General features: G+C 41.8%; 4 protein-coding genes and 1 long non-coding RNA gene across 15 annotated transcripts; 2 read left to right on the top strand and 3 right to left on the bottom strand.

Moving 5' to 3' along the window:
* Nucleotides 1–14,009: 14,009 nt before the first annotated feature.
* PPA2 (inorganic pyrophosphatase 2) lies at nucleotides 14,010–51,619 on the bottom strand. 2 transcript variants are annotated; one of them, XM_045537392.1, is made up of 12 exons: nucleotides 51,479–51,619; nucleotides 46,417–46,481; nucleotides 44,479–44,523; nucleotides 40,485–40,538; nucleotides 37,722–37,841; nucleotides 29,774–29,860; nucleotides 25,242–25,368; nucleotides 21,407–21,534; nucleotides 18,495–18,580; nucleotides 16,809–16,878; nucleotides 15,287–15,323; nucleotides 14,010–14,224 (listed from the first exon to the last, which is right to left on the bottom strand). In XM_045537392.1, the coding sequence occupies exons 1-12, from the start codon at nucleotides 51,540–51,542 to the stop codon at nucleotides 14,190–14,192; spliced, it is 918 nt and encodes a 305-aa protein (XP_045393348.1). In that variant the 5' UTR covers nucleotides 51,543–51,619; the 3' UTR covers nucleotides 14,010–14,189. The 2 variants fall into 2 exon arrangements, with proteins under 2 accessions (XP_045393348.1, XP_045393349.1); XM_045537393.1 differs by having other exon boundaries at nucleotides 29,795–29,860; nucleotides 51,479–51,589.
* A 14,630-nt stretch (nucleotides 51,620–66,249) lies between these two features.
* On the top strand, nucleotides 66,250–136,782 carry ARHGEF38 (Rho guanine nucleotide exchange factor 38). The gene is made up of 14 exons (XM_045537405.1): nucleotides 66,250–66,583; nucleotides 76,274–76,461; nucleotides 86,608–86,731; nucleotides 93,723–93,870; nucleotides 99,649–99,666; nucleotides 106,972–107,171; nucleotides 110,022–110,155; nucleotides 115,316–115,420; nucleotides 117,159–117,281; nucleotides 120,279–120,590; nucleotides 125,293–125,436; nucleotides 126,199–126,397; nucleotides 126,516–126,778; nucleotides 136,336–136,782. The coding sequence occupies exons 1-14, from the start codon at nucleotides 66,388–66,390 to the stop codon at nucleotides 136,519–136,521; spliced, it is 2,340 nt and encodes a 779-aa protein (XP_045393361.1). The 5' UTR covers nucleotides 66,250–66,387; the 3' UTR covers nucleotides 136,522–136,782.
* Nucleotides 75,885–94,763, bottom strand: LOC123627717. The gene is made up of 3 exons (XR_006731463.1): nucleotides 94,720–94,763; nucleotides 93,623–93,813; nucleotides 75,885–76,446 (listed from the first exon to the last, which is right to left on the bottom strand). It is a non-coding gene; the product is annotated as an uncharacterized LOC123627717 (long non-coding RNA).
* On the bottom strand, nucleotides 129,624–159,184 carry INTS12 (integrator complex subunit 12). 7 transcript variants are annotated; one of them, XR_006731462.1, is made up of 9 exons: nucleotides 156,431–158,788; nucleotides 155,010–155,174; nucleotides 153,774–153,926; nucleotides 151,910–152,097; nucleotides 150,262–150,421; nucleotides 145,619–145,765; nucleotides 142,864–143,448; nucleotides 142,530–142,661; nucleotides 129,624–129,713 (listed from the first exon to the last, which is right to left on the bottom strand). XR_006731462.1 is itself a non-coding variant. In XM_045537404.1 (8 exons), exons 2-7 carry the CDS (start codon nucleotides 155,163–155,165, stop codon nucleotides 142,873–142,875), a joined length of 1,380 nt encoding a protein of 459 aa, XP_045393360.1. In that variant the 5' UTR covers nucleotides 155,166–155,174; nucleotides 156,431–158,788; the 3' UTR covers nucleotides 129,624–129,713; nucleotides 142,864–142,872. The 7 variants fall into 7 exon arrangements, 6 of the variants coding, with proteins under 6 accessions (XP_045393360.1, XP_045393359.1, XP_045393357.1 ...); XM_045537404.1 differs by lacking the exon at nucleotides 142,530–142,661; XM_045537403.1 differs by lacking the exon at nucleotides 129,624–129,713 and having other exon boundaries at nucleotides 142,030–142,661.
* A 23-nt stretch (nucleotides 159,185–159,207) lies between these two features.
* On the top strand, nucleotides 159,208–215,820 carry GSTCD (glutathione S-transferase C-terminal domain containing). Of its 4 annotated transcripts, XM_045537396.1 has the most exons (13): nucleotides 160,358–160,374; nucleotides 160,775–160,861; nucleotides 167,077–167,517; nucleotides 168,440–168,889; nucleotides 170,228–170,479; nucleotides 171,670–171,763; nucleotides 202,658–202,773; nucleotides 203,280–203,324; nucleotides 203,859–203,987; nucleotides 204,571–204,704; nucleotides 206,450–206,480; nucleotides 210,038–210,107; nucleotides 214,109–215,820. In XM_045537396.1, the coding sequence occupies exons 3-13, from the start codon at nucleotides 167,098–167,100 to the stop codon at nucleotides 214,243–214,245; spliced, it is 1,878 nt and encodes a 625-aa protein (XP_045393352.1). In that variant the 5' UTR covers nucleotides 160,358–160,374; nucleotides 160,775–160,861; nucleotides 167,077–167,097; the 3' UTR covers nucleotides 214,246–215,820. The 4 variants fall into 4 exon arrangements, with proteins under 4 accessions (XP_045393350.1, XP_045393353.1, XP_045393351.1 ...); XM_045537394.1 differs by lacking the exons at nucleotides 160,358–160,374; nucleotides 160,775–160,861 and adding an exon at nucleotides 159,208–159,292; XM_045537395.1 differs by lacking the exon at nucleotides 160,775–160,861 and having other exon boundaries at nucleotides 160,170–160,374.
* Nucleotides 215,821–217,680: the final 1,860 nt, after the last annotated feature.

Here is a 217,680-nt window from a genome sequence, read left to right on the forward strand (position 1 = left end):
AGGGAGTAATAATCCTTCTGCGGATGCTGGATGGATTGTCCTTTACATGGAACCGTCTCTGAAGGCCCTAATGCCAGCAGGGACACACGCTAGGGCTGAATTCTGACTGCTTAGGTCTAAAGCCAAGTCTGTTTCCAGACTCACCTTCCTCCTCCTGCCCTTTCTTCTCAAGGAAAAGTCCCTCCTGCCCGTCAGGACGGCAGGCCAGAGGAGGGGCGATGAGCCCAGGAGGCAGATCACACACCTGTCCTCAGCCAGTCCCACGTGGCTTCTAAACTGTCCTCAACTCTCCCCGATCACGCCGGGCGCGGTGGCTCACACCTGTCATCCTAGCACTCTGGGAGGCCGAGGCGGGAGGATCGCTCGAGGTCAGGAGTTCGAGACCAGCCTGAGCAAGAGCTAGACCCTGTCTCTACTAAAAATAGAAAGAAATTACCTGGACAACTAAACATATATAGAAAAAATTAGCCGGGCATGGTGGCGCATGCCCGTAGTCCCAGCCACTCGGGAGGCTGAGGCAGGAGGATCGCTTGAGCCCAGGAGTTTGAGGTTGCTGTGAGCGAGGCTGACGCCACGGCACTCTAGCCCGGGTGACAGAGCGAGACTCTGTCTCAAAAAAAATAAAAAAATAAAAACTCTCCCCGATCTTTGCCAGGTGAATCCCCCTGTAGGTAACACCCGTGCACTCCGGCTGAAACGCTTCCTAGAACTACAGATACTAAATGGTTACAGTTATGAGAGGCTTCCGATCCTCCACCCCTTCCCAAATTGGCAGAAAAATCATTTTCGTCATGCATGAAGTAAGGGAATTCCCTTTCTCATATTTTTCTGTGTTCAGCCTGGGCCAGATTGGATTCAAATAGCGAAACCCAGGAAATGACTACTCTTTAGTAACCTCTGAGCTCCCTGACCGGGAGATTCCTCCAAGACTCTGCCCCAAGCCAGGATATCAAGAAACACCGCTGTTAAAAAGCAGTGATCTAATAACCTGGCTTTTTTTTCTTTGTTTCTTTTAACTTCAACCCTCTGGGCACATTGTCAACCCTCATTGCAGTCTCTGTCTCCTGGCTGAACCTTGGGAACCTCCCACACTGTTCACATTTGCAAGTCTCCCAGGCCCAGGGCAGGGAGCATTTGCAAGATGAAAAGCGAGAGCCCCATCCTGATCCTGATCCTGAGGGGCAGAGGCTGGTGGTGCCGGGCACACTAGAAATGAAGGCGCAGGGCCCAGCGGGTGGCTCACGCCTGTCATCCCAGCACTCTGGGAGGCCGAGGCCGGAGGATCGCTGAGGTCAGGAGTTCGAGACCAGCCTGAGCAAGAGCAAGACCCCGTCTCTACTAAAAATAGAAAGAAATTAGCTGGACAGCTAAAAAAAAAAAAAAAAAAATATATATATATATATATAAAATTAGCCGGGCATGGTGGCGCATGCCTGTAGTCCCAGCTACTTGGGAGGCTGAGGCAGGAGGATCGCTTGAGCCCAGGAGTCTGAGGTTGCTGTGAGCGAGGCTGACGCCACGGCACTCTAGCCCGGGTGACAGAGCAAGACTCTGTCTCAAAAAAAAAAAAAAAAAGAAGCCTTGATCACATCTAATTTTAAATCTATAATTACGGTTTGTAGATTCAGTTAGACTTTAGGGATTTCAGACTTTAGAGATTTGGAGTTTTAAGGATTTGGGTCATTCTGGGATTACAGCATTTGGAATTGTGTCTCTCAGAATCACGACTGGCTCTGTAGACTAGATATCCAAACACTGAGCCCGGGGCTCATGTTCTTCTTAGACTGAAAAGTGGTGGGGGGGTGTGGGGGAGAGGGACGTACAAAGAAGACAGAAAAAGGACAGTTAAGGAAGTAAAATTGGGGGTGGGGGGTGGGGAAGGTGTCTAGAAACAAGCGAAGAAAGAGCTTCAAGGAGAAAGGAATGATCAACCGCATCCAAGTCCAGCGCTGCTTAGAGAATGGACCACTGGATCTAGAAGCAGGAAGGTCAGTGTGGACATTTATAGGAGTTGTGTTCATGGAACGGCCAAGCCTGACCAGGCAGGACTCGAGAGAGACTCAGAGGAGAGGAATTTAAGACACTGAGGCCCAGGTTTCTCTTCAAGGAGTTTTACTAAGAGACAAGAAAAATGAGATTGTTATCAGCAGGGAAGGAGAAAGCAAAAAAAAAAAAAAAAAAAAACCAAACCACGGACTTGGAAAATTCCATTTCTTCATGAAATATGATTCTATTACTATCAACTATGTATCCCTTTTCTAACTATAAAGTGGGTTTTTTTTTCTTTAAGCAGAATTGTTCCCATAAGCCTCATTCAGAATTACCATAAAAGCTTTGTATAGTGAAACGTCACGTCCCAAATGATAAAGAAAGATCACTTTTACATTGTGTGTATGCAAATGTCTCTTAGCCCAAATATGGACACGCTAATTTCTAGCTAGGAAGCATCAGCACATACAACATACAGGGGCAGGGCCGGGGAGTCCAAGCTATTGTAGAACTTGGGTAAGAGCTTTGCAGGGTTTATTCCACTTCATTTTGTATGGAGAGGTTGTCCCGGCTAGAGTGAGTGCTGTGGCGTCAGCCTCGGTCACAGCAACCTCAGACTCCTGGGCTCAAGCGATCCTCCTGCCTCAGCCTCCTGAGTAGCTGGGACTACGGGCATGTGCCACTGTGCCTGGCTAATTTTTTTTATATATATATAATTTTAGTTGACCAGATGATTTCTTTCTATTTTTAGCAGAGACGGGGTCTCGCTCTTGCTCAGGCTGGTCTCGAACTCCTGATCTCGAGCGATCCTCCCGCCTCGGCCTCCCAGAGTGCTGGGATGACAGGTGTGAGCCACCGTGCCCAGCCGTAAAGTACTATTATTAATAATCTCCATTTCATAATTGAGAACAGCGAGACGGAATTTAAGTACGTTTCTCAAAGCGCAGAGCCGACGCTGGCCAGTGGTTCCAGGTCCCGGCGCAAAGCCACGCAGCTGCCGGTTGTCCTGTTTGATCTCGGCAATGGGACCCCTGCTGGACAGGACAGAACGGTCCAAGGCCCGGCGGGAAGGAAGGATGTTACCAGCTGTCCACGTTTTAACAGAGCTCCCGGGGGCCACGTGTACCTTGGCCTCGTGTCACCTGTCTACAGAGTCCTGGGCCTCGTGGCTGGGCCGGGGAATGGGCTGGGTACCCTGACCACCATGTCCCTGTCTCCTGGCACAAGGGGACACAGGTCGCTGAGAAAGAAGGGGTTTGGGGGGAGGATAAAGACGGCCTCAGCCCCAGTGACGTGGTTTAGGACGGCGAGTGTGTATCACACGCACCTTGTGACCCTCCCCACCGGGCCGTCCGCCCCTGACTTGGAAAAGTGTCACCGGAAAACATGACAGCGTGGTGCCACGCCACCTGGGACTGTGCTTTGCTCCGGCAGCTCTGGGTGATGAAAGCAGAACAGCGTGGGTGCAGGCGGGCGGGTGTCTGGCTCCCAGCACAAGCCGGGCGACCGATGTCACAGAGCCCGGCCTGTGACTCGATGTCTTCAAGAGCGGTGAGTCACTCGCCGTCATGGCAACCATTCACAGCTCGAGTTCCAGCAGAGGGAAACCCCGGGGCTGTGCAGAGTGACACCGGATGCCAGACCGGCCACTGCGGGGTGACTGGAACCCTGAGAGCTTGCAGGGCAAAGGCGGCGGTTCCACTTGTCTGAGTCACCAGTGACGTGAGCCATCTGGAAACCTAAGGGATGACTAAAGAGAGCCCCCCCCAGCCCCCCTGTCCTGGAAACGGGGTCAGGGCCCCGAGCGAGGGGGCGGGGCCGTGGGAGAGATGAGACTTGACTTTCCTCCAGGCCGAGGCTCCTCTCGGTCCCTTAACGCTGACACCACTGTTCTCAGAAGTGACAGGGTCCCGCCTCCCTCGGAGTCTCCAGAGACTGAGCCCAGCAATGCACGAACTTGAGCGTGTGCGGCGTCTCCGTTTGAAAATCAGGAAGAGAAAACTCACCCACCGGGCTCGTCTCTGTGTCCACACGGGCTCGGTACGCCTGTCACAGCTGCCGGGGCTGAGCAGGGCACCCGGGAGGCAGAGGGAGGAGTGGAAGCAGCGCCTGTCCCTGCCGGGAAGCCGGGAAGTTTGGAACCTCCCAGCCCCACCCTACCTGCCACTGTGTCAGCGACATCTCAGCCTCGCTGTTCTGTTAGAAACTGTTGCAAGTTTCATGTAGCCACTAAAAAAGGCTGTCGCACAAACCACCTCTTTTGATGCCGATTAGACACCTTGGAAAATGTGTCACTTAGTGTCGTCTTGAGGCCCGGGGAGGAGCAGAGAGGCCGCGAGAGGACAAGAGACTCATCTCAAAGAAAGACCAGCACCTTCGCAGTCAGGACAGGCCTGGGTTCAAATTCTGGCTCTGGCACCCCTGAACTTGAACTTAACCTTTCTCCGCCTTAACGTCCTTAGCCTGAAACATGGGAATAATGACAGCTATCTTGCAGGTGGCTAACAGAATCAAATGAGGCGATGTGTTTGAAGGGTGATGCGTAGTAAAAGTGGCTCCTAGTTTAGAAAGATGTTTCTTTTCCAACAGCAACTAAAGCCTCCCATGCCTTCCCGTCCCACGCTCGGCCCCACGGAAGCACAACCAGATTAAAAGTTTAGCCTGGCCGGGCACGGTGGCTCACGCCTGTCATCCCAGCACTCCGGGAGGCCGAGGCGGGAGGATCATTTGAGGTCAGGAGTTCGAGACCAGCCTGAGCAAGAGCAAGACCCCGTCTCTAGTAAAAATAGAAAGAAATTATCTGGACAGCTAAAAATATATATAGAAAAAATTAGCTGGGCATGGTGGTGCATGACTGTAGTCCCAGCTACTCGGGAGGCTGAGGCAGGAGGATCGCTTGAGCCCAGAAGTCTGAGGTTGCTGTGAGCGAGGCTGACGCCACGGCACTCTAGCCTGGGCAACACAGCAAGACTCTGTCTCAAAAAAAAAAAAAAAAAAGTTTATACATCAAGAGTAGCTAAGCACCAAGAAAGTGATTCCTCAGTGGCTGCTGAGGTGTTTTTAGGTTCATACCTTGCAAACACATGGATTTCCAGGGTGTTTTTTTGTTTGTTTGTTTTTTAAATATTTTAAGAGTTTACATGCCTGTAAAAGGTCCCTTAATGCCACTGGGTTCACGCACGTTGAAGCTTTTACCTCTGGTATAAAAATAAAGGGTATCACCTACATTGAAAATGTCGGGCATCTCTTTGAGGGGCTGCTTCACCAGGCAAAAGCATCAGGACATTGTTTCCAATATTAAAGAAAAAGAATCAAGTTTGAAACTTCTCCCAGTAGGACTGAGACAGTTCGGGGGCAAGAATTCCTTGCGATGCAAATTGACCTAAATGAGGCGTGAGGCCAAGGCTACTGAAACTGTCGCCTCTAACCACCAGCATCACCAAAGAGAACGCGCAACCTCAGGCCCCGGCCCAGGCCAGGTGAATCTGAATCTGCACCTTAACAACGTCGCCAGGCGATTGGAAGCACATTCAAGTCTGAGGAGGATGCAGGTTACATCAGTGGCTTGTCCAGGAATTGGTGTTGTTTTTCATGAAAAAACACTTCATTTAGTTTTCTACAAATTGTTTTTATAATTCACATTACTGGGTACCCTGTGGCTATTATACTTTACTTAAATATATACTTCTTCTTTCTTTTTTTTTTTTTTTTTTTTGAGACAGAGTCTCACTGTGTTGCCCAGGCTAGAGTGCCGTGGCATCAGCCTCGCTCACAGCAACCTCCAACTCCTGGGCTCAAGCGATCCTCCTGCCTCAGCCTCCCAAGTAGCTGGGACTACAGGCATGCGCCACCATGCCCGGCTAATTTTTTCTATATATATTTTTAGTTGTCCAGATAATTTCTTTCTATTTTTAGTAGAGACGGTGTCTCGCTCTTGCTCAGGCTGGTCTCGAACTCCTGACCTCTAGCGATCCTTCTGCCTCGGCCTCCCAGAGTGCTGGGATGACAGGCGTGAGCCACCGCGCCCAGCCTTAAATATATACTTCTAAACGCTGCTCTTTTTCTTTGGAAAATTCATTTGTTTTTTTTGTTTTTTTTTTTTAAAGACCCACTTTTAGGAAAGTAATCAGCACTTCCATTGAGAGAGAAAAATAGTGCTAAAGCCCGACGTAGCCACGGCCAATTCACGGACATGCGCAAGAAGGTGTGTTTCTCCTTATAACTTCTGCATCGTGGTTTTCTACGGGACATTTCCTGACAACTGCCTGGGCACCCTTGCTTCTAAAATAATAAAAATAAATATTGACCTTCGACTAAAGTAGAACTTAGCCCCGAAGGGTAAAGTCTGGAAAGCTGCAAGTGAGGAGAGAAGGAAATAGATTAGGTAATGTCTCCCACAAGCGTGAAATCATTAAAAAATATTTCAGAGAGAAGTTAACTTTCTGCCTTTATATTTTTTTGGTTTTAAAACCTGTCAAGCAGGTGAAGACATTTTTTAAAATTTGGTACCTTAATAAATTTAAATGACCCAAAGAGAAACGTGCTCAGTGTGTTTGGGTTTTTTAATTTTTTTTCAGAAAGTTGCCCGGTATACAGTATCAATTACAGAACTTAGATTTATTGGGATAATTTCTCTTTCATAGACAGCACCAGCTCTAGACCCCACAACTGCTGCAGGTGCAGAAGAAAAACGGCATTCAGACCCATTTTATAGTGTTTGTTTAATTAAAGAGGATATTTAAAAATCTAAAAATAGACAGCCAATTTAAGCAGGAATGAAACAGCACATCTTGGGCAGTAGCTTGCGTTTTAGCTGAGCTTGGGTATTGGAGGGACTCACTGCTTCTGTCTGCTCAGTGGATACTTTCTCGTAGCCAGAGAAGAGAAGAGAAAATCCTCTCTCAGTGCTAAACAAGGAGTTTTTATTTGTGCCCGGTCTTGCCTCTGATACCTGATTGTCTCACCAAAGTCAACAAAGGAGGAGAAACCAATTTAAAAAAAAAATTTCTTGGTGGCCACATGTCTTTGACACAAACTCAAGACACGTGTCCAGATAGTTTAGTCCCCTCTTTTCAACTATGGACACTCTGTGCCTGTTTCCAGCGAGCGATTGTTATGAGTATTAAACTCTAGGAAAACGCAGCAATAGCTTCTGAAAATCACCAAGGCTCTGGCTTAGCAGACGTAAGACAGCTTTAGCAGACAGCTACGGCCCATCGGCTCCTTTACCGAAGTCGGTAAACGTATAAAGGAAACACGAAGAGGCCGCAGAGGTGGGAGGGCGGCTGGAAGCGTTCACAGGTTGGGAGAACTCAGCCGCAACAGCATCAGCTGCTGCAAAAACCTGCTTCTCAGAGGGGCCACTTTGGTCCAGAAGGAAATTCTTCATAGACAGCACCTGCTAATGTTTCTGTGACCCTCCTTCTCTGATGACACGCAGCAAAACACGGTTTCCAAGATTGAGGGAATGAGATTGTGCAGCCTTTCCCCAGCGGCGCTGTTCCTACACTCCATCTGTGAGCCATGTATGCATCACGTAGGCGCTATTCTAGATGCTTCGCACGCGTTATCTGATTGGATGCTCACGTTGTCCCTGCAGGTTTGCGTAGAGATGCCGATCATGTTTTATTGCCAGCCCCGTCCTGATGGTCATATTCCAGGCAGGGGTAGACCTGCACGTGACAAGAGCCTGATGTCCCAGGTCACCGTTGACTAGACCAGGGCCAGACACACACCTGACGCCAGGTACACTGTGCCCATGCAAGTCATATTTGCAGTTGGACGTAGATAAAATATTAGAACCGATAAAGATTGTAGTGGAGAGGAGACGTCGAATCCACTCGCACACCTTTGCAGAGAATAAAAAATGATGCAGAGACAAAACACCTTTTGGCTCTAAGAAAGACCAGCCGGCCTGGGAGTCACATACGTGCCTGTTTCAATTCCTTGGGTCACTTGCTTCTTTTTTTTTTTTTTTTTTGAGACAGAGTCTCGCTCTGTTGCCTGGGCTAGAGTGAGTGCCGTGGCGTCAGCCTCGCTCACAGCAACCTCAAACTCCTGGGCTCAAGCGATCCTCCTGCCTCAGCCTCCCAAGTAGCTGGGACTACAGGCATGTGCCACCATGCCCGGCTAATTTTTTCTTTATATATTTTTAGCTGTCCATATACTTTCTTTCTATTTTTAGTAGAGACGGGGTCTCGCTCTTGCTCAGGCTGGTCTCAAACTCCTGACCTTGAGTGATCCTCCTGCCTCGGCCTCCCAGAGTGCTAGGATTACAGGCGTGAGTCACCATGCCTGGCCGGGTCACTTTCTTCCGATGACTGCCCTGCCTCCTGTCCTTGGGGCTTCAGAAGCCACCCTGTCTTTGGCAATTATTTCTCCTGTCCTCTTAAATTACCTTGAGTAAATTAAGGTAATCTACTCAATGCACTCAACACAACACAACGGTCTCTAAGGCAGTATTCTTATCCTCGCTTTATGGATGAGGAAACAGACTCAGAGTTTAAGCAACTTGCCGAAGATCATGCAATTACTGAAAGGTGGAATTCCCACGAGCGAGGACACGTGAACTTTGTCTGTGTCTGGCTTATTTCACGTAACACAGTGCACTCCAGTTCCATGTGTGTTGTGTGTGAGTGACAGGATTTCATTCTGTTTCATATATGGGAGCTAAAAATTTAAAGAATTGAGCACATGGAGGTGGAGCACAGGGTGAAGGTTGCCAGAGGCTGGGGAGGGGAGCAGGGAGGGAGGTGAACAGGTGCAGAAATACGGCTGGACACAAGGAACGAGACCTAGCGTCTGGCAGCACAGTACGGTGATTGTAGTTAACAATAATTTATTGCATATTTTAAAATAACTAGAAGAGTAGAACCGGAATGTTCCTAACTTGAAGAATTCATAAGTGCTCAAGGTGATGGATGTCTGTCACCCTGATTCGATCGTTGAACATTGTGTGCCTGTATCAAAACATCACATGTAGCCCATAACTATATACAATTATGCACCCAGAATAATTAAAAACAAATTTGTTAATAAGCTGAAATAAAAAAAATACAAAAAAACAAATTTGTTTAAAAAAAATGTACAATTCAAGCCCAAGTCTATATGACTCTAACGTTTGTGCTTTTCATTCATTTAGATCGAAAACTTTCAACATCCTTTGCTGTCTGCTAAAGCTGTCTGAAGCCTACTAAGCTAGAGCCTTCGTGATTTGCACAAGCCATTGCTGCATTTTCCTAGAGTTTAATACTCAAAACAATCGCTCGCTGGAAACAGGCACGGAGTGTCCATATTTTCATCTACACCATTAAGTCTGGGGAAGTGAAACTTCCTGCTTTCTAGCCGACTTGGCCTTGTGTCAAGGACTCCGAGTCTAATTGCTTTTGCAGAACGCGGAGGTAGACCGTCACCGAGTCAGATTCATCTCCTCCTAAGGAAAAATTTGATTTTTTTTTTTTTCTGGTCAATTTTCTATGCACAATTTGTCATCACTAGACCATCCTTATTGTTTATCTTTTATGAACTGTTTCCCAGAAGAAACTGACAACATATGTATTTTTCTCTAACCAGCCATGAACTCAGAGTTGCTCATAAAATTTGTCAACAGCTCAGCTTTAGAGTTTAACTATTAGCCCTCCTTTATGGAGGAAAAAAAAAAAAATATCTCACCTGAATGATCCTGTTGCCATTTCTGAGCTCTCTTGGCTCCTGCCCTGGGATGTGGGGCCTCACCACTCCGTCACCCTAAATATTAATGAAAATCTGGACTTGGGCCACTCTTCGACTCAGTGACTCTGTGCATGGTTTAGGTGAAGATGTTTTTATTGTAATTCAAGCAAAAACACCATCACTTGCTATAAATCCATCAATTCCGGTTACTTTGCATTTGTTATACTCATAACATAACATCAACAAGAATTTGTCAAAATCCTCCACGTGTCCAACCCTCTAATAAATCACCTTCCTTAGTGTTTCCGTGTGTTGTGTCCTGTTTGTATACGTGTATCCTTTTTACCTAGTTTTAATCTAGCAGATGCTACTTTGTATTGAGTTTTTTTCTTTTTTTTTTTTTTGAGACAGAGTCTCACTTTGTTGCCTGGGCTAGAGTGAGTGCCGTGGCGTCAGCCTCGCTCACAGCAACCTCCAACTCCTGGGCTCAAGCGATCCTCCTGCCTCAGCCTCCCGAGTAGCTGGGACTACAGGCATGCACCACCATGCCCGGCTAATTTTTTTGTATATATATTTTTAGTTGTCCATATAATTTCTTTCTATTTTTAGTAGAGACGGGGTCTCGCTCTTGCTCAGGCTGGTCTCGAACTCCTGACCTCAGCGATCCTCCGGCCTCGGCCTCCCAGAGCTAGGATTACAGGCGTGAGCCACCGCGCCCGGCCTGTATTGAGTTTTCTTTCATCAGACTTGTCGGGAAGTGCTATTCCGCCCTGCTAAGTCTTCTAGATTATCATGTGACTGGCCACATATACCCACGTTGGATGTTAGACTTTCAGTGTTTCCAGTCACTTTAAATCATGCTCTGTCGGGTAATTAGCTGGCCTTTTAGGTGACAAGCTCACGGCTCACCCCCCTTACCATGGGTGTGGACAAGCGTTGGCCACGTGCAAACCAATCCCAACTAGCAGCAGGAGAGCTAATCGGAGAGCACACGATATGTTCCTCGTAGCAAGTTGCAGAAGGCTTTCGTGGGACGGACCACTGGGGAGAGAGGATGAATCTGTGCCCCAGAGTATTTGGCCAACGCCAGTTCCAGCTCCTGCTGCCAGCTGCTTTCTCTGGAATTCTGTCTCTGCTCCGAATCTTTCATTCAAGGCAGATTAGGAAAAGGCACTAAGGAGCGGCAAAGCTAATTCGTTGCACTTCTTGTTTCACACGTGGGAAGAGACCCACATCCACAGATGCCGGTAGAAAGACGGTGTTTTTAATGGAATGGTTGGTTGATGTTCCTCCCATTCGCTCCAAGTACTGACGCATCGTTGACACTCAACACTGGAAACACAGGCTGACACGCACTTTCACCGCGCAACGTGCGTGTTAAGGGAAAGACGGCCACAAACCCACACTCGTCTCTTTTCTGTTCCGGCCCGAGACGCTGGGAGCCGCAGATTGGAAAGATTCCAAGGATGAGAAAAAAAAAGAAAAAAAAGCCTACTGTCAGACTCATACATAAAAATTAAACGTAATTCTGCCCGCAAGAATTTGCTGTGAGTCAATCTCCAGCAGGATTTAAAATGCTAAGTCACACAGTGTTCCTGGATTTACAGCCGATCTTGAATTCGGTCACATTTGCAAGAAATAGTATCAGATTGGGCAGGGGTGCAAATCGAGTTATGCTTTGGGAGCCCACCCAGAGTTATAAAATCTTCATGAGTCAGTGAGAGTTTCTAAACTGTTCTAAAACAAACAAACAAACAAACAAACAAAAAACCAAATATGAGAAATCAGAGGAATAACATTGGATGCTGTAGGAAGAAAAGGAAAAACTAACTTTTCTGTGAGAAAAATATCCCCTGAAATATAGCAGTTTCTAGTACGTGGAGTTTTAAGTGCAACAGATGCTGTTTAAAACTATTTGTCACAAGAGTCTATCAACGAACTATTTATATTAGCTCCACATGGATTAGGTTTTGCTCACGTTTCACTGCATGCTAGTTTTATTTGTTGTTCCCTCTCTTCAGAGTTAGGTCCCCTGTCATTGTGCTTCTTGTGTTATTTCTAATCTGAAAATCAAAACGTTACTTCTGCTTTCAAATTCAGGAGGTCAAGTCACTCTGGAACAAGCATTTTGGCCTCTGAGCCCTGAGTCTATTTTTATTCTTAAGTATCTCATGTTTACTTTCTTTCTCATACTCTGCAAAAAGAGCGGCAGTGAACATGGAATGATTAGCTCTTAGTGAGTTAAACTTTTTTTCCTCTGGGGCTTAGAGGAGTCTTGTATAAGAACTCTCAAAATCCCTTGCATATTATTAACAATAAGATCCCTCCCAGAGAATCTCACTTTCTGAATATCATTCATTCACTTGGAAAAAACTCCAAACCGGGGGACGCTAATTGTTTCAGAAAACACAGAATACTCTACACCATATGAAAAAGCTCTCTGGAATGCATAAATAATGAGGTATTGGTTTTTGTTTTGTTTTGACACCAGGCAGATGTCTACTATATTCATTTGGAGGTGCCATAGCCAAACAGATAATACTCCAGTAAGGATTTCAAGAAAAATCTCAATGATGAGAAGAATTTTAGGAGGCAAGAATTATGCAAAAAAAAAAATGTATTATAAAATTTTTTATATTTTGAAAAAAATATTAATTTTATACGTTAAGATTTATGAGGAGTTCTCTGAATACAGCGATCAGAGCCATATACATTAAAAATACAATCAGCTAAAGTAAAACAACGAGTATTTAGATGTGTTAAGTCTTTTTTTGGCGATGTTTAAAATGAATAGATTCTTGTATTTCAAAGATTTCACGTGGGCATTGTTTCCAACTGCAGTAACAGAACACTGACAAGCAGATTTCCAGGAATCTACTTAGTTTCTCTCTAAACTTCATGTAGCAAATAACATGGAAAGAGTATGTCTTTCTCATAGGACGCTACATTGATTTAATTCAACAAACATGCATTGTTAATGTGTAACACAATAATGCAAAAGCTGTCAGACAACAATCTCTGCTCTCAGTGAGTTTATAATAATGATTCAGGAGAAGAGACAAGAGGAGCAGTTCTGATATAAGCCACGATAACCTAAATACTACAACGGAGGGAGAAATAAATAGTGCTATTTACCTTTCACGGAGGAGACAGTAATTCGATTTTTTTTCTCCTCCAGAAGTGTTCGAAGGGGGAGGAGAGTTTGAGTTGGGCTTTGAGGGGGAGAAATAGCTCGAGAAGCAACACGACACACAGTGGGGAGGGCGTTAGGGATTCTTGGGGTCCAAAGCCAAAGCTCTTGTTCCACTTCTGCCTCTACTGCTCGCTGGAAGTAGCAGGAATCTCCTGCACAGAAGAGGCTGTGTCCACGTGGCTTTGCCCAAGTCGCTGCTGGTCAGGCAGGAAGGGACAGGAAGGGACAGCTACGTCCACTGCAGATTTCACCGTGGGCTGAGCTGTCTCCATCCACTTGTGTGTGGACGGAAACACTCTGATGCAGGCATGGGATTCTGGCCCGAGTGCTAGGATTCCCGTGCTCCTCCCGGCTGGGGAGAGTTGCAGCTTTGGGATGGGAATCCCTGGCCTTGCCAACGCCCTGGTCCCCAGTAGATGACCCACAGATGTCCAAGAGCCACCCAACTGCAGCTGCTTAAATTAGGTAAGACTCACTGTCTGGCATTTTTCGTGATTTCTTTTAAAACTGTACTGGTATTACCATTTTATCCCTTTTTAATGAGTGTTATTGAAAGCTTTAAAAACTGTTATCTTCCTTTCTTTTTTTTTTTATCACTCCATGAGCTTATGAATTGATCTTCTTTTAATTTTTAACTTTTAACAGAGAACAAGAAGCAGTAACAAAGGAAGGACAGTCCTATAGCGGTTCTGCCTCAAGCAAGGACAATGAGTATATTCCAGTCTGGCTCCCCTGTTAGCTCAGCATGAATATTTTCAGGGCCCAGGTTTAATTTCTGATTCGAAGGTGGGCTGATCTCTTTAAACTTGGATCTGGTACCCAGAGTCCAAATTTTGCACTTAAAACTAAGGCTATCATATAAATTGATGAAAAACATTAAGATCTAATAAATCAATAAGCAAAGACAGAGGCCATTCAGACACTAGGACTAGTAACTATGCAGGAAAAAAAATTAAGCCTATCTACAGAAATTTTATTAACTCAGTATATCTGTGAGCTTTACATTTAACCTATAGAAATAAAAGCTGATAAAATCATTGGGTCCCCTTAAGGTATAGAAATTAGAACCGATTAAAACGCAATGCTTCTAAATCTCTGCTGTGAAATGACACCAGATCCTTTCTTTTTATATCAATAAATATCCAAAGGAGACTAATTCGAAAATTTTAGTATTTATTTATATATTGCATATCTCCAAAGATGTGGGAAAAAAAGGCAGTTTTAACAGGACACCAGCAAATGCTCGTCCACCTGCCCGTCTCTGGCACGAAGCGGAAAGGGAGTCCTGGAGTCCGTGGAGTTTGGAGTCTCGACGGCAGAATTTCCAACATCCCCATCACTTGCCGAGGAAGTACCACGCTTGCTCTGAGTCTGAAACGGGAAAGGAAGGTGTTGCGGACGGGGTGAAGAGGAGGAGGAGGGAGGGAGGGAGGGGTAAAACAGTCGATTTAGACCTTGAGCATGGACGCAGACAGACAGCCGCACTCACAAGCTCAGTGCATCACTCTTCTGTTTAAAGCTACTCCCTTGAAACCCTCGTCCTAAGTTCTCTCATTTGGCTTAAGCTTTATATAAAGCTGTATTCCAAATTCTAGAGCCTTCCCGCTTTACTTTCTTTATCTTTCTGGGTCATTTTGCTTCTAAAGAACAACAGAGAAGTTAGTACCTTCAGCTACAGCACGGAAGGTCTAGGAAAACCTTGTTATAAAATGTGACTGTCTATTAAATACCCAGAATGGGACGGTACTGCAAGGAAATAATCCGTTATCTTCGCGTGGAAGGAATACCGCTTGCTCTCCTGTGAAGTCACCTCTATGGATTTGCTCCTTTCTCAGCATCTTATAATCTGACTCAGAGTAAACAGCTGTCATGTTTTCCTCCAAATTTGCAAAGTTGAATATTCTTCTAATATTTTCTGTTGCAAGCCCCAAAGTCTTGCAATATTTTGAAAGGCATCTGATGCATACACATGCTTGTACACCACGGAACGTTTTTACTTGTTTCTCAAAACAGCTTCAAATAATGGTAATAATAAAATAGTACAACTATTTTCTAATCCTATTATAGTATAAATTTTGATTTTTAAGATCTTTGGTTAAAGTGAGTAATTCATTAAAATGATAAGAGAAAATATCTCCCAGATTCAGATATTTTAACTCTTTTTAAATTTATCGGAACTGGCTGCAATATCTCAGTACTTCACCAAGAAAAAGGTCAGTGCATAATCAAGCCATTTTCTAGCCTACAAGTAATAAATGTTGCTCTTGCTTGTTTTCGGAAGTTAAAAAAAGATATTTCATCTGAAACTTTAAATGACTATTTAAAAATATATTTTACTTAGTTTATACAATTAATCTACTTTATTTCTTTTGGTTTCCACTACTGTAAACAAATTTATGTACCTCCCTCTGTATGAACCAAAATATACTATACCTTCTTCATTACTTTCTTTATTCAGTGAAAACGATACCTGAAAAATAAGAGCAGAGAAGGAATCCCTGTTATAATATTCATAAGTGGAAACTTCATCCAGGAAAGTTTTTTTCATGAAATTATAGAACAAAGTTTATACACAACGGTTCTCTACCCTGAAAATAGTAAATATTCCTCTTTGCCTCTTCTTGCCATTGCTCATTCTTTCAGAGAAGAACCCAGACACATGGAGTTGAATAAATAAAGCATGCTTAGAAATAATCTTTATCATTAACCCGTGGGAACTACCGATGGCCTCGTAGCTGAAGACGTGAAGACAGGCTTTATTTCAATCACTTCCAGGGCTGACGTCTTGAGAACAAAAATCAAACACACGCACACACATTACGTAATTTAGCTGTTTCTAGAGCCTTTAAATTTTTCTATTGATTTTGATGGCTAGCCCAAGAGTCTTAGAACAGGTGTAATATGATCTATGGTGGACAAATTTGAAGAAAAGGTTTTCTGAGATGTAAGATTTCTTCCCCTAATTTAAGAACAATACTTTATTATTATTTTTTTTTTTAAACATTTTATCGGGAGATCCATTATTCACAGAGAAGGCGGCGCAGAGCCTGTGTATTTAGTTTCGGGAACGACTAGCATGAACATCTACGCAGCCACCACCCAGGTCAGGACACGGAACATGCCAGGCCCCTCTCTAATTATGATATAAACTCTTCCTTCTTACCACATAGCAGGCACTAATTAAACAGCTGATAAATTAGTGACAAAAAATTTCAATAAAGGCAGCTGCAGTGATCAACTGACATTTACAAACATGTTAGTTGTTCCTAATATAGAGATCTAAATTCACTAGTTTTAATCTCATAATTCGTTTTTAAAAACCCTTGATTTGTAAATGAGATTTCTATCCTAAGATCACTGCTGAACACACTTTCTGTAGCAATATTACTTGATTTTCTGGATTTTCTCATTTAGTGGCCTCCAAGCCAAGCACTGATTTGCTAATAAGTTCAGTTGTCTCCACGCAGCATTGTCACTACGACACATCGCACTCCAAGGATATCTTCTTAGCCTGAGAAGGAAAGCCTGTGAGGCGGCCAAACTAAATAGGTAAAAAAGTGAAGAGTCTCATCTGTTGCATTTTTCTTAAGCCCAAATGCGTCTGTACCAAGAGCCAGTCCCAATTCAGACACTCTGGATGACTCGTGAGTACGGAGCCATGCAGAGGAGAGCAAATGTATACAAACAATAACAAGTGATGACGTCAAAAAAATAGCATCCTGTAAAATTAGCTAAATGGTCAATGTACTTTCAAAAATAGGATTTAAAAACGTAAAGGTTTTAAAGTGTTTAGGTTAAATTCTCTGAATTAAAACAATAGATTTCAATGTTATTTTTGAACTTCATGCTTCCCCAAAAGGCTTGACACGTTCCATTGCCAACTGTTTCAGAATTGCTGCTTGACTTCCTAAGACAGTTACGAGATCACAGGCTACCCTGGACCTTTGCCCCTTACCGATTCCACTAAGGACCTCGCTTCGTCCTGAGTGCAGTGGAAAGGGCTGTCGCACACCTGCACGTTTGTGCTAGAGAGAAAAAGGGAATATTATCATGAAACAGGATAAAAAAAGAACAATTACCAAAAAGGAAAAAAAAAAAAAAACCCAACAAACCCAACTCCAAATATCCCACGTTGGCTATATAATTTTAGCTAATGAATAAGGAACTGAATAAAATAATAGAATAAAACTGAATAAAAATTAGGACAACTAAAACCATCGTACATTCTTTCAGGCAAGGTTCCAAATACAGGGTGCCCCAAAAGTCACCACACCAGGGAAACATTTTAGAAAATTTTATAATGAGTATTCTGTAAATAAAGGCACATTTAGCTACAGTTTCCCATTTTCCTTATGGTGGCCACTCTGGGGACAGCCTGTATATACTACTCCACAGCACCACACTCTCCAGAATTAAAAAAGATTTTTAAAATGATATGGTACAAATCCTGATAATTCCCTGGTATATGGAAAAAGCTGCCCCCAACTCACTTCACCTTTACGGAAGGAAAGAGGAACCAAATCTGACCCACAAGATGGGACTGCAGGAAGATTGTTTGCTCTACGTGAGGTGTGACTGGCTATGAAAGACGTGTAATCTCTCTCCCAGGCAGAAACAGAAGATTGCAGCAGCAGCAGCCGTGTAAACATGAAAACTTGTCACGTAAGCTGGGACCTGCAGCCGGCAGAACAGCGGCTGCGAAGGCCCTAAGGACTCTGACCCCTTCCCTGCACCTCCACGAGCGCGGGGCTCCCACTGCACCCCGTCTGCCTCCCAGATGAAAGCCAAGGCCTCAATCCTCTCCAACATATTAACACTGATTTTTAAAAATTTCATCGAGGAAATCAGCATATTGGAATGGGTAGAGAAAGAGGTAGGAGAGAAGGGAGTTAAAGCCAAATTAATTTCTTTAATAGAAGGAAAAGGCGGTTATCAGATCCCAGAAGAGAAAAGGAATAGCTGGAACACGCAGGCACAATATCCCCCTCCAGTGCAGCTGAGGGGTCGACACTGTCAAATTTAGCTTCACAAGAGCTTTGTGAAATGTGCTGAGATACATGTGACAAAAACATCTGTCTGTGTCTCTCTGTCACTGACACTGAGTGGACAGGGATTACAGTAGTGGTCACTTTGGTTTCTATCGAGACTAATAATTTATTTTCATTCTTGGCAGGAATAAAATCTGATGAAGTTGGCATTATCATCTGTAAGACTATAACTTTTTTATATTCTCTTTTCCACAGTTCATGCTTTATGTAAGATGAAAATTGAAAAAGGTAGAGCTTTACATGGCAGAGATTTCCCTAATTAATGTCACAAATAAATTTAAAAAGACCCAAGTAAAATATTAAATATTGCAACGTCTTAAGTGCTATTCCTATGGAGAAAGCATGGTATATAATGTACTAACTGTGCTATGCATAATGCTTTTAATATTATAACTAAACCCAAGTAGAACATTCGGGGAAAGTGATGGTCAGAGAGCCACCGTGCCCGGCCAGCGCCATCTTTCTAAATGAAAAATATTTAAATTCCCTTTCCCAAAAAATCTGAAATCTGAATAGTATTGTGTAGCCGTTAGTACCAATTCATAACAACATTACTTAACATAGAAATTTGTCTTCCAAAGAGAAATTCTCACCAATTTATAGCTCCTCCATTGCACTTCTTCATAAGCAATGCTTTCCAGCACTCGTGGGTAGATTTAATAATTTCAAGAGCAAAAGCCTAGTTTCAAACAAACAAACAAACAAACAAACAAAAATAACAATCACGTTATTATACGAACAGGACTAATCTCATCACGACGTTAACTGATAAGAGCATTAGCTCCAGAGCCCCGCAAACCTCAGTCTGAATTCTGGCTTCGTTATTGACCAGGTGTGTGACCTTGGGCAAGTTACTCAACCCCACTGACCCTCAATTCCTTCATCTGTGAAGCGGGCTATAACGAGGATGATCTGCACACCAGGGGTTGGCAAACTAGGGCGTATGGGTCACACCCAGCCTGTCACCTGTCACCTGTTTTGTACATGAAGTTTCACTGAACACAGTCACGCCTGTGTGCGTCTGGCCTATGGCGGCTCTAGTGCTGTACGGGAGGTGAGTAGCTATGGCAGAAGCCACACAACCTACAGGCCTGAATATAAACTACAGAGCCTTCATAGAAACAAGCTGGCAACTCCTATCTCAGTCACAGAGCTGATGGAAGAGTAAAGACGAAGAAGTATGAAGTGCTAAGGCCAGTACCTGGCTTGAGTGTAAACATGCACCTGTTAATTCCATCACTGTCAAAACTGCAAGCAGTCTAGCTGCAAAGCAATTTTAGATCACCCCCTGTCTGAAAGCGCTAATTCCCGTGGTCTGTGAAATTGCACAGTCAACAGCAGATACGCCTCTTGCTAGACAACACATCTAGTAAGATCACCTAAGAAAACCCTGCTTTTTTATTCCAAAGCAGAAAATTCTTCAGCTTTTTCCCCTAACATGTTGCTTACTGTCCTTAAGAAGACAGTCTTTACCGGTTAACTGATTCACAGTAGCTCCTTTCTCCTTCAGCAACAACTCACTGCATCATGATAATGAAGAAAATAAAGAATCTAAGGAACTGAGACATAATAATAACGGTGACTTTAACCGCTGAAATGTTCTCCCAGGTCTAATGTTGCTGAGATGAAGGAAGACGGCTTAATTCTCAATGAGAAGGCATTGGGGAGTCTCACTTAAGATATAGGATAAGAAATTCAATTTATGGGGGGCTGGGGGGCAAGGGCAATATACATAATCTAAACTTTTGTACCCCCATAATAAGCTGAAATAAAAAAAAAAAAGAAATCCAATTTGTTATCTGGATAATATAATGACAGATTTTTAACCAAATTATTCAGATAACTGTGATAATTTAGAACCAATTCCAGTACTTCCTTAAAGGAGTGTCAGGAAAAACCTAGACTACGAGACGGGGCCATTGTTCTGACCATGTTAAAGAAGGACAATTTAATCCTCCTGAGTTAGGCTCTGCTGGAGTTTGGATGTTTGTCCCCCGAAACGTCATGTGGAACTCTGACCCCCCCGTGCTGGGGGTGGGGGCTGACGGGGGTGTCTGGGTCCCGGGGCGGATCCCTCCTGAACAGGCTGATCTCTGCCCTCCAGGGCTGGGGGTTCTCACTCCGTCAGTGCCCGGAGCCGGATGTTACAGAGAGCCTGGCACTTCCTGCCTCTTCTTCTTGGATTTCCCCTCTCGCCGTGTGATCTCTGCACACTGGCTCCCTTCTCCCCCTGCGAGACTGCCAGGAGCCCAGGCCCTCACCGCAGCAGACGCTGGGCCAGGCTTCTCGTGCAGCCTGTAGAACTGGGAGCCAAATAAACCTCCTTCCTTCATGAACTACACAGCTCCGGGTGTTTATAGCCACACGAAACGAGTAAGACGGGCTCTGTATTTCAGATAGCAGTGGTAAAAAGCAATGCAACGCATAAAATGTTTATTTTCTAAAGAGACTGTATAAATGACCTAGTCTTCATCCAGAAAAGAATTCATGTTCGTCAAAAACCAACAAAAAACAAAAAAGCCCGCACTCTGTATAAATCCACGACCTGGCAGACTTAACCTGAGGCAGTAAGGAGCCACGCAAGTACTACACAGGTTTGAAATTGGTGTTATTTCAAACATAAAACACAGCCTATTTTTTGAAGAAAAAGAAAAAATAATTTCTTGTATAAATTTTTAATATTTCATTTTTAAGGAAAAGAGAATGCAGTCTAACATACTGGTTTTGTATTTAGTGATCCTAGACAAAGCCTACCAGATAAGGAGCGTTCTTTAACGTGCCTTTAAAAAAGTTCTGGGTCCAGCAATCAATTCTTATACAGTAGAACACTTATTGTAAATGTTAAGTTTTCATTAACATGCCTTATTTTACTCACAAAACATACTTATCAGTATTCACTGACAGCTGGTTTAGAATATGCAATTTACTTAGTGGTAATAACTTAAAAAATACTCCATGTTTCAGACTTTAACTCTTCAGCCCACTCTCTGCATTGGTGTCATATTAGAGAAACTTTGTGGTCATTCATGGCCACTCTAACATAAAAACCTCACGACAGTAAGATAATCCAAGTGGCCTCTGAATTGCTAAGCAGCTTAATTCCATCACAAGAGAATAAATGCTTAGGAGGGAAGCCCTGCGGATTTACATCACGAGTAAGTAACTTTCTCCTCCCCAAGATTGTAAATGGAGGGTTTTTCTAGACACAATTTGCAAAATTAGACTGATTATGAAATTCCTTCATTTTCTGAGGTGAAGGAGTTATCGACAGATAGATCGAAACAGAGGTTTTCTAGCCTTGCTGATTCACTTAGAGACATCTCTAAAAAATTAGAAACTTTTAAATAATAAAATAATGTCCTTAAATATGCAAGTCAGTGACAGGCACCTTTGCTGCCGCGCTGTATGTACATAAAGATTCACGTCAGAAACCCCCCAAAAGTGACACAAATACTGTACAGGTTTATCAGAAGGCACATTTTGAAATAAAAACTCTCATTTTCACCTTGTTTTTGAATTCTCCATTAAAGGCAAACTGGTTTTCTGGTTTTCCTTCTGGCACCTTATAAACCCTAAACCAGTTAAGGGTAGCTTCCAAGTAGCCTGGTTTGAACTTCTTAACATCACCGATATCTGTAAGTGCAGGGAAAAAAAAGGCATTTGTTAAAAACCAGAACACACTCCACATAGTGGTGGAGCGCTGAGTTGGGGGACCCAGGGAACACGGGCCCGGTCCAGCCAGCAGCGTAATCGATGTGATACCTCCCAGCGGCATAACCAACGACAGGTATTCTATCACCCCTGGACTGCCACGTGCTCACATGTAAAGCACTATTCCTTCATTCTAGAAACATTTTAGAACTCTCTCGCCTACCAAAAAACCCCACCATACCCAGTCCCTTTGATTTCTTATACAATTAAACAAACATTCGACATTAAAAGCAAACGAACAAACAAAAAAAGAAAGACGGTCTTACAAATTAAATAACTTTTTGGCCCAAAAAGAAAATCAAAACTCTAACTAAAAATATTCAGAAAATAATGAAAATAACACTCAGGAAGTTTCTAAGAAGAACTACCATAAACAGGAAAAACACATTTGGAATCAGCACTAAGTTCGAATTTCTGTTCTGGCAACTCATATGTTGTATCACCTCGGGAAAATATATTACTTTGTTTCTTCAAATCCAAAACGGAGAGAAAGAAATCAAGGTTGTTATGAGGATTAAATAATATATTGAAAATCATCTAATAAAAGGTAAGGGAATAATTCTTAACAAACATTAATTATTTTCTCTCCAATTCCTGAAAACCTTGTCTAAGTCTGCAGCCAAAGTTATGGCCTTACTTGCTTTTATCCTTCAAAAATAAATATACAAACATAAATTAATGATTTAGAAAAATACTAGACATGTTTTCATTAATACTGACAGCTACTTTACTTTTAATTTGCATAATGCTACTGAAAAATCAATGTAGCTAGGCATAATTATAAACAAATGCAAACAAATACTAAAAATAGCATATATACAAAGCATTTAGGTATATATACATACACATACACACACATACTTAATCATAACCTTTGCTATCAACATACTTTTTTTTTGTGCTTATAGTAAAGATCAGACTCCAAATGAATTTGTAATTAATTTCTTATTTAATATCAGAGACATTTACTTTTAGCTCTAATATTATTACAATTTAGTTCATATAAATTTATTTTGTTCCAGTATATTCAAGTTAAATTTAACTTTTTTTTTTAACATTTGGAACATTGAGCTATGATGACACCACTGTACTCCAGGCTGGGCAAAAGAGTGAGATCATAGCTCAAAAAAAATGAAATAATAAAATAAATTTAAGAAACATTTATACTATAATTTCTTCTGTCTTCCAATTGGTTCCTACATTTATTTTTTTTCGTGGATCACTGTAAAGTAAGGGAGAAGAAAAAAGAAAATTCAATAAAGATATGTGGACTATATTAACAATAATATAAAGGTAAAAGGAATGAGAAGTAATAAAAGAAAAAACTTGTAACTCTTAAAGTTACAGAATTTATTTTAGAAAATGTAGACAGAAAGGATGAGTATTTAAGGAACTAACCAGTGTGCACAATTTGCAACTATCCTTAAAACAAACAATTTCCACTTTCCCCATCCATTTTACTCATTCTGGAAATAAACACAAAACGCAATGTCCGTGGATCATTTCAGAGCAAAATATGTCAATAGCATCAACTAGTCTTTTAGTTCCAGGATTTTAAAAATATATTATGAAGAAGGATTGTTGTAATTTTCATGATGAAAATAATATAGGTGTCCATTTATCGTGGAAGGAAAATGTCCTTTTTTTCTCTCAAAACAAGAATTCCTTGTTTTAATTATTCCAGTCTAATAATTCCTTCTCAACCTAAATCCGCAAGTGCCTTTAGGATTTTTGCATGTCTCTTCACTTAGGCAAACACAAAAGGAATTTAGAAAGATGCCCAGAGTACAAAGTCATTTCTATTCTGAATATACAAGAGAAAGAAAATGAACAGTGCTTAACATTTTTTGTTCTGATCCTTAGGAAACTCAAGCAGGAGTATGCACCTTAGGCTTCGGTCATCTGGTTTCAACACGGGTAGTTACAAACACTATCAATCACGAGAATCGAGTGTGACTTGCTCAGCACAGGTGGATTATACACTGCTCAGTACAGTACTATAGTATTCACACGTTACAGTCAGACAGATATGAGTGCAAACTGTGCACCATTTACTAGATCTGTAAACTTGGGGAAGTTATTTAAATCCTGAGCATGTGCTAAATTAATAACAACAGTATCTACTAGAACAGACTGCAGTGCTCGGTACACGCTAGACAGCTAAAATGTTCAGTCGCATCTCCAATAGCGCTGAGCTGACTCCCCCTAAAGATTCGTGCCATTCAGGGTCTCAGCTTCTCCAGTGTAAAGGGGCCTCCCTGAGCAGAGTTTTGTGACACCCGTGACGAATCTAATTCACCAGTGAACTGGCTGCATGGTTTGTCTGGCTGCGGCACTAGTACATTACCAGTTCTCACCTGAGAGGCAGTTAAGGTACTAAAAATGTTCAAAACTGAGTCAAATTTATCTACTCTTCATATATTTGAACGAGAAATGTGAAAGTAGACCAAACCAGGTAAAATAATGAGATCGATAAGAAATATATATAATTTATGGACTCGAGTCTCACATTTTAATTGTAGTTTTCATCCTGACCTTACACGCACGTCACCGTGTCAGACTCTCCCTTTCTCAAGTTCACGCAAGAAAGGCCAAAGTCCCTCTAGCTACTCCGTGTGCAAGAAAAGGCTTTCCACGTCCATGAACTGAGAGAGGCCAACGCGCTGAGTGTTAATGAGGCCCAGTCACCTTAGAAATGGTATATTTTCTAATTTAGAATTAGGTTGAGGAAACAGAATCCTTAATAAAGATGAAACAAAAAAGAAAAATGGGGGAAAATCGATCAAATAATAATAATAATAGTTGTCCTATATTCAACACTTGGTGTGTGAAAGCAGATGCTTTAAATAATTTATCTCTTTTATTGCCAACAACCAAATTCAGGAATGATCTACCCAAAGTCATTCGGCTGGGAAGTAGCACTGCCAGAACTCAGACTGAAATCTAACTTCACAGAAAATCAACTCTAAATCATGCCAAGCTATTTCTGGAACTTAAATTTCTGGGACATCAAAGGTTCATCGGAAGGCCGTTATCTTTCCCTTCATTTGTACGAGACAAGACAAAAACTAGGTGTAGAAAGAGCTCTGGTCATTCATGAACAGTCCTTCCTTAGTTTTTTCCTGTTAGTCACATGAACAAAAGAGTATTTCAGGACAAAAATGCCAGCATTAAACTTTTATTTCTAGTTCAAAGGATGCTTTCAAAACTCACAATTCCCAACAGCAGTTGGGCTGTCACAATAGGAAAAGAAAGAAAACGAAGAAGGAAGGAAGAAGGGGGGAGGGAAGGGAGGAGGGAAGGGAGGAGGTAGGGAGGAAGATGAGAGGTGATAAGAGAGGGGAAGGGAAAGGAATGGAGGGGAGCCCATTAAATGCACTTTTTTAGTTTAAAATATCATTTATCTGTCTACATCTTTTCCCCTCTCTTACTCTGCCTGGCAATATGACACAACTCAGACAAAATCATGTCCAACTGCCCTTATATTCCGAGGGGAAAGAATAAAAAACAAAACATATAAATTTAACTCCCAAATATATCAATTGTGTTTTACGTGAGCTCCGTTTAAATTCTATGAATTTCAATGACACACGAGTTTACTTTCATTTCTGAGCAAGTCACAGTCTTACCATGAAATTTTGACGCTTCCGGATCATTCGCGTTGATAGCGATCAATTTCCAATCTGTCTCACCTTCATCAATAAGACCCAGAATTCCAAGTACCTTCACAGGAATAACCTCGCCACGAGAAAGAACCTTTAAAGAGAAAAGAAATTCACCATCTGCAAGGCTTTGAAGAGCTTCCTCAGATAGCATAAAAACCCGTATGAAAGATTAAAAGGGCTACAGACTGAAATCCCTTGCAATGTTCCTTTTCTTTTTTTTAATTTTTTTTGAGACAGAGTCTCACTGTGTTGCCCAGGCTAGAGTGCTGTGGCGTCAGCCTCGCTCACAGCAACCTCAAACTCCTGGGCTCAAGCGATCCTCCTGCCTCAGCCTCCCCAGTAGCTGGGACTACAGGCATGCGCCACCATGCCCAGCTAATTTTTTCTACATATATTTTTAGCTGTCCAGCTAATTTCTTTCTATTTTTAGTACAGACGGGGTCTCGCTCTTGCTCAGGCTGGTCTCGAACTCCTGACCTCGAGCGATCCTCCCACCTCGGCCTCCCAGAGTGCTAGGATTACAGGCGTGAGCCACCGTGCCCGGCCGCAATGTTCCTTTTGGAATGAAGTTCCCCAAAACTTCCACTTCCAACCACAATGGAATTACTGATAAAAACAAAAACAAAAACTTGCCCTCCCATTGTAAATAGCGAAAAAACTAGACAAAATACATGAAATCACTCTTTTTGGACATTAAGCAACAGGCAGTGAAGGACTGTGACCCCAGAAAGAAGCAACAACTGTAGAGAGCCCTGTGACTGCCCTGGCTTTGTGCTCAACTGCTTTTTAGCCCGTGGCACTGTGAAGGGGGCACTGGGGTCTCACTGAAGTTAAAGGACAGAGGTAAAAAACACGGAGGATGAGGCAGCTAGAGTCTGTGGGGCACAGTATTGGAGACAAGAGAAAACTCCAGAAATATACGTAGTGGCTCCTTTGAGACATTTATTAAATACTAACCTCTGCATGCACGGGGTGAGACCCCAGGAGTCCAAGCAAAGAACATGTCCCAGAGACCTCTCAGCCGAGTTCCACCACCCAGGAAGACCTCACTCAGCAAGAGGGGCGTTCGGTCGCGAGCCTAGAAGGGGTTGGCTTCGGTAGCACTAAACTCGCTCTCAGGTAAAGGTTATTCTACATCTGCCCTAACAGAGCTTTAAAAAAATGCCCAGGAATGATAAAAGTGATCCACAAGTTACAACTTGACAAAACAAGTTATCTTTAAAGGAAGACAACAAACCTAGGCACTCAACAACATACGTTCACAACGTCCAAAATTCTGTCAATGAGCAGAAAAACGTAGGCCCTGGCAGGGGGCAGAAATCATTCAACACAAACAAATCCAGAAATGACAGATGATGGCACTCATTAAAATATTTATATTCTTTCTTCCTTCTGATCTACTCACCCTATATATATTTTACTATCCCTCTGGGGAGAAAATGCATGAAAAATAAATTCCTAAACTATAGCTTACATTTGGAAAAAAAAAAAAAGCTTACAAGTTGGCCATATTTCCGCTGGGATGATTTGGAAATTATATATACACACAGAGACCCAAATTCTACCCTATTTGTGTGTGAAACTAGAAATGGGAGTTGGAATTGGAATCTCCCACCTGCAGGAAAAGAGTAAGAGCGAGGGAGAAAGAAGAGAGGAGGGAGGGAGGGAAGGAAAGTAGAAGGAAGAAAAAGAGAAGTGGAAGAACAGAAAAAGCAAAGGACTAAGAGGAGGATGAAGAGGAGGAAAAAGAGGAAGAATAAAAAAGGAAAATGAGGAAGAAGAGAAGAAAGAAAAAAGAAGACAACAAAACAATACGGTAAATAAATAAACTGACAATGAGTCAGAGGTAATCATTTACTAATAGTATCCCAGAAACCTGAAAGTGCTAATGTGAGTTTCCAGAGAAGTGATTTAATATGAACCAGAAGCACACAGCTCAAGCAGGAATTCAACTGCGTATTCCTTGAATTAAGCACATGCTGGGTGCCAGGCACTAAGCACTGGTCCCAGGTGCCACGGTGAGTCCTGTCCTTACATCCCGTACTGCCATTTCACAGAGAAGACAGACGGGCAACACGGCGTAGTCAGTACGAGGGGAGGGAGCACGTAACTGAGCAACTACTTTAGTCTATGGAGGGTCAAGGAAAACTTCCCAAAGGAAATGGTATTTTAGCTGAGCTCTGAAGACAAGTAGGGGGAAAAGCAGTAAAAAGATGAGGGAAGCAAAACAAAGTGAAGAATGTTCCGTTCTGTACAGAAGGAAGAGCGCGTGCGAAGGCCTGGACGTCAGCAGGAGCAGACGCGTTACAGGAAGTGAAAGAAGATTAGCACAGCTGGAGGGCAGCGTGCAAACAAGCAGTGGCAGGAAAGGAAGCCAGAAAAAGAGGTGGGGCCAGGGGCTGAGAAGTCTAGTGTTTTCCTAAACAGGAAGAGAGTTGGAATAAGAGATGGAGAGAAAATGAGACTCAGCAAGGAAACTGGGCAGTAGCAGGAATAATTCAAGTGAGACATAGGAGTGGACTGGACAAAGCTAGCAACAATGAGAATGGAAAGAAATAGACAGATTTAAAGGCCATTTAGGATACAGAACCTAGGCCAGGAGCGGTGGCTCACGCCTGTGATCCCAGCACTCTGGGAGGCCGGGGCGGGAGGATCCTTGAGTTCAGGAGTTCGAGACCAGCCTGAGCAAGAGCGAGACCTCGTCTCTACTAAAAATAGAAAGAAATTAACTGCGTAATTAAAAATATATAGAAAAAATTAGCCAGGCATGGTGGTGCACGCCTGTAGTCCCAGCTACTTGGGAGGCTGAGGCAGGAGGATCGCTTGAGCCCAGGAGTTTGAGGTTGCTGTGAGCGAGGCTGATGCCACGGCACTCTAGTCCAGGTGAAAGAGTGAGACTTTGTCTCAAAAACAAAAAAAAAAAATAGAATATAGACTCTATGTTTCATAATTAACTGGATGAGGAGAAGCACTAAACGATCAAGAATGACCCCTCAGTTTCTGGCTTAAGAATCTGAGGATGAAAAGGGAAGGAAAAGAGAGGCCATTCACCGAGACCGAAAACATTAAGAGCTCAGTGTGTTGGAGAGAAGGAAATAATGAATTCAGTTTCGGACGTGAGAGTTTGAGGTGGCTGGGAGATGCAGGTAACTGCGTTTATGGATCTGAGCTAAAGCTACCAATTTGGAAGCAAAACCACGAATCCTTGGGATTGGATCATCAAGAAAGCTGCTACGTGATAAGAGGAGTTGGACATGGGCACGACTCTCAAACTAACCAACATTTAAGGAATAGGTAGAAGAAAAGGAACTTGCAAAAGAAACCAAGACGAACCGGAATAATCAGAGAAAAATCCAAGACACCATGATATAGTCAAAGTCAAGCAAAAACTTGACGTTGACTCAAAAAGGAAGATGAGGTTAACAGTAAAAAACACTAGGTAAATTCGAGTTAGACAAAGACTCTAAGACAGGCCTGCTGGATTCGGCTAAAAGAAGGGACCCCAGGGAGCGCAGTTTCACTGAGATGACGGGGAGACGGAAACAGCTCTGCCACGTGTGGAGGGTCCAGTGGGAAGGACGCGGAGGTGGGCGCTAAGACTCTTCTCACAAGTTTTCGCGTGAAGGGGAAGAAGAGAGGTGGCGTATGGGAGGGAGCCCATGATGAAAGAGAAGGGACAAGACAATACCATGCAAGAGGTCGGAGGGGGCAGAATCTAGAACACAGGGGGAAACCCTGGTCTTGGGTAAAAGAGACACAACCAGCTCTCGTAGTAACAGAAGGGAAGACGCTGCGTTCATAGGCACAAGGAGTTCCTGAGTCTGAGCGGAAGGGTGAGGCAGAGCTCACTGGCTGGTTTCTCTGAGCTCCACAAAATTAAAAAGACACGATCTTCCGCTCGGAGCGAGAACAGAAAGGGAAGAGCTGAATGTCTGTGGAGAACAGGAAATATTAGCACGAAACGCCGCTGAAACAGAAGAACTGACCGAGCAGCACCAGCCTGTGGGCTTTGTTCTTCCCCAGTAGCACCTGGCAACCCAGAGACAGGTATGGAAAGAGAAAACGTCCTAGTCGACTTTCAGGAGTATTGAAGTTTTCATCTGAATAACGTGCAAGGAAGCTAAAGACAGAACTTGGCAAACTTCTTCTGTAAAGGGTCGGACAGTAAATATTTTAGGCTTTGCAGACAAATGCTGTCTGCTGTGACTCCCCACCTCCGCCGCGGGGGTGCAAAAGCAGGGCAGGGACGGCGTGCCCCTGAACGGGGCCAGCTGTGTATTCACAAACGCAGGTGGCGGGCTGCATCCAACCTGTCGCAGGGCTGTAAGTCACCAACCCCAGGCTGAAGAGAAGGAAGTAAAGATAAAAGAAGAGACTGATACCAGACGGATCAACAGGCTTGAACTTTGAAGAGTTGACGAACGAGAGGCCTAAATTAAGTTTTATGGCAGGAATAAACCAGAACGCACGTCAGAATTAACAGTCTATAACCAAACCTTAGAGCCTATTTCACACACATCAATGGGATCATTATCTCCGCAGCAGTTCGTGCTCTTGTCTTTTTCATGGGGATCTTCCCAAGTCTAAAAAACAAACAAACAAACAAACAAAAAAGAGGCAGAGATATAGGTTAACACTATAATATATCTTCATCTTTCCACATAGTCATGAAGTTTTACAGACGGACACAATTTAAAAGAAGAAGTCTCAGGAATTACAGAGGCTCAAAGGCAACAGGCCAGCATGTCCCTAAAGCATCAGAATTAAAATAGATTTACAGTGTCTTTCCTCCCTCCGTCTCTCATTTTCCGTATAGTCACATCTGAAAGTGGGTGGCATTTCCAGACACGCTCTTCTTCCAAGTTTAGTCAGCGACTGAGCTGACAGTCACTTGCAGAGTTTCAGGGTGGCTGTTGCCATCGTCTAGGCCCTGAGCCGGGGCTTCCTCTGACCCGGTGAGAGCCCTGGGTCTAAACGTCCTGTTCTGTAAATGACTTTGACTAAAAGCAGCCCGGTTTTCCCTTCATCAACTAAAGAACAAGACGTTATCTACTAAAGAAAAGAAAAACCTGCTTTGTCTCATTGCATTCCATTTAAAAAAATCCTCTACCTTCGCTGTCCAATCTCAAGACCTTGACGAAAACATGAAAAGATGTCAACTCTTTAGTTTCCTGGCAAAGTTATAACCTGTTGATTGCAAAATATATACCTGGGCACTTTTGTAAATAAATAGCATAACATAAATTTGACATCAAGTTTAAAGACCCAGTAGGCACTACCCATCCCAAAAAGCCTCAAAATTGTCTGATTCTAAATAACATCGTAGAAGTTCCCTAAAATTATTTGCTTCAATTTTACATTACAAGGGATATAGAAACTGTTTCATCTTAAGATTTAGTTTATCACTATTATCTAGGTTTTCAGACTATCCAAGTTTATTTACTCTAACTTTAGACAATTAAAAATGGACTCTTATTCACAGCTAACCCCTAGATAAACTTGAATATTTTCCTTCTAGTTCTAATTGTAGTATATTTGGGAATAAACTGACCTAACTGTATTTTCTTTCAAAAATCAGTAAACCAACAATATTCCACTATCTCAGATACTAATAATATTAAGAAAATATGAGAAGAATAACCATAACTGTTAACCTTCATACTCGTTATAGGTGACAGCAGCTTTCTTTTTCTATTTCTTTTTTTTTTTTTGGTCTGTTTGTTTTCTCACAATATTCATGCTTCACTGGAATACAGGTGACATTTTGTGTCTGATACACGTAGAACATGCACACATACGCATACATACACCCCATGAGGAATGTACCATAGTTCACCCCATTTTATAGATAAGTAAACTGCAACACAGAGTTTAAACCTGCCTACACTCACAGTTTCTAACATGCCAGAGATGCTATTAATCATTATTTATTATATTGAAATTGTGGTAACAATAGATAGCAATTACTTTCAGATAGAACCTCTTTACATTACGTGGCTCTCAAATACCTTCTCTTACTCTCAGAATCAGAATTCTAAGTACACATTCTCCTATCGAGACGCTGTTCCTTCCACTCTTCCCATTACTGCTTCTCTTTTTTTCTATTAGCAAGCATTCATTCATTTACATGGTAAAATATTTATTTTTCTTATTATTTTTTTTTTAAATTCTGCTGGTTGGATGGAAAGTAAAATATTTACTGAGCACCTACTCTGGGGCCAGGGACAGAGATGAACAGGACACAGTCAATACCCTGAGGCGTGTCATGTTAATAAACGGTAAAGCATTCCTGACAAATGCCACAAAAGTAATCTTAATGTGCTGGGGAAACCAAGATGGGATCGTGGCGTAACATAATCAGAATCCAACAACCTAGATGCAGAATCAGAAAATATCTGGGAGGTTCTTCCTTCCTAATGCAGGAATCCCCTCTTTTTTTTTTTCGAGACAGAGTCTCGCTCTGTTGCCCAGGCTAGAGTGTCGTGGCGTCAGCCTCGCTCACAGCAACCTCAAACTCCTGGGCTCCAGCGATCCTCCTGCCTCAGCCTCCCAGGTAGCTGGGACTACGGGCATGCGCCACCATGCCTGGCTAAATTTTTCTATATATTTTTTTTTTAGTTGTCCAGCTAATTTCTTTCTATTTTTAGTACAGATGGGGTCTCGCTCTTGCTCAGGCTGGTCTTGAACTCCTGAGCTCAAACGATCCTCCCGCCTTGGCCTCCCAGAGTGCTGGGATTACAGGCGTGAGCCACCGCGCCAGCCTGGTATTGAGTTCTTGATCTGACTCTCAGCTTTACTGTTATTAGTATTTAGAAATGCTCCTGATTTGTACGCATTGATTTTGTAGCCTTATAATGTTGAGTTTATTTATCAATTCTAAGAGTCTTTTGGTGGAGTCTTTAGGGTTTTCTAAATACAAGATCATATCACTGGCAAACAGGGATAATTTGACCTCCTTTTTCCCGATTCAGATGCCCTTTATTTCTTTCTCGTGCCTGATTATTTTGGCTAGAACTTCCAGTATCATGTTAAATAGAAGTGGTGACAGTGGGCCCACTTGTCTTACTCCAGTTCTTAGGAGAAATGGTTTCAGCTTTTCCCCATTCAGTACGATGTTGGCTGTGGGTCCGTCATAAATGGCTTTTATTATTTTGAAGTATGTTCCTTCTACGTCTAGTTTTTTGAGAGTTTTTTTTAATCATGAAGGGGTGCTGGCTTTTATTGAATGGGTTTTCCTTTGTAAGTTACTTGATGTTTTTGCCTCCTGGCTCGTAAGAGTTTCTCCTTCACATTGACATTGGCCAGTCTGGTGACTATATGCCTTGGTGATGTCCTTTTTTCAATGAATCTTCAGGTGTTTGTTCAGCTTCTTGTATCTGGATGTCTAAATCTCTAGCAAGACCAGGGAGGTTTTCCTCAATTATTCCCTCAGATAGGTTTTCCAGGCCTTTTGCTTTTTCTTCTTCACCCTCTGGGATGCCTATGATTCTTTTTCTTGTTTTTGATTTTTTTTTTACTTCAGAATATTACAGGGGTCCAAATGTTTAGGTTACACATATTGCCTTTGCCCCACCCGAGTCAGAGCTACAAGCATGTCCGTCCCCCAGACAGTGAGCACCACACCCATCAGATGTGAATTTACCCACCCCTCCTTTCCCCACCCACCTGCCCAACACCCTATGAATGCTACACTTCCATATGTGCACATAAGTGTTGATCACTTAGTACCAATTTAATGGTGAGTACACGCGGTGCTTGTTTTTCCACTCTTGTGATGCTTCCATTAGCAGAATGGGCTCCAGCTCCATCGGGGACAGTACAAGGGCATTAGTTCCTGAGGGGACAGAAGCTCTCCACCGGTCCCGGAGCCTGCAGTCTTCCAGAGGGGTGAGGAGGAAGAACAAACACGCCCATCTGTCCTTGCCACGGGGCTCCAAATTCCCCGGAAGTTGATCTCTACCGAAATCTTGCTCCTTCTTGTTCGGCTCCACAACTTCTTCCCATGGAATCCCTGGTAGGTTCTGGAACTTTTCCCTCAGACTCACATCTGGGTTATGGTTTTTTGGTTGTTGTTGTTGTTTTTCCACCTAAAACTTTTCCTTCTTCCTGAGATGGCCTGGTGACCGATGTCTCCAGGCAGCCATCCTGCCTCCCTCATCACACACACATCGTTGATCTCGCCTAAAACAAATCTCTTTCATCCTCGGGCAGGTTTTTGAGATCATTACCTTACTCTACAAATATTAACCAATACATCTGCAATCACCATGCTCTGGTCCTTAAGTCTCTCAAAAAAATTACTACATTGCACAGAGCTGTACGTACAGGTGGTTCTTGCGAACTCCCTCCTCATTCCCCAGGACTCCTACCACCAAGTCAAAGGAGGTACGATCTGCTCAGCCACTGCCTCTACCTTCCCAGCTTCAATCCGGAACAAGAGCCTCTACCCGTGTTCTTGATATTAGCAGCTACCATCTGCAGCAAGATGATGTAGCCACCACCACTGAGTTAACGTTACTAAGAACTCACTGTGGAGCAGAACTCGTTTCCTCGATCAACGCACTCGATACTCACAAGAGCCTTGCGGGGTGAGTGTGACCACAGAGATGCACACACAGGCCTAGAGATTCACTCACGGGTCTCAGGTCACAAAGCTAATACGAAGCACTACGTGGTATTTGGTTGGGGGTGAGGGTCAATGAGCTAAATTTATAATGCAGTTCAAAATAAACACATCAGGATTACATTAAAACTGAAGAAATCTTGGATTTAAAGTAATTCCAGTTCCTTAATATTTCCCAGGTGGGTATTTTAAATACTCGCCGAGAGACACAGCACCAGAATGACCTGGTATATGTGGGTGATATGAACAGACTGGAGGAAGGCAAAGAGGATTCTGCCCAGGCAAGTTCAGACTGTGAGGAAGGTATTACTGGGAGCGTAGGAGAAGTTATTAAGGTTAACAGTCTAGACAGCGGAAGGTCTGATAACAACGGCACACTGATGACTCACAGCAGAGCGGAGAGACTGCTACTCAGAGAGTATTCCACCGCGTAAATGTTCGTCCAAGCACGGTTGGCTTGGTAACTACTCTGAGCCAATTTCCTGCTGTCACAAGACAAATCGACAAATCACAGGAGAACAGCAAAACACAACGCCACACACGCCCATGAAACAAGCATGACACATGTTCACAATGCGCTGATCAATTTATTCATTTCACAGATATTTACTGATCACCTGCTCTGTGTCAGGCACGGAGCCGGGCAGTTGGACTCTATCAGCAAACAAAGGAGGCAGAATCCTCACCCTCACGAAGTCTGTGCTCTAGCTGGAAGAAATTAACAACAAACATAACAAATAACTAAATTATACAGCAACTTACAAATCGGTGGCTGTTACAGAAAAGGGAAATAAACAGAGTACGGGAGGGAGAATGGGAGTACGGGAAGGGCTGAAAGTTTTACAGGAAGTTTTGTAGATGTCATGAAGGTGATTTCTCAACAGACATTTAAGGAGGTGAGAAGCCACGAAAGGGTGTTTGTTCCAAGGAAAGGACACAGGGAATGTGAAGGCCTGGGGCAAGCAAGCACCTGCAGTAGGAGAGCCTGGGGGGGGGGGGAGGAGAAGAGGAGGAGGAGGAGGAGTTGGACACAAGATCAAAAAGGGAATTGCAGCCAGAGGCTGACTTTCATTTTAACAGGCGTTCCCTCTTTAAACATGGACAAACAAGCAAAAAACATTAGGTAGGAATTGTCCCTTCCCATAAGCTACTGGCATGACTTCAAAGTTTTGGAGACATCATTCAGTTTAGTTATTTTTGTTTTGTAAATAACTAACTTATGTGGAATCGATGGTTCATCCTTTTCCCTGCAGACTAATCCGCACACAGCCCAGCCCACCCCCCCAGATCAGTTTGGGTTTAAAAAGGCAGTAAAGGTCTCCGGTTAAAAGTGCCGGAGAGACTGCAGGTCTCGTCCCTCACCCTCACCTCCACGCCAGCCACCCGCCTCCTCCTTGACACTCGGACACACCAGGCCGCTCCTACGTGGGGCCCGACCCTGGCTGCTCGTCCTCTCCCGGCCACGCTGCGTGGTCCCTGCCTCCTGCGGGTCTTTACTCCCGTGACACCTTTTGTGAGCTGCAAGGACCCTGGGACGCCCTGGCCCGCTCCTCGCTTTGTTTCTCTTACCACCACTTGACATTCTTCTTGGGGCTCATTTTGTTTATTGTCTGTGTGTCTGCCTACGATAAAAGTTCCAGAGGAATACTTGTCACTTTGATCACTACTTTATCTCTGGTACTTAAAACAAGAATACCTGGCAAGTATCAGGCCCTCAGTAAACTGTGCTGCAGGAAGGGCTGGCGTGGACGTGAGGTGGATGTCGGAAACGCTGCGGCAGGGACAGATCGTGCCACTGAGGAGCAAGACCAGGAATTTTGTGTCTCATCCTTTTAGCAACAGGAGACCATCAAAGGTTCTCATGTGGGGAAAAGCATTAGCAGACTTACGTTTTTAAACTATCATTTTGGATGGGGACGGAGTATGAGACTTGGGTAGACAGCAGTGAATGTGGGTGACAGGTGACTGAGGGGACAGTGAATGCGGGTGACGGGTGACTGAAGAGAACACTACAGTCAGCTTCTGTTGTATCAACAGCAGAACTGCCGCACCCAAGAGGCTAACACCACAGCGGATAAGAACGTCTTGAAAACTCAAACACACCCAGCGGAGCACAAAAAAATCATTCCTCACCTCTTTTCCTTCCTATCAAAAAGTTTGCTTTTTTAATTTTTTCCACAATAAAAAAATAATAGAGTTAGTAGATGAATTAGCAGTACCTGGTACGCTACATTGTAACTAGTGGCTTAGCTGTTGATCACCCCAATCACACTATAAATAGCTTTGAAGAAAGAACCATAGATAACAAAAGTACGAGTGATGATGACAATTGATTACTATGTTTTGCACTATTCTAGCACAGTAACTCATTCAACTTCAACACAACCGTCTGCAGTAGATGTTTTATGTTCTGCATTTTACAGATGAAGACAGCGAGGCACAAAAAGACAAAGTATCTTGTCTAAGATATTACTAGAAAGTGGCCATCTGGCTTTGTATGCTCGATACCTAACACACTGCCCAGCACATAAACCCTTAATAAATGTTTGGAGAAATAAACGAATACACGAACTTTAGTTTATCCTCTACCTGCTCTACTTCACGTCTGTTTCCGTCTGTCTCTAAGTCAAGGGCTTCTGGTACCTTCCCTCATCCGCGCGGCCTCTCCTCGGAGCTGCACAGAATTTTTTTAACCTCTCACTGACGGTCCGACAATGCTATTTAGGCATCTGGGGAGTCAGAAAAGCTGCTTTGCTGGTTGCCACAGGCATCCTCTCTCTTAGCACTCATTTCAGAAGTGCCCATTTTAATGGAGAACGCATCCATGTGGGTGGTCTAAATGCATCAAAGACAGCCTGACTCTTTAGAAAACAATTTTCCTTTTTCTTTTCCTGTGAATGTTTATTCTACGTGGGCAGCTGCTTTTTGGTGTGGGATAAAGCAAGGCTCCCTTTTCTCAAATATTTCCCCTATAGCATCTTGAAATGTCATGTAAAATATTAAAATTAATGAAAAAAATAATTCATTCTCCAGATAGACGAATGGCCTAACAGTTTTTATAAACATAAAGGGAGATGGTCTTCTATGTTCCCCAAACCTAGGCTTTTGATTCAGCATATTTTGCGTTTTGCTCACTCAATAATCTAGAAGAGTCGCCACTTCCCAGGAGGGAGGTAACGTGAGAGAAAAACAAGAGGGTAAGAAAGGAAGAAAAGGAAATAGCAAACTGTCACTCTCCGGCACTGCCGCCTTACCATTATTTAGCCCTTGTTTTTCCTGCTTTCCACTTAAAAAATTATAAAGTCGTAACAATGACTAACACAAGTAAAGTTGCCTAACTCAATTCACGATGCATTATGGGGAAAAAAGTTTATAATTTAAAAGATTCATCTGTTAAAGTTTAAAAAATAAAATCCATGCTATCATGCTAAACATGTGAATATTTATAAAAGTGTAAGCTGTCATATTTAAAGGAATGGCTGTGGATAGAGTCTTGTTTAAAAATTTTTCACTAAAAAAATAAAAAACAAAAAAAATTTTCACTGACACAATAGCCAAGAAGACCAGAAAAAGAAACATATTCAAAATGTCAAACGTGTATGTTCTATACGCCTAACTCCAGAACTTGAGTGCAGACGTATATAAGGTTTAAAATAAAATTTACGGATACAATAAAACTCCATATTTAAAAATTTCAAATTTACAAATCTCTCAAGCTGACAGGTCCTCAGAACCAAGTGAAATCCAAGCGGTTCCCAGGATTTAACAAGGCAATTTTTTCGGAAGACAGAAAAGTTCTGCCGCCGTAACCGAAGCGATACCTGAGGCAGGGCACCGTAGTTCCAGATGTAGCCCTTGTGAGGGAAGATATTAGCCGCGTAGCGCAGCCGCCCGTCCTTCACGTCTTGCTTGATGGGATTCAGGGGCTCCCTGGTGGCAATCTACGCGCATCACAGGGGAAAGAAAGGCAGGGGAGGATGAGACATGATTAATCCGGTACGCAAGTGGTATTTTTAAAATCTGTTTTTCAGACTAAATATTCATATTCGATTCGAACTTAATGATCAAAAGTGCTTTAACACAAATTAAGCCAACTCTTACTATTAATTTATAGTACTATATAAGACAAGCTATCTGGAAAGAAACATTAGATTGTTTATTTAGGTATTCTATTATTTACGTATTCCATTATTTCTAACACAAATAATAAAAGGATTGAAATGGAAGGAGGATAAAGATTAATCAACTTGCTTTCTGTTACTAATCTCAGGCTTTGTATTACCCTCAATCTTATAATAAGCTTAACTCAAAGATTCTTACCATATACTCAACAGTGAAAAATCGAAAGGCTTTCCTCTGAGCTCAGGAACAAAACAAAGATGCCCACTCTTGCCACTTCTATGCAACACAATACTGGAAGTCCTGGCCAGAGCAGTGAGGCAAGAGAAATAAATAAAAGGCATCCAAATAGAAAAGGGAGAAGTGAAACTGTCATTGTTTGCTGATGACATGATCTTATACATAGAAAACCCTAAAGACTGCACCAGAAAACAAGAGAACTAATAAATGAATACAGTAAATTTGCAGGACACAAAATCAACACAAAAATCAGCAGTGCTTCTACACGCTAACAAACTATCCAAAAAAGAAAGAGAGAGAACAATGCCGTTTACAATAATGACAAAAAGAAAATTAAAATACTTGGGAATAAATTTAACCAAGGAGGTGAAAGATCTGTACACTAAAAACTGTAGAATATTGATGAAAGAAACTGAAGACACAAAAAAATGGAAAGATATCATATCCTGTGTTTACGGACTGTAAGAATTACTATTGTTAAAATGTCCACATTACCCAAAGTGATCTACAGATTCAATGCAATCCCTATCAAAATTCCAATGACATTTTTCACAGAAATAAACAATCCAGAAAAAAACACACAAAAAAGAAAAACAAAACAAAAAAGTTAAAAAAAAAAGACACAAAACAAACAAGAAAAAACAATCCTAAAATTCATATGGACCCATCAAAAACCCCAATAGCCAAGGCAGTCATGAGCAAAAAGAACTAAGGTGGAGGCATCATACCGCTTGATTTCTAATATTCCACAAAGCCACAGCAGCTGAAGTTGTAAGGGACAAGCTGGGCATCCCATCTGAAATGCTCCCAAATCTGAACATCTTTGAGAGCATGACACTCAAGGGAAATGATCATTGGAGTGTTTCAGGTTTTCGATTTTCAAATTTGGGAGGCTCAACTGGTGAGCATAAATGCAAGTATTCTGAAATCAGAAACGCTTCTGATCCTAAGCATTTTGGATAAGGGATGCTCAACCTGTACTGGCAAAAAAAAACCAAAAAACCCAGAAACATTGACCAACAGAACAGAAAGCCCAGAATGAACCCGAGCACGTATGGCCAACTGATTTTCAACCAAGTGCTAAGAACATACAATGGGAAAAGGACAGTCTCTTCAATAAATGGAGTGGGAAAACTGGATTGTCACATGCAGGAGAATGAAATTGGACCCTTATCTCATACCATATACAAAAATCAACTCAAAATGGATTGAAGACTTAAATGTAAGAACAGAAACTGTAAAACTACTAAAGGGAACATGGGAGGAAACCACGTAACACTGATCTGGGCAATAATTTCTTGGATTCAAGCCCAAAAGAGCAGGTAACAAAAGCAAAAATATGCAAATAGGCTCACATCAAACTGAGAAGCTTTTACAGCAAAGGAAACATCAGTATAACGAGTTAACCTACAGACTGAGAAAAAATATTTGCAAGCAGTACATCTGATAAGGGGTTAATATCGAAAATATATGAGGCCAGAGGATTGACACCACCCTGGGCAACACGGTGAGATGCCAGCCCTACAAAAAAATTAAAAAAAAAATTAGCCTGGGTGACAGAGCAAGACCGCAACTCTTAAAAAAAAAAAAAAAAAGTGCGTGTGTGTGTGTAACTCAATAACAAGAAAACAAAAAACCTGACTAAAAAAATGGAGAAGGCACCTGAGTAGCCATTCCTCAAGCACAACATACAAATGGCCAACAGATACATGAAAAAATGCTTCAATTCACTACTTGGAGAAATGCAAATTAAAATCACAATGAGATATCATCTCACACCTGTCAGAATGGCTACCATCAAAAAGACAAAAGAAAACAAGTGTGGGCGAGGGACGTGAGCCTTGGGCACTGTTGGTGGGAACGTAAATGAGCACAGCCACTGTGACAAACTGTATGTCGGCTCCTCCAACCAAAACCAGAATTATTTTTATGATGACTTCTGCAAATTTCAACTGTTGTCTAGGAACTAAATACATCTCAGAATCTAAGTAAACCTTGAAAATATTTGCCATTTTCAAAGAAAGGAGAGAGAAAAATAAATAAATATGAGTACAACAAACGAGAGAGGCAAAATTGAAAAACACTGTCTTTAAAGTGTGTAATCAGCTCTAAATATTTTTCTCAACGATCCCAACTTCAAAATATTATGCCAAACAACTTGAAACAAAGTTTTTATACCATTATCATCATTAATTCGACTTTACATTAATAGAACGTATCCATACCTCCATTTTAGCATTTGTCCACCGAGGTACTTCTACAACCATATTAAACAAATTCTGTGGTTAAAAAGAAACAAAAAACAAAGAGAGAACATAAAAATTTTTGCCTATCTTTTATTTTTTCATTTATCTCCTTTACAAAAATGCTTTAGGTTTATCTCCTGCCAAAAACGTTTGGAATCCGCATCATGTGTCTACTTGTGTCTTAAATTTCTTCTAAAAATTAGAGAGGTTGTTTAACACACAGAACTTAAGCCACCACGTCACGTGAGCACTACTGCACAGCGTCAGAGGTGACTACGTGTCCGGAAACACCTTCACAGTGTGGTGACAGCACCTGACTGAAGTCAGGAAATGTGCTTTGATTCTTATTTTCCAACCAAACTTGAGTGAGAGACTGAGTTCGTCATGTGAGGATCCAGCCTCACTTTCTACTCTGGAAAGTAACTGTGACCATCTCTCTGTCCCGCTCCCCGCACAAGGTTGTCAGGAAGGTCAATTCTACGATTTCAAATGAACGCACAGAAAACTAAAAAGTAAAATAGTTTGAAAATTATAAAACGGTATTTAAATCCACATTACGATCACAATGTAAAAATTAAGGATATCCGTATAGGCCATTATATAGCTCACAAAGAGTTAGACTAAATGTAGCTTGTGCATCTAGCAATTTTAGATTCCTTAAAGTCACAAAAGGACCATTGCCTCTTTTTTTAAATTCTGAATCTTGCAGAATGCTTAAACATAGGGAGACTCAAGGTCAATGGTGAGTAAAAATAATTTCCCATAGTTTGCTGCACAAAGAGAAAGTCTCACGGTGAAAGCGGGTTTGCATATGCCATTCTGATGTCAGTGACTAACAATTTATCGTGGAGAAGTGACACCAAGCACAGCCACCGGCCAGGGCTAACCTGCAAACTGCCTGCTACTGGCTCACGGAGGAACATTTATAGCAATTCGAAAGAGCGATTTTTACATCTGTCAAACCTAATAATCAAAAATTGGAACTTGAATTACACTTTTATAATAATTCATTTTGACTGATTTTTTTTAAACGATCAGTCATGACACATTAGACATAAACTAACAAAAAAAAAAACCAGCTCTTCACCACAGATCATTCAGGAAGCAGTGACTTACCAATACTTTTTAATCATTCTACACATCAAAATCACCAAGCCAGTTTTAACCAATAAAGAAAAAAAAAAAAAAAAAAAGATCCATAGAGCTCCGCCTCTCACCTGTCTGAACTCACCTGGGCTGGGGTGGAGCCAGGGCACTGCTCATTTCTAAAGTCTCTCTAAGCAATTTTAACTTGCAGCCAGCGTTGGTTTGAGCATTGCTAAACAATATCACTGGGGGTTTCTTAGTGAAACATGGAATGCTATTAATTCAAATAACACCATTTGCACAATTAAATGTAACTATATATTGGGCCATAAAAATAATGTTTTTTAATTAAGTTTTTCTGGATAGGACTAAAGGTTACAAATAGCAAAAACCACAAATCCATGAGATAAACAAAGCTAAGAATGAATTCTCCAAAATTGCTCCTTGGAGTCTGCCTCCTGCCCGTCTTAGCGACCTCACACACAGCCCCGCTGTTACGTTTCATTGTCTGTGCTCTTTCATGAGGTTCCCATGCACCTGTTTAAATATGTCTCAAGTAGCTGTTAAAAAGAAAAGCCAAAGCACACAGCAGATGTTCACATAATTTATTCATCCCTGAAAGCCCGGCTATAAGAGAACAAATGCATGTAGACGAATACTCAGAGGGGACAGAGAGGACCAAGCTCATGACCATCGTTTTACGGAATGACACCTACCGAAGCCACTTACAGGGACTCAAATTAGGCCAAGAGAACAATAGATGATGTTGAATGCGACCACTCTTCCTCCTCATTTGCTCCTAATCACTAAGAGCTTATTTCCAGCCGGCCTTTCTTCTCCCCAGCTAAAATCCATTTGGCCCACAGTTGTTTAAAGCCAACGTTAGTCTGGTTTTCCTGAGTGTTACTTATAAACCAACAATGGTCTGCCAAAAGTCATTAGAAAATCAAAAACATAGAGGGGGCACAATTGAATCAGAAAGTTGTGCATGTGGCAGGGACACTGAATTCCTCCTTTAGTCCTTTTTTTCTCTCCATTTTTTCCTCATATTTTTGTTGCAGAAACCAAAAACAAAAACTAATAACATATATTAAAAAGCAATCAGTATGTTTTATACACACAGGGAAAAAACAGGAAGAAATCTCCCTTTTTTCCTCTTAAACTTTCGAATAAACTTAAACCAGACAGTCTTCAACATATAAACTGTGTTCTAAGAATTAGATTTTAATTTGGGCCAGGCGCGGTGGCTCACGCCTGTAATCCCAGCACTCTGGGAGGCCAAAGCAGGTGGATCGCTCGAGGTCAGGAGTTCGAGACCAGCCTGAGCAAGAGCGAGACCACATCTCTACTAAAAATAGAAAGAAATTATCTGGACAACTAAAAATATATACAGAAAAAATTAGCTGGGCATGGTGGTGCATGCCTGTAGTCCCAGCTACTCGGGAGGCTGAGGCAGGAGGATCGCTTGAGCCCAGGAGTCTGAGGTTGCTGTGAGCTAGGCTGATGCCACGGCACTCTAGCCCGGGTGACAGAGCCAGACTCTGTTTCAAAAAAAAAATAAAAGAAAAAGAAAAAAAATAAAAATAAAAATAAATCTTCATTTGGCTGTCTGGACTCAATATGTTTTCCCATTGAAACATCGGTTCCAGGTTCATGTACAAGGTCCCCAGGGACCTACAAAGCCTTGAGTCCCTGAAGTCCACCCAGCACCTGGGGCCGTGGTTCTCAAACTTCATGATTAGGACGTACCGGGGACACTGTTGCACATGTAGGTTTAACCAGGCCCCATAACGCAGAGAATCTGACTTAGCAGAGTTGGGATGGGGCCAGGGCTCTGAATTTTTAACAAGCTCTCTAAGAGGTTCCAGTGTAGATGGTTCGAGGACCATTTGGACAAACATCGGTTTAGAGAAATGGAAGACGGATCCCAGGCAAAGGCTGTAGGAATTACACAACCCCCGCAGCTATGTTTGGCAGTGGACTCAAAGGCTGGGGTCCTACGCTTCCGCTGGGATAGAGAACAGATGGAAATGAGGCTGGGAAGGTAAATGAAGGCAGGAAGGGGCAGGAAAAGCCGCCCGGCATCGGCAGGATAGCAGGACACTGCGGCATGAGAGGAGATGACAGACGCCGATCAAATGTTCTGGTCCCACAGCAAGAACTCTGCAGGGCCCGACAGCCACATATTTACAAGATATTTTTAGACTGTATTTATTTTAGCATACAGTTGGTATAACGGTTTTTCTTCTCCTCTACTCCCCAGAGACTGCTGTTCCTGGATTCTAAAACAGCCTCTCATACCATCTTCTCACTTAAAATAATAATAACAATAAAGATAAACGGACCAATTTTCGTGGTGTACATTGACTTTAGACCATCCACCATGATAAACAACCTGCTACTGAAATCCGGATTCCTGTCCTAAAGGTTCTTCGCTTACGCAATGAAATGGTGACCAAGCACCTGGAACATTCCCATCCACAGGGACGGAAAGTGGAATGGTGGTTACCGGGGAACTGAGGGAGGCAGCAGAGGGGCAGTTGCTGTGCTGCCTGCTCAGAGTTTCAGTTTGGGACCATGAAAAGGTGCTGCAGATGGATGGGGGTGATGACCGCACAGCCACGTGAACGTACTTAACGCCCCTGAACTGCACACTTCAGAAAAGATTAAAATGGTAACTCTTACATCATGAACATTTTGCTACAATAAAAAAACATCAAACAGTGATACTTGCCCTGGCTGCCCTAAAGAAACACTAGAAGAAGGAACATATCAAGCAGGGGAGAAAAGTTTAGAAGCATTTTACAAATGCAAACTTATCATCAAGGTTTTAACAGACAGTATAAAAGTCGTTCACTAAAATAAAAATAAAAACTTTTAGACATACCTCATATTCATCATTTCGTGCCTTCTTCGAAGGAATGCCATTTTCCTGCAAAGAAAAGACGGTGTTTGTAATTGCAGTATTTCGCGAGAGAACACGGTTTCATTGCACAGCAGTAAAAACAGGACTATTGCATTCCCATTCTGCGACAGAGGCTGCCCAGAAATCCGACCCCACATAGAACCTGCCAAGTTCCCAGTTAGTTTCCCCCAGGGATGTGCAACCGCGGTGAACAGAGCAAACTGTTTCGTAAAATAAATCATCCGACAAGCCGAACCTTCCTCAAGTCTATTTTCCCCAGTTTTTATAAAATAAGCAAAGGATCTGTGTTCAGGCTTCAAGGACAGAATGGCAGTTTCCAGCGATCGGGGCTTAGAACAGCCATTTCGTTACTGAAATGAAGCTCCGGGGAGCGAGCGCTCGGCTGCACCTCCCGCCCGCGGGTCCCAAGGCGTGACGTCTCATCTCCACCAAAAGCACTTTCAAATTAACCCAGACCACGTGGGCGGGGAGAAAAGTGACGCCATGCACAAATGCTCACCCAGTGTGCACCCTGCTCACACACCAAAGTGACTAGTAACGAAGGAGACAAATAAACAGAAAAATAATTACTCCGAGTCAGCCCTGAAACATCACTCTGTCCCTACCACATCCCGAAGCACAAGGTACAAGAGTTCTAGTCCTTATGGGGCTGGGAACTAGGGAAAGCTGTCACATAACCACTGTGGGTACCAACGTCCCCATGTCTGGAATCCACTGGCCTGCCTTCTCCTCAATTGTGCCTCATCCCAAATCTCGTGTTCCCCAAAAATACACCCCTCCTTGGACAGCAAGCGATGCCCACTGATATGTTTCCAGCTCCCTCTTTGTTCCACCCTCACCCCTCCCTAGTGCACAACTCTCAAATACAGCCCTAGTATTGTTGTTACGAGCTCTGTTGTTACACACAGATTGACGACATCCACCGGTAACTCTCTACAGTTCCCTGTCATATTCTTTTTTTTTTTTGAGACAGAGTCTCGCTCTGTTGCCCGGGCTAGAGTGAGTGCTGTGGCGTCAGCCTCGCTCACAGCAACCTCAAACTCCTGGGCTCAAGTGATCCTCCTGCCTCAGCCTCCCAAGTAGCTGGGACTACAGGCACATGCCACCATGCCCGGCTAATTTTTCTATGTATTTTTAGTTGTCCAGATAATTTATTTCTATTTTTAGTAGAGACGGGGTCTCGCTCAGGCTGGTCTCGAACTCCTGAGCTCAAACGATCCTCCTGCCTAGGCCTCCCAGAGTGCTGGGATGACAAGCGTGAACCACTGCGCCCGGCCCCTCAACTGGTACCTTTTACACTCTGACAACTGTCAAATGAGTTTAAATTCTGAAAGAATAACCACTCAAACACCATCATTCTTTCCCAGCTTGATTTTTCTAGCACCTGCTTCACAGAGTGGGCAAAGAGCATGAGGTTTTTGTACAGAAATGCTAGTTTCCGGCTCTGGCACTTACCAGATGTGTGATCTTAGACAAGGCAATAAAATACCTTCAGCCTCAATATCCTTGAAGGTAATAACAGAAACTCATAAAGATTAAATCAAGAAACACATGTTCACGTGGTGATTAGCAAATAGAAAATAACCCACAAATGTATTATTACTATTTAAAAGAAACCTCTCACTAATTTCCTAAATTATTACCCTTAAATCCTTATTTCCTACCAAATTCTAAGCTTTATGGACCACAAAGACTCCTTTCTCCCACGTCCTGCTGGAAGAAACCTATTCTCATACAAATTTTAATTCATAAAGGAGGCCTGTGACCCCGTTATCACAACTCCTGTTTCTCCTCCCCATTTCCGACTGCATTCTTTCCTTCCAAGGTTCTTTCAAACAGCATTTTATGGTGATGTTAGAAGTACGTATTTTCACCCCCAAAACAAAGCCAAAACGATACCTCTTTAGAGTCCACCTTCAGAGGGATGTCGTGAAAGGGGGAAATGTAGTGCCCAGCCACGTTCTCTGGAAAGAACAACAACAACAACAAAAACAACAATTAAAGTTACGGACACACTGTTATGTACAGCAGTAACAGCCTTATCCCCTTTTAAACATACCCACCTTTTTTCAAAGTGGACTTTAACTCCCGATTTACAAGTTTTATTCCACTTTCAAAACTTGCCAACACTTGGACCCACCTGAGGGTCAAAGGGAAACATTATACCAACCCACCCCAATCTGGGCTGCTGAGATTGGTTCCTTATTCCCGGGACTTACAGCATCCAAAGCAGAGAACGTCTAACGTAGATTAAAACTGAAAATATGAAAACTCTCACTTTTGGGAAAAAAAAAAAAAAAAAAAGATTCAGTGACTTGGATGACAGCCGATGCCCTCCTCCCACGGGGCAAGGGAGTGAGGGGCAGCGGGGCCGAGGACACGAGGCCACACGCAGGTCACCAGCGGGGCGGGGCTGGCACCGAGGGGCCTGGCGACCAGGCCAGGAGGCTCCTGCCCGGCCGTCCTGCCTCGCTTTAGCGCCTCTCTACAGAGCTGCACACCGGCAAACAAACAAACAAAAAACAAAACAAGGCGTCTCAGCACAATCGTTTATTCCGATTCTTCTCAACAGCAACAAAGGGAGGGAGGCCACCGCAGCGAGGGGCTCAAGGACGTCCCCTCCCGGGGCATCTCAGAGACCCGGAGGCATCTCGGAGACCGGGACGCATCTGCGGAGACCCGGACGCACCTGCAGAGACCCGGACGCATCTCAGAGACCAGGACGCATCTGCGGAGACCGGGATGCATCTCAGAGACCCGGACGCATCTCGGAGACCGGGACGCATCTGCAGAGACCCGGACGCATCTGCAGAGACCCGGACGCATCTCAGAGACCAGGACGCATCTGCGGAGACCGGGATGCATCTCAGAGACCCGGACGCATCTGCGGAGACCGGGACGCATCTGCGGAGACCCGGACGCATCTCAGAGACCGGGACGCATCTGTAGAGACCGGGACGCATCTGCGGAGACCCGGACGCATCTCGGAGACCCGGACGCATCTGCAGAGACCGGGACGCATCTCAGAGACCCGGACGCATCTCAGAGACCGGGACGCATCTGTAGAGACCGGGACGCATCTGTAGAGACCCGGACGCATCTGCGGAGACCCGGACGCATCTCGGAGACCCGGACGCATCTGCAGAGACCGGGACGCATCTGCAGAGACCGGGACGCATCTGCAGAGACCGGGACGCATCTCGGAGACCCGGACGCATCTGCAGAGACCCGGACGCATCTCGGAGACCCGGACGCATCTCAGAGACCCGGACGCATCTGCAGAGACCGGGACGCATCTCAGAGACCGGGACGCATCTCGGAGACCCGGACGCATCTGCAGAGACCGGGACGCATCTGCGGAGACCGGGACGCATCTGCGGAGACCCGGACGCATCTCAGAGACCCGGACGCATCTGCAGAGACCCGGACGCATCTCGGAGACCCGGACGCATCTCGGAGACCCGGACGCATCTCGGAGACCAGGACGCATCTCGGAGATCCGGACGCATCTGCAGAGACCCGGACGCATCTCAGAGACCCGGACGCATCTCAGAGACCCGGACGCATCTGCGGAGACCGGGACGCATCTCGGAGACCCGGATGCATCTCGGAGACCCGGACGCATCTCGGAGACCCGGATGCATCTCGGAGACCGGGACGCATCTGCAGAGACCCGGACGCATCTGCGGAGACCCGGATGCATCTCGGAGACCCGGATGCATCTCGGAGACCGGGACGCATCTGCAGAGACCCGGACGCATCTGCAGAGACCGGGACGCATCTCAGAGACCCGGACGCATCTGCGGAGACCGGGATGCATCTGTAGAGACCGGGACGCATCTGTAGAGACCCGGACGCATCTGCGGAGACCCGGACGCATCTCGGAGACCCGGACGCATCTGCGGAGACCCGGACGCATCTCAGAGACCCGGACGCATCTGCAGAGACCGGGACGCATCTCAGAGACCGGGACGCATCTCGGAGACCCGGACGCATCTGCAGAGACCCGGACGCATCTGCGGAGACCGGGACGCATCTGCGGAGACCGGGACGCATCTGCGGAGACCCGGACGCATCTCAGAGACCCGGACGCATCTCAGAGACCCGGACGCATCTGCAGAGACCGGGACGCATCTGCAGAGACCGGGACGCATCTGCAGAGACCCGGACGCATCTGCAGAGACCGGGACGCATCTCGGAGACCCGGACGCATCTGCAGAGACCCGGACGCATCTCGGAGACCCGGACGCATCGCGGAGACCGGGACGCATCTGCAGAGACCCGGATGCATCTGCAGAGACCGGGACGCATCTGCAGAGACCTGGACGCATCTGCAGAGACCGGGACGCATCTGCGGAGACCCGGACGCATCTGCGGAGACCGGGACGCATCTCGGAGACCGGGACGCATCTCGGAGACCGGGACGCATCTCGGAGACCCGGACGCATCTGCGGAGACCCGGACGCATCTGCGGAGACCGGGACGCATCTGCGGAGACCGGGACGCATCTGCGGAGACCGGGACGCATCTCGGAGACCGGGACGCATCTGCAGAGACCGGGACGCATCTCGGAGACCGGGACGCACCTGCAGAGACCCGGACGCATCTGCGGAGACCCGGACGCATCTGCGGAGACCCGGAGGCATCTGCAGAGACCGGGACGCATCGCGGAGACCCGGACGCATCTGCGGAGACCCGGACGCATCTGCAAACGGGGAAGTTCGCAGCCAAGAGCGGCCGCACTGGCGATTTTCTCGCAGTGCGGCAGAATCACCCCGCGGGGCTGCAGAGAGACACGACCCGAATTAAAAACATCCCGTTTGCGACCCTCTGTCTAAAAGCGAGGCGTCCTTCCCCTTCCCCCGAGTCGCCCTAGAGCCGCTCGCGGTCGCCGGGCCGCCCTTCCCGCGAGCGCAGTCGGCGGCGCCCCCTGGCGGCCGGCTCGGGCCTCGCTCGCCGCCGCCGCCGCGGAGCTCGCGCCAACCCTTCCCTCCAGCTCCGGTCCGAGCCCCCGGGGGACTTTTCCTTCCGGTCCGCCCCGGGTATCCCGCCGGGTGGGAAGAACATTCACGGCCCTCTAGTTCCGCAGAAAACACGAGTCCGAAGCGTATTTGCAGCCAAAGAAACGAGGCCGCACGGAGAGGCCGGTGCAGCCTCAGAAACGCCGCCCGGGGAGGCCCCGCCGCGGTGGAGGCCGCCTGACTCTCCGCGGTCCGTCCGGGACCTTCCGGCGACATCGAGGACCTTGAGGGTGACGTCAGGGTCACCTGATGCATTTCCCAGCAGAACTGGCCCCGGAGAAAGAAATGACATCATCACCTGCCCTGCAGGGACGGCGAGTGGCAGAGCCCAGGAGAAGGCCCGGTGCCGGGTATGGCGGCTCCCGCCTGTCACCCCAGCACTCCGGGAGGCCGGGGCGGGAGGATCGCGCGAGGTCAGGAGTTCGAGACCAGCCTGAGCGAGAGCGAGACCCCGTCTCTACTAAAAATAGAAATAAATGATCTGGACAGCTAAAAATATATATAGAAAAAATTAGCCGGGCATGGTGGCGCGTGCCTGTAGTCCCAGCTACTCGGGAGGCTGAGGCAGGAGGATCGCTTGGGCCCAGGAGTCTGAGGTTGCTGTGAGCGAGGCTGATGCCGCGGCACTCACTCCAGCCCGGGCAACAGAGCGAGACTCTGTCTCAAAAATAAAATAAAATAAAATAAAATAAAATAAAATAAAATAAAATAAAATAAAATAAGGCCCAGGGCTCCCTGCCCACACCCGGCGCTCGGCCCCCCAAGGCTGCGTTTGCTGAACCGACACTCGGGCGGACTTTCCTCCGGTTTCCGCCTGCCCTGAACTCGTTCCGGCCACAGCGCGACCCGCCCCAGGGCAGGGCCCGTCACGACACCTCGTGTGTCGCGGTCCCCAAGGGCGCCCGGCCGACTCCGCGCGCATCTGCCGACCGACGCGGGCGCCGTGAACGGCCACGCTGCGACCCCGCCGGGATCCTTCCACCGTCAGACGGGCTTTGGCTGCGCACAGACCAGGCTGCCATTGTGGGCGGCCGTTCCTGCGGGTCACTGCCCCGTGTCCCCGGGGCCCGGCGACCTGCGGGACCGCAGTCCGGGCGCGGAGGCGGTTCGGCAGAAACCGGGAGTCCCGGGACGCGGTGTCGTCTCTCCCGCGACGTCCGCGGCCCCCGAGCTCGCGCAGGCCGACCGCGCACGTTTCCCGCGCGGCGGGTCTCCATGGCGACCGCAGTCCCTAACCGTGATTGGCGCTCCAGGCCCGGGGGCTCTGCGGACGCGACGTCACGTGACCCTCGCGGCCCTCTTCGCCGGACGGGAGGATCCAGCGGCTCCGCGAGGTCGGGCACGGCGGGGTCCGAGACGACGAACGCGAGATTCGGACTCAGATCCGCCCGCGGCCGCGCGGGAAGGCGGGTCCCCTGCGCAGACGCCGCCCTCCCTCAGGGCCCCGCGGCGCGGCGTGACGGCGACTCCGCGTCAGCAGCGACGCGCCCGGCGCGGCGAGAAACGGAAGTCGCGGGGCCTCGGCCCGTCCCCCGCAGTTCCGGTCCGGGCGGGTCGCTGCGCCCCTCGGCGCGGGTTCCGTGTGCGGCGGGGAGTGAGTGTGGCCCGCGGGCCGCGCTGCGGGGCGAACCTCGGCACAGACCCGGGTTTCGGGGCCGGTGTCCCCGCAGCCCCGGGCGGCTCCGAGGGTCCCGCCGCCCGTCCGGCCGCCGCAGCCCCGCGCGGAGGGGCCTCCGCGGGCCCAGGAAGCGGCCGCCGGGCCTGCGCCCTCCTCCCCGACCGGGCGGCCGCGGGCTGTCGGCGTCCCCGCGCGTCCCCGCGCGCTCCCGCCGCGGTTGGCCCCGGCGGCGACCCCCTCGCCCGGCGGCGACCCGGAGGCCGGAGCGCAGGAGGCCGCGCGGGCGCCCCCGGTCCCTCCCCGGCGCGGCCCCGGCACTCACTGAAGAAGACGCGGTAGTCCCGCGAGCAGGGCCGGCCGCGCTCCTCGGTGCGGTACAGCGCCATGGCGCGGCGGGGCCCCGGCCGGGCGCTCGCTCCCCGCAGCCCGGTGGCGCCGGGGCCGCCCGCGCGCAGCAGCCACAGCGGCGACAGCGGCCACAGCGCGCGCATGGCGTCCTCCGCGCCGGCCCCGGCCCTGCCGCGCCCGCCCCCTGCCGGCCGGAGCCGCCCCGCCGGGGAGGGAGCGCCCGGGGGACTCGGTGCGACCCGTGCATTCATTCATTCACTCATTCATTCATTCACTGCCGGGGAGGGAGCGCCCGGGACGGCGCGGGGGTCAGTGCGACCCGTTCGTTCATTCAGTCATCCATCCATTCATTCATTCACTGCCGGGGAGGGAGCGCCCGGGGGGCTCAGTGCGACGGATTCATTCATTCACTCATTCATTCATTCACTGCCGGGGAGGGAGCGCCCGGGACGGCGCGGGGTCCCGGGGGGCTCAGTGCGACCCATTCATTCATTCATTCCTTCATCCATTCATTCCTTCATCCATTCATTCATCCCTCCCCCCCCACACCTCTGAAGTCATTATGTCCCCGCTTCACCCTGACCTGCCCCCCCCCCCGCATTGTCGCTCCGCCAAGTCCCGAAGCCAAGTCTTTCCCCTCCGCGTCGGAAATTCCGGTTAGAGAACTTTCCAGAAAAGCCTGTCGAAAGAGGGGTCCACGCTCCTTCTCTGAACCCCCCTCGTCCCCACAAAAGGCTCCCCCGCCTTCCCGGGTCCCCGGTGACCTCCTTGGCGTCCCGTGCGACGTCAGGTCTCCCAACAAATAGGAAAGAGCAGCAAGTCAGATTTCTAAAGTTAGAAACTAAAACTTTTAAAGAAAATTAAATATTTCAAAAAAAAAAAAAATTTCAGTTACTGAGTCCATGAAAGTGAAAGCAAGAAGGGCAGCAATTTTACAGAAAGAGGCAAAGAAATGTGCACTTCGTGTTTGCAAAAACAAAGCCAAATTAATTAGAAGAGAAAGCATTTTAAAAATAATCTTCTGATTTAAAATGCTGCGATGAAAAGTGGATCATAAATGAGATTTTAATAAGCACAATGAATACTAAATTCATGAAAAATACAATTCTAACCTAAAATCCTGCCTCTTACTAGATAAGACTTACATCTTTATGTAGATTTTGTTAACTAATTTATAGTAATGAAGTCACAATTGCAGATTTGATCCTAGTCTAAACTAGTTTACATTTCTGTGCCAGAGCTACAAACTACACTCTCTGGTTAATAATGATAATAAGACAGACACAATATTTAAAATTAACCTTTACTGACAAAAATCTGAAAGCAAACATCTTACCAAGATGGCTCTGTAGCCATTGTTTAGCTGTATAGAGAGAGAATAGTAGAGGCAGTAGTCAGAATTTTGAACAACACAGATTTCTGGGGGTAGCTGGTACAAGTGAATTCTATCTTATTGCTTTGATGTGTGACTTCCATTGTCAGCGTCACCCTCATAGTTTAAAAGGGCTATTACAGCTCTGACATCCTCATTCTACCTGGCCAGAAAGAAGGAAGAGAAGAAGTTTGTACTCCTTCCCTTAAGAACACTTCCTTTGCTTAAGTAGGGATTGGACTGAAAAAAAAATTAAAAAAAAAAAAAAAGAACACTTCCCAGAAATTGGGAATCAATGTGACAACAGAATGAAGGACAAAACCCATATGATCATTTCAATTGATGCCAAAAAGCGTTTGGATCTCTCTTGATGACTGTCCTTATTAAAGAGCAGGTAGGAGATCTACCCTTTACTTTTTTTTAGAAAAACGTTTTTCTTCCTTACTTTAAAAGAAATTTTGATGCAAGTGTCAATGAAACAAACGGTCTAAAACAGACTCAGCAAATAGAGACTTCATTGGTTGAGAAATGAGAAATCACTTTTTTTTTCCTCTTTCTTTGGGGGGAAAAAAAGGAATTTTTAGCATGTAGAAATTCTTTTTTTATTTTATCTATGTGAAAAGAAACCCATGTCCTGAGGCCCATACACTTCTTAAAAATAGAAAAGAGGAGAATTGAATTGATTTTAACCAAGCCCCAATGATGTGCATGGTACATTTGGTATTAAGCTTTCAGTCTTTCTGGATATTTACTGAATTAGACGTAATAAAATGTATCCATCATCCAAGTATCATATGTGATTTGAAGACACATTGTTAAATGCCATGAAAAAGAAAGTTTTGCTTGATTAAGTAGTATTACTGCTTCTAGGCTAAAATAATCATGAGAAATCTCAGCTCCAAATGACACATTATAAATCCCTTGTATTATTATAAATACAGTAATCATGGTAATACTCTAATCCAATTCAAGGGTTGAGCTACTAAATTGGTAATAATATGTCCTGTACAAAACTTAATGAGACAACCCATTTTCTCTGCCCACTGTCTAGATTTCTCCTTTAGGCCTTGAGCCGTGGAAATTAATTTTGTTTTAAAATGGTTTAACTATAGAACTTCAATTTTTTTCTCTTTTTTACATATTCTAATTATATGGAATAATAAGTTTCAAACTGGATTCAAAAGAACCCTGGGTTCCAAAGGCAATTCCTTGAAATAAATTTTATATACTCTGTTGCAAGAAAATGTGAACAGGATTAATTTATATAGGACCCCCTGTCCACAACAAAAAAGAATCTTAGGGTTCAAAAACATAATGTGGAATGGTTTCATAATTTTGGTTTATGATGTTTGTGATAAGAAGGGACAGAAACTCAGCAGCTGAGAAGTTTTTCTTATTAGAAAATTATGTTTTTGGAAAGAGGACTCTTCCTTTCCCTCCGTCTTTTAATCAACCCTTCATTTGACTGATACTTACTAAATATGTACTCTGTGTCGGGAGGTATGACTGTAACTAGATATAGAATGATGAAAAAAATGGGAAAATTATCTGTCCTTCTGGTACTTAGAATCTAGAGAAGGATTCAGGCATTAAACAAACAATCGTATAAATCTGTTAAGATTAAAAATTGAAACAGTGCTGTGAAGAAAAGTGTAGGAAGCCGTGACAGAGTAATACGGAGCTCCGACCTAGACTCAGGCTCAGGGAAGGCCTCGCTAAGGACATGGTGTTTCAGCGGACTGCTAAAGGAAAACTAGGAGGGAGCCAAGGGAAAAGGGGTATAGGGAAGAGAACGTGCAAAGGTCCTGAGGCACAATTTTCCTGAGAAATGTTTTCTGACCAAATATTTTCCAAAATACAGTATATTGACATATATATTTGTCACAGGTTGGATTCTCCAGGGAGAAACAGAGCCTGCGCCGGGATATTTATTAGGGAGTGTCGCGGCAATCAACTCGTGTGGGAGGCAGGAAGTAGATTCCGGATTTGGCAGAGGAAGAAGTCTGGTTGCAACGTAGACCCAAATAACAGCTTTGGCTGACCTCATGGGAAGTACTAGAGGTCAAATGGCAGGTCAGAGTTCTCTCCTGACAACTGGCTGGGCCTTTATCACCCTCTCTTCGCACATCAGTCATCAGATGGGGCCACCCTGGGAGGACGGCCTGGCCCCTGCGGTGACCCCTGCAGGGGCTGACGGTTGAAGCCTCTCTGCCGGTGGCATTCCCTGCAGCCCCGACAAGTTCTTCCGTAAAGAAAGATCCAGACGGCACAGCGCCACGTCCATCACAAGCTTCAATATTATAAACAGCTTTTACAAATCAATAAAAATAAAGCAACCCAGTAACAAACAGAATAGAAGATAGAAGTTGGGAATTCACAGAAAAATTACAAATCATTTTTTTTTTTTTTTGAGACAGAGTCTGGCTCTGTTGCCCAGGCTAGAATGCTGTGGTGTCAGCCTCGCTCACAGCAACCTCAAACTCCTGGGCTCAAGCGATCCTCCTGCCTCAGCCTCCCGAGTAGCTGGGACTACAGGCATGCGCCACCATGCCCGGCTCATTTTTCTCTCTCTATATATATTTTTAGCCATCACAGTGGGAGTCAGCAGACACACTGCACCTAAGAACTTCAGATAGTAGAAAAAGCCAAGATAGAATCACTATAACTAAACTTAGAGTTATTATAGCTGTAAAAAAGGATTCCAGGCCGGGCACGGTGGCTCACGCCTGTCATCCCAGCACTCTGGGAGGCCGAGGTGGATCACTGGAGGTCAGGAGTTCGAGACCAGCCTGAGCAAGAGCGAGACCCCGTCTCTACTAAAAATAGAAAGAAATTAGCTGGACAACTAAAAATATATAGAAAAAAATTAGCCGGGCGTGGTGGCGCATGCTTGTAGTCCCAGCTACTCGGGAGGCTGAGGCAGGAGGATCGCTTGAGCCCAGGAGTTGGAGGTTGCTGTGAGCTGGGCTGATGCCACGGCACTCTATCCCGGGCAACAGAGCAAGACTCTGTCTCAAAAAAAAAAAAAAAAAAAAAAAAGGATTCAAAACATGAGAAAAGAGTGAAACCCTATTTTAAAGGCAAAGACCAGCAGATATGAAAATGGTCAAATTATTTTCTAGAAATAAAAAGTCACAGGAAACTCAATAAATGCATTTAATAGCAAATTAGATATGGCTGAAGAATTTGTAAACTGGAAGCTACAGTCAAAGAAATTTGGCAGATACTGCAGCAATTAGAAATTAAGACCGAGGATACAGCAAGAGGATCTGGCACGTGGCTCATAGGAGTCAGAGAAAGGACAAGTACAGAATGTGCGGGAAAAGCAAGATTCAAAAAGATAATGCTGGAGACTTTCCCAAACATGATGAAAAACATGCATTCTCATGTTCAGGGAGCACACGCTCGGGAGAGAATAAATAAGAATAAATGTCCACCAAGGTTGCACCAGATTGAAACAAATCAGGGAGGAGGCTGGCAGGAGATGCCATTGGAGATGTCGGGGGGTGGGAGCCAGGTAAAACCGCATTGGGTTTTAAGCAGAGAATGGAGAGTATTTAACTTACATTTTTGACAGATCATTCTAGCACGTCTGCGAAGAATGAATTGTAAAGGCCCAGAGCTGAAGCAAGAACAAGGGTCAGGAGACTAGTAAACTAATCTCGGCCAGAGATGATGGTGGCTAAGTCCGGGTTGTGACCCAATCTTATTTATTTATTTTTAACTTTTTTTTTAAATTTCAAAATATTACGGGGGTATGAATGTGTTCGGTTACGTGGATCTCTGTTGCAATGCTTGCGTTGGGGCTGGAAGTGTGCCCGCCACCCAGTGTTCGCTGTGCCCTCCTCTCCCCTCCCCTGCTTCAGTTCCGCTGAGTTTTCCTCCCCCTGTGCACAAGGTGGTCATCGGTTAGCTCCAGATTCCTAGCAAGTGCCCGTGGCGTTTGTGGCCTAATCTTAGCTATGTCTTCGTGACCAGTGAAGGTCATGAAATCCGGAAATACGGAGAAGTTAGTTCCCCATGAGGCAAACTCTGGCCGAAGGAAAACAGGAGAAGGGAGAGGCCTGGAGGAATGGTTTCTGCTTCCTTCCTCCTCCTCCTGGACGGCTCACAGCAGGGATTCTGCACACAGGGTGACAGGGACACTGCTGAGCAGCTACATCTATCCGTCACTTTGACATCCCAGCCCACGGTATGGATAAACAGCAGTGCTTTTACAGCATTGAACGCCTGAGCCTAAACTATACTTTATATTTCTAAGGCGCTATGGTCTGTCTAGGGGGGAGGTACAACGTCCCCTAGAACGCAGAGATTAGTTACTGTTTGAAAATGAAACTCAACATGTAATGGATGAAATCTGACAGTTACAGGAGTAAATGCACCCAAAGCAACGCTTCATAAATGGTGCCTTGTTAATTGAGAAAACACTGAAATTCCAATCAAGGTACAAACTTTAGCATACACCACGAGGCAAATGTAAAATGTTATTATTAAAGCCGCTTACAGAAAATACTGCAGAGAGAATGGCATTTCGGGGAACCTTCAGACCCACGGGGCGGTAGGCCGGAGGAACTGGAAAACTTGCACGAGTATTTCAGATCACCTTGGACCGTACGTGCATAAGTGCGGGGGAAACTGTCCAGTGGGCCTTAAATAATTTAGGGAGATTACCTTTCTCCTCTGTATGAGCACTCTGTTACGTTTTTATGGGAAATTGGTGTTTATCGATGGTGGAAACACTGAATCAATCTGCTACCAAGAGGCTCTTGAGTCATCTTTGCTTCCCTGATGCATGAAGAACAGGAGAAAATGATGAGGTAAGAGACTAGATCGGGCATAATAGTAGTAAATTGAATGGGTCCAGTGTACACCTTCCACCCCCACGCAAGGCTTAATTTATGGAAAATGATGAAAAGCAAAACCTCGTCATGGTCTGGATCCAATTTGCTTTTGACAGATTATACATCTTTGTTTGAAAAAAAGGTGACCAATGTCACCCTGGTCACAACACTCACCCAGTGTCACCAAGGGCAGCAGAAATACAGATCATTACCCTATGTCATTGCTGCCCGAGGTCATTTTGGCAACCCTTAGTGAGATCGGGATTCTGGGCAACGATCTTCTATTCCTTGCCTGGGAGCGCTCCTCCTGGGTCCAGCAGATGTAGGCATTCGGGCTCCTGGTAAGTACTTGTTGATTGACTCAGTGACTTCTCCTTTCGCTTTTGCTTTTCCATTTTTATTTATTTCAGTGGATTTAGGTGGTCAAAATGTTTTTTTGTCACATGGATGAATTGCATAATGCTTGAAGTCAGGGCTTGGTTGTAGCTGTCTCCAAAATCCTTTGATTTACTTTCGGAACAAATTATTTAAATGATATAACACTTTCTTGAAACTAAAACCAAAATGAATCTCAGCAGAAGTGAGACAAGAACCTAGACACACGTCGGTTAATTCACCTCGTCACAAGGTTACGATTGCCTACAGCTTTCTGGGGCTTTTTCTAGATTGTCACACACATCGCTACACCCACCTTCCTGTCCACCTTGAGCATCCATCCTCCCCCCGTGCCCGGACACACACAGCATTTATCTCACCACGGTTATATACTAAGCGTTTTCCTTATAATCTGTGATCACTGAGGGGTAAAGTTTCCTTCTCTTTAGATCCAGTGTTCTTGGTATTAGGTAGAAGCTGCTATCCCACAGTCTGCCCAAGACGGGATTAAAAATCATCGTGCTCAACGGTCTGCTTATAGGATTCCCCTGCACAAACTCTTCTCTTGGGCTGGACATAGTTCCAGTTCAGAGTCTCTGAGTTGTTTCTCCCCTCCTGTCATTTACGGTCTCACTAAATCTCTGTTATGATTGCCGGTTCAAAAATCTCCTTTTTGCTCCACCTACTTTTATTCTTTTTTTTTTTTTTTTTTTTTTGAGACAGAGTCTCGCTCTGTCACCCGGGCTAGAGTGCCGTGGCGTCAGCCTCGCTCACAGCAACCTCAAACTCCTGGGCTCAAGCGATCCTCCTGCCTCAGCCTCCCGAGTAGCTGGGACTGCAGGCATGTGCCACCATGCCCAGCTAATTTTTTCTATTTTTAGTTGCTTGGCTAATTTCTTTCTATTTTTAGTAAAGAAAGGGTCTCGATCTTGCTCAGGCTGGTCTTGAACTCCTGAGCTCCAACGATCCTCCCGCCTCGGCCTCCCAGAGTGCTAGGATGACAGGTGTGAGCCACCGCACCTGGCCCACCTACTTTTATTCTTAAAAAAAAATCTTTGTGTCTTTACCATTCTGGATTCACAGCCTTATAATCCTACCCCAAATGATGTGCACTTCTCATTTATGCATTTTTGTACTAATATTAGGATAAAATTTAGCACATTTAAAAGCAAGTGGCGTATTTGTTTTTAGTTTATCTCTGGTTGCTCTGGGTTACTCCTAATCCATGTATATGTTACCACAAAGAAAGAAGGAAGGAAACAGCCTTACAAAGAATGCCCACAAAATGGGTTATTTGCCTTTGAGAGTCTGGCCAGTTATGCCGAAGCGTGCAACAGTGAATCGGTGAGAAATTGTCTTCTGGATTGACAATGTGTTGTAGTAAGGGGAAAAGATTTCTAGTTCTAAACTTGCAGCTGACCAACTGGATGACCTTTCAGAATCGCTCACACGTTTTGGATCTCAGTTTCCTAAAATGCTAAATGTGTGGGTTAAAGCTGAAAATCTAATTCAACGGTCACCGGCTCTGACAATCAGACATTATTCTCTTTCAGAATCAATCACTCAGAAACGACAGAAATGTCGAGGTACAAGTTACCCCGCCCCCTTTTTTTTTAATGAAGAAAATGTGCTTTGATGGGAGGGGACAGGCTTTAGAGCCTGACATGCCTGGGTTGGAATCTCATTCTTCCCTCTACCACGTGATCTAGAGGGACATCAATCAACTTCGTTCAGTCTCAGCTCTGCATCTGTGAGACAAGAATGGCACTATTTGCCTCAGAATTGTTCTGAGGTGCCAACAGCATGACACACAGTAGATGCTCAATAAATGGTGGTTCTTCTTAATGCTGTTGTTCTACTTATTTATTTGAAGAGAAGACATTCTTCTGCCTGGGTGACTTGAAGGAGAATTGGGTGCTACAAAGAGCTTAGTAACTGCTAAATTATCCCAAAATGTTAAATGCAGAAATGTTTAAAGTAAAACGGGAAAATTCCCTTCACTTTTCCTCCAGTCTCCCTGCCCAGGTATGTATCTGTCCAGATTTCTTTATGTGAAATTTCTGTATGTGAAATTATATGTACATAAATATAATTGATTTTATAAGACACCAGATCATGTTATGCATACTGTCAGATAAAAATATTTGAGTGGCGAATGGGAAGAAACAATGCATATTTCTTGGTTCAATAAGAAAACAGTACCTCTGAAGGAAAAAAATTAGCTGGGACCAAAGTGGAAAGATGGTATCTCCATGCCACTGCAATTTTTTTTTTTAATACAGAAGTTCTTTAGGTGTTAATTTTGTTTGACATTAATCACAATATCCTAAAAGAAATAAAGCTTCACTATTCAAAATCATTATTCAAATATCCATGTTGGGCAAACCAAAATTACATACACATTGCCTCATTTGCATGAAGTTTTATGAGTGTGTGGATCACAAACAGATGAGAAAATAAGTCTCCCGGATGCTACGAGGTTCTTTTCCTGCAAAGCTACTTACTTTCAGCAGCCTGGCAAGGTTTTGCACACACAGAGGATGGTTGAATTTGAAAAGGATGCAGATTCTCCACTGTTATTTGTTACTCCATGTGCAAACTGACCTAGTTATGGTTGCCATGGATACTATAATTTTGGATTTAATCGTATTCTCTAAAGGAGTAGCAATACGGCTCTACGAAATGCTGAGATCGATCTGAAGCCCCCAGCCCTGAAAGGTGAAGAAACTGAGTCAGAGAGGCTAAGTGGTTTATCCCACACCAAGAGGGAAATCAGAAAATTCATACGGAAATCTCAGAATTGATGACGTTAGGTCCACGATTAGTATTGTGGCCAATATGCTTTTTTTCAAAGACACTCAAGCCATAAAAAAAGGCTTCTTGGCTTAAGTGATTTACATGAGTCCTTGCTGCACTTATTAAAAATGCACTTTTTCTCTTAGTCATCTATAACTATTGTTTTTCACCTCCAAGCACGAAAGCACAAACATCTACTTGGAGTCAATATAATATACCAAGCTCTCACAACAAACAGGTTTCTGCACAAATGAAAACCAAGTGAGGTGCAAAAGAAAACTCCTGGAAGTAGAACAAAGGATCATTTGTTTTAACTTGAGTCCCTAGGGTCATTTGATGGTCATATTTTAGAAGTCCACAGCAGATAATCCTGCATGTAAAACATGGTACTACTATGACCATGTACTTAAATATTCAACCATAATATTAAGATTTCGCTTTTCTGTTTATTCATACTTACAATAAAGCAGGAAGCTGGCTGCTTACAATTAAAATAAAAACTAACTATAGTTCCATCTCATCCTTAGAAGCTATCTAACATGGATTAGGTACAAATTTTAGGAAATAAAAATGGGAGAAACTGGACAAAGGAGGCAAAAAAAAAATAATTCTGAATTCTCCCTGGAAAATAATAATAATTCATCTCTTGCATCAATTGTCTTGACTGAAGTTGTTGTTCTGCTGAGTAACTGTTAAATGAATTCTGAAAAATCATAAACTATTAGAAATTGAATCCAGTGATCTGACTTAGAACCTGGCATCACTCAATAGATGGTTTTCAGAGACTCCAGGGGCCTTTTTCTTGCTTAGGTGGCTGGTTTCCATCACAGCCGGGCCATCGCATGCATCTGCAAAGATTCTTCCCCTTCCCAAGATAAATTTCCCCCCCGACAACCTTGAAAATCTGGTAATGGATGATTCATTATGGCTGAGACAAAGGCCCCAATACTATCATATGTCATTGCTAAAATTACTTCCGTCAAGAGGATAAAAACATTAGAAGGTTTACCTCTTTCCCATCCCCAGCCCCCATCCATTGTTTGCTGACAGGATTATTATGCTGCTGCTTGGTCAGTGCATTAACAGAAATTGTGGCTTTCAGGAAAGCACAGCCGTGGATATGAAAACACAGCTACAAGATAGCAGGGCCACTACGAACAATTTACCGCTGAATAGGGAGCTCTCAGAGTTGGCTTTCCGGTCATCTCACAAATGCATCAATGACCTCATCCTTGAGGAAATAAGATTCTCTGATTTTTCTCTTTGGTTTCCAGATCTGCATTCTTCCTTTCCAGGAAAGAAGGTGCTAATCATAGAGAACGGGAAAAATATCTGCGGCTCACAGCTAAGCCTGTCCCCATAAATTGGCAGGCTGCACGTGAGCTCAAGCTGTTGTGCCTGACTCCCGAAGCAACCAACATTTATCGATCTCAAATCGCTGGTCACCAGGGTTCCAAAAGCAAAGACCTTGAGCTCACAATCTAACTGGCGTCGCTGAATATACAAAGCTCCCTCTGCTATGGCAGAGGGAAGCTGATCTGTGATTTCACAGCTGGGAGGGAGCAATTGTTCTCAGGGGACAGAAGGAAAGTGTCACCGAGGAGGGGACATTCAAGCCATGTCTTGAATGGTGTGTAGGATGCCACCAAGAGGGAGGAGGCAATTCCACGCACAAGAGACAGCTTGAGTAAAACCCATCTCAAAAGAAAAGAGAATAAATACAGGGGATATAACGAGTACGGAGGTCAGACTGCGTTTTCCAGAGATAGCCTGGGCAATTTCTCCCGTTCCTTCTGCCCTCCTTGTAATGCGATTCCGACACTCTTCTCGTTGAGAAGGTGGGATCTATGTTCCCACGGAGAAGGTGGCTTTGGGACCGTGCTGGAAGTGATGACACGGGTCTTCACAGGATAAGTCATAAAAGTCATGACCACGTGATAGGCCACCTGCCTGGGTCTCCTACGATACTCCTTTCTGGGGACCTGAGCCACTGCTATAACCCCTCTAGACGCTCTGCTACGGAGAAAGCCCAAACTAGGTCCCCGGGAGAGATTAAAGGGAGAGACCCTGAAACTAGGAGGAGAAGAAGGTTCCTGATCAATGCACAGCTGCTCCAGCCCCAGCCAGTCTCTGCCCGGAACCGCGTGAAAGAGCCACGTTGGCACTGCCTAGCCGAGCCGTTCCCACATCCCTGACCCACGGAAACGGGGGGCGCTAAGACAAAGGTCATCATTGCTTTTAAGCAGCTAAGTGGTGTTATTTCCGATTTGTTATTCAGCAATTAACAGCTAGAACAGTCAGTCACTGAAAATGAAAGCTGACGGTCTGACTGAGGCCTAAAGAACATTTGGGTTTCTTTCTACCTGCAGTGGGAAATAATCCATCAGGCTTTTTTTTTTTTTAATCTGGAGAATGACACGATCGGATTTGTAGTTTAGAAGGGAAACTCGAGAGGCATCGGGTGGGAGGAATTGGAGTAGACACGAGAGACAGGGGGAACGCTTGCAGGAATTCTCCAAGTTGAACTGTGCACGAACATCACTTGAGATGCTCGATAAGGTTTCAAATCCCTTGGACTCATCGCAAAGAAGAAAGGAAAGGTAAGGGGGGGTTGTTCCTAGGTGTATTTAGCAGAGAAAAGAAAAGTGCATTTGTCGTCCCCTCGCTGCGGATCAGACAGCTCACCGGGCACTCGGCGTGGGGCAGGGCGGCTCAGCCTGCAGACTTACTCAGGGGCCTGAGTTCGAGTTCTTACTTTATCATTGACTATCTGTGTGATCTTGGGCAAATTACTTAACTTCCCTGCACCTGTTTCCGTATTTGTAGGATTACACCTTTCTTACTATTTCACCTTGGTGTAATCCTTACACAGAGCAATTGCTGAATAACAAATTATTGCAGATGTTCTCAGAGGTGTTATCCCCACGTGTTTCAAAGTTCTTACCTCCTTTAATGAAATCCCTTCCCTTCTGGCTTCCAGTTCTGCCACGTTACTGAGACTCCTTTTGAAAACCTGCCAGGTGATCAACATTGTGCCAAACTAAAAGAATTACTTTCAACTTTCATTTTATTTGGCCTCTGGGCGGACCGATGACCCCTTCCTTTTGGAAAATCTTGTCTGGACTTCCGTGACGTCACACTCTGTTGCTTTTCTCCTGTCGTCATGGTGGCTGTCCTCTGTCGTCTTTGCTGGGTTTTCTTCCCAACTCACCTCTAAACTTAGCGTTCTTGGGGCTCGATTTTGATCCCTCTCCTGGATACATTTTCTTCTTAAATGACCTCATCAATCCATGGCCTTCAATAATATGTATATTCTCACGGCTGCAGTTTTTCATCTAAAATCTAAATAGAGACTCCACATTGATAAATCCAAAGCTTACCTGACATTTCCATTCCATCTATTGCAGGCACTTAGCCCCAATGTAACCCAAAATAGAATTGTTGACAATCCCAACAAACGTACTCTTTCTCTGTCCTTGTTTCTTCCTATATTAGCACAAAGCACTCAACACACGCACACACCTCTCCAACACTACCAGCGGCCTCAGTTTACCGCCTGTGCCTCGAGCTACACCCACCCGCACCTGGTGTTGTACACGTCCCTCCGATCTCAAATAAAGCTTCTCCCCCCATTTCGACATAACTCGTGAGCTGTGGCCTGAGGCCCTTCCACAAGCAAATGCCAGGCCTTTTTCAAGATAAAGTGTCGTATTTACTATAGTATTTATGTATTTCTTAAACATCTGTCACGTGTAAAGCCATGCTGCCATTTTTATTAGGTTTCTATCTGTTTTTTATGGGCTACTGACAAAGTTTCTGAGTGCTATGTCCCCAAACCTCTTATTTCCCATAAACTCTGTAGTTTTAATTGCGCAATTTTGCAGTGGTACTATAAATAATATATCTCTGGTAGTTACCAGGTGAAAAATATATATATGTGTATATATACGCCTGCATGCATACATACATATATATTAGAAAACAACTGAGAGTTTTTAACATACGTCAAAAAAGCTCTTGTTACATCTTAGAGGTAAATATGCCTTTGAAAGTAGCTGTTAAATGCATTTGGGAAATGCATTTGGTTAAATGCATTTGGGAAGGTTTGTTAAAAAAAAAAAAAAGACTATCAATTATATTAAATAAAAACCATTCACTCTGCCAAGCTATATAGAGAGGTCTCTATAGCGAGGGAAGATTTGTCATTTATCTTTTAAGATAATTATGCAAATCGTATTCAGCCCACGCATCCTGAGTTGGGAAAATGGTTTTTGTCTCTTCTTCCTCACTTACGAATCTTGCCGAACGGGGGTTAAGCCAGACTCAGGATGGGCAGCACAGAGCGGAATTCGGGTGGTCCCTTAGGATGCAAGAGACTCTGTTTCCCTCCTCAGGGTCTGTCTCTTGTTCACCGAGGGGACACACACATTCAGTGCATCCCCAGAGCTGCTGAGAACGTCCCCCTTGAGAGATGGCAGCAAATACAGGAAAAACAACTTCAGAAAAATTACTGAAAGGCGCATGATTGCTTGCCCTTCTCTTTCCCCACCCTCACCCCTGTCCTTCCCACTTTCCTTCTGCCTCTCCCAGGGCGAGCTGTCCTTTCCTGGCAGGTGACAGGGAAACGACTTACAGAAATCAAACCCGGACACGGTGCTCATCTTCCTAAAGACAGGGACATGGCAGGCCAGGGCGGGATCACGACAGGGGTGGTGTCAGGCCGGGGCGGTGTGGCGGGTGACAGATCCCCCCCCCCCGGAAGGGCTCTCGCTGCCCTCCGCTGCCCTCGCCTGCCGCCGGCTCACGCGGGACGCGAACCTTCATTTTCCCGGGAATGTGCATCAGGGTCTGGCAAGCATGTTTTTAGTAAATAATGTCTGAAAGTTCGCGGTTTAAAGGTGGATGCATCGCTCTGAGTGCACGCAGTAATCATGCAAGATGACTCTGGTGATGCAAATGCAAATTCTCACAGCCTGGCACTGCTGACGCCGAGGGTCACAGGTGAGTGACTCCAGCCAAGAGCCACACGGAAGCCTCCAGGCGGCAAACCGCAGGGCAGAGTCCCCGGGGCACCTGCACACGCCCATAGGCACACGGCGAACCCACAGGCTGCAGGCTGTGTGGACGTGTCCTTCCTCCCTTGCTCACTTCCCTGTGCCCCCAGCCCCCAGCCCTCGCCCCACACAATGGCATTTTTGTTTGCTCCAGTAGCATGTGACAGCACGGTCCCTGCTTTGCCCAGCTCTGCGCTGCAAGTCTCTCAGGTAACAGGTGGCAGCTTCCCCTGTTGGATTCCAGGTACGAGAAAGAATGACCTCATCGGGGTGGAGCTCTGGGACTCCCAGAGAGGTGGCAGTCACAGCCAGGCAACCCCGGAGCGAAGCAGTCCAGGTAGAAAGGGGTGGTTAAACGGGTCACTCCAGCGGCTTCAGCCCTCAGCCTGGGGCTCCTTAGCCATCAGCCGTCACCTGCAGCCCCTGGAGCTTGTCCCTGCCTCAGATGGAGCCCAGGGACGCCACTGGGAGAGAAAACACGGGCTCCAAGAGAAGGAACCTGGCCTTCCTGAGGCCCAGACTGTACATGCTGGAGAGAAGGAAGACAGACACTGTGGTGGACAGCAGTGTCCCCGGGGACCACTCTGGGGCCCTGAGGAGGAGCCAGTCGGACAGGACCGAATACAACCAGAAATTACAAGGTAACCGGACAGAGGTCAACTGTCCCATGTGACCACACTCCCAGCTATGTTTCTGCTACTCTTCCATCTGCAAAAAAAAAATACTCAAGGCAGAGAAGAAAATCAAATACACCTTTTCTTTCTCTCTCTCTCTCTCTCACACACACAAGGAAAGGAAATGGGACTTGTAAATTACAGGAAAAAAATTTATTCTATAATTCGATAGTTCTGGGTTAGCCTTAATATTGCTGGGTTTTTTTGTTTTTTTTTTTCTGGTGAGGGTAATATTTTTCTTCTACCTTCCCCTTTTCTTTTCCCTTCCCTACCTCATTTAAGAAGTGGGAAGCCCCAGAAAGCAAATGATTCAGAAACCTCACAAAACAGTTAGGTGGGCGATGTCACACCGTGAGACCTATCTAGTGAGATTGGGCTTATCTCTGAGAGATGCATGAGAAACTCTAATCATGTTCGTGCAGAATAAGGAAGGTGGTAGCCAGTGGGATGACAGAACAGGATTTGCAGAAAAAAATCACTTAGGGGATCATTGCCTTAGAGTGAATCAAAGAACCCCCAAATACGGTAAGAAAGGTTTAGCACGCTCATGTTGAAATGACTTTTGAGGAAATAACTTCAGTTTATTTTGCAATGGCCTTAAGATAATTTGGCCCAATTCTCATAGAGTGTCCCATTTCGGGTCCTGAATTTCTGTCCCTTCCCATCTACCTCTCTGTTTTCCCTGCCTGTCTCCCGAAGGTCGTCTGTCCTTGTAAAACGTCATGTGATGTTGATATTGGGCGGAGGTTTGAGTCTCTGCTGTGGTACTTGTTACATGATCCTTCAGAACCCGCCTCTGCTGCTTCTTAGCACAATGTGTGTCTGGATTCTCACTGCGAGCTGTCATTTTGGACTTAAAAACTATGAAGAGGTTAGAAAGACCAATGAGTCGTACTTGCCCGTAGCAGATCTCTTTCCTAAAAACTGAGCCTAGGCTTGGTCATGCAAACTAAGTTAAATAAGTTAAATACATTTAAATTAAAAATTATTACTATGAGTCAATGCATTAAAAACATTTCTGGTAGCTCAGCACTAAAGTGTAGCAGCAGTCTTATTCTTTCTTTTAAATAAGGGAGGGTGTTGTTTGATCTTTGAAATTAATTTTTCTCAAGGCAATGGAGACACTGGAGAGAATGCAAATTTTAAAGGCGTACATATTTGGGTTTCAATCCTGGCTCTTCAACTTACAACCTATAAGAATTTGAGCAAATGACTTTAAATTTCTAAGCCTTCATTTCCCTATCTTTGACAGTGGGACTACGGATACTTATCACAAAGGATTGGCAGAATGAAATTAGAAAATTACATGAAACAGCTGGTAATTAGCTGGTATGTGCTCAATAAATAGTACTTATTTTATTTTATTTTATTTTGAGACAGAGTCTCACTCTTTTGCCCTGGCTAGAGTGAGTGCCGTGGCGTCAGCCTCGCTCACAGCAACCTGAAATCCCTGGGCTCAAGCGATCCTCCTGCCTCAGCCTCCCGAGTAGCTGGGACTACAGGCATGCGCCACCATGCCCGGCTAATTTTTTTTTTTTATTTTTTTAGTTGGCCAGATAATTTCTTTCTATTTTTAGTAGAGACGGGGTCTCGCTCTCGCTCAGGCTGGTCTCGAACTCCTGACCTCGAGTGATCCTCCCGCCTTGGCCTTTTGGAGTGCTGGGACTACAGGCGTGAGCCACTGTGCCCGGCCAATAGTACTTATTTTAGATTTTAGGAATAACAGGTACCACAATGATAAAACAGGACTTGCTGTCTATTAATCCAAATTTCTATATCTTATTAATCTTTTTCAACTCTTTTTTGTCCTTTGATAATGAGATCTCCTCTAGAAATTCAGAAAAAGCCCATTGCTTTACCCCTAATAAAATGTTTCTACAGAGTTTCACTAATTGAGCATATTTCTGGTTCAGGTTTTCCATTAGCAACATAAAAATAGAAAATAACTTTGGCTACTCACAAATTTTTGCTACTCATTTCCTAAATTTACCTAAAAAGTAAGTCTATGGGTACAAACATGGCAGATATGTGTTGGATATTTTGCAGAAGACCTCAGTCTTCTTACACGCTTCGTTCGATTTGTGGCTTTCCTGTGCTCTGTTGCATTCTGTCTTGGAAGTGGAAGGCAAAGACTCCAGAGTTAACTTATCCTCCCAGAGGATAAGTCTGTCTGTGCTTGAGGAAAATCCCCAAGGAGTGTAGAGGACACATAAGCCGTAAAGACGTGCCAGCCTCTTAAAGTTTTTAGATGTGACTCTTAATAACATCCAACTCTGGGCGGGGCCCAGTGGCTCACGCCTGTCATCCCAGCATTCTGGGAGGCCGAGGCGGGAGGATCGCTCGAGGTCAGGAGTTGGAGACCAGCCTGAGCAAGAGCGAGACCCCCGTCTCTACTAAAAAAATAGAAAGAAACTATCTGGACAACTAAAAATATGTATTAAAAAAAAAAATTAGCCAGGCATGGTGACGCATGCCTGTAGTCCCAGCTACGTGGGAGGCTGAGGCAGGAGGATCCCTTGAGCCCAGGAGTTTGAGTTACAGTGAGCTATGATGGTGCCACTGCACTCCAGCCTGGGTGACAGAGCAAGACCCATCTCTAAAAGTAAATAAATAGATAAAATAAATTAGCACCCTTCGGTTGTACTTAAAAAAAAAATTCGAATCTGATTATCTAGTGCCTAATAGAACTTTTAGCATGATTCTACTATAACTGCCATAGCCCACCCACAGGAGGCATTTTCTCATTCATGTTCAAAGCTCTGGGTTAGTTCTCTGGCCTGTATGATACTATCATGCAGATGAGTCCTAAATCACCTTAAAAACCTCTTTATTACTGAAATGCCAAGAGCTTTTCCTCTGTTTTCCTTGGGACTGGTAGTCCCTGAGAGGCACAGGATAGAGACCCAGGCTGGTCAAGCCCCGGGACCGATGGCCCTAGGCCACTGTGAGATCACAGTGTACTTTCAAATACGGATATTTCTGGCACCTCCATAGTCCTCAAAGTATTCTGTGCTTCGGTGCTGTGTTACTTGAGTAAAGCAATTCACTGCTCTAACTCTTCCTAGAAACAGGTTCTCTGGGCCCTGAAAAACATCTTTCTTTGGTAGCCCTGAGCTTGCCTCTTTACTCCACGGTCTACCTGTTCCATTCAATTTCTCACATCACTTATATGTGAATCCCGAGTTGCAATAATAATTTTGACAATGGCACAGTGGGTGAGAGCTACCGGGTTGGAGCCATAGAACATGGCGGCAATGAGGACGGCCTGAAACTTTGTAGAAGACGGCGATCACATCAACACAACCGTTTCTAGAAAGCCTCAAGTCAACGTGATACGGTAATAGATGAGCTACAGTTGAGCTCCCGCCGTTGGGGGACTTCGCTCCTTAAACAGATTCACGCAGTTAATTGGCAATTATTGAAGACGTCAGATGCTGTGTCTTCCAAGTAAATTTTTCTCCCGGCGCTAGATTCACTGGAAAGAATGCAGATTTTAAAGTCACACACATTTGGTAAAATGGGCATTTACTGAAGGTTATAAGCTTTGTCTCGGGGGTCGTGATGAAGAGCAGAAAGAGAGCGAGTGGCGGGAATCACAACTACAGAGTCGTTAAGGAAACGCGGCTGATCTTTGCGCCCAAGAGGCTGGAGTCTGGGCGGGGAAGATAAGACAGGCAAACAAGCAGGTGTGACAACGAGGCCGACAGGAGTGGAGGCAGGGGCAGCGGGGCCACAAAAGGAGGACATGGTCCATTGGGGATGGGGGGAGGCTGTCAGCAGACACTGTCTTTGAGAGACGGAAACGTGGGGATGGGGCAGGCACCGAAGGGGAAGGGGACACTTTAATGTCACCGTCACCGCACTGAGATTATAACATGTGCTTGCTCCTTGCGTATCATCTATTGTTGACGCTCACTCCCCGCCCACACTCCACGAAAGAGACCCTATCCCTCTTGCTAACTGTTCCATCCCTGCAGCCCAGCACACAGTAGGCGCTCAGTAATTGCTCAGTAGGATGAATGATGCCTTGAGGCGTCCGCCCAGCAGGGAATTGGTGTGAAGAAAGCACCAAGGCCTGAACTAAGGGGCCTTGTATGTGAGGCTGGACCTATGAGAGGGTACACGTTTCCATTAATAAAGAAGATTCTTTGGTAAAAATAAATTAAACACACCAGATTCTTTCTCGCGGGCGGTTGTCCCGTGCCTTGCAGGACTCAGCAGCAGCAGCGTCCTTGGCCTCCACCCACAAGCGACGGTAGCTTCCCCTCACCAGTTGTGACAACCAAAAATGACCCCAGACATTGCCAAATATCCCTGACGGGGAGGGAAGTAAAATCGCCGGGTTAGGAGCCACTGATCTAGAACAATGCCTGGTGCGATGGCACTCAGTACGTGTTTGTTGAGTGAATGAACAAATGAATAAAATCCGTATTTCTCATCTAGCCAAAACGTTGCATTCTCCGTAATAGAACAATCACAACAGAAAAAGCTCAATGTCGGAAGGGCTTTACCAAGTCAAGTTCCCACTGTGTTCAGGGCTTAGAATCTTCCCTCTTTCACACTCTTCTCCCGCTAAAGACTGTAAATAAAGACATTTCCAGAAAGTACCTGTAATTTAGCTCTTAGGATGATCGCTGTTGGAGCCCGTAAATTCAAACCGATGCCACTTAAGTGGTTTTCAAGCCAGGTACTGCTCCCATCAGTTTTGATATGTTGTGTTTTCATTTTCCTGTGTCTCTAAGTATTTTCTAATTTTCTCTGTGATTTCTCCTTTGATTCATCAGTTGTTTGAGACTGTGTTGTTTAATTTTCACACATTTGGCGTGTTTTGGCTATAACAATCTAAATGTCCTCTTAACCTCAGTTTCTCTTTGGTTTTGACACAGTCTTTACTGTATACCAACTGCTGGAAAATATTCACTCCTGAAGCTCTATTTGTCCCTCTTTCATGAATACTTAGCTTCTCTGTTATTTTATCCAGAAATGAGAGACTGTTAGAGCCGACTGCTGGTATTGGATAATATGGTTGGGTTTCCAGTACGTTTATACATAAAAATTTAGTATAACTAAAAGGTACAAGTTTTAAAGGCAGAGAAGGGCTCTTATAAAAACAAAACTTGTGTCCACAATGCATTGCGGAGAGTTTGTTGGTTTAAGAAATGCAAACACGGAAAGTGTTCAGAGACCTGACCATAAAATGATGCAAGTCGAGTCTTTGTTCCCGCAATAAACTTGAGTCAAAACTGCAAACAAGGAATCTCCTAAGGTTGCTCAATTCTACCTTCCCTGCGAAGGTTTTTATACCTGAAGGAAAAGTTTTTGGAGTTGAATGTCTTCCCTGACACGGATTTCCACCACCGTGGTCCCCCCACATTTGGTGTGAACGAGCTGTTGAATGATTATTAGATAATCTAAGCACTTTTTTTTTTTTTTTTTTTGAGACAGGGTCTCGCTCTGTCACCCGGGCTAGAGTGCCGTGGCGTCGCCTAGCTCACAGCAACCTCAAACTCCTGGGCTTAAGCGATCCTCCTGCCTCAGCCTCCCGAGTAGCTGGGACTACAGGCATGCGCCACCATGCCCGGCTAATTTTTTCTATATATATTTTTAGCTGTCCATATAATTTGTTTCTATTTTTAGTAGAGACGGGGTCTCGCTCTTGCTCAGGCTGGTCTCGAACTCCTGACCTCGAGCGATCCTCCCACCTCGGCCTCCCAGATTGCTAGGATTACAGGCGCGCCCGGCCTACTAAGCAGTTTTTAATCGACACACTCTGATGTGGTACATTTTCAAGGGCAGCAACTGGAACATCCGCGAAATACATTAAACTGACGTAGGGACTGAGTCCTGCAATTCGGAACTAAAAGCAACCTGAGAATATGTTTTAGAGACATTTCTTTGCCAAAGATCAGGAAAGATTCCCGTTTCCTGGCTAGGATCCCACGTACTTGATAGATTATTTTCATAAGGTACAAAAGGTTTAGAATTTGAGAAGGCAAACGCCAATCAGAACAGTTTTTCAACAGTGTCTTTTTTATTTTCAAGGTCATGTTCAGAGGTCATTGGACGCCACCCACAGTGGTTTTCAGCTCTCTCCTAACGAGATTTCTCTGTGCACATTTCACATACCCCAGGAGTAAGGGACACCTTGGCTCCTCTCTGCCCTCAGCCCCCCAGCCCTGCCCAATCACTTCACTATGGACGTGTATATCAAAATATTATGTCATATACCTTAAATTTTTAAAAAAAATTTATAATTCTTAAAAATTTTAAGAAGGGAATGGAGACAATGGAGCTACACAGCCTGGCCCCTGCTTCTCCCCTCACGAGGTAACCTGCCTCCTTCTCTATCCAAAATAATTCATAGTGATGACGCCTGATTGGAACTTGTCCTTTAAATTCGGGGCACTGAGAACCAGGCTTCTTCTACTCTCCAGTGAGAATGTTACAAACTAACAAGCATCCCCAGATTCCCATAACATAGGTCGGGACATGAAGGCCACAGAACACCTCACCAATCCGGTCTCTCTCCTTGCATAGATTCGCTCTCCTTACGCTGGTCACGTGGGTTATTTTGGGGACACTGAATGGCCCAAAGCTTGGGAAACCATTTGCTTTTAGAGACCATTTGTCGAAACGACCTTCTTTCCGAATGAAGGAAGAATTGGTACCAGGCGAATTGTTCAGAAGCATATTCACCTGTGAGTCTGGAGTCTGCATTGCCCAAAGATTAATCTAGTACAACTTCCAAACCGATGCTGGAATTGCCTTTACAGCATTCTGCACGGACGTTTGATGACTGAGCCTCTACCTGAACTCCTGGAGTCAGCGGGCCAGGGAGACAGGATGCCAGTACTTTCTCGAGTGTCTGGTCACATTCTTGGGGCAGTCTCCTTACATCGAACCATTAACTCCCGTCCTATATCGTTTCTTCAGTTGTCTCAGCTTTGCTTCTGGGGTCAGCCAAGAGAACACGCTCTCTTTACTGGCACACATTGTGACCTGAGCTTTTTTTTTTTTCTGTACCAACTTTTTACAGTTCCTTTTGTCAAGTTCTCCATTCTCGGGAAGTGGCGTCGACATGGAAAATGTCTCACGTATCAGTTACTAGAATCCTATTAACTTGAACTGAAATAAAATTACTTCCGCAACAGCAGAGACTAAGATGGAAATTAAGCTTCAGGCTTGAAGCGAATCCATTTACACACACACACACACACACACACTCACACTCACACTCACACACTCACACACACTCACACACTCACACTCACACACTCACACACTCACACACACACACGCTCACACACTCACACACACTCACACACACACTCACCCTCACACTCACACACTCACACACTCACACACACTCACACACACACACGCTCACACACTCACACACTCACACACACTCACACACTCACACACACACTCACACACACTCACACACACACACTCACACACACACTCACTCACACACACTCACACACACTCACACACGCTCACACACACACGCTCACACACTCACACACACACACACTCACACACACACACTCACACACACACTCACACTCACATACTCACACACGCTCACACACACACACACACACACACGCTCACACACACACGCTCACACACACACACGCTCACACACACACGCTCTCACACACACACGCTCACACACACACACACACTCACACACACACGCTCACACACACACACACACACTCACACTCACACACACACACGCTCACACACGCTCACACACACACGCTCTCACACACACACGCTCACACACACACACACTCACACACACACGCTCACACACACACACTCACACACACTCACACACACACACGCTCACACACTCACACACGCTCTCACACACACACTCACACACACACACACACACACACGCTCACACACACTCAACACACACACACTCACACACACACTCACACACACACACTCACACTCACACACACACTCACACTCACACTCACACACACACACTCACACTCACACACTCACACACACACTCACACTCACACACACACACTCACACACTCACACTCACACTCACACACACGCTCACACACACTCACACTCACACTCACACACACACTCACACACACACACTCACACACACTCACACTCACACACTCACACACACACACTCACACACACACACGCTCACACACACTCACACACACACTCACACACTCACACACACGCTCACACACACACACTCACACACGCTCACACACACACACGCTCACACACTCACACACGCTCTCACACACACACTCACACACACACACTCACACACACACACGCTCACACACACACACACACTCACACTCACACACACACACTCACACACACACACTCACACTCACACACACACTCACACTCACACTCACACACACACACTCACACTCACACACTCACACACACACTCACACTCACACACACGCTCACACACACTCACACTCACACTCACACACACACACTCACACACACACTCACACACACTCACACTCACACACTCACACACACACACTCACACACACACACGCTCACACACACTCACACACACACTCACACACACACACACACACTCACACACACACACTCACACACACACTCACACTCACACACACTCACACACACACACACACTCACACACTCACACACACACACTCACACACACACGCTCACACACACTCACACACACACTCACACACACACACTCACACACTCACACACACACACTCACACACACACTCACACACACACACACACACACACACACGCTGCCCTGATGTCTATCATGGCTCTGATTTCATGGTCTGTGGGCTCATTTTTGGCTTCCAAAATTTCACATCGCCGTGGGGAGCTGGCTCATCCTTGAAGATATTTAGCTTTCTTTAATACTTCGTAGAAAACCTGAGCTACATGCGAGGCTTCCTATTTATCTCAACATCTCCTCAGCACTGTGATTTTTTTAAATTAAAACTTTCCATGCAACAATTCTAGAATTTTGAAATAACAAGATGTGCACAGTATTAAAGATAAGCCATGAAAAATATTAGCTGAAATATTTTCACCAATACTGCCTTACTCCTCGTGGGTTCCGATTGTGAATTGCACAGAAAAACCCCAATCGTGTGCGATCATTTCCCATTCCACTGAGATTTAGGTAGAAGCCACTGAGAATGAGGAGTAATTATTTTTCATCATAAGGACAAACAAAATTGGAGGTGTTTCACTTACTGGTTAAAACTCTTCCCTTGATTTAAAAGCAAACATATGCAGGCTGAGTTTTCACCCGAGCTGCGTTTTCATCCATTCTGCCTCCAGGGTGAAGACCAGCTGTGTACCCCAGGATACTAGCAACGTGGTATTTTCTAGAAGCCACGGCCTTGGAGTAACATTTAACTCACGTGTTAGAAGCAGTTCACCCCCGTGTCTCTTGCTCAGGGTTTGTAGGATTCTGACCTCGTGGGGAACTGTCACACGCCACCTCCTAAGGACATGTCATGAAGACGCCCTGAGTCCTTTCCCTTAGTAGCGATCACCCCGCGGTGGCACTGCTTGGAATGAGGGCAAAAGGAACCTCGGCACGATGTCTCACCTGTGCACGTTTTCACTGAACAGAAAAGATGACTCCACACGCCGAGGGCTCTGCCGCGGAGGCCCCGGGCTCGGAGGAAGAGCATCAGATGAGGAGGATGATGGCAAAGCGGGCAAAAATCATCAGGGAGCTGATACAGACGGAAAAGGATTATCTCAACGATCTGGAGCTGTGTGTCCGGGAAGTGGTTCAGCCCCTGAGAGATGAACAGGTAAACGCACATGTGAGGTTGTTTTTATTTTTTTAAATTCTTTCCCCCTCCCGTATCCTAAATAGCATCACTAGCGCCATGAATCGGAAGGCCCTGGGTCCATCAGTGGACGGATGTGTCCTCCACAGCCCTGGGCTCGCTGCGTGTCATCAGACTCATTTTTCTTGTGTCCCTAGAAAGATGCAGTGTCCCTCCATCTGGCCGCAGAGGCCGTATTCTAAAATATGGAGCAAAGGAAATTCACAGTTTCTGCCACTTGGAAATTTCGAACGTGTTCTTCCTTGGATTTCCATGGAACTAGTAACAAAGTTTGAACAACAAACAGGTTTTTCTTTTCAGCAGGCTAGGAACGAGGCACTTAATTTAATTCAATGATGATCATGGATGTAGAAGAGAAAAATACATGAATTTTCCACCCCTGCATGGGGAGCTCAGTTAAACCTAGGACTGTTTAGATAAGTACAGTTCACTCCAGAAATTGAACTGAATTTAAGTAAAAATTTTATCTTTGGTAGGACTGGCCCCAGGCGAAACTTAAAAAGTGTTTATAAGTTCATCATTTTCCTCGCTTTTAATCAAGGCCTTTTTAAGGGAATTTTTAAGTAGAGAATTAGAATAGAGGCACAAGGATGTTGTACACACACACACACACACACACACACACACGGCTGTTTCATTTGCTGAACACACATTGATTAAGTTCCTGACAGGTGATTAGCACTGTGCTCAGCTCTGTGGTTACAGTTTAGTACAAAACCAAGTCCTCCCCTTGGGGGTTTACTTCCTGGTGCAGGACGGGAGGGGTCGGGCAATAGGCAATAAATACACAAGCAAATAAAATGAAAGCGTGTTAGACGGTAAGTCCAGCTGAGAAACTAAAGCAGAGGAAAGGAATAGAGCGTGGGAACAAAAGGGCGATTGTTCTATTTCAAACGGGGTGGAAAATGAAGAATTCTCTGACGAGGCACATCTGAGCAGAGAACTGGAGGTGGTAACAGAATGTCCAGCAGAGCAGAGAGCAAGAGCAAAGGCTCCAAGGAGTGACAATCTCATGAGGGCTTGAGTGGTCCCCATCCCAGTGCAACAATGTATTCGTAGGAAAACCTAAACTAGAAAGTGAAGATGATCAGAAATCCCACTACTCAAATATCATCAACATGATTGAAACATCCCTTCAGACATCTATGTGAACATTCACATATATAGACACAAGCATATGTACTTTTACCTAAATATGATCAAAACTACACACGTTATCTTGTACCATACTTGTTTCACTCGGCGCTCTGTTACATGTATCTTTTCATGACTGCTAATACTTTTAAATGTTTTTCTACTATTACCGATGCTGAGATGTACTTAGGTTTTGGGGGTTTATCCCTTTATCTCCTTAGAATAAATACCTTGAAATAAAACTGCTAGGTCAAAGGGTGGGCATATTTAAGATTTTGACAAAAATTTCCAACCACCAACCAGAAAGTTGATACTATTCTAATTCTCATTCCCATGAATAGTGATTGAGATGGCATTTTTTCTGCCATCCTTTTTAATTCTGAGCATTGGTAATTTTATAAATGTTTCCTTCATTCCTTCTGACAAATATCTTCTTTTATATTCATTAGCCTTTTGTATTCTTTTTAATCTGTAGTCATATCCATGTCTTTTGCCCTTTTTAAAAATTATCTTTCATTATTTCATAAGACCTTTTTGTACATTAGGAATATTCTTTTTCTATTCCACATGTTGCAATAACTTTCCTTAAAATAGCATTCTAATTTTAAGATGTATATTTTTTTATGTTTAAGTAGTCAGATACATCCAACTTTATTGATTCTGGATTTGGCATCTTAACATGTGCCCCATGATTATAAAAACAGTCCTAGCCAGGTGTCCCAACACCAATCACTGAATGTCCCCCCAGTACCTACAACATTCAGAAGCAGAGTTTATAGCTGTATCTGATATAACCTCTATCCTGGGAGATGTTAATGGTCATTAATAACATATTCATTTACATACTTAATAAAATAGTGATTTTAAACGCACATTGCATCAAACTCTACCACTATCGACCCTTCCTTATGATACAGCCCTGTCAACTCCTATCATCTGAAAAATTTAGAACCTAAGCTCGCTGTCTTTACATCTTCTCCTTCTGTCTCCCTCCCAACTCTGGCATCATTTTTAGGTGATTTCAGCATTCAGGCAAATGATCCACGCAACATCCAGGCTTCTCAGTTCCTGGACTTTGTCGTATCCAAACGATTTTTCCTTAACCCCATCTCAGCCACTCACCCTCCGGTCCTACCCCAGAACGTGTCATTACCACTAACTTTATCTCCTCAAAGTCCGAATTTCAAGCCTGGTCTTCTCTAACCCCATCTCTTCTCTTTCAGCCCACTCCCACTGGTACTGTCTCTAACAGTTTGTTGATTACTTATTTTGTTGATTATACAAATGTATAATAATCTCCTGCATATCTTGGCTTTTTCTCATGCCACGCTTAGGATACCAGGAATCCTTCTAGATTGTAAAACAAACTGATGGAAAAGTCGAGTCCCTTTCTCCACTTCCCCCTCCGATTAGATCTAGTCCCTCCCTCCCCAGAGTCCAGCAGGTCCTGTGATCAGACTCCTCAGTCCCAAGACCTCGCGGATGGGCACGCACAGACACGGAAGCCAGGCTGATCATATGAAAATAAAGGATGCCCAGAGAGCCAGGCACAAACAGGGATTTTGCTCACTACATTAAGTTAAATCTGAGAAAATCAAAGCAATTCCTGCTATCTATAATTTTTTTTCCCCTAGAGACAGAGTCTCGCTGTTACCCGGGCTAGAGTGCCGTGGCGTCAGCCTCGCTCACAGCAACCTCAAACTCCTGGGCTCAAACGATCCTCCTGCCTCAGCCTCCCGAGTAGCTGGGATTACAGGCGTGAGCCACCGCGCCCGGCCTCAATTTGCTCTCATTTGTGAAGAATAAGCAACACGATTTCAGTGGCTGTGATTATTATAATGACGCTGTAAACCTCTGCAATGCAGCGCCAGCAACGCCATCCGTGCAAGGCAGAGATCAGCACAGGGCCAGAAATCCCGGACTCCGGAGAGTAACACCGGGTACAAAGGAAGCATTTACTGGGGAGACAAGTGTGTTGTTATTAATAATATGCACTTATTTAAATAATATGCACTTCAGACAAGGGGTATGATTACATGAGTTAATTAATCAATTAATTTTCAGGCATTTTTTTGGACTACATAAAGACAGAGGAAACACATTTCTTACCGTCAGAAAACTAAGAATCCCTAGTTAGGAGTGACAAGCTATGAGAAGATAACTTGTCATGCAAAGCAATAATCGATAAGTGCAGACAATAAGTGCGATTGGAGTTCAGAGAAGGGACAGATCACTTCCAGACAGATTAACTGGGCAATATTTCACGGAGAATGTGGTATTCTAGCGCAACATGCAAATGAGAAGATTAAACGTTCGCCGCTGAGCTCCACCCGGGCATTTCGGAAATTTATGTCGCAGTCTTGCCCTGGAAGAGTTTATCATCTGGTCAAGAAAATGACTCATAAACGCGTAAAAACACAAATAACAATCAAAGATATATTCCAAGGCGACGCCAGAAGCGATCGCAACAGAAGGCAGTCGTGATTAGTTATGCTAATTAGTTATGCAGCAATTAATTGCTGTAGATATCGGCAGGAGGAGGCATTCACTTTCCTGACCTGCTGGCATCATTTGACAAAAATACTTCCTCCTTTTCTCTTTCTCCCCGGACTGCACACACTCCCGGTCTCTCCCTACCACTCCTGGTCTCCTTTGCTGCTTCATCCTCATCTCTAAACACTACAGTAGTTCAGGGCTCAGCCTGTGGCCTCTTCTCTCTCCTGTCCCCGTTCACGCTGCTGGGGGTCCCGTCTGGTTTCATGGCTTTAAATCCCATCCACACGCTGACGATGGCACATTGTTATCTCCAGCCTAGACGTTTTCCCTGAAGTCCTGCTTTGCTTCTGCGGTTCCCCACTCAAACCTCTACTTGGCTGTCTACAAGGCATCTCAAATCTAACACGTTCAAAGCCGGGCTCCTAATTTTCCCTTTCAAACTTGCGCCCCCTGAAGTGTATTTCATCTCAGAGAACGGCAGCTCCGTCTTCCAGTCGCTTGGGAAAAAAAACCCTGGAGTCATTCTTAACTTTTCTCGTTCTCTTAAGCCCCGTATCAGATCTATCAGCAAATTCCATTAGTTCTGCCTCCAAAAATTTACCTAGAGTGGGGAAAAAAAAAATGGGTTTTATGTTAAGTCTATTCCTGATGATCAGAAGTTTCTTTCAAATATTAGATCTGGAAAAGTTAAGAGTATCACTATAGGCTCTCAGTCTGCGTACGTATGCGGGAAGAAGAAATAAACACACATGTTCCTTCTCTCTCTCTCTCTCTCTCTCTCTCTCTCTCTGTGAGTATCGAGTGATTAAAGCATAACAATGTTCACCCCATTCATCATGCGCAGCCAGAAGCCCTTCAATATAATTTTTTGGCTGACTTGGGTGCATCAAAATTTACGAATTTTTCTTATAATCTCATTGGTGGTTCCAAACAGTGTCCACATTACTTTTCTATATTTTGACAATGGAACTCAAGCGTTTGTCCTATCCTTTTTTTCTTAGAATTTCTGAAAAGATCACAGCATATAACGGCCCTCCAGCTCCGCAGGGCTATTCCTAGCAATACTGTTTGTCCTCCGAGCATTTCGTATAAAATTTAAAGTAGGAAAGGATGACAAGCCTGAAGACCACCCCAAACTTCTGCCAAGTGACTTCCTTTCTTCCTGTCCCCACAGAGAGACATAAAGGCAGGGACCCTTGGTGAACTGTCTACCTTTTATCCAAGGATATCAATACAAGCATTTTGCTTGCCTGTTACCAGTCAAAACAAACTTGCCATTGTTTGAAACAAACTTCTTAACTCCGGGACTTCTCAAGTTCAACCACGGTCTTTCTGTCCGGCCTTGATTGACCGGCTGGCCCTGGCGTTTCCCTGTACCTGCTGAGGTTTCCGTCCCAAGTCCCAGCACGGCTTTCTGCAAAGGGACTGGCATCTCTGTGCTAACAGAGATCTGCCCATGCTGATGTCTCTGGCTGGAGTGTGTTCTGGCAGTGAGCAGGTATCGCAGGCATTTAGCTGGAAGATTAGTTACTGCCTGGTTAAGTAGACTACAGTATTTTTCCATAATGTTGACTTCAAAAATGGTGCAATTGAGGAAAATTAATGACATGAAAAGATGTTCATGTTAAGTTGTCTAGTTAAAAAAAAATTTAAACTCTATTTGACATATTTAACTTTTTTGTATTGATGTATACACACACACACACACACACACACACACACACACAAACAATCCGGAAGGACATACCCAAAAGTATCATCAGGAGTTATTGCTGTGTGGTAAAATTATAGGTGATTGTATTTTCTTTCTTTTACCGACCCACCCTTAATTTTCTGCAATGAACATGAACTACTTTTATGATAATTGTTTAATTTATTATTTAAAAAAAGAGTTTGCTCCTAGACTTCTTTCCAGTGTTCAAGGTGTTCGTGGTTAGAAGTCTGCAGGGCACCTGGGAATGGCTCTTCCTCCCTGTGCCGGGGTTAGGCTGACCCCAGTGCTCATTAAACAGAAAACCATAGTCGGGCCCTTCCCCGGGGTAAACTGAGGGAGGGGCTTGACCTCTGTCAGCAAATCTGCCAGGTATCCTAATGTCTGAACTAAGCACACCAGTTTCTCCGTGCAGATAAAATTAAGTAGAATATTCTAAAATATCCACTTAATATGATACATATTTTGTCTATTAACCCCTTATTGGATATGCAGTTCGCAGACATGGCCTCCCATTCCCTAGGTTGTCTCCTCACTTTGATGATTGCTTTCTTTGCTCTGCGGGAGCTTTTTACTTCGATGTGATCCCAATCGTTTATTTTTGCTTTTGTTGCCTGTGCTGTTGAGATCATATCCAAAAAATCATTGCCCGGGTCAATGTCATGGAGCTTTCACTCTGTGTTTTCTTATCGTAACTTCATAGTTTCAGGTCTCACGTTTCAGTCTTTCCTTCATTTTGAGTTGATTTTTGTATACAGTGGGAGGTGCGGGTCTAATTTCATTCTTCTGCATGCAAACAGTTTTCCTGGCGCCATTTATTGAAGAGACTGTCCTTTCCCTTGTGTTGTCTTGACATCTTTGTCAAAAATCAACCAACCGTAAATGTATGAATTTATTTTGGAGCCATCTATTCTGTCCCATTGGTGTATGTGTCCGTTATTATGCCAGTCCCATGTTGTTTTTATTACTATAGCTTTGAAGTAGATTTTGAAATCACGGAAATCTATAGAACACTGATGAAATCATTTAAAGAAGACACAGATAAATGGAAAGATATGCTGTGTTCGTGGATGGGAAGAATTAATATTGTGAAAATGTCCATAATCTATAGATTCAATGCAAACTCTATAAAAATTCCAATGACATCTTTCACAGAAATATAATAAAAAATTTTAAAATTTGTGTGAATCACAAAAGACCCCAAATAGCCAAAGCAATCTTGAGGCAAAGGAATAAAGCTTGGAGGCATCACGCTACCTGATTTCAAAATCTAGTAATTATTTAAATGTAATGGGAACTTTCCATTTGAGTATATCCCGTGGTGAGTACTTTTGCAGAGCAACAAATTAAATTGTCGATGGAAACATTGACTTTTAGGTGTTGTGTTTTGTAAGTCTGAATCATTATGTGTTGACTTGGCTTAGAGTAATGTGTACTCAGACTGCCCTTTTTCAAAAAATGAATTTTAATCCATTTAAAATACAATTTAACTTAAGCTTTTAGAACCCTGCCTGTTTTTAGTAAATGATTAATAAATATAGAGAGATGCTTCCTTGAATTTATATCAGTAATCATAAAATCATCCGTCAGTTTTAAAAGCCTATTTAGACCAGGCATTTGTTTGTTCCTTGGCACAGCAATGACTGAACACGAATTCATTTTACGGTTCACACAATCCCACGGGCCCACCGCGATACAGGCGATGGAAACCAGGCCAACTGATGTTTTAATCCTTTCTGTCCTTCAGGAAGAAATGGAATTAAAACCTACGTTTTTGTTACTTAGCATTTGTTGCACCGAGCTAAGATGAGAGATAAAATGCAGAGTTAGAGTCTTGCTTAATGGATTTATAATCTAAATTAGACAGACATGCAGGATACCGACCTTGGGGAAATAAAGTGTAGAACTCACAACTTAGTGAAAACTTTAAGAAAAAAACAAAAAATCAAAACAGAGATAGCAAAGTACTGCATTATTAGTATTTTCTGGGTATGGACTAAGGCATAGAACTAAAAGATCAAGTTCTGATTCCAGCTTCAGCCTGAACTTCTTGCATCACTTTGAGCTTGGCATCTCTCTTCACTCTGCATCATTTTCCCTGTCTTCAAAACGGCCCCTGCTTTACAGAGAAGTTGGCATAATATACGAAATAATAAAAATGAAATACTTCAAGTCACTCAGAATGAAGTTTCCAGGACAAAATGAAACAATAATGGGAATACCTTGTATGAATTACATCTGATCATTTATCTTACACAGGAAATAAACCAGGGCATGGAATTTTATATGGTAGAAAACTTCATTTCAAAAATCATTTGAAGAAATATACAACCAGTACATTTAAAACTAAATCAATTTATAAAAATCTGGTTCCTACAAAACTTTCAGAAAACATCTTTTACCATGCAATGTTATACTGTTGCGGATTTAATTAATACCCACTGTTATTTATTCTTGAGAATAAATAATGCATTACGTCAGCAGTACTCAGAAATATGTCACTATTGAGCCATTGATAATGATAAATGGTCAGTAAATGATAATTTTATAAGTAGATTAGTTAATCATTTATCATTAAATAATAATTAAAAAGAGCCATATAGCTGTTATATGCTTTTTAGATATTTTGTATAATATTAAATATACTTTATAACATAAAATTGGAAGTCCTGAACGTCCCTTGATTTCAGGCAAAACACCCACAAGTGCCTCTCCTATTAAGGTGAAGGCTTAATGAAGGAACATTTTGTGAGACACTGGATTAAAGACCCTAAGAGCCAATAGTGATTGCAATGTAATAATTAATATGGAGATAAAGACAACTTTAAAATACATAAAAAATTGTCTATCTCACGGTCCTTGAGGCTAAAAAAATAAAAAATAAAAAAATTTAAAAAGCTGTCTCATTCTCTATTGAAGTCATCCACCGCATACAGTCATATAGCTTTAATTCCAAAGGAAGCTGGGAGTTATCTTGAAAACAGGACTGACGGTAGCAAAGTGTGGAATCTCCCAAGACGGTTGGAAGAAGTCTGAGCAGCAAAACACATCGCATGAGAAATAACTGACAGTCACCGCGTCTTAAAATGGTGCAACGCGAAGTTACGCCTCCAAGCTCCATGACCGAAGATGCTTAGCAAAATAATCCGTGTCCAATATGGGGAAAAACAGATGAGCCAAGGTCAAAAAAGAATGAGATAAAAAGGGGAGCAGGTTGCTTCTTTCTTGCCTCTTAACTAGACTTAGCACACGCCTGCGGAAACTGATTCTCACAGCGCGGGAAAGAAGCTGCATGTTGGCCTTTATCTCCAGAACTCCTCCAGCTCTGCCCCTTATCATATACCCCTTGTTCCTAAGTTTCCTTAATTTTTTCGTCCTTCGTCTTTAACTGGACTCCTTCTCTCTCTCTTGCCCCTAATTTTGATGATCTGGTTTTAATCCGGCAACTCTGCTTTTCCCTTGTGAAGCCTGATTATTGACGATTTCCTTATCCACCTATGAGCTCATGCACAGTAAGTCGTGAGTACAAGGAACCCACTCCTGTGCCCGGCTGTCACCCGCTGGAGTCTGCACAATGTGGTCGTGCCCCGACCAGACACTATTTGATTATGGAAGATCTCACTGAAACCCATGGTAAAAATTGTAAATAAGACCCAGCAAAATCAGAGGACAGGCCGGGCGCGATGGCTCACACCTGTCATCCTAGCACTCTGGGAGGCCCAGGCGGGAGGATGGCTCGAGGTCAGGAGTTCGAGACCAGCCTGAGCAAGAGCGAGACCCCGTCTCTACAAAAAATAGAAAGAAATTATCTGGACAGCTAAAAATATATAGAAAAAATTAGCCGGGCATGGTGGCGTATGCCTGTAGTCCCAGCTACTCGGGAGGCTGAGGCAGGAGGATCACTTGAGCCCAGGAGTTTGAGGTTGCTGTGAGCTGGGCTGATGCCACGGCACTCTAGCCTGGGTGACAGAGTGAGACTCTGTCTCAAAAAAAAAAAAGCGCACATATCTCACTGTAGTCATCTGAGGACATTTGTCATCCATCTACTAATCACCTGCTACCCAGACAGAGTCTAGCTTCTATTATGGTTCTTGGGACATAGTATGTGCTCAGGAAATATTTGATGAAAGGATGGATGAATGAATAAATAAATTATTATAAGTTCCATCTGTAAGATCTAAGAATCATTACACTGGTTGTCAAGAGTGTGCATGAAATTACAAAATATGATGAATTCTTAATTCGTAGACTATGTCTGATGAAGATTTCCATTTATATTTATTTCAAGAAAAAAAAAAAAACCATGAAGCATCCCAGCACTTCTACTCTGTCATCACTTTTTGAACATCTGGGGATTTAAAAACAGCTTTGAAAATAGTGGCTTGCCTAGGGTAAGGTCTGATTTCTGCTGTATAAGCAGTAAAATCTTCAAATTCTTAACGCACCGGTAATACCTCCATAGAGGGCAGTTAATACAAACAGCAGTTAGGCCCGAATCTTCTTCTCATTCTGGTTCTTATAGGAGTACGTCGATGTACATTCAGCTCAAAACATACTCCAAATAAAGGCAAAGACAGAGGTAACGGAGGAACCATCCCGGTTTCCTAGATGAAAAATTGCTCTAGAAACCCTGGGTGAGAGTGTTTACCCAAACGGAGCATGGAGGCAGCGCGGGCTGGCATGCGAAACGCTTACTGTCTGGCAGGAGAAACATCCGGGGCGCTTTTCTCTCCGTCCACCGGTGCTCAGTGTTTGTGTTTCCGCAGATTGACAGGCTGGACGTGGACAGCTTGTTTTGCAACATCGAAGCCGTGCACCAGGTATCGGCCGAGCTGCTGTCCTTGTTGGAAGAGGCCACAACAGACGTGGAACCGGCCATGCAAGTCATCGGTAGGTTTGTTCTCCCCTGGAGTTCTGCAACCCAACGGGAGATAATATTCTAATAACCCCCCTTCGCTTTGGTTTTACGTTTCTGACTCATCATGCTTCCCAGGAGATACACACACGCGGAAGCCATCTTCAGGCTCGTTGTAATTACACAAACTCTACGTTGATTTCCAAGTGGGTTTATATCCAATTGCTGAAGTCTCTCCATGGCACAAAACACGCCATTTGCTGTTTAATTTCCAATCTTTCAATCTTTTCGCCCTCCAGATGTTCTTTAATTTTTTTTTACTTGATCCTTAAAGGATGAATTACTTAAATATTTTAATAGCTTTACTGATTTTAGTTACAGTTTTTTTAGATCTTATGCCTCTGAATCAATTGATTTTTAGATTGTAAATTTTTTTACATGAGGAGTTTATAATGACATGAAAAACACACACAACTACTTTTCCCATGCTTTTCCCTTTTTTTCTTTTTCTTTTTCTTTTTTTTTTGAGACAAAGTCTCGCTGTGTTGCCTGGGCTAGAGTGAGTGCTGTGGCGTCAGCAACCTCAAACTTCTGGGCTTAAGCGATCCTCCTGCCTCAGCCTCCCGAGTAGCTGGGACTACAGGCATGCGCCACCATGCCCGGCTAATTTTTTCTATATATATTTTAGTTGGCCAGATAATTTATTTCTATTTTTAGTACAGACGGGGTCTCGCTCTTGCTCAGGCTGGTCTCGAACTCCTGACCTTGAGCGATCCACCCGCCTCGGCCTCCCAGAGGGCTAGGATTACAGGCGTGAGCCACCATGCCCGGCCCTGTTAGACATCATTAGACAAACTCAAATAGGAACACTCGACAAAGCAACTGATCAATACTCTTCTAAAGTATCAAGGTCATAAAGGATAAAGATAAGGAGCTGTTACAGACATGGGGAAACTGAGGCAGAGCAAAAACACAAGTGGGAGGCTGGATATATCCCAGAAGAGCAAAAGAGGATTAGTGTTGGAATCCACATACGGTGTTTCCTTTAGTTAACAGCATTGCATCAAAGTGAATTTTCTTTTTCTAACAATTGCATTATGGTTCTATTAGATTTTAGCATTGAGAAAGTTGGGTGAGGAATACTTGAAAACTATCTGTATTTTTTTTTTTTTTTGCAACTTCAAGTCTAAAATTAGTTCAACTTAAAAATTTCAAAAATATGGTTTACAGAGAAGACTCAATGGAAGATGTTCACAATTTCAAATTTCCTGATCGTAAATGACAACTTTGAGGGGGATTTAAAAAAAAAAAAACCTAGGAAAACATTAAATAGTCAGGCCACACCTGTAAAAGAATTACTTGGAGACTTAGTTTAATATCCTCCCCCTTTGTATCTGAGTTGACCTGGTGACTTTCCTTGAGCGATAAAATGAGACCAAATGATGCTCCATGACGGTGTTACGACTCTGGGCTCTCGGCTGGCAAAGACAGAGGCCCACCTGCCCAGCCGTCCCAAGCGACACTCAGGGCTCAGGCACGTGAGAAAGGTCCTCCTCCTCAGCCAGCCTCCAACCCACCCACCAAGGCAATGCAAGCATTCAAGTAAACCCCCTTCCAGCGAGCCCTGCCCAGCCGGCAACCCACACAACGGTTAGAAAACAAATGCTGTTGTAGGCATTTAAGTTCTGGGGTGATTTTTGTTCTGCGGTAATAGCTAATTAACACAGATCACAGGGAGAGATTAATATATTTCAACTCAGATGACGAAGAAAAGCCTGATTTAGCACGTGACTTTTGAGCTTGGACTGGAAGGACGGAGGAAGGTGGAGATTGGGTGCAAAAAGCTTTCTAAATGAGAAATGAAGGAAAGACCTCAAGGCAAGAGAGGATAGGAGATTCTTGCAAAGGAAAGCGGCCGTCCACTTTGGGGGGAGCGTAGGTACCGCAGCCCAGAGCTCACTGCTAATTCCTATCACTTAACTTTCACCAAAGCACGTACGCTGCATAAGACGAACTGGTTGTTGGTGGGTAGTAACGCAGCTGGTGTTGTTTGCAGTCACACAATCATGTCACTGCAAAACGAAAAGCACAGTGTCCCATTTCTCTGTCCTTAGATGGCATGAATAAAGCTTTATGATTCACAGCTCTAGTGCCACGGGAACTTTTCCTGATACCTGGATAAACCGGGAGGAGATGTTTACTCAGTAACATAACCTTGGGGGTTGGACGAGGTTCAAGTTTAAACACAGAGACATATGCGTGCAGATCTGAGAGCGCTGAGGGAATTGTCCGGACTCTCGTGCCAAGAGACAGAGTGCGTTTTAAAATCTTGACTTAAGCAGAGTGTCTAGATAGCAAATGGATTTTCAATCTTTAGAGCTGGGAGTATTGAGATGTGGCTCTTGTTTCTACTTAGATGATTTTGTATAATTTAAGAACACGCAGGTTTTAATATCAGGTTGACTTGGGCTACATCCTATTGCTCGATGTGTGATTTTCGGTGAGTTATAAAACTCTCACTGACTTTCTGTTTCTCATCTGGAAATTGGAGGTAATAATACCTACCCCACAGGGTTTTTATGAAGATTAAATAAAATCACACATAAAGAAGGATAGCCCAGTGCCTATCCTTAATAAATATTTAAGGATGTGACAAACTGTTATTATCCTGAGAATATTAAACGTACCCACCTATTTACAAAGCTTGATTTACGAATAAAATGTGAATTTTTTTCAGAGGTCCTGATCGCATTTTCAGATAAGTCAGATTTGCTAGATGTGTGTGGTCTCTAGATGCTCCCGGTATCTGTGCACCTTGATGATTCACGTATCTAATATATGCGGCACATTTTCTTCCATGAAGAGTGATTTCATGTATCGAGTGTCATTTCTGTGTTTGGCAGAGTGCAGCACTGGCCCTCAGTGTAGACGCCCTGCAATGGCTCTGCCTCCTGCCACTCACCCTGCAGAGCAGCCTAGTCCCTTGTTAGCTCTGGACTTGCTCTCACCCACTAACTAAAATGCCGTGGAAATGACACTGGGCCGCAACCGGGCCACAGCCTTAAGAAGGCCTGACAATGTCTACGTTTGCCATTTTGGGAGTCTGCCATTTAAGAAGTCCAGCTACCTTGTTGGAAATACCATGTCGAGAGGCCATGTGGAGAGAGAGCCGATCTGAGATGACACAGAGTGAGAAGGTGGCCCAGCTAGTCCAGCATCCCAACTTAGGCCAAACTTCCAGCTGCCCCTGCCAAGGCCGTAGATTTTCAAATGAGCCCAGTTAAGCCCCTGGATGACCTAAGCCCCCGCGGATGTCAGGTGAAACGGAAGAACCGCACAGCTGAGCCCAGTCAACCCACGAAATCGGGAGGCAAAATCCAATGGTTATTATTTTAAGCCACTAAGCTTTGAGTGGTTTGTTACATAGCAATAAACAACTGACATAAATGTGCCCTCTTAAATGTGTTTGCACGTTGTAATGTTTCAAAATATGAAGAAGAAAAAGAAAGATGGAGTCAGGACCATGTTTGAGTCTATTCAACTTGCTTACCTGATGCACATTGTGCCAAGAACGAAACCGAGAGAAGCTTTTGATAAAGGAATTCTGATTTCTCGCATGCCTTTTCCTCAGACTAAGGATGAGTTTATCCCAGGAGAGAAAGGCAGTTTCCCTGTTTTCCGCATCACGGTCCAGCTCCCCCCACTGAGCCACTTCCCCACCCCTCCCTCTCGCCTGAACCTGCCCCTCCGAAAATGCCATCACCGCATCCCCAGGGACCTCAGAATTATCACATCCAATGGACACATTTCTCTGAACCTATCTTACTCTAGTGCTTCAGAAAAATTTTTATCAAAATATTCCTGATACCGAAAGAGAAATAGCATGAGCCCTTGAATATCACTGATTTTACCCTGGTTTACTTACTTATGGGGGACATTTGTCTGGGAGTGGGGTCAAAATAATACTATTCACAGGCCACATGGCTTGGTGTGGCACACCTGGGCGTGGACATGAAGGAATGGAAGAGGCATATCGAGAAGAGGAGCCTGGCTACATTTACATCAGTAAAGGGGGGAATTTGCCACATAGAAATAATAATACCAGGACAAAAAAAATCAGTATTTTGAGGAATTGCTTTAAAGAGAATAACTAAGGAGACTTAAAAAGGTGCATATTTTCTTTCTCCTCTGCATGGCAATTGCTTTTCGTGGAAGCCAGTGAAGAAATTCTTGGGTTGTGGAATTTTTTAATGAAAGAACACAGTGGCTGTATTTATTTTATAGGATTCTGGTGTCCTTGTGACAAACAGCCACAAGTGGAATTGCCTTCACCGGTCTGGGTCTGTCCCTTCTCCGCTCCTAATCGTCCCTTCCACCCGCAGACATCAGAGCGGTTGTCCTTCACCCTACAGAGACGCAGGCGAGCTGTGTTACCGTGGAAACAGAATCAGTTTTTGCTGCAAGACACATCGCTTCATCTGCACTACTATGCAGCAGAATTCATCGGTAGCGCTGGGAGGAGAATCAAATATTCTGCCTGCCTGTGTTATATTTGGCCTGTGGGTGCATGAATGACTTTCAATTAGAGCACTTAAGGATCATTTAAATTGAATAATAATTATTAGACACCCAACAGAATTTTACTTGGAAAAGAATAAAAAAAAAAAAAACTGATGCTGTTGTAAGGAGAGAGCTATAAATCCTTTAAGCTGGGCCACGTCTGTTAAAGAAAAAAATACAAGGAAATTTGCAATTAATGGTTTTATTGTGCGTGAAGTGTCTTAGTTCTTCTGCGTGTTTCGACTTTCTGAGTTGATCCTAGTGTGGGTTTGGGAGGTTGTCCCTTACTTCTTTCTTTTTCTGGTCTCTTGGCTCCTCTGTAGGGAACATGCGTGTTTACAACCTCATCTTGCACTGGGCTGTGTGTGCTCAGATCCACTGTCCTTGACTCAGTGCTGAGTCCTCCTGGGCCGTGGCCACCCCCTCCTCTGGGCCTCCCCCTGCCAAAGCTCCGCTGCTGTTTGCTCCCCGATTCTGCTCCTGGGAGTCCCCTTCACCTGTACCCAACCCCAAATCCGGCTGCTGTCCTAGTTTGCTTTCTCTTCCTGTTAACCACTCTTTCTCTTACTGTGTGTGTCGCTAACCGTCTTGAAGAGCAAATCTAGAAGACCTACACCGGTAGAAGGATCAACTCTGTAAAATCCCAGAAACAAAACAAGAATCTCTCCTCCCTTTAGCTCCAAAGAGGATCACACCTTGAGTTTCTTTACTGGCCCCCAAAAGCACTACTGAGACGGGCAAGCCAACAAAAACCTTAACACGTGCACACACACACACACACACACACACACACAACTTATATTCCAGCAGAATCTAAAATACAATCACAGGAAAATTCCATCCAGTGAAAAGGAAAAAAAAAGTCTTTTATTGGCTGGATATAAGTTAGAAAAGAATGTGATACTTTAAAAGTACCAGTGTTTTAATTCTAGGGATAATAAAGAGGACTTAAGAGACAAATGACAATTATTGAACGACTAGTCAGTGGTGGGCATTTTTTATATCCATAATCTCATTTAATTCTCAAATTAATCTCAATAGCTACCACAGCTGCAATGATTTCCATTTTACAAACAGAATTTTAAAAAGAGAAGTCACTCTCAAAGCGACCACACAAAGCCTGAGTGAGTTCTGATCCTGGTTCAGTGCTCTGTCCCACAACGTGCCCTCCTACGGGGTCCAGCAGAGCCCTGAAGTGGGCGAGGCGCTAAAACCCAGTGGGAAAAAGAAGAAGAATATGGGCCTCTAATCTTGGCTCTGTCACCTCCAGATGGGCCTTTGGGAAAATCATTTATTTGTTTCAAACTCAGATTTGTTCACCTTTAATTAATACGGATAAATAACCTCTTATCTCTTCGTGCACATAGGGAGCTAAGCAGTTTTTTTTTTTTTTTTAGACAGAGTCTTGCTCTGTCACCCGGGCTAGAGTGAGTGCCGTGGCGTCAGCCTCGCTCACAGCAACCTCAACCTCCTGGGCTCAAGCGATCCTCCTGCCTCAGCCTCCCGAGTAGCTGGGACTACAGGCATGCGCCACCATGCCCGGCTAATTTTTCTATACATATTTTTAGTTGTCCAGCTAATTTCTTTCTATTTTTAGTAGAGACGGGATCTCGCTCTTGCTCAGGCTGGTCTTGAACTCCTGACCTCGAGCAATCCACCCGCCTCGGCCTCCCAGAGTGCTGGGATTACAGGCGTGAGCCACCGCGCCCGGCCACTAAGCAGTTAATATGTGCAAAACGTGTTGAAAATACCAAGGACACTTTTCTTTCTGTAGGAAGAATGACTTCCTTCTGTTACTATCGTAGGTCCAGATGAGCAGGTCCACACCACTGTCAGTCAATTCAGCAATCCCAATTCCTTCAGCCTCCAAATCATCAACCTAAACTTTGCAATGCTTTTCTTCTGTGTCTCCCAGTCATCCAATATGTGCTGGGTTGGGTATTGGATGCTCAGACTCATTTCTAAGTGATGGGGTGAGTGATTAAATCACACTATTGTCCAGTATCTACTTGAACCACCCATGATAGATCCGATTTTATCGTGCTAAGAAAAAGGACATTAAATGCCTAGACAGAGCCCAAGTTGCTTTACGAAGACTCGGGCCAACTCTCAGCTGCTGCTCTCAACCACAGTCCTGCACCAGCCTGGTGTGCGAAGTCACCTTTGACAAAACCAGCTTCCTCCTGCTATTTCTGTTACGCTCTGCAGCCTTTGTTTCATTAAAGGGAAAGAAAGAAGGAAAAGGGGAAAGAGCAAAGAAGGAAGGGAGGCAGAGAAGAACAAGGAAAGAAAGAAAAGAAAAGGGAAAAAATATCCCCAACGGTTCCCCCGACACCTGAACAGCCTGAGAATAAAGGGGGACTTACCCAGCTCTTTGACGCTAGTTAACGTTGCTGAACGCTAAACACGTGACGTGCCAGTTGCGTCTGACTTGCTGTCATTTTGCCTTTGTTTTGCATTTGTCAGGGGACGTGTTCTTGCAGATGAAAGGGCCCCTGGAAGACGTCTATAAAATCTACTGCTACCACCACGACGAGGCCCACAGGGTCCTGGAGTCCTGTGAAAAGGAGGAGGAACTGAGGCAACACCTGAGCCAGTGTCTCCAGTCCCTAAAGTAAGGCCTTTCCCGCGACGGTCCCCACCTACTCTCAGCCGCCCGGCAGGGAGCATTTTAAACGGAGGTGGATCAAAGTTCTCACGTAAATCCTGTGCTTTGCGAGGCTTGCTGGGAGCACTTTGCATTCCCTTTATGACAAGCTGACATGCCACAAGCCCTCATTGACTTTCCCCCCGCCCCCCTGCAAGGATGACTAAAAATAACGTGGGAGAAGATTCAGGGCTTTATAGGGATTGAAAAATGCAATAGCAAAAAATGAAATGTGGAAGAAAAGCCCCTTCTTAAAGCTGTCGTCACTTGCCTGCTCCCACAGAGGTACAGAAACATGGCGGACAGCATGTGGCCCTGTGACCACGGGGGCACGAGGTTTGGTGAAGTTGGTGGAATGTCCTGACTCTCTGAATGGGCTTCCTTCGCCCCCAAACTCACTGTGGGGAGACTGGCGAAGGCAGGTCAGGCCCTGCTCAAGTTAGTTTCCGGACAACGGGTCATGCCTTCTGTCCTCATCTCTACAGCATTGGTGGGACGGCTACATGATAGTCAATACCGTTCACCATAAAAATCTGAATAATATAAGGAAGTATGTATAAGATAAAAGCCCCTTGCTCTCCCACCATCTAATAACTAGTTTGCATTTTCTTCTGATCTTATTTGTATGCATAAACGTGGGCATGAGCTCAGAGTGATTCTTTTAAATGAAATCGATGTCTTACTATATATACCGTGTCCTGCCACGTAAAGCTTAAAGCCAGAATCACCACCTTACTCCACATCTTCCCCAGTGGTTCTCTTGTAATCGTTCACTTTTAAGGATGACCCACGGTGGCCAGGCGTGGTGGCTCTCACCTGTGATGGCAGCACTCTGGGAGGCCGGGGCGGGAGGATCGATTGAGGCCAGGAGTTGGAGAGCAGTCTGGGCAACATTGCAAGACCCCATCTCCTAAAAAAAAAAAAAGAAAGAAAGAAAGAAAAGGATTATCCACCCTTGAATAATATTGATTAGGCCAGCAATGAATCAACCAGGGAGAGCACACCAGTCGGATGCCTTCCCGGATACTCAGACTGGGGGCAGGGGCAGAAATGGGAATTCTAACGCCATACGAGAGGTTTGTAGCTGCAGGAAAGTGAGACAGGAGACTACATGAGGCTGTGCTGGAGGAAGTCTTTCTGGGCCAGAACTAGAAAGTTTAAACCGGTTTAAACTGAGCTCAATGATTTTTTAAAAATAGGTAAATAAAATTTCAACTTTATTGCCCTCTACTGGTCATTAAATGACTGCAGGTTTTTAACCTGGAAAAGAATCTACTGAAGTCAATAAATCGCAAGCATTTATGTAGTGTTTGGGCTGTGGAGAGCGTAGTTCTGGGTGCTGAGAAAACAAAAGTCAGTAAGACTCAGAGCCTACCCACAGGGAGCTCTATGTGATCAGATAACTCTTAAATATGATATGTAACGAGCAGGTAGCTCTGGTTAATTACGTCCTGCTATTTTGTTTCGTTCAGGGCTAGCACATCGGTGCAGAGAAACATTAAAGTTTCAAGTTGTATTCATCTTAACAAATTCATATAAATGTGTGAGCACTTTTTTCCTTGGGAAAAAATAATAGTATTATCCTGGGTGTGAAGGAACACCCTTCCCATCTTAAACAAGTGGCAAGACCTGATCTAATAAATGTCTTGTCTTGAGCCATGTTCCTTCTTCAGGTTCTAGAAATAAAAGAGAGAAATCTCGTAGCAAATGAACAGTTAGCATCGTGGACCAGCACCCAGTGCCAGCCCTGGGGATGGAGGTCCATTACTCATCAAGCTTTTGTCTCCTTCAAGAAAGAAACAGACCCTTCCAGAATATTCCCCTAGGCAGTATAGCTCAACATCACACTTGAAAAAGCAGCTAAAAGCAGAGGTAATTTTGAAACCTCATAAAGTCCTAATTGCGAAAAATTACTTTCAGACTCAATGGCCTATTTGATCTTTTTTTTTTTTTTTTTAAAGCTACAAGTTCTTGCCCTGGTGATGTCCCGAATTTCAGAACCATGCTGACGTTAGGTAATAATTTCAGGCACCAGAAGGTGTCAAAGTTTAGAAAAACACAAAAATCCAAAAGAACGTAGTTCTGCAACATTGGCAGAACTTTTTCTTACGGGAAAGAAAAATCAAAATCAAATAGCTCAAGTTAGAGCTATTTTTCCCAAAAGTTGCCTTTCCATGAAAATAAAGTTAATGATGAATTGCACAGGTCTGCGAAGGCTGAGGGCACCAGAATTATTGACATTACTATAATACTGACCTCAACTGAGCTAAGCCTTAAATTTTGAGAAACTGGTTTGCAAACAGGTTTATAGGCCCCAGAGAGCCTGGAACACCCTGAGGGATTGGTTTCTCTCGCCAAGTAATCAGTCTAAGCTATTACTGTATTCCTGTCGCTCTGCCTTTTCCTTGTGGCTAAGTAACAGAGCCCAAGAGTGCGGTGGCCAATTTCTAATGAATATTAGCTGTGGCCTCCGCTCTGCACCGTGCAAGGGGATATTGGAACGATTCGGTCTGAAGCAATATCCACGAGAGAGACGGCTTCGTGCCTCAGCAGCTAAAGTGGATTTTAAAGCGACTTAGTTGCATTTTAACCAAAATTAAAATATGTTTATTGAGGGCCTGACAAATATTTATACAGAGTGCTAGATAACGTTGAAAATATTTTTTAAAATACATAGGCCTAGCGCTTGCCTCCCAGAAACACGAACTTCAGAAGGGGAGATACACGAAACCACGTGGCAAGTCCAATTCAACAAGCCCCCGAGGGTGACGTCTGTGCCCATTCGAGCCACCAGCTCCATCAGAGGGAGCAATCACAGTCCCAGGGCTCACTGCTTCCTCTGAAGCACACGGGCTTTTCCCATCGATATCACTACAATCTAAGCAGTAATTTCAGAGCCTGTAGATCTTAAAAAAGGAAAGACTTCAAGGCTCTCCAGAAGCAGAATACACATCTGCATCTACAGCCGACACGTTGGAAACCCGCACGTTTTTACTTATTCAACCAGAAGTGCTTACTGAGTCGCTTCAGGGGCCCCTAAGATTGGGTGGAATGCGGTATGAATACAGTCTCCGAAGTTATGGAAGGTACTTGCTAAAGATCTGATTACTTAGCCTCTTCGGGGTTATTGAAGGTTTGTGATCTGTAGGAGGAGAGGGAAGAAGAGAATGGCTGTCAATGCAAGTGTGGCTATAAATAGAATAGCCTGTCTGTTGCCTCCTTTTTCTGTTTTTCCACTTAAAAACACCACCAAAGTCCCTGCTGCATTTCAGAGGCCCCCAAGAGCTGTTTATTTTGTAATAGAAAAACAATGAAGGGGATTTTCTAAGTTTTTTTCTTGATAGACGGAGGACCCATTTCTGGCTTCACGTCTGCATTCTGTAAATGCATCCATTTTTCTTCTTGCTAACCGAGGCCCTCATCCTCAAGAGGAAACTTCTAGTCATCTGGGCACTTTGGCTGCTCCCAGTACTCAGTCCTGGAGCTCCTCCACTCAGAGAGGAAGCTAGAAGCTCATGCAATGCAAAATCTAGAGGAATGCATTTCAACTTGTTCGCCACATTTTATATTTATTATCCTAATGGAGTGTTCCAAGTGAAAATTAAAATCACTGTTGGAAATTCTTTCACTTCCTTGTTTCATGGCATCATGTCTGAATAAAGACTATAATCTTTCAGGATCAGCCACGGAACAACTTTTGTTAATTGTGAGTCAAATTACAATGAGCCCGTGAGGGTAGGAAATGGAGCCGTAGCTGTATTAAATTACTTTATCCCACAAAAGGGTAAACGGACACAATTTAACTTCCTCCTTTCTGGATTATCCTTGTCTGCGATTAACTTCTGGAAAGTTTTAGACTAACAGAGAGATTTTAAAAAATGATGAGCAAATTAGAAGTAGAGGTTTCAATGTAACGCCCTTGCTCCAGAAATTGTCGTTTCCTCTATTGGCAAACCTCTCAGATTGCTTTTTTTATAAAACATTATACTACCTCAAACACAGAGGTAGTAATTTATGTTCTAATATTTAGGTTTTGTTTGGTTGAAATAAATGAAACAGGAAAAAAAATGTCCATGTTTTTCTTTAGGGGTTAAAAGAACAATCTTTTCTTTCAACTTCAATGTGGGTGTTTTGGTTCCAAAATGATCATCACATTGTTCACTTGTTTGTTTGCATGGAAAATTGCATGTTTAGTTTTATTCATTTTCTTCCCCAAATTTTGTGATCTGTGATCCATAAAGCATAATAGGCAAATAAAATTCCTCGATAGAAGAGGGTAGAAATTAGGGAAAGAATGTGAGCTTAAAGGAAATAAATGGCAGGAAACATCGGAAACTCAGCAAACTCTGGCTATTTCAAGGTATCTAGGAAACCATTTACACGATGTGTCTGAAGATCAAGCAAACGATCGCTTCACATATAGATACCACTGTTTTCCACAAATACAGGGTACTGAGATTAATAGAAATAAACTTCTTAAATCCATTAAAATTGATAAAATTCAGCATAGGTATTTATCAATAATTTTTTTTCCTCAATCACCGAATGTAAAAAGACCATCTACAATTATGGGGTCAGATCATAAAATTTTTGATACTGAAAACGTTCGTTGTATTTCAAAAGATGGGAAACCAGAGGCCACAGTGATCAGATAATAAATGCAAGATATTGTTTTATTTCTCTATAACCACACAAGGCTTTTAGAGAAATACGTCCACCTTCTTGATGCCTTAAATTTAACCTGAATAATTCCCACTGTTTTTATTGCCAACTGATTTGCCAAATATGTTTTGAACTCCTCCCAAATGCCAGCCACTTTTTAGGAACTGGGGCTACAGCAGTGAGCAGATCCAAGCATAAATTCTTGCGCAGAGTTGTTGCGGGGGATAAATAATAGACTAGATAGGAATGTTCTATAGTGTATGAGACAGTGACCAGTGTTACGGGGAGAAACACAGCAGGGAATGGGGATACAGAGTGTGGTGGGAGGTAGGCTGCAACGTGAGAAGCTGGCCAGGGAAGGCTTCCCTGGGAAGGACATCTGAGCAGTCCTGAGACGAGGGAGTCAGCCACAGAGACATCAGGAGGAAGAGGAAGTGACCCAGCAGAAGGGACAGGAAGTGCAAGGAGCAAGGAGCCTGTGTGGTGGCCACAGATGGGGCAGGTGGGTAACAGGAAGTGGAGCGGAGAGGAGGTGGAAAGAGAGGCAGGTCATGCATCGCTCTTCCTCGGAAGGACTTCAGTTTTCCTTGAGCAAAAAGGAAGCCACAAAAGCTAGCGATGCCGAGTGAAGGCTTTTGTGAGAATTCTTCATCGCACAGGTGGACTGTTCGCTTGGGTAACGCTGTACTGAATACAGAGACATGGAGCACTCGGTAGTTTTCTGCAAGCCAGTTACACGTTTTCTTCGTAATCTTGTAATCTGGGTCTCTCCTCTTGCTATGTTTAATGGATCTTTTTAAATAATGAAACCAAAAATTTAAATTTATTTTAAAATTATCAAAATTTACTAACTGTAATCTGAATCAATGGTTTCTATCCTTATATAAAATGTGAAGCACAAAGGGTGTATATGCTAAAATAAAACTCTCAAGTCACGATTATAAAATAATTACACTAATTCTATAGGGCATTCATGAAAATTACTTTATTACTTTATTTTAAATAAGAAAATTTAAAAGGTCTTATAATGTTTACATATTACCCCAAATATGTGAATTTACTTTTTTTTTTCTTCTCTTACAGGAAAATATACATGCAAGAGTAAGTATTTTTTTTAATGATAGAGATCAAATATACGAATCATGGGGAAAACTGCTGAATGTTTGTGTCCAAATCAGAATTTCTGGCTTTTACAATCACGTGTATTGCTTTTAATAAATAAGTCAGGATTGCAAAGGCATTTACCCCAGATATTATTGTTGCCTCAGATTTAGATATTACCTTGTTTCTAATTTGTGTGAGATGACCTAACTTATTAAATTATTATCACATGCACTTTACAGCACTTTTTATAAGAATCCTGATATATAATTTAGGAAGTTTGCTGGTGCCTGCCAGGAACTCTTTGGGGACTGCTCACCGTACATGCGTTTAGGAATCTTAATGTGTCCAAAGCCACTTCCTATGAACAACAGTAGTCTTTAAAAAAATCTCAGACTAATACCATAATATTTTTGAAGGTCCCATAGATTAATGTGCAAGAAAATACAAGTATGTATTATACTAAAATATTGAGTTTCTTCTAATTTGGACTGTTGGGTGATTTATGGAGAAAAAAATTATACACATATGCAACATGGAAATGAAAGATTAAGATGACATAGCTGGTCCCTAGGACAATATCGAAATTATTTTATAAAAACAACGTATACACACATTCTGAAAGATGTCCATTTTTTGAGAAGAAAACCATGTCTAGGCTGGTTAATACTGAAAGGATGATATGGACTTAAATACAAACTCAGATTTACCAGGACTTTGAAAGGCACGTGTTTGGCTTATCACACTCAGCAACTCTCCAAAGTCCTGAGAACCTAGCATTTGTGTGTGTGTGTGTGTGTGTGTATTTTAAACTCCTAAGAGTTTGCCTCAAAAAATATAAAAGTTGCAAAATAGAAATTATATTATTTAAGCCCTAAATACCTGCCATGTATGCTTTGGTGCAGAGCAGCAGTCAGGAAAGAGTCCAGACTGACGAGGGGAATCAGGCATGATTTTTAAGACAGCAAACAGGAGACCAATTCTATCACTTAATAAGGCTTTTCTTTCGAAAAGAAAAAAATATCCTGCAGGATAAACAGATATGCGTAGATCTGTTTTATGAGTTTCTCATTCCGCAATCATTTGCATTTGAAGAGGTGCATGAGCCTTTCTGGTTTCTCTTCAGAGATAGAAGACTGTGGGGTTGGGGGCGGGTGGCACAGCCTACTTGCAAAGCCTGTGTCCCTGGCATCCTGCCAAGGCCGGGAGCTTCGCATAAATCAGTGATTAGAGAAGAACGTCATGGGCTACCGATTCTGCTTGTGTGTCTTTTTCTAAAGCTTAGGTCTTCACAAGCAAAACATAAAATAGAGAGGAGGAGAGTGACTCAGAGGAGGAGAGGGGAGGTATTCTTCTTATGCAATTAGCATGCACGGACTCCTACATACAGAATACCTACAACAAACAGTGCATTACATTGAAACACTTGCTTAAGAAATGGCCCCAGATTTTGCAGCAATCCTGGGGTGTGGGAGTCGGCCAGGTTGCGTGTCCCCCTCTTGCCTATTCCAGACATCAAGAACCAGGAAAGAAGAGCAGTCACAGCGTGTGGCTGGATGAACATCAAAGCCAAGTTCGCCATGAGTTATTTTCCTTCATGTTCCTCTGGCTCAGGTCACAAGGCACACACGCTGCTACAGAACATGCTGGAAGGCAGCGTCGAGTGCTGTGTAATTGTCGGGCTCTTCAGTGGGAAAGCCCAGGAAGGGGCATTTAAGAGATGGGGGGTTTTTCAGTGGCATCCAAAAAAAATCCCTTATTTATGGCAACTGAAAATTTTCTGGTCTTTGTGGGGTTTTTTTTTTTTGTTTTTTTCTTTTACAATCTACATTTTAAAAAATACAGAGAAAGTAAAAGATATCTACAACGTCTAATATATTTACTTTGCATTATAATCTTATGCAAACATCAGACAGTACTGAAGTGACAAGAACCATAGAATCCCTGACTACAGAGTTCCCAAGAAAGCATCTGATACAAGCCCCGTGTTCTAAAGCAAGAAAAAAAGATGCCTGGTCTCAATGCCACTGTCGCTAGAGATGCAGTGTTTTGTTTTCTTCATGCTTTTACTCCTTTGCATACGTGTTCCCTGTCCGACCGGCTATTCCCACCTTTGGATCTCAGGGTTCCTATTAATCTCAAAATGTTATTTTCTCTTGTCGGGATTTTTAAAATTATTGAAGAAATAATGCAAAATAAAGATAATAAAAATGAGGACAGTAAAGATAATTGGTAGCCACGTTCCAAAGGGAACTGTTTGGAACATTGCAGTGAATACCTCACGTCACTGTAGTTTTTTTCTTTGCACACATGCGTATTGACTAAAACAGACACACCATGTATTTCCTGCATGTGGATTTGCTGCCTCGTTCTTCAATACATTGTGGACGTCTTCCCATGCCAGTAAATATACATCCACATTGTTTTATAACTGCATAATATTCTACCTGAGATATATATCATAAGTTAGTTTACCAAACCCTTACTGAGAGTTGAATTGTGTCTGTCTTATAAACACTGATGTTACATGTTTATTTTTATATATGATCTTTGTATGATCTTATTATTTACTTAGGATGAATTTCTAAAAGCAGAGTTGCCAAATCAAATGGTGGCTTTGGACACATATTGTGAAAAAATTTCAGAAAAGTTGAGCTAATTTGTATTCCCATTACCTATACACGAATTGTCCATTTACCCACTACTTGCCAACACGAGAGACAATTAATATTATATTTGTATCTTTATAACTTGCAATAGGCCAGAAACGGTATTTTGCTGTTTTAATCTGTATTACTAATGATCTTGGGCATTTTTCTTGTGTGTTTAAAAATCTGTATTTCATCTCTAGTGAATGATCTTTTTAAATGATTATTTACTTTTATTAAGATGTTCATCTTTCTGTAATAGATTTGTAATGTCTCTGTAATTAGCAAGTATATTACCTTTGTCTGTCTTATATACTATAAATGATTTTTCCAGCTTCTCATTTGACTTTTAACATAGTTGATGGCTGCTTCTAGTTTTGTTTTTAATCCATACAGTTTTACAGAACTAAATTTTTAAATAGACTTACTTTAATTCTCTCCTGTGGCATGTGGATTTTGTGCCTTGCTTAGAAACTCCAACATGAGTTTTTAAAAGTGTAATACCACGTTTTATTTAAGTTATTGTATGGTTTCATTTTTTTAAATTAAATATTTTATCACCCTAGAAATTATTTGGGTATAAATAATGATGTAGAAATCCATTTTTATCATTTTTTTGTATATGGCTAGCTAATTATCACATCTGATATTGAATAATTCATTTTTTTCCCACTAAATAGGAATGTCATATTTACCATGTACTTAATTTCCATACATATTTTTATCTATTTCTTGATTTTCTTTTTTTTTTTTTTTTTTGAGACAGAGTCTCACTCTGTCACCCAGGCTAGAGTGCCGTGGCGTCAGCCTAGCTCACAGCAACCTCAGACTCCTGGGCTCAAGTGATCCTCCTGCCTCAGCCTCCCCAGTAGCTGGGACTACAGGCATGCACCACCATGCCTGGCTAATTTTTTCTATATATATTTTTAGTTGTCCAGCTAATTTTTATTTCTATTTTTAGTAGAGATGGGGTCTCGCTCAGGCTGGTCTTGAACTCCTGCCCTCGAGCAATCCACCCGCCTCAGCCTCCCAGAGTGCTAGGATTACAGGCGTGAGCCACCGCGCCTGGCCTATTTCTTGATTTTCTACTGTAAAATAAATACTAAATTAGGATACCTGTGGTCATGAAATAGAGGAAATTCAAAGTAATATAGTTAATAGTTACATGATTTTTTCTTATTTTATCCCTCTAAGAAATATAAATGTGCCTCATGTTGAATATCTGATTTTTTTCTGTTTTCAGCATAGTTTTTTACATTGTTTAAATGTCAGTTTTATTTTCATTGTGCAACTTTTTTCTTACATTTCATGTGAAGCTTCTCACAGAAAAACTGGATGCTGCTAAAACAAAGACAGCTGTGTTTACTTGACTTTGTAAAATCCCAATAATAATTTGTAATGAGATTAGCGTAGCTACTTATGGCACTAAGTACTTGCCAAAGTGTTCATGATAAGACAGAGGAAGATGGAACAGAATTGCAAATTAATAACTATGTAGTTTTCAGCCCAGTAGGGATGGGGGATTGTCACACGTTGGGTCACACACTGCGGGGGCGGTGGGATAATTGGCTTCCCGACTGAGATCGGTCCCATCACACACAGGACTCATCTGCCTCGCACAGTTATCAGAATTTAATCTTTCTGGGCGGGATTAGATGGGGTGAGTTCTGTGGCACTGAGTACCGGGACTGTCATTATCTTACAGCACGTCCTCTATCTCGCCTGCCATATTGCTTGTCTGTGGGATGCAGATACCACAACATCACCGCTCTTCACCTGGGCAGCTGTCCGGAGTAGATGTCTGAAGTCAAAAGTGTGTGGGAGACTTCTCTTCCCTGCCTTAGGATTTGCATTTATTATGCTTTTAAGAAAAACAATAATCATTTATAACTGTTATTACTGTTATTTGAAACGGAAAATCGAGAAAATAGAACTCTGACGCCAAGGAGTGATGGAGAAATAAGTAGTAATACTATTTGGACACAGCTATAGGGCCTGGGTTGGTATTTTTGGCAGACCTACATAAGGAAGAAAAGAGGGCAGCTCAAAGATGCAAGTGTATCATTTAATGTATCTGGGTTTTTTTATGATTGAAAATAAAAAGTATATGTATAACTATAGTTCAAACTAATAAGTTATTTTATTAAGTTGGATTTTCTTTTATTGAAATGTTTATATTTTGATAATATTGTCAGTGATTTTCAAAAGATTAAATGAATTAATATTTGGTGATAAAGGAAAAACACAAAAGAAATTCTAACCATATTCATAGAGATAACATGATTTCCTCTAATCAAGTTAATACCTTCTACATCCCTGACTTGTTTCTTTTTTTTTTTTTTTTGAGACAGAGTCTCGCTCTGTTGCCCGGGCTAGAGTGCCCTGGCGTCAGTCTCGCTCACAGCAACCTCAAACTCCTGGGCTCCAGCGATCCTCCTGCCTCAGCCTTCCCAGTAGCTGGGACTACAGGCATGCGCCACCATGCCCGGCTAATTTTTTCTATATATTATTTTTAGTTGGCCAGATAATTTCTTTCTATTTTTAGTAGAGACGGGGTCTCACTCTTGCTCAGGCTGGTCTCGAACTCCTGACCTCGAGTGATCCTCCCGCCTCGGCCTCCCAGAGTGCTAGGATTACAGGCGTGAGCCACCGCGCCCGGCCTGACTTGTTTCTTATTTAAAGGAATTATTTCTACTTACATGTCTAAACTGTATTGCTAAAGACTCCTTGCTTATGATACCTAAGACAATGCTGTCCTTCATATTCAAAAGTTCTGCTACTGATACACCATCAGTTAGACAATACATTTTAGTTATTTTTTTCAGTATTTATAATAGATTTACATTTTTTTATCCGCTTCACTCTGTCTTCCTGGAAACCAATAATCAATCTCTCTCTCTCCCTCTCTCTCTTTCTCTCTCCCTCCTTCCCTCCCTGTTACCTTCTCTTCTTACCTCCCTCCTTTCCTTCCTTAATACATTTGGTGCAAATGGGTAGGAAGTGCCGATAAAGCATATTAAAGCAACTCTTTTCTCCCTTGCAAACCGTTAATATTTGTTCTTTTTTTTTCCTAAGTAAATGTCGCCTTTTGATTTGCTTTAGTCTTTGTATTATGCTGTCATCATTTTCTCTGCATGTGAACAAAACTCCTCAGTCATTTATTCAGGACCATTATGCAATTTTTTTGTAAAAAAAAAATTTCAATATTAAAAAAAAAAAACCACATTACAGAAAAATCTGAGAACTCTATTATTTCTCAGTCTATAAATATGCATTGAGAGGAATATTGTATGTCATGCTGGAGATAGGGTGGTGACAGAGAAATTGATCATAAACTAGTAAATAGGGAAACAAGATGATTCCGGACAGTGATAAGTGATATGATGGAAATAAAATGGGGAGATGTGACAGTGACTGGTGTGTGTGTGTGTGTGTGTGTGTGTGTGCGCTCATGCATGTATCTGCATGCACACGTGCACACACATGCATGTATCTGCACACACGTTTGCACATACATGTATCTCCATGCATGTCTGTGCATGTATCTGCATGCGTGTACATGTATGTATCTGTGTGCATGTGTGTGTATATGTAATCAAAGTTCCTGATTTTCTCATTTATCAAATGAAGAGTTGAATTAGATGATCTTTGAAATAACTTCAGACCTTTCCTAATGATGCAAATTTTCTAATTTTGTTCCACATTTATATATCTGCTTTACTATTCTAATTATGTGGATTATTGTTTATCCATTACTACTTTAAAAAAATAACGGGAGCACGAAAAAATCCAGCTATCAGGATTTGGAAATATTGTCTCTACTTCCTATTCATAGTGTCTCTTTATCTGTCTCTGCATAAAGAGGCCTGTAGAAATCACTGCCTTCCGGCTGAAAGGTCATGGGCCGTGGGTGGGACAGTGGCGTGACGACTTGCAGCTTCTTCCCCTCCTGGGAACTGCATGCCCAGCTGGCATTGCTCTGTCCTCGGAAGATATTAGTCACTTGAGGATCTGTTGGCTAAAGAGTTCCACACGGGAAGTCCTTGTGTGACACAAATGATTAGGTGACAGTGATGGTAATAATAACTAGAGAACTGTCACATTCATCATCAATCTCTTTTGAGGACCGTGGTAGGACCTCTGAACCATTGCAAACGCAACTTCTCAATTTGGTGGGAGAGAGATGACAATGCTTTCTGTGACTATACTTTGCGAGTCACCTGTTTAGATTTTTAACTAATGAGTTTATTTTCCTCACTAATCATCACAAAAATACCACCAGGAAAAATGCATTTTTCTTGGTTGTCTTGGAAAAATACATTTTGAAATGATTTCCCACTATGTTATAGAGTCTGTTATTTAAAAAAGTACAAGGAGCTTGGATGAAAATCATGCCTTGAGCCCCTCTTAGTGGACAGATATACTTGTCGGTTTCCTTTTAGGGTTCTGTTTAGTACTAGAGTCTTTCCCTCTTGCATTTCTTTCTGTTATCCTTTGCACTGGCCTTCGGTCAGGAATTTTACATAGCCAAACGGAGAAAAATAAAAAGAGAGAGAAAAACAGTTCCGGGAGTAGTCATCGTTTAAAATATTGCAAAAATGCAAAGGCGTTAATAAAGCCACGTTTGTGAAACTGATACTGTGTATCCCTGTTGCAGAGGCAAACCGAGCTTACTGGACATGGGCTCCCTGATGATCAAACCCATCCAGCGCGTGATGAAATACCCCCTGTTGCTGTGTGAGCTGCGGAACTCCACCCCTGCCTCCCACCCGGATCACAGGGCGCTGGGGGACGCCTTTGCCGCCGTGAGGGACATCAACGTCAACATCAACGAACTCAAAAGAAGGAAAGATTTAGGTGGGAAGAGAAACGATGAATCGGTGGTTTCCCACGTGGGGAATGCTGTGTTTCTGAGCACCAGAATGTCCGTACAGCAGGTGCAGTGAACACGGTCGTTTGAGATCCAGCTAGCAGCTGGGGAGGGGACAGTGTGGCTTTTGTCTCGCCAGCTGGGCTCAGGAGATGACATTTTTTTTTTTTTTTTTAATCAAACAGCCGTGTGCTTAACCTCATTTGGCCACTGCGCTCCTGGTGATGCACTGTGGGTTGAGATGCACAGAGTGCGAGGTCCTCCTGTCGCTGGAGGCAGGTGGGGTGAGAAGGGGACACGGTGACAGGGACGCTCGTGCAGAGCAGCTGGGAAGGGGCAGACGCAGGCGAGGGGCCCGGCCAGTGCCAGGAGCTCATCTGGTCCTGGCACACAGAGGATGAAGATGTTTTTGGCAATAATTTCTCTACTGACGGCAGCAAGTACACTTCTCTCTAGATTTAGCAAATTAGTGTTAACTGTTTGTAAGCTGAGATGTAAAATTAGTATTTAATATAAAATGGAGATTTCAAAACAGGAAAGATAATGATTCCTACATATCCCAGAGGTGGGAATGCACTGGGCTAGGGTGAGGGTCCTCCAGTGACACTTGGGTCCATAAAGTTCCTAATTGTCCTTGTGGTCCTGATATTAAACCTGAGTTCTACCTAAAAGCAATAGCAGGACTTTAGAAGTAACTGGTCTAACCACTTCCTTTATTTTTGTTTTTGTTTCTAATTTTTATTCAAAAGCTAATATATTTGTACTAATAAATTATAAAGAAATGTATAGAGTAAAAAGTGAAAGTTATAGAGTAAAAAGTGAAAGTTATAGAGTAAAAGAGACCATAAACAAATTCAAGAGACAGTATACAAAGGATTACTGTCCAGAATATATAATTGTTGATATTAAATCAAGTATAAAAACATTTTAATATGAAAAGGTTAATAATGAAAAGCAATTCACAGGAAGGCCATAAAGTTTTAAAATGCTATGCTTCACTAATAATCAGGGAAATGCAAATTAAAATCACAATGACATATCATTCCTAGCCCAACAGATTGGCAAGAACAGAAAAAAGAATGGATAACGTTAAGTGCTGAATCTCAGTCTTAATCTACAGCTGAGAACATAAATTGGAATCATAACTTTAGAGAGAACAATTTGACAATATTTAGCAAAGTTGAAGATGCACACACTAGAGACTCAGGAAATCAATTTCTAGGTGTTTGTTCTAGAGAAACTCTTGCCCATGTGCTTAAAAAGATGTGTACTAGCAGCTAGCATTGTTCATAGATGCAAAAAAAAAAGCTTATGTCTTTATCCAGATAATGGATAAGTAAACTGCATATTACACACCATGATGCCACGAGAAGATAAAAATTAATGAAGTCAAAGTACATGTATCAGTTGGGCTAATCACAAAAATATAATCTTAAGCTTAAAAATAAGTAAATTAGCAAATGATAGAATATGTGTAATAGGGTACCATTTTTATAAAGTTCAAAAATATTTGAAGTAATACTATATTATTATACGATTCCAGACATCCACAGTAAAGGCATTAAAATAGATTAAAAATAATAAACCACGTTATTTAGGATAGCAATTCCCTCTAGGGATCCAACATGGGGATCAGAGAGGCTTCAAGTGTTAGGTGATTTAAAAAAAAAGAGATTGGAAACAAAGCAAAATGCTAAGATTTGACAAAGCTGGAAGGTGGATAATGGCTGATATGTTATTCTCCATACTTTTCTGTTTAAACTATTTCAAAGTTTTAAAGAGCAAAATTTTTTCACTACTGTTTCCAGTTTGCATAGCTGACGTTTTATTAAGTTTCCTTCAAACTTCTCATGTCCTTTTTTCCTATTTTCTTTTTCCCGTCTCTGTCTCTCTCCAACCCCCTCCTCTCTCCTTTTTCCTTCTTTCCTTCCTTCCTGGAACATGTATGGATCACAGTTTGTTTTTCTCAAAAAGAATTTAATCATATATCATAAACATTCTTCCAATTAATACTGCCTTCTTCTTATTGCTTCCATAGTATTCCATTTATGAGTGTATCATAGTTTATTAAACTACTCCTCCATGGATAAACTTTCAGATTGTTTCCAATATCTCGCTATTAGGTAAAATGCTGTAGCAAAGCAAACTTTGCACACTTGATTATAGAAAGCAGATTTCTCTGCATGAACTTCCCGGTCATAGACTATATTTTCATTTTTGTTCAATTCTGCCAAATTGTTCTTTACAACAACTGTGTGGATTTAACCCTCATCAGCAGTGCCTAAGATTGTCCATCTCCCTACACTTTTATCAACACTGAACGTTGGGGCTATTTAACGTTTCAAATGACATGAGAGTTGAAAATGATTTTAAGGTAGGTAAGTAAAGCTCAGAGAAATTGCTCAACGTGACCCACCTCTCTCAGCTGGTGAAGAGCCACTCTGGGATCTGAGGTCCCCGTACGTTGGGGACAGCTGCCTTTTCATGAGTTGGGGCCTGACTCCCCATTCCAGAGGCCCCGATATTAGATTATCTGCGAAGCGAGGGAGAGCTTTTCTTCTAGAATCAGGGGTTCCCTCAATGTGGGAGACGAGTGAGCCCGGAGCCTTGAGGAGCTCGTGTCCTCGAACGGCTGAATTTCTGAACGTCACTGAGGTGAGTTCTGAGCCAGGGCTGGGCAGTGGGGCCAGAGCATACGATTCGTGCAGCAGCGAGTCAAAAATCACCTAGATTTTTATCTGGAACACAAATACCGATCTTGGAAACTGTGGGCGGAGTGCACACTTTCTACGCTGCGTGTTTCCAGGTATGTGATTGCATTCTTCCTTCCTTTTCAGTTCTCAAATACAAGAAGAATGACGAGGATGAATCGCTCAGAGACAAACTATCTAAACTCAACATTCATTCAATTAGCAAGAAATCAAAGAGAGTGACAAGTCATCTAAAGATTCTGACCAGAGGAGAATCGCAGGTAATTTTTCTTCCTGGGGCCACGTGTATCTTCCCAGGGAACACGGATGCGGGTATTTCTGTGAGATTCTGTTTGGCTCCGTCAGGGCTATTTCTAGGACAGTGGGAATCAAGGCCATTGTCCCATGCACTTTCATTGTCTCTCTCTGGAGAAAATGGCGGCGGGAGCGGGGCTGGGATGGTCCTGACTCGGTCTTGCCTGTGGTGTTGCCACTCAGCAAGCAGGCAGAGGAGTGACAGGGACATTAAAGATGTGGGACCTAGGATGCCCCAGGAGTCCTGACACTTGTCACCAGCCAGCACGTGGTACACACTCTGCCCCAAGGCAATGCCTCTTTCCATCCCTGTTTTACTTCTGCTTTTAAAAAATATCACGTTCCTTCAGGGCTCCCTTGATATGCATTTTATCTGTATTTCATCTATTAAAACAAAGTGTGTAGATGCAGAACTTAGTGTGGTTTTCTTTTCCTGCCCTGTATCCGCCTCCTCCTCCCCTACTCCCCGGAGGCCTTGGTGGGAACAGCTCTGGCCAGCTCTTCAGCCCGGCCTGAACCACCTTCGTTGCAACCCCTGATAAATAATGGATGGATCAGCGAAGGCGCTTGGGCTTTAATGTGCGTGAGAACCACCCGAGGAGCTCACAGAAAGACAAATTCTAAGATTCTACCTGGTTCAAGCGTGCAATTAGAAGCCTGTATTTTTACAAACACTCCAGGTGTTGGGGAGCAAATGACCTTGAAATAAGCCATCAGTGGGACACTTTTAGAATCACAGGATAGAAAGGTCACGGTCCTGAGGTTGTAATACAGTGGGCTTCTACCAATCGGGAGGACGGTTCTGAGGATACCATGCGGTCCTTTTTTTTTCCCTTCTCATTTACCAGTTTTTCATCACTTATTAACATCTCTAACGAAGGTTTTTAGTTTGAACTAGAGGCAACTGTATGTTGGTTCGGCGTTGGTGTTAGATGGCTCATGGTAGCTGCTGTAGTTTTTTTTTTTTTTTTTTCCCTGCTTCATCAAATCTTTGCAGCTTTCTGACCACTTAGGTAGAAGCGGCCTCGTCCTCCTCTGAATGCCTAATTCACTCACATCCTCATCTTGGCACGATTCATATTTGCGGGAGTCGGCATAGGAAAGAAATCATGAGCAGGGTCTTTGAAGTTATATAAACTTGGGTTTGCACCCCACCTCTGCCCCTTAGTAAGTATTTGTTTGGGGCACAAAAATTCAGTGTAATCGTGTGTAAAGTGGGACTGCACTAGTACCCAACACGTGGGCTGGGTGTGAGGATTCAGTGAGATGAGGCATATTATAAAGAAAGTAGCTGACATGGTGCGTAAGCTCTCAGTATATACTGTCTGCCATCATCATCATCATCATCATCATCATCATCACTTCCTGTCATCGCCTTGTGTCGTTACTTGCCTTTGCATGTGCAGACTTCCTGCTTCCTGCGTGGTGCAACTCCTCCCTGTGTGGCATGTTAATCATGTTTTCTACTTTCTCTGTTGCACAATGTTTTGACATATTAAAATACCTTTCTGGCTAAGGCGAGACTGCCCCTTCCAGGGCTCGAAAATTCTTAGAGACAGCAAACAGCAGGGAATACAACTTTCACGTGCAAACCAACCAATCCCAAGTCTAGACCTCTGACCACTTCCTTATCTACCTTGGACACCCCGAGCCGATATTCCTCCCACCCTAAGCCAGCCCAAGGCCATGTGCCGGGCAACGAGAGGTCACCCCTCCGGCCCAAAGCCCCTGGGAATCATATTCCCTCTGCCCTGCCTGGCCTTTCCCAGGGAAGCCCCAGCAAAGGCTCTGGGCTAGACTTTGTCCCCACTCCTGTCTTCTGCCACCTGACTTGAACCCTGGTGCTTTCCCGGTGACCCTGTGTGGCATGTGATGACCTGCGACATGATAAACTCATCGCTTCCAAGCCTTGCTCTGGTTTCCCCGTGGCTGCACGGAATTTACCACGCCAGAGCCAACACGGACATTCTCAGAACACGGGTTTGGGTCGTTCTTGTGCCTGCTGCTTTAGATCCTCCGAGGGGCTCACCAGGTCCCGGGGCCACAGGAGGCCCCTCCTGTCCGTGTGGCGCTGCACGGCGGGAGTTTGGGATATTTACGGTACGTGTTCACAGACCAGGGAAAGGACAATCAAGATATGTCAACCAAAAACAACGGTAATAAAATTGAATTGGAAATTCATTTAAGAAGCCATTTCAGCCCCCGTAGGCCTGTGTAAATGTAGTGCAAAGAATTCTCCCGCACTCTCTGGAATTTTGCTTCTGACTCAAGACAATTCCATCACAGAACAATGGGCCATGCAGGCTCTAATTCGGGGCGGGGTTTTGAATAACCTGTTATAATCTTTACCGTATTTATCATCAGCTTCTTATATTTTTCAATTGCGAACTAGAAGGGAATCGTAGTTAAAGTAGCCCGAAGGGGTATTAATGAGATTTTTTCCCCCTTAATCCTTTGAGAGGATGTCCTGTCAGCAATGAAGCATTTTGCTGTTAATCAGAAAATCAGCTGCACAGGCTGGACTGGAGGAGAGATAAATCTCGAATCAATCAATTTTGCACTTGTCAGCAGCTCGGGTGAAATATCGGGCGAGTGAGGGTGTAAAGCTGTTACCCAGGAGGAGGATTCTATTCAATTCATCACGCACGTACTGAACTCTCGTGGACCAGGCACTAAGTCAGAATCAGGAATACAAAGACCAAAAGGTACAGGTTCTGAATTCAGACCGCTTGGGCTCGAGTCCTGATCCTACCTAGTGCTGTAAGTTTCTTTACCTCCCTGTATTAGTTAGGGTAAAGGCCAGACATCTGTCTCAAAGAGATTCTGAAGTATAGTAGCTTCCATCATTCATTTCTCTTTTATTTTTTATTTTTTTTGAGACAGAGTCTCGCTCTGTCACCTGGGCTAGAGTACCGTGGCGTTAGCCTCGCTCACAGCAACCTCAAACTCCTGGGCTTAAGCAATCCTCCTGCCTCAGCCTCCCAAGTAGCTGGGACTACAGGCATGTGCCACCACGCCCGGCTAATTTTTTCTATATATATATTTTAGTTGGCCAGATAATTTCTTTCTATTTTTAGTAGAGATGGGGTCTCACTCTTGCTCAGGCTGGTCTCGAACTCCTGAGCTCAAACAATCCACCCGCCTCGGCCTCCCAGAATGCTAGGATTACAGGTGTGAGCCACTGTGCCCGGCCCATTTCTCTCTCTTACAACTACCCTGAGATGTGGGCCCAGATGGGCTCTGCTTCATAAGCCCCTTCGGGAACCCAGTTCTTCCAGCGCTTTTCCTAAACACACTGTCTTCCCTCCCCTGCCTGGTGGAAGCTGGGTTACTGCCATGTCTGCACTCCAGTCCCGAGGACAAGGCTACAAGGCCGAGACTCAGAAGTGAAATGCAAGGCTTCGCCCACATCCTGTTTGCCCCGACCCGGCTACGAGGGCAGAGCCAGCTGCAGGGGTCTGGGGATGTCGTCTCCAGCAGGGCAGCCAAGGCCCCCACTCCTACTGCACGTGGGGGTCCCATCAGTAAGAGGACGACAGGGGAATCTCAGCCATCCCTGCCCACCTCCTGAGGCTTCTATGTCTTTTCCCATTATAGACATAGAAGAATTAAAAAGGGAAAATGGGAAGAGAGGTTTCGGCTCAGCGTCTGGAACCTACTGTTTAATAAATGTTGGCAGTTACTATCATTAAGACAAAAATACTTGAAATCTATCCGTGGAGAGAATCACTTGAATCATTGACTAGGATTGTAAGAACAATGCGTCTCCTACAGCGGGGAGAACGGGCATGGAGGGGGCATTTACAGAAGTGGTGACATCTGAACAAGTTCTTAAAAAATCAGCGGGATTTTGCAAAGCAGAAAAGGAACAGCAGCAAATTGCAGCAGAAGAAAACAGCATGGAAAAAGGCTTGGCTACCGGGCGGTAGAAGTGGGCAGTATTTCTCACCGTGTGATCCTTTAACCTGCTACTTCAGTATCATCCGGGTCCCAGCCAAGATGCACAAAATAAAGTATCTGGCGATGGGGGTCCTTGGGAACAGCATTTTAAAAAATCTGCCCCAGCATATTATACACACCAGGCTGAGTTGGACCATAGTGATCCTAAGGCAGTGGGCGTTGGATTTTCCATGGATTACAAAGAACTCTGTTGCCTATTTAATCAAAAGCTTTCTACATAAACAGTGTTAAGGGGTTTAAAAATAAAATAAGACATCACTATTTTCTGAGTTACATGTAAATCAGTAACTAAATGGCCCCTTCCCTTTTCCATCAAGTTCTAAGACCAACCGTCTTAAATTAGGAAACATGAACCAAGAACAGCGACACTCATGACCGAGTGCTGAGTGAATAACACACACTATTCCTATTCCGAGAAATGTGTATGTTCACAGAGATTTTGCCACCATGAGGCTGGTTCTGATCTTGTCTTGTAGCCGTTTTGATTGACAAGAAACACCGTTTACCATTAACAGCAATTATAAGTGTGTGCTTCTAGAAATTGCCACAGCATATAAACTGCATATTTTTATCAATATATACGATAAAAAAGTGACTGAACACATGACCACTATCTTTGCTGAGTTATCTTAACAGAAGGACTATTTTTGCTAAGATTATATATATCATCCTCCAAATTTGAGTTGATAAAGAATTATTACGTTTCTTTAACCATGAATCTAAGAATGTTTTCTAAATAAGCATGGTGAAATAAACTGGAATGAGTCATAGGAGCAAAACAATAAATTCCAGCCAAGAGATCAAATTCTGCTATTTTATAAATCCAAAAAAATGCAATATAATTTGAGTACATATACAATCTATGCCGTTAAAAACTGCAGAGAAAAGTTGTGCAGTTCTGCAGCTACTGCGATCGGGTGAAGCTACGTGAAAATGAACAGCAGCAGCGAATTAAGCTGCACGACGTGGCTTTTCTACACTCACCAAACACCGGCTGTGCCGTGTGCCAACACAGAAAGCGTGGTGTTAGGACAGTCACCATAAAAGGTTTTCATATCAACGAGGAGTTTTTTCTTAATGTGCTGGCTCAACTGCTCGGTGCCATTTTTTTTTAAATGTCAGATTCATTGGAGGTCTGAAATAAATAATTTCCTATATATTTTTAGGTGAAAGACAATACCTTTAACAGAGAAGAAAAGCTGTTCAGATCGTTAGAGAAGACCGTGAGGCACTGTGTGAAGAACATTTCATTCTGTGTTCAGCACATCCAGGTGGGTGAGGCACGTCTGCAGTGATTCTGCGAGAATACCTGGATTCCCACGGTTACTATGGAGAGCGAATCTGACTGTATCATCATTTAGAGGATGATACTTACTGTACCAAATTTGGAAGGCTGCAAACTGCTGGAGAAAGAAGCCAGTATAAAGAGTTTTGCTCTTTGTCCCCTTCCCTACTCCACCCTCTCCCCAACCTAAATCCCCACACCGTGGGGGACTTTGCTCAGACGACTGCCACACTAACCATCAGCACGCTTTCTTCATCACAGAGACGACTTTGTTAGTGCAACATTGCACGTGAGGCAGAAGTTTTATCTGTCTATTTGTTGGTACTAACTTATCTCTTTCTGGCACCTAAAATCAGTGCAAAGGAGAATAAATTGAACCACAAAATAATACGAACGACGATATGTAATGTCCCCGTGTCGTTATGCTACGAGAGGAAAATACCCCCACAAATTTCCAGGTCCTTAGGAGGCTGTCCTGACCGTTAGGAGAATCACTGATTTCAGCCAACAAGTCGGAGAACACTACACTTATTCTCAGTAGACAGATCAGTCAGGATCTCAGAAAGAGGAAACAGTGTCCTTCCTTAGCAACATCTTCACAATGGTTACGACTGTGAGACGCGAAACGTTAGCAGAGATACAATGTAGATCGGTTACTAAATGGCCCCTTCCGTTTTCCAGAAGGTTTTCTCTTGCATAGACTTTTACCCTCTTAGATAAAATATCACACCAGCAAAGGATGAAGCTGACAGGCACAGTGAGCTCCTTGTTACAGAAGGACACGCAGCATTCTGCTCTTATTTATTATAGGACGTGAGGCCTGATTTTACAATCAGGGTCGCTATTCTCTTCCTAAAGTGCTGCCTTCCGCGAGGAGAAAACCAAAACACAGTTGTAACAGCCAGAGGGCAGCGGGAACCCTGTCCCTTATGTTCCTTTAGAGGAGAAAATGCCTCTTGGAAACATCCACAGGAAAGTCTAATATTTCCACTAATTGATGCAACAAAAATGTAAGCTTCTTCTCGTAAAGAAAGCATCAGAGTCACTAAGGAAAACCGATGATGTGAAGCCAAGAGGAGTGATTTTCCAAACAAGGGATTTGTGAGAATTGCATGCTAAGAATGAATTTAAGATGGGACTTTACTTAATCAAAGAGGGTCGGGTACAGAGTATGATGAGAAAGTGACATGGCGGAAAAGTTAGGAAATTGATTGTTACAAGTAACCTGATTGTGCAGAGTATTCATGAAATATTTTTCTTTTTTTTTTTGAGACAGAGTCTCGGTCTGTTGCCTGGGCTAGAGTGAGTGCCGTGGCGTCAGCCTCGCTCACAGCAACCTCAAACTCCTGGGCTCAAGCGATCCTCCTGCCTCAGCCTCCCGAGTAGCTGGGACTACAGGCATGCGCCACCATGCTCGGCTAATTTTTTTCTATATATATTTTTAGTTGGCCAGATAATTTCTTTCTATTTTTTTTAGTAGAGACGGGGTCTTGCTCTTGCTCAGGCTGGTCTCAAACTCCTGACCTCGGGCGATCCTCCCACCTAGGCCTCCCAGAGTGCTAGGATGACAGGCGTGAGCCACCGTGCCCGGCCAATATTTTTCATTTTTTAAAAATTTCTCAGTGGTGATAGAGGGTTATGATAATGAAGTCCACATTTGGGATACGTTTGGTTGTGTTGACCTCAGAACTTGTCCCTTCTGTGACTTTGTTCTTGGGTTTCAGGACGCCATGCCCCTGGCTCTGCAGAGTGTGAGGGACCTCCGGGAGATTTCACACAGTGAGGATGAGGACGACGGGGGCTGTCCGGAGACCCCGAGCAACGCCTCCAATCCCTGCCGTGACTTTGTGAGTTCTTCGTCTTCACAGACAAATGCCAGTTAAATAGTGACGTTAAAAGAAAAGCGGCTTTCCATTTCTTTTTCTGGAGTTAGAAATAAAACATGCACGAAAGCAAATCCTGATGTCAAAATTAGTAGATTTAAACAGGGGATTTTTAAAAATCATTAAATATTTTTAAAGTGGATTAGTCAGGATTTCACTATAGTGGAAATTTAAGAGGACTACGGACTGTGTTTCTAAGAGTGGTGTCAGCGCAGCTTTTAAAATCAATGTTTACTCTAAGTTTGCATATGCTGTGCCAAGGATTTCAGACAGAAAGCTGTGATTTGCTCAGAGGAGTCTGTGGAAAAGTCCTGAGTCCTTACGGAAGGAACAAAGTTACCCTCAGAGGACATGACTCTTCCTAACACACCATACGCTGGAAAGCAAAGCCTTTCTATTGAGAAAGGACTTCTCCTTAAGAGTGTATATTATTTCTTCTGTTCCGTGGTAAAATATTTGTCTTCTAGGAGTTCTGTGAAATATAGCTTGGGAATCATAAAACCATGTTTGAGTCAATAAAATACCTGAGTGTTAAGCTAGTCTGGATAACACTAACTTAATTTAGTGCCTTGTGTTTCTATGGGTATTATTATTTCATGGCAATATTTCCAGAATTATATGGAAGATATAATAGAAGAGCCAGTGAAGAGCCCCAAATGTCTCCAGGCCCTAGGAAGTGATGCAGCCCTTACCCTTGTAGAAAACCACAGAGAAGTATCTCATTTTTCCAGCACTGAGGAATGGAAAGTTAGGATTACATCTGACCTGAGATGATAGAGAAATAGGTTGATTCACAGATGGATAAGTGAATAGGTGGACAGATAAATAGATTTTACAGCATATGTTTGATAGAAAAAATGTGGTTAGTTCTTTACGTATTCTCTGGATTTAATTGCAGAGAGCGCATTTTAGAAAATTCCTTAAGAGAATTTAGCTTAATTATCTTTAGCTTAATTCCAATTCATTTAGTCAATAAATATTTGTTGAGTAGCATCTGAGAGCATGTGTAGCTTCTCCTTCAGCAAGCATGCTCCAGAATTCGGCAGAAAGAAGAGAGAAGGTGTCCTGCCTACCTTGCATAAAACCACAAGATGATCAATCAGGCTAAATTAAAGTAATTATTAGAAAGTTCAATATAAAAGTAACTTTTTAATGATTAACATATATAGAACTCTTTTTAAAAATCAGATATTAAGAATTCAATGTCTATCTAAGGCACAGCAGTTGTTCTTATCTAATCATGAGGGATACTTATGCACATATTTGAGGTAGGGCAAAATATTAAAATAAAATCTGATTCTTATTTGTTCCAACCACAATTCCTATGTACAGGTGAATTGGTACATGTCTATGAGTTACTGGAGATATATATATATATATATATATACACACACACACACACACATATATATATGTAGTAATTATCTTGTAATTCTGTATTACATTGCCTGTAGAATCCAGTCAAGTCACAAACACAGTAATTCATCCCAGATACAATAAATAGATTCTTAGCTTAGTCAAGGGATTCATTAAACAGTCTGTAGGTGTATATTGATTATCTCATAAGCTAGACATCAAATTTAATCTGTGCTGGCTATTGCTGGTGCCAGTAAGAGATTGGTTTCCCTCTCTTCCAGATTTCCCAAGAGTTCAAAGTTACCAGGGACCATTTAATTTAATTAGTACACGCTACTGCTCAGACGCTGATTTCCTGTCACATCTTTTGGGGTACGACAGCAAAACCTGCTTCCAAATTGCCATAACACAATCATGTAACCCAAGCATGTGCGAGAAAGGGTAAAGGAGGGCAGGCAGCACACAGAATACCAGCGCATTTCAGAATAGAGGGAGAGGAAAGAGCAGCAGAAGAAATTAAATGCAGGATGATCACGTGATGGCCTGGGGGCTGGGCATTAATACGAAGTTCATTTTCAATGATTCAGACGTAAAAATGTAACTATTTAAGATACAGACTAGCTTCTGCTTAATCGTTGAATGTATTTCAAAAGAAAGTTATAATTCTGTGGTCATTTCTGTCTCAAGAGTAAAATACCTATATCAAGGGACGCAATTCCACTACCAAAAATGAGTCCCCCAGGTAGCTAGGGATTTGCAACGGATACGAGAGGAATGGGGTACACTCTTCCTGTAAGACTGACTTTTGTCACCAGCAAAGCGTGTGGGTGACACGGTGAATCTTTTACAGTCTTGGCAGTCAAAGGCTGGAGATTGCCACCCTCCACCCCCACGTGCTGGAATAGCTCGGTTTGGCTCTGGGATCAGAAAGAAGGGGAAGGGGACCGTGGGAAAGGAGATGACTCCAGTAACATAACCATGGCTATAAAGAAAGAGACGGAGTTGTATTTGGGGTGAGCAGGTTTTAGCTTTTGTATTCCTCTTCCTGCTCGCTCTTCAGGTTCAATGTTACAGTATGGAGACCCTGTTTCAAGTCCTCGGACAGGTTTAGCTAGACAGATGATCAGATCCTTTTTTTTTTTTTTTGAGACAGTCTCACTGTTGCCCAGGCTAGAGTGCCGTGGCGTCAGCCTCGCTCACAGCAACCTCAAACTCCTGGGCTCAAGCGATCCTCCTGCCTCAGCCTCCCCAGTAGCTGGGACTACAGGCATGCACCACCATGCCCGGCTAATTTTTTCTATATATATTTTTGGTTGGCCAGATAATTTCTTCCTATTCTTTACTAGAGACAGGGGTCTCGCTCTTGCTCAGGCTGGTCTCAAACTCCTGACCTCGAGCGATCCTCCCGCCTCGGCCTCCCAGAGTGCTGGGATGACAGGCGTGAGCCACCGCGCCCAGCCAGATCCTCTCTTAGCTTGGTTAGATGCTTTCCCGTGTCCCTCGCGCCCCTGCAGGGAAGGGGTAAGCCTGCTGACAACAGTTCTGCACCGGGGACGGGGCTGTTTGTTCCTTTCTCTGTAATGGGATGGTTTTTTCTTCTGGCAGGCAGCTCCCTTACAGAGGCTCGTCCTGACCCCCCTGTCGGCCCTGCTGTCCTTGTTCCCAGGGCCTCACAAGCTCATCCAGAAACGCTACGACAAGCTGCTGGACTACAACGGCTACCTGCAGCGGTCGGCAGGGGATGAGTCCGACTTGGCCAAAAAGGAGTACGAGGCCCTCAATGCCCAGCTCGTGGAAGAGCTGCAGGTGTTCAACCGGGCTGCGCGGGGGATTCTGCGGAACTGTCTGTGCAGCTTCATCGCCCGCCTTGGGGACCTGATGCTGCTGGCAGAGGGGGCTTATTCCACAGTGGCGCCGGTAAGCACCTGGGTCTGCCCGGCCTGCTGGAAACCACACCCTGCAAAACAAGCCCCGGCCGGAGCGTGCACGTGTGTGGTGAGGGGTGTGTGTGTGCATGTGTGTGTGTCAGGTTTATTTCAACTGAAGCCACTCAGATGGTATTTTGCTCCTCATCTCTCTTCCCCACAGGAAGCTGAAAGACACTTTCTAGTTCAGGTTCACTGTGACTGACACATTTGTAGCTCTTTTTTTTTAGAGATTCCTTTTCAAGTACCGAACACCTTGGCTCCACCTGCCTGATGCTACACTGAAGCTTATCAACGGATACTTTGTATTCCTTCCCAATCAACAGTTCTTAGATGTTAACCATGGCTATTTAAGATGTGGCTTTTGGCCGGGCGCGGTGGCTCACGCCTGTAATCCTAGCACTCTGGGAGGCCGAGGCGGGAGGATCGCTCGAGGTCAGGAGTTCGAGACCAGCCTCAGCAAGAGCAAGACCCCATCTCTACTAAAAAAAAAATAGAAAGAAATTATCTGGCCAACTAAAATATATATATATAGAAAAAATTAGCCGGGCATGGTGGCGCATGCCTGCAGTCCCAGCTACTCGGGAGGCTGAGGCAGGAGGATCGCTTGAGCCCAGGAGTCTGAGGTTGCTGTGAGCGAGGCTGACGCCACGGCACTCACTCTAGCCCAGGCAACAGAGCGAGACTCTGTCTCAAAAAAAAAAAGAAAAGACATGGCTTTTATTAGATCATACTTTTTGTCCAAGTAAAAGAGAAAGAATAATTATTTATAAAATAAACTTAAAAAAAGAAGAAGAAAATAAGATGTGGCTTTTAAAAGAAGGCCATCTCGGCATAATGCCAGGATAACTCGCAAACCAGTCCCTGTTTTGGTTTTGTTTTCCTCCAAGGAAGAGAAGCTTGGTGTGTGTGTGTGTGTGTGTGTGTGTGTGTGTGCGCGTACCTTAGCTTCCCACAAGAATATTATAATTATTTTCCCGATGAGGAAGAAAGATACAACCTGACATCAACTTTTAAAAAAATCAGCTTGCTTTGTTGGCCCTTCCTTTCCAGGATATTAGTTCTCGTGCAGCTGGTTAGCAATTCAGTGGCAACACCTGGAGCAGAATTAATTGCCCCTATTTATTTTCTATTGTGCATTTAATTAACTTGTAACTTACACTTTGAATTAAATTTAATGGAATAAACAGATGCTGTATTTACATGGTTCAAAAGTCAAAGCCACATAAAATCGTATCTGCTGTCTCACACCCACACCTGGCCCCTCGGCGTCCCATCCCCCACTCCCACCCTCATTTTTATTAGTTCATTTTTTATCCATTTAGGGCTCCTTTATGCCAATAAAAATAAATGCAAATATGTTTTTATTTCCTAAAATTAAAGCCCCAGACTACCATATTATATACACCATTCTGCAACTTGCTTTTTTTTTTTTTTTTTTTTTGAGACAGTCACGCTCTGTCGCCCGGGCTAGAGTGCCGTGGCGTCAGTCTAGCTCATAGCAACCTCCAACTCCTGGGCTCAAGTGATCCTCCTGCCTCAGCCTCCCGAGTAGCTGGGACTACAGGCATGCGCCACCATGCCCGGCTAATTTTTTCTATATATTTTTAGTTGTTCAGCTAATTTCTTTCTATTTTTAGTAGAGACGGGGTCTCGCTCTTGCTCAGGCTGGTCTCAAACTCCTGAGCTCAAACGATCCTCCCGCCTCGGCCTCCCAGAGTGCTAGGATGACAGGCGTGAGCCAGTGCTAGGATTACAGGCCTGCAACTTGCTTTTTAACACTATATCTGGGGGAAGCTTCCATGTCAGTACACAGAGAGCTTCCTCACTCTTTTTACAGCTTTATAGTAACCTACTGTATGGCTGTACGATAATGTGTAACCAGTCCCCTATTGTTTTTGGTAACAACTTTATTGTAATATAACTCTCACGCCATACATTACACTCATTTAAAGTATATAATTCAGTGATTTTTAGTATATTAACAAGAGTTGCGCAAGCATCACCATAATCAATCTTAGAACATTGTCATCACCCCCAAAAGAAGCCCTGTAGCCACCCACATTTCTCCCCAACCACCCCAGCCCTCGGCAACGATCAATTTACTTTATGCCTCTACAGAGTTGCCTATTCTGGACATTTTGTATAAATCGAATCATATCATACGTGGTTCTTTGTGACTGGCTTCTTTCACTTAGCGTAGTGTTTCAAGGTCCATTCATTACGACGTGCGTTTCAGGACTTAGTTCTCTTTATTGACAAGTCATATTCCATCGTACGGAGAGGCCACACTGTACTTATGCGTTCACCAGTTGATGGGTATTTGAGTTATTTCTACTTTTTGACTGTGACGAATAATCCTGACGTAAACATTCAGGTGTTCAGTGGACATACGTTCTCATCTCTCTTGGGCGCGGCACGTATCTAACCTTGACGATCAGGCAGCATGACTGCCACTGTCCTGTCCCTTTCCAGACTCTGTCCCTTGAGGCCATCAGAAAGGCCTACCCAGTTTTTAGGGGGCAAGGACAGGGATTCCACTTCTCGTTGGGGAGCATGACAAAAGATTTTCTGATTTGTTTTTTAAATTTTTCACATTGACAAGTAATCGCTGTACATACTCATGGGACACATGTTTTGATACCTATGTACAGTGACCGGATCGGGGTAATTAGCATAGCTATCACTTCAGACATTTATCATTTCTTTGTGTTGGGGACGTTCAATATCCTCCCTCTAGCTGTTGAAACTATATATTATTGTTAACTATAGTCATCACACGGTGGTCGAGCACTGTGGTCCCCAAGCCCCAGGCCGTGGACCAGGTACCCGTCCGTGGCCTGTTAGGAACCGGGCTGCACAGCAGGTGAGCGGCAGGTGAGCAAAGCTTCATCTGTATTGAGTGCCGCTCCCATCACTCACAGCAGCGCCTGAGCTCTGCCTCTTGTCAGAGCCGCGGCAGCATTAGATTCTGCATTATGGTGCGTCATACAATTATTTCATTTCATGTTACAATGTAATAATAATAGAAACAAAGTGCACAATAAATGCAATGCATTTGAGTCATCCCCAAACCATCCCCCAAGCCCCAGTGCATGGAAAAATTGTCTTCCATGAAACTGGCCTTTAGTGCCAAAAGGGTTGGGGACCAGTGGTCTAGAACACTAGAACTTTCTCCTCCTATCTAGCTGTAACTTTGTATCCTTTCACAAATCTCTCCATTCCTCCCTTCCCCCTAGCCTTCCAACCTTCTAATACCCTCTGTACTTTTTACTTCTATGAGATCCACACTGTTTAGCTTCCACATATGAGTGAGAATATGTAGTGTTTAACTTTCTGTCCTTGGCTTGTTTCACTTAACGTAATATCCTCCAATTCCATCCACGTTGCTGTGAATGACAGGATCTCATTCTTTTCTACGGCTGAATAGTATTCCTTTTTTTTTTTTTTTGGCTTTCTGTTTTTATCCTTTTATCTTATAGCACCTCCACATCAATACAGACTTGCATGCACGCCTTGGCAGTAGAAGAGAGATCCCGGAGCGTGGTGTACCAGCTCCGACAAGCTTTCCCATGGAAGTGGCGTGTGTCCCTTGCATTCTCGTTGTGTTAGCCAAAGCAGGCCACCTGGCTGTTCCCGAGGTCAGGGGGGCCAGGGAATGCCGCCTTCCCACACCCCCACAAGGAGAGGAGAATTCGAAGTCCCGGTGGACCTCCTTGACATCCATCACAGTGGTTTTATTCCAACTTATTTCTCTGAGCATTGATAAAACTTCACATTTTACAGAAGCGTTTTGGTGAGGAAACAAAACAAAGACATGATTTTTTTTTTTTTTAAATTTCAGACTATGACGGGGGTACAAACGTTTTGGTTACCTGAGATGCTTTTGTACAGTTTGAGTCAAAGTGACAAGCAGCACATCTTCTGTGCCTGTTCTTCCGTTGTTGAAGACCTGGGCTAATTCCGTATCTGGGCTCTTGTGACTCGTGCAGCAATAAAATTGGGGGTGCAGCTGCGTCTTCAATACACTGATCTTCTCTGCTTTGGACGGAGGCCCCGTCACGGGATTCCCGGGTTACAGGGTAGTTCTGTTTTCAGTTCTTTGAGAGCCCTCCGTACTGTTCTCCTTGGTGGCTACTCTCGTTTGCATTCCCACCAGCAGTGCCCAACAATTCCTTCCTCTGCGTTCTCACAAGCATTTGCTGTTCTTTGTCTTTTTGGTAACAGTCACCCTAACTGGGTTGAGATGATACCTCACTGTGGTTTTGATTTGTATTTCCCAGGTGATTAGTGATTCATGCATTTTTCTGGCCATTTGTGTGTCTTCTTTTGAGAACCAGCACGGGCTTTTCAGTGGGGCTTCCTGTCTTAGCCCCGGTCCCCGGCCGCCGCCTCACCTTCTGCCATCAACTCCTGAGCCTTTGTCCCAAGACGCTGTGGCTTATTTTCTTCTCTTCTGCTTTTCTTTTATTTTGGGCTTTAACCTTTAAAAAGTTGTCCTATGATTTTAGTGGGATGTCCCGAGACAGCAAACTAAATTGTCTTTATCTAGAAGGTCTAACGTTATACCCTGATTTTTCACTGTGAAACTATCATACGCTGTCTCGACTGCTGATCGTAACTGTGCTAAATGTAACACCTACCAGGTGTTATTTAGCCGTGTGGAAACAATGCCGTGTCATTTGTACCTACAGGCACCACGGCTGGTCTCGGGCATTTCTGAGATTCAGAATCGGCTCCTGGAAGAGGTTCAAAATCTGAATTTTGTCAAGGACAACAGCGCCACCTTTATTGAGAGGAAACTTAGTTTTGAGAAGAAGAAGCCTGCGCAGATTCCGGTGAGGTTCACAGCATCCATGACAATGACGAATGTCACTTCTTTGCCTTGTTCGAATCGTACATCACATGCTTTTCCACATCATTTATCTCGTTCTGATATCTTATGATTTACCGACTTAAGTGTATAATTTCTTATCTGTTTCTACCCTCTATAGTATAAATCCCATAAGATCCTGTATTCTTTCCTGTTTTGTGTATGATGTATCCGTAAAGTGCCTAAGATGGTGTTTGTCACATTTGTTATAGTTGTCGAATGAGACTTCATAGAGATAAATTATATCGTCCAACTCTTTCATTTCCCAGATGAGGCATCCCAGGCTCCAGTGGTGAAGTGGCTTTTCTCAAAGTCACTTAGTGCCGGAGTTGGAAAGGGGTGTAGGCCTCTGGACTCCTGCCTAATTTGCTGATGTTATTTCCCAGAAAAATACACAAACATCTACTTAATTAAATATCATTTATCAAGCGCTTACTATGCAAGGGATCGTCTACGGAACGGCGGAGAGTTAAAAAGTCGCTCACTGTCCTAGAGGGATTAGAACCTCTGCCTTCTCCTCCTTTCTTCTCGACAACACTGCCCTCGTGTGTGCTTGCTAGAGAATTCCTCAGTGAATAATTGACAGTGACAGGCTGATCACCTTGAAATAACCCCCAATCGATGTATGGCTTCTACGTTTAAAGAAATCTCCAGAGAAAAAATACCAACGCAGAGAGAATTTTTCTGTACATCTGTCTAAACCAAAACTTCTCCTTGCTTCTCGCAGCCAGAAATGCCACGTCAGAATGACACTCACCGCTGCCAACTTCTGTCCACGTACCGCGCAGAGGAGCTCTATCAAGCCAAGCGAAAGTGCAACGCGACCCAAGAATTGGACATCAACCTTCTGGAAGGAGAGCTGGTGGCTGTGATGGAGCAGAAAGATCCCCTGGGGAGTACGAGCAGGTGGCTTGTGGACACAGGAAGTAAGTTTTTTTCTAGCACGCCAACCCTCTTTGAGATTTTCCCAGGGGCCTCTGAGCACACATTTGGGAAGAGTATAGCCATGATTTTGCTGCTTCTTTCTTTTTATTTCCTATCCAGTTGTCAAAGGATATGTGTATTCCTCCTTCCTGAAACCCTACAATCCAGCAAAAATGCAGAGAGGGGACGCAGAGAACAGGTTCTGTGATGACGACTTTGACAACATCAGCCTCTTCGTGTCTTCGCGGCCGGCTAGTGACAGTGTCACCGGCACCCCCGAGAGCAGCAGCATAAGTGACAGCAGCTCATCTCTTAGTGGCACGTGCGGGAAGTCTGAGACAAACGGCACTGACGCCGACAGTTTTCAAGAAGTAGACGAACAGGTACAAATTGGAACCTTGATGTAAAAACACCTGGCTGTTGAAATCATGAAAGAATCTCTCCCTAACTTCATTCTATCTTACTGTAAGACTGTGGTCCCCAACCCCGGGGCCGTGGATCGGTACCAGTCTGTGGCCTGTTAGGAACCAGGCGGCACAGCGGGAGGTGAGTGGCAGGTGAGCCAGCGAAGCTTCACCTGTATTTACAGCCGCTCCCCATCGCTCGCATCACCCCCTGAGCTCCACCTCCTGTCGGATCAGTGGGGGCATTAGATTTTTCTCTCACAGGAGCGCGGACCCTGCTGTAAACTGCGCATGGAGGGATCCGGGTTGTGGCTCCTCATGAGAATCTAACGCCTGATGATCTGAGCTGGAGCTGAGGTGGTGATGCTAGCGCTGGGGAGCGGCTGCAAATACAGATGATCATTAGCAGACAGGTCTGAGTGCACAATAAATGTAATGCGCTTGAGTCATCCTGAAATCACCCCCCGCCATCGTCCATGGAAAAACTGTCTTCCAGGAAACCAATCCCTGGTGCCAAAAAGGGAGTGTATCTGCAGGGTAAGTTGCTAAAAATATCGGAGGGTCAAAGGGTATATATATGGACAGTCTTCACTGACATTGCCATACTGCCCTTCAAAAACATCGTGTCTATTCAGTAACAGTTAGCGATTGCTGTCTAATTCATGAACGGTTCTTTTTCTCAAAACCAGCTTTATTATGGTCTTACTGTACAGCCCTCACTCTAATTCAATTTCAGAACGTGTGTTTCACTCCAAAAGATCTCTGGCATCCCTTGCAGTCCCTCCTCTTTCCCGCCCCAAGAAACCACAGATCTACTTTCTGTCTCCACGGATTTGCCTTTTCTGTATCTGTCACACAAACGAAATCGTACATGTGTGGTGTTTTACAGCTGGCTCACTTCACTTAGCAGAATGTTTTTAAGATGCTTTCGTGTCATGGTACGTATGTTTACTTTGTTGCTTTTTATTGCCTAATAGTATTTCGTTCCATGGGTATAGTATATCTCGTTTCTCCATTCACCAGTTGATGTACATCTGGGTAATTTCTAGTTGGGGACTATTATGAACAATGCCGCTATGAATATTTGTGTATGAGTCTTTGTGTGGATTTCATTTTTCTTGAGTATAAACCTAGGAGTATGATTTCTTGTTGGTGTAGTAAATTTATGTTTAACTTTTTTTTTTAATCAGGCTCTGATATTTTACTGACAGACACAGAATGTCAGTGCTCAAAAGTTTTGAAAGGCATAACGTCAATACCTTATATATTGATAAATCGATGAGGCCTTTTCTCACGTCATTTGTCCCCGTACTTCTCCTGGACTTTGCACTAATCATATAACGCACGACAGAGCTAACCCTATGTTTAACTTTTTAAGACACTGCCAAGCAATTTTTCAGAATGGCTACATGGTATCACATTTCCATCAGCAACATATGGGGTTGTGGGCTGCAATTTCCCCACATCCTTGCCAGTATTAGCTATTATCTCTGTTTTATTATAGCTACCTTAGTGAGCATGAAGTGGTATCTCTTTGCATTTCCCTAATAACTAATGCTGTTGAATATCTTTTCATGTGCTTCTTTGCTAGTGTTATATTTTCTTTGGGGGAATGTCTATTTAAATATTTTTTGCCAATTTTTAAAAATTGGGTCATTTTCCTTTATTTTTCAGTTATAAGAATTCTTTAGAAACTCAGTGCAAGCTCTTTATCGGATGTATAAATTGTAAATATTTTCTCCCAGGCACGACTGACTCTTAACTCGCCTGGTCATTATATGTTATCACTCTTCTGTCTTGAAGTTTCAAAACTCTATTACTCCATTACGTGTTCATGTTCTTAGTCTATTCAGAGTCCTAAGAAGACATGTTATATTATAATGCCAACTAATAAATTTTATAAGTGAAATCTATATACACGGTTAAGTGTTCGGGCAGATTTTGCCTATTCCCAATCACCTAGAAAGACAGAAATCTGAGGATCAAATGTGTCAAGACACCATGAAGCCCTGGCTTGATGCAAAGTTCTAGTTCTCACTTGGCTTTCTAAGGACTTTGGGCTAAGCACCTCACACAGGCCCTTTCAGCCTGGAATTTATAGTGCGAGCCCTCATCAGTCTAGTTCGTACTAGCTGGTGCTGCACAGCTGTTCTCTCCACGTGATCCTATCGATGTGTATCACGTGAATTAGGTCTGTTAGAGACTGCCATTACCAAGAGAGGGAAAAAATAAGGTAATTTTCTTTGCTCACAACAGAAAATATATTAATGGTATCTCTCCATAAACTGTGATTTGCTTTCCTTTTCCTCTGAGTTTGGAGCCGATTCAAAACAGACATGGTGTCGGGGATATAAATAGAAGCACTGTTACTAAGAAAGCAGGATGGAAAATGTGTCTTGGATCTCTGTCCACAGGAAATTTCCTAGGCCTTCCCTCAGAGTAGAAATTACCCAGCTCAAATCGAAGGCCTCTCCGGTGCACGGGCAAAGACTGTCCCAATAAATTTACTACAAGGAAAAGAAGAGGACGCACCAGTTGGAAACCCCAGTACAGGGAGAAAAAAAGAAAAGGACACATAGAAATATTTTCCTTAATGTCTTAACTCCATGGAGGCACACGAGCCAGTGGCTTTTCCTCCCACAATGCAACTAGCCTTCATCCCTTAAAAACAAAGAAAAAGAACCCAGGTGTGGTGGCGCATGCCTGCAATCCTAGCACTTTGGGAGGCTGAGGAGAGAGGATTGCTTGAGGCCAGGAGTGTGAGACCAGCCTGGGCAACACAGCAAGACCCTAAAAATAACTGCCCAGGTAGAGTGGCACGCACCTGTAGTTCCAGCTCCTCGGGAGGCTGAGGCGGAAGGACGGCTTGAACCCAGCAGTTCAACTGCATTCCAGCCGGAGTGAGATTCTGTCTCTAAGGGAAAAAAAAAGAAAGAGAAGGGATTCTATTACCTTCATACTCCTTGCCAGAGGGCTGTTATTATTTCCATTCTATTGGCTCTGTAGGGAGAAGAAAATGGTTAACCCCCTATGTTTGTGATGTGACAAACAGAAAAATACATTATATCAGTTCCTATAAGGTGATTAAAAAGGAGGGATGCATTGTATCACCTTTATGAACAGTAAAAATACTTTGCACATTGTAACATCTCACACTTGAAGTACCCTACAGAGCAATTTCCAACACGGCTATGTAGACTTTTATTTTTTATTTTATTTTACTTTATTTATTTTCAGAACATCAGATGAAACCTGTATTGGCAGAATTGGGTGCCACTTGGGGTCACCATTTCGTCCCCTTTCTACTGTGGCAGCACTTGCTTTGCTTCAGAATTGCAACAGCACATTGCCAAGGCTGTAGTCTTGTCTTATCAATGGTTCTCGTGGACCCTGACAAGCAAGGACAGGTGGATGGGTAGTCTCAGCATATACCTGATATCCAGGGGGCCTTTTGGGGGCTTTAAGGATCATTCGTAGATAAACGATTTCATCCTGATTTAGACTCTAGTGGCTCTGGGATCTTTACGCAAGAGCTGAGTTTTTAACCTGGACTCCCAGAAAGAAAGGACTCTGTGGATGGGCTTTGCAGGGTTCCATGAATACCCTCAATTCTGTTGGAAGTGTTGTGACCATTTGCACATGTACAAATCTACGGTGAGAGAAGTCCACAGCTTTCAACAGATTTTCAAAGAAAATTTCATCTAAAAAAAGTCAGAAATCACTGCTGCAGAGACTTGACTTGCTTTATTAATTCTCCCCCTCGAGCAAGAAGACGTGTTATTAGGTGAAGAAGAGCCTCCCTTGTTTTCTAGGATGGTTCTAGTGAATCGGGAAGTCTCATGGGTGGAGTGGAAATAAAACTAACCATGCTTAATGGGACACTGTTGTTCATGAAAGAGAGTGCTCCCTGGACGAAACACGACGACAGGTCAAGTCGGGAGGAATGTCATCCTACGTTTCGGGGCCTCAGAACAAATCCACTTAGGGTCCTTTATACACATCCCACACAGAGAGCGAGGACTTTCTCTGGGTGCTTTAGAAGCGTCCCTAAATCACGATCCAGGGCCTCTGTAGAATGACGGGGGTGAGCTGACAGACATCCACAGCCTGGCAGTGCTGGGCTACACCAAGGGACTTCATATTTCAGTCGCTCACTCGCTGCCTTTTGCTGTCTCAAAGGGTTTAACAAAAGCAGTCAAACCAATGTGCCTTTTCAGCCTAATGTTACTCTCTCCGTTTATGCGTCCAGCAGTAACGGCATGATCTGAATTTGTGTTCCGCGCTGCATAAAACACGACCACAAACTCAGCGGCTTAAAACAATCCAAACTATTTCACAGTGTCCGTGGTCCGGAGCCCAAGCAGGGCCTGCCCTGGTCCCCTGCTCGGGACCCACATAGCTGCCATCGAGGTGTTCACTGGGCTGCTTTCCTGTCTGAACCCGGGAGTTCTCTTCTCAGCTCACGGTTGTTGGCAGGATTCACTTTCTCGTTCCAGTAGGACTGAGGGTCCCGTGTTCTTGCTGGTCATCGGCTGGGGACCAGTCCCAGCAACTAACGGCTGCTCTCAGCCCCGGCCGCGTGGCTGTCTCTACGGGCAGTTTATGGCGTGGCTGTCTGCTTCCCCAAGGTCGGTAGACGGCGATCACTCTCACTCCAAGTCTCCTCCAGCAGGGTGGGCCTGAATGCTCTTTTCAAGGTCTCCTCTGATTAGGCCAGGCCCACCCAGGATACTCTCCTTACGACGACCCCAAAGGCGACTTCCCAGGGACCCTTTAGGAACCTCTGCAAAATCTCTTCGCCTTTACCATCTGATGCAGCCTAACGGCCGGAGTACAATTTCATCACGTCAAAAAGTTGCACCCCCAATCAAGGGAGGGGGATTGTATAGAACAGGTGCAATAGGAGGTGGGAATCCTGGGGTCCTTTCTAGAATTCTCTAGACTTCTCCTTACCCGCAATGTCTAACAGGCCTTGTGTGGCGAGCACAGTTGCTGTCCTGAGCACGTCTCCAAGAGGAGCCGGTTTAATAATGGCAGAAACCCAGTTTCACAGGGCAGTTCAATGTCTCAGAATTAGTGCTTTTTCTTTTTTCACATAAATAGTATTGAAAATATAATGTCTGACTTCTAAAAAGTTAGCTGTTTTGCTACCAACCCCAAGTTCATGGTCTGGACCTTCATCTTTGCATTTCTCAGCTCCTTATGACGATGATGTTACATATCTAGTATGTCATTGTTTAGAAAATGCTTCGAAAAGTCAAAAAGCTGTATCCGTAATGCATTTAAGTAATCATTAACATGATGCTTTGGAGAGCTATCTATTGATATGGAAAGATCTGCAAATATAGTCTGAAGTGAAAAGCAGGTTGCAAAAATTATTATACTATAAGTGCATTTTTATTACCACTTCAGAGAGGTATGCAGAAATAAAAAACAGAAGGAAGGAAGGAAAGGAGGAAGGGAGGGAGGGAAGCAAGATAGTAACATCAGTGAGTGGTTTTTTTTGTTTTTTGGGTTTTTTATTTTTTTGCTGAACTTTATTTAAAATTGTTTCTTCATCAACATTATTTTTATAGTAAAAATATATAATTGTTACATGAAGAACATGAAAGCTTGCTCCTGGAAGGTAAGAGAGAAAAATGAGCATTTTTCATGTAATATAACTGGCTTGGCTTCTTGAGCTACATATGATATAATACTATAAATGCTGGTTTTGTAGGGTTTTAGTTTTGGAAATGAAGATTAAAATAGATTATGATTTTTGTTGTTAATTGGAGAACTGGGATGAAATCAATAAAATGAGACTCAGTGAAGACAGGAGGAAAAATTAAACGCACAAATATAGAATAAGGGAATGCTGACCTGGCAAAGGTATCACAGGCAAAGATCTGTGGTCGTAAACAGCAGCTAATAAATTAGGTACAAGTCAATAATAGAGTGTTATTAAAAAAAAAAAAGTAAATGCCATGGAGAACTGAGTTGTGTTCACAGCGTATTATACATGAAATGAGCCAGAGCTTTACAGAGTGCAAAGCAATCAACAAAATATATCTTAACAAATGCCAAGGAAAAAGAGGATTAGATGATTATGATTCAAATTAATAACATTTTAATTAATGCGTCTGGACCAAAACACAGTAACATTGAAAGTTAGAAACATACAGCCAAAAACAATTAAAATATTGGAAAAAAAAAAGAGAAATGTTTCAGCTCTCAAATCCATGAGAGGTTGAAAACATCTAACTTGTAGTCTAACATTAGAGAGACTAAAAATACTCCAAAGAGACTTAAAAAAAAAAAACCTCAAAAAGAGACCAAAGAGAATGCTGTCTCTTTACAAGCAGACTTCCATTCTGAGTATATAATAAATGCCTCCATTTAACATAAATTGCATGAAAATTGAAAAATGCTCATTTTAAATAAACTTTGGCTGTGATCATCTAAAGCTGCGGTCCCCACCCCAGGCCGAGGACAGGCACTGGTCCGTGGCCTGTTAGGAACGGGGCCGCACGGCAGGAGGTGAGCAGTGGGTGGGAGCGAAGCTTCATCTGTATTTACAGTCACTCCCCATCACTCGCATCTCTGCCTGAGCTCCACCTCCTGTCAGAGCAGCATTAGATTCTGCATTATGATGAACTGCATAATTATTTCATTCTATATCGCAACGTAATAATAATAGAAATAAAGAGCACAACAAATGTAATGTGTTTGAATCATCCCAAAACCATCTCCCTCCACCCCTGGTCCACGGAAAAATTGTCTTCCATTAAACCGGTCCCTGGTGCCAAAAAGGTTGGGTACCGCTGATCTAAAGCATTGAGAATATATTTTTAATTTTGTACTTTCAATTTACAATTGAACGAGAATCTGTATTTAATGTTTAAAATATAAACTGTAATTTCATACCAAATAGATATAGGTGAGAGTGTTTCTTTCTTTTTTTTTTTTGTTTTTTTTTGAGACAGAGTCTCGCTCTGGTGCCTGGGCTAGAGTGAGTGCTGTGGCGTCAGCCTCGCTCACAGCAACCTCAAACTCCTGGGCTCAAGCGATCCTCCTGCCTCAGCCTCCCAAGTAGCTGAGACTACAGGCATGTGCCACCATGCCCAGCTAATTATTTCTATATATATATATGTTTTTAGTTGTCCATATAATTTCTTTCTATTTTTAGTAGAGACGGGGTCATGCTCTTGCTCAGGCTGGTCTCGAACTCCTGACCTCGAGCGATCCTCCCACTTCAGCCTCCCAGAGTGCTAGGATTATAGGCGTGAGCCACCGTGACCAGCCTAGCCTAACTTTTAAGACAAATCAACACGTATTTGAATTCCTACTGTGTACCATGATGTGAACAGTAGAGAAAAGGTTAAATGTGTGTCTTAGTGCATTTGGGCTGCCATAACAAAATATAAATTTGTTGGTTTTTTTTTTTTTTTTTTGAGACAGAGTCTCACTTTGTTGCCCGGGCTAGAGTGAGTGCCATGGCGTCAGCCTAGCTCACAGCAACCTCCAACTCCTGGGCTCAAGCGATCCTCCTGCCTCAGCCTCCCGAGTAGCTGGGACTACAGGCATGCACCACCATGCCTGGCTAATTATTTTTTTTCTATATATATTTTTAGCTGTCCAGATAATTTCTATTTTTAGTAGAGATGAGGTCTCGCTCTGGCTCAGGCTGGTCTCGAACTCCTGACCTCGAGCGATCCTCCCGCCTCGACCTCCCGGAGTGCTGGGACTACAGGCGTGAGCCACCACACTCAGCCAGAGGGTTAGGATTTCAACACATGAATTTTGTGGGGGGACACAAATATCCAGACCATAGCAATGTGGTTCCTTTCCTTGAGATGCAGCTCATGCTAATTAGGTCGATATACCAACCAACAGAATCAGAATTTCATCAAAAGTTAACAGTTGAAGATTTAAATAACAACTTAAGCTACAGCTATTGTTCCCCCTTCACTGCCCAGTCTCTTTTCCTGTTCAATGAAGTCACCTCATTTCTCACAGTTTCCTTTATCCACTGACCCCCAATTTTGAGCTAATCTGCTTGCCTTTTCCTACATATTATTTTCACGTATTCATCTTTGTACGTTTGAATAGGACATATTCGTCCCCTATGTCAACTTTGTCATTTATGAAAGGTTATGTATTTCAAAATCCAGCTCACCGTTAGCTGATGTATCATCTATGTGGAGAGTTTTGTGGGTGTTTGTGTGTGCCCGTGTTCTTCTTTTGTTTTGTTTGTTGACACTTTATTTTCCCAGCTGAGTTGTAAGGGCCCTGATTAAATAATATCTGGCACTTAGTAGGTATCTCATAAAATAACTGAATGAATAAATATTGTTAGATAATTGCTTAATTTTATAACATAACTAAATATTTTTATTTTCAGTCTTAGGATTTTATGAAGGAAGAAGGATTCAACACTTGTTTTGGGACTTCTTATACATCTAATAATTATAAAGTGTTTTTTTGATGTCAGAGAAAAATTCTCTTGACTGAAATATTTTATTAATTTCTTCTAGGTCATTTAATTTTTAAAATTGTAAATGTATTACACTATCATTATAAAGGGCTAGAAAAGAAAGAAGTAAAAATGAAAATCATCTATCATCCTATGATTCAAAGAAACTACCTAACAGTATTAGATTTGTACATCTAATATATCCCTTTTTTTGGCTATTTCATCATAAGCATTTCTCATGTTATTAGTCTCAGAAAAAAACACTTTTAATGACTACAAATTTTCTTAGTATAAGGGTCTAGAATTTAACTATGCTTCTCCTGCTGAACTTTTAGTGTGATCCCCACTCCCTTCTCACACGTCACATTTCATCTGGGTATTGCGGTAACATTGTGCAAAAATCTCTTCCAATGTTTCTATTTCTGTAGAAGAAATTCTTAGAGCTATTACTGATTCAAAAGAAATTAACATTCTAAAAATATTTTATTAGAAACTGTCAGGCCGGGCACGGTGGCTCACGCCTGTCATCCTAGCACTCTGGGAGGCCCAGGCAGGAGGATGGTTCGAGGTCAGGAGTTCGAGACCAGCCTGAGCAAGAGTGAGACCCTGTCTCTACTAAAAATAGAAAGCAATTAGCTGGACAACTAAGAATATATAGAAAAAATTAGCCGGGCATGGTGGCGCATGCCTGTAGTCCCAGCTACTCGGGAGGCTGAGGCAGGAGGATCACTTGAGCCCAGGAGGTTGAGGTTGCTGTGAGCTAGGCTGATGCCACGGCACTCTAGCCTGGGTGACAGAGCGAGAGTCTGTCTCAAAAAAAAAAAAAAAAAGAAACTGTCAAATTGCCTTCAAGCATGGACAGTTTAGACTCCTGCCAACAGAATGATAAAAATGCCTGTTTCATTCTATTCTCATCTGCATCATATTTTAGAGAAATAAATCCAATAGAACACACTGGACAACATGACTTTGAAAAAATAAGAAAACTACTTTAGCATTGCTTCTGAAAGCTTGTAAACTATTACGTTCCTCCAAATGTTTACGTTCCAGTTCCATTAACGTCATTGTCTTCTTTATCTAGATTTTCTATGCAGTTCATGCTTTTCAAGCACGGAGTGACCATGAACTCAGCCTTCAGGAGCACCAGCGAGTCCACATACTTAGATTCTGTGACCTCAGTGGCAATAAAGAATGGTGGTTGGCTGAAGCTCAAGGGCAGCAAGGCTACGTACCGGCTAACTACCTCGGGAAGATGACTTACGCTTGAGAAGATAAAACTGATATTACAAACTTTCGACCTGAAAGCAAGAAACCTCCGAACTGTATGAACTGATACTGTATCAAGTTCTCAGGAAGACTGTACTTCCTAACAAGATTATTTCATGAATGTATTATAAACAATACATGTGGAAGGAAATATTAACGCAACAGAAATAGCAAACAGCCCAAGCCCCAACTAATCAACTACATAAAAGTGGAGATCTTTTGAAGGGATAAATACGTTCTTTTATCATCATGAAAGGTTGGATCTAAGGATAGGCTTTTCAATTTATTGTAATTTTTTTAACCGTATATTTTCTTAACTATGCTTTTGTCATATTTCTCTCTTGCAAATGCATGTATGTTCATATACATACATATATAAATCCATATTATGCACTGTATGTGTGTAATATAGATCATACACATATATGTAGCAGCCAGATAGTAAACTAAATACACATAAGACTAGGAATTAATTAACAGCCAACTAGTAGTCTTTAATGTAGAAACTTCCTTTAAGTTTTGAACCAATGGAAAAAACTGAGTAACCTGACATTAATAATACCTAACATTTACTGAATCCAAACTAGAGGCCAGACATTGTTCTAAGTGCTTTATAGGTAGTAACTTATTTAATACTCAAAACCTTATGAGAAAACTGGGGCCCAAGGAGGTGAAGTAGTTTAGTGCGAGTCACACTGCTAGTGAGTGGTGAGGCTGGGAGTCAGACGTGGGTGGTCTGGCTCCAGGATCCGTGCTCCTAACCACTGCACGGCACTCCCCCAAGAAGTGTCTTCACTTGTTATCCGCAAGGCACTTGGTGATGCAAATAATGAGCACTGAGGAGGACCATTTTTCTCTCAGGCTTATGGTTTAAGTACTTAGCAGCTCTTCAAAATTAAGGATTACAAGGACCTCCATGATATTAGCCTAGAGAAAATGAAGCATCTAGGTTTATTATTTTTGTTTTGTGTAACCATTTTTGAAAGTGCCATTGTTTAAAAATCATCCCACATGATTGCTAAGGACACTTTAATGAGGAGATATTTTTGGATCGCTCAATCATTTGGATAATAAGTGGGGAATGTGTGTTCCCAGTTCTGAGCCAAGATGTAAGTATTTTTAGTTGCCAATTTGTACTTAGACAAGACAGGCATTGAGGATAACATTTGCTACGACGCAATGTCCTGGGACATTGAACTTTAACTTGGGTCTTGTTCAGAGAACTGTCCTTTAGGATTTCAGACATATTTTGTGAAGACATTTTATTGAACTAAAGATGCTTGTTTGGAACAACAACAACAAAAAAAAGATTAAATTTGACTTTAGTGGTTTCCTTTAAAAAATCAAATTAAAGTGACTTTTCATTGTCCATATAAAATGTGCTAATGCGACATTAATTTTAAGGTTGATTGTAACTTTGTAAGATTTATTTGATCCTTATAATGTATAGTATGTTACACATTACTGAGGAATATAAATAACAAAATGAAGGGTGCTGCTTTTCAGAGGGCTGCTGACCACACACACACACACACACACACACACGCGCACACACACGCACGCACACACACACACACACACACACACACGCGCGCGCACACACACACACGCGCGCGCGCGCGCACACACACACACACAAATGACACAACCACAGAAATTTATAAGACATGTACACGACAGAAACATTTGCATTTTATGATATTGTTCCTAAAGTCATTAATCTAAAGATGATTTTATAAGGTTCTACTAGTAAGTTGTTTTGCATAAAATGTTGTTTTGCGTTGGGCACTGAAAGAAGACTCTCTTTTTCAGATATACAGATGTCTTTTAATCCTCCTTTGTGCCCAATTTTAAAACATAAGTAAATTATAGGTTTGCCTAGGGTAAAGCAAAAAGGAATCCAAACTTGCTACTTGTGGAAACTATGAATGTATACAAAGATGAAAACAGTGGGGAAATCATATATATATATTTAAATGAACTGTGACCTTAATACTCCCCACAAAAATGAAGAATTATGTAAGTAGTACATATCTGCTTTTCTGGCTGATGCCGATGGCCAGATGTATATGAGAAACTTTGTCCACCTGTGTAGTCCTGGGACTGATGCTTCCAGGATTGAAGAAGCCACAACACTAAAATGACAGCTGCAGCTGCTGAGCAAGAGTTGTAATGAAGCCGCCTACTGCAGTTCTGCACTATTGTGGTGAACATATTACTATAAAACTATGTTGTTTCTATTTTAAAAAGACAATCTACATTTCATTTGCCGTCTAGACATTTGTGGGTTTTTTTTTTTTAACTATACAATACCCTCATTTTCTAAGTATTTTGTTTAAAATCAAGTAAATTGTAATTTTGAGGTCAGATATTATTTTATCGGGCCTAAGGGAAATAAATTCCCAAGGTAGTTCTAAGATGTATAAATCTTAAAGAAGTTTTAAAAGATAAAACTGCTGGTGACATCAGTATAATTAAGGCTAGGTATGGTAATGTAATTATTTCCTGATGATTTTTTTAAATTAAATATTATTGTACAGTATAGGATCCTCGGACGTAGGTATTTTTACAAAGAATGAAGGGGAAACTTTTGTAGCTATTTTGCTTTTTAAAATAAATAAATAAGTACATTTTATTTAGCATTTATTTTTAAATACAGATGCTCTAAATTAATCATTATATATAATAAAGTTGAGAAATGTAAAAAAATAATCTAGTAATGCAAAATTACCATGGGTGCTTAAGTGATACGAAAAAGTCACAAAGCCACTATCTGAACATTCCTTATATTTCAGAAAAATATCTTTAGTGTTCCTTAGGATAAAACAATTCCATAAAGGTTGAGTTCTGCAGAAGAGATATAATGTACATCCTTAATCATAGCAATGAAGCATTTTTTGACATACTTTAAGTGCTGGAATATCCATATTTTGTCTAAAACATAATTTGCACTTTTACAAATGGCTATTACGTGCCTGGTACCATTTGTAATGAATGCAGCTCAGGTGATTTACAAAAATTACTGCTTTCACTCCTGAAACACAGAATTAAAAACTCTTCACTTTTCCCATTAGTTTCTTGGATTTCTGCCCATTGTACAGACCTCTCAAAGCCATATGACTAAAAGGAGGAAATCTTTATTTTATGTTCTATGACAAGAAAACCACCTTATTTAAATCCTGTTTGTTATAACTATGGCTTCTTAAGGTGCTCAATGTACTGCTCAACACTGAATATATCTGACCTCACAAAATTAGAAATATAAATTTAAATTACAGTTGATTTGGAAGTAAAAAGTTTTATTGACTGGAAAGACACTGGACTTTATACTCACTATTTAGAGAATGTTACTATTTTAAAAAGCCTAACTTTTTTTCCAGTTAGTTCCCTCCCCATATACACACTAAATAATATATTTAAAAACTCAGACACTAATTCTCCATGATCTACAAATTATTCCAATATAACAAATCTTCACTCCAGGGCTACGGGAGCCCAGGCGGAGCCTCTGCAGGCCAGACACTGCGTTCAACGTTCACACTCTAGCTAGAAATAGGCAAGATTCGCTTTAGCTTTTCAGGAAAATGAGGCACACTTTTAGCAAATACTGGAATGAGATGTTCTTGTCCAAAAATCTAGGGAATGTATTCTTAGTAAATTGAATAAAGCTTACCTTAAAAAAATAGCACTATGGTATGTAAATGTATTTATGGCTTTCTCTAACTTCTCACATAATTTTTATAATTATTGTATTATTCATAATGAAATCTTATTTTGGTAAAATGATGCATTTCCTATATAATCTATGGACATCACAATATAATTTATAATCTCAGCCACTAATAAACAGTACTGCCACATCCTTGTCAAGAGTTGGAATCACCTAACCTGTAGGTTTTAGATGCCTTCCATCTTATGTCATTATCTGTTTCATAAAGGAGGAAACCGAGGACCCCAAGGAGGGCTGGGATTCCAAGTCGGGCGTTTGCCTTCTGTGCCCTTTCAGTGGTTTTCTTTTTCTTTCTTTTTTTCCAAAGTCACTAAAATCTGTGTTTACGTGATCTTAAAGAAAGCACAACATGCAAAACAGAAAAGTGATGCCAAGTATCTACTAAAATGGGATTCAAAGATACAGTCCTAGAACTCACCTGTGGGCATCCCTGCCTATCTGTCCACCCATTCACTGAGCCATAAGTATCTGAGAGCTCACACCACCTTCTAGTGGGGAAAACAAACTACACATAACAAATTAAATAAAATCATAAGTACTGTTAATATGAAACTGGCTATTGTCATCACTGCCCAGTTAAAAAGTCTTGCAGCCCACTTTACGATACGGAAGAATCAAGGTCAAAGAGATACGTGACACAATTAAACTCTTAATACCAAATATCCCTCTATAAAACAACAAACTGAGTTATATACCTTATTAGATGTATGCATACGTATATATATGTACATATTCTAAATATACAATGCATATATTACCTACATAAACAGCCATACTCAGAGATAAACTAGTTAAAATCATCTCTGAGGTACAACAGAAATAAAAATAATTACTTCTCTTCTAAACTGTCTAGCACATATTTTTCATGATGGGATAAATTTTTTCAATTCTAGTGCCAATACCCAAACGGTAATAAGCATTACTGTTTTAATTTCTTGTAGGCTGAGGTTACATTAACTGTTATAGTTGCTGAGCTGAAATTATGTCAGGTCATTTTGTTCAGTTCAGTCCAAATTGGCTCTGAACTATAAACAACCGTGGATATTTTTTTGGTCTTTTTGACCCTGAAGCAGACTTGGGGTTTTATGCCAAATTGGTGGTTTATGAACAGAAATCTGTTTCTGAAAACAAAAACATCTGTAGGCAGATTTTAAACATGTAAATAGACATCTACTCCACATGTAAGTAATGTGATTACCTCAATCCTGGATTCTAATTAAGCATGAATAATTCGGAGCCATTACTTAATAGAGTGGTTTAAAATAATCATCTTTCCTTAGAAATAGGACAAGCTTCATTTAAAAAGCTTTATCTTCACAGGGATCACTTATCTCTATTACTAAATCAGAATAATTATTCTAGAATAATGATATTAGAAAAACCCAGGGATTAAGGCAGAGGGTTTGAAGTTAGAGGGTTATAGAGTGAAGGCTCAGTGGCACACGTCAAGGTTGACAGAACAGGGTGCTCAGTCTCGTGAACGTGGGAACTCGCTGGATCTCCAGTTTCTGGGTGAAACGAGGTATTCGTGAATTAGAACACGGCTGCTGTGAATAATAAACTGTTTCTCTGATTCAAAAAGCTCCCTATCCTCCGGCAGAACATCTACGAACAATGACGGCCGATTTGCGGGCCGGCAAGCGAGGCAACAACTCACTCTTCACAGTTTCTGACTTCACAATGTGCAAAACGATCTCAAGAACTAATCATGACATAGGAACTTCTTTTATACAAAATTAACTAAAATTAGGTAAAATGTCATACCATTTTTGGGCAGTAAGAAAATGTCCTTTCTGAATAGGAAGAAGGTGTCAATGTGTGAACAAGCCATAAATTTCCATCCACACAGTCTCCTGGGAATGGGTATTTTTCTCAAGAGTTCTCAGGAATGTGCATAACCAGGGTGAGTCAAGATTCAACCCTTGCTGAGTGTACACTATGTGCACATACTACACTGGCGATGGCGGGAAAGGTGGGCAACGTGAGAAAAATACTGTATTACAGGGTACGAGAGTTCACAGTCTACTGGAAGAGATAAATCCCAAAATAACTGATATGAGGTAATAAAAACAGTGCTACAAACGGGATGAGAAATCAATTATGAACGTTATCACTATGAGGAATCAATTATAAGAAATTAATTTTGAAAAAGGAGATGCCATCTAGCGGGAGTAGCAGAGTCAGGTGAAACGAGGCTGGGAATGACAGGGAGCGCCCAGAGCGTGGGGAGGGAAGTAGAAGACTGGACACTGGGTCACATCCACCACCCTGGAAGGTACCTCGTTCAGCAGGACCGACTCTCGGGGCTTTGCTAGAAGAAGTATTATTTCTTTTTCTTTAAATTCGCACATGCTATCAATCTTCTGAAATGCTCATCAAGAATCAGTCATTCTAATCCTTGTTTCCACACACTAGGGGAATCATTAAAATAAAAGGGTTAAAGACATTTAAAATAAAACTTTCCAAATTTTGCTATGTGATATTTAGCATTTTAAGGTAAGAAACAATCGAAATTTGATGATGAGGATTTTTATTAAATTACAGTGTATTATTACAGTTTGTGTCCTAAGAATAAACTTGTCAGCTTTAGGTTCATATGATATAAAAACCTACTTGGCCGTGTTACTTCTTCAGTTTCTTCTGGGCGGCTTTCTTCTTGACCATCTGCAACCGCTTCATCGCGTTGAGCTGGGATTCCTGTGACGTTGGGCCTTTGAGGGAAGCGGAGGGAGAGTCTGAAGTGGCTTTGCCAGCTGCACTTCCGCTAGGCCCCGATGTCCCGCTGTTTCCATTCCCGCTCAGCTGGCTGCTGCTCCCTGGAACTAAACTACTCGGACTGGGCAGACCGACTTTGCTGACGTTGTCACAGCTCACGGAGCGACTAAGGCCAGTTTTGCCCAGGGTTAGGGGTGGAAGTGGTTTCAGCGGCACAGTGGGACTGGTGCTGTTACCGGAACCTATTTTGGAACCCAGTCCACCTTTGGATGACGCTGCCAGACTAGTTAAACCCACGGGCTTCTGGTTCGCTGACGAGGTAGCGGGTTTCCCGGTGCTGTTTTGTGCTGTTGAACTCAATTTCGCTGTCGAGGGGCCAGCAGAGGAAGTCTTGGCTGCAAAAGCTGCCCATCCAGTGAGGCCGCTGGTTACTGAAGAGGAAACACTGGTACTAGAAGAATTTCCTGAAATAACCGTGGAAGGCTAAAAGAAAAAAATTAAATATTACATTGGAGCCAAGTGTAATCAACACCTATCTGATATCCTTGAATATATAACAAGTTTAATGGTTAGATTTGTCATTACCAAAGTAGTGACCTGGGAAATTTAAGTCTCACCATCAAATTAGGTTTTTATGAAACTGATCTGAAAAACCACACAGAACAAAACTTATCCACAGCTAGTAGGAATTACCATTTCCAAAACAGAAAGTCTGGATGCCATCTTCTTGCCAAGAAAATATACAGAATTCATTTTGGGGAACTGCCTTTAGATTCAGCTATAAGTCTTATCAGAAAAATCAGATTTAGTGCTTTATTTTTTTTTACCCAAAAAGGTACTACCTAGCTCATTAAAACATCTAATTCTTTAGATTTTGCCACAAATGACTAGTGGATCATTTCAAGAACAGAATCCACCCTTAATGGACAAAAATGCTTATACCCAGGAAATTCAGGAGAAGATACCTGAGACGAAGAGATTCACTTAATAATCATTTACTGAGTGGCTGTGTGAGAGAAAGAAAACAGTTGTATGTAAATTCTAAACCCATTAAAAAGATGTTCTCCCAAACTCTGAGCAACAGCTACAGCGCTGCAAAATATATGCAGATGTACACAGTTAACTACTTGGAAGTACACAACTTTTATGATACATTAAAAAGGTTTCATGATTTTAGTTTCATAATTTGTCTGTGCTTCTGAGGCTCACACAACAGATTCCTGTTTCTGAAAAAAGAATTTCATCAATTGCTTTGCTGGCTGCACAGCGACATTTTGGGTAGGACTGACTCACTCCCTGATATATTTTTTAAAGGTTTATTTATTTCTTACTATTTCAATGTAGAAAATAAATTTCTTAAGTACTTTTAACAATAGATATTTTCTTGCCCATTATCCTATTGGAAAAGCCATTTGCTTTTTATGTGTGAATGGAAATGATTTTTTTCATAGTACAAACTTATTCACTTTTATCAAAAGACAACAAAAAACCTTTTAATCAAAACAAACATGACTGCCAAGGCCTTAATTTATTTGCCATAAAATGATTTCATGGTGGATTTCCTAAAAACATACTTTAGTCGTAATGGGTTAGTATAAAAATCTACCAAAAAGTGATTAAGTATACAATATAGCAACTCTAATTAGTTTCAATAAATTAGTTATTCTTACTTCTACTCCAATTTACCAAGTTCCTATATGACAAATCAATAATGGATATCCCTTGGGCATCAATTCTTCCTTGGTAAAATAAAATAAAAAATGACCTACAAATACAATTATCAATATCTTTCTCAGAGTACTTTATATTCACATTCTTTTTCATCACACCAAGGTTCTTGAGCTTGCTACTTATAATTGCTTAGACAAGGTATTATCTTTAGAATTTTCTCAAGTAAATATTTGAGAATTTGAGGCTAATATTTTTTTAGTACTACACTTAAAATTGGAATGTATAACCCAGTAAATTTATACATATTACATACATATAATTTACATGTATGTAATATATGATTAATACATATAATTTTTGTTATAAAATTAAATTAGAAAATTCTTTTATTTCATGTCATCAAAATGCCAGAATATTAATAATAATGTAAACTTATTTCAAAGATGCAAATCTAGAAATGAGAAAGGTGATATTCTTAGTAGATAATATGGTCCCTTAGTATAACAGGTAGATACCATGAAAGTTCATGATAATAAAGAAAAAAAACCAAAAAACCATATTCTTGACAAGAATATGGCAAGAACACTTTTTCAATAGCCAGTAAGTAGGAAGAAAAAAAGCTATGAGGCCAATCAGCTTACACAGTATAGGGAGCAAAACTATTGCTGCTGATGGCAAAGGTACTTAGAATTTAATCTAAATTCCTGATTGGAGGTAAGTATCTAACCACATAAGAATGGTAAAGAATGTCATTTAGGAGTGATTGCAGACTGTTTCTGTTTGTGATAAAAAGAAACACAGCAAAGTTAGAGATTAGATAATAATACAAATGTTCCTTTTCCACCTAACAGTAGCGCAGTCTTAATTTCTAACATATAGCCATTTAGTACATAAAGTTTCTCCTTAAATTTTTTGTCAAGCAACTATTGTGTAGTCTACTAAATAAAGATATAATCTCAGATAAAAATGGAACGTACTATACCTTAACTTCCGTTCTTTTAAATGCTAGAAAAGTGGTCTCTTGTTTGAGTTTAGTTTCTGGTTTCTTCACCAATGGATCTTTGACAGCTGGAGCTACAGAAACAACTGTAGGGGCTGGTTTCTGTGGTGGTTTCTGAGTTTTTTGTGCCTGCAAAAATCAGCGGATTAAATTAGATTAAAAAATCTTAATTAAATGCACACAAAAAGGTTAATCTATCAGAGTTCTCATCATTGAAGTGAAATGGGTCTCAACATTAAAAAATGTTATGATGACAATGAATACATAGGCTCTTAGACAAATTATTTTTATCATCAACATATTAATAGTTTAACAGATTTCATTAATTTCTAAACAGTAAAGATAATAGTAAGCTTTAGAAATCATGCTGAATAGGGTTGGTTAAATACAATTTTAACAAGACAAACCAAACTTTTTTTTTTAAAGAAGGAAAATCACAAACTGTATGTAACTAGTTAGCTTTACTTATCATGAAGTACATTTATTTTTCATTTCGGTTGGTCAAAGACTTAGGAGTTTCCTTCTTAGGGTGTAAGTCCCTGAGTCACAAAGGGTAAGTTAAAACGTAGCTCAGGCCATCTGTATGGTTTTAAATACAGAATGGGAAGGGAAAAATGATGGACAAACGACGGACCTTTCTGAGGTTTCTCCACACCGCACATCTAGGCACACTAAATCCTTAGAGCCACAAACGCAAATTTCTATGTTCCAAAAGAAGGATGTATATCCATTGTTCCTTTATAAGCATTTTCAGTTTTATTTTGACCAATAATTGATTTTTTCCTTTATTTTATAACTAAGTGCTTTACTAAACTGTCCTATAAACTCTAATCAGTTTTTAGTTTCTTAGTGTTTTCCAGGTAGATACTCATAACTATGCAGACGGTACAGTCCAGCGTTTAAGAGCTCAGTTCTCTGGAGTCAGACAGAGCTGGGATTAAAACCCAGCTCACTACTTTCCCAGCCATGTTACTTCAAGTAAAATACGTAAATCTCTAAAAGCCTCATTCTCTCCATCTGTGAAATGATAACAAGTACCATCTATTTCGAAGGTAGGTTGTGAGGATGATGATGATTATGTAAGAGGTGAGCACAATGTCTGGCCCATGTTGAGAACTGGACACAACAGTGACTGTTTATTCATAATTATCTACAGAGGATAATCAAACAGAATCCAGAAGCGCCCACCCACCCTGGATGGGGAAAGCTGCCCCCAGCCAGCCATTCCACAGTCTTGGACAACCCTCATGAGTCCACAGAATGCTATACCAGGCAATTTATTAATAACTTGTTCCCATTTTTGGAAGCCTGAATTTGGCCTGTTTTATCCTTGTTTAGACATTCTTGCAATAATCTTTTTTTTTTTTTAATTTTTATTCCCTCTCAGAAAGAACTTTTCGTTCCTTGTGCTATTGTTTGCTGTACTATGTAATTTTGACCCTTAAATCTTAATTCATGTCACTTTTTACATTATACACTTTTCACATCAAAGTACATTTACCTGCAAGCATCCCTTACAAAGCAGCATTCAGATTAAGAATATTAAAGATGCTGGAAGACTCCCCGTGGTAAAGCATCTCTTGCAAGCAGGAAAGGAGGGGCACTCTATCCTCTACTGCAAATGCAGCTTCACAGTAACTCAGAGACACATGGCTCCGTGACCACGGCCTCCAATCTCACACTGCCCCTCTGCCCGCACCTACCATTCCAGAGCTAGACTCTGACGACCAACCTAACCTGTATATTTTAGCAGATGAACACTGATTATGAAGCCCAGAAAGGGCCTCTGCCTAGGACATGATCTTTGGATCTCTTCTGCCTCCCTATTTTACCCAGCTCCTTAGAAGCTGAGTAAGAAATGCCCAGAACCCTTTGTCCTTTGCTGGTAATGCCAGTTTTGGGAACTAGGATATAACTGCCGACTCGGTGTTGTTCAACAAAGGCACCACGGTTTTTCTCTGGGTAATTGCTTCATACATTGCAGAATGTGTGAAACTCCCCACTCAGGCCCCAACTGCCAGTATGGCACTGATCAAAACACCCACATATTTCTAAATCCTGCCGAGTCCGAGTGTGTTACTACCTCAGAGTGAGAGCCGGGGAAGTAAGTTATATGAGTCTCTTAATTGAGTGGGGGCAAAACCCATCACTGGGTTGAGAGAAAATCATGGAACTAAAGACTGACCTTGGAACCTATAATACACTATCACAACCTTCTCACCAAGGTCTTCTTGTAATAACATACGTGTAGAAGGTTCTACAGTTGGAGAAATTAGTGCAAGGAGAAAGAGGATATTGGATGCTAATTATGCCACCTTTGAGACACCTTGGAGCAATAACCAACGAACACATGAGAATCTTACTCAAAGCAATTCTAGTTAGAGCGACTGGATTTACAGTCCTACTGTTCCAAATGCCTCTCTCGTGTTAAATGTTATGTTTACTGGACCCCGATCTTCAGGCTGACTTTAGACGATGTCTTCTGGGATTTCCCCACATCTGTTCTTCGTGTAGCCTCGTCACTCTACTATTAGCCATGGCTCCCCATTCAGTACCTCGACTCTTGGACACACACACTGCACTGACCGCTGATTTCTGGAACTAATCTATTAATACATTTTCTCTACTTGACTCACCTTACAATGAGAACAAGAGAATGGAGAATGTGCCCGGCCCTGTGCTCTGCTTTGGTGCCATGCCAATGAATAAGACATGGTTTTATTGATAAATGCATTAGACATTTAATTTGCAAAGCAAATCAAGAATAAACAGTATCCCAGATGAAGAGAAGAAGCTGAGAAGCAAAACACCGGGGAACACGAAAGTTTGCCCACATGTTCAGGGAGCGACACGCGTAGTCTGGCACGGCCAGAGTGTGGGCGCACACGGTGAAGCAGGGAGAGAGGAGGCCGTGAGGCAGACCTGGCAGGGAAGGACCGAGTCCATGTGTGCCCACTAAGAAGCTGAACCTCGTTACATAAGTAACTGAGAGCCACACGGCATATTCAAGCAGACAAAGTCAGATCAACATTTTAGAAGAATAATTCTAATTATCTAACTGTAGTGAGTCAAGTGGATTGAAGGGAAGCAAAGAGATTTCTTAAGGGCTATTGCAATAAACAAGTAATGATGGATTTGTAGAGCAGGGTAATAAAAGAGAAATGAACAGATCTGAGAGATACGTAAGAGGTAGAATTAACAAATCTGGGAAACAAAGGGATAGGGAATTAAGAGAGGCATCAAAGACAATGTTTTCTAGCTCAAGTAACTGTGAAAAAAAAAAAAACTGAGTAGAGAAGAGAACAATTTTAATTTTAAAGATGTTGAACTTAAAGTACCTGTAGGATATCTACTCAGCTAGTCAGCTGCAGAAAAAGGGTTAGAACCATAAACACAGATTTGGTATAAACTAAGTCACAACAAATGGGGGAGAAAAAATCTGGGGAGACTAGTGCTTAGCTAATAAGAGTTACAGTGAAATAATAATACCTGAAAAAGACTTTGAAGGTATACTATAGAGAGATTACTGTCACAACTTGTTTCTTTTGGCAGTTATCAACTCTTAGTGGCTTCTTATCAATGCTCTGGAATGTACTACACTGCTCATTTGTAATAATTTTGGTCAAAATCCTAGAGAGCTAGTTTAAATGAAAATAAAAATCAAACTAAACAGAAAAAATTGTAACTTGTCACAAAAGTTTCCTGTTACAAATATAATTAAAATCTGACCACTTTTCATTTTCTATTTCTGATTTAACTGATTAAATAGCAAAATAGATGTCTTGAATTTTTACTTTTCACTAAGTACTTCTGACCTTAGAAAGATATCTCTGGTCAGACAAATTTAAGTTGTGTAGAAATTCATTTAAGACATGAGAACTCTTCGATTAAGAGCCGCTAATCTCAGGCAAGGGAAGAGAGACGGGAAGGGGAGGAGGGAACAGGTCCATCAAGTACACAGCAGCTCCTTGATAACTATGAAATTCATTTATCATTTATTTCCTTTATAAATGAATAAAAGTTAGAGAAACTATCCAATAACAAATGAAAACACGATTCAGTGTGATATTAAGGGTGGTTATGTAAGTGAACAGTGAAAAGAGAAAAGTGTATGAGGAGAATGAGATAAATGGTCGAAGACAATCAGAAGGACAAACTGAGGAACAGAGAAACGCAGATGGGAACACAGAGCCCCATGACCCTGCACACACGCGTTTGGTGGTTTACACTCACTCAGCAAGTTTCTGTATTTCCTTCTCAACAGAGACTGGGGCTCTGCATCTAACCCCCTCCCATAGTACTTTATACTATCTTTAATGTGTTTATAAATACACTGACATACCAGTAAGGAATATTCATCATTTGTAGGTCACCAGTTCTGTTTGTTTATCTATATTAGAATAACGTAAAAGCTGAACAGAGAAAAATGCATATACCACGGTCTGGTCTTTAGGCATAGACACATCAATCTGCGTTTACTATGCATTACTGTACATACAAACATTTACATAATCAGCTTAGATATTTTTTTCAATATCTTAAATGTTCAAATGTTTGTTTTCAAAGCACATAACAACGAACAAGTGACACACACTGATCAAAATAAAGGAAAACATGATTCCTACCATTCTCTTCATTTGTCTGGTGCACCGGGCACAATACCACACCAGGCGAGGGTCATTCACTTCCTTGTCCGTCACCTGGGGCTTGTGGCAATCTTGGTGGTAGAGGTTATGGCACTCCTGACATTCAACTAATTGATTACCAGACGCCACAGTCATTTGCCTGAGAAAATATACCATTACATATTATACTTTCTCGAATGTAACAATTTAAAGTCATTTCAGAATTGTTCTAGTACAGTTTGGTATACAAAAAGGGAAAAAAAAGTTCCAGAAAACCAAAGAGCAAAAAAAACCCAAGTCCATGGAACTGGCACTTCATTCCTTTTCAAGCTTATGCTCAACCATTAATAAATATATAAGGTGCCTTAATTAAATTTGGCTATTTTCTCCTTGTCATTTCTCACTGTAATTTTTTTCTCTCTCTCAGAAGTTAGACTTTGAGTAGTCCTACAACAGTTTCATAACATTTTCTTTGTATCTCTATTAAATTCCTTTAAATTAGCTAGCTACATGTTGTTCTACCTTCCTCATTAATACAAATTATCTGAAGGTGGGGACTGGACCTAATTATCTACAGTGCCTGGCACGTTAGTGTGCACACCTAGGGTGTTCAACAAATGCCCGAGCAGCTGAATAGAATGTAGCAATATGTATTTAAAAAAGTATGAGTTCTGACAGCACAAAAAGCAATCACCATGGTCTCAGATTATCCCAGTAAGTCTCCTGATGAAGGGAGACCTCTCTCCATTGTTACCTTATCACTTATTTATAACATAGTAACTTTCACAGTAGATAAAGGTTGGAATAAACAAATACATGTGAAAACAATGACTCTCTAATAAATGATTCTATTCAGAAACACCTTAAGTCATTCTCTATTACGTTCACAAAAGCTTATAGTTATTTATTCACTCCCAATGCACCAGAATTGAAAATTTTTATGATGAAAACAGCAACAAAGATGGCAATTTTTTTTGTGCTAAGCAATGAAAGCCATTAACAATGAAAAACTTAGCTCCTGGCATTGAGAAGTTTATGTTATTTAGTATTATTATTAAGTATCTGGTTATTATCATATAAGTATTATTAACTAGTTATTTTTGATTTTTAAAATGTATCTTCTACTAAGCAAAGTTATCTACGTTTTAATTATTCCTCCATGTTAGAAGACACTAATCAGAATAACTTACAAGAACCATTTCTTTCATTTTCATTATCCTTAGGAAAAGACTTAATAGTGTTTTAGGAAATTATTTTAACAGTTTATTTTTATAAATTTCATCAACAATTCAGGGAAAAAAGCAACACAGTTTTAAAAAGAAAGATGGAATTAATTGAGCCTACTGACCAGACTCTTCCTGATTGAAGAGAAATACGATAATCACTTTCCCTCTAGAACCCAAAAATGCAGAAAATGTTACCATAACAGATTAAAGAAGCCACAAAGAGATATTCTCCAATTTTCAGGATGCTAAACTGCTACACCGGCAGGTCATAAGGCATCATCTACTTGTCTCCTCCCTCTCCCAGATAATAAAAACAAAACAGAAAACACCCAACAACTGCTCTGATTTGGCAGGTGGGTGTGGGGGGGACTTGTCTGCTGTTTGCAAAGAAACAAGAGGACCCGCGGCAAGGGACAGCTTACCTGCAAACAACGCAGGCCAATCCCATCTCCATGGCAAAATCGTCAGCACTGGTCTCTTCAAAACTGGAAAGGTCGGCCATGGCTAAATCCTTGCTGGTCTGGACGGTAATGGGAGAGGATCGCGTCTCTGGCTTCTCCAGTCTGGGTTTCTTCGGAACGTCAACTCCTTCAGTGATGTCTGATTTCATCTATAAAAAGCACACGTCAGAATATAATAATGAAAACAACATGGCAGAATAAACTTTAAATCACTGAGAAATGAATAAGGACAGTATGTGACGATCAATTCCATTTCATAGATATTTTCATACAGTTAGGGACAGATGTGCACATTAGTGTAGAATTGTAACTAATTTATAATCAGTACATTAAAAGAAACCAGCAAGATAGAAATAAATAAATCAGAAGCGTACAACATACACCGGTATTTTCCTTTGTACTCTTCTATCAAAGAATTCTGGAAGTTCAATGGTTTTACTTATACTGCCTCTTTTCTCCCAATAAGATGCTTTGAATTAAGAAAACATTCTCACTAATAAGGCTATATTTTATTTTGAGTGTTTTTAATTATAAACTACTAATATTTAACAAACATTGAAAGAAATATTGCGCTATCTACTAGTGATCCAGACTTCACACATTGCCATATTTGCTTCGAAGCTAATTCTGGCTCCTTTCTTTAAAATATAATTGCTATACCTGTTGGCTTGGCAAAAATTAGAAAGTCTGATAAGACATGGAGAACTTAGAAATCTTACATTTTGTTGATGAGAACACAGATTTAGTACATCCACTTTTGGCAATGCCTATTAACACTGAAGATGCTGTGTTACATCGACTTACACGCATACATCCTATAGAAACTACCAACACATTTGCAAAGAGATAGATACAAAAGAGGTCAATTACACTTCATTGTAATGGAGAAAAAGCAGAAATAACCTAATTGCTCATCAGTAGGGAAACAGATAAATGGGTTTATTTATAGAATGAATATTATATGGTAGCTAAAAGAAAGAACCAGCTCTAGAGGCAGCGACATAAACTACAAAAGCACATTGTTATTCATACCAAATGGGTACAGTGCGCGGTATATGGAGGATGGACACGCTTATAACTTTGACTCAATTCATGTAACCAAAATGTCTGTACCCCCATAATATGCTCAAAAACAAAAACAAAGAAAAACCTCACATTGTTGCCTGGAGAAAAAGTTACCAAAGAATACATATACACAGTATATCATTTATGTAAATTTAAAAGTAGAAAAAGTAATATAGTTTATGAATAGTCACTATTTAGTAAAAGTATGAAAACATACATACTATGCCCCACCATGAGGCAGGACTTACTGAAGATAATATTTCAATGTATTTTTTACTAATTTCTAAAATCTTAACTACTATTTGTGAAAATCATTCAAAACAGACAATCCAAGAATTATCTGCAGCCCTGTTGAGGTGCATGCCGTTCTACAACAAAGCTCATGTTTAGTCATTTATTAATACATCTTTCTTTCCTCTCTATCTTTTCAACCACTGTTCCGTCTAGAATCTCTGAGGTGTGGATAAAGTTTATACCCAAAAAACTACAGTACCCCCTAGGGTTCAAATATTTGTTGACAATGACTTCAGTAAATAGTTTTAAAAAATTAACCATTTAATGTCAATCAAAAAATTTCTAAATTTGACTCATTTTTTCAAAAAGTCAACATCTATAACTAGCAAAATATATTTACTGAGTGATCACTACATGCCTATACCCATTATTATAAAAGAAGTAGGCACAAAACATTGTTTCTTTCTGCCTGTGGAACAACTGATTTACTCTTTTTCCCTTTTAAATAGATTAAAAAAAAGCTTACTTTATCAGCAGGTCTCTTGTCAGCTTCCTTCTTTACTTTTTCAGTTGTGAGGACCTTGCCATTATTACTGCCAGACGGAAGACTGGATGACGTTTTGGGTTCTTGCTTAATGGAGACAGTTTTTGTGCTTGGAATTTTGGGTGGTTCCACATCCTAAAAAGTGAAATCAAAAAGTACCAGTAATTAAAAATTCAGACTACCTAACACATCATAAAAAACATATTATAAATCTAAACAATGTTCACTTAAAAATTAAGACATTATGTTATAACCAATGTAACATCCTTCTCTTAAATAACTTTATTAAGATACAAATGATATACAAACTGTACTTAAAGTGTCAAATTTGATACATTTTGACATATGCATACACCAGTGACACAACCACTACAATCAATATAATGAACATCTCCATCGTCCCCTCAGATTTCCTCGGCGCTGTCTGTAATCACACCCTTACAGGTATGTATCCTGGAGAAACTATGTCCCCCAACCTCAAGCAGCCAGTGATCTCTCTGTAACCATAGATTAGTTACAAATTTCCTAGAAATGTATATAAATGTAACTATATAATACCCGTTTTTGTCTGGCTTCTTTTAATCAGTATATTGAGATTCATCCACATTGTTGAGTGTATCCATAGTTTATTCCTTCTTATTGCGGAATGATATTCCGTTGTATAGATATACCGTAATTTGTTTATACATTTACCTATTGATGGGCATTTCGGTTGTCTGCAGTTTGGGGGATATTACAAAGAAAGCTGTTACAAACATTCATGTACAAGTCATTGTATGGACATATATTTTCATCTCTCTAGAATAAATGTCTAGGAGTACAATGTCTAGCTCACATGGTAAGCATATGCTTAATTTTTTAAGAAATTGCCAAACTGTGTTCCAAAGTGGCGGTACCATTTTATATTTCCACCAGGAAGACATGAGGCTGAGGCAGGAAGATCACTTGAGCTCAGGAGTTTGAGGCCAGCTTGGGCAACATAGCAAGACCCCGTTTCTAAAAAAAATTATTTACTATTTAGTTCTTTACAGAAAGTTTGTTGATCACTGGTGTAGGCTTAGTAAAGCAATGGAGCAAATGTTAATAATAATGCAGATTAAACTGAAAACTGTATCATGTGTGCAACAAAAAAATTGAGTATAATCTTGCAGTATTTGCAACAAGTATCTAATTCAGCTTAGAAGTTGTTCTTTCCGAGCTTTTTATTCATGCAGGTACCTTTTGAGATGGACGGTAACTTGAATCAATGCCCCGAGCCAAAGATTCATCAAGCAGTGCTTTTAGCTTTTCAGCAGAATCTTTACTCTTTGAATGTAAGAAACCCAGCGCTTTCAAAAATATGGGATCAAGTTCCAAGTTCACAGAGGCAGCCATTGCAAACACCTGAAGGAAAGAAAGAGCGAGAAGTAATTTAGAGCCAACGTGCAATGATCTATGTCAAAGTTTTATCCATTTTGTTCTTTGTTTATAATAGATTATACTGTGCACATGATACAAAATTTAAAATGTCCAAAAGGTTATTACAGATAAAAGTAAATTTCCTTCTTATCTTGACCCACAGTATCTAATTCTTTTCTGCGGAAACAGCCAGCATTATCAGTTTCCTGTGTATCTATATCCATGGCAAAGTTTCAAATCCCGATAAGCGTCTCCCTGCTGCAGGGCCCCGTCTCACCTGTTTTCAAAGACACACTTTGTAATTTCAGTACACAGAACCTGATGTGGTTAGGTCAGGTTCACTCTATATCAAAATTTCTTCTCTCAAACCGTCCTTCCATAACAAAAAGCGAAGATTCACTATGATGTGTTTGTATGTGTAGGGGGTGTCACAGGAGGGCAATGGTTAAAGGGGCATTAAGTGATGTGCTGTAGAGGTTGCTTTGACCTCAACTCTCTTTTTTTTTAAAATTTTGCCTCCTTAGTCCTCTGCCCCAATCTTGAAACATACTGATAATCTTATTAGATCACATTTAGATCGTGGTATCTTATGCATTAACCTATTTTTAAAAAGCAAGGTCTCTGAGGGATGGTACCACAGCTGCTTAAAAAAATATATATATGTATACATAAATATATATACATATATACACAATCTATCTCCCACAGAACCTATGATGATGCTCTCTGTCCTACAGAGCTTACAAAACAGCCAAGATGGATAAAGATACATGTCAATGACTTACAAAATTTCACAGCATTAAAACCCCGTTTTGTTTTCAGTTAATATCAATGCTATTATATGTGGTTCTACTTCTGGTTGTCACCTCTTCAGACACCTCTCCAGGCAAAGAATTATTAAAATAAACATGTGTTCTTTGTGTTCAATCCTTTGATCAGTATATTACCACCACAGCTTGAGACCCTCCTCTATTCTTGAGGTTAATACTAGAATCCTGCAACACACTTGAGCTGCCACAGTAACGGCCCTGTCGGCAATTCCACAGGCACGTCCCATTCTCAGGGGTTCCTGACGCCACCAAAACCTTCTCGGCAGATGAGAGCACAGCCTGCAAGTGGATTGTCTGTTCCCTCCACCTACTTCCCTCCTCACCCCTTTCCAGGTCTGAGAGGAAACATACACGCCCCGCCCCCCCCAGGCTGTTTTTTTTTAAGTTCCCAAGAAGGTATCAGTTACCTACTTGATAACCTCAAAATTATTGCCAAATTCTGTGCTGTAGTAAAATATCACCTGAATCATCCATGAAAAGGGGTCGAAAGGCCAACACTAGAATGAAAAAGGAACCTCATTTCAAACTGTTGTATTAGTAAGAACGTAAAAAAACTGAGAAGCAGCCTGTCACCTCTTCATATCGTATTATCACATACATCACCTCTACATAATGAGAGGTACAGAGAGGTTATTTTTAAATTTACTCACAGGACTGGTCACCATACACGTTCTGAGGAAAAAATATCTCCTCAATAAAATTTCCACGATTAAAAGGCTAAACCTGCCACTCTTCCAGATGCACAAGGGGAAGACAGCCTAATCTTTCTGTGGATCTAATTTTACATAGCTAAAGGCCATAGTAGTTCACTTATCCTGTTTTATTGGGTACCGAGAAAAGGGTTGATACCTAGAATAATCCTTGTAATAATGTGTTAGAAAAACCATTACTTGAAATTTCCGTGCTGAAAAATGGAAGCAGAGTATTCATTGTTATGTATTTCTACAGTCACAGATGAGGTGTCAGAGTCAGCAGGTGACTACAGAAGTCACCAACATTCTGATTGGAACCCTGGAGTCAGTTCTTTTTACATGATCCTGCAATTATCAAACTCAACGGGCTTTGTGCCCTTGCCCTAAATTACTAACATATCCCACCACTAGACCAGTGCCCCCTGCAGTGCAATACGAGAGAAAAAATATTAAAATTTCTATTTAATTTTATTATTTAAAAAAGCTACTTGTATACAGGGGGATAACAGAGTCGGTATATAATTGATGACTAAACACATATATATGGAAGTATGCTCGGTTCTTTTACTCATGGAATAAATAAGAAAAGCAAGTTTTAGTTTCCACTTTCCCTCTTATACACCATGGCTGCTTTAAGGTACAAACAAGCTGCCCCTTGCAAATCCCGCCAGCACTCTCGTTCAGCTCAGCCCTCCTCCCTCTCACACTAACTTCCTTGCTAGCTGCCAATCATCTTCGACCCCCTGCCCATTACCAACACATTCTCTGTATGTTCCACTTTTCCCTGAAGCACTTCTTTTCTGTTACTTTTATGGTTCTCCCCAAAGACATCGCCTCCCTTAAAACCTTCTCCAAAATCGTGTTCCTTTGACTCGTTTCCCCTCAACGAGCAAACAGACGTCTAAGGAGACCTTACTTTATATTGCTGCTTTTAGAAAAATATTCCAAGACCACCACATGTCAACGTCTCCTCTTGAAATCCACACCTGCACCTTCACCGTTACTAACGTATACAACACTGGCACCAAGTTCACCTTCCTCTTCTCCCCCTGCCATCATCTTTAACAACTTTGGCATTTACACTGACGATCTTTTCCAACGTTCTATATCCATTTCATTTAGATCTTCAACCTCAAGTATCTTCAGCTTGAGCCAGCAAAATCTGAAACTTGACACAAGTATTCTTTTTGACTACAATCTCCCATCACTCACCTCCGCCAAAAAAACCCCCCAAACACTGAAACAGGAAAAGCAAAACAAAACAAAAATCACTTCTTTCACGACTTGGGACTTGTGCAGTATCCCTATCTGCAATTCTCTCTTCCTAATCTTTCACCTGGGCCTAAATCCATGAATCCCAAAACTCACGAATCCCACCAGAATGCAAACTCCCCAACGGCAGGGATTCATTTTGCTCCCTGCTATTTCCCCAGCATGTGGAACCAACCGGTGCTCAAAAATAGTTATTGAATGAATGAACTGAAGTCTTTGCAAAAATGCCACTTTGGGGGCTTCTGCGACCTCTCCAACTTAAACTGGACACTCGTGCATGAACATAAATGCGTGCTTTCCCCCAGATCCGTTTTCCACGCTACTTGCCAGTCTCTGGAGGAGGCCCAAGCCGACCGTCTGCGCGTGCGCGAGCGAAGGACGCTCAGTCTGTTGCACACGGGGTGCAACGTTGAACCCGGGTTGCTACTTAGTAACAGCTCTAGGAAACCTGGTCGTTCGCGCCTTTGCAAGCTCTTGCAACCCCTTGCAACAAGCAATTCCCTTCAAGGCGCTGTCCCTTGTTTCTGCTCCACTCCGTCCTCGGCTCTGGATTCCACCGAGGCCTTGGGGACCCCGCGGCAGGAGGAGGACAGACCCCGAAGGGGGCGAGCGGCGCAGAGGCGACGGCGTTTGCACAAGGGACGTCCGCGCTCCGACCGCAGCGACACGCACCGCAGGCCCCGCGGGGCCCTCGACAGAGCAGCCAGAGACGACGGAGGGAAAGAGGGGCTGCCCGGAGAAGTCGCCAACCCCCCCCGAGGAAGGTTCGAGACGAGGCCCCGGGTCCCCAGCGCCCCCCGCCGGGAAGCGCAGCCCGCACCGGGAGCGGCGCGCCACCGCCCGCGAGTTCCGAGCCTTCCCCTCGAGGAGCGAGGAACGGAGTCCCCGCGGAGCTACCCTCGGCCCTCGCGGGGGTCTCGAGCCACCCAGCGGCGACCCGGAGCCGGGTCCCTCGTCACAGCTCACCGCCCCGGGCGTTCCCGCTGGCCCCTTCCGATCCCGTCCCCGCCCTAGCCGGCTCCGACGGCGGGAAAACAAAGGTTCCGGCTGCAGGGCCGAGGGGGAAACGTTTGGCGGTGCCACAGCAGGAAGTGACGTAGAATCTCTCTTCCGGTTCGCCGGATTATGAATGAGGGCCGGCGCGGCCGCCTTCCGGATGTGGTGCTTCGGTGTTTTGCTTCCCCGGTTTCTTTGGAAGCGTGTAGTCCGCGGGCGGCAGCGGCTCCGGCTGGGCGAGCAGACGCGAGGCGGCCGGGGTCGCCGACGCGGCCCACGCACCCTCCCTGCCTGGCCGCGCCCCTGCGACCAGGTAAAGAGGCCGCTCGTGCCGCCACCCGGTCAGCCCGCGCGACCTTCCGGGGACCGCTGATTGCGTCCGGGTCGACGGGGCCGAGGGTGCGGGGACGGGCGGCAGCGACGGGGGCGTGGGGTCGCCGGTGTCCGTGCCGCCCCGGGGCCGCCGCAGCCCCACGAGCCCGGCGGGGGCGGGCTGGGCGCCCCGGGCCGCGTCTCAGCTGTGCGCATCGCCGGGCTGGTCGCCGAGCCGGTCTGCGCGGCGGGGGACGGGAGCGGCTTCCGGTTGTGGCGGCTTCCGGTTGTGGCGGCTTCCGGGGTCTTTGCTCTTAAACGCGATGCGGAAACCCCGGGGATCGCGCCAGCTCGTTTGCTCTGGGACGCATGATTCTCGTCTCCTGTCCCTCCCGATGAGAGGAGCCAGGTGCAGGGGACCCGCGTCCTGGGGACCTGATGGCGTCCGCTCGGGCTCTGACCTCTGCAGAAAGTTGTCTCGAGCTGCCCGAGTTGCTCTGGCTCCAGACACGTTTGCTGAGACTCGTGCTTCCCTCCCGCCTCTACCTGGTTTGGGGACCCGGTGACTCGTTTTCCCCTTTATTCTTGATGCCAGCATCCCATTCCTTGCTGCAAATTCTTGACCCTCGAGAAAAGGCCAGCATTTAGTAATATGTTTTGTTTTAAGTTGATGAAGAATGTCGTGTGCTACTGTGTTGTTTTCTAAGCGTATCTGTAGAAACAGTGTTTACAGGAGAAGATGCAAAAGGTAGCAAGCAAGAACCAGCGGTGCGACAAATTTAAACATATAAACACGGTCACTTAAATGCTATGGAAATAAACTTATAACACCACAACTGAGCGATTTGCTGTCGTATTTCATATGTCAGATATTAATCTATGTGGTTTTTTTTTTTTTTTCCTTAAACTATCTGGTGAGGAGCGCAGGCTGCTGGGAGGTTTGCCTTAAGCGTACTCATCGCTGGGAATTGCGTTTAGGTTATTATACCCGACTTCATGTTCTAAGGCCTAACTTCAAAAATAAGACTGAAAAAGTCAAAGAGATTTGAGAATCGTTTTTCCTGTAGTCCTGGGCCCATCAAGGTTTGTGTTTGTTTTTTTTAAACCTGTTTTACTTTGTAGGTTTTGTATCCTCACCTGTGGTTTGAAATAAGAAGAAATACTGAGTAACCAATTGGCCTTTCTAACAGCAACAATTTAGCAGGCCTCGAAACTAAATTCTGGGGACAGCCAACTAACCCATCTCCTATAGTATAGCAGTTCCCTGGTATATGTTGTTTTTATCCTCAAGTATCGAAAGTATCCTGCTGAATTCTGTTACGGTTAGTCCTTGGGAGGCAGGGATTTAAACCATTTAGATCATACCAAGCACAGGTGTTGTTTGCTGTGAGGATTCAGTAGTTTTATTTCAGCGTTGCTGGTGTTTCTAATGTGTTAGCCTTTTGTGCTGTTGGATCCCTGTTAATTATGAGGTTGGGTTTAGCTGCAAGCATTATGACTCCATGGCAACCAGTGATTCCCTGATTCTCCAGAGAAAAGATTACACCCTTTCTCCATGGCTAAGGTTACGGTAAGCTTTTTTACTTTAAAACATTTTTTTTTTTCTACTTCTAGCCCAGATAAGAAAACAGCTAATTTTAATTATAGGCTTTTGTCCTCTAGGACTTAACTGTATCCCACAGTACATCATGTAATGAGCTCTGAAAAAGCTCAGCTTTTTTGTTATCTTTGACCTTTAACGTTTAAGGTAATTAGCTACTATTTATCTCCGTACGGGTAAGCTTTTTTTGCAAAAAATCTATATTATTGTAATAAAATGGGGTGGGACTTGCAACCAAATAGTGTTGTTTTGTGAAAAGTATAAAACACAAGCTAAGTTGTAATGTTAAAAATGTTGAACATTTAATGTAGGAGGGGATTTAAGCAGATTTAAATTTTAACCTTTAAAATAAGAGTTCTGTAATTTTCCCATACTTGCAGACTGTGCTGAACTACCTATTTTGCACAGTATAATCTGTTAATATGCATGTGGACTAAGGACTTCCCTTTTATATTGTGCCATTTCTTGACTCTCCATCTTTCAGCCTCAGTAAGTAACAAACAAGGTTTTGCAATATTTGGAGGGAAGGGGGAGAACTTTTCAATTTAACATGAATCCCTTACCTTTTGTGGGAAGAAGTTTGGCAGTACAAACATGATTTGGGTTTTGCACATCAACGTTTGTATGTTTTAATAGTGTCAATGGATAAGGATTTGGAGATAACTTATAAATGAATAATAGTAGCTAGTATTTATTTAGGGGCTAACCATGGGACAGGAATTATTCTGTTCTCACAGCATAATGTAGGTAAGTACTGTTATTGTTGCCATTTTATAAATGAGGAACCAAGGCGCATAAAAATTCTTTATAGCTACTAAGAATCAGAACCAGGATTTGTACCTGGTAGGTCTGGCTCAAGAGTCTGGGCTCTAATCCATCACTTTATAATTCTTATTGTATAAATATTCTACTTGCAGGCTAAGTATATAGGATCTAGTTAAGATTCCTAGTTCTCTTGCCTGAATATCAATATACATAAAAACTTCTGTGCTTTATTTACAAATTTGGAATAGACTCCAGTTATACTTCTTCTGAGTCGGCTCACAAAGGTGGTCCTGTGTCTTCATTTTAATTTATACTTAGTTGGCCCTTAAAGTAGATTTATTAATTTGGAAGTAAAAGGATGGTGTTGTGAAGAATGAGGTTCATGTTGTACTGAGGTTCTCAGTAGTACTCATGACAGTGATTACTGACATTCATTTATGTAAGTTAATTCATGTACTCCTTCAACTAAAATATAAGTACTATTAAGCATTGGTGATATTATAATGTTAGCTGGTAAGTGCTATGAAGGAAAAGAAAGCTGGGTAAGAGGATTGGGAGTAATGGGAGTGCTTTTTTAGTTCAGGTAGTCAGGAGAGGCTGCTCTGAGGCAGTATTGATGTAGAGAAATCAGTGAAATGAGGGAGCAAGCCATGTGAATATCTGAGAGAAGAGCATTCTAGGCAAAGGAATAGCAAGTACAAAAATTCTCAAGTGGGAGCATTTCTGGCATCTTCCAAGAACAACAAGGAGAACCATGGCTGGAAGGGAGTGAGGAAGGATAGGAGATGAAGTCTAAACGAGGGATAGCTAGCGTCACCTTAGGCCTATGGGTCATAATAGGAAATTTGGATTTTACTCTTAAGTGTGCTCGGGAGCCATTGGATGGTTTTGAGCAGGGGACACGATCTGATCTATGTTTTCAGAGGATCACCCAGACTATGGAAGCATGGACCATTGTGTGGAGAGTGGAGCAAAGTAGTTAACAGGCTTTTGCAATAGTCCTTGTAAGTGCTGGTGGTGACTGAGATTAAGGTGGTAATGGTGGAGGTGCGACGGAGTTGTATTTAGCATGTATTTCTAAGGTAGAGATGGCAGGGTGAGAGACACAGAGAAAGGAGTGGGACTCAGAGTTTACGGCCTGAGAATCTGGATAAATGGTGTTGCCATTTTACCAAGAAGTGGAACACAGGGGAAGGGGAGAAGGTTGAGAAACACATCCATGTAGAGATGTCAAGTATTAATAGAATATAGGAGTCTGGAGTTCATGGGGCCAGGATGTAGCTGAGATGTGAATATAGAAGTCAGATGATATTTAAAGCTATGGCACTAGAGATCACCTAGAACGTTGTTGTAATATTGTGAGTTGGGCCCCGTTAAAATCAATTTAGTAACAACCAGCATTTAAAAAAAAAAAAAAAGAGTACAGAGTAAAAAATATCAGATGTATCCCAAGTAATAATACTGTGACATTTTTGTTTCAGTCTTATTCATTATCTAGTGAGTTGCATTATAAAATTTATTACTCATTGTGTGGCGTGATCAAAAGTTTGAAAGCCAGTAATCAAAGAAATGAATGTAAATTTAGAAACGGGCAAAGCACTGAGCCATGGCTCCCTGAGAAGTCTGGGGAGTATCCAGTAAAAGGAATCAGGAAGGAAGTGCCGAAGACCTTAGTCCAGGGCTGAGACTTGTCAAGTGACCTGGCCTTCGGAATGGACGTTTTTTTAATCAGGGAGTACTGAGACGAGCATACTTGCTTAGAATAACATAATTTCTGATGATTTTCACTTTGGTAAAATTGCGGCTGCAATAAAATTATAATACACCTCAGTTTATGAAATTCTAAGTTTATAAAATTGTGCTATTTATATTAGAAAAATACCTATTTCTTCAAATAAGATCCCTTTGTAAATTCAATTAATACTTTTGGACTGATGTACAGTTTTCATCCGTATAATGGAAATAAAATGTGCTTTTAAGGATTGTGACAATTAGAAGTAATGCACAAGTTCTGCCTGTAATCCTAGCACTTTGGGAAGCTGAGGCAGATGGATTGCTTGAGTTTGAGATCAGCCGGGGCAACATAGTGAGACGCTGTCTCTACCAAAAAAGAAAAGAAAAGAAAGAAAAAAATTACCTGAGTGTGGTGATACGTGCCTGTAGTCCCAGCTACTCGGGAGGCTGAGGCAGGAGGATCGCTTGAGCCCAGGAGTTTGAGGTTGCTGTGAGCTATGATGCTGCCACTGCACTCCCGCCTGGGCAACAAAGACCCTGTCTACAAAAAATTAAATAAAAAATAAATAAAAGAAGTAATGCACAAGTTCTGTGTGCTCAGCATGTAGTAGGTAGACAGTAAAATGTATGTAATATTTAAAATTCTTTGTTTATTGACCTAACATTTATTGAGCTATTGAATTCCTGGCACAGAGAGAGCTTATGTGGAAAAAAAAAAAAAAACACAAATCACTGGTTCATAATTTGCTGCAGTTATTCACTCTTTGGTCTTTAATATATATTATTTAATATATAATTTATCTGTTATATGATACTATACATAATGGCATAGATCTGGACTTGAATTTTGAGCACAAATCTTTCACCCCCTTTTTTTAACCATATTTTGAAGTATCCTTATTTTTAACGTTTACTCTTTCCACACACGCACACACACACACGCAGAGTGAAGTAGTAAAATGGTTTTAGATAAGAAAACACTTATAAAAACTCACTTCCCTTTTCATATGTGAAATGTTTTAGTTTATCAAAACTAACATATTTATGAGAATGAGAATGCAGAAAAGGCCTAAATGCCTAAATATTAAGCCTGTCACTAATTCTGGCAGTTAAAAATATCTTTGGAAAAAATTTTAAAAAATCTTTGAAGATTCCCAAATAATAAAGCCAAAGCTTTAATTTTTTTTGTTTTGTTTTGTTTTGTTTTGTTTTACCTGTTTATCCCTTCCACGAGATTCCCGGGCAAATTGGCCTATCCAGGAAGAGATGCACACTCTGTTAGCTCTGTTCGGCTCCTGAAGTTTGTGGTTGTGTCTGCTGCCTTCCGCTTCTCAGGCCTAGGTGCAGTGTCACCTGTCAAGACTGAGAAAACGCAAATGACGCTGCTTCTCTGCTTGGCAGGAATGTACTATGACATTGCAAGAGCTGTGCCCAGATGCCCGAGAGACACAGAAGTTGATTGTATAGTACCCACCTTCCTAAAGCTCATGACAAAATTAATGCACTAAGGCATTCTCCAGGTAGCAAAGGAGAAGAAAATAAAGATTTCTTTTGCCTATGATTTGCAAACTTTGAGCAAAAACTATGTTCTACTCCCTTGAAAAACTAAGACACAGTGCAAGCCAAAAACGTTTCAAATTTGCTCAGGCTTACTAAATATTTAATATTTATTTTAAAAATTAGTACATAATTGGGAGAAATTTCCCAGGGAGAGTCATTTTTTTTTAACTCTAAGATAATTAAGTAAAAGTTAAAACAAGAAACGTCAAAGTAAAATGTCAGAGATATCAACTGTCAAACTTAGTACTTGAGGAAATCCGACATTTCATACTTAATAGCGTGATACCTTCCTTTGTTATGATGGATCAGAAGCTCTTTAAGTAAAAAAAGTAGAGAACCAAGAACCGCAGTGACTCGCTTTGGATTAAAGCAAAAAGGAATTTGGAATATTAAAGGAAATTTAGTATGTTGAAGGTTTCCTAAAATTAAAACTACACTAACATTTCACATATACTTAAAGGAGTTGCGTGTGTAGTTTTAAAAGGCTTTTAAAATAATTTCTCCTCTACTGTGCCATCTTCCTAGTACATAATTCCGTGATGAGTGTTTTTAAAGAGAGCACCATCTAGTGTCAGCTTTGGAATTGTGATTTACAGATCAGAATGGGAATCTTCGACCCAGAAAAAATGTATGACTCCAACATAAAAAGTCACAATAATTGATGAAAAGCCTTAAGGAATATGACTTGAAAACACCCGTCAATAATTTGACCCCAAGATTGTGTGTGTTTGAACCTTTAAAATAACCAGTGTGTGTATCCATACATTCATTTGTCAAACACTTTCTTGCTTATATATGTAAATATATAAAGCAGACCGTATTTTAGGCGTAGCAGTGAACAGAAAAATTCTGGCATGGAACATTTTAGTTGGGGGAGAGAAAAAAATATATAGTAAGTTGCAATAGTGATAAATACCATGGAGAAAAATAAAGTGCAGAGGGAATAGAAAGATTTTTTTCGGGGAGGGTAGGAGTTGGGGTTTGCAATTTAAATTGAGTGGCCAGGAAGGGTCTCAGTAAGAACTTGCTACTGAGTGAATACCTGAAGAAGGAGAAGGGGTGTTTTAGGTACCGGGAACACCACGTGCAAAGGCACTGAGGCACCGAGTGTTTTAGAGGAATAACAATCCACTTGGGAAACTTTGGCTTTTCTCTGAGTAAGATGGGAAGACACTGGAGGGTTTGAGGTGAGTAGTGACAGGATCTTACTTCATTTCTAAGAGGATCACTTCGGCTGCTGTGTTGAGAACGGACAGGGGAGAGGTGACACAGGAAGCCAGCAGTTGCTGTCTGTCATTCAGAACAGCGGCGATGGTGGCTTGGATCACAGTAGAAGCAACGGGAATGTTGTGAAATGGTCAGACTCTGGATATGCATTGAAAACAGAGCCAAAATAAGTTCTTAATGCATCAATTATAGGGGTATGAAAGAAAAGAGTAATTAAGAATGACGCCCCAGGTTTTTGGCTTGAGAAACTAGAAGGATGTTGTTCCGTCAACCGAGATAAGAGAAGTGGGGCAGAAGAAGGAACTAGATTTTGGACATGTTCACTCTGAGCTCTCTCAGCTATCAACCTCTAAGTTTGTGGGGAAATTAAAATACGTTTCTCTTTCGTGATTCAGCACTCGACAGCTCCTCCCTTCCTTTACGAGAATGCATTTCTCATCACGGCATGAATGTCCCTTCTCTGATCATTCTACCGTATGGTCCTAAAACAAGCATTGGGGAAGGACCCGCATTCTCAGAATTTCTCAACGCTTTTATCCGCAGACAACTCTCAGTGTTCTTGGTTGATTTCTTATTTCCCATTTTATTTATCTCCTCTGTCTCACCATGAAACCCCAAAGTACCTGATTGGGAGGGTTCTATTGCAAAACATTAAAGTAGTCTCATTTTAAAGGAGCTGGGTATAAAATCACCCTTAAGCCAAATTAATTGCAGAGGGTGGAAATTTTTCTTTTCAAAGTCATTTAGCCAGTCTTTAAGAACAAATTCTTGTAGCATTATTATCGATCACAAATTTTTTTACTAATTTCTAGAACCGGCCTTTAAACCGTTCATCTTTTGTTTTAGCTTCTAAATTATTCTATTAAATGTTCCTAAAACCACTTCAATTTGTGCTTTAGGTGACCCGATGAAAGAAGAAAATGAAAGGCACGAAGAAAAATCTTACAGAAGAGTATCTATACCTGGACTTTTCTCACCAAACAGAAGGATGTATCTTTCCTCTTCATACGTCTGTAACTTTGTTTTTGTTGTCCTACTGTGACTGCAGAATCTTTAAAGTTTGCTTAGTTCTGACCAAAGAAAGTACAAACAGTTCATTACTGAGAGATGTGCTGTCCCAGGATATTAAAATACAAATTATTTCAAGGCAAGAACTTCCACCGATAGTCCAGAACTGCTGTTTGCCTGCGGTAGTAGAACAACCAGACAACTTTTGCAGAGCCGGACTTGCCATTGTGCTAAGACACATCATCCAAAAGTCGTACGAAGTGGACCCCTCCAAGAAGGAAATTTTGGAACTTCTGGGTTTTAAAAAGACTTGCTTGAAAGCCTGTGCCGAAGTAAGTATAATGTCCCTTCTGTTACGTAAAGTGGCAAAATGATAACATTTATTTACTTGAACATTTGTCTTAACTTCCTGTTGGAAATAAATATTCATTTACTTAAAAAAAAATTACAGGCTGGGGATGGTGGCACATGCCTGTAATCCTAGCACTCTGGGAGGCCGAGGCGGGAGGATCGCTCAAGGTCAGGAGTTCGAGATCAGCCTGAGCAAGAGCGAGACCCCGTCTCTACTAAAGAGAGAAAGAAATGATATGGACAGCTAAAAATATATATAGAAAAATTGGCTGGGCATGGTGGCGCATGCCTGTGGTCCCAGCTACTTGGGAGGCTGAGGCAGGAGGATCGCTTGAGCCCAGGAGTTGGAGGTTGCTGTGGGCGAGGCTGACGCCACGGCACTCTAGCCCAGGCAACAGAGCGAGACTCTGTCTCAAAAAAAAAAAAAAAAAAAATCACAGTAACTTATAGAATAGTTAAACTAGTTCTTCGTACATGCCAATATTTCAAGTGCAGCACTGAAAAACGAAAATGTAAGATTTAATTTATGAAGTTTGGGAGACATGATTTTTAGAGAATAACTTCCTTTTTTAATCCTTTCATCACACTGAGGATTTTTCAAGGGAATGGCGGCGCTTTGGAAGCCCTGCCTTTTTGGAGGGTGGGGCAGGGAAGGTACCTTTTAAAAGCTTTGGTAAGTAAGGATTTATTCAGGAAAAGGAGGATGCGCAAGTGCTAAACCTTCCTTGCTTAAATGTTTTCACTTGTGAAGCACCGTGGTGATGTGTCTCTTGTTACAGCAGCAAAGCCCAGCCCAGCGATGCTCAGCCCAAGACCGATCTCCCAAGAAGACAGTCATTTTTCTTCGAGCTGTGTTGCAAGTCGAGAGCCCTTTCATTCTCTGATTTTGTTCTGGCTTTGCAGGTTAGCCAGTGGACCCGGCTGTGTGAACTCACCATTCCTCTGGTTATCGAGAATTTTCTCAGAGAGGCTTCTGAGCAGCCGCCAGCCGTCCCCGTGGAAATACGACAGCTGGAGAAGAAGCTCAGTGAGCCGGTGCGGGTGCACAACGATGACAAGCTCCGCAGGCAGAAGCTGAAGCAGCAGAAGGCAGCTCAGGTCGGGCCACCCCTTACTCAGGGCCACACGCCGGAGACAGCTGAAGACGGGGAGTCCTCCTCCAGGAGTCTGGAACTGCGGGTGGCATTCTCGAAGCTCAGGGTCCAGGGCCAAACAGCCGCCACCCACAGGGAGCCACCTCACATCCGAAAGGCAAAAGCCTCTGACCTGCCCCCTCTGGAGCACGTGTTTGCGGAAGGGCTCTACTTCACCTTGACGGACATCGTGCTCCTGCCCTGTATCCATCACTTTCTGGTAAGGTTTTGTCTGAAGGACGTGCCTGGCAGTGAGTTCCAGTCTGTGGAGTCGCCCAGGCTTGAATTCCAGTTCCACGTCTTACTGTCATTTGGGTCCTGGGCATGTTATTAATATCTGTCCCCATTTGCTCTGTTTTTTTTTTGAGACAGAGTCTCGCTCTGACACCCAGGCTAGAGTGCTGTGGCGTCAGCCTCGCCCACAGCAACCTCAGACTCCTGGGCTCAAGCGATCCTCCTGCCTCAACCTCCCGAGTAGCTGGGACTACAGGCATGCACCACCATGCCCGGCTAATTTTTCTATATATTTTTAGTTGTCCAGCTAATTGCTTTCTATTTTTAGTAGAGACGGGGTCTCGCTCTTGCTCAGGCTGGTCTCGAACTCCTGACCTCGAGCAATCCTCCCACCTCGGCCTCCCAGAGTGCTAGGATGACAGGCGTGAGCCACCGCGCCCAGCCCTGTCCCCATTTTCTTACCTGTGAAATGGACATAATAATAGTACCTGTCTAATAGGATCCATGGGAGAAAATAATGAAAACTTGTGTAAAGTGTGGAGAACAGTGCTTGGCACATAGTAAGCACTCAATGAATGTTAATAATTATTATGACTTTTAATTCTGTGTTGCTAAAATGTTAGTAGTAATTGTTGCAGTTATTAATTTCTAATTGTCATGATTACCTCCTAATTTTAGAGGGTCCAAAATAAAAAAAAACAAAAACAAATACTAGAAGAACTAAAAACTAAAAACATCTTGTCAGCTGTATTTTATAATTACTCATCACTTAAAATACTAACCTGATTATGTTGGACATTGTCAAATCAGAAATATTTTATTGTTGTCTGTATGCTTCTCTGTTCTCTATAAGATTGAAGTAGCTTAAGAGTTTTCAGTTTTAACCCCCTAGTTGTAATTTATAAGTAACAAATAGAGAACTGGGATTATATTTCCATTTCGATAGGTTGTTTACTTTTTTCCCCCCTGTGTACACTGCTCACCTAAACATCTGTGAGTTATGACATGTTTACAAAACAGTAGGCATGACCAAGGAAATATATAAAATCATCACAAAATATTTTACATGTAATAAGTGATTGGAAAGGAACCCAGAGGAGATATTTTGGATCGATGTAACATCTTGCTTCTTTTTTTATTCAATTTTTTCTGCCCCCTTATATTACAATTGACTACAGAGTCACTAGATTTCATTTTGTGCCGTTTGTAGCAATAATTTTTTTTTTTTTACCATTTTTAAAATGTTTGATTTTTGTGGTATGTAAGGTTCCCTCAGTACAACAAACAAATATATGAAAATATGTTTTATCCTTTTTCTGCCTAGGTAATTATCTGCGAGAAATTTTCTGAAAAGCTAGTAGAATTTCCACTGCTAGCCTCGTGGTACCAGAGGATTCAGGAAGTGCCAGGAGTCAAAACAGCTGCTTCCAAGTGTGGGATCCAATTTCTTCATTTACCAGAGTTGTTGACCCCCTCAAATGAACAGCATCCAAACTTAAGTGACATACCTGGTTCAGAAGAGCAAAATGATCCTTTATTTGTAGGAGGACCAAGACCGACTATGACCAAGTTAATGGTATTTAAATTGTTTCATTAAAATTTTCTTTGGAAAGTTCCGTATGAATGGCGTTGCAGAGTATTCTAGCCTGACTTGTAATTATTTGTCAACATTGTTTTTGTTATAAATTTTATTAGTAGCTATCTCACATCACTCTTTGCCAATTAATATTTCTGCTAATCTTTTGCGTTTAAGCAAAGTATAGCAAATTGAAGATTTTTAATATGTATCTTTGGAGCCACGAAAGTCACAATATACTTTCAAAAAAGCATTTTACTCAAAACTTTTTTTATGTTCAAGTATATTATTTTAACCTGATGTTTTCCTAGTACAAGGTTTGAGGATGATTTGAAGTTAAAGAAATGTAAAAGTTAATATCTCAATTTACTTTCCAAGTCTAAATTTACAACTTTGGAATTCTTTGAATTTTATTTTTACTTTAATTTTTTATTTTAATGTGTTTGCTATATAATGAGCATACATATGATTTTTTTTTCCTTGGGGCATAACTTATGTCTTTTATTTTTATTTTATTATTTTTCTTTGAGACAGGGCCTTGCTCTGTCACCTGGGCTAGAGTGCTTTAGGTGCGATCATAGCTCACAGCAACCTCAAACTCTTGGGCTCAAGCAATCCTCCTGCCTCAGCCTCCCAAGTAGCTGGGACTACAGGCATGCGCCACCATGCCTGGCTATTTTTTTTTTATGTATATATATATTTTTAGTTGTCCAGCTAATTTCTTTCTATTTTTAGTAGAGACGGGGTCTCGCTCTTGCTCAGGCTGGTCTCGAACTCCTGAGCTCAAACGATCCACCCACCTCGGCCTCCCAGAGTGCTGGGATTACAGGCGTGAGCCACCACGCCCGGCCTGTGCGGATTGTTTTTGATAAAATTTATCTTCAGGTGACTTTTCTGTTTAACATCCAATATATTTCTAGGTTGCTTATTCTATGTATTTTTTAATAATAATTTTAAAATAGCATTACTTTTTATTATCTCAATTAAAAAATAATAAGTAAGTAACCATCCTATCAAAAACCCCAGCATATTGTATTTTTTATGTAATGAATAAGTATTTGGGGGAATCTCTGATGATTATTGCTATTTATGCTCCTCCTTGCCAGTATAGAAAATAGAAATTTGGGTCTCAAGAACATAATAAGAGTTTATTAATTCATTAATTGGAAAGAGGATATTTCCTTTTCTAGGAAAAAGGCATCGAAGTGATGTTTTCTCCCCACCCTTGCCCTACTTGGACCCTGGATTGGAATGGTCTCCCTGCAGCCGTGAGCCCAAAGGAAGGTGGGGGTTTTTTTTTCTTTAAGTTTTACTCATAGTCTGGACACTCTCTTCAGATCTGTCTTCCAATTCCCTAGTTCTCGTTTTGCCTTTGTCTAATATTCTGATTACGTTATTCATTGAGTTTTCATTTTATTTTTATTATGAAAAATTTTATAGACACATATCACTCAGATTTAATATTTCCCACATTTTATTTCTGTACATTTGTTTCATCTATTCCTGTTTTGTTCTTTACTGATGTATTTTGAAAAAAAAAAATCCCAGGTACGTTTAGTACACACCTGTAAAAAAATATTGACATCTCAAATAATCACAATGCCATTATCATGCCTAATAAAAATTAACCAAAATCCTGAATCTATCTAATGCCCAGTTCATAATACATTTCCTCTAATTGTTTAAAATACTGTTTGAAAAAATATCTTTTTATTGTTAAGTTTGTGGTTAAATGATTATATTTTTTCATTGCTAGAAATTGTATTTGGTTTGTTTGTTTTTGATAATAACCTTTTCCTTGCTTGTGTTTGTTTCCTCTTTTTTATTTTTTAAACAGTTATTATATATTCTGTGTTTGTTACTTCTAATAGTTGATGCTCATAGAGTTCTAATTCTGCTGTTTGTTTTTTCTGTTGACTTCACTTCTGGTGTTTTATTTCCCTGTGAATTTTGTGATTTCAGATTGTGAATTCATTTTGGGGTTACTCAATATGTGGGAATCTTGTGGGGCTTGGATTAAGGGTAAATTCCCACACAAAGGGATTATATTTGCTTACACCTGGCCTTTCAAAGTACTAGAACTTAAGACCACTTGCCAAGAGTCCATGGCTGTTCTCTGTGCCCCAGGCACTATTTCCCTGGGACGCTGGGCACCATATCAGCTTAGGTACTGGTGACCATTCTGGGAGGCAGGGTACTGCTCTAACTTAGGCACTGGGGAGGTGTGACTGCCTGGGCTGCAAAGGTGCTGGTTTCCTAGGAGATAGAATACTGACCGCTCCAGCTTAGGCATGGAGGAGCGTGACTGCTGTACTTGGCCAAGGCATCGTTTCCCTGGCATGGCTTGTGTTGCTTCAGTTCCGGCAGAGCAGGGCAGGGTTCCGCAGCGACTAGGAGAGGTTTTCGGAACAGCTCTTCCAAGGCACGGTTTTCTTAAGAGGCAGTGTGTGGCTTTAGCTCTGGCCTTTAGGGGCAGGGTGCAGTCACGACTGTGAGAGAGACGACAGAGTGATTCTGCCAAAGCACCATTTCTCCAAGAGGGAGGGTGCAACTTCAGCCCCGGCCACAGCTGAGGACTAGGAACTGGGAGGGGTGGGGGAAGAAGCCCCTACAGGGCTGCCTGGGCCTTGGGGGAAGGGGGTGGCATCTGGTTGCAGCTGTGCCTGGGGATGTCAGCCACCTAGCGGGTGTGGTTTGGCAGTGGCTTCGTCTCAGAGATGAGGGATGCCATGGGCCTAGCCCTGGAGTTCCACTTGCAAGATGGCATTGTGCAGTAGCCACACGGGCCACGGGGCAAGGGCACAGTATCGGCTCCTTCTGGGGGTGGGGGGAGCACAGCAGTGGGGGCTCCAGGCAGCTCCTTCAGCTGGGCTTAGTGCCTGTGAGGACTGCAGGGGACCCCAACGGTGAGGCATGTAGGTATCCAAGGTGTTGAAGGGGCTGCTGGAATCTTCTTGCTTAACCTTTTATTAGTTGTCGAGGCTGTCTTTTTTGGGGGTAAAGAGCTGTGGGGGCTTCCGGCTGGTCCTCTTGCCGACACCCTAAGCTCAGATTCTTTAAGCCTTTCCTATCTGGAACCGAGACTTAAGCAGATAAATTACCTTTTATCATTTCCCTTTGTTGTTGTGCTGGGCTTTTTAATGCATCTTTTCGGAGGACTATAACTTTTCAGGGTTTCTGCTTTCATGTAGTAATATTAGCTCCAGCTCTACCCCATGCTAGGGATCAAGGACTAGCCTCTCCTCTCTGTCCTACTGTTAAAGTCTAGGTCGCTATTATTAGCAAATACCTTTAGGGCAGCCACGGTGTTGGTTCAAGATTATTACACCAATTTTCAGTCCTGCCGCCCCCTACCACTTTTTTGCTCCCCCAGGTTTTTGAGGTCCTATGGATTTTCCTTATTCTCAGAAACCTGTTAGACATGTAAAGGATGCCTGTTAAATTTGAAATACCATTTTTAGGTGTTTTTTAGGTAGAGAATTTTTAAAAATAGTTCAGTGTTTTATTTCTTCAATTATTCACCTATTCTTTAGTTTTATGTTCAGCCAAATGTAACTTGATTTTCAAGTCCTCTTTGAAAGAGTTTGCCTTCCCTTCTCATATTCTTCTTTTCTGTTATACTACCTAATATTGCCTGTCTCTCATGGATCAATTGTATTCTGTCAATCAAGGAAATAATTTAGAATTCTCCCAGAATGGAAGGTTATATTAGGGAATTAAAATCTGTGCCTCAAAGATATTTTATGAAATAAAATTGATTTTTTTGTCTTTTATTAATTTTATGCAAAAATAATGTAATGCGAGGGAGGGGAAAAAAACAATGTAATGCATTTGTTAGTGTTTTAATTTTACTTATTTTCTGACATTTTGAAAAATGTAATTTAAATGTTTATTTCATGGTACTTGCAGTTGGATTTTCGTTGTATGCACTTCATTTTTGTATAATATATTTTGAACAGGCTACACTTACAGTTTATTGGATAAAAAATCAGATTTTCATTAATATTTCTATTTATCAAGAAATGAAAACAAGTGTTTTCCAAATGCCACATGTTTTGCTTTATCCATAATTAATTTACTATGGGAATCAAAATAATATTTTCACTCATTAATATGAGCAATCAATCATATCAAACTACTAACTCAAGGAGATCTCACATCAAATATTCATGCCTGGTCGTTTTTCTGGTTATAAGTTCATATCCAACAGGCAGAGTTCATGGAATATATTACTCATTACATCCCTGTAATTGGATCACCTTGTTTTCATAAATATTAGGACAAAGAGGCAGCTCTAACAGCCGGACTACCTGATTGACTCACATTTCATTCACTGTTTCCTGAAACACTTACAGTCTTTGTTGAACTAAGGCACAATTGTGGCATTTTAGACCTGCTATTTTCAGTTCTGGCAATTTCAAACATTGCACGATAATAAGATCTTCATGAAATGAAATTATTACATAGGGGTATAGAGGATCACGACGAACATGTCCTCAGGATTTGTGTTCCTGTGCTATCTTTTAGGAGAGATTATATTGCAATAAGATTTTATTGTTACTGGTTCTTGTGGGTCTCAAAGTCTGACTCCTGATCCTGAATCCATCGAATTCCATCAAGATTTTGGTGCCTGTTGTCAGAATTATATTCTTTACCCACAAAGCCTGTGTTGATCCCCATGATGGGACCCTAACGGACTTTTTAAGTCTATCCGATTTGCCAATCTCTGCTCACACTCTTCTCCCCCCACAGCTTACATACCATCCCTGGGACATTTCCCTGTTTCTTACAACCTCTGTCTAGTGCCTCTACGTCTTTCTTCTTCCCGCTCCCCTTGCTTGTTGAAATTATACTCCTCGTCTAAGGATCAATTCTAACGCTGCTTCCTTCGTTAAACCTTCTGCCCTGGGGTCCCCCTGTCTGAGTTTGCAATCTGGCTGTTCAGCTACCTAGCGAGATAACCTATGCCCAGATAGGCACCTTCTCTGTGCCTTGGTTGCCTCAGCTGTAGAATGGGGATAATAGTACATACCTGATGGGACTGTTGGTACATTCGACGCATTAATATATAAAGCTCTTAGTACAATGCCTAGTAAGCTGTAAATGTTAAATATTAGCTAATACAGAGGTCAGAATCCATTGCTCCCTTTAGTACTTTCTTACACTTCATTTTTGATACTTAACATTATGCTCCTCTTACATTATAATTATTTACGTGCATGTTTTCCTTCTCAATAGACTGAGAGCCCTTTGAGTGTAGGATTCCTGCAGATAGGCACTCAGTAATTTTTTATTAAATTGAATGAATTGAAACTATGGATCTTTTTTCAATTTCCCAAATTTCTGCTTAAACTAGACAACTCTTTGAATTCTTTTATTCCTATAGACTTAAAGGGCTAAAATAATTGAGATTATTTGGTTTGAAGAAAGGAAAACTGAAGATTTAGTATACATTATTATTGTTATTATATTTTTATGGAGTGTTTAGGAGTAAGTGGCAGTGTTTCCTTTTACTCCCGAATATTTCCTAAAAGCAGAACATTCTCTTACATAGTCTTAATACATCTATCAGAACAGGATGTTTAATTTAGTACATATCATCTAACCAATAGTCCAGTAGATTGTGGCACATTTAATTGTACGTCTCTTTAGTTTCCTTTAACATGAAATAGGTTCTAGCCTTTCTTTGGTTTTCAAACCATGGTCTGTCTGTGAATAGCTCAGGCCAGTTTTTTGTAGTACGTCTCTCAATTTGGGCTTGTCTGATGTGTCCTCATGACCAGAGATGCTAACAGTTCACCATAACAAAAATTTGTCTCATCCACAGTGTCCTTGGGGGAGTCTGGAAGGAACACAAAAGCTTGCTCTAGGGCCTTTAGGCAGGGTGTATGGATGCTGCTTTGTCCTAAACCATAGCTTTTCAAACCGGGATATCCATCAGAATCATTTGAAAGGCTTGTGAAAACAAATTGCAGGGACCTACACCAGAGCTTCTCCTGCAGGGCTGAGGTGGAGCCTTAGAATTTCATTCCCAAGAAATGTCCCCATGATGCTGCCCTGGGGACCACACCACCCAGAGTATCGCCCCAGGTACCAGACGTAATGCAGGCATTGGCTGCTTTTATTTCAGTTTTTGCCACCAGAATAGCATGAACAGCATTGAAGCTGTTCAAATATTTCTTTACAACTTAATTCTTTTTGTGTTTTGAGCATAGAGTAAGTCAGATATAAAAGCTTTTGCATACCTCTGAGTCATTTGCTAAACTATGGAAACTTCTACTTTATATCGACAGTCCTACTAGCAAATATAAGTAGAAGTACCCTGATGGTGTGAATAAAAATACTTTTTTATTTCTTTCAAGAAGATTTTTTTTTTTCCTTGAAATAGCAGTCTCGGAGTTTTATTTTTTTCTGCTTCACCATAATAGAGGAGACTCAAAATTAACATATTTCTTTTCTCACTTTTAAAACATTTTCCACAGAGACAATGTAAGAATATAGTCTCCTCGATATTTTTTGTTTATATTAAATAACTTTAGATTATAAAGCTGATACTTTTTCAACTTTTTGGCATTTAAAATACTAAAAGTACACCAGTAGAATGAGATCAAAGGTTTGGGTGTTTTGTTTTTTTTTTCTGGGAAAAATTTCCCTAACCTAAATATTTTTCATTTCTCTAAGTTATACTTAACTGTGAAATTCAAAACCTGACCATATTTGACTCAGAACTCTACAGATTTTTAACTACTTCCTCTTCTGTCCAGAGTGAAATTCTCCACAAGCATTCTAGTTCTCTACCGAAGTATTATTTAAAGTGGTTATTTAAACTGTTTTTACTCTAAAGTTAAATGCCTTTAAATGATCATATATGTAAAGATGGACAGAATTTATACTAAGTGGTTTAAAATATAACAAGATTGCAAAGAACAAGTTTGTTATGTTCTCAGTAGTACTCTTTTGATTTAGTGCCAAAACACTGATGTATATCAGTGTACAAATTTAAATAGATATAGATCATACATGTGATATATATTATATATATGAATGAGATAGAGCAAACCATGTGTTAAATTCATCTTTTTTTCTAGTAGAAAGTTAGAGAAGTCAGCTAGAGTAATAGTAAAAGGAATCAAAGCTGGCAAAGAGGTGGATAAAATTTTACTAGGCAAAATTCTTCCAATTATAGCATTAAAAACTGTATGAAAATGGTATGTTAATCTTTTATAGAATACTAATTAATTATACTTGACCATCAAGAGAAGTGTTATTGGTGGTAGGAATATTTTTACAATAGCTTTTAATGAGAACTATTAGGGGAATTTTCTAATTAAAAATCAAAGTAATGTACCAAATAATCTTTATAGAATAGGAAGGAAACAAGGAGGTAGAGAACTAGTAGAAAGGTATCTTTATTTTTCAGGGTTACTTTCTTCATGTGAAAGTTTAAAAGATTTGAACAAAGTTTAAAATTTCTTCATGTAAAATATTAAAAGGTTTAAATAAGGACACAACCATATAAAATACATAATTTTGTTATACTTATATAATATGTTTTTATTAAACTTTTTAATTCAAACTTAAAAGAAATTTACACCTTTTAAAACTTTACATGAAATAATGTAAAATAATTTAATCAAATTCTTCTCAGATTTATCTATAGGTTCAACACAATTTTTATCAAAATCAGTTATTTCCTACTTTTGATATTGCGCTACAGTGATTCAAGGTATCATCATTGGGGAAGCTGGGTGAGAGGTTCCAGGGAGTTTATAAACTATTTTTACAACTTCCTGTGAGTCTATAATCATTTCAAAATAAAAAGTTTAAAAATAGTTTAAGCAGGAATATTAGAAGAAATCAGGGAAGTAAAAACTACTGAAACGTTTCTCAGCTGACCTTTTTCAAAAAGAATTCTGGAGATGGTTCGTAAATCAAATGGTACTCTGCTAAAAGGTAAGAGCTACAAAGACGGCTTAATATATTTCCTTTGCAATGAATAGCAATGCAGTGCTAATATGCACAGATAAACATTGACTTTCACCTCTGACCGTCCGTTTCACAGGTTGCCATTCCCAAGCTCCCAGAGAAATGGAGAAAGTCAAATTGACATAGTGTAATTTGGGTTTCTTTATCAACAGTGCTTCGGAACAGTGATTGATGTAGTCTATGAGGAGCTCAAATATTAAGCCTGGCTGGTAGTTTATACTGGGCTCGCCTGAAACTTCAAGGGCCGTTGAGGGTGTTCTGTTTATCGTGTTACATATGTTACAGTGTTACAGATGTTGTGTCCCTGGACGGAAAGTTCTTTTCATAATGAAAGCTTAGTAGTGTCCAATTCCAATTAAATACATTTGCATTTGAAAGTAATGAAAACTAGGACTAAGTATTTTGTTTCCACTATCAAAATGATTGAATGAATGAATTTGTTTTGAACTCGAAATTCAGCTCAGGTGTCTAAGGGACACAATTGTATAACATCACGCTACTGTGTAAACCCTCTGCAAAGCACTTTACTGTAAGCAAGGTTTGAAAAGGAGTAGCAAGATTAAATGAAAGTTTTATAGCTTCAAAGTCCTCACCAAAAATAAGTATAAAGCCGGTATCTACCATAGAGGCAGCAATTCTTTAGCTAGGGGAACGTTGGTAAAATGGGCTCACAGCTTTGATACTTTAAATCCATATAATGTAAGGCTCAGTGGGTTTCTTATCTATTTATTTTTCTTCCTTTTTCTCTTTTTAAACCATGAAACCAGATTGTCTTCTTAGGAAAATATGACACCTTTTTTTTTAGTTTGCTAACTGTGGCATGTGATTAAAGGGAATAAGTTAAAAGTCCTTTTCTTTTCTCTTGGAGTTAGATTTGCTGTCATTCTTCCCAGTGTTATGTTAAGCTTTGTTCTATCCTCTAGGGTTAGACTTCAAGAACCCTATTTATAGACCATTTTTTTAAGTACTTTGCAAACAGAGACCATGATGACTGATTACCAAGGAAGGTTTTAATGGCCAGTATCTAGGGTTGATTGCATAGAATCTCCTAAGATATTGCTTTTTAAAACAAAATAAAAGTGTTTGACGTGAGGGAATATCTATGTGATTATACAAATTTATCTGAAGTTTATTTTGTTTAGGTCGTATGTGGAGTGTAAAAATTATTTGGAATTTTCTTTGTATAGAAATGAACAAATTGGGTATTTATTGAACAATCAAGGAGATTTGGGTTTGTTCCCAGCTCCAGTAAGTCATTTATTGTAGTACTAGGCAAGTTTGAAAATTACCATGGTTTATTTTAGGACTACTTTGAGTTCACTGATAAGAAACTTCAAATTATCCATTCAAAAGTGAATAGTGTTAAATAATAGTATGTTTCAGAGATTGCATTGCTTCAAAACGTTAAAATGGGATTTATGTGAGTAATACTTGTTTCTGAAAACCATTACCCACCAACGGTTCAAATCCCTCTTCAATTAGTGTTGAAATATAGTTGGGGTGGGACCATTTTAATTCAGCAAGACTTTTCTGGTGAACAGATCTGGGGCACTATTCCAGGCCTGCATGATCTTTGAATAGAAATGTGTGTCCACTTCAAGACGAGACTTTCCCTAAAAAACTTCTTTTTATTTTTTTCTTTATGAATTTTTCCAATGCTCACACATAACGGGTACCACGATAATGTCTTAGAATGAGACAGATTTATTAAATAGATGAAAATCTCTACATATTTTACATAAATCATTACTGGGTGAATTTACAGAAAGAACCCATAGTAAGCACAGCAAAACTTACTGTTTGTGACATCCAGAAGCCATGAAGAGTAGGGAAGAAGAACCTTTGCTGTAAGATGAAAATGTCCACAACAAAGTGTTTAGTTCCAGCCTTCAACAACATTCCTAATAATGTTGTAGGAGAAAATACTTGCAGAGTTATTTGCAGAGTTGTCTCTAAACTATATCTACAGTAGGAAGTATTGTGAGTTTGGCATTCCTGGATTCAGCCAACCTCAAATCAAAAATATTGGGGGAAAATATTGCATGTGTACAAGCTTTTTTTTCTTGTCATTCTGTAAACACTACAGTGTGACAGCTATTTATATAGCATTTATGCTATATTGGGTACTGTAAGTAATCTAGAAGATGATTTAAAATACGCTGGAGGATGTGCATAGTTATATTCTGATACTGCACCATTTTATATCGGGTACTTGAGTATCCATGGATTTTGGCATCTGCAAGAGGTCCTGGAATCCATCCCCCACAGATACCAAGGGATGACTGTAATTTATATACAAACCATATATTGCTGCTCTGAAAGACAGCTTCTGTTTATAATTAATACAAAACTAGTGCTGTATTAATTCATTTTAATTTGCAAAGAGGTGTTTTCTTGCATAATTTATCTCTTGGATTACCTTACTTGAATACCTCACAGTAACAGTTCTTAAGCTGAAAAACTCTTGACATCGCTAAACTTTCAAGAGTTGTTTTCTTTAAATCCTAAATGTTTATAATCCCCCTTTTCTGCTAATGGAAACTAATTAGTGTTATCCATTTCAGTTTAAATTGGCATTCTCTGTGCTGTTCCAGGACAGTTATGATAAAAATCAGCTCAGCTACACAATGAGCTATTTTATTCTGTGCTTTGAACCAGCTCCTCTCAGCACTCAAACCCATTCATTACTTTTATTTAATTAGGCCAACTTACACTGGAGAGATACCTGAAGCAAGATTTCCCCAATAGCTGTGCCGTAACAATAGCTCACAGGCACCGAAACAATACAGCTGTTCAAGTTTGAATCATTAGAAGAAGGGGGAAAAAAATCATCCTTAACCATAGGGCAAAAATGTAGTCATAAATAGAGAACTGTCATTATTTAAATGGCATAAATCTACAGTATTAGTAATTAATAGTATCGTGTTTATTAGGTGCAAATTTTATATGCTTATTTGTGGAAAATGATTAATTTTTATGTTGAAACTTGTACTCACACTTGAAAGTTGATTGTTATTTTGTACAGATAAATGCAAATATATGCTTCCTAGGAGAAAGTAGGAATTTTGCATATGATAACACAGCAAATATTTTTTAAAACCTAGGGCAAAGTCTTAATTCCCAGGACAACTCCTTATCTCGAAAACAAATTATTTTATGTGAAGGTTTTACTCTGACTTGTCTGTTGCAGTGAGAAAGCAAAAGTATTTTTGTGGCAGTGTATACATGTAATAAACGAGATATTAAAAACTATTTATGGGTTTGGGGGTAGAAATAATAAGGTAATGTTCTCTGTCTCCCTCTCAATTTCACAACTTTATTATTAATGCTAAATATTCCCATGCCCTGGGGACATATTCACATTTTAATTTTTTCAGCAAAAGCAAGGAAAGGAGAGAAAACGCAGCTGTCCAAGGCAATATTACGGAAAGTGACTTATAAAATCTTTCCAGTTATACCTACCTGCTCTCATCTAATCCAGATCTGTGGTCCCCAACCCCTGGGCACCAGTCAGTGGCCTGTAAGGAACCAGGCTGCACAGCAGGGGGTGAGCCGCGGGGGAGCAAGAGAAGCTTCATCTGCCTTTACAGCCGCTCCCCATCGCTCACATCGCCGCACAGGCTCCACCTGTGAGATCAGCAGGGGCATTAGAGTCTCCTGGGAGCGCGGACCCTGCTGTAAACTGCGCATGGAGGGATCCAGGTTGCGGCTCCTTAGGAGAATCTAACGCCTGATGATCTGAGCTGGAGCTGAGGCAGTGAGGCTAGCGCTGGGGAGCAGCTGCAAATACGGATTATCCTTAGCAGAGAGGTTTGACTGCACAGTAAATGTAATGTGCTTGAATCATCCCAAAACCATCCCCTCTCTGCCCCCAGTCCGGGGGAAAAATTGTCTTCCGTGAAACCGGTCCCTGGTGCCAAAAAGGTTGGGGACCGCTGATCTAGGTGGTTTACTATTAAAATTAAAAGCAGCATTTAAAACTCTTCGACATATGAAGACTTCCCCGTTCCCAAGGCAAATTCTACCCTTTGTTTGTTGGAATCCGGTTACTTTGGGCATTTTCATCCATTTTCTTACTTTACCATTTTCACTGTTCCGTTAATACTGTCTGGTCATTTATATCTGTGTGTCAAGGAGTAGAAATGATGAATGTCAGCCGAGCTTTTTCTGCTACATCTATGGTTGTGACATTTAACTGTATGTGTTGTGTTGTTTCCAACCTGCTTTGCAGGAGCTGCATTCCCTTGATTCTCTGCTAGAGAGAAGCCCTTGTTAAGTTTCAACGTCTATAGAATATAAAGGTTCTAGTCAAAAAAAGATGATGTCAGTATACAGTCAGTATTTTCCCCTTTTTAAAAAGCAATAAACTGTAATTAGCTGAAATATATCCTAGCTTCACAAATGCTTTTACTGGGTCTTTAGACATTTTCTTTCCACACTTTCCTTGTATTATGCCGTGTGCCGGAACTTTTCATTTAATGTCAAACCGTATTAAAGAATTCAACTACTTTGCATGTCATCGTATTTGCTCTTGAAAAAATTAAAGAATTTGAAACATAATACAACCACCCCCAATGATATAACTGCCAATTTTTAATGATTCCTTATTTCACCAAATAGGTTTAATATATTTTGCTAAATTATCTGTAGTTGAATATAAGGTTGCCCTAAACTTAGGAATATCACAGATAACACTGCAATGAAAACATCCTACCCATAACCTTTCCTATACTTGTAGTTATTCCCCAGAAGAGAGATAAAGGAGTCAAAGGATGTGAACATTTTTGCTGCTCATTATACATATTGCTAAACTGATTTCCAAAGGGATTCTACTAGTTTATTTTACTATCAGCAATATCCAAGAGCCCCTGCTTCATTCCCTGGCATTAATTCATCCCATTTTTTTGGTAATTTTTATAGGCTAAAATAAGGATGGATAATTCATTGTCTTATTAATACTTCATATTATTTTTACCATAGCAAGGCTGGATGTTTGCAGGTATTTTGTTTAATATCTATGTCTTGTCCATTTAGCCTTCAAACAAAGTAAACCTTAGAGAAAAAGGAAGAAGCATTTTAGTGAGACGGAATAGCATCAGCAAAGGTGGACTAGAGAGTGAATATGGAAAGGGAATTTCAAGTGAAGGTCAGAAAAATAGTTTTATGTGGATGGATTGGTAAAGTTGGGACCAGCTTGTTGAGAGCCTTTAATGTTATAATCTATGCTTTTTTAAAAAATAATAAATGCCAATTTTTACCGTGGTTTTTTTTTTTTTTTTTTTTTTAGGGGGCAAGGGTGGTTGTTTTCTTTTGATTTCAAAACTATTTTCCTTGGTTTCAGAACTCTGGGACAAATAACAACTAACACTTTTATATATTCCTTTATAATTCTTTTTATAAAATTTATGAAATTTTATAAAATAGAATTTATAAAATCCTTTTAAATTCTGCTTTCTAAAAAACAAACTTTCTGAATAGAACAGAGACATCAGTACTGTTACAATGTATTTTCTGGCCCTGCAGACGTTAGTGAGTGACATTCTAGAGCATGAGTAGCGGAGACCAGTGGCTTGTCCATTAGAATAGCAGAATTGATTATCTTTCCTTGAGAGAAGGCTCTGACTCAGTTTACTAAACCTACTATATTTATTGAATATAAAGCACCGTTTTTCTGGCTTCTTGACTTTGCAGACCTTTGTTTGACTCTGCCTGTTGTCCATTACCTGAGGACTTTTTACCAACTCCTCCTTGACCACTGCTTTGTTCTCACCGTAATAAAGTCCTGGCATTTCCACGAAGTCCACTGCCCACGGGCTTGTTTTGCCATTGACTTCTGGAGTGTAACAACGTAAAGATACACTATGGAAATAATCTCGACCCAAAACACAGAATCACCTGTTACTGTTGCCAAGGGCTCATTAGCCTCTTCCTGTGCCTTCAATCTAAGTCACCTTTTTGAGTCTCTCTGGTTTGTCATCCTTCATTAAATCTGCTTGAATGTGAAAATTCTGTCTCTAGAGCTGCTTCTCGCTTGCACGTTGCTGACAGTCCTCATTTACTCCCGTCAGGGAGGGACTGGATGGTGGACGGTCTCCTCGCCCCCACTCCCTGCGAAGGAGAAAATTCCCCGGAGATTTTGAGTAAGTCAGCAACACGCTCTTTTTGTTTTGTTGCCAGATTGGAAGTGTCTGCATCTTCAGTCCCTGAGGCCAGAATTCAGGTGTTTTCCCAAAGGAATTTCTCATATGGAAAATAGTCCTCCCCTGCACAATTTTTATTGCCTCATAAATGATTCAGATTGGGGCTGTCCGCACTATAATAGGCACCTGGCTGAAGGGGCATGTGACTGGCAGATTGTAGCAATAGGTTATGTATTTTGGCCGTCGACCTGAAATCCTACATTAACGTGTTCTAACTCACTCAACGTTCTCCCTAAAGCTTTCGTAGGTTATTCTTAGCACTCATGCATACCAAGCCAAATTACAGGGTTTTTTTGGAGTTAGTTATTTGTTCTGGGTCGATTAACAAATCCGATTTAAAAGTGATAAACACTGGAACAGACGGGAAATTATCCCTGGGTAGGCAGGTCTAAGTGGATGCAGTTTTGTACCCGACCTGGTTCATCTGTCGGACCTAGTGCTTCAAAGAGAGAAGCAGGCGTGGATATTTTTCCAAACAGCAGTTTGGTCGTGTTCGGTAGGATATGCTTAGCATGCCGTGAAATTGACCTTTCAGAGCTCCAGCTTGGCATTTACAGTGACCGATTTCTGCTGATGAACTTTTTGCTTCTTTTCCTTAACAGACCACATGCACTTTTTAAGATTGATTTTCAGTTTTAAATTGATTCATCTTTTATTTTAGAAAAGGTAGTTTGAGTTTCCCTGAATAGTTTTATTCCTGAGTGTAATATCTTTGCGGGGGGGGGGATGGTGTTTATTCTACTCTTCCCTGTCTGTTTCTAATAAAATATATTTTAGATTTTAAAAGGTCAATTAGTCGATCCTGCTGCTTGCAGTTGACAACAGACTTAATTCATCCCAGACAAACGTGATCTATCTCATTAAAAAATATTTCCGGAAAATCAAGCGAGTTTAAGAATAACTATGCCTAGCAAATACCTAGCATGGTATCTCCACTGTTTACATAATGAACAAGAAAAACATACGAACCAAGACCGAAGTGTTTTGGTGCTGTAGGAAACCTGTCACAAGTTCTCCTCGTATTGTCGATGGCTCATCAACTTGGGAGTTTCACGTAGGCAGATCAGAATTTAAGAAGGCAGAAGATACTAAGATTCTTCCTAAAAATCTGTTATAATACAAAGCCCTTTCACCATGAAAGATATCTCTGTAAGGATGAAGCAAAACAGAAATAAGCAAAAAGGCAAAAGGAATAGCTACACTTGAGAATTTAATAGTGGAGTATTTTTCTTCCCAGTTAGCATTTATATATCTTTATTTTTTAACGTCTGTGAAGTGCTTAGTGTGTGGAAAACACTGTCATAATATTAACTGATATAGTACACATTAACAACCCAATGCCATATGAGCTGCTATCATCCCCATTGTACAGATGAAGAACTGAGGTATAGAGAAATTAGGTTATTTGCAGAAGGCCCCACAACTAGTAAAATGCAGACCTGATTTAAAAACACAGGCTATAGAGTTAGGCTGTCTTAATCACTTACGCTGTGCTGCCCCTCTGTTTGAAAGTAAGAGATGATGTTCCAATTTTCAGTGTTCCGCTCTATCATGCATTTTATTTTAGTACCAAAGGAGTAATTATAAACATAACACAGTTATTTTGGTATTTGCTAAAGCAGTCCTGAGAGGAAAATTTATATCCATGAATGCCTACATCCAAAAGACAGAAAGATCACAAGTCCACAAGCTAATAAATCATCTCAAAGAACTGGAAAAGAATGAGCAAACCAACCCCAAACCCAGCAGAAGAGAAGAAATAACAAAGATCAGAACAGAACTAAATGAAACCCATAACAAAAAAGCTATAGAGAAGATTAATAAAACAAAGAGTTGGTTCTTTGAAAAAATAAACAAAATTGACACACCTCTTGCTAGATTAATGAGAAGCAGAAAAGAAAGGACTCCAGTAAGCTCAATCAGGAATGAAAAAGGAGAAATTACAACAGACACCACGGAAACACAAAATACCATCTATGAATACTATAAAAACCTCTATGCACATAAACATGAAAACGCGGAGGAAATGGACAAATTCTTTTTCTTCTTATATAGACACCAGTCCCATTGAATTAGGGCTTCACCCTAATGAGCTCATTACCCTTAACGGTTAACTCCCTAAAGGCTCTGTGTTCAAATATCTCAATGTATTCGTCATCAACAGTCTTTGTCCCTTTTACGTTAACTGGAAATACTGCATTTATTCGAGATGCTTTGAGAAAATGGAAACCACTCTAAGAACTTCAAACAGGGATAATTTAATACAGGGTATTAGTTACATGAGTGATAGATGCTCTAGAAGCCAAACCAGGAACGGTGACTCCTCCCAGGGAAGGACAGCAGCAGGACGCTGCGGGGAGGAGGCAGTGTCACTGGAACCTGGGAGCTGGGGTCACTCGGCAAAAGCTGCAACTGTGGAGAGAAGGCCTGTCTGGATGAGCTTTGGCCACACAGGAGAGGCAGCTGCTGCTGGAGGCACTATGAAAAACAGGGAGAAGAGAGAAATATTCCGACTTCCTCCTCTTACCATCCAGGCTTTTCCCAACAGCACTCATGGGTCAGAACCACTGGAAGCCCAGAGATCAAGGGAAACAGAAATGCAGTTCCCTGCTATGTAGGCTAGACCCAAGGAGGGGCAGGGAGTGGATGTAAGACCAAAGGATCTAAGCAAGTGATTGGCATAGGTACTAAAACTCATCTGTTTTTTCTTATTTGATTAATTTTCACTATGCTACCCACAAAATGATTCACTGTCGTAAATCACATTCATACCTATGGATTTATCAACAGTAAAAAGCGGAATTGATCTCCCTGTAAATGCTTTAATTTCCTTCCTTTGAAAGCATGAAACAGCATCCTTTAAATTAAATTCATAATGATTATTTAATTAGCATTCCTAAGATATATGACTAGCTAAGATATATTGATTTTTACTTAAATGTTAACATGGTTAATTTAAGATTTATTTCTTACTACTGGCTGTCGTAAAGTGTTATTTATGACTTACTCTTCCCTTGAGAAAATTATCAAGGATTTATCGTATGCTCATGTAATCTATTCCATAAAACAAGTAGAGCAAAAAAATGCAAGTACGAGGTTGTACTTATTTTCTAAAATGTTTTCATTTAAATGAGGAAATTATTTTCCATTTACTAAAAACTTACGAAGATTTATACCAATTAAAAATCCATTAAAAATATTATTAAGTAATATTTCATTTTGAATCTTTTCTATTTAGAGAAATAGGAAATATGTATGTGTGTATCTGCACACATACACACACACACATACACACACACACAAAATTGTCACTTCTTCTTTGCTGCTAAGAGGACAGAAAGCCAACATAAGGCCAAGTCCACGGAGGAGTCTCTGGGAACCAGTGGTGGGTGGTTTGAGGATGAAGGAAGCAGCCAGTGATGTGTGGATGAAATTAACCTATCCATAGTGACCACATCCTGTGAGTCCACAACTAGAAGATGTGATTTATGATCAACTGAAGCCTCATCTTCCACCATCTCCCTGTCCTCACATTTTTATTCCAAGTTGCTACTTTCAGATTCTTGACGGTCCCACATGGAATAATAGTAACTGCTATGTATCACATTATACCATATTTCAGCTTTTGCAATTATTGTCTAATTCTTAACCCTCCTCTAATGAGCCACTAACAATCAGTTGGAATTAGAACATCCCCAGCCTATAACAAGATGCCCACTAGGGTATTGAATACACACAGACACCAGACTTCTTCAGTTTTAGCAAGATCTTTGCAAGGGTTTCCTGTATTCTGTTAGCTTATTTACTAAGCCCTATCTCTGATCAAAATGCATTTCAAGCATACAAATAAGAAATTATTATGAATTTTATTGGGTGTGATACCACGATTATATTAGGAAAAAAGCCCTTATTTGTAAGAGATACAAACTGACATATTTAGAGGTAAAATAGTATGATTATCGGGGATTTTCTTTCAAGATTACAATAGTTCGTTCTAACAAATGCCCCATTTCGGTGTCAACAGAATTGAATTGCAAATAAATTTTAGTTTGATTTTAATTTCAGCTTTTATTTTGTATTCACTCTTCATACCACCCTATGTTTTTGCACGCGTAATTAAGGGATACCTTTTATAGTGTTGAGTGTCTGCCTCAAATGTCCACATGTGACATAATCTTGCTTCTCACTCCCTACCCCTAGCCACCCCAGCCAAAATCTAAGTCCCTTTCCCACAAGCCAGTAAAAGGGATTAATGAGTTTCTGGATATTCTTATCTGCACGAATGATGTGAGTAGAGCGGGAAGCCCACCCTGGCAGAGCTACGCCGGGCTCTTTTGAAGTTGGATTAAGGGCTCAGTAAGCGGGGCGTGCCCATCAAATTATAATGTCGTGGAGCTGGATTCCTGGAAACACACACTGCCGATATTTGGGGGGTTAATAGGGTTAGCTCTCCCGTGAAAGAATTCGAGAACTTATGTTCCTGTGGAACTGCGTGTGTGGGTTAATTTGGTATGAAAGGAGATGAGCTGCTTTGCCCTCTATGTCCAGAAAAGATTTGTTTTTTTGGGGTTTTTTTTGTACTCTGGGGATTATGGGAAATATACAGAAAATTAGCATCTCATTAAGTATTTTAATCCTTATTAATCTATATAATAATGTTTTCTTTTTTTTTTTTTTTGAGACAGAGTCTCGCTTTGTTGCCCGGGCTAGAGTGAGTGCCGTGGCGTCAGCCTCGCTCACAGCAACCTCAAACTCCTGGGCTCAAGCGATCCTCCTGTCTCAGCCTCCCGAGTAGCTGGGACTACAGGCATGCGCCACCATGCCCGGCTAATTTTTTCTACATAGATTTTTAGCTGTCCAAATCATTTCTTTCTATTTTTGGTAGAGACGGGGTCTCATTCTTGCTCAGGCTGGTGTCGAACTCCTGACCTTGAGCGATCCACCCACCTCAGCCTCCCAGAGTGAATAATGTTTTCTTATTCATGAACTTGATAACATTGAAAACGTATCTGTATGACATTCTGGAAAAGGCAGAACTGTGGAGCCAGTAAAAAGATCAGGGGTTGCCAGGGGTTTGGGACGAGAGAGGGATGAACAGGTGGAGTATGGAGGCTTCCTAGGGCAGGAAATATCCTCTGCTTGGTGCTATAGTGCTGGATGCAGGTTATTATAAATTGTCCAATCCCATATAGAATGTGCACCACCAAGAGTAAGCCCTGCTATAACCTATGGACTTTGCGTCATAATGACGTGTCAACGTGGGTTCCTCAATTTTTAACAAACGTACCACCGCGGTTCAGGATACTGATAATAGGGAAGGCTGTCAGGGAGAGGGGGGCGAGAATTGGGTGGGTATTTATGCTCTGCTCAATGTTGCCGTGACCCTAGAACAGTGCTAAATAAATAAAGTCTACAAACACACACGTACGCACACCTTAATATCCTTAGTGTGTGTTTTTTCTTGAATTGCCGAAAGATTCGACAACTTTGTGGCCTATAAATGTCTTCTATTGTTAAGTATATCGTTCCCAGGAAGTATACTCATATAAGAAATGAATTCATTGGAGTTTTTCGTATTTCCAAAACTTGAATTGGATTTTTCTCTTCGCTTCTACCATGTTTGCTTTCTCAGTTTTATTGTTTCTGCTTTTATCTTATTATCTTCTTCCTTATACATTGTGGGTTTTATTTGAGGTTTTTGGATTGAATACTTAAGTCATTTATTTTTTCATTCTTCTCATTTGCCAATAATTATATTTCTAAAAAAAGACTCTAAACTTTTTTCTGAGACCTGCTTCGGTTGTATCTTGTAAATATTGATACATAGTGTTCTCAGCGTTGTACGTTTCTTAATAGTATGTGGTTGTATTTGGATTAATATTTTCATCAAGAGTTATTTATGGAATATCCTTAATTTCCAAGTGTTTAGTGTTCATTTATTTTATTGTTGTGATGACTGTGACAGTTTTTGTTGCCTTGTGATCGGTTCTCTAATGTATGGTGAATTTTGTAAATGCTCGTGGGCATTTAAAAATGTGTATTTTATGTCAGACACAAAGTTTCATGGGTGTGTATGTTCATGAATAAAATATCTTAGATTCTTTTGAAACATGGAGAAACATTAAGCCTAATCTGCAGACCACCTTGTTCGTTGAACACCCAGTCCCCTCGCTTATGTGTTGTTGATTCAATTGTAAAACCTGTATTTTATCTTTCCACTTTGATAATGGCTTCTCTGAGTCTTCTTTTTTCCCCTCATATTGTTTGTTTTATATATTTTGAGACTTTATCATTCTGTGCATAAAAATTCACAACCAGTGCATTCCCGTAGAATCTAGCCTTCATTAGTGCACTATTTAATTATTTCAGCCTGGAATTCTTTTATCTGATATGAATATTGCAACTCTTACTTCTTTTTGCTGGCTTTTACCTGGAATATTGTTATTCACGTTTTTGTTTCCATTTTTTCCCCTATCATTTTATTTTAGCTGATTGTTGTCTTTTTTATATGATTAAATCGGAGCATTTATATCTTTTGGTAGCCAAATATAACATTTACCATGTTTGATTTTATTTAGGCCATATCTCTTTTTATTCATCATGTTTTCTTAATGTGGTTTAGTTTCCTCTTTTCTTGAATTTTGCTAGATTAATCACTTTTTTTCTTTTTTTTTTTTTTCTCTCTTACCTTCTTACTTTTGGCTTCTGTATAAAAGGTCACAACCTGGTGGTCCTTGGGCCAGATAACCCCTGATTTTTATCGATTCACTCATACACTGCGGAAACATCTTTTGAAATTATTTGCCAACTTTAAAAAAGCAACAGATTTGTATAGGAATATTTTTTGGAACTGCCTAAGGGGAAGTTGGGCTGTATGGATATTTAGTTTGGATTTAGGGGCTATATGTATGTGGCTTACAGATGTACTTCTGTGGACAGAGACTGGCTTCCAAGAAGTTCTGCAGCCACGAGCTGACAACATTTTTTTCTAGGCAAGAAAAGGTATTCATTCCCACTACTTCAACTTTTTTCTTTTCTACCCTCTCCTATTTTTTTTTTCCTGTTGGAATGTGTAAATAAATAATTGGAGTAAATATCAGATTAGGATATAGGGGTACCTTGGAGATAGTGTGGATTCTGTTCCAGACTACTGCAGTCAGGTGAACATTGCAATAAAACAAATCTTACAAATGTTTTGGTTTCCCAGTACATAGAAAAGTTACGTTTACACTGTGCTATAGTCTATTAAGTGTACAGTATATTTATTTCTCGCTATAGTCCTATCAAATAGTATTGTTATTGACGTTTTATAGATGAGAAAGCAAATACCCAGAAAGGTTTTGTAACTTGACAAACAGCTAATGAATGCCTGAGCCGGATGTGAAACACTGAAACCTTTGTCCCTTCCGCCATAGCAATTTATCTCATATGATAGCACACATTTCCCCGGGAAAAGCTCCCGTTTGGTCTTTCGGTCATACTCTATTTTGTCTTCTTGTTTGTACTAGTCTCAAATTTTACTGGCTGGCCTTCAGTTCTACATGGAGGAAACTGAAAATAGAGAATGTTAAAATAAACATTGATAGCAGCAAGAAACTTCTTGCCAATAGCCCAAGAGTAAGAAAGGAGACAGAAGAACTGTAAAAAAGCAGACGAAATTTACTAATTCTATAAAAATTGGGAGATACATACATCTGAGGGCATTGTCATAATACTATATTATATATAATTGATATTCATAAATATAACTTGAAATCAGTAAGGAAAGATTAAATTGTATTCAAATTTTTCGAAGAAATATGTAACTTAAAAAATTACAAAATTGGAAAAAGTGTTTTGGGTTGTTTTTAATAGCAGAAAAATCTGAAACATCCCAAATGACTGTCCACAGGAGAACGAAGGCATGAATTATATTACGGCTTTACAATGGAATGCTTAAGAGTAGTGAAATGAAAATACAGCTTCATATATCAATGTAGGTGAAACTTGTAAACAATGAGTGAAAAATACAAGTTGTAAGAAAAGTATATATATATGTGTATGTATATATATATATACATATAATTCCATTTATCTAAAGTTTAGAAATATTTAAAACTAAATATTAGAAATATGTAAACTAAAACTAAATATTAGAAATCTATAAAGTAAAAAGAAATATAAAAATATAAACTAAAAAGAAACCCAATAGAATGACACAAAATCCAGGATAGTGGTTATTTCAGGGCAGGGAAAGGTGAGGGAGGTACAATTGGGTAGGGGCGTATATATAGAATTTCAGAAGGATTGCTAATATTCTATTTCTTAAGATGGGTATTCATTTTATCATCATTATTTATAACTCACATTGTTTAGAATCATATGTATGAAATATTTAATAACAAAAGAATTTGGTTTCTGAAGAGGGTTATATTTTAGGTTACTAAAAATATTTAGTTATGAGAAATTTTCTAAAAATAGCAGGTGATTCATTGTTGTTATTATTATTATACTAAGTAAAACATAAAAATAACCAGATGGCTATATCAGGAAGCTCATTTAAAAAAACAATATTCGTTCATTTATTTATCTAAAGAAACTCTTTTATATTAGCGTGTTGGATACTAGTATATTTAAGATGATTTTTATAAGAGGGAGTTATTCAAAATAGAAGTCTGATCCCCTAAATTGTTATATGCTCTGTGAAAACCTTTTCTTCTAAAATTCATGGTGCTTTGGGTTACTGAAGAGCAAAATTCCAGTAACAAAACATTGCTTTAAATTCTAGAGAGAACATCACCAAAATCAGAGGGTTTATTAATACATGTCATGATATTTAATATTAAGCACCTTTGTGTGTTTTAGAAATTTTGGGGGACATTTTTGTCCTCTAGTCATCATGACTGAGCATCTACATTCTATTATATTATACAATATTAATTTTATTTCTCCTTTATATTCTAGCTAACTGATTATATTTATTTTATTTAGATTCTATAGGCTGGCAAGCTAAATGATCTCTGAATTTTGTTTCAGTATATTTAAGAGGTATATTATAAAAATAGTCATTATAAAAGGGGCATTAGAACTGATAGGGCTAAGAAAATCTAATCTCTATACCTACATGGAATATATGGTCAAATTTTTCTGAAGTGTTAAGATCAAGCCAGAAGTCTCTAAGAAAAATTACATGAAGATTTAGAAGGCTTATGTATTTTTCCATTGTGTTTGCATTTTAATTGCATTATAACCCATAATTAATTAGTAATGCAGATCGGTATCCATGATTAAGAAGGAAAATCTATTAATTTTCATTTCTTGCTTATGAATAAAAGGATTCAGCTTCCCTTTGGTTAAAACTCTAGAAGGTGCATATATTTTGAAAGGTTTTCAAAAAATTTTTATTGAGAAATACTTTTTTCATACACAATGATTTTTAATTCGGCTTTGGTTTTTATTGCTTTCGAACAGGTGGCTTGGAAACAGAATATGCTCTGAAGACTTGTATCAGGGTCCCTCTTTATATGCAAAATGCTTTACTTTTCCTGGAAACTAATCTCTTTAAAAGCTAATACTCGAATCAAACAATGTACCGTTTTTAGTGCTGAATAAAAATGGGTCAGGGAGGGATTAAAAAACTGGCACGGCACTAAAGTGAAGCAATGAAAGTTTTAACTTCTTTAAGCTCCCCTTGTTACGTGAAAATTTATAATTAAGTCAGACCTCCTTCTGTCTCTTCCTTCCCTCCCACGATATAAGCCCTTATTGTCCATATATGTGCGAAACATTGTTTTCTTAGACATTTTCCTAACGCATCTGTTAGAAATTTTTGAATATTAATCAGCTTTGAGTCCATTTAGCATCATCTCTTTATTTAATCAATGAAGAAAGTTAGGCTGATTTTTCGTTGTATAATCAACTACCCCAGTTTCTGCCTGTGTCTCTTCATCATTCACTTCTCCTTTTTCCTTAGTGTCTGATGATCAACACTATGCCTTTAATAGGCTTTTTAATAAGATTCAGGTTTACTGAAGTGTCTGATTCAATTAAAATATTTGAAAATCAAATCTATGAGGTACAAGGCTGTATACAGCAGGATAAGATACAAGAGTTTGCAGACTCATTGAGAATCCCTGAAAATAAGACTAAGTTGGATAACTCCAGTACAAATATCCCTGTGAGGGAAGGATGTAAACTTTTTGAGCCTCTTTTATTCATATGGAAAATGAAGGTTAAATCCATACCTTTTACACAGTTTTTATACAGGTAGTTTCCAAACCAGGAGATAAAGATACAAAGTTCCTAGCATGGTACTGTCATGTAGGGCAGGAGGATTCCAATAAATGATTTATATTCTTAGTCCTATTTTTCTGTTTGGCCAGTTAACCATGTTTATTTTCTCCACATTATCTATTTTTCCTACTCTCAACCTATCAATTAAAAAGAATATCCATGCCTCTATTTTTTTTTTTGCCTATAAAATAACTGGATTGTGTTAAATAAATTCTAGAGTTTCTTCCATTTTTATAAAGATACAGATCTTTGTTTAATAAAGTAGGTCCTTAACACTATCAATACTTATACAGATTTTCCAAGTCAACTCAGTATATATAATTTTTCACATCATCTCCTCTCTTCAAACTTTCAGTATTTCTTCCTCTTACCTCTTAATTCACAGAGAGAAAACAGAAACAATTAGAGTTTCTTACAAGCTTCATTAGCAAACATGCCAGTGTACCTGTTTGTGTATATCCATATGCTGTAGACCCTCTAGCCATATTCCTGTTTAAGCCTAAGGCTTTCACTGTGCGCTGTATCTCATGCCCTCAATAGTTTTTCTTATCAATTATGCCCACCAGATACCAAAAATGCTAAGGTATCTTCACTTTTTAAAATCCTTCCTCACCCCACTTAGCCTTACCACCCCATGTATGCAACTCCTTAAAAGTCTATGCCTTCATCTTCTCTTCCTCCCCCCTCCTCCTCCAATCTCTTGTTAAAAATTACAAACCTATTTTTTTAAAGTATCAAAAGTAGTACAACAAATACCTATATAGCTTTCATGTAGATTCACCAGTTTTTACTATTTTATCTTACCTTCTCTAACACATATATTTTTCCTGAAACATTTGAGTGTTCCCTGCAGACACTGTGGCATTTTGCCCCAAAATACTTGTCTTCTAAGAACAAAGGCATTCTCCTGTATAACCCCAACCCAATTATCGCATGCAGGAAATTTAACACTAATACAATACTGTTATGGTACCCACTGCCCGTCTTCAAATTCTCCGAGTTGTCCAATAGTGCTCTCACTCTCTTTTGATACTCAATAACTAATCAGGGATCGTGCATTGCTTTTAGTTGTCATATATCTTAAGTCTCCTTTAATTTAGGACACTGGACTTTAAATTTTTTTTTTTTGTCATTTATAACGTTGACACCTTAGAAAGAATCCACACCAATTATTTTGCAGAATGTTCTCAATTCGGATGTATCTATTTCCTCTGTTAGATGAAAGTTAAACTATTGGCAAGACTGCAGTGGAATGACTCTTAAACACTTTGGCCAGTGTATTACAGAACGGATGTTGTATACTCTGAGTGCCCGGCAGCAGGGAACACGTGATGCCAGTCTGACACGTTATTTGTGATACTAACTTCGATCACTTGGTTAAGATGATATCTGTCAGATTTCTTCATTGTAACGATACTGGTTTCCCTTTGTAACAATGAAGAGTCTCGGGGGAGATACTTTGAAACTGTATCATCCCCCAGTAGTTTTTCACCAATAATTTTATCATCCACTGATGATTCTTACCCAAATCAATGATTACAATGCTCATTGCAAAATGGTGGTTTTTCTATTTTTATTAGGCCTTGTACCTTTATTAGTTTTTCTCCTTCTCTCTTGAACCCGTGATAATCAGGCTTCTGGCCGTATCATTCCAGCAAAACCGCTGTTGTCAAGGTTACCAGTGGCTTCTGTTTCCTAAATCTAATGACCAAGTCTTAGTTCTTATTTGGTAGATCAGCTACATTTGACAAAGTTGATCATTCCCTTCTCGAAATAGTTCCTTTACTTTGCCTCTGAGAAACCAGGAGAATGACTCCTCATCCGTCTCCTTTCCTGGTTCTTCTTCAGCTTCCAAACCTCTAAACATCGAAAAACCTCAGGGCTTCGTCTTCCTGCCTGTCCTACAACTCAATATGTGGCAGTTTAATTCCTCTAATTGCTCCACGCTCAAAACCCTGGAGTCATTCTTGACTCTGTTTTCTTCTACCATCTACCTTAATCCATCAGCAAATTCTATCAGCTTTGTTTTAAAAATATATATTAACACCAAACCGAATCAGTTCTCTCTACCTCCATTGCTGTATCCTTAGTCTAAACAACTGTCATGTCTCACCTTGACTATTGCAATAATGTCCTGGCTAGATTCCCTCCTTCTACTTTTGCTTGGCTGTAGAGATCTTTTTAAAATATAAGTCAAATAACGACCCCAAATCTGTCTAATTCAAAATAAAATCCAAAGTGTCTGCACAGATTATAAAGTTTTGTGTTCTCTGGCCCCTAGCTGCTTCTCTGATCTTCTCTTCCGCCAGTTTCCTGTTCACTAACTGCAGTCGTCTCCTCGTATCCATGGCTTCACCTTTTGTGGTTTAGTTGCCCCCAGTCGACTGTAATCTGAAAATACTAAGTGGAAAATTCCATAAATGAACAATTCGTAAGTTTTAAATTGCATGCCACTCTGAGTAGCGTGATGAAATCTCACGCCATCCCACCCAGGACGTGAATCTTCCCGTTGTCCGGCATATGGCTACTGTATACACTGCCCACCGTTGGTCACTCAGTGATCAGACTGTGCTATATCGCAGTGCTCGTATCCAATTAACCCTTATCTTACTTAATAATTGTCATAAAGCGTAAGAGTAGCGTCAATTCAGATATGCCAAAGAGAAGCCGTAGAATGCATGCTTTAAGTGAAAAGGTAAAAGCTTTTTACTTAGTAAGGAAAGAAAAGAATTCGTGCTGGTTTTGCTGTTGCACCTCAGACTGCAAAAGTTAGAGCCTCAGTGTGCTACAAGTGCTTAGCTGAGATGAACAGACACTGAATTTGTGGGTGAAAGGCAAGAGCAGAAGCATGTTCTGATCGACAGGAATCAGATTTGGTACGATCCGAGGTTTCAGGCATCCCCAGGGGAGTCTTGGAATGTATTCCCCGTGGAGATAAGGGGAGACTACTTTATACTTGTTATTCCCTTTGTCTGGAAAACCCTCCCCCAGATAATCCACATACCTCATTCTCTCACTTCATGCAAGTCTCAAATGTCACTTTATCAGCAAGGTTCTTTCAGATCACGCTATCTATAATGTTTACTCTTTTTTTTTTTTTTTTTTAAGACAGAGTCTCACTTTGTTGCCCGGGCTAGAGTGAGTGCCGTGGCGTCAGCCTAGCTCACAGCAACCTCAAACTCCTGGGCTTAAGCGATCCTCCTGCCTCAGCCTCCCCCGTAGCTGGGACTACAGGCATGCGCCACCATGCCCGGCTAATTTTTTTTTCTATATATATTTTAGTTGGCCAGATAATTTCTTTCTATTTTTAGTAGAGACGGGGTCTCGCTCAGGCTGGTCTCGAACTCCTGACCTCGAGCGATCCACCCGCCTCGGCCTCCCAGAGTGCTGGGATTACAGGCGTGAGCCACCGCGCCCGGCCGATATAATGTTTACTCTTCCTTACTCTTTCTCCCCCTTCCCTTTAATTTTTCTTCCTAGCCTTTGATACTGTATATATGTATTTGTTTTGTGTGTATCATCTGCCTTCTCCCACTGGACTGCATGCCCCTTGGCAACAAGGACCACTATATATCCAACCCTAGTACACAGTAGGTACCTAGTAAGTATTTGTTGAATTAACTGTTGGAATTCCTTTTACTCTTCTATTAATGATGGAAAGAAAAGAGGGTATTTTTTTTCCACCTCCAATGAAAGTCTTAATTTTATAACTGTTCTTTTTTCCACTGGAAACATTGTTTAAAATTCTTCAAAGTATACTTTAGCAAAGAAATTGTATTTTGGGGGTTGTATAAATTAATGGGTTATTTATAGTTTTGCAGCGTCTTACGACTAATCCCAGTATGTTTCTCAGTGTTTCAATCTGATTCCTTAAAAGGCAACCAAAATTCTCAGATGCTAACCTAGTTTTATTTCTTTCATTGTGAATAAAAGCACAAGATCTTTTATCAAATCATCCATTTATGAATTTTAAAAACCATCAGTACAAAGGTATTTATTTTACTATCCTACATAATGCCCTAGCAAGTCTAACTGTTTTATGTTGGCTAACAAAGGGAGAAAGTTCTAGCTTCTTTTTATTGGTTTAAAAGTAAATACCAATCACATGTTATAAGATTAAACTACTGGAAACTGATGGAAAATTTTTAACTCACCACCATCTCCTGGTAGTTTTTGTTTTATTTATTTGGTTTCTCTCTGTATCACGTATATGTGGGACTTAAATAGTAGGAAGAAATATGTAAGACCTCAGATCTGGTGATAGCAGTTCCTGGAAGTCGCCAAGATGTGCACCCCTGTTTTAAAGAGAGAGGAAATTCCCGTCCCTGTTCTGTGGGTTTGCAGACATGTGGGTGTTGCTTAGAAATGTCCTCATGCTACCGTGTCTGTATCTCTTACATCAGGTGATAGATACTCGGGGCGATAGCAAGGTGCTTGTATGGTATCTTATATTGGGTATCCAGAAATGTTAAATGTTAAGCCTTATCCTCAAGAGTTATCATAAGCAATGAGCTGTTGATATATAATTAAACAGTGCATCGACTTTAACTTGTGAACAGAACTTATGACTTTATGTTCTCAGAATATTTTAGAAGTTGACATTGAATAAGTCATGTTGTTATTCAAGAGGAAATATAATAATAACTAATACATTTGAGCTTTTAAACATAGCTTCTATAGTGCTGGATTTCAAGGAAAAAATTATTTTGGTGACTTTTATTCCTTTTTATTGCTGCCTCAGTGACTGGAGCCTAAGCAGCATGTGACGGAGTTTTGTATGTTAAGTAATTTCTGCAGGTCCCTGGGAAATAGGCTGCCCTGAGGGGGAAGGGCTTGGAGTCAGAAGAATCTAGTCTATGTCATTGTTTACTGACTGTATTCATTGGAACTGGATTCTAAAGAGTGAATAAGTATTTTTAAGCAAAGAGGTGAGAAAATGCCGTGTTTCCTAAAGCAAGTTTCTAAATAATCCCTAAAGAGAATTAGATAGTAAAAGCATTCAGTTGTCAAGCTTTTACTATGCTAATAGACATTGTGACTCTCAAAAAAATTGGGTAATATATTCATTTCCTAAATCTACCTGATGGTAGAACTCACTGTGTTTTCCTCTCGCAATCTCTTTATACCTCATTCCTCTTAATCTCTTGAGACATTCCTCTTAATCTCGTGTTCCACGGTTTGGAATATCTGCAGAAGCTTTTTAATTTGATCAGGTCCCAAATATTTATTTTTGTAGCTGCTGTGATTGCTTTGGGGGGGGTCTTCTTCCTAAATTCTTTGCCTAGGCCGATGTCTGAAAGAGTCTTCCCAACATCTTCTTCTAGAATTTTTAAGGGTTCGTGCCTTAGGTTTAAGTCTGTTATCCATCGTGAATTGATTTTTGTAAGAGGTGAGAGATGCGGATCCAGTTTCAATCTTCTGCATGTAGCTATCCAGTTTTCCCAGCACCATTTATTGAAAAGAGATTCTTTTCCCCAGTGTATGTTTTTGTCAGCTTTGTCGAAGATCAGATGGCAATATGCAGATGGTTTCACCTCTGGATTGTCCGCCCTCTTCCAAAGGTCTATGTCTCTGTTCTTGTGCCGGTACGATGCTGTTTTAGTTACTATAGCCTTGTAGTACAGCTTGAAGTCTGGTAGGCTGATAACCTCCCAGTTTGTTCTGTTTGCTTAAGATTCCTTTGGCTATACGAGGTCTTCTATTGTTCCATCCAAGCCTGTCATCCCAGCACTCTGGGAGGCCTAGGCGGGAGGATCGCTCGAGGTCAGGAGTTCGAGACCAGCCTGAGCAAGAGTGAGACCCCGCCTCTACTAAAAATAAAAAGAAATGATATGGACAGCTAAAAATCTATATAGAAAAAATTAGCTGGGCATAGTGGCGCATGCCTGTAGTCCCAGCTACTCGGGAGGCTGAGGCAGGAGGATCGCTTAAGCCCAGGAGTCTGAGGTTGCTGTGAGCTAGGCTGACGCCACAGTACTCTAGCCCGGGCAACAGAGGGAGACTCTGTCTCAAAAAAAAACCAAAAACTGTATTGCCATAAAAAAATATAAGGTATATTTGGATCAATGGAGGGATGGATGGTTGGATAGAAGTATGACACATCAGTATAATAAGTTGTTAATTTATGTAGAATCCAGATGGAGGGTATAGAGGCATTCACTGTATCAGCTTTGCTATATGCTTGGAAATTGTCACAGTGAGATCTCTTAGGAATGGTTACCTATGAAGGGTGGGATGACAGGGGTTTTTACAATCATATTATTAGAGAAAAATGAAGATAATTCATTTAAAAGCTACATGAAACCGATTTCACAAATGAAGTCACCAGACTATTGACTTAAATGTCCTTCATGTTTGAAATTTACATTAGTTCATGCTAAATAATTAAGAAGGTGCCCCAAGAATCAGCTGTATGATGATGATCACATCATTACAATAGGAAATTGGTTACGTAAATTATGGTGTGTTTATATTCAGTGGAATACCATGCAGTCATTAAAATGTGTAGGATAGAAATAAATGTACTGACATGGAAAGATTTTTATAATATAATGTTCTGTATGCTATCTAGAAAATTAAGAATTTATGAATATAGCTGGAAGTACCCTACAAATATGTAAAATGTTGCTCAATTATGAGATTATGAATTTTTTCTCATTTAGATCTTTTTTGTCCACATTTAAAATTTTTTCCTAAAAAAACATATTCCCAGTGTTTTTTTTTTTTATTAAGTTTAATAACATAAGAAAAAGGGAAAATAGAAAAGAGAAGAAAAGAAAAAAGCCATGCTATTTTTTTGTGAAAATGGAGCGAGGAAAGCTTGGTATCTTTAAATAATTCTTGATCAAACCGAAAAGATTATCTGGGTTTTCCCTTTTATCTGTATCACTAAAATCTGCTCTCTTACATTTTCTTAATCTTGCTCTTATAAAGAATGCACTTGAAATATGTAAAAACAAATAATTTCATTCGTTCTTCTGAAGATATTTTCGTGAACTTGACTAGTGGTTTTTGCCTAAGGCATTTTATACTTGGAAAGGCCCTATCTTTAATCTCTAATTGCATTAAATTTCTGTGTCTGACTCATGAGGAAAGGAAGCTTCAAAGCAGGAAAGGGAAAATCCAGTTTCTCTCTAAATAGAGTAACCATTGATTGTGTTTCAATGTTCCACTGATGTTGCCAGGTTTCCAAGCGTCCTACCCAGAAGAATTAAGAGTTCAAGGATGTATCAGTTAAATAACAAAAATATTTTTACTTATTATAGATCTTCCTATAAGGAGATTTTAGCAAGGTGCTGAAATTAGGTAATCTTTACAGCATGTGTCTGAGAGAGAGAAAAGGAGAAGACGATCAATGTTAACTTCCTGCCATTCACCCAACATTGGTTGAACACTTTATGACTCTGAGCTTAATGTTTCACACTTTTTAGAAGATGTATTTTTTTCCATAGATTTTCTTTCAATGGCTATTGAAAAGAAAAGTTGGATAGAAATGAAAGTAAAATAAGCAACGATAGAGTTCATCTCAGAGTTCAGTTCTCGTCAATTATAAGGAATCTGTAATTCATTCCGCTATGGGTGTGTGTGTGTGTGTGTGTGTGTGTGTGTGTGTTTATGCTCCTCCTCCTCCTCGTCTAGGCTGGTAGTCTAGTCTAAGTGTGTCTCTTTGGTCCCCTACAATACATAATGTGTTATGTTCTTTGTCTCTTGTCTTTCCCAGGTAAAATGTCCATCGACCGAGCTTTGAGGAAGCAGCAACAGTTAAACAACCTTGTTTACGTCGTGACAAATCAGGCCAAACCTGGTGACAGAATTGTGGATTTCTGCAGCGGTGGGGTATGGTATCTCCTCTTTGATCCTTTATAGCCTTTCTGAGACTGTTCCTTTTCTTTTTTTTTTTCTTTTTTGAGACAGAGTCTCGCTCTGTTGCCCGGCTAGAGTGAGTGCCGTGGGGTCAGCCTAGCTCACAGCAACCTCAAACTCCTGGGCTCAAGCGATCCTCCTGCCTCAGCCTCCCGAGTAGCTGGGACTACAGGCATGCGCCACCATGCCCGGCTAATTTTTTCTATATATATTTTTAGTTGTCCAGATAATTTTTATTTCTATTTTTAGTAGAGACGGGGTCTCGCTCTTGCTCAGGCTGGTCTCGAACTCCTGACCTCGAGCGATCCACCCGCCTCGGCCTCCCAGAGGGCTGGGATTACAGGCGTGAGCCACCGCGCCCGGCCTGTTCCGTTTCTATACTACATTCAAGGTTCTGTTTTTATGGGGCAAGATTTTGGTCTCAGAATGAGCAAGAGCCATGGGACAAAGTTAACTTGTTTCTTTCACCGACTTTTCAGGGCCATGTTGGAATCGTCCTCGCGCACATGCTACCGTCATGCCAGGTAACATGCGAATAACAGATAAAAGGAAACATTGAAACACTGTACAGTTCAGCCAGCCAAATCCGGTTTGCCTTTGCCCTTTGAGTTTCTAGTCATTTACCCAAGTCAGACATGTGGCATAGGCATTTTTTTTTTCTTTGAAGTAAACTTCTAAGACTCAGGGTCTTAAGGGAAAAGTAAGTAAAGTAGGACCACAAAGCAGTTATCAGTTTTTAGAAAGCCTTGTATGTTTTAATAATTTTAAAAAGAAATAACTGTTTCATTTTTATATAAAATAATGATTCAACTATTTTAATTTCAACATAATTTTAAATGGAAACACTGGCTTCTGAAACTTGCTGAGCATGTTGTCTTGGTAAGAACAGTTCAAGGATCTTTCATTTTTCGTTTTTGTACCAGGTTATCCTGGCCTAGGATAAAGGATCAATATAATATGTTCTGCATTATTAAAACCATGAAATACAGTAGTAAAGCTCTGTCCCAATGCCTGAATTATGTTATTGAATATGCTGTTGTTTCCTTGGTGAAATCTAGGTTACATTAATCGAAAACAAGGAATTATCATTAATTCGTGCGAAGAAGAGAAGTGACGAACTAGGTTTAAACAACATTTGGTTCATTCAGGCCAATATGGAATATTTTACAGGGATGTTTAATATTGGGGTAAGTAGTTAAACAATTTTGATTTCTTTAATTAGGTAAACAAGAAAAATTATTGATACATGCTTTAGAGTAAGTAAGGGAGATAATTGTAAATTCTTTGGTAAACAGAAATCTGCAACCCTCTATACTTATATTTTCTATAAGGCACATATAGCATGTGAATATCATTTTATTCATAGCACTTTATCATTGTAATATGTCAGTATTGTTAACCATAGTTATAGTTGGGGAGCCTGAGGCCCAGGGCCACAGAGCCAAGCAGAGTTCTAGACTAGAAATTCTCATTTCAAATCTACTGTTCTTGGCACGTGCTACAACTGAACTAAATTCATAGTCAGCGAAAGCAGTAGTGTAGACATGTATATATATTAAATTTTCCATGTTAAAATTGTGTCACTGAATGAATCTTCCGCTGCATTTGCAATATTCCATTTGCAACCTTTCAGCTTTGCTGACTTGTCTTCATCGCTACGACTGCCAAGCAGGCCTTGGCTGTGTCCAAGCGAGAACTATTTCAAAGGCGCCGAGGCTGCCCTGCTGGCTAGGAGAGGCCTCGGTGCTGAGGTCTGGCGTTGTATTCCAGGTGGCACTGCACGCCTGCGGGGTGGCTACGGACATGGTCATCGAGCACTGCGTCAAGATACGTGCTTCCTTCGTCACCTGCCCCTGCTGCTACGGCTTCATTCAGAACACCTCAAAATTTAGTTTCCCGAAAAGGTGAAATTCAGCGTTCTGCCTAAGACAACCAACATGGGGGTAAAACAGCACGTGATGTTTGCTCGACATCAAGTTGCAATGGGATTTCATTTATAACTCATTTCCTCTTTCCACGATGGCAAATATTGTTGACAGATTGTATGAGGAAGAGAGGGGACTCCTTTATGGTGGGTCCCTGAATTTTCTCCTGAATCCAGCTCTGGCTGGAATTTAGAAACGAGTCCATGTAGGAGTCAGCCGGCTAGAAGTCTGTCGGCTTCAGCACTTCTCTGTGTATTTTTAAATAATGAAATTAAAACCATCATCCGGGAGAGGCTGTGGGTGTGGCGGTTGGGTGTTTGGGGCCAGGAGTGCACAGTCTCCAAGCAAGTAGGGGCTCCCCATCGGTTTATGGGTTGTTTAGCCTCCGGCACGTGACTTAAACTCTTTTTGCCTGTGTTTTCCCATCTGCCACATGAGGGTTAGGGTAGTAACTGCCTCAAGGTTTTTGTGAGAATTTAATGAGAAGTGCAAAACCCTGAGAAATGGCATACAGTAAGCGCTCAATGCATATGAGCTGGTGCTAGTAACAGTAGCAGCATCAGTAGTTTTAAATGCTGCCTCTGGGTGTTGACAATTACTCTGCAAGTTTGGTGGCAACTTTATAGTCCTTCTTATCCAACGTAGAAGAGGGAGATGTTTTAATTCTTACTGCTTTGACCCAACTTATTGGAAGTCCATCCTCTGGTTGCTTATGACATTTTCACTCTCTGGTTCGTAGTTACTAAGAATCATGATGATCATTTTAATCATGGAATAGATTAAACATGTTAGTTGTAGAAAATTTATCCTATAGTATGCCAAAAAAGACTTCTTGATCACTTGCATCATTACTTTAAAAAAAAAAAAACCTTAGAAAAATTGCATTAGAAATTATATTAAAGACTTCTATATAAGTCATTTAAAGTCACAAAATACAAGTAATAATCTTCCTTATCGTTCGTTGTTTTGTTCTTTACCACAATTTGCAAGGAGTTGGAAGAAAACAAAGGAACTATTGAAAAACAAAAAATAAAACTTGAGGCTTATTCAGCAGTAGAAACTTCACTTTATTCTACATCTGTACTGATAAAATGCGTATTTTTACAACTCATCAAGAAATTTGTGAGTCTAGCACTATAAAGATTCGTAAGGATGCCAGTTAGCCTTGTTCAGACTATAGTCTAACTTAACCTATTTGAAAGTTTCAATTTAGTCTCAACTTTTTCACTCCCTGTAGATATACTAACATTTTCTTCCCTTATCCTTGGAACTGATATCTTGTGTAGAAGACCTATCTCAGTCACTAAAGATAGAGTTGAAAATTTATAAATACCATACTTTCTGTAATATGTGGAAAACAAGTAATCATTTCAAACGAATTGGCCCTGATAAACTTAGCATCAAACGTATTCAATGTATTAAAACACCTGGATCTGTGTGTTCCTATGAGGGGAAGAAAAAAAAATCTGTGTTTCTCTAACAATGTAAACAATCTGTGACAGAAAATCTTTAAAATTAATAACATAGTGATGACGTGCTTTCTTTTTTTATCTTTTTATAAAGACATTTCAAACTAGCATAGGTTTTACTTCAGGATATCATTTTATACTCTTCAGATATAATACATATTTTTATTTATAATTTAGCTTCTTCAGGATTATTGTACTCTTAATATTCGGTATTTAGAACGATAACTAATCCCTTTTTTTTTTTTTCTATTTCAGTGAACAATTCAAGAAAACTTTATCATACAAGGTAAACTGAAAAAGATCTAGATGTCTTAATGCACTCTTTAATCCTGTCTTTGTGGTCTTCCCGCTCAAATTCCTAGTGGAGTAAATAATCTATAGTTATATTTGAGTTACTCATGAACATCTAATATGGCTTTTTTTTTTTTCCCCTTTTTCTTCCCCACTCCCAGATTAACTTTTCAAGTAGTTGACAAGATTTGCGAAGGGTTTGAGATTTTTACTCTCCTTGCAAACTAGAATGGTAGCCTGCCACAGTGAGTGCCGGCAAAAGCTAGGAGACTCCTAAGTCAGAGGCAAAAGACAGTTTGTTGCCCACAGCAGTAGGGGTGGCCAGAGGACTGTCATTGTCCGCAGTTCCCCCAGGGTGACACCTGACCTTTGTTCCAGAGGGAGGCACCATCGATGTTTTCCAGGGCTGCTCACTCTCTAAACATGCTTGAAAAGATCCCCTGGAACAGAGGCAGATATTTCTGGAAAAGGTCAGATAGTAGATGTTTTAGCCTGTGCTGGCCACATACAAATCACAAATCCCCCCCCGCCATAATCTTCTTCATTGTCGTAGTCATTGCTGTGGTCGGTTTGCAACCTTTTAGAAACAAAAACTCTCCTAACTCGCCAGCCGTGGGAGAATAGGTCATTGGCTGCATCTGGCCTGGCCACAGGTCACCAACCCCTGGCCTGACACGGGCCGTCGGTGACTCTGCTTCTAAGACACGAAGAAGCACAACAGACCCGTGGAGAACTGTCTCCCAAAAGCAGTCAGAACGTCACATAGTCTTGAGCCTCCAATGTGAGCAAAACAGTTTCCAATTTCCTGAATGTCACCGCTAACCAGTTAATTGGTCCGTGACGTGACCTAATACAATCTAAGAAATAATAGTATTTGGGAAAAACAAAGCATTCCATTAGAAGTTGTTAAATTCGTTTGGATTCTTAGTTTTGTTATCTATAATTTTTGCACAGACTCACTAAAAACAGAGGGTCTCATTTTATATGCCAGCCCCTACATTTTAGGAATTTTGCCTCCCTCAAACCGCGAACTAGTGAGGTGCGTTGACCTAAAAATGCTCATTTCTATCAGCTCGGCAGCTGTGTCTCCTTCGCCTCTTCTTTATATAATAACTTTAGGACCCGACATGTCCACCTCCAGCTCTGTCTCCCGCCCTACCTGCCACCCACGTCTTCCTCCCCTTCCCAGCCTCTCTCCCACCCCCGCCCCGTGCCAATATGCACCGACACCTACAGAGAGGGAAGGCACGTGAGTGTTCCTGCCCCTAGCCGGAACCAGACATTGCTGTCCTTTGCCTGCTAGGTGAAAAGTTTTCATGTCCTAGGGAACTATACAATTTGCCGGGGGGTTAGGAGGGGGAGCATTAAGACCCCAGAAACTATTTGCATTAAGATTTGAAACACTTCATCTTGCAGAAGGTCATGCCAATAAAGTAGACAATGAACTCGGGGAAGTAAAACCACAAGCTACACCTCTGTCTTCAGTCCCCCCTTGAGTGGTGCTGGGTAAAGCGAACAATGCGAGGCTGTATGAATAAAACCAAGGGTGTTGAGAAGACAGGGTGCCCACAGTCTCATTGGCCGGAAAACTGTGTAAAATTTCTAGAGTGAAACCGGGCACATAAACCCTTCCAGAGAGCAGAGACTCTCCAGTACCCCGGTTCGTAATCTTTACCTCCTCTTGCTCCAACACCCCCAAACGCTGCTTGGTCTTTAAAGGTCTCGGGACCTAGTGTCCAGATATCTTGAGAGTCGCGTTGGAAGTGTTCTTCTTCACAGTTCAATTGAGCCAGCAACCTTGGTGAGCACCTGCTCAGTGCCTTGCCCTGTCAGAACGTAACTTTGGCTAAAGAGAGCATGCACACAAATAATTCCGGTAAAATATGGTAGGACTTACCAGCACCGGAGAATTGAGCCTCACCTGAGGTTATAATTGCCTCGACATTACATTTATATAAAATGAATCTTCATTTACAAACGCCATGAGCATGAGGGGCATGCTTTTCTTGCTTTTACTCCAAATCACATAATTCTAAATTATTCTTCTGTGCCCTTGTTGACGCCAGTTAATTTGTGAGGGCTTAATAAAAGTTATTCATTCAACCCATTTTATTTCCCATCTGTTGCCATTAAATTTTATTGTGAGCGTTAAAATGTTTTTGTTTTTTTTTTTTTTGTTTGTTTGTTTGTTTTTTTTTGAGACAGAGTCTCACTTTGTTGCCCAGGCTAGAGTGAGTGCCGTGGCGTCAGCCTAGCTCACAGCAACCTCACACTCCTGGGCTTAAGCGATTCTACTGCCTCAGCCTCCCGAGTAGCTGGGACTACAGGCATGTGCCACCATGCCCGGCTAATTTTTTTTGCTATATATATTTTTAGTTGGCCAGATAATTTCTTTCTATTTTTAGTAGAGACGGGGTCTCGCCCTTGCTCAGGCTGGTCTCGAACTCCTGACCTCGAGCGATCCACCCGCCTCGGCCTCCCAGAGTGCTAGGATTACAGGCGTGAGCCACCGCGCCCGGCCTGTTTTTTTTTTTAAATGCATAAAAGTTAAGACAAAGATATCCTTTTTAGGCCGGGCACGGTGGCTCATGTCTGTAATCCCAGCACTCTGGGAGGCCCAGGTGGGAGGATCACTGGAGGTCAGGAGTTGGAGACCAGCAAGAGCAAGACCCCCCGTCTATACCAAAAATAGAAAAAAATTAGCCGGGCATGGTGGCGCATGCCTGTAGTCCCAGCTACTTGGGAGGCTGAGGCAGGAGGATTGCTTGAGCCCAGGAGTTTGAGGTTGCTGTGAGCTAGGCTGACGCCACGGCACTCTAGCCCCGGAAACAGAGCAAGACTCTGTCTCAAAAAAAAAAACACCAAACAAAAAGATATCCTTTTTAAAAACCAACATTGCCACAATCATTTCACTTACCTTGTTAAAAAACGGAGGCCTCAAATTTAATGCACACAACACTAAGGGCACAGATGATGAGTCTGAGTTTTACCTGTTTGCTAAGCTGACAGGTGAGAGCATACACACACCTGGAAACCGCGGCCGTTCTGAACGGACAGTTGACGTAGGAGCACTGCACGCGTTTCAACTCTGCCTCATCGCTCCCCTTTGGCTACTTGCACATTCAAGAATGCTGCGTAAACTCATCTGCTGTGTCTCCTTAAAGCCTCTTGCCTTCTTTTCTTGTCATTAATTCAATCTTTTCTACAATTGTTAAGTAGAAGTAATATTCCCCCTGCCATTCCCTCAGGTCCTCTTTACAGTTTGTCTTAAAGCAGAACAGGGAACACCTCCTGCAGCCTTTGGGAGTGAGGGAGGAGCGAGGGACCCAGGCTTCTGTCCCCTAAAGGGACTGAGGGACGGGGAAACTGAGGCAATTGTCAAGGACCAGCCGGCCACCCTGCTGGGCGTCCCCGAGAACTAGGGAAGCCACAAAGATGTTGCTTCCTTCTCCTCCAGGATGAAAAATGAGATCTTTCTTTTATTGTTGTTGTTTTTACAACTTTGAAGGAGAAGATGCAGATAAACCCACATGCTGTTGCCTTTTCTTTTAGGAACACATGATTCTGTGCAGATTTGCGGATCAGACGGCCGTCCAGCTTCCTCCCCAGCAACGGCTCATAGGTACGTGGGTGCACATAGCAGTCGCTGAGCAAATTCTGTGCAGCGTGCCTGGGCACGAGGGGGTCAGGTATGTGGGGAAAGCTCATCAGCAGCAAGTCCATTAGTGCACGAGAAACTGAAGTTTGTTCTTCCCAGAAAACTTAATCCCTATTAAGAAGAGCTTTCTGAGTATAGTAACATTGTATCCCATTTTGGTTAATGTTAATACCTTTAAATACATTTTAATATATGTTATTAATACTTTTAAATACATTTTAGTGTTTGCACTTTGAGTAGGATTCCAACGTTATTCATAAATCTTTTTCCTACTGTTACGAACAAACCGCAAGATCTATCAAAAGCCGCAAAAGAAAATAGTAAAGATAGAAAAGGCAACTACACGTGCCGAAATTTATGCATGAAAATGTGTATGAACAAGGATGATAATGATCTTTTTCCCTCGGGAGAAAAGTATACTCATGTATTATTCATCATAGACCAATTCATTCAGCATCGGAAATATTAAACATGACCTAAATGGGAAGACCCACAGAAAGATTTCAAGTTTATTAAGTGACTGATTTATTGAAGACTTCTCTTTAGAAAAAGAAACCGCATTTGGAAGAATACTAGCATCGGACAGTTACGCATTTAAGCCCTGAGCTAAACGCCCTCACCTGTTAGCTCAGTAAATTCTGACAACAGTATTTATGGGGTAAGTACTATTATTTACGTTTTAACAGTGACAGAACTGAAACAGAAGCTTGCGTAGGGTCCTTCATCTGGCAGATGACGGATCCCCACTATGAATCCGAATTATTGGACTCCGTACGGGAAGCTCTTGTCCACTTTGGTAATTACCGCTTCCCAGCGCTCCGGAAATACAGGTTCCAAAATCAGGGTTTAAGATAAATGCGTAGAGTCCAAACTCACCCTAAAAATTATTCAGAAAAGCTCCACATTGGACACCATCCTCATCATACTTTCTCTCCAAAATTCCAACGTGAAAAACAGACGGTTGTGTGTCTGGCTGAGCACCAGGTGAAGCCGCTGGCTTGATTCCGAGAGTACGTGCAGGAGACATCGTTGTCTTTCAGCTCTGAAAGCAAAGTCGGCCTAGCAAGACGCTCACACTTGAAGAGGCATGTCAGAGCCGAGACGGGTAGCAGACAGTTCCCTTCTCTCTGTCACCCTCAGGGTCCTAAACGCATGGAAAGAGCTTACTTTCTCCTGCCTGAGACCTCTTTCTCTCTCCCTCTTCCTCCTCCTCCTTTTCCCATCCCCAAGCTCCGAGTGAGTCCAATGTGCAGCCGATGGAATTCCACTCCCTAGACCCGTGTCTCAGTCTGCCTCGTGCCGCTGTGGCCGAACACCACAGATTCGGTGACTTGCAGTGAACGGAAGAAATCTGTCTGGCTCACATTTCTGGAGGCTGGAAGGGCACGGCTGAGGGGCTGCGTCTGGTGGGGGCCTTCTTCTTGCTGCATCGTAACGTGGCAAAAGGCATGACGTGGGGAGAGAGAACAAGAGGAGGCTGAGCTTTGTCCTTTATAAGGAACCTGCACTCTCGATCATGAACCCACCACCGTCATGACAGCATCAAGCCGTTCACGCCCCCCTCGTGGCCCGATCACCTCCCAACGGTTGCACTGGGGGTGAAGTTTTCAACACATGGTTTCTGTAGAGCACATCTGGATGACAGCAACTCAGGGAAGCCATCATCAGCATGGTGGATGGATGCGTACGTGGTAGGTGCGAATCTTCATCATCAAACCAAGGAGAATGGCTGTAAGGGAAGTCGCTAGAGTGGAGGAAGAGGGATCATTTGGCAAAAATCACTGGCAGGGAGCAGGGGTTGGGGGAAGGTGGCGGGAATGACACTCAAACAAAGCCAGAGACTCCCTCAGACGCCGACATCTCTGCACATCCCGTCCCTGTGTTCCGTGAGCGTTTTTAGGAAATTCACCAGGCGGCAACGGTGGACCCAACAACTGGATTTCGGTTGTGAAGATATGTCAACATGTTGTGCAAACATGAGATTGTTCTGCAAAATGGAAAAGGAAGAATTGACTGGGACCCAGGCTAAGGATCCGCAGCGTAACCCAGGGTGGATACGGAAGGAATGCGGAGCATCCGATTCCGACAGAGAATGTTTCATTTTAAACAGAGAAGTAGACGGGGAGACAGTTACAGAGATCTCAAAGGAAGAAGAGTATTTTAAGGGCAAAGACGAATGTCGGCCGCAAGGCTGCCGATGATGAGGGGGTGATTTTTTCCAAAGGGAGCTCTCGATGTCCCATCTTACGTCACTTCTGACTCAGTCCGTCCTTTATCGTGTGCGTCCTTTTAAGGAAAGTGTACAAAATAGACATTTGGAGTCTCGAATTGCCAATTCTTACCTCCTGATTTATTTCACCTGCCGCTGTTTTTTTCCCATGAAGATTCTGTTTTCCGCAGAAGAACTTTTCTACTGGAGTTACCTGTCTTCACTTCCGAAGCTGTTTTAGTTTAGCAGTTTCCACTGTCATTCAGATAAATTATTTGAAAATAATGTCAAGGCATTGTTGCAATCATCGAGGAAAACTGGAATGAATGAAGTTCTGCATGGTCAGTAACCTTTCTCCAAGAGGATGAAGAAGCTTATGTATTGCATTTAGGGCAATTAAAAGTGTAAAAGTAGGCCGGGCGCGGTGGCTCACGCCTGTCATCCCAGCACTCTGGGAGGCCGAGGCGGGTGGATCGCTCGAGGTCAGGAGTTCGAGACCAGCCTGAGCAAGAGCGAGACCCCGTCTCTACTAAAAATAGAAAGAAATTATCTGGCCAACTAAAATATATGTAGAAAAAAATTAGCCGGGCATGGTGGCGCATGCCTGTAGTCCCAGCTACTCGGGAGGCTGAGGCAGGAGGATCGCTTGAGCCCAGGAGTTTGAGGTTGCTGTGAGCGAGGCTGACGCCACGGCATTCCCTCTAGCCCGGGCAACAAAGTGACACTCTGTCTCAAAAAAAAAAAAATAAAATAAAATAAATAAATAAAAGTGGAAAAGTAAACCAGAGCTTTGCATATATATTCGAGCCCCAAATCATTTTGTCCCGGGCTACTTTTGAAGTTTGTGTTTGCCAAAGGAAAACAAGTTAACCCGTTTGCTCGCCAGGCAGATTTCCTCTTCTGTCTTCCAAAGATTGCAAAGGAAATAGAACGCCACTATTTTACTGGGGTGCAGGAGCTCTGAAAAGTAAGAGTGTATGACACTCAACATTACAGATCCACCTGAAGTAATCAGCGCACAATTGAGAATTTTCTCAGATATTTCCCATTTCTCATTTCTTCACAGTCCTAAAAAAAAAACTCCAGGTAGGAAAGGTAACATGTCTCCCAGGTTGGTCTCTCGTCAGCACGTCCGTTTAGATGTTCTTAAAGACAGATTTTTTTTCCCCACAATATTACAGATAATGTAGTGGTGGTTTTTTTTTTTTGTTTGTTTGTTTGTTTTTGATGCTTAAATTGTTAGATTTTTTTTTATTTTGTTAGTTTTTTTTTTTTTAATTCTTATTTCAGCATATTATGGGGGTGCAAAAGTTTAGGTTACGTATATTGCCCTTGCCCCGCCACCCCCCCTCCCCCGAGTCAGAGCTTCAAACGGGTCCGTCCCCTAGACAGTGCACTTCGCACAGATAATGTAGTTTTATAGGGAAGGCAGAGGAAAGGTCTTTAAATGGATTTTTAACCAAGTAAGAAATAGAATCTGCAGTTCTAATTTGGGATTTGGGTACAGCTTCGAAAAGGTTAGCATTCTTTAAATTATTAGTAGAGACAAATCTTTGAAACGTATGTATTTGTAAACTATCTTTTCTCCACGCTGATCGAGAACTAAATTGAAAGAGACCAAACAGGACTTGGGTGTAAACAGCAGCATTCTCCGTAGTACGTGTGGATTCTGTCACCGTATAGATTCCCCTCAGATAAGCGGACATGGCCCTGCTAGGGAAGGGGTGTCTCACGGTGCCATCTGACTGTATTTCAGGAAAACAGTGCATGTGCCTCGTGGACCTAGACCGGGCCAGAGCTGCGGAAGAGCGCGGCTACTCCGTCCAAGTGATATCCATGGAGCCCGAGAGCTGCTCCCCCAAAAATAACATGATCGTGGGAGTCCCCGTTTAGAACAGGACATTCACATCCGACGTTTTACCACCAGTCTTCGCGCTGAAAGCCCAGTGACAGGAAGATCTCGGGGGAAAGGGTCCCTGCGGAGCATCGCAAAAGCTCCTGCTATGTGTGATTAACGGACTGCTGGTTTTCCCCCTAAGAATCCACCTGGAGTCGCTGCTGCCGAAAGAATAAAACTCACCAGCGGAGGTCCCCTCACTGGAATAACCCTCTCCCTCCCGGGTCACAAGCTTTCCGAATCTTGCCAATGTGACGTGCAATTGAAAATAATATACCTGCCGTCTTTATTTTGTAACCGTTTATGTATTCACCTGGAGGCTGAAACTAGACTCAGTGGGGTTTTTTTTTGTTTGTTTGTTTTATATTTTTAATAATTGTACTTTTTCTATAAATTTTAAAAAATTAGGAAATTACAGCATTTTTAAGCTGGAGTTAGTTCACCTTGTTATGTCATTTAGTATACTCCTTTTAAATAAATTTCCCATAAAGTACCAAATGAGAGAATCGCTGCTTCAAACATTTTAGGGGAAGAGATTATGAAAGAATTGCCATAAATGTCCCTGTTTGGGGAATGTGGAATGGGGGCATAAATTCTAACTAAACCATAAGCACATTGATTAGTGAATTCAGGATGGTAAGTAATTATGGAGGATCCATTGTTTTTAAGACTCCAGCCTACATTCTCCTGAGGACTCAAAGATGAGTTGCAAGAGACACAAGTCTTTGCCTATGGAAGTGAATCTTCTAGAAGAAAAAGATTAAAGAATTAGCTAAATTTTTTATCTTATACTATAATGTATGGTCACAGGATTTGTTACTCAGATGTCAATCGTATTTTTTATTTGTTTTAGGGGCATAAGACTTACAGAATATAAATTGGGAGTGTGAGAGGTATATGAGAGCTTACTGGAATTGTTCTCTCTGCCTAAATTCATTCTCCCTTTTCTGCCAGCCAGCATTTTTAAAGACAGATGGTACATTCTTTCTCACATGCTGCTAATTATTTACCTTTTACGTGTCCTAGATTATTTTGTTTAAGATTTATTTCACTGATTTTGATTATTTCCGACCCCCATGTTACACATACCATGAGAAGAAAGGATTTTAATTGGTCATCACTGTGGATTAAAATACAGGAGGACCAATTTTCAGGGCACTCTGGGTGGAGGCAGGGAGGTTTCGGAGTCTGTTTTCTAGGATAAAATTTAAGAAAAGCATTAACCATCGGTCCTGAGTATCTTAGTCATCCATGCCCATAGAAAACAACATGTTCTTATATCCTGGAGTTTCTTTTTTTTCAATTGAGGTTTAATTCATGTGCAATAAAAATAACAGATTTTTAAATGTTCCTTTGAGAAGTTTTGACAACTGTAAACACCCAGGTAACCACCACTAAAATAAGGTATTTCCATCAGACACTGTTAGATACACACAGTGAGAATATTTTTCCCAGCCTGTGTCTCACCTACTCATTTTCACAATGAATGTTTTAATTTTGATGAAGCTTAATTTATCCTTTAATGGTTAATATTTTCTGTGTCCTCTCTAATAAATCTTTACCTACCCTAAGGTTATGAAAATTTCTCCCATGTTTTCTTGTGGCAACTTTACGGTCCCAGATTATTGCATTTAGTTAGGTCTATGATCTATCTTGACTCGTTATTCATATAGAGAAGTAGGTAGATTTTGAAGAGTATATGGTTGTCCGAGCGCCATGTTTTAAAATTCCTTTCCTCCCACCATTGGACTAACTTTGCCACCTCAGTTGAAAATCAACTGATACATGTGTATGCATCTATTTCCAAATTCTCTAGTCTCTTCCATCCGTCCATTTGTCTCGACTGCCGCAGCTTTATAGTAAGTCTGGAAATCGGGTGGTTTGTCTTCCAATTTCATTTCATTCTCTAGATTGTTCCGGCTGTTCCGGATCCGTTGTGGTCCCATTTAAATCTTAGGATTGGCTTCTCCATAGCTCTTAAAATTTTACCTAAATAAGCCTGCTGGGATTTTTGGTATTGCCTGGTCTCTTTAGATCCATTTGGGGAAATGAACACCTGAACAATAGTGAATCTTATAATCCATGAATATAATATCTTTCTGTATATTTAGGCTTCTGTTAATTACTCTGTACAATTATTTTATAATTTGCTGCGTGGAAGGTTTGTTTTATTTGTTATGATTTCATGGTCGTGATGGTATTGCCCTGAGCTTTTTACGTGGTGTTCACACTTTGTGGAATAGTCTCCTTGTTACCCCTCCCACTGGCTTGATGTCATTCGTCCTTCTCCTCTGAGACCTGACCTCCCAGGGAAAGCTTTTCCTGACCTTTATAACAGTTAGGTACCTGTTATAAAATGTCCACCACCCAGAGCAGTCGTCTCAGTCCTCCCCGGGTGACTCTCAAAGTACCCGCTACTCCCCGCTCCAAAGAGCCTCTATGACGAACAGGGAGGACATAGAAAGAAAAGGACCTCGCTGCTCTCCCCGCCTGTCCTGGGTGTGGCATCCTCCGGCTGGGGTGGCCGTGGCTAGTGAGAGATACGGGTGTTGTGACTGCTCTTGGATCGTGACTTTTCCGTGTGAACCGTTGCCCAGGGCTCCCTCCCAGCCAGGGTCTTCCCTGCCTTGTTCTTTCCCAGAATAGTCTTGGCTGGTCTAGCCCTTTTGCTCTTCCGTCTAAAATTAACAGCTGCTTGTCATGTTCTATGAAAAAGCCTTTAGGGATTTTTATTGGAGCCGCACAGAATTTAGAGATTAATTGGGGAAGGACTGACATCTCAACAATGTTTAATCTTCTCATTCCTGAACGTGGTATGCAGACACAAGGGAATCGCTTTTTCAGTTCCTTACTTTATCATACCTAGATTGCCAGTTTTTAGCAAATGCTTTTGCTATATCCATTGAAATGATCATCTGGTTTTTCTCTTTTAGTATTTGAATGAGGCTAAGTCTATTAATATATTTTCGAAAGTCCAACTGTCCTTATTATATTCCCGGGCAAAACTTCAATTGCTCAAGGTAAGTTTTTTTCTAGTCACTAATATTTTATTTTTAATTTTATCATCTTTGTTCATACATGTGATTGGACCTTCTGACATTAACCTGATCTGTTCTGGGGGTCAAGGTCAAGGTTATTAACCATTAAGTGATCTGAAAAATAATTTTTTCTTTTTTTTTTAATAAAATAGGGATTATCTTTCTCAGATGCTTGGTTCACTGGCTTCTAAAACCATCTAGAAAAATAGCGGCAAGAGAATCGGAGTTATATTCTAAGCTACTTACTAAATTTCCTTAATGATTATTGGTTTATTCCGATTTGCCATTTTTTCTTGAATCCGTTGTCTAAGGTGTATTTTTTCTAAGGCATTGTCTGGGTTGTCTTCTTTGTTTATGTAGGCTGGTGATAAAAACTTAAAAAAAAAATCTAGA

This window comes from Lemur catta, chromosome 26 (assembly GCF_020740605.2).
Source record: "Lemur catta isolate mLemCat1 chromosome 26, mLemCat1.pri, whole genome shotgun sequence".
Lineage (NCBI taxonomy): Eukaryota > Metazoa > Chordata > Mammalia > Primates > Lemuridae > Lemur > Lemur catta.

What these genes read in the sequence shown, in the direction of transcription:
- GSTCD (XM_045537394.1), top strand. Translation starts at nt 167,098, where the DNA reads ATGAAAGGCACGAAGAAAAATCTTACAGAAGAGTATCTATACCTGGAC. An exon ending in AGCCGTGAGCCCAAAGGAAG is followed by an intron (nt 171,764 to 202,657) that starts GTGGGGGTTTTT and finishes TGTCTTTCCCAG; the next exon opens with GTAAAATGTCCATCGACCGA. An exon ending in TCCCCAGCAACGGCTCATAG is followed by an intron (nt 210,108 to 214,108) that starts GTACGTGGGTGC and finishes ACTGTATTTCAG; the next exon opens with GAAAACAGTGCATGTGCCTC.
- ARHGEF38 (XM_045537405.1), top strand. Translation starts at nt 66,388, where the DNA reads ATGGAGCCCAGGGACGCCACTGGGAGAGAAAACACGGGCTCCAAGAGA. An exon ending in AGCCCCTGAGAGATGAACAG is followed by an intron (nt 76,462 to 86,607) that starts GTAAACGCACAT and finishes GTGTTTCCGCAG; the next exon opens with ATTGACAGGCTGGACGTGGA. An exon ending in GTGGCTTGTGGACACAGGAA is followed by an intron (nt 126,398 to 126,515) that starts GTAAGTTTTTTT and finishes TTTCCTATCCAG; the next exon opens with TTGTCAAAGGATATGTGTAT.
- PPA2 (XM_045537392.1), bottom strand. Translation starts at nt 51,542, where the DNA reads ATGGCGCTGTACCGCACCGAGGAGCGCGGCCGGCCCTGCTCGCGGGAC. An exon ending in TGTGTGAAATAGGCTCTAAG is followed by an intron (nt 25,369 to 29,773) that starts GTTTGGTTATAG and finishes TTCTCTTTAAAG; the next exon opens with GTTCTTTCTCGTGGCGAGGT. An exon ending in TAAAGAAAGTAATGAAGAAG is followed by an intron (nt 14,225 to 15,286) that starts GTATAGTATATT and finishes TTCCCGTTTCAG; the next exon opens with ACTCAGAGCAAGCGTGGTAC.
- INTS12 (XM_045537404.1), bottom strand. Translation starts at nt 155,165, where the DNA reads ATGGCTGCCTCTGTGAACTTGGAACTTGATCCCATATTTTTGAAAGCG. An exon ending in ACAAGAGACCTGCTGATAAA is followed by an intron (nt 152,098 to 153,773) that starts GTAAGCTTTTTT and finishes TGCTTTTTATAG; the next exon opens with ATGAAATCAGACATCACTGA. An exon ending in TTGGCCTGCGTTGTTTGCAG is followed by an intron (nt 150,422 to 151,909) that starts GTAAGCTGTCCC and finishes ATATTTTCTCAG; the next exon opens with GCAAATGACTGTGGCGTCTG.